Source organism: Balaenoptera acutorostrata, chromosome 5 (assembly GCF_949987535.1).
Source record: "Balaenoptera acutorostrata chromosome 5, mBalAcu1.1, whole genome shotgun sequence".
NCBI lineage: Eukaryota > Metazoa > Chordata > Mammalia > Artiodactyla > Balaenopteridae > Balaenoptera > Balaenoptera acutorostrata.
In genome coordinates this window covers 50,604,354-50,842,238 of record NC_080068.1, presented here as the reverse complement: position 1 = coordinate 50,842,238, position 237,885 = coordinate 50,604,354, and the positions used below count along the sequence as shown (strand labels likewise).

At 38.8% G+C, this 237,885-nt stretch overlaps 3 protein-coding genes across 7 annotated transcripts; 2 read left to right on the top strand and 1 right to left on the bottom strand.

Moving 5' to 3' along the window:
• Positions 1-12,496: 12,496 nt before the first annotated feature.
• On the bottom strand, positions 12,497-81,199 carry G3BP2 (G3BP stress granule assembly factor 2). Of its 4 annotated transcripts, none has more exons than XM_007165553.3 (12): positions 81,035-81,199; positions 28,763-28,881; positions 26,327-26,408; positions 25,374-25,547; positions 24,747-24,837; positions 23,928-24,030; positions 23,234-23,414; positions 22,145-22,243; positions 17,881-17,983; positions 16,511-16,639; positions 15,827-15,945; positions 12,497-15,489 (listed from the first exon to the last, which is right to left on the bottom strand). In XM_007165553.3, the coding sequence occupies exons 2-12, from the start codon at positions 28,855-28,857 to the stop codon at positions 15,220-15,222; spliced, it is 1,446 nt and encodes a 481-aa protein (XP_007165615.1). In that variant the 5' UTR covers positions 28,858-28,881; positions 81,035-81,199; the 3' UTR covers positions 12,497-15,219. The 4 variants fall into 4 exon arrangements, with proteins under 4 accessions (XP_007165615.1, XP_007165616.1, XP_007165613.1 ...); XM_007165554.3 differs by lacking the exon at positions 81,035-81,199 and adding an exon at positions 34,186-34,418; XM_007165551.3 differs by lacking the exon at positions 81,035-81,199 and adding an exon at positions 33,993-34,132.
• LOC130708193 (10 kDa heat shock protein, mitochondrial) lies at positions 72,804-73,401 on the top strand. The gene has a single exon (XM_057546222.1). The coding sequence runs from the start codon at positions 72,943-72,945 to the stop codon at positions 73,249-73,251; it is 309 nt and encodes a 102-aa protein (XP_057402205.1). The 5' UTR covers positions 72,804-72,942; the 3' UTR covers positions 73,252-73,401.
• Positions 81,200-81,397: 198 nt separating the features above from the next.
• USO1 (USO1 vesicle transport factor) lies at positions 81,398-171,615 on the top strand. Of its 2 annotated transcripts, XM_057546221.1 has the most exons (25): positions 81,398-81,640; positions 109,014-109,100; positions 109,178-109,242; positions 116,283-116,359; positions 127,889-127,989; positions 128,737-128,839; positions 129,037-129,092; positions 133,530-133,650; positions 140,058-140,236; positions 145,889-146,029; positions 147,860-147,948; positions 148,345-148,499; positions 149,100-149,311; positions 150,967-150,987; positions 156,521-156,631; positions 156,993-157,111; positions 157,263-157,444; positions 157,713-157,834; positions 160,664-160,802; positions 162,920-163,083; positions 164,056-164,145; positions 166,609-166,707; positions 168,002-168,109; positions 169,814-170,029; positions 170,578-171,615. In XM_057546221.1, exons 1-25 carry the CDS (start codon positions 81,575-81,577, stop codon positions 170,665-170,667), a joined length of 2,913 nt encoding a protein of 970 aa, XP_057402204.1. In that variant the 5' UTR covers positions 81,398-81,574; the 3' UTR covers positions 170,668-171,615. The 2 variants fall into 2 exon arrangements, with proteins under 2 accessions (XP_057402204.1, XP_007165618.2); XM_007165556.3 differs by lacking the exon at positions 150,967-150,987 and having other exon boundaries at positions 81,399-81,640.
• Positions 171,616-237,885: the final 66,270 nt, after the last annotated feature.

Below are 237,885 nucleotides of genomic sequence, written 5' to 3'. Positions count from 1 at the left end.
TGGGGTTTAAGCCATACCTCTGCAGTGAGGAAGCCTTAAGCACTCAGTTATTTTCATGTTAAATCATAAAAACTAACCATTTTATAATTCTATTTGGTTTCCATAATACCATGATCCAGTTAGGAGAGTGTCCTGGATAGCAGGTATTTATACCCATAGTCAATATTAAGGTATTAATTCCTTCTTGTATACAAAGAAATAAACATTCTGGTTTATAAATAAGCTTTTGTGAGTTTGCTTAGGATGAATTAATCTTCCAGTGCCGGATCACCTTGATCAAACTGCTTAAAATCCAGTTCCTGAAACTGTAATAATGAGGACCAGACCTGGGACCTGGGTATGGAAAGAATATAATTCTTTAGTCAATGCAAGATGTAATTAGCTCTATCCTTAGGTGTGACCACGTTGGAGGGAGCCATGCCCCATTTAGTTATCTCTAGAGGCTATAATAGAATGTGATGAACTTCTTTTATATGAGAAGCAGATTCCCTTTTATAAAGTGGCGAATCTGGGTTTGTTAGGCCTGAAGCTTGAGAAGAAGAATGTAAAAATATGTAACTTTACAAAAATATTCAACAACATAAACATTTTAAAGGTACCTCTAAGCAAAAGGCCCTGAAGTTTAAAATAACCTGTTTATATCCCACAAGCAACCAAAAGGATAAAGACTAAAAAACTGGATTTGGTGACTAGACAACGCTTGAGAAAACAATTTCAAAAAGAATTGAGTTTGAAAGCCAACTGTAAAGGAGGCATAGGGTATTCAAGAATTACACATCCCTGGTGGCCCAGTCCTGCCCCTCAGCCCAGGCCTCCCCCGGGAACCAGGTTGTACCATGTAGGGAAGCGGGGATCTATTCACATACCTCAGGTAACAGAGGTGTGCAGATGGGGGAAAGGACTGCACAGATCAAAGGCCGGGGGTGGGGGTCATGGGGATCTCAAAAGGCTTGAGGATGGGGCTGCTTGGGGGGATGGGGAGGAGGCAACCTGGCAGGGGACAAGTGAGGGACCCAGCCGGGTTGAGCCCCTGGGCCCCAGGTCTGTACAATACGGTTTGCTATAAAACTCAAATCTTCTGGGGGGTGGGGGCGGGGAGGCAGAGAATTACACATCCTGGGTAAAGTCATCTATTAATACATGTTTGGTGAAGAGGAGGTAGTATTAGGTAGAAGCGGGATTGGGTTATTGTTTATTTTAAAAAGAAATTTTAAACAAGAAAATCTTTGTAGGGAAAAGGAACGGAGAGAGAGGGGCTTTAAAGAGGCAAGAAAAGGAATAATTAATGAAAAACCAAGGACAGGTAGTGAAGAGAAGGTAATAAAGTGTGAAAAGGACTTAGCCTTGAAGAAGTTTCTAGAAAAGAGGGAAAACAGAAAAGTGTAGGACAGACACATTAGCTGGTTTAGATCTTCTCTGTAAAAAAAATTTCTGCAGAAAAAAAGATAATGGTGAGATTGAGGCTCAAGGATATGTGAGCAGAAATTCCTTGAAATAGGTAGTTATGAAAGAAGACATTTTGATATGAAAGGAATACGAAATAGTAAAATGTGCCCACTTGAGCATGGACACCATGAATTTACAGTGAAACCAACTGACTCTGTTTCATAGGACTTGGCATCCTCAGGTTCAAGAATGGAGAAAATAGACAGTACATAAGCTACTTAGGGAAGTGGTAGTGCAAGGAGATTAAACAAAAAAGTTAAGAAATCAGGGATGATGGAGAAAGCACAGTTGAAATGGTTTGCCGTGGTTCCAGCTAGATCAGAAGACAAATTATGACAAGTTAACTAATAAGCTGAAAATACAGGGGCACTGAGAAAATGGAGCTCATCATAGGCATGAAGAGTAAGTTTAATGGGAGTGAAATAGGAGAAAAAGTTACTGTCAAAGAAAGCAAGTTGTGAATTTAAGATTTTGGAAATGGCACAAGATGATGATGATGAGTTCTAAAGAGTGGAATGTTTGGCCATTCCTTTGGGTAGCTGAAGTTTATTGAAAAATGTCATTGGAACTGAATTCAAAGAAACTTGAAGTCGCAGTATGAAAAGTCATAACCTTTTCCTAAAGAATCGTAACATGAACAAGTGGGACAATGCAGAAGGAGGTTGAAATGCAGATTTTAATCACTAAAGAAAGTGAAATGTTCTAAAAATCTAAAGAAAACACTGTGGGAGTGTATGAGATTGGCAACAAGAAGAAAGCCTGAGAGATGGCAAAGAAACAAAGGTTAAAAAGAGACTAAGGACCATACGACCCAGCAATTCCATTCCTAGGTATAGACCCAAGAAAAATGAAAACACATGTTCATACAAAAACTTGTACATGAATGTTCACAGCAGTACTGATATTCATATGAATTGATTTCATAGTAGCCAAAAAGGTAAACTCAAATGTCCATCAATTGATGAATGGATAAACTGTGCTATATCCATACAATGGAATATTATTCCCCCTTAAAAAGGAACAAAGTACTCATAGATGCTACAACATGGATGAATCTTAAAAACAGTATGCTGGGATTTCCCTGGTGGTCCAGTGGTTAAGACTCCATGCTCCCAGTGCAGGGAGCCCAGGTTTGATCCCTGGTCAGGGAACTAGATCCTTCATGCTGCAACTAAGAGCCCGCATGTCGCAACTAAAGGAGCCCACATGCTGCAACTAAAGATCCCACATGCCGCAACTAAGACCTGGCACAGCCAAATAAATAAATATATATATATATATTTTTAAAAGTATGCTAAGCGGGGCTTCCCTGGTGGCGCAGTGGTTGAGAGTCTGCCTGCCAGTGCAGGGGACACGGGTTCGAGCCCTGGTCTGGGAGGATCCCACATGCCGCGGAGCAACTGGGCCCGTGAGCCACAGCTACTGAGCCTGCGCGTCTGGAGCCTGTGCTCTGCAACAAGAGAGGCCGCGATAGTGAGAGGCCTGCGCACCGCGATGAAGAGTGGCCCCCGCTTGCCGCAACTAGAGAAAGCCCTCGCAAAGAAACGAAGACCCAACACAGCCATGAATGGATGAATGAATGAATGAATGAATGAATAAATAAATAAATAAATAAATAAATAAAATTAAAAAAAAAAAAAAAAGTATGCTAAGCGAAAGATGCCAGACACAAAAGATCACATATTATGTGATTCCACTTATATGAAGTGTTCAGCGTAGACAAATTCATACAAACAGAAAGTAGATTAGTAGTTACCAGGGACTGAGGGGGAGATGGGAATGAGGAGTGACTACTAATGGTTATGGGGTTTCTTTTTTTGGCACACTGCATGGCTTGCAGGATCTTAGTTCCCCGACCAGGGATTGAACCCGACCCCAGCAGTGAAAGTGCCGAGTCCTAACCACTGGACCGCCAGGGAATTCCCTGGGGTTTCTTTTTAGGCTAATGAAAATGTTCTGGAATTAAACAGTGAATATAGGAAGATAAGAAGTACATAGCCTGCCTAGAAATCTTTTTTCAGTAAATTTATACATTTTAGCTTAGAGTAGCCCAATTCTCTTTCTCACCTTAGCAATCATCTCTGTTAAGTAACTCTTGGCAACAATCATTCTTTACATATCTGGACATCCCCCCAAAAATGTGCTTCAGTCAGTTTCTTGCCAAAACAAAACAAAACAAAAAAACCACACCACTTAGGTCTCATGAGATACTGATTGATCACGGGTTTTTGGCACACTTCAGTTGAGTTACCAAGTGAAAGGAAGGGCCACAAAATCTTCAGACTACAAAAAGTAAGGTTCTTTATGTTCAGTATATTATTGAGCATACAGCTACGAATACATTCTGACATTCTGTTAAAAAAATGGACTGACTCATTTTGAAGTTCTTGTTCTTTGATGGAAGGACATTTGCCTTAGAAGAGAGAATTCTGTTCTCAATCTAGTAATTCATTCATTGACCTCATTACTACATTTAAAAGTGATTAAGACAATCAGATTTGGGGTGTGAAGAAAAAAGAACCCTCCTACACTGTTGGTGGGGATGTAAATTCGTACAGCCACTATGGAGAACAGTACAGAGGTTCCTTAAAAAACGAAAAATAGGGACTTCCCTGGTGGCGCAGTGGTTAAGAATCTGCCTGCAAATGCAGGGGACACAGGTTCAATCCCTGATCCAGGAAGATCCCACGTGCCGCAGAGCAAGTAAGCCCATGCGCCACAACTACTGAGCCTGCACTCTAGAGCCCACGTGCCACAACTACTGAGCCTGTGTGCCACAACTACTGAAGCCCGTGTGCCTAGAGCCTGTGCTCCACAAGAGAGGCCCCCGCTCGCCGCAACTAGAGAAAGCCCGCACGCAGCAACGAAGACCCAACGCAGCCAAAAAAAAAAAAAAGCTAAAAATAGACCTACCATTTGACCCTGCAATCCCACTCCTGGGCATATATCCAGAGAAAACCATAATTTGAAACAATACATGCACCCCAGTGTTCAGTGCAGCACAATTTACAATAGCCTGGACAAGGAAGCAACCTAAATGTCCACTGACAGAGGAATGGATAAAAACGTAGTGGTACATATATACAATGGAATGTTACTCAGCCATAAAAAAGAATGAAATAGGGCTTCCCTGGTGGCACAGTGGTTAAGAATCTGCCTGCCAATGCAGGGGACACGGGTTCGAGCCCTGGTCTGGGATGATCCCATATGCCGCGGAGCAACTAAGCCCATGCGTCACAACTACTGAGCCTGTGCTCTAGAGCCCCCAAGCCACAACTACTGAGCCTGTGTGCTGTAGCTACTGAGCCCGTGCACCTTAGAGTCTGTGCTCTGCAACAAGAGAATCCACCCCAGTGAGAAGCTGGCACACTACAACATAGAGTAGCCCCTGCCCGCCGCAACTAGAGAAAGCCTGTGAACAGCAACGAAGACCCAACACAGCCAAAAATAAATAAATTGATTTTTTAAAAAATGGAATAATGCCATTTGCAGCAACATGGATGCACCTAGAGATTGTCACACTGAGTGAAGTAAGTCACAGACAAGTATCATATGCTATTGCTTATATGTGGAACCTTAAAAAAATGGTACAAATGAACTTATTTACAAACAGAAATAGAGTCAGATATAGAAAACAAACTCATGGTTACCAGGGGGGAAAGCGGGCAGGGGGGAGGGATAAACTGGGAGACTGGGGTTGACAAATACACACTATCTATAAAATAGATAACTAATAAGGACCTACTGTATAGCACAGGGAACTCTTCTCAATACTCTGTAATGGCCTATATGGGAAAAGAATCTAAAAAAGAGTGGATATATGTATATGTATTACTGTTACACTTTGCTGTACAGCAGAAGCTAACACAACATTGTAAATCAACTATACTCTAGTAAAAATTTTTTTTAAAAACATGGAATACTATGCACCTGTAAAAAAGAATGAGCAGGCACTTTGTTTACTGATATGTAATGACCTCCATGATATATGGTGAAATAATAAAAGTAATGTGCATTTGTGCAGGGGGCCACCACTTATGCCTAAAAAGAAAAAAATGTATATTTGTATTCTCTTGGATATAGAAAGATCTCTGGAAGGGTGTACAAAAAAATTAGATAAAAAATGGTTGCCTCTAGGTAGAATTTTGTGGTGGTGGATGGAGGAAGAAGGCCTTTCACTTACAAAACTGTACCTTTTGAAGTGTATTCCATGTGAGTTTTCCCCGTTAAAAAAAAAGTAAAATTTTAATGAAAAAAAAAAAAGACAATTAGATTTGGAAACCTAAAGTACAATACACCACTTATTTGGTCAAGTTCAGCATACACCATATTTTATCTGTCAGTCACCAACACAGCTATATCATGTAACAATATAAACCTGGGAATCCATTCCTCAAATGTTAAAAATAGTATACATTCTGTCTGCACTGATAACAAGCCTCTTATAAACTCTCCCTTGATGTTCCCTCTTCCTCTAGCCTCTGCTGCATTCCTGTTCGTATTCATAGCAAAACTACAGAAAAAAAGTCTGTTCATTTCCTACATCCTGTTCTCTCTTGGGCTTTCATCCTTATCACTTCACTGGAATAGCTCTTCCCAGAAGTCACTGAGACCTACACAAAGCCATCTGTGGCAGAGGTTACTAGCTACTCACAGTAAACTGGTTCCTTTTTTCTCTATGTATAGCTTGCTTATTTTCTGAAATCTCCACTGCAGTTAGGGGTGATCATGCGACTGAATTCAAGCCAATGGAATATGAGATGTGTACCGTTCCCAGACCTGGCCCATAAAAATCTCCGTTCAAGATCCTCCATGTTGGGGCTTCCCTGGTGGCGCAGTGGTTGAGTCCGCCTGTCAATGCAGGGGACAAGGAGCTCTGGTTCGGGAGGATCACACGTGCTGCAGAGCAGCTAGGCCCATGCGCCACAACTGCTGAAGCCCGCGTGCCTGGAGCCCATGCTCCGCAATGGGAGAGGCCGCCGAGGTGAGAGGCCCACGCACTGTGGTGAGGAGTGGCCCCCACTCGCCGCAGCTAGAGAGGGCCTGTGTGCAGCAACGAAGACCCAGCGCAGCCAAAAATACATAAATAAAATTAAAAAAAAAAAAAAAGATCCTCCATGTTCCTTTTCCCTCCCAGCTAGCTGTAATGGAGATGAGTATAATGGGATCTTGAAGCCACACTGTGAAGTTACTAGAGCCTTCATTCATCTGGGTCCCTAAATGATTACGTGAGGGGGAGCCAGACTACTGACCTCTTCATGACCACTCCCCCTTTTGTTATATGAGGGGGGGAACTATTGTGTTTGAGCCATTAGACATTTTGGGGTCTATTTATTTTAGCAGTTAGTCCACCCTAATTAATTCACCACCTTCTTTGACCTCTCAGCAGCGTGACACAACTTTCTACACTTTCCAAGACAAATTCTTGAAACTTAGCTTTCCATGACACCAATATTTGCCATATTTTGTCTGTTTTCTTTGCATGGTTCTCCTGTTCTAGAACCCTACATGTTGGGAGTGTTGGAGGGCTCAGTCCTCAGCTTCTTCTCTTCTGTACACTCTCTGTCTAGATGATCTCCTCTAACCCAACAGCTGCAAAGACCTCTGCTGACCAATCACAGCACAGAGCTCTCCTCAGAATTCCAAAATCATACCATACTGCCTGACATTTCTTCTTGGATATTCAATTGGCATATGAAACTTAACATGGATATAAGAGAACTGTTGATCTTCCCTCCACATTTCATTCCTGCTCCTTCTCTATCTCAGTAAGAGTACTGCCCTCCACACCAAGTTGCATAAAAATCCTAGGAGTCATCCTTGAAAATTATCTTTCCCTCACATTCAAAATCCAATTCATAATAAAGTGTTGTAGGTTGTATCCCAAATTATCTTATTAACTGACCATTTATCACCATCTTCACTGCTCCAACCCTAATCTAAGCGACCATCGACATCACCCAACAGCCCTTCCTGACTGGTTCCCTGCTAATTCAGATCACATCATTTCCTTGCTCAGATCCCTACAATCCCAGTTCGAGAGTAAAATCCAACTACAAGGCCATCCTCGATTTAGCTGTTACCTATCTCTTGATATCAGCTGCTTACTATTGTGGCCACACTGGCGTTAATGCCCTTGAACACTCCAAGCTCCTTCCAAATACAGGGCCTCTGCATTTGTTCTATTTGGAACGCTCTTCCTCCTCAAAGCTGCCTTCTCTTCATTTCAGATCTCACATGTACCTCTTGAGGCCTTTCATTACCACCCCTGGTAGTGATTAAGGAACAGCCCCATCTCTAGTTACTATTACATTCCCTACTAGTTCTATCCCCCACTAGCCAGGTGCTACTGGAAAAGTAACTAACCCCATTGTGCCTGAATGTATCCTTCTGTAAAATAAATAGTACTCCTCACGGGATTGCTGTTGGAACTAAATGAGTTGTATTATACCCAGGACTAATCAGGACTGAAATTACTTGTTGCTTCCCTCCCTCGAAAACTACAAGCTTCCTGAGGGTAGGCTGTATTTGCTGTACTGCCAGCCAGCACCTAGGGAGGTTTCTGGCACATATTAGATGCTAATATTCACTGACTGCTATACAAGTCTTTCTCACTTCCTGTACACATACTGGTTACTTTAGTGCTGTCTTTGAAACATCACTACTCCTTTCTGATAAGTCACCATCCAACTGAAATGTCTCACATCTGTTTCTATTCCAAGTCACTATCCTCGTCACCATACGCCAGGCAGAGCTTTGTTTTTACCTCTCCAAGCTTTAGTTCACCTCTTCAAAAACACACAATAAATAGATGAACTTAATAGGGTTATCAGATTAAGATATAACATATGTGAAGTGACAAGCCCTCAAAAATTATTCCTTTTTCTCAGCTCAGACTCACAGTATTTAACAGCTATTTGATTTCTGTTCCAAGTCTGCACTCTGCCTCATTGCTTAACACTGTATTTCCTGAATGTAGTAGTTCCTGAATTAATTTTAGGCCTGCTAATGCTGGAGGCTGTGATTTTCCAATTTTCTGAAATAAAGCCAGGATAAAAATACGTTGCAAAGATTAAACTTTTAGTGCTTAAAACCCATTTTTCCTAAAATCACTCATCTTTTAAAGTAGATCAACTCTTATAGCTAATCCAGTATTTCAAATCATTTCGTACTAGTGTAACCATAATAAACTTTCTGAGCCTGTCTCCCTGACTGTAAAAGATAACTACACCTTAGTTTGCCTAAATATGAAATCAGATGTAAAGCTACCAGCAGTATGATTCACAGTATATCCTCAAATATTGGAGGAAAATCATTTGAGAGATAAAAATGGGTGTAAAGATAACTATTTTACTGGTTACACTATTTTAAAGTGGAAATATCTGATTTTCATTGATTTGTACATTTATGTTAACTATTCAGAACTTGAATCATTCTCAGTTCCTTTCAGACACCTAAATTCAGCTGCCAAAAAATAACCTAAATCTATTTCCCTCCCTCAGATATAGTAGTCTTGAACTACCACAACAGGTTCGTTTCCATTCTTATCCTCCTACCATCTAGCCTCTACATGGCATATCACTCCTATGCTTAATTCTCTTTAATGGCTTCATACTGCAATTAGAAAGAAATCCAAATAAACTGCTTATGCGGGTTAATTACATGATCTAGTCTAGTTCACCTGTTAGCATTTTGCCCCCCTCCTTGACCCAAATCCACCTATCCCAGCTTCTTCTCATTACCCTCGAAGTTTTTCCAATTTTATAAGCTTTACATGTTATCTAGTCCCTCTGAGGGGAGAGCTCCTATGTTTCATGTCAACTCTAGGCATCTAAAATTGCCACTCAGTTGCTTTGTTTTATCTTACTTTACAGCGCATTTACAACTACTCTTCTCCATTGTAAAGTACATAAGCTCAGACAGAGGGAGACCAATGGACTTGTCTTGCTCATGTATCCTCAACATCAAGAACAGTGCCTGGCACACAGGCACTCAATAAACACTTGATAAACACCATTAAGTGGTCTGTCTTCATTAAAGCAATGTTTAATAGTATAAAGGAAAACACACACACACACACACACACACACACACACACCCCAAGGTATTTATAGGGATCATCTACAGGCTGAATTGTGGATGTTCATTCTTTTGGATTCTCTTTACTTTCTATGATGTGCATACCATGCTCTTGTGTTGTTGTAAAATAAAATATACATAAAACTTGCCACTCTATATACTGTTTTTGAAATTAAAAGGCACAAGTCACAATTACATACCGCCCTATACAGCTTCCTCTTTTCAGGTCCATTTCACACCAAAAGCCAAGAGGTTCCAATAGCACTCCTGCCTCCCCATCATGAAACCTGGTTTTTTATCAGTAATTTGTTCCACATATCACTTTACTTTTCCAATTATGCAAGTGAACAACTTCAGATTCTTAGATACCACCTTTTTCCTCACCAAGACCTGGCTGTTTTACCCCCTTTCAAATTCTTTAGGTTTCTAACATCACCACTCTAGTCCAAGCTACTACAACCATTCTACTTTCATAGCTCTTGACTGAACTCCTACAGCGTCCTTTCACCTCATTTACTCATTGCTTACCTCCTTCAATTAACCCAGAGACCCAACTTATTGAACTCCAGAGATTTCAAAGTAGAATTACCTTCCCGCCACTCAACAAAACCTTCAACTTCCTATTGCTCTTGGGATAAGGACCAACCTCCTTATGGTCTGCCCCTAGCTACCTTCTTAAATATGCAAACACTCACTTTTAGACCTTTTTAACCTGAGAGCGGGGAACCTTGTTCATTTCATCATTTATCAACAGTACCTAGAACAGCACCTGGCACTCAGAAGCTCAATAGTTAATGAATTAAATGAGCCAGTCAAAGTTAATCAGAAGAGCATGAACAGATCTTCCTGCAGCCTGAAAAATGGATAGAAGGGAGACGAACAGAAAACATTAAGTAGAACAGATGAGACTCCAAACATTTCTAGGTTAAACAGGTCAGAAAAATAGACATGTTCATTATCAGCGAACCAGGTATGCATGTCACTTAGAAAGAGAAAACACATTGTTTTGGACTTTCGAATTTTGAATTACTGAAGGACTTCAAAAGGGGACAAGGCAAAAAAGGATTAAAAAAAGAAGTGTTTGAAACACAGAATAGGGAGGCAGTAGAAATTCAACTGAGTGAAAAACAGTATCAGGTAACACTTGCTGAGTGCTCAATACATTGTTTTAGGTGCTTTATGTATTAACTCCCTCAACCCTCACAATCATCCACCTCATTTTACAAATGAGTTAAACAGGAGATGTAACCATTGAGTGGTGGAGTTGCCATTCAAGGCCAGGCTGTCTCCAAAGCCCTTCTCTTGACCATCACACTATGTGGAATCTACTGAATGGACAATATACTGAAGCTAAGGTACTTCCTGGCCTAAATGAAACCATTCAGAGAAAATCTGTGGGGAAAGAGACTGAGGACAGATGTGTGTGTGTGTGTGTGTGTGTTGGGGGGATAATGGTGGTTATGGGGTGATAAAGAGTACAGAAAACAGGAGCAGTTAAAAGAATATTATTAATGTCACAAAACAAAGCATTCCAAGTAGGCAATCAGCTTTATCAAAACTCTGAGATCAAGGACAGGAGTAGTAATCTTTTCTGTGAATGTTTAATCCTAAACCCACATTTATAGTATTTTGTCCAGTATTTGGTAATGCTAAAAACAGACTTCATTTCCTATTATTCTGAAGTATAAGGTGTTTATATACTACATAAATAGACCGGAAGATTTCAGTCTTTGTCAAAAATACCCAGAAACTTCATTACTTAGGAATGCTGACTTAATTATGCAAAATTTTTTTTAAACAATTACTCTCTATATGAACCCACTGAAATCCATCACGAAGGGAAATCTCTTTCAGGACATAATAAATAATTCATTTATCCAGTAATTTAAAATAATTTAGAATTCTGGCATTAAATTGATCAAGACTTAATAATTAGAAAGTCTTATGAACACAGAATGAAAAAAAATCAAGTCTTCATCTGTAGTTAAATGATGAGCAAGCTGTCTTAATTTAAAGGAAAAATATGAACATATATCCACTAAATTTTCATTCACTTTATACAAAGACTATATCATATAACACAGTTAAATGTAGTACCTTGTATGGGTAAAACTTTCAAATATTTTGTTCCATATAAATTTCCTGGACCAAAGGATATTTTGCTCCTTCAGATCTGGTTCTGCTTGCAATATTAGTGTCGCATATACATCTTACCCCTTCTAAAAATTTTTTCCACAGCCATAAAATTAGATGTTATTATACATCATAATTAACATTGAAAGGAATTTAATATACATTTATAAAAATCTTAAAGTCTTACTGCCCAGGAGTATTTAAATAATGGTTGTTCTGGCTTTTCTTCAGTACAAACCTGTGAAGACCGATTTAAGGAATCTTCATAAAACAGTGTTATGAATATATCAGGAAAAATTCACTTTCATCACCCTTTTTAACAAAGTTCTGAAATTACATATGCCTTATGACTTCATTACTCATTTAAAGTATATATTCGTAACTATGACTCTTCTTTCCTTTTTAATATTCCTTTAGAGCTTGACAAATCTGTTCTAATTGCTGAACTGGGTCATGTCCTTAACTTCAGATAACCTCAGTCTTCCCATCCCCTTTCTCTTTTCCTTCTGAGATGAGGTAGCAATCCTTTGGAAAACCCAAGATTTTTACAGAAAATAAATGTTTAGTCATCTGCTTTACATCATTCTCACCTTCCTTACCACTTATTATTCTATTCTAACATTCTTTATCTTGTATACCAGCTATCTAACTGAACTGAGATAGGTCTCTAACAATGTTCAAGTCTTACTTAAATGATTTATTTTATATATCAAATTTCACAAATAATAGTTGGTTTTAGAATAATTCCTTATTTTTACTTAGGTTGTGTGAAATGCAATTGGGAGAAAATATTCTGGAACACAAACCTACAGATTAAATTAGGGACATAGATAAACGCTGCAGACATCAGTAGTTTATTGTTTGTTTAGTCCAAACACATTCAAAATGGAAACTCAAAGAATACTTTCCACCTGAAACAATTAAACTAGATACTACTAGCATATAATGCTTAACACATTACAGCAATAAAGATGGTAATCCATTGTCTTCTATACCTACTAAAGCCAAGATGGTAAAGCCAATTTGGTTGCAATAGTGTCATAAGGATAGAATAGAATATTACCATCCAAAAAGAAAAAAAACAAAAAACAAAAAAACAAAACAAAAAACAGCAAATAACAGTAATGGTAGATGAATACTTTTACTCTGGTTCACTGAAAGGGGACAAAATGTTAAAAGTCCACAGTACTGCAGGTGAACAATCACCATGTAAACTTCTCCATGTGATGTTTTAATGTTTTACTCATGGTATGTAAAGACTGAAGCTGAATGGCTCTTTGCTTTAATTTTCCATTACACTTAACATTTGTCATTACTTTTGGTGCCAGAAGTTTTCATGGGTGGCAGGGCAATATCTTGGATTGGAAATTTTATATATATATATATATATATATATATATATATATATATATATATATATATATATATATATATATATAAAATGGGAAGGAGAAAGAAATGAAAGAGGGAAAATATGCTACAAAAAACAAAACACTGACAAGAAACCACTCATTTAAAAGCAGTTTGAATAAAGGCTTCAAAACTCAAAAGTAATTTTCTGGTAAGAACTTCAAGTACTATACATCAGAAAGTGTAAAAATATTTCAAACAGGAAAAAAATCCTTAACCCCCCAAAATGGAAACTGAGAAATCTGTGTCCCCAAAATATACGCAATAGTGCAAGACTTTTCCTCGAACATGGAAGACCTCATTCAAGGGGGAAAAAAAGGGACAGATTTAATTTTACTTATATCGCCCAGTACATGAAAAACAAAATATGTGCATCATTTGCTAGTTTACTAAACAGCAAACAGTTCCATAATTCAGAACCAGTTTGCTATTATGTCAAGTGCATTTTTTCTTTGTTTTTACTAAGATAGACTGGAGAAGTCTTCCATGTTAACAAGCAGCTTTAAGTGGTCACACTTATTTACCCCACTCCTAGCCTGAAACATCCAGAAACTAGTAGGTACTAAATGCTCCAAGCATAAAATTGGATATCCTTTGTCATACTTGCGGTTTACTGGAACTTGCTATAAAGACAGACAATAATCCAGCAGCTACAAACTTTGCTCACAGAATTGTTTAGAGATTCATGTAAAAATAAAAGATGTCGTCCCAGACTTAAATTCAGAGCCACTCGGGTGCTGACATCAGTTCAAGAATTGTGCAAAATGAATGACAGTTCCCTGCCCCCCAAATAGAAAATGCAAACACTTAAGAGCTGCTGTTCTTTTCTCCGAAAATTGCAGTATCCTCACTCCAGGTTTACTTGCCATTTATGGAATCTGACTGCTTTTAAAATGTCACTAAAAATGTACATCAAGTTGATTGACTTTTCCAGCACCTCTCAAGTGATACGCTTCAACGTTCACATTCAGGCTAACAGAAAAGTCAACAAGAGACTTACTCAAATAACTGACTTCCTCCTTCCCCCTCCCTCCCAAACACACAAGACTCCCTCCCACAGAGAACACAAAGTTGTTAACTGAAGAACAAGGTAAATAATATGCTAGTCAATTTTACTGATTTTAAAGATACTGCAATTTTTATACACTTCAATGATTTTTCAACATTTTGTAGCTGTTTGGCTTTGCAGCACAGCAATTCATACACTATACTGTACAAAATTACCAGCAAGACTGGAATGATGTATTAATAGAAGGCACCATCATGCTTATTACATTACCAGAGAACAAAATACAGTAAAGACAATTTTCACTGTACACAGCTTAAAGAAAGGAAAAGGGGGAGGAGGAGTGTTTTGAGCAGCCAGCCATCCCTGTGCTGAAGAGGGGCAGGTAGAAAAATCTTAGATATGGAGCTACGAAATCTGGTCTAATATTCAAGACCATAGCATTTGAAGTTCTGATTTTTGTTATTTAGTTCATAACTAAATGATTTCCTTCTGGAATATACTTGTAGTCTTGTTAAGGTTTATGTGTACACACGCTGGTCACAGCAAGCAGGTAAAAATGCCCTCATCATTTCACAACTATGCGCTACTGGAAAAAAAGATGAAAGGTTTTTTCCCCTGTTGCCTCCTTTGCAGATGTCAATGTTAATGAGTTCAGAGTACCCATTAGTGCATTTTGATGAGTGCATAACAAGTTTCTGTTGGTTTGTATTTTTGGGGGGAGCCAAGGAAAAAGGCAAGATTCTCCAATTGCACAAATTGCACTATTTGTGTTTCCAACATTAATAGGCAGAAACAGTAACACTTAAACAAAATGTGCAGCAGAGGATTTTTTTTTTGACTCAAAGGACCTGAATTCAGTTGGGCATGTCCTTTTAAGTTCATTTTGTTGCAGACAGTTTAAGATATGGTCATTTCTCAGTCCTTAATTCTCCAAGTCTAGATTTATAAATTAACAATGCGAATCCTGTTGTAAAACTGGGGAAATAATGTCCACCTCAATTTAACTGATAACTAAAAGATGCTTTTCACATCAAAGAAATGATCAAAAAGGCTGTGTCACATTCCAAAGCCAAAAAAAATTAACAAGAATGCAAACACGATGAATCATGGACCACTGCCAAGACTTCGCCAGCAGTGGAGCCTCAGCGACGCTGTCCTGTGAAGCGGCCTTCCATCTGCCCGGTTCCTCTCCCGGAGCCAAGTTTCTGTGCCATGCCACCTCTTGGAGGGGGTCCTCTTCCATCCCGGTCCCGCATCATTCCACCGCCCACTATTCCACGGGGACCACCAGGACCTCGATCATTGCGCCTAATATCCCTGCGATCATCACCACCTCGAGTTTCTCGCTCTCTGGCAGCTCTTGTCTTTTTCTCTTCCACATTTAAACGTACTTCCCCTCGAAACATAATTGGCTTTACAAGGGAAGAAAAAATTTTACATGGGCAGGTTAGACAATAATAGTAATGTAGTATCATACAGAAGTAAGAAAATCCAGGGAGACAAAAAAAATTTTCATAAAATTCTCAATATGCAATCTATTCCAACCTTCATTACCAGAGCAAATAATGAAATAAATTTAAAACAAGCCATACTTCAGACTTTAAAACTACTAACAAATCTTTATTCTTTGCATAAATACCATTTCATAGTAAACTATTTTTAACTTTACCATTTAAAAAAGACTTTCTAAGTAATACTAAATACAACAGGGATAATAAAGTATTGAATTATGCCCTTTAAGTCACTTACTTTTGCAATTAAGATTCTCTGAACTGGTTCAGAGTCATCAAAAACCACAAAACCAAAATTTGGAAGCTTTCCCCCAACACCCTTGGTATTGATGCGAAGTTCCACAACGTTTCCAAAACCTGTGAAAATATACATTACACCAAGGGTTAAATATTTTAACAGAATATTTTGTGACTTTAATTGTTCAGGATGAAATACCTTCATCTCCTTGATCCACTTCAAAACAAAAGTTGCAAGCTGCTATACCCAGTGACAATTAAGGTACATTCACTCTTAACAGGTCATTCACTTAAGATGCCAACAAAAACTAGCCTGTTTTGTTACCCTTCTGCATCTTTATTACTCCTTTCAAAAGGGAAGTTACGTACACAGTTTCAGAGAGACAATGTTATTTTCTATTTCTGACCTGAATTTGCCAAATGAATCCCATTTCCAAATCTAAGACTGATTCATCCAGCTCTTTCTTCTAACCTCTACAGAACCAGGCCAGTCAACACTCAGTACAGTCACTGAGAAACACCTGGTATATAACCTTCTACTCCCTTCTGATCAAGGTGATTAGTACCTAGAGGTATACATAGTACAGAGAAGTAAATGTTTTTTTAAAAAATCCTCAATACATTATGAAAAGAGTTCTCTTCTCCTTCTGCTTCATTTTACAATAAAGCAAAATAAACTACTTACTCATGAAGAACTCTTTCAGTTCATTTTCATCAATATCATGTGGCAAGTTACCAACAAAGAGTTGATGACTATCTGGATAGCGAATTATTCTACGGTTATCAGTTTCATTCTGTTCAATATCTCCTCTGCCTGAGAAAAGGAATAGAGCAGATTAAAGTCTACAATGTCATACAAAAACTAGCTCAAAGCAATGAATGTAAAAAAACAAAACAAAACCCTGATATTCCTGTTTTAGTTTATTTAATAAGATAGTGAGCTCCTTGAACAGAGGTGGAAGTGCCTATTATTAGTAGGTTAGTTAGAAAAAAACATGACACTGACTAGATTGCTGAAGTCCCTTCTTCTAGGTCTACTGATCTGATTATATGAAAGCCAAATATTAGCAGTACAAGTATTCCTCCTTAACCAAACTCCTGCCATCACCCAGAAACCAAATAGATTTCAGATAGTGAGGTATACTTGTACTAAATAATTGTTTAGTATTTTGAAATTCACAAATTAATCTTTGGCTGTATGAAATTATAGCCAAATCCATAAATTTAATAGCAATAACATCTCATTTATATAGCCTTTTATACACATAAGAGTGCTCTTTATGTATATATATAAAATCTTAAAAAAAAAAAAAATCTTATTTGATCTTCCCAATGACACAAGGAACACAATGAGGCATATAAAGAAAGGCATCACACAGGAAAAATGTGTGTAGTAACTGAATGGTGTAAGAGAAGCTCATGATTTAAGGGTCTCACCCAAGATCATAAACTCAATCAGTGACAAAGCTAGGATAAACCCCAGCTCCCATGACTTCTTAATAATAGCACATCACTTATTTTACTTTTGTGGGAAAAAATTACATTGTCTAAATTTGATGTATACTATCTCCCACCTCCTCCGAAAAGCAATCTAAACATACTTATAGAATTCAAATAGACGTTCTACATATATTAGCTAACAATGGAAACATGTCAAAAATCATGGCAACTTACTTAATACCTAAGACAATCAAAATAAGAAGAATCAGGGTGTGCTTACTGTTTATCTGTGAAGAGATAAGAGTGCTAAGTAAGAGAGTAGGTTATTGGCAGCTCGGTTTTGAATTCTTAGAACCAGTGACAATAACCAAATAAAATGTGTCTCAAAATTCTTTTACACCTTCAAAATACATGTCTCTATGGCATGTCAACTAATCTTCCCCTAAAAGTTGTTTAGCCCAGGCTATATTTAGCAGGTTACTTAAGCCTTTAAGCAGTTTGGTACTAAAAGGATTTGCATATAAAACACATTATAATTTTTTTTTTAATTTTTTAAGTTCGGTCTTCAACTTTTCAAGTGCTAAGTGATGAAGGCCACAGGAGGGGCTGACTCACCTGGTCTTGGTCCTCTAGGAGGGAAACCAGGTCGTTCTCTAGGTCGCTGTTCACGCACACGAGGTGGCTGAGACTGAACTTCTGGTTTAGCTTCCACTCTCGGCTAAAATACAAGGGAAAAAACACATTATATAGAAACACATTCCACAGGAGAAAAACAACTAAAAAAACAACCAAGGCATAATGGTCATTTTAAGTTCAGAATATTTTTAACGTAGTGTCCTATATATGTGAAACATAAATTTTTATAAAGATATTCTGTACCAATCTAGGACTGTAGGGTAAATTTTATTTTCTCACTCAAGGCTGTAACTCACAATAAGCTGCTTTTTATTTACAACCATATTTTTTCAATAAAGTTACATCCACATTGAGATGGCATAAAAGGTATCGCTACAAAATTCAAAAATGCAAGATGAGCCACTCCATGTAAATACATATACAAAATAAAAAGCCATCTTTATCTTAGGAAGACAAGAATATATGACACATCCTTTCCAATTATCTAGTAGGCTGCCCTTCAAATTTAATAGTGCTCAGCAATATCTTCTAAACCCCATCTCATAATTTTTTTAAAAAATCAATATTTTGATAGTTCAAAATATACAATTTAGTGTACTCTAGCGTCTAAAAATACCATCTTGAAGTTAAAATGCACATAAAAAAACAAGAGAGGAACATGTTGATAGCATCTCAAATAGTCAAAGAAGTCCTTTAGCTCCCTATTGTTCTTCCTAATGGGGGAGGTGTGCATTTATTTAAGGACTGACCCGAACCATGTTTCTTAATTAATTCTTGGGGGTGGCAGGGGAAGTAATAGTTCATTTTAAGGTACCCTCCAAAAGTTTCTGCTAACTGCTAAATTAAACACATTAATTAAAGTAACTATGCTAAAAACAAAATGACATCTGCATCTACTATCACCTTTTCTTTAATACATTGGCATTTTCAGTATTCCCAACCTCTTCAGGCTGTGTCTATTGCCTAAATATTTATGGTCCGAGGAAGAGACAAAATAATATGCGCCTGCAAAGGATGCTGAAAGCCCTCAGCAGGAATATGAAGACTGTGTCCTCGAATCAGAAAGCTAGTAATGTCAGTCCTATCTTTATGGCTGATCATCTCTGAGTACCTCAGCCCAGGCAGTGGCTCAAACTCTTTCATAATTTATATTAACTGGGATGTTATAATTTGCAAGGACACTTTTTGATATAAAGAGATATGTTTCTTTCAAAAACAACCATTTATTATAAATAATTTCACCTACTGTAACCAAAAGGTATATTATCTCCTACCCTAGCAGTTTTTAACAGATTTGCCTGTCTCTCCCAATTGTTTTTCTTCCATATAGATCTCCCATTTCTGTCAAAATGAAGTTGCTTTCCATGTTCTAGAATTTTGCTAGTTAAAAAAAATTTTTTTAATCTTTAATTTTCCCAGGTTTTTAGTATGTATTTATTCCTACAATGACCATAATCTTAATTTATTTCTACACCAGATAAAGAACCAAGCACAGTGTCATCAAACATAGATGTTCAGTAACTATTGGTTCATTTAAAATTAAATTACATTTTTAGTTCTCTAACACAAAACATGTAGGAGAATGTTCTATGCCTGACCAGGGGACCTAAGTTACAGCCCTGAGACCACTTCTATCTGTATTTAGAATTTAAGACTACATAATAATTTGACCGAAAACGTGATGCCTGAAAAAGGTAGTTATTTAGAAATTTCAGCTAAGCGGGGCAGGGCCTAAAAGCACAACTTACTTCAGTATGAAAGTAAAACAGAATTAAAGGATATTCTCTAACAAAGTCTGATGAAGCTAGTATGTTTAATAAATTAATAAAAATAGCAAACGTACACCTTTTAATTTTAATGTCTCAGAAAAACCTCGACTCATTCAAACCAAGAAAAAGAATTCTGGCTGACTGATTCAGATTCTTTTCAAAACAGATTACTGAAACAAAAATAACTGCAAGTAACAAAACAAAAAAGTTCTTCATTATCTTTTAAGGATTTAAAATTAAAAAACACAAATTTAAGTAAGTGCCAACATCTTACAAATAATCCATACATTAATTTAGCAACCTGACTTTTAGATATTAGATGATGCCAATATAGGAAAAATAAGACCAAAAAAAAAAAAAATCAAAATTTATTTCAGTAACCGATTACTGTATGTCAACTAAGCCAGCTGTACACTTACAATTCTTCAAGCTCAATTTCATTAAATATTTGCTCCAAGGAGGTAAAATAACTAAGATACCACAAACTACTTTAGGGCCTTACAATTAATTGCATGCAACCAAAAAGTGTGCTCACATGACAAATTCCACAAATGAAAATCAAATAGAATATGAAATAAACATGAAACCATCAAATCAACTCAACAGCAGGTAAAACCACAACTAATATGTATTTCAACCGCACATAAGCTATTTAAATGAACTAATCGACTTCCACGAAATTTACCAAGAAATTAACTTACCTACTTCTAAATTAATGCCTACCAATACCCTGGAATTAGATTTAATTCTCTTTTTATTAATAATCTATGTTAAAAGTGTTAAGGAAATGGATACTACACCAAAGTGACAAAATTGAAGGGTTTATTAAATCAAGTGGAAAAAAAATCACGAATTCATTCTAACATAGCTTAAGGAGATCAGAAAGTTCTTTTAAAGTTTAAATTATAAATGTTTAAAATTTTGTTTTAATAAGGGGGTAGGTTGGGAAACAGTCTCCTACAATTTTTTTTAAAAACTTAAAAAAAAAAAATTTTTCCCCCCTGGACAAGAGCTTAGGATCTAATATAATGTAATTTAGACATGGCTCAGACACAGCACTCTTCTTCTTTGATGTAAACAGAGATACATTCCCCTCCAAGGGCTAAAGAAACCTATAGGCTTCCACGAGTGTCCAACTGCGTAAATTCGAAGCCCTACTATTTTATTTACATAGCTATCTGACCTTGGGTGAAGTACTCTAGCCCTTAATTTACGTATCTGTAAAACAGGAATAACAACAGTAACCATACTCATAGGGTGGTTGTGAGGATTAGGTAAGAATAAATATTAAGTGCTAGTGCTTTTGCACAATGCCTGGTGCCACACTAAAGGTGTAAGAGGTATAAGCTACTCTAACTTTTATCTAGCAGTGAGTTCAAAATAAATGTGGCCAACTCTCTGACATCAAGTAACATCCAAAGGATTCCTAATGCAAATCTGATAAGAAATCAAGCATTTCAAAAGAAAATCCGTAAGTCACTTATTGAGTCTTCAGATGGGTAGAAAAGCACAGTCAATAACCTGGCAAATTAATTTTCTTCATTAAGACAGAATTCTAGTTTGTGATCTGAGGTAATTACTCAATATTTCCTGAATATCTAGCTGAAAAAAAAAAGGTATCACGAGGTCATGTATTCTATTACGTAGCTGATTATGCGTACAACACCAGAAAGGCTGTCTAATAATTACTAACTACTTTTGAAATCTCAAAGTTTCACTGTTTAGAGCATATAAAGAGGTATATAAACACAATTTTATGTGCACTAACCATTCTAAATGTAAATTTTCTAGTGGAACGAAGTTTGATTCAAAATGTAGGGGAAAGTACTGGACACCCTTTAACTGTGCCTATTAACTTTAGAATTTAGTTGATTCTACATTACACCTAATAAACTTATTAGGTAGCCAGTGTCTTATGTTCAATGTTTTTGAAAGCTCTGAAATGGGTAAGATAACAAACAGACAAAAAGCAGAATACTAGAACGATCAGTTAAGGTGAACACTACAGTCATAAGTTGGTACAGGCTTCAATTAAACGGTATGAACCACTTACAGACTGAGAGCTTAGGCAGTGTATTTTTTAGAGTTTTTTCTACTTTTAAAAAACAATGATTCTTTATAATGTCATACTACTTTGTGCCTTTCCAAATTTCTTCCCTAAAATATTTTTGCTGAATAAAATTCTAAATTTTTAAAAAGGATATTTTTTTGGTTATTTTAAGAAGGCTTTTAAATGACAATATATATTGGTAAAACTAACTTAATCTGTATTTGACACACCCAAACCCCAAATACCACCTATGTAGATGATGAATGGAGATTTGGCATTTAAAGTGGGTGCACTGACACTTAATACAATTTTTTTTGTATATTTAATCCATAATTTCTGATTGACTCATTTTAAAAAGTATAAAAAAGATAAGCAATTGGCAATGTAACAAGGATACAATCCAATGTGTTCACAGATTGGTTACCTGTGAGACTGGTGCTTTAACATGGGGTGGAATTCCAGAGGAAGAAACAGTACCACTAGGAGGCAGGTTTTTACTGGTCACTGAAGCCCAGGAGAAAGCCTGCAGGAAATGCAACAAACCTAGACTACTAATCATGGAAAACCACCAACATTCCTATAGGGAAACTTCCAAATATATATTTTCTTTTCATTTCTAAACTATTGTTCTATATTGGAGGACTCCTAAAAGAAAGGCACACACACACATGCCAGTCTATGTGCCAGCTTTCGAAATCTCATTATGCAAGATTATTTGACTGTTTTGTCTGAACTACTAAATAAATCCACAAGCAAGTTCCTATATGCTCTAAGGAGATGAGCAAGTGGCAAACAAAACCACTAACAACTACACATGCTAGAAAAATAAGAACCTAATAGAACCAATTTCTTTCCCCTTTTGGGGGAAGATAAGGTGTTGTGATGGTGTCAAGGGGAGAGGGGAAGGACAGGAAAGAAGAAAGTACTAGCTGGAAAGTTTAACAGACATTCACAAATTGAACAAGGAACCTCCTTCTCTCACTACGCAAATATACTTTAACCTTCTACTTTACAGAAAGATAAAAGGTGTTTTAGGTAAGTTTAAATGATACACTATGGGTGTCACTCATGTTTCCAAGATAGCTTAATTGGTGTAGTAAGGAATTTGTTCCCATTTAAACCAGAAATAACTTGTATCACTTCTCTTAGCAATAGGCCAACTTGTTTTAAGTTGGGAAATTGCATGACTCCTGTTGCATCCGTGCGTAGAGGACTTAATACAGAATGGAAGAGCAACTCTCAGCTTTAGTACATGGACTAGAAGATACTAAACACTGCACACACACAAGGATTAATCTTAAATTTTACCCTGAGGGGTGTTTTTTAGGGGGTGAAAATACAATAAAATTTCCTCAGAATTACCAAACAAAACCCCACAGCTTCTTTCATATACATAAAAACAGCATAGCTTACTATTAAACAATTTAAATAACAGAACAAAGGTCATGCTTCATTAATGGCACCAAATAAGAAAGTGTGATGTTACAGGTCTAAAGAGTTCCTCTGCTCTAACCTTTGGTGGTTCCTGTGGCAGAGAAACAGGTTCAGCAGGAGGAGGAGAAGTAGACTTCTCCTCTAACTCTTCCAAGTTCTTCTCCTCCACTTGCGGTTTCTGCTCTTCAGTCTTTGTTTCAGATTCTGGCTCAGGTTCAGGTTCATGAGAGGATTCTTCCAATGGCTCCTCTATGCCATTACTACAATAAAATATTTTGTTCACTTTTCAGTATGAGTGAAATGATCAATTCAAAAGAAAGAAAATTCAGCATTTCTCTAATTTAATGGGCATAACTAGTAATAAGCTGTTTTAAAGCAAAAGTCCATTAAGAACTAGAAGGCAGAGGGAATAATACTCTGAAGCAGCATTTCTTTAACCTAATTTAAAAACTGGATTACTAAAAATGTTTACTTTAATACTAACTATAAACAAACCGCATATTTAAAAAATAAAATGCTCACTCTGTGTTGTCCCAAACACAATGCATTATCAGCAAATGATCAGTTTTGGGCCAAAGCAAGTTCAATTTTTGAATTAAATAAAACAATGCTTTCCATATAGAATTTACTTTGCATATACACAGTAAATTCTCAAATGCTGGTTTCATAGCTTTAGCAAAAATTTACTTTCAACAATAATTCTAGAAACAAAAACCAGCTTGCAACTACATTATAATTTAGACCAAATTTGGCCTGGCAGACACTATTCTTACGTCACAGGGTGAGCTTCATAGTAACCACTGTTAGCATTTTCTTGCACAGGTTCTGGAGATGGTTGCCTTTCTTCTTGTTCCTCTTCTACTTCATCTTCTGATTCTGGAAATACATAATATACCACATCTCGTTTTAAGAGGCTTTAATACACAATTTGATATACGTATTTTTAATGTTTAAAGAAGTCATATGATATTTCTTACAAAGGCACTTAATTGCAGTATTCCTTGTTCTCTTAAACTGAAGAGCAAGCAAGATGAATTTTGGAATTTACTCTATTTTTTAAAAAGGTCTATTAGTAAAAGGGAAGGGTAGGAAAAAATGCTATTGAAGTCATAACTCAGTTTCCTTTGTCACATCGATTCAATGGAGGAATAATGGTAAAGAAAAGGAAACAAGCTGATGTATATCAACGGAAGATCAATTAAATAATTATGGTATAGCCAAAAAAAAAAAAAAAAAAAACAACCAGCCAACAAAGATATATTAAGTGAAAAAAAGCAAGCGTTGAGCCAGTGTACTTCCACTTTTATAAAAGTACTGGTCAGTAAGGAATACAACAAATTTCTATATTAGGCACCAAACTCTTGGTTATCTATAGAGGATGAGATTGAGGGAAATTTTTTCACTTCTTATGTATGATTTTTATATAATTTCATATAATGAACTATTTCTTTTATAACAACAACAAGAACAAAAAGGAGAAAAGGGAGTTTGACTCAGTTACAACAGAGGCAAATTTCTTTAGTTTCACACTTTCCATGTCCTTAAAGAGCACTGATACTGACAAAACCCTTGTATCTTCAAAGTAACCTCACCTTCATCAAGTTCTGGTTCAGAATCACCAAATACTTCATCTTCATAACGAAACATATCATTGTGAACATAAAACTTATTTGGAACAGATCCCTATAGGAAAACAACATCCAAGTATTCCATAAATACCCATAAATGTGGTATTACATAAAAAGAACAAGTAAACACAATTTTTATTTTAATAATACAGAAATGATATAGACTGAATATAATTTTCCAAAGTTGAACATGCTATGATGTTAATATAAAGTAAATTACAGAAGATCACTCAAGGAATACTGAAACTCAAGAAATGGCTACTCAATATAAAAGAACCAGGACCAATTAACAAACAGAATTTTTCCATTTTGTTTAACATGTAACCTATAAAATAATAACATAATTTTAATATTATTTCTATAATCTTAATCATCTATTTACACATTAGTATCAGGATCTCATTTTTACTTCTAAATAGTCAAAGCACACACACACAGCTCAAATAAATTAATCAACAGGTCCAATACAGATTTCTCAAAAACAGCTACATGCATACCTATACCTGTAAGAAGAAACTCTGGCCACTTCAAGCAACTAGTAACAGTAATATGAAATCACGTAAGTAAAAATTAACTGAAATGAAAACTTACTTCAGGAGCCAGAACAAAGGTTTGCATAAACTTCCTCTCTGGCTGTCCACTATTAGACAGCAAACCCATGACCTGGACCACTACTCCATCACTCAAGGTTGCATGAGCATCCACATGACGAATTTTAGTATGACATTCGCTGAAGTTCAGAGATAATACTTTGTGGTGTATATCCTTTATTAGGAGAAGAAGGTGGGGTGGAAATACAAACTCATGATACTGCATTACCTATTCAATACTACAGACTTTGATTTCCTCGCAACTCTAGAATATTAACTACTTAATCTCTCTGCCTCATTTGAATTCATTCCACCATGCTATGCATTACTGACAGACTAATGTTCCTAGAACCACTAGTTTCAACATGTCACCTCTCTACACAAGAAATCACAATGGCTGTCTCATATTTTAGGCTTTGTGCAGCTTTCTCCCACTGTTCCGTATTAAGTATGTCATTCACGTAAACTGTGTTGACTACTCCTTAACCTCACAGCTAACTTTACTGCTTGTCTGCTGATGCCATTTCTCCTACTTTCAATTTCCTCTTGTTTGGTAAGGCCAAATCTTATCATTCAGAGTCTACTGGAAGTCCCACATCCTCTACAAAGTCATAAGGAGTATATACTCCTATGCACTCCTGTAACATAAAGTTTAGCCCACATTTCTATAAATGTTATACACTGTCTCAACTATTTCATGTATAAAACACACCAAGGATATTAAAATGTTCCATTTTCTCTTTTGTATCCATGCCAGTGTAATACCCATGCTTTGTACAAAATTGATGTTTGTAAGAACTCAAAGCACATTCGATGATTACTGTAACATAATTCTAGTATAGCTGATTACATTCAAGAAGAAATCCATGGGCACAAGAAGCTATTTTCCAAATCTCTATCTTACCTCAAAAAAAACCTAAAGTAATCTAAAATGCATATGAAATTGATACTTACATTTTGGCCATAAACTGCCTCCTGGGGCTTTCCACTAGCATCTACTCCACCATGAACATAAGAAGAATTCCTGCCATAAAACCTGTAAAACCATTGATAATGATTGACATTCAGTTGTGAAGAGAAGTGTAAGAGGCAGTAGAGTTCTGGTGTCAAACAGACCTAGTTTCCAGGTCTGGCTCTGTCACTCATTAGCTATGTAATCTTGAGACTTACAGTCCTCAAAGTTCAGTTTCCTTGGTTATAAAACAGAACAAGAGTAACTTCTCCACAGAGTTGTTCTAAGGATTAAATGAGTAATGACACAGAATTCTTAGTGTGCCTGGCACACTAAATATACACTCCGTCATTAGCTATTCTCATCTAATTCTTACCATATCTATATTTTGTTAAGTAGAAAAATGAGACATTCAAAATATATTCTAAACACTGATGCTGTAGTTAATTTACCCATTTTTTTCCCCATCAGATACAAAAACTATACAAAAATTATCTAAATTTGTTTGGGAATCAGATACCGTTTAACATTCATTCTACTGAGAGTTCCAAATGATTACTAATTCCAAAGGCTTAGGTTAAAAGTTTAGATATAAATTAATTGAAATAATTCAGAGACTAAGTTAAAAAAAAATCTACATTATTTTGGCATCTAATTTCTCAATTATATTTTTATACTGCTCTTAAGTACATGATAAATTAGTGTTTCTCTGGTATTACCTAAAGCAATTAGAATTAATATCTTCCTAAGGTTATCAACTTGCAAAGTTAATTTTTTCGTAAAGAGAACTCAGCTCCTATTGTAATAAAACATGTAAGACTTCCTACATGCCAAGCAATGTTCTCAGTGCACTGTATACATATTGATTCATTTTACTCTCCTAACAACCTCAGGATTAAGTGCTATTATCTAAATGAACAAACTGAACTTCAGAAGAGGTTAAATTAACTCCTCAAAGGTCACACACCTATCAAGTCGGGGCAGCTGGCTCCAGAGTCCATGCTTTTAACCATTACCTATATTTTTAAGTTTATACTATTTTCTCTCATGTACTACTGGCAAGCATGTAAACAGCTATCATTCTTCTGGAGGACAATTTGGCTGTAAGTGTGTATAAGAAAAGCCTTAGAGATAATCATACCTTTGACTTAACAATTCTACTTCTAGGAACTTAACCTAAGAACATAACTAGAAAGGTGCACAAAAATGCATGTGTAAGGATATTCATTAGTGTTAATAAGTGAAAAATTAAAAACAAACTAAACGTTCAGTAACAGGGAAATCTGTTACATAAGCTAAGTATAAAACAGAAGTTTGTGCTGTTATTTGAAATGATGGTAGAGAGCCTTGTTTTTCCCTGTTTAAAAAAAAAAATCTAAAAATGCTAACGCCTACATTGTGAAGACTAAATTTCAGATAATAAAAGGCCTTATTAACTCCATTCTCCCTCAAACTCACATACCCTGTCAATAAGAATGTTTATTTTTATAACAGAAAATGTACAGGTATTCCTTTTGATTGGGGGGATGGGGACGGGAGGAGGTGGTAGTTATATAAAAAAGTCCCCTGGGATAACATAGGGAATATTACACACAGGTTTAACAATGGAGGGGCATAATGCAAAGTAAAACTTTAGAATGCCCAGCATGATTATAAAGAGAACCTATAGATAACAGAATAAGTCCTTTTAACAGTCTTTCCCACATGAAGTGACAATGGTATATTTATCCTTAACTCACTTGGCTAGTGTGTTCTACAACAAATGCTTGCAGAGCCTAATCCTTACAAAGGTCCCACTTATCTTCCACCTGCTAAAATAAACCAGGTAGAACAAAAATTACAAATACTACTCATAATATAAATCAATTTTATTTCAATCTCTGGGAAAAAAGAACCTTACAGATGTCCAACTCTTGCCAAAATAGTAAACAAGGCTACTGTTGCTGTTTTACCAAGGAATACTATCTTGTGGATCAATCAGAAGGAATTTTCACAAGTATGATCAGTTAACTGATTCATTTCCTAACATTGCTACAGACAACTCAAAAACAAACAAACAAAAAAACCCAAAAAACAAACTTAAGCCTGTGATTTCAATAAAGACTAGAACCCATTAGTTGGTCAAGTCTGTGGTTTTTATAAAAAAAAAAAAGAAATATAAAATACCAGGAGTATGTAATTGTGTATATGTGTGTGATGTGTACAGATGTGAATGTGTTATATAATGGGATATAATGTGAGGTGTTTTTCTTACTGTAGATTTGAGTCAAAAATACTTGAAGAAGACTGGTTTTAAGCCATCAGACTGTTAAAATACTGGGCGTGCTTTGCAAAGGTACTGTCAGGACATGAGAAGACAGGAAAGACAAAATTTATATGTAGTCATATTCAAGAAAATAAAACCAAATAAAAATATAAAATATGCAATTAAAATTTACCTGTGTAAATATTCTGGAGCTTTATTCAGCAAAGTATAATATTGCCTCACAAACTCCCGCCCTACAAGCAGCGGACTGGGCTTCTCCATAACCATTTCTTTGCTGCACAATGTCAAATGCTAAGGGAGCAAACATAAGAATAATAACTATTAAAAGTCATCTTTGTTAAATTCCATGAAGTAAATCTTCTTAGCCATTCAAATGAAAATAAAGAAAATATCATTTATTAAAAACTGACTACAACAGCAAAATAATAAATTCCAAACAACTACTACTGATAATCTCCAACATCTGCCATCTCCCCTTTGTCTCTATTTCTTGATCTCCCTATCCTTCAATACAGGGGGAAGTAGCATAGTTCTCTTTCTAATTCTGAAGAGTCCAGTGCTGTCTCAGACTAGGGGCACCATAATAAAGTCTTCCCACTCATAGTATCTTTTTCCTTTGGGGACCATTATCTCTTACATTCTTGGATTCAAACAGTTTATTTTTGAAAACTAGGCAGAGGGCACAAATCAGGACTTGGTGATTACATTTATCATAGACAGTACTGATTCTTCTCTTCTTTGTACTCTCTCCTTTTAGGGATTAATTTCACTGTTTTCAAAATGATAATGATTATGATTAAAAATCAGCAATAACCTCAACACTCAGATAATGGTTTTTTACATTTGGTGGAGGTCTTTCCAACCTTTCTTGCTATTAATTACCTAACTACATGCCAGGAACTGTTTACAGTAAATGGGATAACCTAGTGAACAAGACTCTAGCCCTCAGGAGTATACAGTCTGTCATGGAATATAGACAAGCAAACAGGGAACAGAATAGGTTAGGTGCTATGATAAAATATCTCTAAGCCCAAAATCTCAAAGATAAGGTCAAGGAAAGCAAGTACAAAATAAAAATAGAAACACCACCTTTCATCACTTAAAGTAAATGATTTATATGTTTATAGCCCCCCAAATAGTAAAAATTGTAACATTAGGAATTGGAGAAAAGGGAAGGGAAAAAAAGAGAAAATTTGAATATTACTTGTTTAAATACATATATATACACTATATACGTGTGTGTGTGTGTATCTACTGGGTAAATCAGGATGCAGTTAAAATTCCTGTTAATAAATTTCAACATAGGTTTCTTTTTCTTTTTTGCAGCACCACGTGGCTTGCAGGATCTTAGTTCCCTGACCAGAGATCGAACCCACACCCTAGGCAGTGAAAGCGTGGAGTCCTAACCACTGGACCGCCAGGGAATTCCCTCAAAGTAGGTTTCCTTTAAACAAAATATTTCACAAAGATAGCCCACCATAATCATTACGATTGTGATGCTGTTTTTAATAAAAATCAGATACCAGCCATAATGGAGCCTACAGACAAAACTCTACAATTCTAGTGACTCCCAACTCAACTTTTACATAATGCTCTATTAGGTTCCCCGTTTCTCCTTTTTCAACTGTCTTGCAACTCTCAATTGATATTTAAAAAAATCTGTTTACATTTTTATATAATTCCTAACTCCTTTCAAAAATAATTAACTGCTTCCAGTGGCAGGGTCTGGGGAAGGCACAGTGGCAAGAAGCCCTTGAAGCAGCCCAAGAAGATGGAAGAGGACGATAAGGCTTTCAAGCAGTAACAAAAAAAAGGAGCAGAAGAAGCTGGAACTAGAAGTGAAGGCCGTGGGGAAGGGTCCCCTGGCCACAGGTGGAATTAGGAACTCGGGCAAAAACTAAGCTGTTCTTATGCCTCAGGTGATGGTGATCCTTACTTCCATTGCTATTTAAACACCTGAATTCTCTTCCATAACATATGTTGCCACCTCTAGCTAGAATGAAGGGTTGGCGTGGAGCCTGTGGCACATTTTTTTTCTTAAATGTTCATACAGTGGCTCATCTCTTCAGTTCATCCTTAGCCATTTCTACCTTAGCTGTGAGGTCAAAGTAAACCCATCCCAGAATCCTGCCAGTCTGCTCTTCAACCTTTGTTCTACCTTATATTCTGTACCACCTACAATCAAACCAACTCATTAAAAAAAAAAAAAAGTTAATCCACAAAGCACAATCAGATACTGTCATTTCAGGTGCCATTAGTTCCCCCCAAACCGAAAAACCTCCCATAAGGATGAACAAATTCTAATGCATAAAAGTACTCTCAGGACTTCCTTGGTGGCACAGTGGTTAAGAATCCACCTGCCAATGCAGGGGACACGGGTTCGAGCCCTGGTCCGGAAAGATCCCACATGCTGCGGAGCAACTAAGCCCGTGCGCCACAACTACTGAGCCCGTGCTCTGCAGCAAGAGAAGCCACCGCAAGGAGAAGCCCGCCCACCGCAACGAAGAGTAGCCCCCGCTCACCACAACTAGAGAAAGCCCACACGCAGCAACGAACACCCAATGCAGCCAAAAATAAATTAATTTTTTTAAAAAGAGCAATGCATATCTATTTAGAACAGCAACCTTCACTTTGTTGTGGCACACCACAGAATGAAAGCGTCACAAACAAGATCTAAGCACCAGTCACAGAAACAGATGGTAGCTGTGGATTAAGCTTTTTCTCTCCTCAGGCCCCAAAGGTAAGGAGGCAAGTTTTGAAGTTCAGAAGCTATTAAAAGTGACCAAGCATTAAAGAAATGGAAATGCCGCCCCACAAAAATTAAAACGTGTATTTATATTATGCTTTAAGGTTTAACAAGTAACTACACATTCCTTTACCTCCGTTAAATAGATAGGATATTAGCTTCATTTACAGAAAAGGAAACCATGATGTTTTGAGAGCCTAAGGAAAGGAGTTCAAGGTCCCTCAGTTATAGTTATGAGAGAGGATTTGAAATCAGGTCCCCTCCCTTTAGTGATGTTTTCATTACACTTGCTTAAGAACCACCGCTTATGAAGAACCATCAGGGATGCAAGAATATAAAAAAAATTTAAAGTCTAACTGTTAGCTTATTTGATACTGTAGGGAGGAGCCAAAAGGCAGAAAACAGTAACATAACAGGAAATCCAAAACAGTCATCCTCGCATACTACAATAGTAATATCAACATAGAGTAAAACATCTAGAAATTAAGTTAAAAATAAGCTGAAAAACAGCAGTCAAGAAACTGATTCTATTGTTTCTGAAGCCAGTCCAGAGTTCTGGGAGATAGAACTTGTTTGTTCTGTCAGCCCTTAAATGTTTCCCAGTGGAGAGTTAAGTCAAGTTTGTCAATTAAATTCTACTGAATTTAAGTTCAGAAACAACCTAATCTGTAACTATCAAAACCAGCCTTGAAAAGGGGTCATTCCTCACCTCCATACGCATTCAGTGTAAAATATGTGGGAAAAAGTCTTATTTAAAGCAACCTAGAAAATCCTGATAACAGGCAAACAGCAATAATTCTTCAGGACAAGGAAACTGTTAACCTAAAGACACTATTGGTATTTATAGATTTTCAGTAACTGATATGGAGATTTTCATTTCTGATCTCTCATAAATGAAATATGGATAATAAATATATCCTACCACCAAGAGTGCCAATCCTATTCAAACTCAAGAGCTGTCTGCTAACAAACTCAACTGCTCACCTGCTAACTAAACACTCACTCAATTCGACTATCAAATTATTAAAGACTTATTTTCTTCTCCTTCCATTTTTGATCCCCATCCACCCCACAAGCATTCTGGTTCTTTCCTCTTGCTACTTGTTCTCCTTCCATTTTTGATCCCCATCCACCCCACAAGCATTCTGGTTCTTTCCTCTTGCTACTTGTTCACCATTGACAAACATCTCAACCTCTGAATATTCAGCAACCTGAACCATAACAGCTCTTAAATAGTAAACAATCTATTTGAGGTCCTTATCCTCCCTACAATTCGTGGACAACCTTTCAGAATTAAACAGCCTCTAGTGATTAAATCATAACACAAGAATACACATGAATAATCCTGAATATTTAAGAAAATGGGAAGATAGTATCATCAAAGAAACAACACAGAATTCAGTACTAAGAATTTCAAACTAATCATACAGTCTATTTTTTGAGACCAGGAATTTTGGACATCCAAAGGACCACTGGATACTAATAGGGTCAACTGTTTAGAAACTGTTCACATGCCTAAGGCTATATTAATGGCCAAATATGGAGCTGGACAAGGAATTCCCATCTTCTTCCCCTCTAGCATACGGGGCTCCCCTAACTGCAGTTAATGATTCACAGATCCAGGTACATGCAATGCTAACATTTGGAAGACTAACACGAGGTGTTAAAACCAGTATTTTAACACCAGTTATTATCACAACAATCATATGGGGGGAAAGAGGGAACAACTTTGCTATTATTCCAGCTTTGGTGCATGTGGGTTCTGTGGGTTTTTGTTTTTGCTTGATTTTTAAGACAGCAAAGGTACTGCCCCTCCAAAAAAAAAAAAAAAATCTGTTAAGAAAGTAGGCATACATTGGAGGAAAAAAATTGATCTATGCGGAAAATTGTAGACGCATATCTGTACTTGCCCCAAAGCGGCACAGGGCCATCTTAAATCTGCCTTTAGAGATGCAGGTAAAATTCGATCAAATTCGACTAACAATATTAACACAATCTACGGGCGCTATGTTCCTCCCCTTGACTATCCTTCCCACCCTCCCCAAGAAGACATGGGGGAAGAGGAAGAAACCCGCTCCCCAAAGCACTCAAACATCTCTTCTATTCCTGGGTCAGCAAGAGATCGCCTACATAAAAAGGGCACGGAGAAGGCGTACGTTATATACAGCCCAGGTTTCCCAGCTCTTTCGGGATAAACCCGCGGGGGGGTCAGGGACCGCAGAACACCAGGTACTGGGCAAGCAAAGCGAAGGCTGCCTTCAGACCCGGATTCTGTTTCCGTGCACCGAAATGGTGCCCGGAGGCCGCTACTTTCGCATCTGCGTCGCTTCTGCCTCCGCCGACACAGCTTCTTTTCCCCTCCCCCACGGGCGGGGCGGCGGCGGCCTCCCCACTGCCAGGGAACCAGGAATAAGAGCCGCAAGAGTCTGGGACGAGGCTGGTGGGCTCCGCACCCGAAACATCCTCTCGGGCAAGCCCACTCCCCCACGTCCCGTCCGAAGCCTCCATCAGCGCGCCTTTGGGAGCAACTGCGTCCCCTTTCCCAGCTCGCTACCTCATCCCCAACCAACCCCGGCCCCACCTGTGCCCTCGGAGCCCTCCGTCCGCCCGACGCGCGCCGGTCACCTCCCTCCCCACGCGGCCTCCCATCCCTCACCTGAGAAAAAGGCTCGGCTTCTCTCTCGCACACACAGCAGCGTAGGCAACCGGCAAGAACAATGTCTCTCTCTGCAGCTACACCTCCGACACCGGAGCTCATGCACTGGACGGTTGCCTCGAGCCGCGGCGCGCGACGGGAATGTCCCCTTCCAACCACCACACCGACCGCCCTTCCCGGCCCCCATACACACCTCCAACCAACAGCGGCGGCGGGTACGTCGCGCGGAGGTCAGCGGGAAAGTCGCCGAGGACCGGCTGCAGCGGATTCTTCTCGCTCGCCGCCCTCTCCCTCCTCCGACAAACCTCAAACCTCGGAAACCGGAGAGCCACGAGCTGGTTCCCCTCACTACCACCTCTTCCCGGGGGCCAGGCACTGCGGCGAACGACAAGGAACACGGACGTCCCGCCCCCTTTGCCACCGCCCCCTCTTATTGTTTTACCCCTGCCGAAAGGGCTGGGGGACCCCCCAGCACGGCTTCAGCCAATCACGCATCTCCTCCGCGAGCTGGACCCAACCTTCTCGCGTCCCTCTGCGGAGCACGCGCAGAACGCCGCCGCGCTCACGTACTCTCGCGCCCGGAAAGCCGGGGAACCGGAACCGGCGTGAAGCCGGGGCGAGAGTCCGCTGATTTGACGTCACAAGTAGGATGCCTTTCTCCTGCCCCAAGGCTCCGGCCTCTTCGCCCTTCGAGAGCGCACCCGAACAGGAGCCGGGTCGCTGCAGCGCTGTGCCTTCTGCGCTGTCTTTTGGGGACTGATTTTTCTGGTCCTTTTATGTTATTAAGAGGAAGGGAATTTTAGTGATTTTTTTTTTTTCTCTCTGAACTAGGTGTCTGCAGGTTGCTGCTCTAGAGAGTAAAAATGCAGCCAGTGGTTTCAGCTGCTTGCACCCTAAACTCAGCCTAGGAAATGGAGGTTTTTAAGCTCCACCGATAAGTTCAAAATCGTTCAACGCTATATTATGGGGCCTACTGGGTGCTAAGTACTGGGATGTAGAAAAAATAGGACGTGGCCTCCACAGAGAGAAAAAACAGTTCTATTTCTTTGTGTGCTGTTTAGCGTTAGGCGTTGCTAAATACATACTAAGCATTTTACATGCTAAAGCAGCTTAAAGCTGAAATCCCAGGAGATAGCAGGACTACAGACCTGTCCTAGATCTAGGCCCAGACTTGGCCGCAGGGGCGTAGCTGCGAAAACACTAGACACTGACTCTCATGACCTTGATTCCTGGAAGAAGCCCCATCTCCTTACAGTCAAGGAAGCCACTTTGCACCTTAGTTCTGGCAGTGTTTCTCAGAGACTATCAAGACAGCTGAGGAATTTTGGAAGGAAGGGCTGAGGAAATGGTGAAAGGAATAAAAGGCAATTAGGAAAGGAAATGCCCATAGAAGAAACAAAACGCAGGCATATACATTTCACCAGTTTTCTTAACAATTCTTTTAGAGTAACTTTAAGGTATTTTTCACGTGTGAAAACTGAGGTTTACGGGGCAGTGCAAGATTTGAACCTTCAAAATCTACACTACTTTTAACTTATGCTGCTTAATCACATTTTGTTATATGCAAAATATATGGGCAGACTATCACTCTTATGAAATGAACTTTGACATGTTTTTCCTTAAAGTATCATAATACAGTACATGAAAACTGCCCTTCAAATCTAATACTTATGTGCCAGCCACTCTTCTGTTTTGTTTAATCCTCACAATAACCCTATAAAGTAGTTAGGATTTTTATGCTAATTTTACACAGGAGGAAACTAAGGCTTAGAGAGGTCGAGTTAACTTGCCCAAGGTCACACAGCTACTACTCCGTTGGAGCTGGGATTCAAACACAAGCAGTCTGCCTTTACACTCCATGCTATGGAATACTCTCCTTGTATTAATTGTCACAACTTACTTATCTCTTCTGTTGATTGACATTTCTACTGTTTCCAGTGTGATGTTCTTAACGCATAATGCTGTTATTCCTCACCAAGTACAAAAATTTCTCTAGAGCAGTGATTCTCAGAAATTAACATGCATCAGAATCACCTGGAGAGCTTGTTAAAACACAATGCTGGGCGCCCTCCCAGGGTTTCTGATTCAGCAAGTCTGTGTTGAGGCCTGAGAATCCGCATTTCTAACAAGTTCCCAGATGCTGCTGCTGCAGCTCTAGGAACAACACTTTAAAAACCACTGATCTACACCATGGGTTGGCAAACTTACACTGTTAGGGACAGACAGTAAATATTTTAGAACTTGAGAGCCATAAATGGTCTTTGTTACATATCCAACCCACCCATCCCCGTTTTAAAATCCTTCAAAAATGTATTAATAAAAGAAATAGTCTTAGCTCTGGGGCTATATAAAAACAGGCCTCAGACAACCCCTGTCCGAGGGTACATATCAATTGGTGGAGTTATTGGGAAAAACGACTTCATTATCTTCAATTTTATTAAAATACCCAAAACTGTTTTCCTAAGTAGTTATTTTTACTTCCTAAATGTCTCTTTAAGTCCGTGCCCTCTGAATACTTCTCCATACTTATAGCTTCTGCCTAGGTTCAGGACCGTTTTATCTTTCCAGAATGACTGCAGTAACCTCCTAAGGAATCTTCCTGCCCTACAAATATAACCTCCATTAAATACCCCCTCCCCTGACAGACAATTAAGGCAGGGAGAGAGAAGTAGGAATGTATTCATTCAGTGGCTCAAGCCAAAAACTTTTAAGTCACCCTTGACTCTGTCTCACACCACACAGCAAATCACCAGTAAATTTCTGTTCCCTCTACCTTCAACATTTATTCTAGATTAAACACTTATCACTATTACTGCTATTATTATTATTCCCACGGCAACCAGATCCTTTATAGCTATAAATCAGATGACATTCTGATGTCATCCCTCCAAAGGCAACTCAATAAAATCCCAAGTCCTTACCGTGCAAGGCATCCCATCCCTAATTTAGTTCTCACCATTACTTCTTTTCTTACTACTTTTTCTCTTATACACCTCAGCCCTTCCTTTGACATTTCACATCCCCACCCCAATGTGTGTCTTAGGTGTGAACCTTTATCAAAAGTTTGTGAAAAATCACAATAAACTGCATCTACTGATTTCCCCAAGTACTCATACTGAAATATCTCACTCAGGCATTCTAAAGGTGAGTTAGGCATGATTTTCCCTTACACAAACTACCCTTCATAGAATTTCAGTTAACCTTATACTGCTTAAATAGTCTACTAGCTTGTCTAAGCTGTATTCTGTGGTTATTTTGTAATCTCCCTATATTATGTATTTCCTAGGTTCTCTTCTAGGTTGTTTTTTATAAATAGTGTAACTCAAATGGTAACCTACAGGTTGTCCGGCAGAGTGTCCACTCAATAATAGCTTCCAGGATTCATTCATTCATTCACATTCATTCCTCGATTCATTTATTCAGTGGCCACCATTGAGTGCCAAAGTATCAAGCAGAGCACTAGGGTCAGGATGAGACAAAAATAATCAAAACATAGTGTCTTCAGGGAATTGGGAGAAAGGGAGAGAAAGAAAGCAAGAGGAGCAAAGAGAAAAACAAAAAGATAGGGAGAGAGACATGGGAAAAGAGGGCGCGGGAGAGTTGGAGAACGACAGGAGGGGGGGCAATGACAAAACTGAATAGAAGTTTGTACTTCTCCTTCATAACCTTAATTGAATGTTTGAATTTATAATTTAATATCTGATATTTCCTCTCTCATACACACACACACACACACACACACACACACACACACACACACCCTGAAAGTTCCACAAAGGGATACTGTTTGTCTCTCCGATCCAGCCCCTGATACTGGCTCACTGAAAGTGCTCCCTAAACTGCTTCATAAATTGGCTGACGGAGCACTGTGAGGGAGGGCACCACGGTCTTCCTCATGCGCTTCTAGTATTTTTGATATTTTTACCCTAACTTCCAGAACAGTATATGATTTATTGTTATTCTTTCTTGATGAATAATAATAGTTTTTAGACTGCGGATTTTCCCTTGCCTATAGTTTAGGCCCCATCCCATAGGTTTTATTCACTACTATTGTATTCTAAATAGTTTGGAAGTATAGTATTTCTTCTTTGATTCAGTTATGGTTTAGAGAGAGTTGAGATTGTCTAAACAGTTTGGATTTTTAAATTTAAACATTGTATTTTTACTTGTTTTAGTGCTTGTAGTCTGAGTGTGGCATGTACGTTTCTGTGCTTTGTGGAATTTGTTGTGATTTTCCTTTGTGGCCTAATATAGGTACAATTTTTGTAAGTTGTCTATAAAACTCTAGTCTATTGAAATCTTCTTTTACTGTCTTTTAGTTTCTTTTTTATCTTTCCAATCGTTTCTACAGTACATTTTTACCTTTTTATTTTGAAATAATTTCATAGATCCTAAAAGGTTGCAAAAATAATAAATGAATTCCCATAGCCTACATTCCTCAAATGTTAATATTTACTACATTTGCTTTATCTTTCTCATTCATTATCTCTCTCTCTGGCTTTTCTCCTGTAGGCTGTCAATTCCCCGAGGACACATTTCAACTATTTTTGCCTCATCCTGTGCCTAGTACTGTGTTTGATACACTGGCAGTCAGTGGTGGCTACTGAATGAACAAATCCAGGCGTTTCAAAGAAACCAGTAAGTGGTTATTATGGATACTCTGTCAGACAACTGGTAGATTGTCATGTGACCTCTATCCATAAAAAAGCATCTAGAGGAGGCTCTAGTTGCAATTTTCTTTGGACATGATATCCCTTTACCCCTAAACACTTCAGTGTGTATTTCTTAAAAGACAAGGACATTTACTTCTATATCCACAATACCATTATCAAAATCAGGAATTAACATTTTTACAGTACTATAATCTACACTCAAATTTCATCAACTGTCCAACTAATATCAAAAGGAAAAAATTGTTTTCTGGTCCAGGATACAATTCAGGATTACAAACGAATCTAGTTATCATGTCACCTCAGTCTTTCTTCTTTCATGACCTTGATATTTTTAAGGAGTACAGGACAATGATTTTAAAGAATGCCCCTGAATTTGGTAACCTCTGTTGTTTCCTGATATTTAGATGTAGATTATGCATTTTTTGGCAAAAATACCAGAGAAGTACTGTTCTGTCCTCAGTGCGTCATATGGAGGCACGTGACGTCCACGTGTCCCATTACTGGTGATGTTCCCTTCACGGTTAATGCAGTGGCTGACGGGATTCTCCACTACACAGTTCTGTTTTTCCCTTTGTAATTAGTAAGTATCTTGTGTAGTCTGGTACTTTGAAACTGTGTACATGCCCCATTTATCATGATAGTTTCACCTAGTTTTAGCAGCCATTGACGATCCTTGGCCGAATCAGTTTTTGTTATGGTGGCTATCTAATTGTGATTTTTCTAATTCCATCATTCTTTCCACATTTATCAGCTGCAGTTCTACTATAAGGAAGACCTTTTCTCCTTTCTCATTTTTTAAAAATATTTTATTTATATCAGTGTGAACTCATGGATTTCTACCTGATCATCCATTAATACCAACATTTATTTTCATGCTCACATTGTCCCCATTTGGCCCGTGGAAGCCCCACCAAGTTAGCTCTCATGCATTATATAATTTAATTGTGCATTATTTATTACAAAAAATTGAACTAAGATATCTTTTCAAACAGTGAAAAAGAACAAAAAGTGACAAGGGCCTAAGAGAAGACAGTGGCAAGTAGAAAAGAAATGTATAAGTATATAGGTGGCAAAAGTGTGATGATTAACTAGGTATGGGCAGTAAGGGAGAAGTCTAGGATAGGATGCTTTGCTGGTTTTGTCTGGGTGACAAAAGAGACACTGGAAATATTCACTAAGAAGGAGACTACAGAACTTTGGTATTTTTCTATCCATATGCTTGTATAAAATATTATACTGGGCTTCCCTGGTGGTGCAGTGGTTGAGAATCTGCCTGGACACGGGTTCGAGCCCTGGTCTGGGAGGATCCCACATGCCGCGGAGCAACTGGGCCCGTGAGCCACAACTGCTGAGCCTGCGCGTCTGGAGCCTGTGCTCCGCAACAAGAGAGGCCGCGATAGTGAGAGGCCCGCGCACCGCGATGAAGAGTGGCCCCCCGCTCGCCGCCAACTAGAGAAAGCCCTCGCACAGAAACGAAGACCCAACACAGCCAAAAATAAATAAATAAATTTAAAATATATATATATATTATACTAGTTACTTCGTCCAATACTTTCTGATCTAAGGCCACTTTAGAAAGATCTCTGACCACTGAATCTAAAGGGGCCACAGTCACTCTCCATCTCTTACTCTGCTCTACATCTGTTAATAGCACTTAGCACTACCTGACATTATATTTATCCTTTGATGGGTTTGTTTGTTTATTTATTTATTTATTGTTGCAGCATGTGGACTTCTTAGTTGCGGCCTGCAGACTCTGAGTTGCGGCATGCATGTAGGATCTAGTTCCCCGATCAGGGATTGAATCTGGGCCCCCTGCATTGGTAGTACGGAGTCTTACCCACTGGACCACCAGGGAAATCCCATGATGGGTTTTTTTAAATTGTTGGCCTCTCCAATAAACCAAGTTCCATAAGAGCTCAGATTTTGTCTGTTTTGTTCAATGCTGTATCTCTGCTACAAAGAAGACATTCAAAATCAATTAGTGAATAAATAAATGTGTGTGTGTTTATGTTTGTGTGTGTAGCGGGGCAGAGAGAGAGAGATACGATCATAAACATTGCTTTGCAGGATACTACTTTTTTTCCTCTTAAAAAACAGACATCATTTTATGTTAGTACATAGTAGGTCTACTTAATTTTTTTTCCAGTGGTTACATAGGTGGGGAATGACATCCTAAGCTTAGAGGCAATATACTAAATTATAAAGAAAGTTATGAGAATGTAATCAAAACAAATACAAGCTATGTAACTGTACATTTCTGCCACAAATTTGAATCAAAGGACTAGCAAAACTTGATAAGAAATCAGTATGGAAACCTAATCAATAAACATGCAAAGTATGTCCCATTTATAGAAAAAAGGACATAGCATTAAACATACATGAAGAGCTGTTAAACGGAAACAATGGCAAACCATAAACAAACTGGCAAATATTTTAAAATGAAAACATCCAATATGCAAAAAAAAAAAAAGCTCCTTTGTAGACTTCTGTTTCAAGTAAACATTAATTCATCCTTTTAAAAAAGCAATTTGGCAAGATATATCAAAAGCTTTAAAATGTTTGTGCTTTTTGAGTCAATAATTCTACTTCTGGGTATTTATCCCTCTTAAGATATGCCCAAGAAATTCACTGTGATGTTATTTATTTATTATCATTTAAAAACTGGAGGCATCTTAAATATCCAATAATAGTGAATGGTTAAATAAACTATGACACATATCCTTGACACATATACATCAAAAGTTATAGATTTAAATATTTAAGAATATATTTTTATGTTACATATTTATATTTCAATCTTAAACATGTTTATGAATCAATCTTAAGTTAAAAATATGGTTGATAGTTTTTTTTACAAAAAAAAAAAACAGGAAAAGGATCAGATCCAATCACCATTAGCAGGTGAATTTTTAAAAAGAAAATCATTAGAAATATATTAACTGATTCCTGATTATTATTATAGATTTCAGCATAAAATACTTCTCTGACATTCTACTTTAAAAGGCTTTTCCTCTATACCCTCTCATTTGACCATTTTCAACCTTACTGGATCTTAAAGGATCAACCAATACCATTACCAGCATTTTGCTGATGATGTAGGTGTTTAAGGGATGACTTTACATGCGTGTTTAAGGGCTACGCGCTCTATATAAGTAAGGCAGGACTCAAAACTATGAAGACTAGGCATTGGAAGGGAGTCAAATCCAAATCCTTCAAGGATACTCATTTTTCTTAGTGTCTTTACTCATCACAATTTTAACCTTTCAAGACTTACATAACATTTAACCTTTTGAGACATGCATTACAAATGTCTTGTACCTGCTACCAATTCAGTTAGTAAGGATTATGCTGCCAGCAGTGTAGTCTGGGCTCTGGAGCCAAGCTGCCTGGATTTGCATTCCAGCTTCATCTCATCACTTATGAAATGTATTACCTGGGTATATTTCCTAGGTATATTACTTTGGGCAGGATGCTTAACTTTTCTGTGCTTCAGTGTTTCTCATCTGTAAAATGGGGACAATAATATCTACCTTATTAGGGTACCGTAAAGATTAGATTAGTTCATAGAAGTAAAACATTTATACCATGCCTGGCACATGGTAAATGCTCAATGAACAACAGCACTTCATGTTTGGTGCTTGAAAAGGTATATGCACCAATTGCTTTCAACTGATTCCTTTTTCACTGACTGCTTGCTGCTTTGCTTGGAAGTAACAACTTACAGCTGTATATAGCATTTTTTAGTTTTCAGAACACTTTCAAACACATTATCTCATTTCACTTTCACAAGCAATTCACAAAGTAGGTAAGCTGCACAAGGCTAAAAGTGGCCAATTTAGAAAGAGACCCCAGAGTCCCCCGTGGCCCATGCCACTATACCATATCCCACCACTAAATGATGAACCTCCTTAGCCTTAGAGCAAATATTCCTAATTGAAAACCTGTTACTCGAGAATTTCAGGGCTGTCTCGGTACAGCTGGCTCTTTACAAGGCTTTTTTTTTTTTTTAATTAATTTTATTTATTTATTTTTGGCTGTGTTGGGTCTCCGTTTCTGTGTGAGGGCTTTCTGTAGTTGCGGCGAGCGGGGGCCACTCTTCATCGCGGTGCGCGGGCCTCTCACTATCGCGGCCTCTCTTGTTGCGGAGCACAGGCTCCAGACGCGCAGGCTCAGTAGTTGTGGCTCACGGGCTTAGTTGCTCCGCGGCATATGGGATCTTCCCAGACCAGGGCTCGAACCCGTGTCCCCTGCATTGGCAGGCAGATTCTTAACCACGCGCCACCAGGGAAGCCCCTTTACAAAGCTTTTTGACGCAAAGAGAAACCTACTCCCAGGAGTAGGATGAACCCATTCCTTTTAGAGCAGGCGCGGAGAAAGACTATAACGGCCTGAAGAAAGAATCAAATGTTCATTTCTCCTGAAATCTTTCCATCCATTATCTTTGTGAGACTGGGACAGGTAGGGTCTAAAGAGATATTCTTCCTCTTCATTTGGGCGTTTTATGTGAAAATGTCACACATCCAGAAAGGTACATAAAACACTTGCACAGCCTGCCTATTTGTTGTTAAGTATAAAATGTAAATAAATGAATGACTGCTATGGGTGGTGGATTTTAGCAATGTAGCTGGTTTTGATCTTATCTATTAAAGTCTTCAAGTAGGGGAGATTCTAAAAGCTCCCAAGCTTGAGAGAATAAAGATTGCAAACTCTGAGATGACTTCTTCAGAATTTAGAGACAAAAATCTCATCATAAATCAACACCCAAAGAATTAGGTTTGGGATTACAAAAGTAACCCACCCTGAATAATGGTTTGTAAATTCTAATGGATTCTATCCACTGCTCAGAAAGTTATGATGACAGCTAAAATCACCTCAGGCTAAGTGATCTAAGAGATAACAGTAATTCTGGCAAGTGTGACAACTAAAGATAATACAAATAAAAGAGAAGTCATCTGCCCTGAGTTGCCAGGAGTCCAGAAAAAGATGGCTTTGGAAAGAAGCTTCATCAACGTTTATCTTGCACTGTTCAGGGTAGACTATATTTGGCAGACATCTAGCCATCCCAGGGCTACAGCTTGTGTTTAATCCTTCAGGCCTTACAGTCTGGATATGAGATTCCTTTAGGTTATCCAATTCTCAGTAAGCGCTCTGACCCAGAGGAGGGGCCCTGGTCAGCGGGTATTCTATTTATTGGCAAGGCATATCTCCCTCTGTGAAATGGCATTCTGGGGTCATTAATCAGTCTCCAACGGATTAAGTTAGTGTCAATTCCTATCCCTGAACCAGATTTCCTCATGGAGGGGAGAGGGGACTAGAGAGGTTGTACCATAAGAAACCACAGCTGAGGACCAAATCCTCTGCTTAAATATAGGATGAAACACATGGGATCAAATCCCATTTTCTTCACTGACTAGTGTTGTGACACTGGTAAGGTTAGTTCATTTCTTTGACCTTTAGTTTCCTCATGGATAAACAGCCAGCTTTAGGGGACTTCCTTGGTGGTCCAGTGGTTAAGACTCCATGCTTCCACTGCAGCGGGCACGGGTGCAATCCCTGGTCGGGAAACAAAGATCCTGTATGCCGTGTGTCACAGCCAAAAACAAACAAACAAACAAAAAACCTAGCCAACTTTAGGGTTGTTGGGAGGATTATTTATACTGTTTAGCACAGTGCCTGGCATGGTCTGATTCCTGTTGTAGAACTGAGGCAGATGTTCAACAACGGGGGACCCCAACACAGCACTTCATAAAGTCATAAACAGACACTAGCCCAAGACCACCCTCCATCCTTCCACTCTCCATTTCTCCTCCGGGGTCAAATACTTGGTTTGACAGTGCAAAGAAACCAGGGCAAAAGACTTTGTCTTAAGTAGACAAATTCAGGAGGAGGAAATGGATACCATACCTTTGAAAGCAATTTGTTCCACTAGTCTCTTTTAGCAACCAGGCTATGGAACTATTCACGGCAGTAAAAAACCAACTGTATGCAAAATGGAATACATTCATCAGCAGACAGAAAACTTAAAAGTGGTAGAGCAGTTGTGAAACTTCTTCTGATTGGAAAAAGGTGATCATAAAAAATTAGGTAGCTGATACACAGCGAAAGCATTCTGGCTTTCTTCTATCTTAAACAATTGAGAGCAAAACACAGCCAATTCCTCATGCAAAGTGTCTGCATCAGCCCTTAATTCCACCCACACATTTCCAGGTGTGACCACTTCCTTGTAGGTTCTTGACTAGCTAAGCTCAGGCTTCTGGATCCATGGCAGCAGAACACTTCTCCAAGCTTTACCTCCTTAGGAAGCACAAAATAGGTTTATTACTAAGGCAAGAATCTTCCTCAGAATCAAGATTTGCCCTACCCTTCCGGTCAGACCATCAACCTGGCTTTTTTTAAAAAATATATCTCTACCCTCCTCCTTCCGGATTGTGGCTCTGACCTATGCCTTGTTGACTCACACTCTCTGGGTGAGCCCTGGCTGTGGAAATATTATACATTTCCTGGTTCATGGCAACTGGCTCAAAACTGACAGGAGCTCCCAGTGACATTCTCATATTTAGCTGAGCTTCAGAGATCCCAGGTCTGATCCCTAACTCAAGAGCCATGACCCCAAATTCCCACGTTGTTGGTGGTGACCCGAAAAGGGAAAGACAACTTAAAAGTTATTGACCACTATCAAACATTTAGAGAAGAGGTAACACCTATCCTTCTCAAACTCTTCCAAAATATAGCAGAGGGAGGAACACTCCCAAACTCATTCTACGAGGCCACCATCACTCTGATACCAAAACCAGACAAAGATGTCACAAAGAAAGAAAACTACAGGCCAATATCACTGATGAACATAGATGCAAAAATTCTCAACAAAATACTAGCAAATAGAATCCAACAGCACATTAAAAGGATCATACACCATGATCAAGTGGGGTTTATCCCAGGAATGCAAGGATTCTTCAATATATGCAGATCGATCAATGTGATACACCATATTAACAAACTGAAGGAGAAAAACCATATGATCATCTCAATAGATGCAGAAAAAGCTTTTGACAAAATTCAACAACAATTTATGATAAAAATCCTCCAGAAAGTAGGCATAGAGGGAACTTACCTCAACATAGTAAAGGCCATATATGACAAATCCACAGCCAACATCGTCCTCAATGGTGAAAAACTGAAACCATTTCCACTAAGATCAGGAACAAGACAAGGTTGCCCACTCTCACCACTATTCAACATAGTTTAGGAAGTTTTAGCCACAGCAATCAGAGAAGAAAAAGAAATAAAAGGAATACAAAACAGAAAAGAAGTAAAGCTGTCACTGTTTGCAGATGACATGATACTATACATAGAGAATCCTAAAGATGCTACCAGAGAACTACTAGAGATAATGAATTTGGTAAAGTAGCAGGATACAAAATTAATGCACAGAAATCTCTTGCATTCCTATACACCAATGATGAAAATTCTGAAAGAGAAATTAAGGAAATACTCCCATTTACCACAGCAACAAAAAGAATAAAATACCTAAGAGTAAACCTACCTAAGGAGACAAAAGACCTGTATGCAGAAAACTATAAGACATTGATGAAAGAAATTAAAGATGATACAAACAGATGGAGAGATATACCATGTTCTTGGATAGGAAGAATCAACACTGTGAAAATGACTATACTACCCAAAGCAATCTACAGATTTAGTGCAATCCCTATCAAACTACCAATGGCATTTTTCACAGAACTAGAACCAAAAATTTCACAATTTGTATGGAAATGCAAAAGACCCCGAATAGCCAAAGCAATCTTGAGAAAGAAAAACAGAGCTGGAGGAATCAGGCTCCCTGACTTCAGATTATACTACAAAGCTACAGTCATCAAGACAGTATGGTACTGGCACAAAAGCAGAAATATAGCTCAATGGAACAGGATAGAAAGCCCAGAGATAAACCCACACACATATGGTCACCTTATTTTTGATAAAGGAGGCAACAATACACAGTGGAGAAAAGACAGCCTCTTCAATAAGTGGAGCTGGGAAAACTGGACAGCTACATGTAAAATTAGAACCCTCCCTAACACCATATACAAAAATAAACTCAAAATGGATTAAAGACCTAAATATAAGGCCAGACACTATCAAACTCTTAGAGGAACACATAGGCAGAACACTGTATGACATAAATCACAGCAAGATCCTTTTTAACCCATCTCCTAGAGAAATGGAAATAAAAACAAAAATAAACAAATGGGACCTAATGAAACTTAAAAGCTTTTGCACAGCAAGGGAAACCATAAACAAGATGAAGAGACAACCCTCAGAATGAGAGAAAATATTTGCAAATGAAGCAACTGACAAAGGACTAATCTCCAAAATTTACAAGCAGCTCATGCAGCTCAATATCAAAAAAACAAACAACCCAATCCAAAAATGGGCAGAAGACCTAAGTAGACATTTCTCCAAAAAAGGTATACAGATAGCCAACAAACACATGAAAGAATGCTCAACATCACTAATCATTAGAGAAATGCAAATCAAACCTACAAAGAGGTATCACCTCACACCAGTCAGAATGGCCATTATCAAAAAATCCACAAACAATAAATGCTGGAGAGGGGGTGGAGAAAAGGGAACCCTCTTGCACTGCTGGTGGGAATGTAAATTGATACACCATTATGGAGAACAGTATGAAGGTTCCTTTAAAAACTAAAAATAGAACTACCATATGACCTAGCAATCCCACTTCCGGTCACATACCCTGAGAAAACCATAATTCAAAAAGCGTCATGTACCACAATGTTCATTGCAGCTCTATTTACAAACCAGGACATGGAAGCAACCTAAGGGTCCATCGACAGATGAATGGATAAAGAAGATGTGGCACATATATACAGTGGAATATTACTCAGCCATAAAAAGAAATAAAATTGAGTTATTTGTAGTGAAGTGGATGGACCTAGAGTCTGTCATACAGAGTGAGGTAAGTCAGAAAGAGAAAAACAAATACTGTATGCTAACACATATATATGGAATCTAAAAAAAAAAAAATGGTTATGAAGAACCTAGGGGCAGGACAGGAATAAAGACACAGATGTAGAGAATGGACTTGAGGACACGGGAAGGGGGGAGGGTAAGCTGGGATGAAGTGAGAGAGTGGCATGGACATATATACACTACCAAATGTAAAATAGATAGCTAGTGAGAAGCAGCCGCATAGCACAGGGAGATCAGCTCGGTGCTTTGTGACCACCTAGAGGTGTGGGATAGGGAGGGTAGGAGGGAGATGCAAGAGGGAGGAGATATGGGGATATATGTATATGTATAGCTGATTCACTTTGTTATAAAGCAGAAACTAAAACACCATTGTAAAGCAATTATACTCCAATAAAGATGTTTAAAAAATAATAATAAAATAAAATAAAAGTTATTGACCAAAGGACTTTTATGCACAAGAAAGCAGACCCAGATAAAGTGTGCTCATAGGAGCAATAATGTTGGAAGCAGAGTTGTTTCCTAAGCAACCAAGAGCTGTAGAAAATCCAAGGAACTTTCAGCCCCTTAAGTAAAAGAGTAATAAGAGGGTTTGGAGGCTTTTCTTAAGCAGAGATGGGAAAAGATTTAAGAAGCACTAAGAAAGACTGTTTCAGATGTAAGTAAATGTAATGGTTTTTTTGTTTCTTGGGGTTTTTTTTGGCCGCGCAGCACAGCTTGTGGGATATTACTTCCCTGACCAGGCCTTGGTGGTGAAAGTGCCGAGTCCTAACCACTGGACCACCAGGGAATTCTCAAATGCAATTTCCGTAAATGTCTAAGCCAGAAGTTTTTAAGCTGAGTCTATGTGCATTTTGAGGGATGGAGATAGAGGATGTTTATGAAACCATGAACATTTTGTATATATGTGTGCATGTGTCTTTTTTTGCTGGAAAGGTCCATATTTCATTGCCTTCTAAAATATATCTATGTCCTAAAAGGTTAAGAACCAGTGATCTAAACCACATTCTTCTTCAATGTATATCATGGTAATAATGAGTTGTTTATTAAAATGAAGGCTTTACAATATAAAGAATGCTATTTTCATTCAAAAGCCATATTTAACTAAAATTCCATGCTAATCAATGACCTCAGCTTACCCTACTAACGGATGCTGAACTATTTCCTGGTTTTGATAGTATACTACAGTGATGCAGGATGTCAAATTGGGGGAGATGGGGTGAAGGTTGCACAGGAGCTCCCTGTACATTTCTTTGCAACTCCCTATTAATCTATACTTATTTCAGAATAAAACAGTTAAAAAAATTTTAAAGCATAAGTTCTGGAATCTGGTGGAGTTTGGTTCTTAAACCCAGCTCCGCATTTAAAACTTGTAGGATGCTGGGCAAGTTATTAAGTTCTCTGAATCAGTTCCTTGTCTGTAAAAAGGCACAACTGCAGTTCCTATCTCACAGAACTGCTGCATATTCAGTTCTTAGCACAGGTATAAACTATCATGATTTCTGTTAGGCCATATGGTCATAGCCCAGATATCACCCTTCACTAGGTGACAGGTATACGGCTTTCAGACATGGTTCTGAAAGGGGAAATAAACTGTCTCGTTTGGGGTAGTCTTGGAAACCCAAATCCATAAGGTGAGTAAACAGCATAAACAAGGAACTGCTTTTTGGAAATTAGAAGAGAAAATCTAGTGTAACAGAGACCATAAGGGGTTAGTAAAGGAAGGGACACACAGAGACACAAAAAACAAAAGCAGGGAATGTGACAATTTTTTAAAATGTGTATTCCAGTCCATATTTGCTCAGCATCAATGGTGTGCTTAAGGACCCTTAGAGTTAGATAGAATCTTCATCTAAATTGTGTCTGAGTAATAGTAGACAAAATAATGATAGTGTGCATTTCGCAAAGCCGTATGTTTTCCATTAAGGATTAAACTAAACCTAAAGTTTGGAAATGGGCCAATATTAAGATTTTTAAAAGAAAAATAAAAGGACAGTTATATAAGTCATCATTTTAACTGTCATTAATAGTTTGCTTTCAAGGAGTGTATATGTTAAGGTTTAAGACAGATTGGCTCAGGGTGCAGTGAGAACAAACAGAAGGGGCGATTACATTTGCAGCAACATGGATGCACCTAGACATTGTCATACTGAGTGAAGTAAGTCAGACAGAGAAAGAAATATCGTATGATATCGTTTGTATGCGGAATCTAAAAAGAAATGATGCAAATGAACGTATTTACACAACAGAAACGGAGTCACAGACCTAGAGAATGAACTTATGGTTACGGGGCAGGGTGAGGTGGGGGGAGAGTTAGGGAGTTTGGGATTGACATGTACACACTGCTATATTTAAAAAGGATAACCTAACCAACAAGGACCTACTATATAGCATGGGGAACTCTGCTCAATGTTATGTGGCAGCCTGGATGGGAGGGGAGAATGGGTACATGTATATGTATGGCTGAGTCGCTTTGCTGTGCACCTGAAACTATCACAACGCTGTTAATTGGCTATACTCCAATATAAAATAAAAAGCTTAAAAAAAAAAATACAGGGTTGCTCACAACTTTCAGGGCATTACCTGGGCCCTGGAGAGTTGCTGGGTGGGAAGTACTGTGGAAGAAAAAAAAAACAAAAAACAGAAGGGGCAATTACGTCAAACTGAAGGTCCAGAATTCCTGGAGGAGATGCCACCTGAGCTGAATCTTGAAGGTGAAATAAGAATGAGCCAGTGAAGAAAGTGCAGTGGTTGACAATAGCTGGCCCAGGCAGAAGGAAGAGCAAGCACAGAGGTGCAGCAGCGGTGACAGGGCTGGCAAGATTAGGCGGTTTGGTGTTACCACAATAATGATATCAAGGCTGGGCATGATATCTCAGAAAGGATGGGCGTAGGGTAAATAGCATTTAAAGAAACATTTTCTTTAAGCTTTCCCACTGTATATAAATCCTAGAAAAAATATTTGCACAAGCACTTTCACCCCAGAACCTATTTCTGTGATGGGCAAAGATGACCATCATGGGCAAAGACGTCTCAGAAAAGCTGGGCTTAGTTTCCATGAACTCTGCGTTTCCTCCCTATTTTTCACTACAAACTGAGAAAATATAGAGTTTTTAAGCATTTAAGAGCAGTCCTTTTTCCTTCCCTTGGAACAGGCAGGGGTGTGATGACCTTTCCTATAAAATGTGGGGTCTTAAGGGAATCACAGAGTAAGCTGGAGCTACACTTAGTCACAGAAATCTGTAGAAGTGATTGGTTTCTGCCAGTTGGCGTAGGGATACACATTTCAAATCATTTTTGGAAATTTCTGGCCTGAGGACGAAACATCATTGCTAATTTTATGGACGCAGGGAAGTAGTATCTAGTGAAGGAAGCACATTTATGGGTTACTATGTTTGTTGTGTGTATTTTAAACGTCACAGAGTCTCCATTTTCCATGCTTCTGATCTGGTTGGTCTCAAATCAAGACACTGACCTCACACCCCAGTTGCTCTGTGATATTCTAGATAAGAAAGCACAGCCCAAGACCCACATCCCTCCCCCTGCTTTCAGAGCCTCCCTAAGGCACCTGAAAATTCAAATACATTAGGAAAGACCTGATTCACAAAGACCTGCTTGTGCTTAATACTGAAGGGCAAACCTTGTTGGTACATAAAATGAAATTCCACAGAGAACAAATTTCTGTGCAAAGTTCTTCGCCATGTTTAGCATGCATTCTACTAGCTTGTTTGAGTGTGCAAGGAGAGAAGAAATTGCTAAGGAAACTAGGAGCAAATCATATGGCACTTCCTAACACTTGCAGGGATAAAAACGCTACTTCATCCCTAGCCTTATGTTTGGTCTTAAACATTCCTAAGTGAAGAAAGGGGTTGGTCTACAGTATTGGATATTAGATGTGAAAGAAAAAAAAATTATATAGGAGGAAAAATCATAAGCAGTTCCCAAAGACATGCCACAATAAAAGATCCCAGGAAGAAAGACCTAGATAAGGAATTCAATTTCTTATGTTTGTTAAATGTTTATAAACATTAAAGTTCATTCAGTTCAAGTTTACCGACTAGTCCAACTAGCTCCGCAAGCCGGAGATGCTTTCACTTGCCCTCAACAATTTCAGTCTTCTGAATTTAAATTTCCAAAAAAATCCTCCAGGACTAGATTATTTTCATACTGACCAAAGGAGGCGGCTTATTCAATAAATCATCTGAAGAATATTTTAGAGTCTCAATGAATCTTTCCAAATAATTTGTTCTGCAGGAAACTAGGTGAATTTAACATCAAAAGATCACCATGGCTACTGGCAAGTATGGATCTCACAAACATAATGTTGAGTAAAAGAAGCCAGAAACAAAAAAGGACATATTCTGTAAGTCCACTGGTACAAAGTTCAAAAGCAGGCAAAACTAACCTATGCTTGTATAAGTCAGGAGAATGGTTACCCTTGAAGGAGGGGGGCACAAGGGAAGCTTCTGAGATGCTGATAAGGTTTGCTCTTGACCTGGTACTGGTTACATGGTGAGCTCAGTTTGCAAAACTGTATTGAGCTGTAGACTTATGGTTTATGCTTTCTTTCTGTACACATGTTATGGTGTAATAAAAAGTAAAAAATAGATAAAAATAACATGGATCAGCATGGGTCCTGCATCAATGAAGCACCTGGGTTAAAAATCAATATTTGGGTCCAGAAAAGGAAAATCTATAGAGAAGAAAGTAGATAAGTGGTTGCTTAAGGCTGGTGGTTGACAGCTAAAGGGTATGGAGTTTCTTTTTGAGGCGATGAAAACGTTCTAAAATTGACTGTGGTGATGGTAAAGCACAACTCTATGAATATACTAAAAACTATTGAATTGTACACTTAAAAAAAAAAAGAAAACAAAAACCAATATTTTATACTTTCATTGCTCAATTCCACTGACTGGTTCCTACTTATTCCCTTAACTCCCAGACTGGATATCTGGTTGTACAATGAGTACAGATGTACATTTCCACTGGAAGGAAGAATTAATTAAAATAATACTACTTGAGTTCCACTGGCCTCCTTGACCCCTATCTGTTTATTACTCGCTGCTTCCTTTCTCTGTGAGCAATGCTCAGCAGGAGTCAATATTGTGGGAAGGACTCAGGGGTTCTCCACCTTGGCTGCACACTGATATCACCTGGGGAACCTTGAAAACTACCAATGCCTGAATCCTACCACTAGAGATTCTGTTTAATTGGTATGGGGTGCCACGCAGGCACCTGAATTTTTTTAAAGCTCCCCAGGGATCAAACTCCAGACACAGTGATATATTGCCTAAACACACAGACACACAGACACACACACACACACTCACACACACAACTCCCCAGGTGATTCTAATATTCAGCCAAAATTGAGAGCCACTGGTATAATGGTTTCCACAAAGAATTGAAAATCTAAATTCTCTGCTGTTTTTTAGCTGTATGACATGAGTAAGCTATTTGATCTCTCTAAACTTTGAGACATACCTAGCACAGAGTAGGTTAGTCGCCCTTCCTGTTTTCTTTCCCTTCAAAAACTAGAAAATTCTGTCTTATTTTTAAAAGCTGTTGTCTTGGGACTATTCTGAAGCGCCATTCTGATCTTCAGTGTCCTGCGTCTAGTACTTGCTCAGACTTCTTCACCCAGGTCACAAACTTCTTGTCCTCTGGCTCTCTGTTCCCCGCACTTGTAGCTCGAGAATGTGATCCCTGCCTTGGCTGACCTCCCAGGATTTGGTATCTAGACCACATGTCAACCCACTGCTGATTCTGGTTTCCCCTACTTGCTGCTGAAAAGCCAAGCATGCCACACAGCAGACTTTGAGTTTGATCTTAAAGGTCAGGTAGGAGTTAGGATTTAGATCAATGGAGAGAATGGGGTTGGGCAGTCCAGCTAATGGGATGCAAAGGACAAAAGGAAGAGCCAGGAAAACACAAGGGATCAGGGAACATGGAGGGGCTTGGAGGGGTTTCTGGAGAGTAGAGGTGCAAACTAGGAGCCCGCAGGCCAGATCCAGCTCACAGCTGTTCTGCTTAGCCTTCACAGGGTTTAAAAGGTTTTTGAATTTCTTACTAACATTTAAAATTGGGAGATTTCACACCAAAATTTAAATGTCCAACTTCTCTTGAAAAAGGTAACGATTTGACAACATTGGACCCACAGTCCACACGGAAACAACGGGGAGATGAGCTGCCGAAGCTCCCTTGGGGTGGCGGGCATCGTCCCTCCAGTCTTCTGCAGCCCCCACTGCCGCCGGCTTCTCCTCTTTATATACTGACCTGCCTCTCTAGGTGATCAATAATTATTTAGCCAATGAATGAATTAGAATGGGAGGGAGAGAGGCAAAAGAAAAGGAAGAGGAGGAAACAGAATCCCCCTATTAATAATACTAAAGAGTTATATCAAATCCTCACACTGTACACCTTAAAGTACGCAATGTTGTATGTCAATTGTATCTCAATAAAACTGAAAAAAAAATGAATGAAAAAAAAATACTAGAGAGTATCTGCAGAAGACCTCCAATAGCATACCAGTAAGTGTGGATTATATGGCTTGGGGTGAAAGGTAACCGAAGGCATTTTCCCATGCAGCAACACGACAAAGCGAGTATTTGAAAATATTTTAGGTACAACTTTAGTAAATAAGCCCATATGTCAAAAGAGTGCTATCTTGACTTTATGGGACACTAGCAAAGCCTGGCCCTCCAACCTTTCATATGATATGCAGTTGACAATAAATAATAAAAATAATGCTAATAAAATTAATAATTGTAAAAAAAATCTACTTTAAAGGTAAGTATATCTTTATACCTCACCAACTTCTAGGAACAATTTTTTTTTTTAATATTTATTTATTTATTTGGTAGTGCCGGGTCTTAGTTGCAGCAGGCAGGCTCCTTAGTTGTGGCATGCGAACTCTTGGTTGTGGCATGCGTGTGGGATCTAGTTCCCTGACCAAGGATTGAACCCGGGCCCCCTGCATTGGGAGCGTGGAGTCTTAACCACTGTGCCACCAGGGAAGTCCCTCCAGGAAGAATTTAAGATGGCACTAGAAGGTAGGATGAGCTGAAGTATGAGGTACCACATCCAGAAATAACAGTTGGAGGGATTTCCAGAAATTATTAGCATGAAGTAATAAAAGCATGAAGGAAGCTGGAGCAGCAGGACACAAAAGAAGGCAGGACTTTGAGAAGAGGTAATGGTCAAGACCTATGAATGTCCAGAATAGCCCTATGGCTTAAGGCCCAGTACCCAGGAGATTCTGCCAGAGAAGGTTAGGACACAACACTTGTGGGGTTGGGAAAAAACAAACCAAGATTTGATTGTCTGGGAAGGGACATGGGAGAGCTAATCAATATTTTCAGGGCCTCAGGAAAACAGGCTTCAGACCTAGAGGGAAAGTGAAGTTCTTTTTTATAAATTTACTTATTTTATTTATTTATTTTTGGCTACGTTGGGTCTTCATCGCTGTGCGCGGGCTTTCTCTAGCTGCGGTGAACGGGGGCTACTCTTCGTTGTGGCAGGCAGGCTTCTCATTGCGGTGGCTTCTCTTGTTGCAGAGCACGGGCTCTAGGCGCACGGGCTTCAGTAGTTGTGGCACGTAAGCTCAGTAGTTGTGGCACACGGGCTTAGTTGCTCCGTGGCATGTGGGATCTTCCCGGACCAGGGAATGAACCTGTGTCCCCTGCATTGGCAGGCGGATTCTTAGCCACTGCACCACCAGGGAAGTCCCGAAAGTGAAGTTCTTGAAAAGAAAAGACAAGCAGTATCCAGGTGCCCTGGAGGGAAGGTTGTGTGACTGCAGCCCCTCTCAGGTACCACAGGCTCAATTCAGGCCTGCCTGGTTTATAGCAATCAGACTCAATTCTAAGAGTCACCGAACTGTGATCCTTTTTCGTTGCTGCCATGACCATCTCCTGAACTGGGTGGGTCCGAGCCTGGAGGTGCTGGGTACTGGTGTCCAGGGTCTAAAGTTCAAGGCAGGAGTTGGGCTCAGAAGTCCGAAGTAAGCCAGGTCAACCTGGACATCCCCGGAAATTAGCTAGAAACGTGGGTCAGGAGCTCAGGCTTGAAAATGGAGCTTTTGGGAGCACAAGAGTTGAAGCTGAGGAGTGAGTGCTAAGAGAGAAGCACAGGTGACTCTCAAAGCCTACAGAGGCGCCACAATTAAGGGATGAAGGGAGAGGAGGCAGCGACCACAGCAGTCAAAGAGACACACAGAGGGGCTTCCCTGGTGGCGCACTGGTTAAGAATCCACCGGCCAGTGCAGGGGACTCGGGTTCGAGCCCTGGTCTGGGAAGATCCCACATGCCGCGGAGCAACTAATCCTGTGAGCCACAACTACTGAGCCTGCGCTCTAGAGCCCATAAGCCACAACTACTGAGCCCACGTGCCACAACTACTGAGGCCCGCACACCTAGAGCCACCGCAATGAGAAGCCTGCGCACCGCAGCGAAGAGTAGCCCCCGCTCAGAGTCGCTTAGCATCGCAAAAGAGAGCAAGAAGTTTAAAGAAGGGAGCCAGTAACAGTCACTTGCCAAAGAAAGGACACACAGGACAGAGAATGAAATAATGTCCAGGACCTGGATGGTGACCTTCCAAAGAAGAATTTTCAGAGAAAGGGGTGGAAACCAGATCGCAAGGAGTTACGTACGAGTAGGAAGTTAGAGGCTGCCAAACAAATCAGTTGGTATTTATGGTAGTAAGGTTTGAGTCATGTTTGGCTGTGGAGGTGCTAGCTCTGACAAGCACACGCTGAACTGCCGCCCTGCCACCCCCTTTTATGTCTGGAACTCTAAGATATCACCTGGATCACCTAGTCTTTCCCAGTCCTAATTAATAACTGTACTGGTTATATTTCTTATTTTTTGACGTGGAAGCCAATGGCTCTCCGATCCCGTCTCTGGTTGCCAACAGTCCATCCCAGAGTGGGCTGTGTGAAACAAAGGACCGTGGGGCTCACCCCTTTGAGAACAGGAACGGGGTCACCAAGCAGCAGACTGACTATGAAGAAGGGGATTTGGTCTTCCCCTCCGTTTCGTATTTGTTTTTACTTCCCAGTGCCCAGAGGCCTTGGCAAAAAAACACTGAAAAGTGTAAATGACGCAGGTGTGGCAGACAATTGCCAGTCTTGTAGCAGTTGTTCCCAATCATCAGTGTCGTCATGGAAAGAGGACTAAATCAGGAGTGCGGGCACCAATGGGCAGGCTGCTAATTTTATAACTGTAATCCTTTTACACAGTCCCCTGTCCACAGGCACGCAAAGGGTAACATGAAGTCGAATTCACAGCATTTTCCGTAGGCTCAAATATACTTGGTTTAAGCAGTCAGAAAATGGTCATTCCTAATAAAAACAAGTTAAGAAAAAGGGAACATGACTTCCTTAAAAGGTACAAAAACATATACTCAGACTCTATTTTCATCCCCTTTAAAAAGACAAGTGAATTGAGCTTTTTTGTACGTGGCACCAAACCCAGAAACCTTAGAGAAAATAATCTAAGAAAATTTAAATCGTAAAATTAATGTATTTTGCTGAAATATTCGTGGATGAAATGATATGTCTGGTATTCAATACAACAAATAATTCAGGGGAAGTAGGTAAGAGTACAGATAAAATAAGGTTAGCTTTGAGTCGATAATTATTTAAGCTTGGTGATAAATATGTGGAGATTTAATATACTGATCTCTCTATTTTTATTTGTTTGATATCTTCCACAATATAAAGTTTTAAAAAGTAACACGCTTTTGTTAAGTCAGATAATACCTTGTAAACAAAGTTGAAAAGCAAGCAATAACCTGGGGGGAAATATGCAAAATGCTGCACTGTTAGGGTTTATAGCCTTAAGACAAAGAGTTCTTACAAATGAATGAGAAAGACTAACAACTAATAGAAAAAAATGTCAGGAATGGGTAATTCACAAAAGAAATACAAAAAGCTAATAATCATATGAAAACATATTCAACTTCACTAATTCTGGGAGACAGAATAATGGCCCCCCCAGGGATGTCCAAGTCCTCATCCGCAGACCTGCGAATATGTTACTTTACATGGCAAAAAGGGACTTTGCAGATGTGATTAAGGATCTGAGGATGGGGAGACTGTCCTGGAGTATCTGGGTGGGCCCAAAGCCATCACCAGGGTCCTCAAGAGAGGGAGGCCAGAGGGTCCGCGTCAGAGAAAAGGCAATGTGAGCAAGGAAGCAAAGTCAGTGAAGGAGATGAAACAACGCTGTGTTGCTGGCTTTGAAGATGGAGGAAGGGACCATGAGCCAAGAAGTGCAAGTGGCCTCTAGAAACTGGCACAGGCAAAGAAACCTGTTCTCCCCGAGAGCCTCCGGAAGGAAGCAGCCCTGCTGCCACCTTGACTTCAGCCCAATCACTGTGCCTGGAGGAGAACACACAGCAGTGCCAGCTGACCTCACTGGCCTACTGACTTCCAGCAGGCCCTCAGTGACCCTACCTCCCCTGCCACTGCGATTATACGTTTCCTACCAATTTGCGCTCCTAAACGACTATGTCACGGCTTCTCTGCTCTCCTCAATTTGCCAACTTCCCCCACTTACCTTCCCAATGCATTCCCTTTGGTGGTGCTGTTTGTTAGAGGGACTTAATTACACAACACAGTCAAGAGCAACCAAGACACTTGCAAACCCTCCCATCCGTGTACCAGCATCTGCACCTCACTCCCTGTCCCCCTGCTGCTTTCCATACACTGTGCGCCCACCTAAGGCTAATCCTCCCCTCTCACCTACTCAAGAGCACCACTGCTGCAGTTCTCCATCATCACTACTTTTTCTCTCTCCACTGGATCCTTCCCATCAGCACATGAATGGGCTTTAAAACAACAACAAACTTCCCCTACCACATTCCCCTCTAGCTACCTCTCCATTTCTGCTTCTTAGAGTACAATTCCTCAAAAGAGTTTTCTATAGTTGCTCTCTCTAATTCCTCTTCTACCCTTTTTGAGCCCACTCCAGTTGGCTCCATTCTCAGCACAGATCTGCACGGTGGGAATCATTTCCATTTACAGAAGAGGGAACTTGTTCAAAACCACATGTCAGTCCACAGCTGACTCTGAAGGCTGGGCCCTTCCTATTCACTGCTTCAGCCTGCCTCTCCCACTGTCCTTTCTTATTTTCTCCTGCAAGTTGGACCACCCAGCCAGCCTCCTATAACCCTGGCCTTGTCTGCATGCCTTATAAAGTGTTTATAAGATTTGATTCTAATTAGTTTATGAACCACAACATACTATATTGATTTTGAAGCTAATGTATTTCAGATTTTATCTGCCTGTGTCATGGCTTACACTGAGATAATGTTTTCACCTATAGTTATTGCTTTTAGGAAACGTTTCATGAATATTTCCCTAAGCTACACCAGATTTGTAAGTTTACGCATTATTTTCATTTTCACTAATACATACTCAGTACAAAAATGTAGAAAACGGGAAGCAAAAATACATCAGCCATAATTACACCACCGAATACAAATACTGTTAGCTTAGCACTTTTATTTCCTTCCAGGTTTAAATATGTACGTTTCTTGCCTAGTTATAAGCAGAGCAAATATGGAAAAGTAATCTTGTATTATCCATTAAAATATGCAAAGAAATCAACATACATAAAAACAGGAGTACTTAAGGACATATGATATAAATGTTTAATTGAGCATGGAAAAAAACAGGACAAAATGTTCATCAGTAAAAGAATAGTTACATAATTTGTTTCCTCTTCTGTAAAATCGAAATAACACTAGTACTTTAAGGGACTGTTGTAAGAACCAAATTAGGAAATGTTTAGAAACCATATGATATATTAAACACAGCTGACCAGAAAGCATATTATTTGTACAACAGCTTATCTCCTCAACCCTATATTCTCTCATTCAGTCCTGTCTAGCTCAGGTCAAACTCCTCTAACCTGGCATCACTATTCTAGAAAGCCTCATTACTCTTTCGATTTCTAGGTTCCAAAGAGATGAGGTCATTCTGTCAACGCAACAGATATCAAGGATATTTATTCTTCTGTGTCCTATTTCTCCAAAAGATAAGGTCTGCTGCGTTATTTTGTAGCTACTGAACCTTTTCTCCAGCTTTAGCCATAATTTACCAATTCTAACCTTTCAGGAGTTAAGACTGCTCGGCATACACCCTCTGTTTTTTTTTCCTTTCTCTTTTGGTGGCCGCTTCCTCAAAGTTTTCATTCACTTCATCTCCCTGGGGGTAGCAAGCTCTTGGTCTTTTTGATCCTGTATTTAGTTTCCTTGTCCATCTTTCGCACATCACAAAATCAGGTATAAAATAAAACTCCCAGCAAATAGAACAGGGCTAGTAAGATAAATCTTTCTTGAATGAATGAGATTATTTTTGATTGTCAGAGAAAGAGAAAAGGGTGCAGAAAATATACTATTAGGGTTTATTAATGCCACCCTTAAAACTGGGAAAAGATTAAATAAAATTGGCCTAATAGGGCTTCCCTGGTGGCGCAGTGGTTGGGAGTCTGCCTGCCAATGCAGGGGACACGGGTTCGAGCCCTGGTCTGGCAAGATCCCACATGCCGCGGAGCAACTGGGCCCGTGAGCCACAACTACTGAGCCTGCGCGTCTGGAGCCTGTGCTCCGCAACAAGAGAGGCCGCGATAGTGAGAGGCCTGCGCACCGCGATGAACAGTGGCCCCCGCTTGCCGCAACTGGAGAGAGCCGTTGCACAGAAACGAAGACCCAACGCAGCCATAAATAAAAAATAAATAAATAAAATAAAATAAATAAATTAAAAAAAAAAAATTGGCCTAATAATTTTAAACCATTTGGTTTGAATAAAATTGTTTTCTTATCCCCCTTAATTTGCTAAAAGGAATCTTGCTGAGCAAGCAATATTTTACACTTGAAACAACAGTGTCGTCTGGATCCAGTAAATAATATCCTAGTCACTATGTTTGTTTTTATTTGTTTTATATTCTAGCCCCTCGTTTGAAGGTTTCTGGGCTTAAATACAAATACTGATATAATTTGGGAGAACAATTTCATCCAATTCTCTCCTACCCACTGAAATACTCTAGAGTAAAAACACTGTGAAGGGGTCCAGAATATGTCACTGTGGCATAAAAATTATTTTGAGCAGAAGTCATTTGAGTTCCTGAAATCTCTTATCTGTCTGAAAGCAGAGCCTCCCAAAATAACTCAAAGCACCCAATTGTCAGAAACCAACCAAGGAACATTCTTATCACCAGAGATCTTGAGAAGTCACCACACCACGACAAAACAAACATTGTCACAAAAACGATCATATCTCCCATGATACTCCTCAGGGCCCATTTACCTTTCCAAAAACTTGTTTTCTCATACATGCCCTTTCTCCCCCTCCCCTTCCCTTATTAAGAAGTCTTTTGTTTTCCTGTAAATGCCCTCCTCCCCTCCCCTTTCCTCCATTAAGACGGTATATAAGCCCCCAATCCTAACTGCCCCTGTGAGTCACATTTTCTGTGAACTCCTCAACACACATTAATAAAAACACGTGATTAAATTTTGTCTTTTCTCCTGCGTATCTGTTCTTTGTCAGTTTAATTCAAAGGCCCCCAACAACTGAGCCTAAGAGTGTATAGGAATTCTTTCTCCCTGACAACCTGATGATCAAGTACTTCCAATATTTCATTGCAAACACTGAATTTTAAATCTCCACACGGGCCCTGCTATAAGAATAAGCATTATTTATGGTTATATCAGCAGAAGTATATTTGGAAACTACAAGCAAGGTGATTACTGCCCTGGACACCCCTGCCCACCAGGCCTACCCTGGAATTTGGAAATAAGATTGGCATCAGACACAGCAGAGGTATGTCAATGGCCCGGAAGAGACTTCTAAGTGTTTCCATGAGGTAAATCTGGACATAACCAGCCTGAATGTGTAAATAGAAGGCATTAGTGAGAAGGTCAGTTGGTCAACCTTGGAAGGATAAAAGAAAGGCACCCAGGGCCCACCCCAAGGGGTGATTCCTGCAGCATCCAGGGCTAGGGCCACTCTACTGGCACAGTAATGCCAGCATAGCAGGAAGAACAGTCTCCTAACTTCCTCAGCTGAAGGGCAGTCCTTAAGATCACCCACATGCTTTTGTTCCAACAGAGTAGGCTGTTGTAAATGCTGTTTACAGAAGGAAGGAAGGAAAGAGGCTCCCACAAGCAACCTTCTGATTGTAATCTGGCTTCCTTGTAACTTCCTGTGGGCACAAAAAGTGCTGACAAGGAGTCTCTTCCTCCTGACAGTTAACATATCTTCCTACACATTAACAAATGAACAAACTTAAGGTCGGTGCAAGGTTCAGTTAGCAGAAGCCAGTTTTCCAGGGTTTCAAGCAACTTACGGTCCAGTTGTGAGGACCAGGCACTCAGAGACCTGACACAGCACGAGGGAGCAGCCCCCAGCCCCCAGCCCACAAGACTACATCTGTCAGTCCTCCCATCCACAGCACTTATCAGTTATGCAACTTCCTCCCCTGGCCATCCTTTCATTCAACAACTATTTACTAAGTGTCTACAAGAGCCAAACACTAACCTGGATGGAGGCCTGTGAAACAGACAAAACAGGGCCTCCTGTAGACTGAGGTCTGCTGAACTGGACATACAGATTAGCCAGCAGGGAAGTTTAACACAGTGGGATGAAATCTATAGGAGAGGCAGGTGGGAGCACCAGATTCTGGGAGGTGGGGAACTGAAACTGAAAGACGAGTAGGAGCCAACTTTGCGGATGGGAAGTGGTCTAGGTGGAGGGTAAGCCCGGGCAAACTTCTGGAGGTAAGAACAGTTAGGAACTGAGGCTGTTCAGTGAAGCTGGCGTTTAGGAAGTTGGGGCAAGGCAAATGTGAAGCCTGAGGGACTTATATAAATCAAACATTTTGAATTTTATCCTGAAGGCAATGGGGAAGTACTGAGGTATGTTAGCCTAGAGAGAAACCACATGTGGTTTTCTTAAAAATATCACACAGGCTCCAGCAAGAACAAAGGAGGGGGCAGGAGGAAGACAGGAGGCAAGGGGTGCCTTTAACTAATATCTTTGGCAGCTGGCCTAATAACTTACCTTTCGTTCATAATTCCCTCCCCTCTTTCGCTATTCATTTGACTCATAAAATGTTTTTAAGGTCACTTCATTTTCTTATTATGGATTACAAGTTGGATTACAAGATGATTTTAACCTAAATATAATTTCATTTTATGGCAACGCCTCTTGTCTATCTCAGAGTAAATGCTTCTCTTGATAAATATATTTTGGATCTTAGACAAAATGCCCTTTGTAATTTTTCTATGAAATTTTGTTTTTTATTTGTTTATTTTTTACCTCTTGCCCTGCCCAGAGATCACCTAAACTCATTGCCCAATTTAGGGAGGAAATGCCCGGAGGGGATGATCCCCAGGGAGGGGAAGGTACATTTAACTGCCTGAGGTCCCCACCTGCAGTTCCTCAAAGATGCAAATGGCCCACCTGAGGAAACAGAACACCTACACCTGCCTGGGCAGCAGGAGGTAAAGGCCCACCCAAAGAAAACAAGAGGCCAAAGCCTCTTGGTAAATCTGTTTTATTCTCAAAAGTAAAAGCACAGAGGCAGAGCCTGAAGGGGATGGATGTTAGTTTACCATTTCAACAGAAGTCAAGATTATAGACTAGAGCCAAATTAAGTCACCTTCGTACTTTCTTATGGATTTTCCTACAGCTAGTTTCCAGGCCATTCCCCTGCAGTGATTAGCTATAAAACTTATTTAGAAAACAAAAGCCTTGTGCAGAGCAGGACAGCCAGAGAGCACTTCCCACCCACACTGGGCCTGGGGAGAGGGGTCCCCTGAGAAAAAGTGGAAGTGGGGGCAGGCCGGCCAGGGAAAAAATGGTGGAGCAGATGCCAAGGCTAAGGAGTGGCAAGTCCCTGGGACCCTGGAAATGTTCTTCTTCAGCCACTTATGAGAGCTCCCACCTTAGCACCGGCAGGGTCCTTAAGAGCTGGTAGAGGGTGAACAAGGACCTATGATACAGCACAGAGGACTATATGCAATATCTTGTAATAACCTATAATGGAAAAGAATCTGAAAAAAGAATATATATGTATATGTGTGTGTGTGTGTATGTGTATATATATATATGTATATATATATATATATATATATAACTGAATCACTTTGCTGTATACCTGAAACTAACACAACATTGTAAATTAACTATACTTCAATTTAAAAAAAAAGGTTAAAAAAATGTTGGTAGAGGGTAAAGGAGCTGTGGAAGAGGGCTATGAAGGAGGAATGAGCGTGAGGGCTTCTCAGTACCTAGACCATTGGATATCAGAAAGACTTACTGTCCTTGAAACTCACAGATGATTGTAAGAGCAGCTATCATTTATTGAGGTAAGCACAGGAATAGTGCTTAGCATAATAAGTACTTGCTATATGCCAGGTCCTGTTTAAGGTTCTTCACGTATGCACGGCACGCATACATACATACACACACATATATACATAAACACACACACACACACTCATTTAATCCTCAAGCAGTCCTATCAGGTCAGTTCTATTATTATTTCTATTTTATAGTTGAGGAAACAGTCTCAGAGAGGTTATATATGTAACAAGATGTAATTCACAGGTGAGTCCTTTGGAAACTCTACTAATATCCTACTTACCCTTGAACTTCAGCTATTCTAATACACCTAAATATTGAGGCAGTATTGTATATTTTTGCATAGTGTTGTAGACTCTAGCTTGATTGGGTTTGAATCCCAAGCTGTGCCTCTTGCTGGCCGTGTGACTTCGGCCAAATAATCACAGAATGGGCATAATAATGGTAGGTACCCTACTGACCACCTAAGGGCAGTTACAAGGATTCTGTTGGCTAATACCTGCAAAGTCCTTAGAACAATGTCTGGAACACAGTACATACTCAATAAAAGCTGGCCACTACTAAAAGTCCACATTAGATCACAAGGAGCAAATCAGAGTGCAAAGTACTATCATGCATAGCAGTGGGAACTGAAAGCTAACAACCTTAACAGCAAAAGGGAAAGGTAGAAGCATAGATAACCAAGTATATATGTGGAAATTATGCTCTTCTCCCATCGTTTGATGGGAGGAGAGCAGAATAAAAGATATGTGCATGACATGTGGCCCTTCAGTCCTGCACATTCACAACCAGGTTAGGGTGAAGGAATGGACCTGAGATAATATCTGTAACATTTCAAACAATAATCAAATTGATGAACGAGGATACCATTCACATTTCTTCTATAAAGGATCATTATTGGTTAGTTTTATTAGAATCCTAGGGTTTAACAAATCAATTTAGAAAAGTGTTGATTGGCCTTAGACTTGCCAAATATAAATTTTATAAAATTAAAATAAACTTGTATCGTTCAAATTTTATGACATTTATTCAGAGCAGAACTGGATTTAATGAGAGTAGAACCTATTATTCAATATTAAATATTGAATCTTGAGAATAAAGATGTAAACATAATCCCAATTGAATGAATTAGCTAATTGGTTTTCTTAGCTATTACTATCAATACCTGTGTTTTGGCCAATTTATACATAAAATAGAAATTTATTTCATAGTAAATTCAAATGCATATGCAACAAACAGACCCTCTATTATCAAGTACATGAATTGACAAAATGAGTTAGGAATGTGCTGCGTGTTGCAATGGCTACCCTGCCGGGGATAGGTGTTGTCTGAAGGGAAGTATCCTCAGTGCCAAAGCAGAAAACCAGGCACTGTGAGGGTGGATCTAAGCAAGGCTGTCAGGGCCTCTCCTTTGCCATGTCTCTCCCCTACTAGACTTGACTGTGAGAAGGGATCTTGCATTTTGTTCTGCCCAAGCCCTAGCACCAAGCCTGGTAAATGATTCCTCAATGTTGGGATTAAAGAGGGCCCAATCTTCATCAATAGTCCAAGAGCCAGGAAGACAGGATCAATACACTCTCCTTATAAACCAGATTATAAAGATTGGCATCACTCTCACTCTTGGTGTTTATTTCCCTGTGGTTATCTCCTAGCAGATAAAACACAGCTTTAGTTAGGTTCAGCTGTAGATTTGATTCACAGCCAGTGATGGGTCCACAGCCTTGGAGGGGAAACAGTGCCTCCTAGAGGCCAACATATTGGTGGCAGGAGTAATTTGTGAGAGACCTGAGGAGGTACATCCTGGGGACACAATGATGATATTATGGATCCAGTTGATCCCTCTCCACTGGGATCTTCTCCTTCAAGTATAAAGTTTGAAAGTCTGTGGCTCATTTTTACTTGAAAAGTGTCATTTCTTTTTTACAGAATCATCTATTCGAAACATTGCTAACCTGTTAATCACAATTCCTTTCAATTCCTTCAACTTCAACTTGGTGCTAAAGTCTGATTATTTGTTTCCCCCTACAAATTCTATGTTGAAATCCTAGCACCCAATGTGATGGCACTGTAGGTGGGGCCTTTGGGAGGTGATTAGGTCATGAGGGCTCCGAATGGGATTAGTGCCCTCATAAACGAGGCCCAGAACCTCCCTTGTCCCTTCTGCCTTGTGAGGACACAACAGAAAGACAAAGGTCTGTGAACCAGGAAGTGGATCCTCACCAGACATGGAATCTGCCAGCACCTCGATCTTGGGCCTCCAGCCACCAGAACTGGTAGAAAATAAATTTCTGTTGTTTATAAGCCACCCAATCTATGGTATTCTGTTACAGTGGCTCAAATGGAGTAAGACCCTTGGATAATAACAAACCAGCTCTGATGACCCTTGGCTTCAATTTTATGAGAGGATATAAGCTAAAGTTGGCTAGTTCAGTTTAACGGGAAAAAAAAAAAAAAGCTTATTGAACATACCACCACATACCAGGTACTAAGCACTAAGCTATTATTGAACATTAATGGTAACTTATAACTTATATAAAAAAGCCAAAGTGTAGTGTGTGTTTGGACCACTTCTTGAGTTGGTGGATGACTCAATATGAGAAACCAAGAGAGCAACCTCTTCTTGTCTACATATGTTCTGGCAAGATCACAGCTTTGTCTCAGACTGGAAACAACAGGGAAACACTGTTACTGGGTGGACCTCTGTAACCCATTGGTTAGGGTTCTCCTTCTAACAAATTATCTACTTCTCCAAAGTGGGAGAGCTTACCTGAGGGAAGTACTGGGGTTAAGCTATGGCAGTGGTCAGGAGCAGCCAATGACATGCCCAGGGATAGATGTGGAAAATCAGGAGAGGGCACAGGCTCTGCAGTCACAAAAATCTCAGCTCAAATCCCAGTAATTGAGCTTTGTGACCTTCGCAAGTTACTTAACCTCGCTCTTTCAACCGTTTCCTTTTGCACAAAGGGGATGAAAGTAAGGAGGTTGAGACAGTTAATGAAGACAATATATGAAAAGTGCGTAGCACAAGAAATTGTTGCCAGTAATTGTTGTTGTTAGGAAATAATACCAACTACCACTAAACTCAAGTAAAACTGAACAGTCCAAAGGGTCTTTGCAACAGGATGCACCAAATCTCCTGTCCTCCCACCTCCCTTACACTCTGTAAGCCAAGATAAAGGAGAACATAAGCAGCAATAATGAGGGAACATTTATTAAGCACACCTTCTAACCGGACCAGGATGGACACCTGACCCAAGCTGAGCCAGTCAGATTCCCAGAGTCATCCTGAGTCAGTTACCGGGAGCTGAGCTGTGAGGTTACATTGAGAATGCGCTGGGGTCCGGGCAGTGGCCAAAGCCACTTGCAAGCCTGGAAGCAGAGAGGCCATGAGTCAGCACAGAAAGCGAGAGAATGGAATAGACTCACTGAAAAAAGCACAGACGAGATTATGAAGCCTGACATATCTAGACACACACACACACTACCTGCATGTCGACTCTCCAGTTCTCATGAGGCCAGGCTGTACTTCCTACAGATTTCCTTGAAGATTCCCCTATATCCTTACAAGAGACTCTTCTTTGACCTGAGTTCTTTTGAAGACTCAGGATGGACCCCAGACTCTCACAGAACTTCTTCACAACCTTACGTGACGCAATTTCAGAATAACAGGAATAGAAGCACCATCATGGTTGAGGTGAAAAGTGAACCAGAGGGAGGATGGAGGATGTAGAGATAGAGATGAAAGTATAAACCTTGGTATCTACATGTTTTAAATTTTGTTATTTTCAGAGACCCAGAGGTCTCTGACAGTGAACTGTCATTTAAAAGTGTGAGCTGGGCTTCCCTGGTGGCGCAGTGGTTGAGAGTCTGCCTGCCAGTGCCGGGGACAGGGGTTCGAGCCTTGGTCTGGGAGGATCCCACATGCCGCGGAGCAACTGGGCCCGTGAGCCACAACTACTGAGCCTGCGCGTCTGGAGCCTGTGCTCCGCAACAAGAGAGGCCGCGATAGTGAGAGGCCCGCGCACCGCAATTAAGAGTGGCCCCCGCTCACCGCAACTGGAGAGAGCCCTCGCGCAGAAACGAAGACCCAACACAGCCAAAAATAAATAAATAAATAAATTTATTAAAAAAATAAATAAAAAAATAAAACTGTGAGCAAGAGGCAAGCTACTGAATGAGCAGAGAACTTGCATTTGCATCTCAATGGGGCTGTTCCTGATCTTTACTACTTTTTAAAAAATGTACTCATTCATTCGTTCATTTATATCTTAATCATTTTGTGAAAGAGATGATACATCCTAGGAGTATTTGATAATGTGAGGGATTTAGAAAGGTCACAGATATGTATCTCAGGAATGTCCTGGTTCTAAGGCACTCTTTAAAAAGAAGTACTTGGCTATGAAGGGAAGGAGGCAGGGGAGGTACCTAAACCTGGGAAGACTTCTGGATCCCCAAGACAAACTCATACATGTTAAGGGTGAAATTTATTTCCTACCACTGTTCTCTCTTCATCTGCTTTGCCCTTCGTAAATTACCTCGTGCCACAGGACCCTCATAGTGCTTACTTGGAAACCCACTCAAGAGTACCCTTCCCCGATAGTATCTAATGGGCCTCTCGCAATTAAAATGTTCATTCTAGCAAAGCATGGCTCTCATTTAGCTCCTGAGGTATATGACAATTAATTCACACTAACATATGAAGGACAGTTAAGCATGATGAGGATGTACTCTTTTCATTGATATTTGCATTTTAAAAGATGTTTGTTAACCCAAAAGGCTAAGTCCTTCATGGCATACTTTTATGCATTGTAAACATCTGTTAGGAAGGTATTTTTTGATCCAAGGGTCCTTCCAGGACCTTTTAAATCACACTGTCTACCCCCATTAGAATATAAGTTTCACGAAAACAGACACTTTTATCTGTTTTCAATCATTGCTGAATCTCCAATGCCTACAACAGTACATTGCATAGGAATTGCTCAGTTAATGTTTGTGGAATGAATAAATGATGATGTCAGGATTCATATCTATCTGGCTTTAAACTGTAATGTTCTTTCTACTATATGAAACTCATCTCTTTCTTAAAATTAATCTCTTCACCTACCTTACAGTATAAGAGAAAAGAAGGAAAGAAAGAATGAAAGGGAGGGAGGAAAATACATGGTACCAAGATGGATGAAATGAAATTCAAGTTCAGGCATCAGCTGCAACATGGGGCTCCTTGGGTTTCTCCTCAAAAGCAAACTAATAGTTTTGCCAGGGGCTCCAGATGTTTCTCTTCCGAAACTGTTTCTACTTAATACCTTTTCTAAGCTTGTTATTATTTGTGATTATTTAGAGGAAAAAAAAGGGCATGTTTATTTAAAGAAAAATTTATTCAGTAAAAATTATGGAACAGTTGAAAGAAGAAAACATGCCCCATATCCTTCCACCGAAATATAACCACTCTGAATTCACATCTTACTACATCTCTTTCTAGGCTTCTTCCTATGTATATATTTTAAATACTTACCCAATTTTTAAATTTATTTTATTTAATCTTTTTTTTTTTCTGGCCACCCCACGAAGCTTACAGGATCAGCTTGCGGTAGCTTAGTTCCCCAACCAGGGATCGAACCCTGGCCCCCTGCAGTGGAAGTGCAGAGTCCTAACCACCGGACCTCCAGGGAATTCCCCATATATTTTAAACTTAGCTATTATCATTGAGTATATACAATTTTGTATCCTGATTTATCACTTTTCTATCATCATTTTTTATTTCTGTCATGTACTGATATTATTATTCTCCATGATGTTCAGTGTAAAATTCTGAGTTAAATGAAGTGACATTTTCTGCTGCCAACTGGTATTAAAATTTTATGTTCTTTCATACTGATTCTGTGACAAGGGAATTTTAAAATTCCAATTCTTAACGTTGGCAGGAGACAAAGGAGTTTTACAATTCTCTCTTTCTGTTAAATATTTTTAAAACTGCAAAGAATCAGTAAAACACGGGGTTGTATTTATCTATAATGCTGAGCAGACACCCTTATTCTCTAACCATTTTCCCCTCGAAGTCTTTCCAGATTATGATTCCTGGAGGAATTAATAGCCATTACCCCAAAAGAGAACAATTGCCTTGGACTACATGGAGAGGAACACACCCAAATATAAAGATATTTAAGTCAGGTTTTATTATTTAATATATACATAATGTTATCTTCATCTAGTAAACAGGACCATTCTACAACAGTTGTATAGATTATAGTTTTATATATTAATATACTGTAGAGGTAGTTTTAGTCATATAGCTGAAAAGATTTAAGAGAATACAGAATTTCTAAAGCCAACAAAAGGAAACTATGGTGTAGGGACCAGACTAGGGTTTGTAGACCTGTTCTGCTATTTACTAGCTATGTGACCACAAGTGATCAACAAAACAAAACAAACAAAACCGTGTTCCCACAGGTTGGGGAGGGATATTTTAAAATATCAACCATGTTACAGGCTCCTTGGTAGATGTTTTTACAAAGACCATTTAATTTAATCCTTACAATGATGCTATTGGGTTGGCAAGGTGTAGTAAGTTTTTATTCTCCCCTCTTTACTTAAGAGAACCCCAATTTTACTGGGGGTAGCAATATGCTTATACCAAAACAGAATAACATAATAATGCATTTCCCAGGCTCTCTTGCAACTAAGGCTGGGCAAAGTTCTTAACAAAATAGGTAGAAGTTGAAAGATGGAGCTTCCTGGAAAGGTTTTTATACGAACAGCAGACTGGCAACTACTATTGATTCAGGTAAGAATTATCAATGGATGCTAAAACTGAAGGGTGAAAGTTTGATGAGAAACAGGATATTTATCAATATTAAAACATATCCCCCCAATTATACTTATTAACATCAAAGGGAAAAAAATAGTTAAATGTACAGTAGAGAAGTTTGGCAGACAACACCTTAAACAGATGATCAAAATTAATATCGCTAATAGTGGGACAAACAAATGTTATGTACCTCCTGAGACGATGCACTGTGAGAAGGGCAGCACTTCTGTGATATTCCTAGCAAAGATGCCAAAGATGCACCATCTGAACTTAATCGGGAAGATCAGACAAACCCCAATTGAGGGGCATGCCACAAAATAACTGGTCTATCCTGTACTATTTCAAATACTGAAATCATAAAAGACAAAGAAAGAGGAACCGTTCCAGACTGAAGATGACTATAGAGACAACATCAAAATGCAGTGTGTAATCCTGGTTTGGATACTGGGCCAGAAAAGAAAATAATTGGGACTCCTGGCAAAATTTGAATAAGGCCTGTAGATTAGAAAATTGCAATGATATCAGTGTTAACTTCCTGGTTTTGATCACTGCACTGTGTTATTTAAGAAAATGTTTTTGTTGTTAGGAATTAGACACTGAAGTAAAGGGACATCATGCCTATAAATTCTTTTCCAGATGATTCAGGGGAAAAATATATATATTTAGAGAGAAAAAAATGACAAAGTAATTGGGGTAAAAATGTTAAGTTTGATCTGGGTGAAAAATATTTGGGAATTCTTTGTACAATTTTTGCAACCTTTCTTCAATTCTAAAATTAGTTCAGAATAAAAGTTATAAGAGTAAAAAGAGTGGGGAAGAACAGATAACTTGTTGATAGACAGCTTTTGACCTTGACCTTTGCCCTTCTTTCTTTCCAGATAAGGATGCAACTACAACCAGCTTGTAACAAAAAAGATGAAAGCCTCAAGCCAAGTATCTGCTTAACAGAAAGATTCCAGCTTACATCCCAGACAATTTGTTTTAAGGCATTCTTTGGTTTTCTGTTGCAAGGCAGAAGGTAATCAAAACAGATATAGCAAAGTTAAGTTTAATTTGCCCAAGACTACACCATTCAAAAGTGGCAGGACTAGAATGAAAACCCGGTTCTGTTTAGGTTTGCAAACAAAACATGCCATTTTGACCTATACCATGCTGAAGCCCAGGCTTCGCTCTCCATGAAATGGGAATAAGAATTTTAGCACTCCAGAATGAACCTAGAGTGGGAGAGAACCTATAGCAGGGCCTGGCAGAGAGGACAGAGACTCAGATGTTTGCTGAATCAGTAGTTCAGGAAACCAAGCACATCTGTTTTCAGTATTCTGTTATACCGTGCTATTTTTAAGTACTGAAGAAAAAAAAAAAACCCTGTATTTTTGTGGGTGTAATACTCTAGTTGCAGATATTAGTCAGCAGTTTCATTCAGTTTCTTGGATCTCTTTCACCACTCTCTCCCCTTCCTCTTCTTTGCCTCTTCTCTCCTTCACAGAAGCCTTTCTAACCCCCTCTCATTATCAATCAGCTCCTGCAACTCCATCTCCTACCCCACCCCACCCCTCAAAAAGAGGGAGGGGCTGAGTATGAATTTTGGGAGAAAAGCTCTTTGAAAAAGTGGTTCATTCCTCCGGGGAAGGCAGGAGTTAGCCCCGGAGAAGGACCATCCTTCCTAAAATGGCAAGGAAAAATCAAAAACAGGGAGCCTAAGTCTCTGGCCAGACCTGAGTAGCTACCTACAGGCCAAGATTCCAAAAGCTCCAGGCAGAAGACTGAAAGGTACAGGAAGGCACTGTACTCAGGTCCAACCAACCCATCAGATATGCAACTCTCCCGAAGTTGAAGGACACAGCAGAACTTAGAATCACTAATTCTATTAAAATGAAATGTGTTAAATTTGTAGTTTCATTGATTTGTTTTAAATGGTTATGAATTTTGAGCTTTTAAAAAAAACAAAGATCTTGGCCCCTTTTCGCGGGGAGGGGCCGGGGGCGAGGGCGAGCGCGCCTGCGCGCTGGGAGGTCTTTTTCTCGAGTTCACGTGGCCAGGGGGTCGGCCTGAGGATCTCTCCTTTGCGGCGGCGGCCAGAGAGCGAGAGTACGAAGTGCGGCAACCCGAGTCATGGCAGGACAGGCATTTAGAAAGTTTCTTCCCCTCTTTGACCGAGTATTAGTTGAAAGAAGTGCACCCGAAGTTGTAACCAAAGGAGGCATTATGCTTCCAGAAAAATCGCAAGGAAAAGTATTGCAAGCAATGGTAGTAGCTGTTGGATCAGGCTCTAAAGGAAAGGGTGGAGAGATTCAACCAGTTAGTGTGAAAGTTGGAGATAAAGTTCTTCTCCCAGAATATGGAGGCACCAAAGTAGTTCTAGATGACAAGGATTATTTCTTATTTAGAGATGGTGACATTCTTGGAAAATATGTCGACTAAAATAAGTCACTATTGAAATGGCATCACGTGAAGCTGCCCGTTCCCCCAATGGCATCACGTGAAGCTGCCACTGAAGTTCTGAAATCTTTCATCCTGTAAATAATTTCCGTGTTTCTTTTATAATAAAGTAATGATATCCAAACTAAAAAAAAAAAAACAAAAAAAAAAACCAAAGATCTTGATATTTATTATACCATGAAATAAGTACCCAAATACCAGTATAGTCATTTTGCTCTGACCCAGAAACCTGAACCAGACCTAGTTAGCAGTGCCCTCACAGGAAGGAGACTGGCTGTGGCAATGACCTATTGAGACCTCGGATTCTGAGCTATTTAGGACTCACTATGCACATACCTGGGAGAGAGGGAGCAGCTTAAGGACTTGGTTGTGGGTCACTTCGGGTCTCACAAACTGTGGCCCTGCCCTGGAAAGGCCATGTGTGTATGCGGGTATTGGAGGTAGGGAGAGGGTAGTGGGAAGCGTAAGCTGGAGCTCTTCTAGTTCTTTATACTACCCACGACTAGTATGGTGTTTGAGATCCTGGGCAAGGCAGCATTATGAAACAGTCAAGCTAAAGAGAAGACTTCTCTCCTCTGCCCCTCTGTGCTCATAATCTTCTCATTTTCCATTCCTCTGCCCATGGACACCTGAGCTGCGGGCAGACCATTATGTCCACACCCAGCTCCCTCTTCTTTCCTCAAACTGCATGCCAGTTCTGGACCCTCCACCTAATATCTGCGAGTTATTGAGCCTGCCCCAATTATTCATACAGTGTGTTTGCCATCACAGGCCATTGGTTGCTCATAGTCAACATCATTAAAGAACTGGAACTGGGGAGAGAGGGGATCTTTGACATGTGGGCTGGCTTTGAAAAGTTCTGGTCCAGGTCAGTTACCATCCTGCTGGCCTGGAGGCCAAATCTACATTGACTGGCTGTACTCTGATCTCAAGAGAGAGCCTACAGACTCCCCTGGTCTTGTACTCACCTGGGCCACAGACTCAGGCAAATGAGACAGTCAGCTGCAACCTGCTCTGGGTCATGAACTGCTGATGAACGTGGCAATGACTCCATACTAAGTCAACTTAAGCTTCCAGGGAATCTTGGCATCACCTAGTAATGCGAACTTCAAAGGACCCAGTCTAGCTGTGCAATGGGGCAGTAAAATCTTCAACCCCATCCTGGCTATTCAGGACCTGCCTGTTCAGCTAGTTATAGAGGTTGGGGGAACACAGTGGGTGTGGAGAGGTGACAGTCAAATTCTCTACAGGAGGTAAGAGTACCTGGGCCTGGAGCTGATAAACTTGTCCTTTAATAAACAGTCTTACAAAAAGTCGGTTGGAACTGAAAATGGGATTTCCTAGTTAAGGTGTTTCATAAGTAAGCAATTCTCTTTATTTTATTTTCCAAAGAATGGAAACACACCTGGACTGTACTTTTTTAAAAGAGGGTGTAGATGTGACTTTGCTTAAAGATATAAATACAAAGCAATGTAAAAAAATTTTTTTTTAATTTATTTATGGTTGCGTCAGGTCTTCTTTGTTGCTGCGCGCGGGCTTTCTCTAGTTGCAGCGAGCGGGGGCCGCTCTTCATTGCTGTGCACGGGCTTCTCACTGTGGTGGCCTCCCCTGTCGCGGAGCACTGGGCTCTACGCGCGTGGGCTTCAGTAGTTGTGGCTCACGGGCTCTAGAGCACAGGCTCAGTAGTTGTGGCGCACAGGCTCAGCTGCTCTGTGGCATGTGGGATCCTCCCAGACCAGGGCTCGAACCCGTGTCCCCCGCATTGGCAGGCAGGCTCCCAACCACTGCGCCACCAGGGAAGTCCCAAAATTACTTTTATTAAATAATGCAACATGACCTTTTGAACCTTTCACAGAGCAACAGTACTGATGCGAGCAAATGCTAGTGGCACTGCTGGGAAAATATTTTTCAAAAAAAACTGGCAAGCAGTCAAGTCCATCAGGGGATATAGTGAGCATCTATCCTATTTTTCCTATCCTGATAAACTTTCTCCTGGAACAGTAGTCTAGCTCTCCTTTGAAGAAAGTCCCTGTTCCCCTGTTATTACGCCATATGCTTTGAATTGAGGGGAGGATTCCCACTGCTTGTTTTAGAGGTGGGCGTGTGAATCAAGGCCAATCAGAGCATCTCACACACAGGGCTATAGGAATTGGCCCAACACAAAGGCACATGCCCCAATAAGATCCAGTGAGTCATAAGAGGACTTTTGCTGAGATTCTAAGGAGAGAGGTGAGGAGTCTTCCTTGATGAACTTGGTTCTGGGAGGTTATAGGACTGCAGGAACTGACAGCCAACTTGCCCTTGTATAGAGCCAGAGAAAGAAACCAATATAAAGAGCAGAGTCCAGATATAATGAAAGCCCAGATCCTGGAGAGATTATCTTGATGCCCCAGATCAAGCCATATCTGAAGTATCAGACTTTTCCGTAACATGAGCCAATAAAGTTTGAGTTGAGTACTATTATAGGGTAATATCTTTAAATGTTCAGTTGTTAAGAAATTGATGATATACACCAAAGATATCTGAGTCTCCACTCTAACCTTTGTTAAGTACTTACTCTGCTTCATGTACTAAAGTACTAGGCACATTAAAGCTATTATCTAATAAAATTCTAACAACAACCATATGAGGAAGATACTATTATTGTTCTTCTCAAAACAGGTAGAGCAGAAATTTGCACCCTGGACTCTAGAGCATGTGAAACTACTTGACTGTTCCAAGTGCTTGCCTTGGTCATGTTTCGCATCTCCTGAGAGAGGTGGCTGTCCAACATTTTAGCCTCTGAATCTTTTTGTTCAAATGATGTAGGAAGTATAAACAAATGAAATCAATCAAATGGAGCAGGATGGGGGCCCTCTTTCTTGCACCCTCCTCTTCCAAGGAATTCCTAGGGCTTTAAAAAATATTTTTAAAGCATTTCATGGAACACAGTAAGAAAGGATGAAGAATACCTCTTCTTGTATGGAACAATTTCCAAGATATATTGAATGGGAAAAAGTAAGGTGTAAAACAGTGTGTACAACGTGCTACATTTATTTGTGTTATTACAAGCGAGAGAGTACATATACATATATGTATATCCGGAAGGATAAACAATAATTGTCTATATTAATTGCCTGGGTGGCCAAGGAATAGTAGGGAGACTTTTTGCTAAATACCCTTTTGTACTTAATATTTTAACCATATGAATGTATTTCCTGTCTTAAAGAGGAAGAAGAAGGAGTCTACGATGATGACAATAACTGCATTAGTGTAACGAATTGCAAACAAAAGTGAGCTTGCCACTGGGAGGTTGAGATGGTTCTCCCAATGCGCTGCTATCTGATCCTAAAAATTTAAGTCCTTCCACAGACGTCTGTCTTTACATATGACTAAGTGTTAATTACTAAGTTGGTTACTGAAAGCCAACAAAATATTCATAAACTAAAATTAGTTAATACAATTTTCTGAGGACCCTGTTTCAGACTCTGTTGAGGAAGTCTGGCTGCCATACAATGCAGCAACACTGCAGAATTTCTGCTTCCATGCATACAAGCTGAAAGTGGGAATTTCCTCATTTGGGGAGTTCATTCATCCATTAAAGAGCTACCAAGTGCTGTCTATGCGTCAGACACTGTGCTTAAGCACTGAAGATATAGCAATTTACAAAAGGGCTAAAATCCCTACCTTTACGGGTTTACATTCGGGTGATGGTGGGGAAATATACAATAAACAAGATTCCATTAATGCTATGATGAACATTTCTTCACATTTTATGAAACCTAAAATTGGGATGTGTCTTTTGGTAGATGGCATCTTATAGTCAGCAGTGTTTTTGGTTTTTTTTCTTTCTTTCTTTCTCTGAGGTGAACTTGATGGCATCCTAAGAGAATAATGTATCAGACTGATAAGTGCTACGGAGGAAAATAAGCAGAGCAGAGGAAGAAGGAGTATGGGGAGGTTGCAACTTAAAACAGTCAGGAGAGACCCAAGTAGCCTTTGAGCAGACTTAAATAAGGTGAAGGGAGTGAGGCATTTCTCTATGTGGGTAGAGTAGCAAACAACCAAAACACAGGAAAAAACAAGCACAAAGGCCATGAGGGGAAATCAAATTTCAGAAACACAAGCAAGCCAGTGTTGCTAGAGTAGAAGGAATAAAGCAGGAGGTAAGGTCAGAGAGACAACAGAGGGGCCAGATTACACAGAGACTTGTAGACCACCTTTCTACTTAGTGCATGATCATTGCCTTGAGTCTAGAGAGGTCAGATAGCATAGTACATAAGAGCACAGGCTTTGGAGTTAGATTACCAATTTATGTCCCAGCTGTGCCACTTTCTAGTGGTATGACATCAGGCAAGTTACTCTCTGTGCCTGCTTCGCCATCTGAAAAATGGGGCTAATAACACTACCCATAAGGTTGTTGTGAGGATTAAGTAAATCATTTTATGTAAAGTCCTCTGAATAGATAGTCTAGCAAAGACAGAGCACAAATGTGTTTGATAGTGTTACTATTGATTGGTTATGAATTTCAATTGCTGCTTCATCATTATCAATTTATTTTGCTGTGTGTTGTTTGATTAATGAATAAAATTAATATATAATGTTATCGACAATATTTTTGAACCCTGATTTTCCAGTAACTAGTCTTTAAAAACCTGTATGTGATATATTTCAAACACAAATTATCACCTCCATTCGTCCTCCTAAGTAGGTATGGACAACACCCCACCCTATCACCACCACCCTCAATCAAAACACAATCTTGTGCAATGATATTTCATTGTTATTGTTGAGTTTGCCACTAGAAAGTAAGAAAGGATGGGGAAAGTGGGCCACTGAGGAGCGCGACTGAACTAGGGGATTGTAAGGAAGCAATTCTAAAAGTGGATTTCAAACCAATGAATTTTGTTAGTTGCTCTGTTGTCAGAAAAATCATTTTAATTTACCCAAGTTAAAATTTTGGATTATACATATTTTAATGATTCATGACATTCTTATACTGAATATTTAGACTTAAGAAAGTGAGAAGTATAAGGGCGTAAGTCAGGCAGTCACAATTTTTTCATGTTTTTCTCTTCCTTTATTTAAGAAATGGTGCTTGAGCATCTGCCATGTAAAAGGAATTATGCTAGATCAGTAAAGGGTACACATAGGAACGAGACGTGGTCTCTGACTTTTCTCTATAAAATCAGTGGAACTGGATTTGCATGTAATTTCCTTTCTCTTTTCAGTCCATTTCATGGCTGCTCCCCTTTCAGACGCCCGATTGGGGGAAAAATTAGGCACTGTACCCTCTCTGCCTCCTCTTTTTCCTGGAAGCATCAAGCGGCTCTATCCCTTCCCAGACACCAGGAGAGAGGCAAGACTGTGAGGTCAAGGGGAAATCTGGGGGCTCCACCCTCATTTCCTCTGTCCCAAACTGTCCATTCCTCCTGCCCATAGTCCTTCCTGGCCAGTGGAGGCTGTTAGGGAAGAAGACAGGTCAAATGAAGGGAAAACTCATAGCACGCTGTTAGTGACTTACTACATTCACTAAAATTTAAAACAAAGCAGGGCATTTTGAAAAGGGTGGTGTCTTAAAATAATTCGCTAAGATGTCAAGGCGCTGCTTTTTATTACCAAATAATACATGTGATAGACATCCATGAGCCCCACTTGACCTCAGAGCTTTATCTCTGATAATGGGGAAGAGTGGGGCACAGGGAGGAGGGGAGGAGAGGCTCAGGGAGGGGTAAGGCTTAGGGACTGGGTGAAGTTCTTTGCACACATTACCTGGTAATAAAAATGCTGAGCATTTATTGGTTACCTTTTTTAGGCTGCAATGAAATGCCCCCATGGGAAATGTCTGAAGCAAAATGTCAAGTGTCCAGTTTTAAAGCAGAGGACAATGCTTAGTGTACAGTATTTTTGGCAGTATGATCCCCACTGTTCTCCAAGTCACCCAGGCTTAAAACCTTGGCACTAGGAAAGGAACATGCACCAGAGCCTTTGTGATATGTGTTATCTGCAATCCCACCTTACAGATGAAAAAAGGACCTTCTTCCTCAGCATTATATTCATATGTCCTTAAATGTTTTGTTCATGTATCCATCAATATCACCTTTTATGGGACAATGCTAAGCCACAGAGACATAAAAATGAATAACATAGTCGTGCCCTTAACAGTCCGGCTCAACAGGCATTTATTGAGAGCTTCCCACATATCAACAACTGCAAAGTGCTAGCATATACATACGTATCTGGATTTCAGGGAGAGCTTTCAGAAGATGCCAGAGTTAAGTCTTAAGGAACTATGGGGCTTCCCTGGTGGCGGCGCAGTGGTTAAGAATCCACCTGCCAATGCAGGGGACACGGGTTCGAGCCCTGGTCTGGGAAGATCCCACATGCTGCGGAGCAACTAAGCCCGTGCGCCACAACTACTGAGCCTGTGCTCTAGAGCCCGTGAGCCACATCTACTGAGCCCACGCGCCACAACTACTGAAGCCCACAAGCCTAGAGCCCGTGCTCTGCAACAAGAGAAGCCACCGCAATGAGAAGCCCGAGCACCGCAACAAAGAGTAGCCCCCGCTCACCGCAACTAGAGAAAGCCTGCACGGAGCAACAAAGACCCAACACAGCCAAAAATAAATAAAAATAAATTAAAAAAAAAAAAAGTCTTAAGGAATTAGCAGGAGTTTCCTTGATGAAGTGGAGGGAGGGGAAGGGCATATCCAGGCATATATCCAGAGTATGTGAGGGAGACAGGAACTAGAAAGACAGGCAAGAGCCAGAACATAACAGGCCTGTACACCAAGCTAAGGAGTTTGGATTTTATTATGGAGAGAATGGGCAACAGCTGGAGGACTTTCAGAAGAAGATCAACACAGACAGATGTTTTGTTATTGTCAGGCTCACCCAAGGGTGGACTGCAGACAACTGGAAGGAAGCCAGGGCGTGAATGCAGACAAACCAGTTAGGAAGCTATTGCCGTAATCTTGGTGAAAAATGACAATATAAACTATGTCAGAAACAGAGAGCATGGAGAGCAGAGACCTATTTGAGCAATATTCTATAAATAGACATGACAGGATTGACTACTGAACACATGGGGGTGCAATCCAGAGTTTCAGATTCCTCCCAGCTTCCTCCTTCTAGCTTAGGCAATTATTTGGCTAGTGGTACCAAAGAGCGTGTCAGGGCACGCAGAAAAAGCACATTGATTTTGTTTTCTTTAAGGGAGGCTGGGGAATCTGAGACCTGTGGGGCATCCAAGTGGAGACGTGTATTAATCAATTAGCTAACTAGACCCTGCGCTTTTTAGGTTCAAGATATTTATTTACAAGACTACTCCATAAGCGTGTGGACCTGGCACTCTCATTTCGAAAGAAACAAGGCATACCGATTTGAAAAATGCCATTTTTCATGCTAAAAAAAAAACACACTGAAAATGTAGGGGTTTAGAGTTAATAACAAAACGTCATGCTACTAGCTGCCGAACTGACACGGCAGATCAATGTATTTTCTCTAGTAAGTTAAATGCAGGGTTCGAGTGGTTTCCTCCCCACACCACAGGAAAATAGCGGTGTACCTGGTATTTAGATCCAGGAATTCCTTTTAGCAGGTTGGAAGAGCAAGAGCTGAGAAATGCGCCCTCCCGTGGCAGTGGAATGAGGGGGCTCTAGCACCCTTTTTACCACCAAACAAAGCCCTGTAAAGAAATGCAATTTGCGGGGACGAGAAGGCCACAACGCCGGTACTGCTACACCGCGAAACCAAAAGAACCCTCCCAGGGGTCGGGAACCCTTACCTGTCAGGTCGGCCGAAGGAAAATTTCACTTTCGACTCAACAAAATACGACCCCAGATTTGACAGCTTGCAGTAAGTCCGCTCGGCGACAATTAAACACCCTGAAAGCCAAAAAGCGTACACTATCCGGATTCTCTCCAGCTGGCAGGGCAGGGCTCGGACCACGTGGGTGGTTGAGACCAGCCCGAGAGACCAGCGCAGGGCTGGGGTAGGAGGTGTGTCCTTGCGGAGGGAGGCGGGGCCAGCGCAGTGGGCGGGGCTTGGGCGGACCCAGGCTACCGGCCTCCTCTCGCCTATTTTCCCCCTTGCCTTCGCCCTTCGAGCAGCCACGTAATGCCACGTCCCCGCGCATGCGCATTTCGACAGGTGGTGGAGGCTGTTTCCGGGCTTAGGGGGCAGGAGCTGCAGCCGAGTAAGAGACGGTGGTAGCGGCGGCCGGAGAGCGCTGAGTGCGGGCTTGGGGGCCAGGCCCTGCGGAGGACAGGGGAAGTTATCTTTTCTTTCCCGACGGGGCCGGTGGAGCCGGTGGCTGAGCGGCAAGATGAATTTCCTCCGCGGGGTTATGGGGGGTCAGAGTGCCGGACCCCAGCACACAGAAGCCGAGACGGTGAGAGGAGCGGCGGGTCCGGGACTTGGGAAGGGTCCGGGTAGGAACGGGGACGGAGGACTCGGGGACCCGGAGGTCACCTCCCGCGCGTCACCGTGGGCCGGGAGTCCACACGCCTCCTACCCCTTTGCCCCTGTGCCTTCCTTCCTCTCCTGAAACCCTCGAGTTGTTTCCTCAAGCCCCCAGCGAAACCCGCAGCGCGGCGGCTCGGCCCTGCTGACAACAGCTCCGCAGGCCGCTTGGTGGCGGTCCGCGAGTGGTACCGCCCGGGAAGTCATCGATCCGGGGCAGGGGTGGCCCGACCTGTCTCCCACGCCCCTCGGGGCCGCGGGCCTGTCCCTCCCGTTTCGCCAGTGTCTACCCTGGCGGTGAGGAAAGTCCAGCTCCCTCCCTCGCGGTTTGGAATGGGGCTTTGGGGAAGACTGCAAGAAGGTTTAAAACCCAGCTGTTGACCAGAGCAGTTGGCTAAGAATAATGCGATAGTTTGGGCACAAAGCTGCCTGCCCCTGTCCCTTCAATTAGAGACAGGTCGTTCTGCCAGGTGTTATTAGTTCGTACCCCGTTTTTCAGTCTTACCCAAATATTTGGGAAATACTCCCTCGGACGTTGTAGGGATCTTTCGCGCTCAAACTGCTTTGGAAACACATTTCCCTTCCATTCACCCCATTCAGAAGTCTGAACTCGTGGTAACAGGATTTGCAGCGTCACTTTAAAAAAATTGTTAGCTACTGCAAACAGTATTTGATCAGTTGCCTCGATTTTAGGTTTAGGATAAACTTTCTTCGAAGTTTGGTTAAGTGTCTATTAGAAATGAGTGGATATGACTTTTTTTAAACTAAGCTTTTAATTTGAGAGTAATTTTAGATCTACAAGAAAGTGACAAACTATGACTTTTGGGGGGGGGCTGCGTTGGGTCTTTGTTGCTGTGCGCCGGCTTTCTCTAGCTGCAGCGAGCGGGGGCTACTCTTCGTTGCGGTGCACGGGCTTCTCATTGCGGTGGCTTCTCTTGTTGCAGAGCACGGGCTCTAGGTGCGCGGGCTTCAGTAGTTGTGGGACACGGGCTCAGTAGTTGTGGCGCATGGGCTCTAGAGCGCAGGCTCAGTAGTTGTGGTGCAAGGGCTTAGTTGCTCTGCGGCATGTGGGATCTTCCCGGACCAGGGCTCGAACCCGTGTCCCCTGCATTGATTGGCAGGCGGATTCTTAACCACTGCGCCACCAGGGAAGTCCAAGGTATGGCATTTTAAAGGTAAACTTTGGGTATTCGTAGACATTACCGGGTTGTCTATGAACATAGATCCCATGTTCTGTGTTCTTGAGATCCTGAAGGGTAAATAATAGCTTTCATTTGTCAAGCTCTTACCTTGTGCTGGGTACTGTGCTCTTTATAGTTCACATTCTCCTTAGATCCCTAACCACCCTGAAAGATAGGTGATAGTATCCTCACTTTACAAATGAAGAAATGAGGCTTAGAGAGGTGAAGTAACTTGACTTAGGTCACACTGCTAGTAACGGAGCAGGGATGCAACCAAAGTTTGCCTTACATCAAAGCCTAGGCTTTATTGCTGTTGCCCCATATTTTAATACTTATCTGGGAATTTTGGAAATTTATATAATTATTAAAATTAACCTCACAAAATCTGAGTTAGAACTGTTTAAAGCAGAAGCTGAAAGCTGGTGAATCTATCTTCCTTCATTTGAAAATCAGGAGATTTCACATACACACACACACAAACTGATATTTGGCTTCTCTTGTCCATTCCCACCGCGGCTTCAAGGCAGCTGAGTTGCGCTCTTAGAAGACCATGCTCTCTCCAGGTTACCATAGTCACAGCCCACCCCTTCAGCTTTTGTTCATGTATTTTATCTGTCTGATATTTTTCTCTGAGGCACCAAGTTTTATAGTGTGGTTTATTAGGGCTTGCTTTGGAGTTAGACCTTGATTTGAATCCTTGCCTTCCACCCCTAATTGGATTGAACAGGCAAGAGATGGCTAAAACCTTATGAGTAAAATAAGGAAAATGCCTACTCTGATGGGTGTAATGAAGATTAAATGAAATAAGGAATAGAAAGAGCCTAAGACTTAGTATGTGCTTAATAAAGGCTAATTTTTATTACATGTGTTAAGGGAAAGAATACTCTTTTTGTTATAGTTAGTTTTGGCACAATGACTTCTGTGATGTACAGTTAACTGGGTATAGGATTTTAAAGCTGAAAGGCCCTTTGCAGATCATCCAGGTGGAACCCCCTTATTTTACAAGTTAGGAAACTGAGGCACAGAGCACTAAAGCAACTTGCACAATATTGCAGAGCTGAGACTAGAACACTTTGATCTTGCCATAGTGAATGGAACAACACAGCTTTTACATCATGATTTCAAAGTGAAACTTGAGTATCAGATGTGTCTCTTGTATATATAAACTGAAAGGAAAGTTGGGGGGGTCCTTGTTCTTGCCTAACTTTGAACGTGTATACTCAAAATTGGAGAACTAATATGTCTTCTGATGAGAATTAATAGTTTATTCTGAGTTACAGTATGAATAAAATTTATTTCACCATCTCATTCCATCAGGAAGAATAATTGGTATAAGGAGTCATGGCTCACTAACTTAGAAGTATTTATAGAGCATCAATAGAGTGTGTTGGTACAATATTAGATCTTTTAATTGGTGATTTGAAGTGACCTGGATATTCCAGTTGCCAGAGCTTAGAATATCTAACTTCTGCATTATCAGCTAGTATTTTGTAGGTTTGTCCATTCCTGCACAATTAAATTATTTCATTGTAGTTTTCCATCTTTTTTGCTATTCTCATCTCTTTGCAGTGGAAAGCCTCTTTTCATTGTCTAAATTCTACTTCTCCTTTAAATCCATCATCGATCCCTTCCCTGATTTGCACCCCTTACTTCTTTCCCCCACCAAACTGCATAGAATCTCTTTCCCCTCTGAGCAATCTTCACAATTTAAGTAGATTGTGGATTTCTTAGGCTCTTTACCATTTTCTACCCTTTAAATCTGTGCCGTCTCTTCTGGACTCTTAAGTGTCTTTTGGGCAGTGTTCATATATATTTTATTTTTATTTTTAATTAATTAATTTTTGGCTGCGTTGGGTCTTCGTTGCTGCGTACGGGCTTTCTCTAGTTGTGGTGAGCAGGGGCTACTTTTCGTTGTGGTGCGCGGGCTTCTCATTGCAGTGGCTCCTCTTGTTGAGGAGCACGGGCTCTAGGCCCATGGGCTTCAGTAGCTGTGGCACGCGGGCTCAGTAGTTGTGGCGCACAGACTTAGTTGCTCCGCGGCATGTGGGATCTTCCCAGACCAGGGCTCGAACCCGTGTCCCCTGCACTGGCAGGCGAATTCTTAACCACTTCGCCACCAGAGAAGTCCCCATAGATATTTTAATCTTTGTTTTTCCATAGTAATACTAAATAAATATTTGTTAAATGAATTAATTATGGTGTTATGAAAGAAATCACAGATCTGTAATTATAGCAGCTTACCAATTACTAGGTGCTGAAACAATACTTTTTAAAGACTGTAGGAATCAAAGTTCTGGAATGATTGAAATTCATTACGTCAAACTTTTTACTTAAAGGATTTTTCAGGTTTGCCGTGCTTTGACTGCTTTCCTGCTTTTTCTTAACTAAAGTGCCTTCTAAATGAGTTGTATTATTGCTTGAATAGTACCTAGCTTTTTATACTTAGTTAAGAGTAACTTTGGGGGCTTCCCTGGTGGTGCAGTGGTTGAGAGTCTGCCTGCCAGTGCAGGGGACATGGGTTCGAGCCCTGGTCTGGGAGGATCCCACATGCCGCGGAGCAGCTGGGCCCGTGAGCCACAATTACTGAGCCTGCGCGTCTGGAGCCTGTGCTCCGCAACAAGAGAGGCCGCGATAGTGAGAGGCCCGCGCACCGCGATGAAAAGTGGCCCCCGCTTGCCGCAACTAGAGAAAGCCCTCGCACAGAAACGAAGACCCAACACAAGCCGTAAATAAATAAACAAATAAATAAAAATTAAAAAAAAAAAAAAGAGTAACTTTGGACTGGTATTAAGATGTTCTTTAGAAACAAAATAGTAAATATTTGTGTTTGTATCATATGATAGTCAATAATTCTATAAAGTTTGGAATATTTTGTCTAGAATTTCATTCACATTAAACCTTTCCTGTTTTAGAGTCAAATACTTTTTAATTTGATTTCTCTTTTTTACTTTAGTAGAGAAAGGCACTGATTTCTGATGATTGTAGCCTCCTTAGCCTTGGCATACTTTGTTAGGTCCAAATAAACACTAATTATAGTAAAAATCCTACTCATTCTTTTGAGTGCTGAGACATGCTTAATTTTCCGTCTACCTTCCAGCTAATATCTTTTTTTAAAGCGAGTTTCTTGCAAATTCCAAGAAAAGTGTTAACTACATTCGGTGATAAATCATGGAGGGGGGGTTCTCTTCTCAAATTGTGTCCCAAGACATGAAAGTTGCAAAAGTCCAGAAAAGATATGCAGAATTACTCTACTGTTAAGGCATCTCTTTTTCTTTTTCTTTTTCTTTTTTTTTTTTTATAGCTACTTTATTTATTTATTTATTTATTTTTGGCTGTGTTGGGTCTTCGGTTCGTGCGAGGGCTTTCTCTGGTTACGGCAAGTGGGGGCCACTCTTCATCGCGGTGCGGGGACCGCTCTTCATCGCGGTGCGCGGGCCTTTCACTATCGCGGCCCCTCCCGTTGCGGGGCACAGGCTCCAGACGCGCAGGCTCAGTAGTTGTGGCTCACGGGCCCAGCTGCTCCGTGGCATGTGGGATCTTCCCAGACCAGGGCTCGAACCCGTGTCCCCTGCATTAGCAGGCAGATTCTCAACCGCTGCGCCACCAGGGAAGCCCTAAGGCATCTCTTTTTCGATCAGACTTTGGTCAGCTGGCTTAAAAAGCAAAAGGGCTAACAATATGGACACAGCTGTAGTTTCTTTTAATAAAAATTGTTACTAAGGAATGTGCACTTAAATTTAGACATAGTTTTGGTTTAGTCAAGCACATGAGACACCACGTTACTATAAATGTGTAGCCTGACTCCTATATCTGGATTCCTGTTTCATATTCTACATTAATAACCAGGTCAGTGTAGTAACTGGTATGTGTTTTCTCTCTTAGCTCTCTTACAATAAAAATGTCAGAGAAAGCCTTAATAATGATTTGTGTTTTGATCACTTCTATACCCAACCAAAGATGTCTCTTATATTCTTTTTAAGTAGTGTCTATTGAAAACTACATGGCTTTTTTTTTTTTTTGATAAATTTATTTATTTATTTATTTATTTATGGCTGCGTTGGGTCTTCGTTGCTGCTTGTGGGCTTTCTGTAGCTGCAATGAGCGGGGGCTACTCTTCGTTGCACTGTGCGGGCTTCTCTTTGCGGTGGCTTCTCTTGTCGCAGAGCACGGGCTCCAGGCGCGCGGACTCAGTAGTTGTGGCTCCCGGACTCTAGAGCGCAGGCTCAGTAGTTGTGGCGCACAGGCTTAGTTGCTCCATGGCATGTGGGATCTTCCTGGACCAGGGCTCGAACCCGTGTCCTCTGCATTGGCAGGTGGATTCTTAACCACTGCGCCACCAGGGAAGTCCCTACATGGCTCTTTTGAAGGTTTATTATGTATAGATTATTTGTATAATTTAAAATTTGCATACCAAAGCATGTCCCAAAGAAAGTGAGTAGATGTACTTGAAAGGGTTCTGTTACTAAAGAAGTGTGTACTGAGTGGTGGTCAAAAACAAAACAAAAAACCTGATACTTATACAAGGTTTATTAAACAGGCACTGTGTTATGTTTTCAAATATTTTCAAGATGGAGATATAATGTAAGTTGTGTTTGCCAAATCTAATTGATGATATACATTCTTTCCTCCAGGAAACCTTGTAGGTCTAGTGTTCTGAGGAACACATTTTGGTTACTATTGTTCTAAATGCTATATTTTTTTAAAGGAATGCTACATTTTAGAAGTCCTTCATTATCATCAGTTTTATGGAGTTCATGAAGTGTTGCCCATTTGGCTGCCTAAAAGACAAAGTAATTCCTGATGCTTTATGGTTTGAGAAGTAATTGTAATCACTTCTGAATTATCTTTTAGGAGAGAATGTAAGAATTTCTTACATAAATTTGTTTCTCTTTTTATACATTTATCTCTTATTATTTATACTGTTCTGTCTGATTTTTGTGTTGTAGATATCATAGAAAAGACAAGCTTATATTTTTATACCTCAGGAAGAAATGCCATAAACATTCTTTGTATAAAAAGTTAGTCATCTTTAATTTGAAAACTTTGGTAGTGTTAGACTTTGAGATGCTAGCATTTGTTATTTGGTAGAGAAGTTTCATTATGATGCCTTGCTTAAAAGGGTGTGCTTTTGGAAAACATAGTTCATGTCTGAGAGAAAGCATGGAGAATAAATGCAGTATGTTATGTCAGCTGACTTATTGGTAATTGTAATGGAAATAGATTGTGTTAGGTTTATGTATTTATCTGCAGAGAGACTGTGTTTGACTGTAATGTTCCTACTTTTTTTTTTTTTTTAGATTGTAATAATTTAGGTCATCTGAAGATAAGTCTGGCTTTTGTTTTTTTTCTTTTTGGAAAATCTTCTCAGTAGTAGAGTTTGAGGTAAACCAAATTTCTAGCTCTTTTTTGTATTTGAAAACAGTAATTTTTTTTATTCCATTAAAACAATATAAATGAATTGACTGTTGATTAGCATGAATTATTTTAGTCCTATAGTCATGGTTGGGGAAGTTCTCTCCAAAAAAGTTATAACTATGTTTTAAGCTTCATGAAGGCAAAGTTATATCAAATAAGTTGGTATTAGGTGCTTGATAAATATTTGTTGAATAAATGATTGAATGGTTGAATTCAATTTTTTTAAATTGACATTCCTGACTTTCTTTTTTGCATGTCAGTTAAATAGTTACTGAATACTAAAGAAATATGGATTTCTATTAGGAATTGTGAGAAAATATTGCAAACTACATTATGTCAGTGTCCTTTAAATGTGGCTCACCATCCTAGTTTTATGCCATCTTCTTTTTTTCCCCTTTCACTTCTCAGGGGTTTTTTAGTTTCACATTCCTCATCTCAGGTTTTTCTTTCCTAGTCACTCCTATTCCCATTGCTTCTTTTTTGGTCTCCTTTGTGTATTACTGAATATAAATAAATGACACTATTAGTAAGCAAAACAAACAAACATTAAATTCAGATTATAAGGTAATTCTGATTATGCTCAATTTATCAATTATTAATGGAATTTTTTGTCCTTTTCATATTTTTCTTAATAAGTGGAATTGTGAATCTCACATGGCAATTACTGAAAACAAGAGTCCTGAAACATAATCACCTGCATGAGGTTATACACATTAGTTTACTAATTAGCTTTTTATTTTATTACACAAAATTGCAAGCAATACTAGTAAAGTTTAAGTCTTCTTTGACTACCATCTCCAATTTCAGTTCTCTTTCCTGAAATAACCACTATTCTTAGTTTGGTATAAATCTTTCCAGACCTTTATGAATAATCATGCAGTATAGAATTATATATTTGTATGAGCATATTTATCTCTCTTTTTCACAAATGATACACTGTTTGTAGTGTTCTACAGCTTATCTTTTTCATTGATTGATATGTCTTAGAGATCTTTGCATGTTAAAACATACAGCTACTTTATTAGAAATTATTTAAAATATCAGATTTTTAGTTGCTTTTCTTAATTACACTGTATCCTCTTCTAATAGACTATAAAAGCGTCTTGATAACAGGATCCATATCTAATTCATCATTGTATTTATCTCTGATTAACTCTAATACCTAGTTAGCATAGTATGAATTAGTTGAAATACTGCTGTCTCTCAAGTTTTTCCTTCTTATCACACCTTTCTGATCCTTTTAAATAAAATTAACTCTGGGTTAAATTTTACTCGTACATATTTTTTCTCTTTAGAACTGTTTTTTGTTAATATGTAGTATTCTGTTGTTTAATGCAAGAATCACAAACTCAAATCCCAGCAGTGTCAGTTGGGTAACATCATTGTTCAGTGAAGCAGGTCGGGTTAGAGAAGAGACCAGAGGTCTGGGATGAGATTGGAGCCTGCATATCCTGCCTTGAGAGTGTAGCTAGTGCTCAGCTTCAGCCAGTTGTTGCAGAGAGCCAATTTAATGGCTTTGAATCCCATCCCACCACATACTAGTTCTGTGAACTTGGACAAGTCACTTACCCCCTGTACCTCTGTTTCCTTATCTCTAAAGTGTGGATAGTAATAGTGCCTATCAATAGGATTTTGGTGAAGGTTAAATAAATTAAAAAGTATAAAGAATTTTAGAACATAGCTGGCACATAGTAAGTGCTATACATGCCATATTTTAACAGTTCTGTAATGCACTTTAGCATTTAAACATCTCTGAAATCAGGTTGCATCTTGTAATTATAATTGGTGGTATTTCTTTTTTCTTGGCAATACATTTAAAAAATGGTAGATCTTATAATCATTGGCTTCTTAAATTGTATGAAATACAGTGTTAGCTACCATTAGCTATCAGGCTGATGTTTTTCTAGAAAAGGTAGAAATCTGGAGTTTTATGTGAAGTCTTTTGATTTTGAAATGTTGGCTTAAAAATTATTTTAAACACTGTATAGGCCAAATAGATTTTTTCAGAGGTTTATAGCAAATAACTACATTATTACTTAGTAGGTAAAATTGAGTATTTTTAACATATTCAAAGTTTTGAGTATTAAGTAGCCTTAGAATTTATCTAGTTTATTCTTCCATCTTGTAGATAACGAAACTGACTTAGAAAGCTTGTATTTAAGATACAGTCGATCCTTGTTATTCGCTGATTTTATATTTGTGAATTCACCTGCACGCTAAAATTTGTTTGTAACCCCAAAATTAATACACGCAGCACTCTCACACTGATTTGTGGACAGATGCAGAGTAGCAAAAAATCAGAGTCACTGATGTGTGCATTCCCAACTGAGGTCAAGCAAAAAGATATTCTGCCTTCCTGTTTCAACTCTTATACTGTAAACAAGTGTCCTTCTCACAGTCTGTTTAGTGTCATGTGTTTTGCATTTCTATGCTTTTTTAAAAATTTCGCTGTTAACACTGGCCCCAAATGTAGTGCTGAACTGTTGTCTAGTGTTCCGAAGTATTGTATAAGAAAGCTGTGATGTGCCTTGTGGAGAAAATATGTGTGTTAGATAAGCTTACCTCAGGCATGAGTAATAGCGCTGGTAGCTGTGAGTTCAGTGTTAATGAATCAAGGGTATATATTGAATAAGATGTCTTTAAACAGAAGCACACGTTAAACAAGGTTATGTATTGGATCCATTGATGAAAATGTTACCAGAGACTCACAGGCACCTAGCGCTGTATTTCCTTTAGGCACAGCAGTTCAGTGTCTGCTAGTTCAGTGTTCATGGTGACTATAGAGCGTAACTATTATGAATAACAAGAACCAACAGTGTTCAGAAAGTAGATGAACAGTGAGTTAATCGGGTGGTATGTTAGAGCAGGTAATAGAATCAAAGCAAAGTCTAACATATTCTGGAAATTTCTTTAAATGTTTGTGTTATTGAAGCAGTAGTTGAAAACATGCTTATTATAAATAATTCAAATCAGTATATAGTCTAAAGTTGCCCCTTTCTTCCTCTTTTCACAATCTTATTTCCCATTACCAGGAGTAATCTCTAATGAAGTTTGTTGTACATCCTTCCAGAGTGTTTTCTTTGCATTTACCAATATGTTTGTTACACAAATGAGTTTCTTTATGAGTGAAATAGTTATATTCATAGCTATTTGATTTTTAAAAATTTTAACAGTAGGTATTAGAATTTTTCTATTTACTAATCAATGAACATAGGTTTTTTTTTTTTAGAGAGTTTTTAAAAATGTTTGTAAGTTTCTTTGTTTCAAGCAAATAGACAGAAGTATCTTTTCCTGTTGTTACGTGTATTCTATTCTGTAACCTTACATATCTTGACTGTCCAGTTGACCTTTGAACAACACCAACGCTCTGCACGGTAGAAAATCCTCCTGTAATTTAATTTATAGTTGACTCTGTGTATCCATGGTTCCTCCGTATCCTCATATCCTCGGATTCAACCAACCGAGGATCACATAGTACTGCAGTATTTGCTACTGAAAAAAAACCGAGTATAAGTGGACCTGCGTAGTTCATAACTGTTGTTCAAGGGTCAACTGTCTTTATATCTCTGTTGATTCAGGCAGAAAATCTGGGAAGGTTACTTGTTTGAAGTCTACAGAATGGTCATCTGAAATGTGGTGCCTTGGTAGTATGCTGTGATAATGAGTACTTTGGTAAAAGGCCTAGGGACAAATATTTCTGATTTTTTACTAAAGTAGACTGGATTAATTTTTTCTGTATTACAACTCATTCTTTTGATCAATAATGGCAGCAAAATGTTAACTGAAAAGGAGCAGGATGGCATTGAAATCTGTGGGATTTAAACTTGTACTTCCTTTCTAATGCTCCCATCATGTAGGTAAGGGTGTTGAGGACTAGGACAAGAGTCTGTGACCTCAAACAAATAGTAAATTTATAAATTTGCTTTAAACTACTAAGTGGCCTCCTTGGTTGGATTCTGAGAGAGTGAGTGAGTTGCTAGCAACAAAGTCTCTCACCTCAGGATCCCATGTGGGACACTGAATAAACATATCCTTCAACTCTAAAATACTGTCCTTTTTCCTTCTGATGGTAACATCCTCATTCACTCTGCTTCCCTACTTTTCCACTTGCTTCATTTTTGTTACCAATTACCCACATGTCTGCCTATATCCAAATCATTGCTTAACTTGGGACCTTCTGACCAGCTGTGCTGTCCAAAGTAGTACTTTCCACCCAGTCTCCGTCTTATTTCCCTAATCATTTCCCTCAGTGCACTTATTATTTTCTGTATTTATCTTGTTTTTAATCTATTCTGTTGTCTCCTTGCTATTATAATTTCATTTGAGTAGGTACCTTCTATAGTGATTCACTGCTGTTTCCCCAAAATTGAATTTTGCAGGGCCCAGCAAGATATTAAGCACTTTAATAGTATTTCTCAAACTGACAGTGGTGAAGAACCAGTTGGATTGTTTTTTTTCCCCCAATTTCCAATTCATCACAGACCAATACTTTTGTAAAATATAATAAAAATGAATTTATAGGAAAATGAAATGATAATACACATACTCATAGACATACAATATACAAGCCCAATTTTTGTTTTGTTTTTTAATTAAACAACCATAAAGGTATCCAGTTGTTACAGAAGTTTCTAATGCTTAGTCCCAGTTTCTTTTTCTTTTTAAATTATTTATTTATTTATTTATGGCTGCGTTGGGTTTTTGTTGCTGCACGTGGGCTTTCTCTAGTTGCAGCAAGCGGGGGCTACTCTTTGTTGCCGTGCACGGGCTTCTTACTGCGGTGGCTTCTGTTGTTGTGGAGCATGGGCTCTGGGCATGCGGGCTTCAGTAGTTGTGGCACATGGGCTCAGTAGTTGTGGCTCTTGGGCTCTACAGCGCAGGCTCGGTAGTTGTGGCACACGGGCTTAGTTGCTCCACGGCGTGTGGGATCTTCCCAGACCAGGGCTCGAACCCGTGTCCCCTGTATTGGCAGGCGGATTCTTAACCACTGTGCCACCAGGGAAGTCCTCTTTTTTTGTTTTTATTGAAATATAATTGACTTATAATATTATAATAATAGTTTCAGGTGTATAACATAGTGGTTTGGTATTTTGTACATTACAAAATGATCACCACTGTAAGTCTAGTTACTATCTGTCACCATGCAAAGTTATTACAATATTATTGGCTATATTCCCTATGCTGTACATTACATCTGTATGACTTATTTTATAACTGAAAGTTTGTACCTCTTAATCTCCCTCACCTATTTTACTCATCCCTCACCCCCCTGCTTAGTCCAATTTCTGAACTTAACCTTGTCACAAACCACTGCTCTCTGGTTGCACTGACCATGGCCCCGATGAGGGTAGCAGCACTCTAACATTTGTTGAATGAATGAATGAATGAATGAATCACCAACTTCAAGATTACGGCACTGAATTCTTCAGACGCTATTACTTCTTTGACTTTACCAAAACCAGAATATTCTGAGATATAGAAAAGTGATTGCAGATTCATATCAAACTTCAGCTAGCTTATTCAGTGATGCTTTTTGATTCTCTGATTCTTTTTTTAAATGACAAAAGAGACATTTGAATACATGCTTAAGGAAAAGCTGTAGAAGTGTATAAAATGAAAAGTGAAAGTGCTCCATGAATGGGCATTTAAGGTCCTTCTGTTTTGTTTCTTTTTCTATTACAGTGCTGCAGTGGTTGTTCTTGTAATTATGACTGTACATGTGCATATATTGCCTTAGGACAAATTTCTAGAAGTTGAATTCCAAACAGCAGCTGTTTCAGGCATTTTATTCTTTATTCTCAAGCCTCTTAAATTCATTTCTTTCAAATATTCTTTTGTCTTATCTATCTCTGCGGCCCTTCCCCGTTGCCACCACCCTAATGCCCTTTTTTTTTTTTACCTTATTTCTTGTCTGTTAATAATGAGCTGACATATTTTTTCTGTAATGTCTTTCTGCTCCAGTTTCTCCTTATTATCTCAGCCAGATTAGTTCTTTAAAAGTGAGTATATTAATTTCTTAAGTACTTATATATAGTGCTGACTTTTTCATAAATACTTGGTAGCTTTTGATTATAGCTTTCCCAGAGTAAAGCTCCAACTCCCTTAGAACAAGGGACTACCCCGGCTGGGCAGTTAAGTCCAAGGCTTATGAGGGTCCTTACTGGGCTGTAGTGCAAGTGGAAGCTGTTCACAGGAACTACATTACAATGTTCCCCTGTTTACAAAAAAGAAAGAAAATCTTGCAGTCCCTGTAGTTTGCAACAGGTGCTCAGGCTCCCATTTCTTTGCATAAGAGGCAATGTAGGATAGTAGAAAGTGTGTGGGCTTTAAAGTGAGACATCTGTAGCTCAGTTAGAATCTGAACTGTACCACCAAACTGGCAGGGTATTTTGGGGTGCATTGCTTTATCCCTGAACCTTAGTTTCCTCTCCTGTAAGATGAGTTTATTAGTTTAGGTATTGGATCAGCTGCTATAACAGAGGTCTAACCAAGATAAAAGTTTGTGTCTTTGTCCAATAAAAGTCCAATTAGAAGGCAGTCCCTAGGATAGGTTAGTTATGTTCCTCAGGGTGGTCCAGGGGCCCAGGTGCTGCTTTTTATCTTGTTCTGCCATCCCCTAGGATGGTGCCCTTGTTTGAATTGTTGAAGGTGCTTCATTACCTGCAGGTTCAAGTTCCAGGCTGAGGGAAGAAGAAAGAGGAATGAAGAACAAATAGCTTCCTTTTAAGGACATGACTTGGAAGATACAAAGAACTCATTGGCCAGAGTGTAGTCACTTTCTATGCCCAGGTGTAAGGAAGGCTCAAAAAGTAGTCTAGGTGGACAACCTTTGCGCCCAGCTAAAACACAGAGGGTTCTAATAACTAAAAGAAGGAAAGAGTGGATAATGAAGCACAATCATATTGCATTGTGTTGGTTTTTTAAGTCAGGAATAAATGGAATAATGGTCTTTGAAATCTTCAGTTTCTGAATAAAAATTAAGTGTACTTGTGCTGCAAAATTTTTTCTTGGTAAATGTCAACTGAAAAATATAGACCTGTGTTTGGCCTAAAACATGGCTAAGTCTTTGTAAGGTTTGGAACATATATAATATTTTCCTTTCATTTGGCTTCCATTGTCTGTAAAAGGTTGCAACATAGCACTTTATTATGGAGAGATCACTTATTCAGAAACTTCAACTGTGTGGAATATTATCAGGAGGTAACATGGCTTTCGCATAGCAAAAGTAGAAGTTGCAAAGTCCATGTACTCAATCTTGATTTCAAGCCTGAGTAATTTGGGGTTTTAGACCTATTACTATCTAGCCTAATTATCAGATTTCTCACTCAGTAGCAGATTAAAATCTGCAAAATTTGAATGGTCTTTTAGAAACGTATATGATGGAAATGACAGCCAAAAGCCTGATAGGATAGAAAATTAATACAAAGGAGTCATAGAAGTTTGGTAATAATAAAGTTTGTTAAACATTTATTGAGCATTTATAGGTGCCAGGTACTCTGCAAAAACTTTTATATTCATTACTTCATTTAACACCTAAGACATCCCTATTTCTGATATTGGAGAGGACTTAGGTTTAAATGCTAAGAAAGCTTATAATTATGTTCTTTGTTTAAGAAGACAGGGAAGGTTGTAATTAGTTTTAGATTGCTATCAGAAATCACTAAAATGAAAAGACCATTTTGGTGCCTGACAGAAAGTATCTGAAATAGCTTAATTATGGTTCTGGATAAATAAGTTGTTCTTATATTCATTTTTGACTCTTATTGGTTTGCAGTATGGTAATTGCCTTAAGTCACTAGAGAGAAAGTTCCGATTAAAATCCCCAATCAAGTGTGTCAATTATATCTCAATAAAACTGTAAGAAAAAAAAAAATAAATAAATAATAAAATAAAATCCCAAATCGGGAAGAATATGTACTTGCCACTAAAACCCAAGTTTAATAGATTAAAAAGCATGTTTATAGTCTTTTTTTTGGCCGCATCACATGGCTTGCAGGATCTCAGTTCCCTGACCAGGACCTGAACCCAGGCCACGTCAGTGAAAGCCCAGAATCCCAACCACTAGGCCACCAGGGAACTCCCAGCATGTTTATATTCTTAAAAATAGTCTTGATACATATTTACCCAAACTTAGGAATGAATGGATTTTATTTCTATAATTGTAAATACTACACTTTAAAATAATGATTAATTTTTAAGTTCCATTTTGCAACCTTCTAAAAAACATTAGTGATTTGCTTATTAATCAGAGTCAATTGAAGCAGAAACATGTAATTTGAAGTCATTAGAAATCTGTTTTTAGCTAACAGTTTAATCTTATATAATCCTTTTTTCCCCCCACATTATTTTAGATTGATCATCATTCCCAGAAATAAACATTTAAAATTATTGTAGGGAATTCCCTGGTGGTCCTGTGGTTAGGACGCGGCACTTTCACTGCCAAGGGCCCAGATTCAATCCCTGGTCGGGGAACTAAGATTCCGCAAGCCACATGGCGTGGCCAAAAAAAATAATAATAAAATAAAATTAATTTAAAAGGAAAGCTTTCATATTTTAGAAATCTCCTTTGGTATATTATTTTAATAGAACAAGTATATATATGTATGTGCATAATATAAAAATTGTTCATAGATATATAAAATTTATAAACTCAAATTAGACCAATTTTCTTATTTGGACTATAAAATGCTATTTTCTACATTAAAATATGTATAGACAATTATAAAGTAAGAAATCATTTTCTACGCCTGGCATTCCTTCCTTATATTGTCTGGTGAACTACTCATCCTTTAATTCTTGATTCAAGAGTGTCATCCTTTTTTTTTTTTTTTTTTTTTTAATTAATTAATTTATTTATTTTTGTCTGTATTGGGTCTTCGGTTCGTGCGAGGGCTTTCTCCAGTTGCGGCAAGCGGGGGCCACTCTTCATCGCGGTGCGGGGACCGCTCTTCATCGCGGTGCGCGGGCCTTTCTCCATCGCGGCCCCTCCCGTTGCGGGGCACAGGCTCCAGACGCGCAGGCTCAGCAATTGTGGCTCACGGGCCCAGCTGCTCCGTGGCATGTGGGATCTTCCCAGACCAGGGCTCGAACCCGTGTCCCCTGCATTAGCAGGCAGATTCTCAACCACTGCGCCACCAGGGAAGCCCCAAGAGTGTCATCCTTAATATACCATTCTTAAACAGTATCTGTCTTAGTCTATTTGGGCTGCTGTAACAAAAATACAATAGGTTTGTTGGTTTAAGCAACAAACATATATTTCTCATAGTTCTGGAGGCTGGGAAGTCCAAAATCAAGGTGTTGGCAGATTCTTTGTCTAGTGAGGGCCTGCTTCCTGGTGCATATACTGCCATCTTCTCCAGTGTCTTCATGTGGCAGACGGCATGAAGGAGCTCTTTGGGGTCTCTTATATAAGGGCTCTAATCCCATTCATGAGGGCTCCACCCTCCCGCCCTAATCACCTTCCAAAGGCCCCTACCTCCTAATACCATCACACTGGGGGTTAGGATTTCAACACATGCATTTTGCAGGGAAGTAAACATAGCAACTTCACTTTCAGATAGAATTCACTACTTTTTCTTTTGTGCACCTGCTTTATAAGCATATACTTATATAACTTTAATTTGTTATTGTAGTTTATTTACACAGCTGTCTTCCTGTGCAAGCTCTTTGTGGCCAGAGACCATATCTTACTTTGGTTAGCACAAGAACAAATACATACATGCTCAGTGTGTATTTATTGACTGAGTAATGACTGTGCATTCTAGCCTAAAAAAAAATTGGACTTTATAGGCAATAGGGAGCCATTGAGGATATTTTTATTATGTTAGTTTATTTTTATCAATTAAGAGCAGATTTCATATTATTTTGATCAGCAGAGTAAAGATAGAATCTTTTAAAGATGAGTTCAGTCAGTCTTGAAAATATCCTAGAAATTCTGATAAAACATAAACCAGTTCACTTTATTCCATTATTACTCTTTTCTGCTTATAAAGGTAATACTTGTTCATTATCAAAATTCAAACATCAGAAATAATATAGAAAATGAACATTTCCAGCAACCCACTAAAAGACAGTAGTATGGTACGTAGTCTTAATTTCTTCTATACATGTTCACATAGTATTTTTTTTCTTTTAAAAATTATTTATTTCTGTGTTCCTAACTTTCACTCTAGCAGTAGAATCACATTAATAATTCTTTTTTTAAAATTTTTATTAGAGTATAGTTGATTTAAAATGTTGCATTAGTTTCTGCTGTACAGCAGAATTAATCAGTTATACATATACATATATCCACTCTTTTTTAGATTCTTTTCCCATATAGGTCATTACAGAGCATTGAGAAGAGTTCCCTGTGCTATACAGTAGGTCCTTGTTAGTTATCTATTTTATATATAGTAGTGTGTATATGTCAATCCCAATCTTCCAATTTATCCCTCTCCCTTCTTTCCCGCCCCCTGGTAACCATAAGTTTGTTTTCTACATCTGTGACTTTATTTCTGTTTTGTAAACAAGTTGGTATCATTTGTATCATTTTTTTAAATTGCACATATAAGCAATATCATATGATATTTGTCTTTCTCTGTCTGACTTACTTCACTCAGTATGACAATCTCTAGGTCCAACCATGTTGCTGCAAATGACATTATTTCATTCTTTTTTATGGCTGAATAATATTCCATTTTACATATATATATATATATATATATATATATATATATATATATATACATACATACATATATATATACCACATCTTTATCCATTCCTCTGTTGATGGACATGTAGATGGCTTCCATGTCTTGGCTATTGTAAATAGTGCTGCAGTGAACACTGGGGTGCATGTATCTTTTCAAATTATGGTTTTCTCTGGATATATGCCCAGGAGTGGGATTGCTGGGTCATATGGTAGTTCCATTTTTAGTTTTTTAAGGAATTTCCATACTGTTCTCCATAATGGTTGGACCAATTTACATTCCCACCAACAGTGTAGGAGGATTCCCTTTTCTCCACACTCTCTCCAACATTTATTGTTTGTAGATTTTTTGATGATGGCCATTCTGACTGGTGTCAGGTGACACCTCATTGTAGTTTTGATTTGCATTTCTCTAGTAATTAGTGATGTTGAGCTTTTCATGTGCTTTTTGGGCATCTCGATGTCTTCTTTGGAGAAATGTCTATTTAGATCTTCCGCCCATTTTGTGATTTGGGGTTGTTTTGGTTGTTTTGCTGTTGAGCTGTATGAGCTGTTTGTATATTTTAAAGATCAATTTTTTGTCGGTCGCTCTGTTTGTAAATATTTTCTCCCATTCTGTGGGTTGTCTTTCCGTTCTGTTTATGGTTTCCTTTGCTGTGCAGAAGCTTTTAAGTTTAATTAGTTTATTTTCATATTTTCATTGTTTATTTTTATTTTCATTGCTCTAGGAGGTGGATCAGAAAAAGATCTTGCTGCAATTTATGTCAGAGAGTGTCTGCCTATGTTTTCCTCTAAGAATTTTATAGTATTCACATAGTTTATTAATGGTATAGTTTTAAACCAAAATGAGCTTACGCTAAATATACTATTAACTGTTTTCTTTTTTCACTTAATGTATCTTGGACATCTTTTCATGTCAGTGCATGTGGATCTGCTTTACTCATTTGATTAACTGCATAGTGTATGTGTACTGTATGTTAGTTAAATGTTTTCTGATTGGTGGAGGAACCTTTAGATTCCACCCCCGCCCCTTTTTTTTTTCCCCAATAAACAGCATAATTTTATTGCTCACGGTTCTGGAGTCTGGAAGTCTGAGATCAGGGTGCCAGCATGGTTTGGTAAGGGCCCTCATCAGGGTTGCACACTTCTTATTTATTATATCCTTATGTGATGGAAGCTAGATTTATTTTTTAGCTGTTAAAAATATTGCTACAGGGCTTCCCTGGTGGCGCAGTGGTTAAGAATCCACCTGCTAATGCAGGGGACACGGGTTCGAGCCCTGGTCCGGGAAGATCCCACATAAAAAAAATTAAAAAAAAAATATTGCTACAAAGAACATTCTAGTATATAACATTGTGTATCTGTGGGCATTTTGTTTTGTTTTGTTTTGTTTGTTTTTGGCTGCGTTGGGTCTTCGTTGCTGCGCGCAGACTTTCTCTAGTTGCAGCAAGCGGGGGCCACTCTTCGTTGCGGTGTGCGGGCTTCTCATTGCGGTGGCTGCTCGTTGCAGAGCATAGATTCTAGGAGCACAGGCTTCAGTAGTTGTGGTGCATGGGCTCAGTAGTTGTGGCTCACAGGCTTAGTTGTTCTGCAGCATGTGGGAATCTTCCTGGACCAGGGCTTGAACTGTGTCCCCTGCATTGGCAGGCAGATTCTTAACCACTGTGCCACCAGGGAAGCCCCCTGTGGGCATGTTTTAAAGGATAAGTTCCTAGAAATAAGAATGCCTGGTGGAAAGGGTATGAACATTTTAAGTTGTAATAGTTTTTGCCAAATTGACACTTTTTTAGGTTACTTTCCGTCTGATAGAATATAAGCCAGTTCATTAATCTATGTCTTTCTCTATCCTGTATAGTTCTGTTTTTAAAATCATTTTATTGAAGTATATAGAAAAGTACACATGTCATATACATAAACCTCACAACCTGAACATACCTATGTATCCAGCTCCCAGATCAAGGAACAGGACATTACCAGCACCCTAGAAGTCCATTTTGTGCTTCCACTCACTGCCCACCCCCATGAGCAACCACCATCCTGACTTCTGATAGCTTAGATTAGTTTTGCTTGGTTTTCTTAGTTATAAAAATGGAATCATATAGTATTACTATATGGTAGTACTATTTTTTTTTTTTTATGTAATGTCTGGTAGTACTATTTTAATTTTTGTGAGACTGATAGATGAAAAATAACATCATTGCTATTTTAACTTGTATTGAATATTTATCTTCATAATGCCTAAGATTATTATCTTTGTGTATATCTCAAAGCTTTATTAAAAAATTAACAAGGCTCAGGACTTCCCTGGTGGTCCAGTGGTTAAGACTCCATGCTTCCAATGCAGGGGGCGTGGGTTTGATCCCTGGTCCAGGAACTGAGATCCCACAATGCTGCACAGTGTGGCTCCCCCCCCCAAAAAAAATTAACAAGGCTCGCATGTTAGAACACAAAATAAAAGATTGAAAGTGAAAGCAAAGCAAACCCCCAAACTCTAGGATTATGATCATCTCCCTCCAATATTCCTAAAGCTAAGTGTTTCCCCCAGATTAAATAGCCACCTTCAACAGATAATGACTAAAGAGCTTCTGGACATGGAAGTTCATATTCTGACACAAGTCTCTCTGTACACCAACCAAAAATGGGGCTGATCCTAGAGTTCAAGCATTGCAGGACTAGGACTAAGTACTCTAAGCAAGATGGGAATCTCAGATTCAGAACCAGTGCTTGAGGTCTAGGGCTAGGAAAACCCAGGAAGTTACTCCCTATTTTCTAGGTAGCTCTAACTACCTAGAAAAAAAATTATCAAAAGATGTACAAGACCTGAGAAGCAAGAAGGACTACAGTCCTGCAGCCTGTGGAACAAAAACCACATTCACAGAAAGATAGACAAGATGAAAAGACAGAGGGCTATGTACCAGATGAAGGAAGAAGATAAAACCCCAGAAAAACAACTAAATGAAGTGGAGATAGGCAACCTTCCAGAAAAAGAATTCAGAATAATGATAGTGAAGATAATCCAGGACTTCGGAAAAAGAATGGAGGAAAAGATCGAGAAGATGCAAGAAATGTTTAACAAAGACCTAGAAGAAGTAAAGAACAAACACCTAGAAGAATTAAAAAACAAACAGATGGACAATAAAATAAGTGAAATCAAAAATACACTAGAAGGAATCAATAACAGAATAACTGAGGAAGAAGAATGGATAAGTGACCTGGAAGACAGAATGGTGGAATTCACTGCCGTGGAACAGAATAAAGAAAAAAGAATGAAAAGAAATGAAGACAGCCTAAGAGACCTCTGGGACAACATTAAACTCAACAACATTTGCATTATAGGGGTCCCAGAAGGAGAAGAGAGAGGGAAAGGACCCGAGAAAATATTTGAAGAGATTATAGTCGAAAACTTCCCTAACATGGGAAAGGAAAAAGTCATCTAAGTCCAGGAAGCACAGAGAGTCCCATACAAGATAAACCCAAGGAGAAACACGCCGAGACACATAGTAATCAAATTGGCAAAAAATAAAGACAAAGAAAAATTATTGAAAGCAGCAAGTGAAAAGTGACAAATAACATACAAGGGAATTCCCATTAGGTTAACAGCTGATTTCTCAGCAGAAACTCTACAAGGCAGAAGAGAGGGGCATGATATACTTAAAGTGATGAAAGGGAAGCACCTACAACCAAGATTACTCTACCCAGCAAGGATCTCATTCAGATTCGATGGAGAAATCAAAAGCTTTACAGACAAGCAAAAGCTAAGAGAATTCAGCACCACCAAAGCAGCTCTACAACAAATGCTAAAGGAACTTCTCTAAGTGGGAAACACAAGAGAAGAAAAGGACCTACAAAAACAACCCCAAAACAATTAAGAAAATGGTCATAGGAACATACATATCAATGATTACCTTAAACGTGAAAGGATTAATTGTTCCGACCAAAAGACACAGGCTTGCTAAATGGAGACAAAAACAAGACCCATATATATGCTGTCTACAAGAGACCCACTTCAGACCTAGGGACACATACAGACTGAAAGTGAGGGGATGGAAAAAGATATTCCATGCAAATGGAAATCAAAAGAAAGCTGGAGTAGCAATACTCATGTCAGATAAAATAGACTTTAAAATAAAGAATGTTACAAGAGACAAGAAAGGACACTACATAATGATCAAGGGATCAATCCAAGAAGAAGATATAACAATTATAAATATATATGCATCCAACATAGGAGCACCTCAGTACATAAGGCAACTGCTAACAGCTATAAAAGAGGAAATTGACAATAACACAATAATAGTCGGGGACTTTAACACCTCACTTACACCAATGGACAGATCATCCAAAATGAAAATAAATAAGGAAACAGAAGCTTTGAATGACACAATAGACTGGATAGATTTAATTGATATTTGTAGGACAGTCCATCCAAAAACAGCAGATTACACTTTCTTCTCAAGTGTGCACGGAATATTCTCCAGGATAGAGCACATCTTGGGTCACAAATCAAGCCTCAGTAAATTTAAGAAAATTGAAATCATATCAAGCATCTTTTCTGATCACAATGCTATGAGATTAGAAATCAATTACAGGGAAAAAAACGTAAAAAACACAAACACATGGAGGCTAAACAATATGTTACTAAATAACCAAGAGATCACTGAAGAAATCAAAGAGGAAATCAAAAAATACCTAGAGACAAATGACAATGAAAAGACGATGATCCAAAACCTATGGGATGCCGCAAAAGCAGTTCTAACAGGGAAGTTTATAGCTATACAAGCCTACCTCAAGAAACAAGAAAAATCTCAAATAAACAATCTAACCTTACAACTGAAGGAACTAGAGAAAGAAGAACAAACAAAACCCAAAGTTAGTAAAAGGAAAGAAATCATAAAGATCAGAGCAGAAATAAATGAAATAGAAACAAAGAAAACAATAGCAAGGATCAATAAAACTAAAATCTAGTTTTTTGAGAAGATAAACAAAATTGATAAACCATTAGCCAGACTCATCAAGAAAAAGGAGAGGACTCAAATCAAGAAAATTAGAATTGAAAAAGGAGAAGTTACAACAGACACCACAGAAATGCAAAGCATCCTAAGAGACTACTGCAAGCAACTCTATACCAATAAAATGGACAACCTGGAAGAAATGGACAAATTCTTAGAAAGGTATAACCTTCCAAGACTGAACCAGGAAGAAACAGAAAATATGAACAGACGAATCACAAGTAATGAAATTGAAACTGTGATTTAAAATCTTCCAACAAACAAAAGTCCAGGACCAGATGGCTTCACAGGTAAATTCTTTCAAACATTTAGAGAAGAGCTAACACCCATCCTTCTCAAACTCTTCCAAAAAATTGCGGAGGAAGGAACACTCCCAAACTCATTCCATGAAGCCACCAACACCCTGGTACCAAACCAGACAAAGGTACTACAAAAAAAGAAAATTACAGACCAATATCACTGATGAATATAGATGCAAAAATCCTCAACAAAATACTAGCAAACAGAATCCAACAACACGTTAAGAGGATCATACATACACCATGATCAAGTGAGATTTATCCCAGGGATGCAAGGGTTCTTCAATATACACAAATCAATCAATGTGATACACCATATTAACAAACTGAAGGACAAAAACCATATGATCATCTCAATAGATGCAGAAAAAGCTTTCAACAAAATTCAACACCGATTTTTTATAAAAACTCTCCAGAAAGTGGGCATAGAGGGAACCTACCTCAACATAATAAAGGCCATATACAACAAACCCACAGCAAAAATCATTCTCAATGGTGAAAAACTGAAAGCATTTCCTCTAAGATCAGAAACAAGACAAGGATGTCCACTCTCACCACTATTATTCAACACAGTTTTGGAAGTCCTAGCCACGGCAATCAGAGAAGAAAAAGAAGTAAAAGGAATACATATTGGAAAAGAAGAAGTAAAACTGTCACTGTTTGCAGATGACATGATACTATACATAGAGAATCCTAAAAATGCCACCAGAAAACTACTAGAGCTAATCAATGGATTTGGTAAAGTTGCAGGATACAAAATTAATGCACAGAAATCTCTTGCATTCCTATACGCTAATGGTGAAAAATCTGAAAGAGAAATTAAGGAAACACTCCCATTTACCATTGCAACAAAAAAATAAAATACCTAGGAATAAACCTACCTAAGGAGACAAAAGACCTGTATGCAGAAAACTATAAGACACTGATGAAAGAAATTAAAGATGATACCAACAGGTGGAGAGATATACCATGTTCTTGGATTGGAAGAATCAACATTGTGAAAATGAGTATACTACCCAAAGCAATCTACAGATTCAATGCAATCCCTATCAAATTACCAATGGCATTTTTTACGGAACTAGAACAAAAATTCTTAAAATTTGTTTGGAGACACAAAAGACCCGGAATAGCCAAAGCAGTCTCGAGGGAAAAAAACGGAGCTGGAGGAATCAGGCTCCCTGAGTTCAGACTATACTACACAGCTACAGTATTCAAGACAATATGGTACTGGCACAAAAACAGAAACATAGATCAATGGAACAAGATAGAAAGCCCAGAGGTAAACCCACGCACCTATGGTCAACTAATCTATGACAAAGGAGGCAAGAATGTACAATGGACAAAAGACAGTCTCTTCAATAAGTAGTGCTGGGATATCTGGACAGCTAGATGTAAAAGAATGAAACTAGAACACTCCCTAACACCATACACAAAAATAAACTCAAAATGGATTCGAGACCTAAGTGTAAGACCAGACAGTATAAAACTCTTAGAGGAAAACAGGAAGAACACTCTTTGACATAAATCACAGCAAGATCTTTCTTGATCCACCTCCTAGAGTAATGGAAATAAAAACAAAAGTAAACAAATGGGACCTAGTGAAACTTCAAAGCTTTTGCAAAGCAAAGGAAACCATAAACAAGAAGAAAAGACAACCCTCAGAATGGGAGAAAATATTTGCAAATGAATCAACAGACAAAGGATTAATCTCCAAAATATATAAACATCTCATGCAGGTCAATATTAAAGAAACAAACAACCCAATCCAAAAATGGGCAGAAGACCTAAATAGACATTTCTCCAAAGAAGACATACAGATGGCCAAGAAGCACATGAAAAGCTGCTCAACATCACTAATCATTAGAGAAATGCAAATCAAAATTACAATGAGATATCACCTCACACCAGTTAGAATGGGCATCATCAGAAAATCTACAAACAACAAATGCTGGAGAGGGTGTGGAGAAAAGGGAACCCTCTTGCACTGTTGGTGGGAATGTAAATTAATACAGCCACTATGGAGAACAGTATGGTGGTTCCTTAAAAAACTATAAATAGAATTACCATATGATCCAGCAATCCCACTATTGGTCGTATACCCAGAGAACCATAATTCAAAAAGACATGCACCCCAATGTTCACTGCAGCACTATTTACAATAGCCAGGTCATGGAAGCAACCTAAATGCCCGTTGGCAGATGAATGGATAAAGAAGAGGTGGTACATATATACAATGGAATATTACTCAGCCATAAAAAGGAACGAAATTGGGTCATTTGTTGAGACGTGGATGGATCTAGAGACTGTCATACAGAGTGAAGCAAGTCAGAAAGAGAAAAACAAATATCGTGTATTAACATATGTATGTGGAACCTAGAAAAATGGTACAGATGAACCGGTTTGCAGGGTAGATGTTGAGACACAGTTGTAGAGAACAAACGTATGGACACCAAGGGGGGAAAGCCGCGGGGTGGTGGGGATGGTGCTGTGATGAATTGGGCGATTGGGATTGACATGTATACACTGATGTGTATAAAATTGATGACTAATAAGAGCCTGCTGTATAAAAAAATAAATAAAATAAAATTCAAAAATTAAAAAAAAAATTAAAAAAAAAAAAAGATCAGCAAGACCCAAGTAGAAGAAATTATACTCATACTCAGGAAAACTTTTTTGGCCTAAGAAATTCTTTAAGCTGAGAGTACTGAGATTTATCTCTTTTCAGGAGATATTTATGTAGTTTTTTTCATGGTAAAAAAAAAAATTATAGTAGAAAAACTATCAACCAATTATTTAATAAAGAGAAAGTTTTAGTTTCATTTTGGAAAGTCAATATAATTACTATGAAGTAAATACAGTTTAAGGTAGGAATAATTTCAAAATGTTAGTAGTTAGAATGAATTAAATCAAAAAGTAAAGCTAAGCTCAGTTAACATACTGCATTTGCAGTATGAAGAAATGCAAATCAGTATAGTAAAGACTTCTAGAAATCCTACAGTGCAGAAACATATTTAATTTTGTATAACCTTGTGTTTCCCACTGGTTCTGTGATCATAGGAAGTCTTTTGATATCTTCTGGGACACCGGAAGTCTATAGAACATAATTTGGAAAACACTATATGTATTTAAGCCATTAATTTCAATACATAGGATGCAAAAGTTTGTGCTATGCCAAAATCATATTTATAGAATCTTACTAAGAACTGTCATTAAGGAATAAATAATAACAAAATAGTAACAAACTGTTAGAGCTATAAAGGACCTGAGTATAGTGGTTTAAAAAACTGTTCTTTATCAGATGTTTTCCAAGTATTTTCATCTATTCTGTGGCTTATCTTTTCATTCTCTTAACACTGTCTTTTGAAGAACAGGAGTGATGAAGTCCAAACTACCATGTTTTTCTTTTATCAGTTACACTCTTAGTATATGTCTGAGAAAACTTTGCCTACTTTAAAGTCACAAGGATTTTCTCCAGTGCTTTCTTCTAGAAGTTTTTATAGTTTTAAGTTTCCAAATTCTTTTTTAATGCAATTTTACATACACACACAGTTTGGTACTTTTGCTACAGTGGGCTCACAATTTACATATAGTTTTACCACTTGCTCTTCCCCCCCCACTATTTATTTATTTATTTATTTTAAATTAATTTATTTATTTTTGGCTGTGTTTGGGTGTTTGTTGCTGCACGTGGGCTTTCTCTAGTTGCAGTGAGCGGGGGCTACTCTTCTTTGTGGTGCACGGGCTTCTCATTACGGTGGCTTCTCTTGTTGCGCAGCACGGGCTCTAGGCACGCGGGCTTCAGTAGTTGTGGCATGCATTCTCAGTAGTTGTGGCTCGCGGGCTCTAGAGCACAGGGTCAGTAGTTGTGGCGCACGGGCTTAGCTGCTCTGCAGCGTGTGGGATCTTCCCAGACCAGGGCTCGAACCCGTGTCCCCTGCATTGGCAGGAGGATTCTTAACCACTGCCTCACCAGGGAAGTCCTCCCCACTATTTATTAAATCACAGTATTTTCATGTCAGTACAGTTAATTTTTTTGAGTAGCTGCATAGTATTCAACTGAAGAATGTACCACAATTTATTTAGTTTTTCTTCTCTTGATGGACAGTTGTTTCCAATTTTTTCCTATTGTAAATAATGCTGCAAGGTTTATTTTAAAGTTCAGTTCAAATTTTAATTCCTGCACATTTATTAAAAGCTTGGAACATTTCACCTTTCTAGATTTTGAGGCACACTTTAAATTTTTGATAAACAGTCTGACTTTTCCCGTTCAAATATATAGTGGAAGCGTTAGGGTGAAGTTATGATGTAAACAATGATTATTTACAATTTTCTTTTATTAACTTCCCATCATATACCATAACCCTAATGGATTAGGCAACCCTCTTGGTTCAAACAGCTGTAATAGGTATGTTTAGAAAGCTCTGGTTCTACTGATTTCTCTTAATTCCTGAATTTATATGACTTACTTTATTTGACTTCTCTTCCACCACTTTCATTTTTCAAGTCTCTGTGAAAAATCTATTTGATCTCTGTAACAAGATTATAATACTACCTAGTTATTTCGATTTGTGTAAAGACTATTTCCATGACATCCCATTTATTGATTTTTTTTTTCCAAAATAAATGGTATAAATTTGGGGGAAAATTTCATGTTTCTTTTTTGTTCTTTTTATTCTATTAATGCTATTTCATTTTTCCCTGACAGATTCAAAAGCTTTGTGATAGAGTAGCTTCATCTACTTTACTGGATGATCGAAGAAATGCTGTGCGTGCTCTCAAATCATTATCTAAGGTCTGTAACACTTTATCAGTTATTAAGTTTATTAAGTTGGATATTAGTTACTTAAATAACATTTTTCTTTTGTGCAGAAATATCGCTTGGAAGTGGGTATTCAAGCTATGGAACATCTTATCCATGTTTTACAAACAGATCGGTATGTCTCTATTTAATGATTTTTCTCCCTAATTTTTCTTGAAATTTTAATTAATTTGTTTTAGAGTCACTATTCCAGAAACGATTGACATATTAAGGCTATTAAGTTTTTACTTTCAGTTGTCATTTCAGTAAACAGTTATTGGATACTAGGTGCAAACCACTGTGCTAACTAAGCATTAGGACAGACATAATCTCAACCTTCAGGGGTTGAAAGTTTTCCATTATATGAAAATGTAATGAAGTTACTGCTAATTAAAGGCTTAAAATTTGGAGTTTGAATTGACCAAGTGAATCTGTTGATTTTCGTTCAGATATACTATAATGTACTGTTCTCTAATATAATATGAATATTATGGTATATCAGTTATTCAGACTTTCTTTTTTGGGGGAGAGAAATAAACTGTACTAATAGAATGATGTCTTAAGGGAAAAATCACTCAGCCTAGTTTTTGCTCTTTCAATTTCTCTTTAGGAGAGTATCTGCATCTTTGGTTTTAATTAACAACTATACATGAATAATTTTCAAATTTTACCCCTAGTTAATAAATATATCCTAAAGCTTTAGCTGTTCAACAGACTTTTCTACCATATCAAGAGCTCTCAGAGGTATCTTAAATTATAAATGTTCAAAAGTTAATTTGTCTCTAGTTGTCCTACTCCTGTTCCACCACATCCCCCCTACCCGCCCAATCCACTTCAACTGCCTTTTGACCCAAGTTCATCCCAGTTAGCACCTTTCCATTAAAACAGGAAACTGGAGGATTTGTGCTGAACTTATCCCTCTCCTTAACCCATTATGCCCATCCAGACAAAAAAAGAAGCTGGAATCCGTGAATTTTCTTCATTTCCATTGTTGGGCTTAGTTCTGGCTCTCAATATCAATCACTTAAGCCATTTTCATAGCTGCTGTATTAGTTATCTATTGCTGCATAACATATTACCTCAAAACTTACTGGCTCAAAATAACAAATATTTATGTCACAGTTTCTGTGGATCAGGAATTCAGAAGTGGCTTAGCTAGGTGGTCTGGTTCAGGGTCTCTCATGAGGTTGCATGCAAGATGTCGTCCAGGAGTACAGTCATCTGAAGGCTTGACTGGGGCTGGAGTATCTGATTCCAAGATGGCTCACTCACACTGCTGTTGGCAAGAGGCCTCAGTACCTCACCTTGTTGCTCTCTCTGTAGGGCTGCTTGATCATCCTCATGATATGGGAACTGGCTTCTCCCAAAGCAGGTGATCCTAGAGACAGAACAAAGCCACAATGCCTTGTAGGACTTAGTCTCAGAAGTCACATATCATCAGTCCCATCACATTTTATTTTATTAGAAGCAAGTAAATAAATACAGCCTACACTTAAAAAGAGGAGAATTAGGGTCCACCTTTTGAAAGGAGCTGTATCAGAGAGGTTTTTTTGACATATTTTAAAACCACCACCACCTCAAACTGTATTCTTTGCCTCTGATCGCTTTGTCCTTCCATTCATTTCAAGAATTTCATTTCATTTACATTTCTGTCTGAAATGTAAATCTTCTATCACTCACCTATTTAATGTATTTCATAGCTCCGTGCAGTGTGAAGTCCAAGTTCCTCAAACAAAGCAAAGCATATAAGCTTTTTAAAGATCAAGATGCTGCTTGTCTAACCTCATAACCCCTTTTGTAATTATATTTCAGCAATGCCCAGCTGCTTGTTCATACCAGTTAGAACCTTTTCTGTCCTCCTCAGTGTAACCCACATTGTCTACCTTTCAAAGCCTACTAATTCTAATGTGTTTGAATAAATCCACTGGATATGTCAGGACTGTCTGTTTTATTAACACCAGAGTGGGCAACTGCAGTAGGCAGAATAATGGTTCCCCCAAAGATATTTATATTCTACCAGCACAACCTATGAATGTTACCTTAGATGGCAAAGGGGCTTTGAAGATATGATTAGGTTATGGATTTTGAGATAGGGGAGATTATGTTTGGTTATCCAGGTGGGCCCAGTATAATCCTGAGGCTTCTTAAAAGTAGAAGAGGAATGCAGAAGAGGAGGTCAGAATGAGGTGATATGAGAAGATCTCAGCCTGTCTTTGCTGGCTTTAAAGATGAAAGGAGGCCTCTAGAACTGGAAAAGGCAAGGAAATGGATTCTCCCCTTAAAGCCATCAGAAAGGAAGGCAGCCCTGCTGAGACCTTGATTTTAGTCCAGTGAGACCCATTTCAGACCTCTGACTTCCAGAACAGTAAGGTACTATATTTGTATTGTATGAGCCACTAAGTTTGTGGTAATTTATTACAGCATCAGTAGAAAACTAATAAAGTAACCCAAGTCAGTTACCTGCTTTAAACAATATTCCAAGTTATGAGAAAATGGGCCTTAGGTCAGAAAAACTTCAGTGTGATTATTATACATACATATAATTTTTCTTTTTTATTTCATGTGTCTCTATGTATACATTTTCTCACTGAGTCTTATAAAGTTGGTAATGAAACGACTAACATTTTGATATGGAAAACAGAACCTACCTCTATGTAAAGTGGCCCTTATTGTCATTTTTAGCGCACAGTAGAAAATAAGTGTGTAGATACTCTAGATATAAAGGTTAAGAAATATATTTTTTAAAACATTTATAGCACATTTACTGTGTGCCAGGTACCATGTTTGGAAATAGGGTGTACCATATAGCCTGGTGAATGTGTGAACTAATAATTGATCATGTTAGAGGCTGATGGGTGTTTTATTATGACCCTTAGGCAACAAACAAAGCCAAACTTCTCTGAGCCTTCTTGTGTTTCATTCCTTCTCTTGTGCTAAATTCCCTTTCCATTTGCTTCCAATACTTATCTGTTATCTTCTGTTCTCAAAATGTTCTGTGAGTGTTTTCTTAACTTCACTGATTGCAAAGGTCTATATTGTGCAGCCGTCTCTTTCCACTTCTCATCTTCATTACTCTTTTATGCTTCTGCTCTTGGCCTAACTAACACTCTCAGAATCCTTCAACTGAATCCCCTTCATGCCTGGCTACATCACAGAGAGTTGTGTTCCCTTTCTTGGCCTGGCTTGAAACTCTCCATCTGTCCATGGGTCTGCTTCTCTTATAGCCATCTTGAGGAGAGACTACTCATTCTCCCAAGTCCCACACTCAGGGCCTGAAAGTTGTCTGATGGAAACTGGTGTTTCCAAACCATGACACCTCAGTAGTTTTTTGGGTTTTTTTTTTAAGTGTACATTTCAACGGTTTTAGTATATTCACAAAGTTGTGCAACTATCACCGCTATCTAATTCCAGAACATTTTCATCACTTCAAAAGAAATTCAGTATCCATTAGTTGTCATTGCCTATTCCCTCCTCCCCCCAGTGCCTAGCAACCACCAACCTCCTTTGTATCTATATAAATTTGACTGTTTTGGACATTTCATATAAATGGAATCATACAATGTGTGACTTTTGTGTCTGGCTTCTTTCACTTAGCATAATATTTCAAGGTCCATCCGTGTTATAACATGTATTAGTATTTCATCCCTTTTTTGTCTGAATAATATTCCATTGTATGGATATACCATGTTTGTTTATCCATTCTTCTGTTGACAGACATTTGGGACATTTCCGTTTACTGGCTGTTATGAATAATGCTATTATGAACATTTGTGTACTCGTTTTTGTGTGAACATATGTTTTATACAAAGGAATGCAGTTGTTGGGTCATGTGGTTTAACTTTTTAAGAAATTGCCGAACTCTTGCATGGAGGCTGCACCATTTTATATCTTCATCTGAAGTGTATAAGGGTCCAGTTTCTCCTCACCAACACTTGTTACTGTCCCTTTTTTAAAATGGCCATCCTAGTGGGTGTAACTCGGCATCTTATTTTGGTTTTGATTTGTATTTACCTGATGACTAACGATGTTGCATATCTTTTCATGTACTTATTTACCGTTTGTGTATCTTTTTTATTTTTTTTAATGATTATTATTATTATTATTTTGGCCCTGAGGCATGAGGGATCTTAGGTCCCTGACCAGGGATTGAACCCGGACCACCTGCAGTGGAAACGTGTAGTCTTAACCACTGGACCACAGGGAAAGTCCCCTTGTATATCTTTTTTAGGGAAATGTCTAAGTCTTTTGCCTGCTATTAATTTGGTTACTTGTCTTTTTATTATTCAATTGTATGTATACATTCTGGATACAAGTCCCTTAACAGACATATGATTTGCAGATATTTTTTTTCCCATTCTTTGGGTCGTCAAAGGACACTTTTTTTTTTTAATTTATTTATTGTATTTATTTTATTTTATTTTTTTGGCTGTGATGGGCCTTCGTTGCTGCACGAGGGCTTTAGTTGCGGCGAGCGGGGGCTACTCTTCATTACGGTGCACGGGCTTCTCATTGTGGTGGCTTCTCTTTGTTTCGGAGCATGGGCTCTAGGCGCACGGGCTTCAGTAGCTGTGCACAGGCTTAGTTGCTCCACGGCATGTGGGATCTTCCCAGACCAGGGCTCGAACCTGTGTCCCCTGCATTGGCAGGCGGATTCTGAACCACTGCGCCACCAGGGAAGCCCCAAAGGACATTTTCTTGATAGTGTCCTTTGAAGGACAAAAGTTTTTAATTTTGACAAAATGCAATTTATCTGTTTTATCTTTTCTTGCTTATGCTTTTGGTGTCAAATCTAAGAAACCATTGCCTAATCCAGTGCTTTGAATATTTGTATCTGTGTTTTCTTCTAAGAGTTTTATAGCTTTAGCTCTTACATTTAGATCTTATATCCCATTTTGAGTTAATTTTTGTATATGGTGTGAAGTAGGGGTCCAGCTTCATTTTTTTGCATGTGGATATCTAGTTGTCCTAGCACCATTTGCTAAAGAGATTGTTCTTTCCTCATTGAATGGTCTTTGCATCCTTGCCAAAAATCAATTGAAATAAATGTTAGACTTTATTTTTAGACTCTCTATTCTGTTGATCTCCATGTCTGTTCTTATGCCAGTGCCACAGTCTTGATTACTATAATTTTGCGGTAAGTTTTGAAATCAGAAAATGTGAGCCCTTCAACTCTGTTTTTCTTTTTGAAGATTATTTTGGCTATTCTGGATACGTTGAATTCCCATACAGATTTTATGATCAGCTGGCAGCTGGGATTTTTATAGGGACTGTGTGAATCTATAAATCAAGTTGGGGTATATTACCATGTTAACAACATTACATCTTCCTATTCATGAACACAGATTACCTTTTCATTTATTTGAGTTTTAGGTAATTTCTTTTAACAGTGTTTTGTAGTTTTCAGTCTTGTACTTTAGTAAAATTTATTCCAAAGTATTTAAATCTTTTTTATGTTATTTAAATGGAATTGTTCTTTTAATTTTATTTTCTGATTGTTCATTGCTAGTATACAGAAATACAACTGATTTTTTTTTTAATTATTTATTTATTTATTTATTTATTTATGGCTGTGTTGGGTCTTCGTTTCTGTGTGAGGGCTTTCACCAGTTGCGGCGAGCGGGGGCCACTCTTCATCGCGGTGCGCGGGCCTCTCACTATTGCGGCCTCTCTTGTTGCGGAGCACAGGCTCCAGACGCGCAGGCTCAGCTGTTGTGGCTCACGGGCCTAGTTGCTCCGCGGCATGCGGGATCTTCCCAGACCAGGGATCGAACCCGTGTCCCCTGCATTAGCAGGCAGATTCTCAACCACTGCGCCACCAGGGAAGCCCTGATTTTTTTTTTTATATTGAGCATATGTCTTTCAATTTTGCTGAATTTGTTTACTAGTTCTAATAGGTTTTTAGTGGATTCCTTAGGATTTTCTGTGTACAGGATCATGTCATCTGGGAATAGGTGTAGTTTTAGTTCTTCCTTTCCAATCTGTATGCCTTTTATTTCCTTTTCTTGCCTAATTGCTCGAGCTAGAACCTCAAGTTCAATGTTGGATAGAAGTGGCTGGAGGAGACATCGTTATCTTGTTCCTCATCTTAGGGGTAAAGCATTTAGTCTTTCACCGTTACATATGTTAGTTGTTGGATTTTCATTTTCAGGAAGTTCCCTTCTGTTCCTACTTTCTCAATAGTCTCTTAAAAGATGTCCCTCAAAATTTCTCAAAAACAAGAATGATAAATAATAATAATTTTAAAGACCCACTTCATTTGAGATTTATATCCTCTGGTTGTGACCCCTTTTGTCCCTCATCTTTGCTTTCACTCCTAGTCACTTCTTCATATTCACTGGATCTTTCTGACCTGTATCTCACCCTTGCTTTTCACTCTATATGCCATCATCCTCCATCATGCTTTCAAAATTTGTCTGTTTATCAACAACTAAAAAATCTTATACTTCCTGAAACAAAAGAGAAAAGAAAAAAAGAAAAAAATCTTACACTTCCTGACATTATAAATAGTACATGTTTACCATAAGATTTTTTTTTTTTTTTTTTAGAAAATAAGATATAAATCAGGGAAACAAATTCTAGAGGTCCAACTAGAGATAACACTGTTATGTTTATATAAACATTATATGTGTTATATAAAGATTATATATATATTATAAAGCATATATGTAAACATACAGACTTATAAAATTACCTGGCTTGTACTAATTTTGCTGGTTTTAAAGTTGGGTTTAATTTACAAATTTATTTATAAGGTTTTCTTAAAATATATATAGACACACATGAATGTATATATATATTTTTTGCTAGATTGGATCATTCTGCACATTAATTGTTAATATTCAGTTTTTTCCTACTGGCACTAAATCAAGGGTGTTTTAATTACCATGTCATTAAACATTCTTTAAAAATACATTTTATAATTGTTGCTATAGGTATGGATTTACCACACTTTTTAAAAAAATTATTAGACATGTAGGTTGCTTCTAATTTTTCACTATTATAAATAAAAATAAACCTTTATACATCTTTACAGTTTGCACTCTGATATTTTCTTAGGGTAGGTTTTCAGAAATGGGATTAATATTTCCTACAGTCTTGTTAAATAAGAGTATAAAATGGTCATAACAGCTATACTCTAACTAGCAGTGTATAAGTATAATAATTTCTTTCTTCCAGTTCGGATTCTGAAATAATAGGTTATGCTTTGGACACACTATATAATATAATATCTAATGATGAAGAAGAAGAAGTAGGTAAGTTTCTTTTACTGTGTTCTCTGTACATAAAATCAACTGGATTGTGCCAATTTTGCTGGTTTAGGGTTGAATTTATTTTATAAATTTATTTATAAGGATTTTTTCTTTTTTTCTTCTTTTTTTGTTTTCTGCTTTTTGGTTTTTGTTTTTCATCAATAAAGGGAAGACATTAGCTTAGTTCCAGAAAAATATCTTTAAGATGATTGCTTTGTATGTGATTTGGAGATGGAATTAGATTCTTCTTTTTTAACAAATATTTTTCCCTCTCTTTGTATTGATTTTAGTTGAGCAGAATGAATATTAGTATTCTCTAGATTAAATAATCATTTTTGGCTATTGATTAAAAATCAGACTATTTTATTAATATGTTACCTGGTGAGCAATATGAAGTTAGAGGGTTTTTCCTGATATATACTTAAACTTTTCACATAAGACTTACGTTAACTTATAAAGAGCAACAATTTTTTAAATTTAGAAGGTTTTGTCTTGTTTTGTTTTGTTTTGGTGACGCCACGCGGCTTGCAGGATCTCAGTTCCCAGACCTGGGACTGAACCCAGGCCACAGCAGTGAAAGCCTGGAATCCTGACCACTAGGCCCACCAGGGAACTCCCAGCATGTGAAATACTTGACTGGAAGTCTATACATTTTGTTCCATTTATTGTAAAAACATGCACTGAGTAACATTTTACAATGCTGTTGAAGAGTGCTTTCCTCATATCACATTGGCTGTTGTAGTAGGACACAGTGGGTCTTTCATTTTTCTAGACAATCAGAAGGGCGATATTCATGCATTTTATGTCTAATTTAGATGGAAGTTATAGGGTCTTCCAAAATCTGAGTAGACAAGGCATAAGGAAATGTAGATAATATTGAGTTTGCACATATTTTATTGAAATAACAGTAGAACAGAAATATATGTAGATATTAACTTCACAAAATACCAGTAGTAGGAACATTTGAAACTGGGCTGTGCTGAATAGTCACAATTTCTTAGACTTGAATATCCTTTTTCTTAAATTTTTATTTCTCTGTGATACCTAGCTGACAATTTAACTTTATTAATTTCTTTAGTAAAAAATCTTTAGCAAACATAATTTGGTTCCCATGGAAAAAGAGGCTGTCGGTCACATGACAATACTTAAATACAGTACACGCAAGAACACACTTTGAAGATAAAGATACTTATTTCTCCTAGTCATTTCTCAGATGAGAAAATTAGATACAATACACTTGTTAGAAAACATTAAAGAAAAAGACTCTTCTTAGTTGTTTCAGGTGGAAAATTTAGCTCTTTTCTAATTTGTAGTGATACTTTTTGTGTTTTAAAAAACTATATAGCATCAATTAGGTAGTTTTCCTTTATTATAAATTTGCAATCTAATAATGTTTAAAGTCTAACTTTTTGCTTCCCTTAATGTATTTGGCCTCCTTATTTTTAATTCAACATCTAAAAATGATTCTTTGGATGAAACAGGATAAACGATTCTTTGGAGAAACAGTAGTAGAATCATTTCTTCTAGGAAAGATTAAAATATGAAGTTAGGGTAATAGCCTGAAAGAGTCAATTTTTAAAAATCTAGATATTGAGAAATACGGCCTTCAGTTCTGTTATTGATACTCTCTCTTTACTGCTTCATCAAAAGATAATTCTTAGCTGCCATAATGAACTTCATTTTAGAGTTCTTTACCTTGAGGATATTTTAATAACCCTTCAATTTATTGATAAATATGTCTCATAATCCTACATTTATAGCATATGCTGTATCTCTATTAGGATATCTCAGATTTGAGTAAAATGAGTATGAGTCTCTTCTTTCAAGAGATTATATTGTTTATTTGATGTTTTTAAGCTCTTATTTATTTTATTGTGAATACTATTACATAAGAAAGTTTTTTTATCACCCACTATTTATTTATTTCTGTCTACCTTTTCAGATGATATTGAAGGTAAAAGATTGCATTTAATATGCATGATGCTTTTAGGCATAATTTCTGATAATATAAAAGGACACTGTCAAGTGAGTTTCTTCTGGCTGGTACAAAAAATCTTGAGATTTGTTTCACTATGTAAGAATTTCTTCATTAAAGAGGAATATTTGATAATCTTATATTACTATTTATTGTCTCTATGGCTACTAAATCTATTTTCCGGAACACAGAAAATATTCTAGTGCGTATTTTAACAAAATTAAGCTTTTTCTCTGGTAGGACAATCTATTCGAATTACTTTTTATATACTTCCTGGGGAAAAAATTTTGAGGCAGTTTATTTAAAAATAAAAATAATATTTGAAAATGTATACATATATATGTATACATATAAATTTTACCTATATTCAATAAGAACTGGAAGGTATTCCAGTTCAGAGAATACTTGTATGTTGATATTGTCCCTTTAAAATAATGCATGCACAATAATGTCTGGTTACTGACATTTTTTATATTAATTTATAAAACTCACCAATACTGTCTTTCTTTTTTCTGGTGGTCCTTTTCAAGTTCCATTTACTTTTAACATTGATACTTCTTTTCCTCATAATTTAAGTAACCACATTTTATTTTGTTTTACCATTTTTCGTGAGATCCTTAACTTTTTAAAATGAGGAAGGAAAAGTCCTTTTCTAAAGTAGGTTTAAAATGGTACATAACAAAATTGCCTATACCTAACAAGAAACTAACAAAGAAACTAACTTATTAAGCTGTATAGCATTACCTTTTGTGAAATTTGAACCCCTTGTTTGAAAGCAGATAATATTGAGCATTATGCCTTGACTCTTGTGACAATGCTATTTCCTTGTTGAGTAGTACAGATCAGTAGTCATTGTTTCTATTATTATTTCATCATATTTGTATAGAGCTTTAAATCTTACAGTGCTTTTATGTCCATTATCTTATTTGATCCTCATAGCAACCTGTGAGGTAGGTGACATTTTTGTCTTTTCTAAAAAGATGAGGAAATGAAAACCCAGTGATCATGTAACTTACATAGTATTGGCTAGTAAGTAGGGTAACAGGATTTTTTTTGATACATATTTTTGTATTCCATAGATTTCTGATTTAATAAATTATGGCCATTTTTCTGACTAGATTCTTTATTAAATCTTGTAATTTATATAACTAGTTTATACGATACAGACAAATGTTAAAAAAATATAGGTGTACTTGTTTAACTAATTGACCACAGTGTAAAAGAAGGTTACTTGATATTCCCTCACTCTGAGATAGGACTACTTTTATTAGAATATCTCTTTCTATAAAGCCGTTTTGTCCTCCATAATATGGGTTATGAACTTGATATGGAGTGGAGTTCCAAAGAGAAGGTCCAGAATGTTTTTTAATATTGTTTATACCACTGGAAAAAATACAACTGTAAATACATATGAAGAATAAATGTATATACAAATATTTAGTTAAAAGCCAGTTACATAAATAGGCCTGAAATGTTTCCAGAGGTATATAAGGACTTTTTAAAAAGCAATCTTTAATTTCATGTACCTGTCATAGGTTTATTTTCACTATAATATCAAAGGGCCATTTTGTTCTTAATTTTTCATTTATCTTACAGTAAAGGGACATTTACTTTTACAGGTTATGATAAGTATACCAAGTAGTATATCAGCTATAGGATGTAAAAAATAGACTTAGCTCTAGAACTTTTTAAATATATTGGATGAGAAAGGATGGTTAGTTGTCTCACACCTTTGCTTTCATGTGAAATAGATATAATATTTCATGAATCTAGTTTTGGTTTACAACCTTTAGATATAATTAGTGTAGTAGTTTTAGCTTAATTTACTTCTACGTCAAAATAGCTTTGTATGTTACTTTAATTGCTTAGCAAATTTTTGTAGGACTCTACATTAAAATTCAGAAGTGCTGTCTTAAGACTATAACTTAAAGGAAGTAGAGTATATCTCACTAACACTTTTTTAGTTGACAATATTAAACCAGAAGGAGCTGTAGATTCCTGTAACTGGATCATATTTTACTAGTTCAATTCAAAACATAGATCTTAATTATATACTGCTAAGCTATAGTATTTTATACAGTATAGCTACAGAATAAATCCAATGCACAGTATTAAGTCTACTTCCTGCTAAGTTATTAGCGTGTGCTCAATGCATACATTGAATTAAGCTTTTTCTTGGGTTAAACCTATGTTTCTTAAAGTATAGCACAAAAGACCTAGAGTTCTCTGTATTAAAAGGTGTCTATGGTTAAATAAACGTAACATAGTATATCCCGCTCTGAAACTTCACAAAATTTACATTAGTATAGTAAATACTGAGAATCCTGCAGTAAAGAAACCTGTTCAATTTTGTTTAATCCAAATACATTTGTACACCTGCACTTGCTTTCATGAGATACCTGTTAACGTGCCACACAATCCTGCATTTCGAGAAATACTAACCAAGGCTTAAACCCACAGCTTAATTGTTTGTATTTATCCACATAAAAATATTTCAGCATTTTTTAAATATTTCATAGGAAGAATCCATCAAGTCTGTATATGGTTTTCCTCCCTTCCTTTATTTATTTATTTATTTTTGGCTGCGTTGGGTCTTTGTTGCTGTGTGCGGGCTTTCTCTAGTTGCGGCGAGTGGGGGCTACTCTTGGTTGCGGTGTGCGGGCTTCTCTTGTTGCGGAGCACGGGCTGTAGAGCACAGGCTCAGTAGTTGTGGCGCACAGGCTTAGTTGCTCCGCAGCATGTGGGATCTTCCCGGTCCAGGGCTCAAACCCGTGTCCCCTGCATTGGCAGGTGGATTCTTAACAACTGCACCACCAGGGAAGCCCTTCCTCCCTTCCTTTTAAGATTAACTTACAAGTTTTTGAATATTCTCCCAAATGTCAATGAATTTTATTTTGAGCTCTTCTCTAGAAGTCACAATCTTTGGGCCCAAGGGCATTATCTGTCTTATAAGCAAGATTGGCCACTTAGTATTTTAAATAATAAATAAGTTCCTAATATTAAAAATTGGGAGGTTTTGCATCAGTTTTTAGATTTTAAACTTCTCTTTTTAAAAATCTGAAGACCGACAACACCTGGGCCTGCATTCTCCCACGGCAGAGTCAGCTGGAGCTGAGTAACTGCTGCTTTCCTTAGATCGGGCACGTACTCTCCATCCTGTCTGTAGTCTTATACCTGGCCTGCTTCATTCACATACATTACTGTCTTGCCCCTGTAGTTGAGTTTATACTCTCTACTGTATCCACACTACTCAAATAAAAACCATTGTAAAATAAATTATATTTCAAAAGCATTTTATTAATTATATACCCAAGAGTTGTTTCATGCAATAAATATAAAAATATGCAAATGCAAAATAGCCCTACAAAGCATCGCAATTAGGTCATTGCATTGCTGTGATAGTACTTTCTAGAGGGAAACAGTTCTAAGGTGGGGACAGTTAAGTTAATTGCCTTTTCAACATAGATTTCTCACATATTTGGAGAGCTATTTTCTTCACATGTGTGGGCCACTTTTTGTAGTTTTCTTTATCTGCTTTTTTATCTATAGAATTTCATTAGAATCTGGCTAATTATTTGTTCTTGGTACCATCCGCCACAGAGCCATGGTTTGTTAGGGTTCCAGGGTAGGTAAAAACAAGATAGGCTCATTAGCCCAGTGAATCTTGTGAAATTTTATTGGATATAGGGCATTTACCATACCATGGGAATCAGGGCTCTTATTCATAGCTGATTCCAAAGAGGGAGATTTTCAGAAGATTTTATTAGCTCCCAAATTTCCATATCTTTTCCAATTTCTTTGTCATCTCCCTTTCCATCATCATGTCACCTTGCAAATAAAATGGGAAGGGTGTGCACTCTTGCTACTTACCCAGTCTAAGTTTTTTTCCAACTCCATGGTAAATTCAACTTTGAGCATTGAAAACCACAATGTACCATGCAAAACTTTACATTCAGAGGTGTTTGAATAATTAGGGCACAGGATTTTATCTGCTCCCAATGGAACAACAGGAAATCTTTTAAGCAGATCAATGATAGATATCGTCCCTTGAGTCCACGCTAGTTATGTTTGAGTATTAGACTTCCTTCTGATTAATATTAGACCTTTGTAGCATCAAGCCTTTGCCACCTTAACTTAATACCCTTGACATAATAATTGTGCAGTAACATGTAGATAGCTTTCAAGTGTACTTTTTTTCATTCCTTCATGCCCCCCCTATCTGTTTTTCCTGAAATAATGGAAATATTTCAGTGGAAATAATGACTGCTTCCCTAAACAATTCTTCTGAAGCCACCATTAATCTAAAAAATTAAACTTGAAGGGCAAAAATTAATAGTTTACTAATGTTAAAAATGCAGGAAATTTATTTTTATTTGGCATCCAAACAACCATAAACTCAAGTAACTACTTATTTTGGGAGATTGCATGCAACTTTTATGAGAAAGAGATATAAGGTAAAATATCAGTAACAGGATTCGCTTACAGACAAGCATGTTTCTGGGAATATCATAGGATATACGTTTTTTTAAACATCTTTTGCATCTTGGTGGTAATACTCACTAATAGTAACCTTACGAGAATCTCAAAATTTTTTTGAATCATCAAAAGAAGATTGTTATGTTCTGTATAATTTTAAAACTTGAGGGAATTCCCTGGTGGTCCAGTGGTTAGGACTCTGCACTTTCACTACCGAGGGCCCAGGTTTGATCCCTGGTCGGGGAACTAAGATCCCACAAGCCATGTGGCGCAGCCAAAAGAAACAAAACTTGATAATACATGTAGATATATAGCATATAATAAATCTTAGGACTGTGGTTCTTAAGGGCAGTTTGGCCCCTCCTGCCACCTAGAGGACATTTGTTAACATCTGGAAATATTTTTGGTTGTCACAACTTGAGGATACGTAAGGGAGTGCAACTGGTATCTTGTGGGTAAAGGCCAGGGATGCTGCTAAACATCCTAAAATGCATAGGGAGTCTCTCACAACAATGTCATTGTCAATAGTGCCGAGGTTGAGAAATCCTGCTTTAGAGACGATGATGTTGCTGGTGTGAGTTGAGCACTTGTTACTCACCAAGTACTGTGCTACATGTTTTATCAATCCTTATTTCTAATCCTCAAAGAAAACCCTGTGTAAAAGAAAATTGTTCCCATTTTACAGGTAAGGAAACTGAAGCTTGATATATTTGGGCTGTTTGCCCAAAGTAATGTGACTAAATGGATGAATATGGGCTTAATTGGTCTGACTCAAAAACCTTTGTGAGCTTCTTCCTTTTTACTGTATTGCCTCTCAAGAAAGTATTTGACTACTCCATACCCTAGCCATTCTGTTCATAAACAAATTACTTTTGCCTGTGTTAGCAATTTCTCTTTTCTCTTTTAGCAATTTCTCATGTCTCTTTCATGTTAAGTTCAGAGGTAGTACTTGACAGTTAATTGTTCCTTTCTCTTTGAAACACTTTTCCACTCATTTCTCAGTCTCCACTGTCCCCTGATTTTCTTTCTGTCTCACGGCGCTACTCTTTCTTTGTCTCCTTTGCTGTTTTCTTTCGTCTCCCCAGCCTCTTAACATTGGAACATCCCAGGGCACGGATTACTTTCCTTCTCTGTCCTTTCCTTTGGTGATCTCATCTAGGCTTGTGACTTCAAATATAGTCTGTATGCGTGCCTCTCAAATATATGTGTCCAACCCAGACCTCTCCACTGATGTCCATAATTGTATATTCAAATACTTACTTGATATCTCCAATTGGATTTCTTTTCCCCACACACAGCTTTATTGAATTATAATTGAAATATAATAAATGTACAGATGTACAATTTCATGAGTTTTGACATGTATAAACCCATGAAACCATCACCACCACCACCAAAATAATGAACATATCCAAGTTTCCTTGTGCTTGTTTGTAATCCATTCCTCCTCCTTCTAGCCCCATTCAATCATAGATCTGTGATTACTGTAGATTACTTTGCATTTTTCTAGAGTTTTATGTAAATGAGATCATACAGTATATACTCTCTTTTTGGTTTTTTTGGTCTGGCTTCTTTCACCCAGCATAATTATTCTGAGTTTCATTCATGGTGTATTTCAATAGGTTAGTCCTTTTTATTGCTGAGTAGTATTGATATTTTGTTGTGTGAGTATATAACAATTTGATAATCCATTCCTCTGTTGGTGGGCATTTGGGTTGTTTCCAAGTTTTTAGCTGTTACATTTGAAGCTTCGTACTATGTACAAGCCTTTTTGTGGGCATGTATTTTCATTTCTCTTGAGTAAATACCTAGGAATAGAATGGCTAACTGATAGTAGGTGTATATTTATAAGAAACTGCCAAACTGTTTTTCAAAGTAGGTGTACCATTTTACATTCCCACTGGTGGTGTATGAGAATTCTAGTTCCTCCACATCCTCTCCAGTACTTGATACGGTCTGTCTTTTTAAATTTTAGCTGTTCTAGTAGGTGTGAAATAGTATCTCACGGTAGTTTTAATTTGTATTTTCATAATGAATGATTATATTGAACAATTTTTGATGTGATTATTTACCATCCATATACCTTTCTATTCTTTGGTGAAGTGTTTATTCAGATCTTTTGTTCATTTTTTACTGGATTGTCTTCTTATACTTGAATTGTAAGGGTTCTGTATATATTCTAGATAAAAATCCTTGTGATATATATTTCACAAATACTTTCTCCCAGTCTGTGACTTGCCTTTTTATTTTCCTAACATTGTCTTTTGAAGAACAAAATTTTTAATTTTGATTAACTCCAGTTTATCAATTTTTTTCTTGTATAATTTGGGCCTTTTGTTTCCTATTTATGAAACCTTTGCCAAACCTAAAATCACTAAGATTTTCTCCTGTGTTTTCTTTTAAAAGTTTTATAGTTTTAACTCTCATGATTAGGTCTGTGAGCCAATGGGTCTATTTCTGGACTTCCTATTCTGTTGGTCTCTATGTCTATCGTTTTGCCTACATGACATGTGTTGGTTACCCTACCTTTATAATATATCTTGAAATTATGTAGTGTAAGTCCTCCAACTTTGTTCTTTTTCAAAATTATTTTGGCTCTTTTTGGTCCTTTACACTCCCATATCAATTTTAGAATCAATTTGTCAATTTCTACAGAAAAAACTTACTGAGATTTTGATTGGGATTTCTTTAAACTCATGAAATTGTACATCTGTACATTTATTATATTTCAATTATAATTCAATAAAGCTGTGTGTGGGGAAAAGAAATCCAATTGGAGATATCAAGTAATCTGTTAAACCTACAGATTGATTTGGGGCAAACTGACATTTTCACAATACTGTGCCTTCTAATACAAGAACACAGTATATATATTATTTAAGTCTTCTTTAATTTCTCTCAACACCATTTTGGAGTTATCAAAGTAAATAGGTCTTATACATCTTTTATCAGATTTATCCCTAAGTCTTTAATACTTTTTGATTCTGTTTTAATTGGTGCTGTTTTTAAAATTTGAATTTCTAATTGTTCATCACCAGTATATAGAAATGCAATTAATTTTGTATATTGACCTTTTATTCCACTTAACTTTGCTAAATTCACTCTCTAGTAAGTTTTTTGTAGATTCCATAGGATTTTCTACATAGACAAACATGTCATCTGTAAATACAGTTTTACTTCTTCTGTTCCAGTCTGTATGCCTTTTATTCTTTTTCCTACCCTGTGGCACTAAGATCTCCAGTACAATGTTGATTAGAATTGGTGAAAGTATATATTCTTGCCTCTTTCCTTATCTTAAGTGGAAAGCATTCAATCTTTTACCATTAAGTTTGATGTTAGCTATAAGTTTTTTGTAGATGCCCTGTATCATCCAGTCTTGTGACTTTAAATATCATTTTTATGTTTATCATTCTAATGTATATGTCCAACCCAAACTTATCCACTGACAGCTATGCTTGTGTTTATCCAACTGCTTACTTGATTGATATCTCCACTCACATTTTTATGTGTCTCAAACTTAACACACCCAAAACTAAACTTATGATTTTCTCTCTACTCTCAACTTGCTTCTTCCAGGGTTTCCAATCTCAGTAAGTGGCAGTGCCATCCTTCCAGTTCTTTAGGCTGAAACCTTAGAACCACCTTTCCTTCCCCCCACCCCTTCTCATACCCCTGTAAGGAATATGCCAACAAATCTTGTTCCTTCTATTTTCATAAGAATTAGGGCCAGTGTCTAAGTCACTTTCACCACTTACCTTGATTATTGCCTCCTAATCGCTCTCACTATTTCCCTCTTTCCCTGACATCTTCTTAGCACAGCCAGACTAGTCCTTTTAAAAGTAAAGTATTTTTTGTTTAAGTAATGTAGTTTTAAGGTTCAGAAACAGTGGATTCTTTTACTGATACAAGAGGTGATAAAAGAAATATTTCTTAGGGTTTCTGAAGGATAAACCTAGCATATTAATCAATATGCTAGAAATTATGTTTTATTAAAAACCCAGAATATTAAAATATTTCTTTTCTACTTCTGGTCTCTTCTTTTTTCTCTTTTCTCTACAAATAATTAGATGACATTATCACTGTCACTGTTGGATTGTCTTGCTTTTCTTGTCATCTGGGTTTTTTCCATTTCTAAAGTATATTAATATTAAAATCTCACGTTTAAAAAAGAACTATTTGAGAGATAATAAATATGTTTGATCTTAACTGCCAACTCCTTTGGTTTATAGTCACTTCCTGGAGCAATATGTGGAAAAGGCTTAGCTGTGTCTGGAATGGGTAAGGGGATGGGGAGTAGTGTATTTGCCATCTCTAAATTGCATTTATAGAGTAGGCAGATTTTAAATGATAATTTGCTTTGGCAATTGTTGCTTCAGTTTTTAGTGATCCTTTACATTTTTTTGACAAAGTACATTGAAACAACAAATACCTTAAAGACTTTTAAGTGTTAAGGACGAATATAAAATCTTTTAAAGAATAAGTGAAAAATTAAATGCAAATTCTGGTTTTATTGCCCAATAACTATGAGATATATATGTTGATTTGCTTGAAAGAGATACTGAAAAATCTGTAGATGATTGGTTTAATTTTAAAATTAAATTATTTGACATAGTAACAGAGTCAGCAAGGACTATATGTTCACTAATGTTTGGGGGGGGAGGAGCTTTTGAGGTATAATTTACATACATTAAAATTTCTTCTTTGCAGTTGTATAGTCCTGTGTGTTGGGCAAATGTATACAGTAGCATAACCACTATCACATTTGAGATAGAATATTTCCATCACCCCAATAAGTTCCCTTGTACTCTAATTAGAAGTTTAACCTAAAAATGACCTTGAGAAAATGTGAAAATCTAAATATATTTTCTTTGAATATCATATTCAAACATTTAAAGAATAAAAATTTATTTAAATGACCTTGAAATTTATTTTAAGGATATGTCTTTCTAGCATAATTGTGATATCACTTCCAGGCACACTGTTCCAAGAAAATTATCATTTCTGCTTAGCTTTTTCAACAAAAAGGATACTTTAAAATAACAAAGCATCATATTCAAATACTTTATCTTTGAATATTACAGAAGAAAACTCCACAAGACAGAGTGAGGATTTGGGAAGCCAGTTTACAGAAATTTTCATTAAGCAGCAAGAAAATGTCACTCTTCTGTTATCTTTATTAGAGGTAAGTAAAGAACCTTGCTATTTTTGTCATCTTAATAAGCTTCTTTTGTTGCCCTTCTGGGTGTTATTGAAGAAGCAACATATAGATACCTTTTTTTTTAAAAAAAAATTATTTATTTATTTATTTATTTATTTATTTATTTTTGGCTGCATTGGGTCTTCGTTGCTGCACGCGGAAGCCTAGTTGCGGTGAGCAGGGGCTACTCTTTGTTGCAGTGCACAGGCTTCTTGTTGCAGAGCCCGGGCTCTAGGCACGCAGGCTTCCGTAGTTGTGGCTCATGGGCTCTAGAGCGCAGGCTCAGTAGTTGTGGCGCACGGGCTTAGTTGTTCCGCGGCATGTGGGATCTTCCTGGACCAGGGCTCGAACCTGTGTCCCCTACATTGGCAGGTGGATTCTTAACCACTGCACCACCAGGGAAGCCCCTGTATACCTTTTCAAGATAGTGAAATTTGTTGTATCATTACAAGAGATTCACATGTGTGTTTTAAGAACTATGTAGTCTCTTAGAATACTGTCTGCTTATTTCCATTTTTACAAAGTACCGTTAAATCTAGTCAATAACAGTTTAATCAGTTTGATCAATTTATATTAACTCTTTTCTTTTTATTGCTTTTTACTTCTTAAATTAATTTTTTAAAGTTTGCCAAACTCTTTGTTTATAGTTTTTGGTACCATTCTATTAGTTGAAAAGTTTTGCTTGAAAATGTGAATTACAAATGTTAAATATTTTAAATTCCTATATTGTAGGAGTTTGATTTCCACGTCCGCTGGCCTGGTGTGAGGCTTCTTACTTCTCTTTTAAAACAACTAGGGCCTCAAGTGCAGCAAATTATTTTAGTCAGTCCTATGGGTAAGTGACTCATCTTCCTTATATTATTTTGATTTAAAAGTGAGGATCATAAAAAACGAAAACAAACAAAAAAATAAAATTGAGGATCATTCTTAAAGGGGGGGACTGAAATGATGTGTTAATAAATTGTTTATAATTTGAATCACTATTTGTGTTTTTGATCTGCCAGTGTTTTTCACATGGTTATATGTTTCTAGGTGTTTCAAGGTTGATGGACTTGTTAGCAGATTCCAGGGAAGTTATACGTAATGATGTAAGTCAAGTTTGAAGAAAAGTCTAAGAATATGCAGCTTTTTTTCTCTTTTTGCAAATGAAACCTTTGTTGACCCTTATTCAGAGTCATAGAAGTTAGATTTGGAAAGTTGGGGTAATGGTTTAGACCTTTTGAAGTTATATACAAGGCCACATTATTTCTTTGTTTCCAACCTATTCAGACCTATTCAGTATTTTGGCTTAGACAAATGACTTTGCTATTCAAATTTATGCCTTCCACAAGTTTAGGATTTCTTCCATTCTTTTCTGAAAGGTTGTACTGACACCAAATTCTACCTCCAGAAAGAGCAGAGGAAACATCCCTAGACACTGAACTGCATAAACTTAACAAAGTGTAACATTTGGAATCATCACCCTTAATTGATTGAATACATATTTCAAAGGATTTTCCTTGTAATCTCTATTTAACTATAGAGGATGATTTGCTCTGGAGTTAATTTTTCATTCTGATTTACTTTAATATTTGCATATACATTCGAGTATTTTACATTGATTCAATATTGTTTTGTTGCTTGAACATTCTTTTCTGTTGTTATCTACAACTTGATCAAAACCATAATACATTAGATAGCAATTGGAAAAATCTTTAAAATTAAAATTTAGAGCTAAGGGATCTTATCAAGCTAATTCAGTCTCCATATTTACACTGAGAAGCCCAAGACTCACAGAAACCAAGTGATTTGTTCTTTGTTAGTGATGTCTCATTCATCTTTGTGTTTGTGGTACCTGGCCCTGTACCTTTCTCATCTTAAGTGCTAATAAATACCATTTGGATTGCTTTTAGTCTCACAACTGTTTCGTGACAAAGCAGAGACAAAACTGAAATGCTCTTGACTTCTAATCCGCATAGACAGTTTTTTTTTAGCTTTGCATTTAAAATCTTGTAGTACATATGTCAATGCAGTAATATAAGTGGTGAAATGATATAGTAGTATAACTCATGAGAAGGACAGTTTTTATTCTTTAATATTCTTTTAAGAATTGTGTACCTATCTATTAGGAATTTCGAGTGTCTTTTCTTGACTAAAATATTAGTATGTATCTTAAACCTGAATTTGGTGTTCTGCTCTTCTCTTTCCTTTAACTCTCTACTCTTTTTTTTCTTTTCCTAACCTTTTTTCCTCAGTTTTTATTTGAGACAGATAAAATGATTCACTATGTTGGCTTTCATTACTTTTACGATTAGAGATTAAGTTATATTTTTGCTGTAATGTTTAGGTTTTGGAGTTTTACAGCCATCTTTCCTTTGGCTTCACAGATTCATTTAAATTCTTTGTGGAGACTTACTATCGAACATTATGCAGTAAAACACAGCGTAATACACCACAGTTGACTCCAGCAACCAGAGGAAACTAACTGGCACCTGTGGCAGTTACTGGTGGCACTCTGTTACTGCCCAGAATAATACACTGCTTTCCCCCCCTCCTTTGTATCTTTTTCTTTCTTTATCCTTCTTTTAAAATTCTCTTTTCATTTCCTTCTTTTTAATATTTCTCATTGCATTCAATGACAGTTATTACCATTGACTAACCTCCCTGGGAGCCTGTTGGTAAAGATTTTTAGCCTCAGTTTGTTTTATATTTGAAACATTTATTTTGATCTGGATTTAGAGAATTAGTTGGTCATTTATCATAGATACAGTGAAACTATCATATTTATTTATGTTACTTAGGGCTTAAAAATTAGCAAGAAAGGTTGAGAAAACTCTAGGAAGTAACTACCAGCTCACTTCTAAATGATAGACAGTAATCCCATTCTTTAATTTTTAGTTTTTTATTATGAGAAATGTAAACACACACGAAAATAGAGAATACAGACAAACCCGTCCCCTAAACCCATTAATTTTCAAGATTTTATTATACTTGCTTCATCCACCCCTCCCCTCACCACTATCCTTTATTTTTGACTAGAGTTTTTAAAAGGAATCAAACAATCTGTATAATTTCACTATTACATACTTCAGTATACGTGTGTGTGTGTATTTCCTTATACAACTACAATGCCATCACATTTAATGAGATAACAACTTTCTCTTAGCTCTCATTAAATAAGATAACTATTCTGTACTCAAGTTTCCCAGTTGTCTCATAAATGTCTTTTACAGTTGGTTTCTTCAAATCAGTTTCCAGACAAGGCTCTCTCATTACATTTGATTGTTAATGTCTGTTAACTTTCTAAAGGACTTGATTAGGTTCTGGTTCACCTCTTTGCTTTGATATTTCCTAGATGATGCAGTGTACTTAATTTTGCAACACATCAGGAAATGGCATATCTGGCTGTCTCACTTGTAGTGATCAGTGGGTTTGATTCAGGTGGTGACAGCCAGATCCCTCCATGGATCCCTTCATCCATTACATCTGATCATTCATTAATGATCATTGCCTGAATCAGTTATTTTGTCAAGAGTTTCAAAATGATGATTTCTATAATTCTGTCATTCTTTCACATTTATTCAGCTGTAATCTTCCTCAAAGAAGAACTTTACTTCATCAACCAGTATATTTTATTACCCTGAATTATAATTCATAGATGAAAGGGAGGATAAATAGCTAAATCCCTTTAATTACTGGTTTTTATTTTATTTTATTTTATTTTTTAAAGCAACCCTAGGGGTTGAGCTATTCTTTTTTATTTTTTTAATTAATTAATTAATTAATTTATTTATTTATTTATTGGCTGCATTGGGTCTTCTGTTGCTGCGCGCGGGCTTTCTTTAGTTGCAGCAAGCGGGGGCTACTCTTCGTTGCGGTGCGAGGGCTTCTCATTGCAGTGGCTTCTCTTGTTGCAGAGCACAGGCTCTAGGCACGTAGGCTTCAGTAGTTGTGGCACATGGGCTTCAGTAGTTGTGGCTCACGGGCTCAAGAGCGCAGGCTCAGTAGTTGTGACACGCGGGCTTAGTTGCTCCGCGGCATGTGGGATCTTCCCAGACCAGGGCTCGAACCCATGTCCCCTGCATTGGCAGGCAGATTCTTAACCACTGTGCCACCAGGGAAGCCCTACCAGTTTTTAAAGTAAGGAATTGGTGCCCACTTACTTTCAATGCCCAATGAGTATACTTTCATTTCTAGTAACATTTTAGTGGATGTGTTTGATTAGAGGAATATGTCTCTTAATAGTCAGGTAAAAGAAACTGATATGTATTGAGAACTTAGGTTCTATAGGAGTTATTTTATTTCCTTTAGTCCTCGTAAAAACCCTATGACAAAGATACCATCCTTGTTTTACACATGGCTATACTAAGTCTTACATTACATAAGTTACATACAGAGTTTATGTAATTTGCTTCAAGTTGCACAGCTAGTAAGTAGACCTTTAAAAAACCCACTGTATCGAACTCATAACCTTAGTGTTCTTTCCACTGTATTTATTCCTCCCTGTGTTAGCAGTTAAACTTAAGTTAACATTAAGTAGGAGAATATGACATGTAAAAATAACCACTTTTGCTTTCTCTCTCATCTTAATGTTGAGACTGGACAGTAAGGGAAATGAGTAGGAAAAGCCCAGTAAGGCTGTGGGCATTTTTTGTCTTACATGAGTACTTATTTGCCCAGTACTGGCAGCCAACAGCTTATTTGACTCTTTGGAACTTTTGAACTACTTAGTTGCTCTTCCTCTTCCTCTAAGAAATATCTGTTTTTTTTCATTAAGTATTTTCTGTCTCTTTGACCATTATGGTATTGTTGGGCTCCTGTGGGCTCATAAAATACTTGTTGTTTGATAGTGAAATAAGCAGAAATGGTTAACAGTGAATATTTCTTGAATAATAAAGAGGTTGCAAAATATATAACCTAAATCTAGCTCAAAAGGAGCTGGGAAAACTAAAAATCAGAAGCAAAGACTACTGAGAATTGTCTCATACTAGACATGGTGTTCATGAGGCATGAATTCTCATTCTTCTTTTTTTCTATCAACTTAGAGTCAAGTTTTGGGAATTTCCGGGCCAGATAATTACAAGAATATCTGAACTTTCCCTGCTAAAATGTGGTGATGTTTATTGATTTATATTATTGATTTCACAATTTTTTATTGTTACTATTGTGAAACATGTACAGAGGCATTACTGAGACAGATATAATCATGTTCAACTCTCTTAGACCACAGTGAAAGCCAGGTAATGAATGGTTGATGAATTGATGAATATGCAAGAATTGTTGTATGTTTATATTGTACGGTGAAAAGAGAACTGAATTAGGAATTGGTAGACATGGGTTCCAGTCAAGGATCTGTCTTTTGAGATTTATATAGCTTAGGGAGGTAAATTGCTCACCTTTTCTGTCCTTGTTTGCCCTATCTATAAAGTGAAGGAGTTGGACTTGTGAAATTCCTGCCACTTCTAAAACTCAGTGGTTTTTAAAGTAATTTTTAAATGTCTTGTAAAAGTTGTATTCCACTAAACATTATCTTTCTTCTCCATAAGGGCGTCTTACTACTACAGGCACTAACAAGAAGCAATGGAGCAATCCAGAAAATTGTTGCTTTTGAAAATGCTTTTGAGAGACTACTGGACATTATTACCGAGGAGGGGAACAGTGATGGAGGTATAGTATGAAGAGATTGATTTGGAAAGATTCCTTTTGTTCTCACTGACTTGTTAACTTTTCAGGAATGCAACTGAAGGGAGAAATGAGGACATACATTTTCTTTGTTGTTTTGTTAGATGTTGAGAGAGGCTTCCCTGAGGGAGGATGGATGCTTTATATTCTTTCTTTCTTCCATTATGGTGTGTTGAATATGGATTTCTTTTTATTTATACTGCTTAATATTTGTTAAACTTCCAGAATCTATTGATATCTTACATCATTTCTGGAAAATCTCAGCTATATCTCCTCAAATACTGCTCAATCACATTTTTTCCTATCTTTCTGAACTCAGATTCAGTTCTATGTCATATGATTAGATTCTCACTTTATCATCTTACTTTCTTGTCTGCATTTTCTGTCTTTTTATCTTTTCAGGCTTTCTTCTGGATTATTTCTTCTGACCTGTTTTCTATTTAAACAATTCTCTCTTCACCTGTATTTGATCAGCTTTTGAATGTGTCCATTGAGTTTTGAATTTTTCTTTTCTAGAAGTTCTGCTTGTTTCTTTGGCAAATTTGCTAGGTAATTTTTTTATAACTTCGTTTTCTCTGCATGTATTTTCAACTTATCTTTTATTTCTTTGAATATAAGAAACAATTACTTCACGATCTCTGTCTGATAATCGCAGTATTTTAAGTCTTTGTGGGTCTGGTACTTTGCTCTGCTGGTTCTTGCGCATGGTACAACATTTTCTGTGTACGTGGTTTTCTTTGACTATGTTTTGTGTCGTACTTAGCAGAATTACTTATAGGAATTTGAATCCTAGGATGAAAGTAATTTCTTTCAGAGAAAATGTGCTTGTTTCTGCCAAGCCCTGGGGGTGCAGTTTGTCTGGGATCACGTCATTCCAGATTGAAGGGTTGATATTCCCTGGACTACTCAGGCAATGCAAACCCAAGCTACAAAACCTATGAAGACTAGTTAACTTTTTATTTTTTGCATCCTGAGGATATATCCTTTTTTTTTTTTTTTTTTTTTCCCCTTAGGATATATCCTTTTGAGGTCCCATTTTATTAGGTGAAAAGTTTTCTGTTAGATTCCTTCCCTACCTTGTGTATACCCTTGGCTTTGGTTTGTTTTCCCTCTGTCCCATGAGACTGTCAAAATGAAAAGTTTAGATTTATCAAGATTGAGAAATGTACTGCCAGCCAAAAGGTACTTTTATACTTAACTAGCTGTATAGATATCCATTTTCTTGTCAGTTTTAGCCTGCTGTACTATCAGTTCTTCATTGCTCCTAGGCTTTTTGTTTTAATTCAGCATTTTTGTTGTTTTTAATGAGAAATTGATCAAAAAACCTAGCACTAGAGTCAGAGGAGAAAAATGAGTTTATTTGCATTCACTGAACTGGGGTTATCAAGTAGTGTAGTATAGTTGACAGTTGGCTTACTAATGTGGAAGGCAGGGCCAGGCTGGAGATAAAGATGTGAGAGTCTTTATAATATAGGTAAAACAAAATTAGATAAACGAGAAAGATTAGATGAGTCACTTCGAGTAAGTGAAGAGTGATAATGGAAGTGCTAGGACAAACCCTAAGGAATACAAATTGTTAAGAGATCATAGAGGAAGAGGTATTGGTAAAAGAGACTGAGAAGAAACAGGCTGCGAGGCAAGAGGAGAACCACACTTAGAAGGGTTGGGGGAATTGGTAGCACTGTAAGAAGTCACTGAGTTATCAAGATAGGACAGAAATGTACCTGTAGGACTTAGAACATGGACATCATTGGTGACCTTGGGGACAGCATTTGTGTTTAGTGGTTGCCTCAGAATCCAGATTGTAGTGTCACAGGAGTAAATTAGAAGAGGGAAAATAGAATAGCAGAGAAAACTCATATCAGGAATTTGGTAAAGTCAGGGGAGAGCCAGGTGAACAGAACTGGAGGTTGACAAGGAACTATCTTTCTCTTCTTAAATTTTTTATTGAGATATGAAATATTTCAAACATACAGAAAACAATAGAAAATAGTATAATAAACACTTGTGCGCCTACCATCCAGTTCTTTTAAATAAAGTATCCTTCTGAATATAATCTCACAACTTACTGTTTTGGTTTTTTTTTAATTAAATTTTTTTTTTTTCGCCACACGGCACGTGGGATCTTAGTTCCCCAGCAAGGGATTGAACCCGCACCCCCTGCAGTGGAAGCTCGAAGTCTTTACCACTAGACTGCCAGGGAAGTCCCACAACTTGCTGTTTTTTATTCAACCTTGTGTTTCTGAGATTTATCCATGTTGATATATGTTACTCTAGTTCATTTATTTTAAGTGCTATATATTATTCTGTATTATGAATATACTATGATCTATTATTTTCTGATTGAGTTGACAATTAGGTTGTTTATATTTTTGCTAATATAAACTGTTACAGTGAATGGTCTTTATGTATTTACTTGTGTATTAAGTTTCTCTATATACCTACAAATAGAGTTGTACTTTTTTCACCATTACCAGATATTGTCAAATTGCTCTCTTAAGTGGTTTTATCAACCTATACTCCATCAGCAGTGTTTTCAAGTTCCTGTTTCTTCACATCCTTGTCAGTCCTTCCTTGCCAATTTGATGAATGTGAGATAATATCTTATCGAGATTTTATTTCCTTTTTTAAATTAATGAGATTAAGCATATTTTCATGGGAGTAGTCACCATCTATTTTTGTTTATCTTTTACCCCTCTGAATTACCTACTTGCCCGTTTTTGTATAAGATCGTTTTTCCTTTTCCAGTTGATAACTGGGAGTTCTTTATGTATTCTGGATACTAATCATTTGTTGATTATATATGTTTCAGTTATCTTCTATTAGTTTGTTTATAGTGTTTGTATTAAAGTTTAAAATTTTAGCATAATAACGTGTTGGGTTTTTTTTATAGTTTATGCTTCTATGTTTTGTTTAAGAAATCTATCTCTACCTCAAGGTCATAAAGAGAGTTTCCGTCACTTTCTTATGCTGAAGCCTTTTAAAATGTGCCTTTAACATTTAATTAATAGGGATTTTGCATTTGAATGATGTTATAAGATTTGTGATCAAATTTCCATACGTGTGAAGGTCTGTTTCTGAGTTCTCTGTTATGTTCCTTTAGTCTATCTAGTTCTACACTAAAACCACACTCTTTTAATTACAAAAGCTTCATCATAATCTCCTATCTATTAGAATATAGGAAAAATTTCCTATCTTGGCCCTCTTCAGAATTGTCTTACGCGTCTTTCCCTTTTATTCTTCATATGAATGAAACTTGTTTGCTAGTCAAGTTATCTGAAAATCCCAGTTGGGAATTTGATTGGAAATATATTGAATTGTTTGGGTTTTTTTTTTAAGTTATTATTTATTTATTTTTGGCTGCGTTGGGTCTTCGTTGCTATGCACAGGCTTTCTCTAGTTGTGGCGAGCAGGGGCTACTCTTAGTTGCAGTGTGCAGGCCTCTCATTGCAATGGCTTCTCTTGTTGCGTAGCACAGGTTTTAGGCGCGCAGGCTTCAGTACTTATAGCATGTGGGCTCAGTAATTGTGGCTCGTGGGCTCTAGAGCACAGACTCAGTAGTTGTGGCACACGGGCTTAGTTGCTCCGCGGCATGTGGGATCTTCCCGGACCAGGGCTCGAACCCGTGTCCCCTGCATTTGCAGGTGGATTCTTAACCACTGCGCCACCAGGCAAGTCCCAGAAATATATTGAGTTTAAAGATTAAGGAGAATTGTCATTGACTTTTTCTATCCATGAACCTAGGTATATCTTTTAATCTATTCAGGTGGTCTTTTATGTCTTTCAGTAATGTTTTATAATTTTGAGCACAAGAGTTGTATATTTTTTTTTATTAGATTCATTCCTAGGCATCTTGTACTTTTTGTTACATGTGAACGGGATCTTTTTTTATTACATTTTCAAATTGGTTACTACTTGATTTTTGTATATTGATCTTGTATCCAACCATCTTATTAAACCATTAGTTCTCCTTGGACTTTCTGTGTAGATACGATATTTTCTACAAATAAGTGTAATCTTTTTTTCTTTCTTTTCAGTTCTTATACCACTTTTCTTTTCTTTGTCTCATTGCACTGATTAGAATCTCATGTATTGCTGATGGGAATGCAAAATGATACAACCATTTTGGAAGACCGTTTGGTGGTTTCTTACCAAGCTTAACATACTCTTAACATACAGTCCAGCAATCACACTCCTTGGTATTTACCCAAATGAGTAGAAAACTTATATCTACACAAGTCCTGCACATGAATATTTATAGCAGCTTTATTCATAATTGCCAAGACTTGGAAGCAACCAAGATGTCCTCCTGTAGGTGAATGGATAAACAGACTGTGGTACATTCAGACAATGGAATATTATTCAGCAATAAAAAGTTATCAAGCCATGAAAAGTCCTGGAGGAACCTTAAATGCATATTGCTAAGTGAAATAAGACAGTCTGGAGAGGCTACATACTTTATGATTCCAAGTATATGACATTCAGAAAAGACAAAACCATATAGAGGCAGTAAAAAGACCAGTGGTTGCCAGGGATTCGGGGGTAGGAAGAAAGAGGAATGAATAGGTGGAACACAGGATTTTTAGAGCAGTGAAACTATTCTGTATGATACTGTAACTGTGGGTACATGAAATTATACATATGTTGAAATCTATAGAATTTACAACACAAAGAGTGAACCCTAATGTAAACTATGACCGTGAGTTAATAATGTATCAGTATTCATTCATCCGTCTAACAAATGTACCACACTAATGCTAAGTGGTAATAGCAGTGGAAACTGAGACGGAGGGAGTATATGGGAATTCCCTTTATTTGTTGCTTGGTTTTTCCGTAAACCTGAAGCTGCTCTGAAAAATCAAGTCTGTTTTTTTGGAGTTTTTGTTGTTGTTGTTGTTTTGTTTTGTTTTTGACCCTGCCGCACGGCTTGTGGGAATCTTAGTTTAGTTCCCCAACCAGGGATTGAACCCAGGCCCTCGGCAGTGAAAACGCAGGGCCCTAACCACAGGACCGCCAGGGAATTCCCTAAAATCTGTTCATTTTTTAAAAGCAATTAATTCTTACAATCATGCAGCTTAACTAGTAGGAGCAAAAGTGTGCATGTACTACACAGAGGAACCTACTCGCTGTGAGCATCCAGCCTCTTTTTTTCATATGCTTTGCAGAGGAAACAGCTCATTGGTTAGGAAGCCGGAGGAGTGGCCAGATATCTGTAAGGAAAACCAGGAGGGAGTCGTTAGTGTTTTAGAAACCAAAAGAAGAGGGGCTTCCCTGGTGGCGCAGTGGTTGAGAATCTGCCTGCCAATGCAGGGGACATGGGTTCGAGCCCTGGTCTGGGAAGATCCCACATGCCGCAGAGCAACTAGGCCCGTGAGCCACAACTACCGAGCCTGCACGTCTGGAGCCTGTGCTCCGCAACAAGAGAGGCCGCAATAGTGAGAGGCCCGCGACCGCGATGAAGAGTGACCCCCGCTTGCTGCAACTAGAGAAAGCCCTCGCACAGAAAACGAAGACCCAACACAGTCAAAAATAAATTAATTAATTAAAAAAAAAAAAAAAAAAAGAAACCAAAAGAAGAGGAAGTTTCAAGGAAGAGGCATAAAGACAACAATGTCAAGTGCTTCTCAGCGATTAAATAATATATGACTGACTCACTCAACAAATGTTTAGTAGTGACCTACCATGTATACATCCGATATCTTGTCTCTCTCTCTTTTTTTTTTTTTTTTGGCCTCACCACGTGGTATGCAGGATCTCATCAAACCTGCGCCCCCTGCGGTGGGAGCGCAGAGTCTTAACCGCTGGACCACCAGGGAAGTCCCGAAATGTAGACTTTTCTTTAAAAGCCATTTTACTTTCTTCTTGGAATGCTTTTCTGCATCCCACCCACTTCATGTGACTAATTCCTGCTTATCTTTCCCATTGGTGTTTATTTTATTGTTATTTTTTTATTTTGGCCGCACCATGCGGCATGTGGGATCTTGTCTCTATATCTGCTGAGGATACAGAGAGGTAAGTAGGACATTCACAAATTCCTGTCTTCATGAGTTATAATCTAGTGAAGACAGATACTACATAATAATAAAAGGAGCAGGCTACTGTGAGAGCATATAGCTGGTGATCCTAACCTACTCACTGGATCTCGCTAATCATTCCCGAAGAAATGATGTGTAAGCTGGATTTGAAGAAAATATGTGAGTTACTGAGGTGAGTGGATAGTTGAAAATAGAAGTCAGGAGATCACTGGGGGACCTGAGAAGGAGCAGGCTCACTGCCGTGCACACTGAAGAGATGCTGAGCATTGAGATTTTTCTTTTGAAAATGTTTGAGGATTGAATTTTCCTTCAGGTTTTATCAAAACCTTAACATTCCACTTTACATTCTTTCCCCAGGTATAGTAGTGGAAGATTGTCTGATTTTGCTTCAAAACCTGTTAAAAAACAACAATTCCAATCAAAATTTTTTTAAAGAAGGCTCATATATTCAGCGTATGAAACCTTGGTTTGAAGTTGGAGATGAAAATTCAGGCTGGTCTGCACAGAAAGTGACTAATCTGCACCTAATGCTACAGGTATACTGTCCTTAGACATAAATGTGATAAGAATTTTGACAGTGATCCTTTCAAAGAAAAGAAAATGGCTTGTCTTTGATAAATCCAGGATGTTGAGTTGGTTTCAGATGGGCTTTTAAAGGAAAAACAAGAAAACCCTTTTAATGTGGAGATTTGCAGTTATACGCAGAGATGGAGATCCCTCCACACACCCCCATCAGTTAGTTTCAATAATTATTAACATCTGGCAATTTTGTTTCATGTTTTATCCCCCTCTCTGGCCCTGCAGGATTATTTTAAAGCAAATCCAAACATAGAGTTTCCTGATAGGTTTTGCACTAGAAAATAACAGGTTAGCTTGTTGAGTTGAATTTTTAAAAGCTACTATCTTCAATTAAGGTTCTAATATCATAAATTTTAATACTCAGAATACTAAGTTCAAAGAAATTCATTCAGTAAACATTTACTGAGAGCCAGGCACTGGATGCTTGGAAATGAATGGTAATGTCCCTGCCCCCAAAGATTAATAGTCTTGAGTTTTAAATCTAATACAAGTTAAATTGACAAATCACGTGTAATTTTATTTACACTTTATGGTGAAAGCTTGGTGGTGATAGACAGTAAAAGTGAAGACAGTAGGATCCCAAATGAATTCTACATCAGAGAAAATGGGGAAGTTTTTAGAGTATTTTACTTATTTATCCCTTTATTGAATTCCCCTTCTCCAGACCCTTAAGCTTATACGGGTCTCCCACCTTACTGACTCTCTAGTGATTCCTGTGGGTCTTCGAGTGTCTCTGAATTGTGCCTGCATCTCTGAAGTTGTGTTCCTCAAAACTAGATGGTTAATCAGACTGGTAATTAGAATCCACATATTGTTGCATGCTCTGGGAGTTGCCTGCATAGCGTTGATTGATAATTAGGGTGACCATATGCCCCAGTTCACCAGGCCAGTATTCATTTTGTAATTACTAATAGTGTCCTCTTTCACTTCAAAAGTGTTCCAGTTTAGATAATAAATTATATAGTTAGCCTATTTAGAATATGCCTAAAAACTGTTAGGAAAATATTTTACAGGAGAACATGGGCAGAATCTTTCTATTTATACTCCCATCTTCATTGTCTCTGTTTTTACATGTCAGTATTACACATTTCAAGGCTATTAGTTTTTTATGTTTTAGAAATAGTGTCCCAGTGGTAAGCTTGATGTTTTTGCTCAACACTGCTTTCTTAATAAAGGAAATTCCTCTAGAAAAGTAATTTTCAAAACGTGATTAGAAAAAATGAAGGAATCTGATGATGTGCAAATTACATATATATTTCCTGCCATAGTGAAAATTTAAACTGCTTGAGCAGCTTACTCATGTTTTATAGCTTAGGGTACTATGTAAATAATTATTTTTGAAGAAAGTCTCACTTGTTAAAAAGTAAAAGTACTATTTTACCCCCTAAAAAAATTTAGAATAGAGTGCTGCATATAAACAGAAAAACACAGTATTCTAGTTATATAGTAAGTTAGTTCTTTCTGTAAGTATTCTTTACTTTTAGAAAGTGAATAAACTAGATACTAATCTTGAAGAACATAAACTTCAAAATAAACAAACTGAGTTTAATTCAGTTTAATATATTCTCCACTCAAAGACTGAGTAGTTGATGTAGTCATAGCTTCACAGGCCACAGGTTGTCTTCTGCTTTTCACCCTATTAGAGGGCTCTTTCTTGATAGCTTTATTGCTTATATTTAGGGTTGCTTGTATTTCAAGTTCTCTATTATGCACCAAATGAAAATGCGTTATAAATGATGATAAACAATCCTTTTTGGATAGATATTCCATTTAGAATTACTCATCATTACAGTTATAATTATGGAATTGTAGGCCACTAAAAATTGAAATTGATCCACTTGAGGATAGTTCATTCAAATTTTGCAAATTAAATTTGGGGGAAGCATCTTATTGAAAAATTTTTTAGTTGTAAAACATTTATATTTTTTCTTGGAGTGATAATTTTATGACTAATTCTACCTACAGGAATCCGTTCTATGCCGTTTTTTGGATAAATACTGCCAGTGACTCTCAGAAAGTCATTACCTTATGAGAGACTCCTTTTCACTATTATTATATTTGTTACAGTGATCTGCGATCAGTACCTTTGATATAACTATTGTAATTGTTTTGGGGCACCACGGATCACACCCGTGTAAGATGGAGAACTTAATTGATAAATGTGTGTGTTTGACTGCTCCACTGACTGACTGTTCCCCGTCTCCCTATTCCCTGAGACATAACAATATTGAAATTAGGCCAGTTAATAACTTTACAGTGGCCTCTAAGTGTTCAAGTGAAAGGAAGTGTCGCATGTCTCTCACTTTAAATCAAAAGCTGGAAATGATTAAGCTTAGTGAGGAAGGCATGTTGAAAGCCTTCATAGGCCAAAAGCTAGGCCTCTTGCACCACTTAGCCAAGTTGTGAATGCAGAGGAAGAGTTACTGAAGGAAATTATAAGTGCTACCCCAATGAACACATAACGATAAGAAAGTGAAACAGCCTTATTGATGATATGGAGAAAGTTTTAGTGGCCTAGATAGATGATCTAACCAATGACAACATTCCCTTAAGCCAGAGCCTAATCTGGAGCAAGGCCCTTACTCTCTTCAATTCTGTGAAGGTTGAGAAAGGTGAGGTAACTGCAGAAGAAAAGTTTGAAGCTAGCAGAGGTTCATGAGGTTTAAGGAAAGAAGCCGTCTTCATAACGTAAAAGTACAAGGTGAAACAGCAAGTGCTGATGTAGAAGCTGCAGCAAGTTATCCAGAAGGTCTAGCTAAAATAATTAATGAAGGTGGCTACACTAAACAGCAGACTTGCAATGTAGATGAGACAGCTTTCTACTGGAAGAAGATGCCACCTAGGACTTTCATAGCTAGAGAGAAGCCAGAGAGAAGTCAATGCCTGGCTTCAAAGCTCCGAAGGACAGGCTGACTCTCTTGTTAAGGGCTAATGCAGCTGGTGACTTTAATTTAAAGCCAGTGTTCATTTACCATTCCAAAAATCCTATGGCTCTGAAGAATTATGTGCCCCATCTTTTCTGCCTGTGCTCTATTAAATGGAACAACAAAGCCTGGATGACAGCATATCTGTTTACAACATGGTTTACTGAATATTTTCAACCTACGGTTGAGACCTACTGCTCAGAAAAAAAAGATTCCTTTCAAAATATTACTGCTCATTGACAATGCACTTGGTCACCCAAGAGCTCTGATGGAAGTGTACAAGGAGATTAATGTTGTTTTCATGCCAGCTAACACAGTGTCCACTCTGCAGCCCATAGACCAAGGAGTGATTTTGACTTACAAGTCTCATTATTTAAGAAATACATTTTGGCTTCTTTGTTTTTTAATATTTATTTATTTGTCTGTTTGTTTGGCTGCACCAGGTCTTAGTTGCAGCATGCAGGATGTAGTTCCCTGACCAGGGATCAAACCCCGGGCCCCCTGCATTGGGAGCATGGGGTCTTAACCACTGGACCACCAGGGAAGTCCCTAAGAAATACATTTTGTAAGGCTGTAGCTGCTGTAGATAGTGATTCCTCTGATGGATCTGGGCAATTGAAAACTTTCTGGAAAATGAAGAACATTTGTGACTCATGGGAAGAGGTCAAAATATCAACATTAACAGGAGTTTGGAAGAAGTTGATTCCAACCGTCATGGATGACCTTGAGGGATTCAAGACCTAAGTGGAAGAAGTAACTGCAGATGTGGTGGAAACAGCAAGAGAACTCAAATTAGAAGTGAAGCCTGGAGATGGGACTGAATTGCTACAATTTATGATAAAACTTGAATGGATGAGGAGTTGCTTCTTGTGGATGAGCAGAGAAAGTGGTTTCTTGAAATGGAATCTACTCTTGGTGAATATGCTGTGAAGATTGTTGAAATGACAACAAAGGCTATTACAAAAACTTAATTGATAAAGCAGTGACAGGGCTTGAGAGGACTGACACCAATTTTGAAAGAAGTGTGGGTAAAATGCTATCAAACAGCATTGCTACAGAGAAATCGTGAAAGGAAAAGAAAGCCGATGCGCTAAACTTCATTGTCGTCTTATTTTAAGAAATTGCCACAGACACCCCAACCTTCAGCAACCACCACCCTGATGAGTCAGCCGCCGTCAGCATCAAACTCCACCAACAAAGACATTGTGACTCGCTGAAGGCTCAGATGGTGGTCAGCATTTTTTAGCAATAAAGTATTTTTTTAATTAAGGTTTGTCCATGTTTTTTTAGACATAATGTTATTGCACACATAAGGGACTACAGTATAGTGTAAACATAACTTTCATTTGCAATTAGAAAACCAGAAAGTTTGTGTGATTTGCTTCATTGCGATATTTGCTTTATTGTGGTGGCCTGGAAGAGAACCTGCAGTATCTCCGAGGTGTGCCTGTATTTTTTAAAAAGCAGGAATAGAAGGGTAATAAATTTAAAACAGAAACCAACAAATAAAAACCACCGGCGTCTAACTAGAAAGGTCCAAGAACAAGAGCCAATGTGTAGTCCTAAAGCCTCTCTCCTGTGACGTCAGTTTATTAATGAAGCCTCTTTGAGAATGTCTGCTAGGCCAGACGTGGAAACATTAACGATTTTAATTCTTCATAATTTACTGATTTAACTACTGACCGAGTTTTTCCACAAATTCTAGTGATCGCCAGTCACCTTTTTATTCACCAGCAGTAAAAATAGCACTTTGCATACCCATTTTATTTTTTATATTTTATCTTCCCCCTACAAAAACATCCCCTTTCTTAGTGAAGTCGTTATCTATCATATGCACCAACTATAGCAATAAAACTGTTTTAGTCTCCTCTGTTATATCATTGATTACTTCTGTACATTTAGGGTAACATTTGTATAGCACCTTGTCATTAATAAAGTATTATCATAAATATGCCATTTGATCTTGACATACATATATATATATATATATATATAAGATTTTGTACACACATATACATTTAACTCTAGTTTTCAAATGTAAGGTATATACAAATTTATTTTGAAGATGTAACTGTGCCGAACAGTTGTTTGAGATAACATTTTTCATGTCTCTAAAATTTCATGTTCGAGGTTAGACCAATCATAGCATCATAGAACCTTAGGGATTTAATTAGCATTAACAGTCAATGAGGCTAACCCCTTGCCTAATGCACAAATCTTCAGCCATGTCTCCGGTTGTTCATTTTACCCTCCCTTTAAATATTTCCAGTTTGGGGGGAATTTTATCACACCTCAGGCCATTCTATTTTCAGACCTGCTTTATGATTAGGTCTTTCATCCTTACTTCCATAAGAAATCTACCATCCTCTTATTCATTATTCATTTTTTGAATACGGACTATGTTACAAATACTGTGCTTGTTGTTTGGGATACAAAAAATGACTGAGGCAGTTTCTGCTCTCTGGGAGTTCACAGTGACCTGAAGGAGATAAAATTAAGGAAATAGCATAATGTGGTATGTACTGTAACAGCTGTGGCCATGAGAGCATGAAGGAAAGAGCTCCTAGATCTGGCTGAGCAGTTGAGGGAATCCTTCACATAGGTTTTCTGTTCATATAGATCAAATTTGTCTCAAGACTTTTCAAATCTTTAAAAGACAGATTTTGTGTTCTCTTTCTTTTGCAGCTTGTTCGTGTACTGGTTTCTCCAAACAACCCTCCCGGTGCTACCAGTAGCTGCCAGAAAGCTATGTTCCAGTGTGGCTTACTGCAGCAGCTTTGCACTATCCTAATGGCCACTGGAGTTCCTGCTGATATCCTGACTGAGGTAAACCAAATAAAGGCAGAGGCTACTCTGTGGAAGCTGAAATCAGGAAGCCTAGGAAGAATTAGGTATCAGCAGAATGAAAAATAGGAATTGTTAACCATTCTTGTATGTTAAATTCCTTCTTGACCCTATAAAATATTAGCATAATGATGACAGTATCAATTCCAAAAGGTGTATTCATTCCTCAAGTTTAATGATATATAAATAATGTTAAAGCTTAGAAGATTTCTCATTAATTTTACTGTATTCAACAGGAGTGTACAGTATGATTTATGTTTTTAATTTTGAGCAGAGTATGACTTGGTCAAGTAAGATTTGAGTCTTATTCGTAGAATAATAAATTCTTTTTCCTTAACATACCGCATTTTCTGTTTCCTGCCTATTAAGAAAAAGAAGTTAGTTTGAAAAAAAGAAAGGTTTAGTTTATTTAATTTTTTTTCTCAAATTAACACATGCATATTAAAAGCACAGATAATAGTAAAAGTTTTATAGCAAAAACTGTCTTTGGACTCCCTCCTCCCTACCCTAAGCCCCACTTCCCCCCTATATAACCCTCCCACTTTACTTCCTCCTTGTCACCCCAGTAATTTGTATTTAAATCAATAATCAGGGTTTATAGTTTTATGACTATTCCAATACTGTTTCCTGCTAAGCCAAATAGAGCCCCATATCTTTTTTTTTAATAACCCTTTTTCTTTCCTGAGTTATAATAGTATTCTTTTTTCATTTTACGGATTTTCTATATATCTATACATATTAACACTATCATGTGCTTAACACATTGTTCCCCATTCCAGACCTTCTTTTGGAAGCCCTCCATCCTCCTGCTCCAATATGGGCTGCTTATTCTCTATTTCTGCCACACATCTCTTATCCTGGGACTTTATTCACCATCCTCCAACGATCCTTTTTCCTCTCTCTTAACTTGGGGATTCCTTGGTTGTCTGGATTCTGTGTCTTTTTCTCCCACCCCTTGGTTCATTATCTTATTTTATTTAACTTCCTGAGAGAGGGCAAATGGCAAGGTAATTTGTTTTTAGCTCTTTCATGTCATTCCCCCACCTGCAGTATGACTTTAATGTTTGGTTAGGTATGGAATTCAGAATTGGAAATCATTAACACTCAACTTTTAGAACATTATTCCAGTGTTGCTGTTAAGAAATCCGAAGCCATTTTGAATCGTCATCCTTTTTGTGTAACCTGCTTTCTCTCTCTACGATCTTTCTTTGTTTATGGTTTTCTGAAATTTACTGGTGATGTGCTGTACTACACACCCCACCCCACCCCCAATAATTTTTGGGCCCCTTCAAGCCAGAGACATAAGTACTTCCGTTCTGAGGATGTTTTACGTATTCCTTGACCATTTCCTCTTTTCTGTTTCTGCAACTCTATTAAATAGATTGTTGGACTTTCTGGATCCAGTTTGTCTTTTTATTCTGTTTTCTTGGAGGTTTTTTCAACTTCATCCTTAAATTGAATTTTTAATTTGTTACATTTTAAATTTGTTCTCTGATTTTATTTTTAAGCATCCTTTTCTTGTTTCATAGAAATGGATTCTATCTCATAGGAGATATTAATTATAGTTTTTTGAGATTTTAAATGCATGTGGTCAAGTATTATTTTTAGTTAGAGGCCTACGCCTAATGTTTTAAAATGTTATCTCAAGAAAGTGGTACAAGACTATAATGCTGTCACTGATTTTTTTGGTGTCTAAGTTTTGCCGTTTAAAAGCAAAAAGCAAAAGAATATAACATTTTCTTCTTTTGAAAACAGGTGTTTTCCCTTGACTGACTTTCTCTAAATTCTCTCCCCCATCCCCATTCATTACAGACCATTAATACTGTATCAGAAGTTATTCGAGGCTGCCAAGTAAACCAAGACTACTTTGCTTCTGTAAATGCACCTTCAAACCCACCAAGGTAGGAAAAGGGAAATACTGAGATCCCACAGAGGAAGTAAAAACTTACTTTGGGATTTTAGGATATCTCATATACACATCTTATTCTTTTAAGAAGTTCAGTCATGTGTGTTGAAACAAATTATCTGACAAGATAAATATGTTGGTATTTTAAGAGTTTGTGGTCTTTGGAACTTATGTATTTGGGCTCAGGTATCACTTCCTAGCTATGTGCCTTAAGCAAACAGATCATTTCATTTCTCACAGCTGCAGTTATCTTTTCTGTGAAATGGAGATGAAAATAGTTACTCGCTTGTGTTCTGGCTATGGTTTTTCAGTCAATAAAAATGACTAGTTATTGATTTGTGTACCTGGATTGCAATGTTTCTTTTTGTTCTTTTCTTTTTAAATGCAACAGACCAGCCATTGTAGTACTTCTTATGTCCATGGTTAATGAAAGGCAGCCATTTGTATTGCGCTGTGCTGTTCTCTACTGTTTCCAGTGTTTCTTATATAAAAATCAGAAAGGACAAGGAGAAATTGTGTCAACACTTCTACCTTCCACTATTGATGGTAAATAATTTAATTCTTTTTTTTTTAATATTTATTTGGTTGCACCAGATCTTAGTTGCGGCAGGCGGGCTCCTTAGTTGCAGCATGCATGTGGGATCTAGTTCCCTGACCAGGGATCGAACCCAGGCCCCCTGCGCAGAGTCCTATCCACTGCGCCACCAGGGAAGTCCCGTAAATAATTTAATTCTAATTTCAGTTTTAAAGTAAGTAATTGTCTTTTAAGCTTTTAATGGTAAAATATATCATAAGTGTGTAGTAGATATTTAAATGTAGAATATTAGAATGTAATAGAATATTTAAAATATTGCATTTCCTTGAATTTGTTTTAGAAATGTAGTTTTTAATTAAGGTAATAATTTCTGGAGTATTACCATCATCGGTTTGATGCCTAAAGTATTCTAATATTTCTTTGTTCTGCAACTTTTCTTCCAAAGTACTTTTTTGTCATCTTTCCATTTGTTTTTGAAAAAACAGACTTTTGAAAGTGTTACTTAATACTACTAATTAACTAATTTTTAAGTAGCATTTCATACTATTTTTGTGTGTTTGGAAAGCAACATAATTAATTTTTACCTTATTATCTGCCTGCCATCTTTGTAGCAACAGGTAATTCAGTCTCAGCTGGTCAGTTGTTATGCGGAGGTTTATTTTCTACTGATTCACTTTCAAACTGGTGTGCTGCTGTGGCCCTTGCCCATGCTTTGCAAGAAAATGCTACCCAGAAAGAACAATTGCTCAGGGTTCAACTTGCTACAAGTATTGGCAACCCTCCAGTTTCTTTATTGCAACAGTGCACCAACATCCTTTCACAGGTAAGGTAGCCAGCAAAACTTCTCTAAGTGGGGGGGGGGGGGGGAGAAAGTTTCACTTTGATGTCAGTGATATAGGGATTTAAGGATGTCCTTAGTAGATGTAGATGAAAAAGGAGAGAGGCAAGGACTGCTCATTAGCTCATTGTCACCAGAAACGGTTTTGTGGAGAGAAAGCAATAAATATTCTTATAAGAATGGTTTTGCCAAATTGTGAATAAGGTCTGCATCATGATGGAAACACATGTTCTGGACAGAAAGGTGGTTTTTTTTGGATTTGTTTTCTTTTTATATCATCCACACAATTCTTGCATGTCATTTTCTGTTTCTGCTTAATAGCTGAATTCGGGTCATTTGTGAAAGGGAATAGAATAGAGTGGTTCATAGCTGTGCACCTCGCTCTTTCTCTTCCCAGAGCAATTGATCTTCCTTTCAGAAAACAAAAGTAAAACACCACTCCAATGCTTATATAGTTAAACAGTAAACCCCCTGATGTCTGTGAGCTCTCAAATCCTCAAAATGCCAAGGCATATAATTTACCTAGTAAGATGTAGGTAAACAACTTAAAATGTTTGCATTCCTTTAGACTCCTAATGAAAACAGCGAAGCTTCGTTGAAATGTGGATGCTAAGGCATTTAGGAATGTCCCTTACTATTATTAGATGATTTGCCCACATGTGCCAGCCTTGCTGTTAAACAGTTCAGGTTCATGCTTTAGCAAAACTGTAAAGTCATAGACATTCAGAGTCACTCAAGGAGAGTAAAAATGTACATAAGTCTAAAATTGGTCTGTCCACTGGTATTATCCTATCCCTTCCCCCTGATATGCAGAGTCCTTCTTAATTTTTAATTTTGCCACACTTGTTGAATTGTTTTATTGTGACCTTTTAGAGAACATCAGTGCTATCCATATGAAGTTATAAATGAAACCTTGAAAATTAACAGTACTGAAATGGGGAGTTGAACACTTCCTTTGTTGCTTAGAATAGGTCTACTTTGATTGAAAGCCTATTTTATCTTTATCATTTGTCTCTTAGTGATTTTTTAAAAGTACCCAAAGCATTCATATCCTTACTTATTTAATACTTGTCATTCTCTTGTTGCTGTGTGTGGAAACAGCTATTCATTTCTTTTTTTTTCTTAATTTTTTATTGGAGTATAGTTGATTTATAATGTTGTGTTAGTTTCACATGTACAGCAAAGTGAATCAGTTATACATGTATCCATTCTTTATTAGATTCTTCTCCCATATAGGTCATTACAGAGTATTGAGTAGAGTTCCCTGTGCTATACAGTAGGTCCTTATTAGTTATCTATTTTATATATAGTCGTGTGTAACAGCTTTTCTTGAGCCAAACAAAAATTAACTGCCCAACAGTCATCACCACATACTTCACTGTAACATTGCAATTACAATTAATGCATAATGAGAAATCCTCAAGATAGTGGTGTGTTACCAGTCTAAGTAATGACAATGCTATAAAATTATCTATTCTCCTCTAAAGTGTATATACATTGTTATATAATAAAAGATTAGAACTATCCTGTCCCAAATTATTGGCCTGGGTTTCTAGAGACTGTATTTGAGGGATTTTTCTAGATTTACATTTTTCTAAAGCAGTAATATTTATGAATAATTTTTAATGTATAATTTGCAGGGTGATAAGATCGACCGACGGGTATGTATTACTTGTTTGGGCTTAGGCATTTTCCTCCTACAGCAAGCCTTTTTCTTTGTCTTGGGTTTTGCTGATTGGTTTTTTTAACTGCTTGTTTGAAGTTATATTCTACTCACACTTGTATGTGTCAGCAAGTTAATCTCTATCGTGGCTCTCCAGTTTTTCTCCGTGGGGTATTGTAGTGGTGTTATTAAGGACTATGGGAATGAGAATCTGAAGCTATACTTGTGCTTCCTCTGGGGATGCTTGCACTTTCTGGAATTCCTTGGTTTTGGGTTTTTGGTGTGATTTTTCACCCAAGCTTGCTTCTTTATTTCCAATGAAACCATTTCAAAGGTAGTAAGATTTAGGATTAAGAATTTTGTCTTTAATCAGTATATGAAAGAATGTGATGACTTTTATATTACTTAGGTTATTGAAAATATACAATAGTAAGTATAATTTTGTAATTTGAAAGAGTTTAAATATCTTGAGTTATTCTGGATGTAACCCATATGCTACACTACCATTGGGCATTAGTTTTTGATGTGTGTTGGGGGAGAGTGTGATTTGTGTTTGGTTTTGATTTGTTTTCTGGAGTATTTGGCAAAAATGGCATGTACCTTAATTCCATATTTGGAATTTGTGTTCATAATTTGTGTTCAATTATGCAGTGTGGATAGTAATAACTGAGGTCCTATTAGGAATTGTATCTTTGTGTATGAGCATGATTTAACACATGTTAATAACTCACACACAGACATATTTGGCAGCTTTAGCTGGCAGAATTTTTTATATTAGGTAAAGTACTTTATAAGTCTACATGTCATTCATTTAAAAGGGAAATTTTTGGAGGTATAATTTATATACAGTAAAATGCACAGACCTTAAGTGTTCAATCTGATGAGTTTTGATGGTTGAATATACTTCTGTAACCACCACCCAAAACAAGATATAGAGCATAGTATTCAGAAACCCAAAAAGTTCCATCATGTCCCTTTCCTATTAATTACTCTGTCCTCAGAGGCCACCACTAAAAAGTGAATCTGATCATAATATTCTAGAACCTCATTTTAATACTTAAACACTGGGAGTTTAAACTGTTAGCTTTTCATATTTTTTAAATGAACAATGCAAAAATACTAAACTTGAAATCCACAGAATAGGAGTATGAGGGATTTTTATTCAGAAAATATAATTGGGGCAACATAGTAGCTTATGTTAAAGGTGATTCAGCTTCGTTTATTTTGTCTGTGGTTCTCTTCCATCCTGTAAAATCTTTGCTTTTGTCAGCGGTTCACAAACTCTAGGGGGCTGAGAAGAGATAGATACTTTTTCTTGACTTAAACCTGTAAACAAACATGCAAACAAATGTGTTTGTGTAACACATAAACAAAATGAATAGTTTTAGTCAGAAAGTGAGGTGTGGCATTCTTTTCCTTTTTTTTTTTTTTGGCTGCGCTGCATGGCTTGTGAGATCTTAGTTCCCCAACCAGGGATTGAACCTGCGCCCCCTGCAGTGGAAGCGTGGAGTCCTAACCACTGGACCGCCAGGGAATTCCCAAGTGTGGCATTCTTTTAGCTGGTCTAGCTGTTTATATTGTAAGGAATCCATCAGAAAGTGAGAGAGCACTGAAATAGAATGTTTTGATAGCTTTTATTGCTCAATTTCTTATTTTACTTGTTTGGAGGGATAGAGCAGCTTGATCAGGGTTTTGTTGGATTTATATTATTATCAACATTTTATGATAGTATACTGGACAAATACTGTAACATTTTTGCACTCTCTAATAGTTTATTTTTCTTTTCATTTTGGAAAATTTCGAAAAACAGAAAGTAGAAAGAGAGTAATGTCCCTCATTCTACTACCCAAAGGTAACTACTGGTAAAATTTCAGGCTTTTTTTCCCCCTATACTGTTTATTTACATAGCAGTGATCATACATTAGATTCTATTTTGTATTCTGCATTTTTTCTTACAAGTATTTTCCGTGTTATTAAACACTAAATCAACACCACTTTATATGGTTGCACAGTATATATTTCACTAAGTAAATATACCCTAAGTTAGTTAACCATTTGCACATTTAATTATCTCCCATTTTTCCCTGTTATAAATCATGGTTTGATGAACATCAGAATAACGTAGTCTGCACAAAAGACCATTATTACAAAGTCCTCCCTTTGCACGTTTACAGTATGCATGGATTTCTGTTAACGCAGCAAAGCAAGGACTTGCCTGCATTTCACTGATGTTTAAAAAAAATTATCCCAGCAATTGTATCGTTTTTTTCTTTTCCCAGTTCAAACTTCCGCCATCTATTTTAAATTGGGGGCATTAGTTCTGCTTTTAATATGCTAGTAGGTAGAGAGTCGTAGAGTCACAGAGTTAGAAATGATGGTAATAAGTTTATAACATTTGTAGAGCACTCACTGTGTACCGTGCGCTGTTCTCTAAGTTCTTTACATGTATTAACCCATTTATAATCCATGAGATAGGTATTAACTCTTACCCCTGTTTAAGGATGAGGAAGAGAAGTTAAGTAAGTTGCCTGAGGTTTCATGGCTGTTGAGTTTTAGAACCAGGATATGAATCCTGGTATCCTGGCTTCAGAACCTATCCTCTTAACCTCTTTGAGATCATTCAATCCAACCACCTCTGTTTACTAAATGAAGAAGTTGAGGCCCATGTAGCGTATTGAACTTGTCCAAAGTAAGGCTGTAGAAGATTTGGTTCTTCTAATTCCCAACCAAATGTCATTTTCACTGATACCATACTGCCACTCTTAGAATTAAAACTTTAGTCCTTTAAATTTGAAATGGGTAAATACATGGTTTAGAAATCAAAATGATACACGAAGTCTTGGCCCCAACCCTGTCCTAGTTCCCCGCTTCCTGTTACTCTTTTCTTCTACATCTGGAAGTGTTTTTTCTGTATATGCCCTGATCTGCACCTTGGTGTTTTGTTTTGTTTCACTTAATAGAATCTTGCACTTCTCCTTGCAAAGTAAAGTAAGATTGCGGTGTGCTAGGTGCTCTTTTCCCCCACAGCCTCCCAACGGTGTGTTGTCACACTTGTACTTTTGCCAGTCTGCTGATAGGTGGAAAATGTTATCTCAGTGAGTTTTAATTTATATTTTTCTTACTAAAAGGCTGAATAGTTTTCTATATATTTATGCATCATTTGAAGGTTTTTTCATTAAACTCTTTTATCATCTGCCCATTTTTCTATCGGGTTGTTAATCATTTCTTCTTTATAGGAACTCATATTAAGGAACTTAACCCTTGTCTGTGATAAGTTACAAATATATTTTTCCTGATAGGATCTTGGTGTTTTGTTTCGGATTTTTTTTTTTTTTTTTTTTTTGGTATCAGACTTTTATTTTATCGCTTCTACATTTTAAGTCATACTTAGGCTTTCGCCACTTCAAGATGTTAAGGAATTTGCCAGTATTTCCATCTCATACTTTCTGGTTTCATTCTTGCATTTAAATCTTTGTTCTCTTTCTCTCTGAATTGTGTGAGATATGGATCCTCTGCTCTTTTAAACTGCTCTCTAGTTTTGCCAACATCTTTGAAGTCTTGTCTGTAACCACTGATAGTTATATTCTGTCTTTTTCACATACTAAATTTCCATTTGTAGCTGGATCATTTCTGGATTTTCCATTCTCCTTGATTTCTGTCTGTTCATGAGGTAGTATCACCTCATTGCTCTCTTTCATTTTTTTTACAGTTTCTCTAGTTATTCTTGCTTGTTTATTTTTCCATTTGAACTTGAAAACCAGGTTGTTTTGTTCCAGAAAAAAAAAGAAAACCTGTTGATATTTTTATTTGGATCACATTAATCTTACAAATTAATGTAGAGTCAGTATCTTCATGATCTTGAGTCGTTCTCTCTAAGAACATGTGTCTTTCTGTTGATTTGTGTCTGCTTTTGTGCTCTTTAGAAGTGTTTTTAAACTTTCCTCATTTAGGTTTTATACAGTTTTGATTAGGCTCATTCCTGAGTACTTTATCTTCTTTTGTTGCTGTAGTCAACAGGGTGTTCCATTCTGTCTTCTGCCTGGTTCTAACTAGTTATGTTTGACTGTGCTCTTCTTAACCTTCAGTTAGACCCCAGAGGACCTACTTTTCAAAACTGAATCTAATTCCATTTTTCTTTACTCAGACATCAGCCAGTGATTTGATAGAATGCCCTTGTATATACAATGTCAGTATATTTGGTACCTGCAAATGGTATTCCAGTAATTAATTTTTTATGTATAACCAGGGGAAATCAGCAAAACATTCACATTTATAACTTGAGTAATTAGTTGTAAATTCTCTGTGGCACATAGTCAGTTGAGAATAACTGTATATTTTTAAACTTCAGTGTACTTGGGTAACATGAAAATATATTGTGGACAGTAATGACATAAAGGCAAGGAAAAAGTAAAAATAATGCCTTATGTAAAAACTAAATTCATGCTGATTAATGCTTACTTGGCAAATCATTTGAAGAGGTCTAATTTGAATTTGTTTAATTATTAAATATACTTGAAAAAAGATTATGGAAAGGCCAAGATACTGACATCAAGATTCATGAAATTAGAACTGTCTGGCTGAGTGATAGAAATTTTTCAAAACACAGTAATCGTTACTTTAAATCCATTCCTTGTCTAGATTTTTGAATAATTGCATTTTGGATATTTTCTGAAATTACCCCCAGAGCGATGCATTACTGTGCTAATTTCCATTATTTTGTTTCAAGCAAGTTTTGTTTTCCTTAGACAAAAGTACAGGTTATGTAATATAATGTGGGCAATGGCAATATTATGAGCTAAGAGAATATCTCATATAAGAGATACAAATGTGTTGTATTAAAATTTAGGAAACTGTAATGTTGATGGACATGCTAGTTTTCAGTATTGTTTAACATACTTGGCAGCAGTATAGTTAGTGGTTTGAGGCACTTAGCTAATTTAAATAAATCTTTTTCTCCTCCATTAAGTTTGTGATTTCTCATTATTTGGCATTTCTCAGGGGGTTTGTAACATGGTTTATTTATTTTCTTGTTAGAGAAATATATTCGTTAATGAAATTTGACTAAATAATTCAGGAGATTATTTCTTTGTATTTTTCTTGATGTTTTTTGAAGGAGGTAGAATTTGTCCCTTTATGAGAAAATTGTTTTTAAAATTCCTGTTGAAACATCATAAATTTGCCAGCAAATTTATGTTTTTGTAAAGTGTTTTAGGATTGATAAAATTTTTTAAGCATCCACATCATATATTTCTTCCTTAGCATATCAAGTTTTCCATTAATAGTATTTTAGATAACCTGGTATATGCTTATGAGCGTGGATCAAGTCTAATTTCTGCTCTCTGTTTATTTTGGGAAGTGCAGCCCAGAGAGTACATAAGAATGCATTCTCTTGTTCAATTTTTAAAATCCAGATTCCTGACACATCTTTTATAAGATGTTAAATATCTTTTTATGCAGATGGGGAGGGATCTTAGGGCAACTTTAAGTCTGAAAAAAATAAAACAAGATTTCTGCCACCTTGTTTATTGCAGGGAAGCAAAATACAGACAAGAGTTGGATTACTAATGTTGCTTTGTACCTGGCTTAGCAACTGCCCCATTGCAGTAACACATTTTCTTCACAATTCAGCCAATGTTCCCTTTGTATCCTTTATGTTTTAGTAAGATACATGTAAGTATTTACCTTTTTTATCTTTTCTATTTCTTCTTCTCAATTAGAGTTAGCTCCATGCCCCAAATATTTGAATCTTCTTTATCTATGTTGCAACCTTTTAAACTGTTAAGGTGACACCAATGCTTACTTAAGCTGTGTGTGTGTGTGTGTGTGTGTGTGTGCGTGTGTGCGTGTGTGCGTGTGTGTACATGTACCATTGTTTTATGTTTGCTTGGACTGTGCATAGAAATTTTTGTAGAAACTCTTACATGAAATACATGTCAAATTCAAATTGTAAAACAAAGTACTCTGGATATTATGAACCATTAGTTTTCTTAACAAAGATTTCAGCTTACAGGACAAATTGCAGAAAATCTTGGAGAGGAAGAACAGTTGGTCCAAGGCTTATGTGCTCTTCTGTTGGGCATTTCGATTTACTTCAATGATAACTCACTTGAGAGCTATATGAAGTAAGTAAGGGGAAAATGCCAGGGAAAAATGACTTGCTAATGTCATCAAGAGATAATGATAAATTTTTTCTGCCAAAGTGTAATGTAGACCAAGCTTTTATGTTTTGTGATGACTTTTTTTTTAAGCATCTCAATATGCTTATCTCTGTAGAGAGAAACTAAAACAACTGATAGAGAAGAGGATTGGCAAAGAGAATTTCATAGAGAAACTAGGATTTATTAGCAAACATGAGTTGTATTCCAGAGCATCTCAGAAACCCCAGCCGAACTTCCCCAGTCCAGAATACATGATATTTGATCATGAGTTTACAAAGCTGGTAAAAGAACTTGAAGGTAAGACAACAAAGTTTATCTTGATATTCATTAGAAAGTAGTACCTAGGATTATATTGTATATGTATATTCTGGATACATGCAGATTATATGATAAGCCTAAAAGTATTTTTTTTTTCCTGGCTCTTGGTCTGTGGCCCATTTAAGGACTTTTGGCATTCAGTAAGATTGGAAAGATGATTTCTTATCTCTCATGCAGTTAGGCCATATGTTTTTACTGACTAAGTCTTAATAATAAAACAGTATTTTAAGTAAGTCTTCTTTTACAGGTGTGATAACTAAGGCTATTTATAAGTCCAGTGAAGAAGATAAAAAAGAAGAAGAGGTGAAGAAAACACTAGAGCAGCATGACAGTATTGTGACTCACTACAAAAATATGATTCGAGAGCAAGTACGTACTGATAAATCGTATACAACCTCTGTTATACTAAAAGTATAGATACTTCTCTACTTTAGGGAGGAATTTCTCTCGGCATTTCCAAATGCAAGAGGATACACAAAGTAAAACTCATCATTTTCCTAAATAATTCAAAAGCATCCGAGTATTCAACAAACTGAGAGCTTAGTATGTGCTAAGCAAGTCTAGTGGTAAAGGTAATCGAAGGTATGTGGCAGCATTGAGAGGCACCTAATTTAGCTAGGTAGGAGCAGGAGCTTGGAGAATACGGAGAAGCTGAGTCCTAAAAGGATAACTATGAGTAAGCTAGGCAGAAGCAGAGAGAGGGACGAGAGGTGTTACTGGCATGGACACAGAACAGTCGGCTGTATGAAGGAGAATTTGAGAGGCAAGGCTAGAGGGAGGGAGCCCAAGGAGGAGGTGGTGGTGGTGGGTGGAAATTGGGAAACTGACGGTTGACAATGATGATAGCAGCTGCTGTTTTGTGTACTGTGTTCTAGGTGCTCACTGAATACAGTTAAACGCCATCTCATTTACTTTTTTTTTTTTTTTTAATTTTATAGCTACTTTTATTTATTTATTTATTTATTTTTGGCTGTGTTGGGTCTTCGGTTCGTGCGAGGGCTTTCTCTAGTTGCGGCAAGTGGGGGCCACTCTTCATCGCGGTGCGGGGACTGCTCTTCATCGCGGTGCGCTGGCCTTTCACTATCGCGGCCCCTCCCGTTGCGGGGCACAGGCTCCAGACGCGCAGGCTCAGTAGTTGTGGCTCACGGGCCCAGCTGCTCCGTGGCATGTGGGATCTTCCCAGACCAGGGCTCGAACCCGTGTCCCCTGCATTAGCAGGCAGATTCTCAACCACTGCGCCACCAGGGAAGCCCTCATTTACTTTTCACAACATCCCTACAAAGTAGCTGACATCTGCAGTTCAGAATAAATGAGGAATCAGAGAGTTAGAGAATTTAAACTTGTCCAAGGTCACACTCAGTGCTTGGTGGAACAGAATTCAAATACATTTGTGTTACTGGGACTCTAAAGCTCACACTGTGTGGTGTAGAGGGGACGGTCCTGAGAAATGTGGAAACCAAAGAAGATAAAACTGACAGGACTTGGTAGTGACCGGACGTGGGGACGAGGGGGTAGAAAGGGTCAGATACGATCCTTAGATCTCTGTCTTGCGCACCCGAATAGATGACATTAAATTAGATAGAACAAGAGGGAGCTGATTTACTAGAGTGCGTCATGATGAGTTAAGTTGAAACTACATTTTCAGAATCATCAGCTGACATTTCCTTTGCAGGATACCGATGAACCCCACACTTGCGTAGGGTTGAGCACCTTAAACCTTCCATTACATTCCTTCGGGATGTTTCTTGGTTTTCTTCTCTCATTTAATTCCTCACTGTGGTATATATACCGTTATTGGAATGGGATCCTAGAAAGTGCTGCAGAATTATGGTGTTAAAATTCCAGAGTCATGAAAACAGTACACGGGGGCATCTCCTGTGGGGCAGGCTGCTACCGCTTCCCTGCCCTGCCCTCCACCCCCTGCTGATTGTGACCGCTTGAGGCAGGTGTGGCTAGTAAGAGCTTTTGTGTAGAGCCTTCTAAATGAGAGCTGCCTATGTATGCTTCTCTTCCCCACAATCTGTATTGTTGAGAATGAAATTCTCAGAAAGAATAAAAATATACTAGTGGTGTATTTAGCGTTCAGTCTGAGCTTTTCAGTTTATAAGCACATTAGTAAATTAGAATCATCTTTGAATGATCCAAATTTGAATCATTACACTACCCATGGTTATTAGGATTTTTCATCTGTCTTAGTACAAATTTGGAGTCATTTCCAGATGGTAAAATGTAATTTTTAGAGCAATGGGAAATAAATACTTGGAATGTGATATTATAGCCTGCACTTGGAGCTGATAAATATGGTTGATTTGGAAGAAGAAAAGAGTGATTTGACACAATTACTATAATCACTTTTCTTTAGAAATGTTAATTTTAAATATTCTCATCACTTAGAATGCCATTTGGCAATTAGGCAACAAACATCGAGAGCTGTAAAATGTTTATATAAACTTTGAATTACATTTGATCATGCATCCTAAGAAAATTCTCCAAAATTCAGGAGAACAGTTATATGGACTAAAATATTTATTGTAATGATATTATCATTTAGGAAAATGGAGAACAACCTCAGTGTTGCTTTTGAGTATAAATTACATTGCATCTACTGATTAATATTGGGAAATTTTGATTGAATAGTAAGCAAAGTAAAGGTTACAAAATGTATGTGGACGGATTATGACAAGTTTAAAAAACCTGGGTTGGAAAGAATTAGAAGAAAATGAAGACATAGATTAAAGTCTAACTAGTTACACTAGGGTGATAAGAGATGAGACCTCTTTTTTTCAGAATTCTAAATGTTCTGTTATATGATTGTCTTTTAATGTTAAAAGTAACAGAGGTACATACATATATATACATATACTAAGCTTCTTAAATAACTTGGTATAAATATCTTAAATAGTTTGATGGACCATAAAATGAAGTTTTTAAAACTGACCTCCCCCCACCCCCAAACCAAAATTACAGTGAGATTGCAGATGTACCATATAATGGGGCCTTGAAATCTTACAGTTCTGCTGCATGTTAATTGGCCTTGGTGCATATATTAATGTGTTATTGCTTATTTATTGAATGCTTTTGGAAATATTGAGTAGTTTAACATCCTCACCCAAAATAATCTCTGATTTTTAATTTATTCATCCTCTTAATGCTAACTAGTCTGAATTTAAAACACTTCAGTTATGTTTTGGTTCACAGGATCTGCAACTTGAGGAACTGAAGCAGCAGATTTCTACGTTAAAATGTCAAAACGAACAGCTCCAGACAGCTGTCACACAGCAAGTATCTCAGATTCAGCAACACAAGGATCAGTATAATCTTCTTAAAGTACAGCTAGGTAAGTGTAGCTAGCCATTACTGCTGTAGTGTCCCCAGGAGCTGGACAAAGTCAGACAGATTATTCTTGTGGACTAGTCTTTCTGTAACCTTAAATTAATCACTGTGACAAACATGTAAGTCAGAGTTTGAAGTCCAGGCTCTCTGCTCTGTGTTTGATGATCTGATCCATTGATTCTCAACCTTAGCTACCTATACATTAAGATCCCCTGAGATTTTTATTTTTTTAATACCAATACTGAAACCCCACTGAGGTTTCTAATTTAATTAGTTGGGGGTTGGGTCCAGGCATCAGTGATTATTAATTTCAAGCTCTCCAGGTGATTCTAATGTCTAGCCAGTTGAGCCAGCCAGTTGACTGGTCTAACCTTTCCATTTTCTTATCTGCAAACGGAGCTGATAGTAGCACCTGTGTCATCTGAGAATTAAATGAAATAATATATATAAAATTCTAGTTCAGTGCCTGGCACATGCTAGGAGCTCAAATGCTTGTAAATAGTCTCATTCTATACTGCTTATGATTGGAATGCTAGCTACTTAGAAATATAGTTAATTTTATTTATATGAAGGTGACCAAAATTTTCAGAAGAAAATATCTTTTACTTCCTCTATTTATGACAATAATTTGTCAGTTCTTTTAGTCCATATAGAAAGCTATTCCTTTGTGAAGTTTTTAAAAAAATATTTATTTATTTATTTGGCCACACCGGGTCTTAGTTGCTGCATGTGGGATCTTTAGCTGTGGCATGCGAACTCTTAGTTGTGACATGTGGGATCTAGTTCCCTGACCAGGAGTCGAACCTGGGTCCCCTGCAATGGGAGCGCAGGGTATTAGCCCCTGGACCACCAGGGAAGTGCCCTGTGAAGAATTTTTAAAGGATTTTATTTTCCCTTATATTAATTGACAGAATTGGAATTTCAACTACTGTAATTCTGTTTTTTTTTTAAACATCTTTATTGGAGTATAACTGCTTTACAATGGTGTATTAGTTTCTGCTTTATAACAAAGTGAATCAGTTATACATATACATATATCCCCATATCTCTTCCCTCTTGTGTCTCCCTCCCTCCCACCCTCCCTATCCCACCCCTCTAGGTGGTCACAAAGCACTGAGCTGATCTCCCTGTGCTATGCGGCTGCTTCCCACTAGCTATCTATTTTACATTTGGTAGTGTATATATGTCCATGCCACTCTCTTACTTTGTCCCAGTTTACCCTTCCCCCTCCCCGTGTCCTCAAGTCCATTCCCTAGTAGGTCTGTATCTTTATTCCCGTCTTGCCCCTAGGTTCTTCATGACCTTTTTTAGATTCCATATATATGTGTTAGCATACGGTATTTGTTTTTCTTTTTCTGACTTACTTCACTCTGTATGACAGACTCTAGGTCCATTCACCTCACTACAAATAACTCAGTTTTGTTTCTTTTTATGGCTGAGTAATATTCCATTGTATATATGTGCCACATCTTCTTCATCCATTCATCTGTTGATGGACACTTAGGTTGCTTCCATGTCCTGGTTATTGTAAATAGAGCTGCAGTGAACATTTTGGTACATGACTCTTTTTGAATTATGGTTTTCTCAGTGTATATGCCCAGTAGTGGGATTGCTGGGTCGTATGGTAGTTCTATTTTTAGTTTTTTAAGGAACCTCCATACTGTTCTCCATAGTGGCTATATCAATTTACATTCCCACCAACAGTGCAATAGGTAAACTACTGTAATTCTTAATCTTAGATCACTAAACCATGCAGTTTAGTCTTAAGACTATGCTATTTTTCTTCCCAGAAACCCTGAAAATATCAGTTCATTATTTTTATCAATACACTATTTTTCGGAACTTCCCTGGCGGTCCAGTGGTTAAGACTCCATGCTCCCAATGTAGGGGGCATTGGGATCCCTGGTCAGGGAACTAAAATCCTACATGCCGCACCTACGGCGTGGCTGGAAAACAAAACAAAACAAAACAAAACACTATTTTGCAAAGATGAAATGTGCTTACAAAAATCCTACCAAAGTAATTATTAAGGAAAGTATGTATTTATTTTATACTTGAATCGTCAATTCAAAAAATGAAAAGTTTCGTGCTAGCTTTTCAAATTTTATGCCTGTCTAATAGGAAAAGACAATCAGCATCAAGTTTCTTACAGTGATGGGGCTCAGATGAATGGTATTCAGCCAGAAGAAGTTGGTAGGTTGCGAGAAGAGATAGAAGAATTAAAAAGTAATCAGGAACTTTTACAAAGCCAACTGGCTGAAAAGGACTCTTTCATTGAAAATTTGGTAAGTGAATGTTGACATTTTTTAAACAGGAAGTCAAGAATAATTCTCATTATCCAGCTCGTTTATTTTTCTGGATCCCTTAAGCTACAGTATCATATTAAGGTTTTAGAATATGAGCTCTGGTGTCAGACTGTCTAAAGCTTCAGTGCTTCCTAGCTAACTAAATTTGAGCAACTTAGTTAACCTCTTTAAACTTGTTTCCTGAGCTATAAAACGGTGGTGGTGATATCTGTCTCATTGCTGGGAGAATTAAATGAGATGCTCTGTAAAGCTCTTTCACTGATTTTTTTTTAAAGGTAGATTTTATTAATTTCTTTAAAAATCTCTATTTTTTTCCTTTCGGCTGCGTTGGGTCTTCGTTGCTGTGCGTGGGCTTTCTCTGGTTGCGGCGAGCAGGGGCTACTCTTCACTGTGGTGCGCAGGCTTCTCATTGCAGTGGCTTCTCTTGTCGCGGAGCACAGGCTCTAGGCGCATGGGCTTCAGTAGTTGTGGCACACGGGCTCAGTAGTTGTGGCTCGTGGACTTTAGAGTGCAGGATCAGTAGTTGTGGCACACGGGCTTAGTTGCTCCACGGCATGTGGGATCTTCCTGGACCAGGGCTCAAACCCATGTCCCCTGCATTGGCAGGCAGATTCTTAACCATTGTGCCACCAGAGAAGCCCTGTATAAGGTTCTTTTAATACATGGAAATCACTCGATAAATACCTGCTTTTATGCTCTTTCTTCGTATGACCTCAGTTAAGTGCCTAGATTTAATAAATTACTTGGTATGAGTGTAAATTTATTAGCTATGGAAAATTTGTAGACAATATGTGCTATGTTGAAATGTTATTTTGGGTATAAATTTAAAATGTCAAGGTGAAATTTTTTGGTAAACGTATACCAGACATAGCTTATATGTGTACAGGTTTGGTTTTTTTCTGTCTCTTTAAACTGAATTTATTTCATAGTTTATTTCTGTGCTCTTTGTAGAAATCGTCCCAACCATCACCTGGCACAAATGAACAGTCTTCAGCAACAGCTTCAGCAAGAGATTCTGAACAAGTTGCAGAATTAAAACAGGTCATTTTTCAGCTTGATCCAAGCTCTGTTTTGTCTTGTTTTAATTATAATAGCATAACAGCACTGCAGTTCCATTAATCTAGAACTGCTTTGTCAGGTGTAAGCAAAATTTGATAGTGAAGACAGCCATTTGAAAATCCAGAAACTGTTTTAATTATACAGTAATGGTATTTTGCTTTATATTGTGTTTTTATTTTTCAGTGATGTTCTTTTTAACAGATCTCAGCATCTTACCCAGATTATTTATAGATTATCAGTAAACTAACAAGGAAACTTTAAATATATTTATAAGCCACAAATATGAAGATATAAAGTCTTATGTCTAATTTTCATGATAACTGGTTGATTAAATGTATTGGGCATTTAAGTCATTCTATCCAGAAAAATGTTGGTTTTTAGAATTGGAAAAGGGAAAAACAGGAAGTAAACTTGTGTATATCTCAATTAGATGACTCTAGCTAAAAAGCAAAGTAAACTTTTTCTGCTATAGTAATTTATATTGTTTAGAAAAGCAAATAAGCCTTTTCTTCCTTCCATCCTCCCTTCCTTCCTTCCTTTCTTATAAAAGGAATATGTGTTTCTTTAAAAAAAAAAAAAGTGATGCTAAAGAAAGAAGTGAACAGCCTGGCCAAGCTAGGACTAACTTCCTTCTCCCTCCAGTAGCCAGCTGGTCCTCACCCACTGACATGTCTGATCTGATGGGAATGACCGGACAGAGAGAAACAAAATGTCTTATTTTGATAGTGTCTTTGTACCCCAGAGTAGATTCTACAATCTACTTGAATTATATTATTTAAAAATAATAATAATAATTTGTCATTAACGATTTACAACTCTCCAATATGTGTCCATAATGTTTCATTTTTGTGAGGAAGAGTAATATCTATTTTGATTTAATTAATTCTAGAACTATATTAAAATTAAAGGGAATTAAGTTATTAATATATACCCATAGTTTGTAAATCCCAAGTAAAAATTTTTACTTTTTGTGTTTCCCAAAGATATATTTTAAATTTTATTTATTTATTTATTTATTTGGTTGCGCCAGGTCTTAGTGTGGCATGCGGGCTCCTTCGTTGTGGCACATGGGCTCCTTAGTTGTGGCACACGGGCTCCTTAGTTGTGGCATGCATGTGGGATCTAGTTCCCTGACCAGGGATCAAACCCGGGCCCCCTGCATTGGGATCGCAGAGTCTTACCCACTGCACCAGCAGGGAAGTGCCCCAAAGATATATTTTAAATGACAGTTTTGTTTTTTATAATATGTAGTAAAATATGGTATAAAAAGAAAACCAAAAAGGTTCATAATTTCCATGTTTACATGACTCATTTTGATAACCGAAAAAAAGCAATCAAAGGAAAGGCGTGTATGTACATGATAGAAAGTTTTAAGAGAATAAAAAAGCTTTTTACATGACAGCATCCCACTACTTACCACAATATCTCCAGACACTGCCAGATATCTTGGGGGAAGATAGGCCCTAGTGGAAAACCACTGTTAAAATCGCTTTATTTTCCTGTACTTTTTCTGGGGGGGGGGAGGGAGAGAGCAAGAAGTTTGGAAATTTCAACATCTATAATATATAAACTTTCAATTAATTCTGCCACTTTCACTACAGTACCTTTTTTTTTTTTGGCCACACTGCGTGGCATGCAGGATCTTAGTTCCCCAACCAGGGCTCGAACCTGTGCCCCCTGCATTGGGAGCGTGGAGTCTTAACCACTGGACTGCTAGGGAAGTCTAATGCTTTCATCTATGTTTGGTGGCCCCCTAGTCTAAAACCATCCTATTTTGCCCTTTTCAAATAATATACCTTTAATCTTCCACCAGGAGAAAAGGAAAAGTTACCTGATGCATGAGATTAGGACAGGGATTTGGTGGTCTATTTCTAAGCCGGCTTTCAACCAACCCTGCTGTTTTTGACTCCATTTTTACTCACACTTTCCAAAACATCCCAGGCCCTTTGGTAGTTATGCATTGTAAGTCAGGTAGCAGCATGGCTTTCTAAAAGGTCAGCCTACGTTTCAACTCTCTCACGTGTGCTGAGTCAGTCGCCACTGTCGTTTGCTTTCTGAAATTCCCCAATTTATTGCTCTTTTCTCTTCTCTTACTCTCTGTCCTTGTGGGTTTCTCCCTCCTGCCCACCCTTCCTCTGTCCCTCTCTCCCTACCTCCTTCCCACCTTCCTTTCTCTTTCCCTTCCTCCCTCCCTTTATTATTTTTTACATTGGATCTCACAAGGAAGCAGAGGTGAACATGTTTAATCTACACGTTTAATTCTCCATCTTGAACCCACCAAGTTCAACAATAGTTCTTCCACTTAAATTTTAAAACTTGGAAGTTGTGATTTTAGAGAGAAGGGCCAAGAAAGGAAATAATTTTTTATTTCTTCCTGTAAATAGACATTTCCTTGATGAAATTAATGCTATTTAATGTTACAACTTAACTATTTTTGTCTCTTAGGAACTGGCAACATTGAAGTCTCAGTTAAACTCACAGTCTTCGGAGATCACCAAACTACAGACAGAAAAGCAGGAGCTGTTACAGAAAACAGAAGCATTTGTAAGTTAATTATTGTTTTGTTCTCAAAGGTAGTAAACACAAGGTTGGTTGAAAGGTTATTTATCAGCCACTATGGAAAAGAAGCAGATTGGTCAGATAGCACCTTCCATTCAGGTTATCCATTAGCCAGAGTTCCAGTCACATAGGCTTCTTGGCCATGAGGACAGCCATATTATAGTCAGACTCACCAGGTCAGTTTAATCAGTTACTTACGGTTCATTTTCTTGGTATTTTATATTTCACCCCATCTTTGTCTCCTTCAGTCTAACCTGGCAGGTTTTCTGCTGGTATAAAATTGTCAGAAACCTTGTTGGTGACCCATGCAATTCACAGGGTTCCAAGCCATCAAGCAGGGTCCTCCTGGATCCCTCCTGGGGAACCACGTCTCTATTCCAGCTTCTACAGAGATGGTTGATTGTGTCCACGTGTCACACGAGTAACCGCCTCAGAAATGGCTGTCCAGCCACACCCTTGATGTTTCGCTAGAACGTGCTTTGTCATTTATTGCAATAGGGATAGGCTGAGAGTCTTCTGAATCTTCAAGCTCTGATTCCCTTTTCTTAACAGCTCCTCCTTCAGTTGACCTCTGTCCTCTCACATTTCACTGTAAGCGGCAAGGAGAGACCAGCCACACCTTCAGTGCTTTGGCTAGAGGTTTCCTCAGCTCGGTAGTTCATCACTCGCGAGTTCTGCTTTTCACAACACTCGAACACAATCCAGCTAAGTTCTTTGCCACATTATATATAACAAGGATCACCTTTCCTCCACTTTCCAGTAGCATGTTCCTCATCTCTGAGAGCTCACCAAAACCTGGAACATCCATACTTCTACCAACATTCTGTTCATGATGATATGTGTTTTCTCTAAGACCATAGAAGCTTTCTCTATAGAAAGCTTTATGAGCCCTTACTGGAATTACCTTTAATGTCCATATTTCCATCAACAGTCTCTTCAAGCTAATTTAGGCTTTGTCTAACATGAACCTCAAAATTCTTTTAGCCTCTGCCAGTTCCAAAGCCCCTTCCACAGCTTGAGGTATTTGCTTACCCCGGCCTTCCTCATAGTCTGATGAGAGCTAATGCCATGCCACTCCTGACTCAGCCTCCTGCTCCACTGAAGGGGCGACTTATCTATGCAGGGAAAGCACTTTATTGTGGGTAAATACATGAAGAATTAGACTTTCTGTTATTGGAAAGAAAATTTCCAAATAGCTAGGAAATTAAATCATCTTTGGAATCTCGTTTTGATTGTAACTGTAAAGAAACATTTTTTTTTTTCCAATTTCTACTTTCAGGCAAAATCAGTTCCTGTACCAGGAGAGAGTGAAACTGTAATAGCTACAAAAACTACTGATGTAGAAGGAAGACTATCCGCATTATTACAAGAAACTAAAGAATTAAAGGTTGGTTTTGGTGAAACTTTTATTCATTGCATATTATATGAAATGAACTCCAGAAATTTGATTTTATTTCACTTAATTTCTCAAATTCTTAGATTTATGAAGAAAGTTAATGCAGTGTAATTTTATCTCACAATACGTCCATTCCTATTTGGATGACTAAAGGTGGCAGAAGTGAAGGGTTTTTTTTTGTTTTGTTTGTTTTGGCTGTGTTGGGCTTCGTTGCTGCGTGCAGGCTTTCTCTAGTTGCAGCGAGCGGGGGCTGCTCTTCGTTGCAGTGCACAGGCTTCTCATTGCGGTGGCTTCTCTTTTTGCGGAGCACGGGCTCTAGGCACGTGGGCTTCAGTAGTTGCAGCACACGGGCTCAGTAGTTGTGTCTCACAGGCTGTAGAGCTCAGGCTCAGTAGTTGTGGCACATTGGCTTAGTTGCTCCGCGGCATGTGGGATCTTCCCAGACTAGGGATCAAACCCATGTCCCCTGCATTGGCAGACAGATTCTTAACCACTGTGCCACCAGGGAAGTCCCACAAATGAAGATTTTTAAATGCCATTTCAAATAGTGGTGTTAAATATATAAAATAAGAATGTATATGAATGTACTTTGAAAGTAAAAACAGATTTTAGTAAGAGTAAAAAATAGTTAAGTTTGCTTATCAATCTTTAATCACAGTAAGAAACGAGGAGCATAGATTTGGCTAATACACAAGCCACCTGTAGGTTTTCCATAGGCTGAGGAACATAGGCATATTAAATCCTGCCAGCCTTTTGTGTGACAGAGAAATCAAAATAGATAACATGAAGAAAGGAATGAGGTAACAGTAATAAAAATAAAAGGTAGGAATTAAAACATGGAAAAAGGAAGATAATATACGATTTTGCCTTTTGGATTGTGGTCAAATTATTTTATTTTTAAACCATTGATTTTACTTGAAGCTATTTTTCTTTTCCATTTAATTGTATGTGTGAAGTTGGATAGAATTTTATTTTTAAACTTGAATTCTAATTCTGATGGCTAACCAGGCTTCTGCTATAAAATGTTTTGTGTCTTTATTTATTCCTCTGATTATCTGAAATAGTAGGATTTTTTTGAGGAATAGGTAATTAAAACTATTTTTGGTTGTTAAACTCTATTTTTCACAGTAACCATCTTTGATGTATAGCCTAACATAAATTCTCATGTTACTAGATGAGTGTGTGTGTGTGTGTGTGTGTGTGTGTGTGTGTGTGTGTGTGTGTTTTTTAAGGATTTTCTTATTTATTTATTTATTTATTTATTTATTTATTTTTGGCTGTGTTGGGTCTTCAGTTCGCGCGAGGGCTTTCTCCAGTTGCGGCAAGCGGGGGCCACTCTTCATCGCGGTGCGCGGGCCTTTCTCTATCGCGGCCCCTCCCGTCGCGGGGCACAGGCTCCAGACGCGCAGGCTCAGCAATTGTGGCTCACGGGCCCAGCTGCTCCGTGGCATGTGGGATCTTCCCAGACCAGGGCTCGAACCCGTGTCCCCTGCATTAGCAGGCAGATTCTCAACCACTGCGCCACCAGGGAAGCCCTGTGTGTGTGTTTTAAACCTCCTGTTCCCCCAACCCCTAACCCCAAATTCTTCAGACTAGACAAGTGCAGCAATTTATCAAAGAAGGAACATATTTGTTAAAACCCTAGGAGAGTGAATACTAATTTTAGATTAGTGATTTTCGCCTTTCTTTTCCTAGAATGAAATTAAAGCTCTGTCTGAGGAAAGAACTGCTATTAAAGAGCAGCTGGATTCGTCTAACAGTACCATTGCCATTTTACAAAATGAGAAAAACAAGCTTGAGGTGGACATTGCAGATTCTAAAAAAGAACAAGATGATCTCTTGGTGCTGTTGGCTGATCAGGATCAGAAAATATTTTCATTAAAGAATAAACTCAAGGAACTTGGTCATCCAGTAAGATTGCAGTGTTTCCAAAAATGATTTATATTGTGTTTCTTTATGATGTATTTTTAAATATTGTACTGTGACATGGGAATGTTGTGCCTATATATCGATACTACAGGCAGAGATCTGTAGGTTCGTGAACGTGGTATCATCTGCACTGCTCTTATGGTATTCAGTGAATTGACTTAAGACACAGGTTAGATGCAGTTTCCAGCGTTTGTTAACTGTTCTCTTTGGGGCTCTGAGCCTAGAAAGTGAATTGATTTGATTGCTCCTGTGGTCACAAGACTCTCGCTATCCAAATGAGTCGTCCTCTTTTGCCGTGTTGATTCAGGTTTGTGTGTAGAGAGGTGTAGCCATCTGGCAGCAAGTTAACCTATGTATCTCGTCTCATGTTAAAAATGACAGGGAGCCTCGAACATTAAATCAAGGAAATCAGATGGCCTGTAATCTACTTTAATTTCTGGAGTAAAGAATTTATCAACAGAGTAGATATCATTATATGTTGAATGTGAAGTGAGCAGACCCTCAATGTTAAATGTATATTTTCCCTTTAGGTTGAAGAAGAGGATGAACTTGAATCCGGAGACCAAGATGATGAGGATGATGAAGATGAAGATGACGGCAAGGAACAGGGTCATATCTAGCTTTACAATCTCTAGGAATGATAGGGGTTACATTGTAACTTTGAAGACGGAGTCTTAAGACAGTGCTTTGGTTTGCCTCCACAGAAAGTAAAGATTTAGAAACCAAGTGGCAGACATTCACTAATACAACTATTGATGTATTTTTAAAATGAAGCCACCACCCATGTTGATAATCCTGTTATTCTAACTTTATGTAGAACACACATCTTTTATCGAACTGAACTATCCCAAAATATAATTTGCAAAGAGCCTCAGACCCCAAAAATATAATATTTTCAGGCATGTGGTGGCAGTGCTCTTTGCCTTTTAGTTCATTGGTTATATAAGTTCTGTATTTGTCTGCTATTTTTACTTTTCAGAATTTGTGACTAAATACTAACATGATTGATTTAATGTGTGTTGGAATCATTGTTTCTAAATTCAGTATTGGAGTTCTTAGCTAATGATTTCCTTTTAAAGGAATGGATTTACTTAAAGGCAAGATAGCATTACTCTGGGGGATAGTATATCATCAGCCCTCCATCCAATGTGACTCCTAAGATGAGTAGATTAGGACAGTTTAGAATGAGTGCCTTGACACTTGATATGGCTGCATTCTGTACCTCAGTGAAGAAGAAGGATATTAGCGCACAGTGAAGAGGATGGTGTTTCTGAGAAACTTCTGCAACAGTGTATCGGCATGTGTTTGGTTTTGGTTTTATTTTTAAGCTAAACATTAAAACAAATTACAAGTTAACGGCTCATACAGCTCAGAATTAGTATTATTGTTTGATTATTATAAAACATATTATGTTCCTAGTTTTAAAAAGATCCAAACTATGGTTTATATAATTTATTGGCATTTTTGCTGAATAGGTTTAAGTCAGATAATAGATTTTTAAAAAACAATGAAGCAATGTGTCAAAATTTAATGTTTTCATAATAAAAATAGATATTATGTTCACTTAATCCCTGGTCATGGTTCCCTTTTTTAGATTTTGAGAGTAGTAGTCTTTGTACAAGATGAGGCAGAAGGAAGGGTGAGAGGAGTCCTTCTCTTACTAAAAGGACTTTGCTATAACTGCGTGATAACAGCAATCTTATCATTTAAAGCTAATAATAAGGATTCCATAAGATTGGAGAGGGCTAATTGGAGCAAAAGCAGAAGTTGGAGAAGAGTTTGGATGTTTCTAAATTGAGCATTGGAGTTCTTTCTTCACAGTGATTTCTATTTAAAGAAGTAGGCTTTCTTAAAGGCAAGACAGCAAGAGTTGGGGCATTATGTATATCATCTGCCTCCTGGCTTCAGGAATAATTTGAGCAGTCCACTAAGGGGCACAGATTTTGAAAGAAGTATCTTCACATGTCTTGAATGGGGAGATGGCTGTGTGTTACAGAGCACCCGTGAATACTGCAGTGCGCCCCTGCCTAATCCCACCGCTGCCACGCCATCCTGAGAGGGCATCTGCCGTCAGAGAACCACATGATTATTACTGGACCAGCTCAGACCGTGTGAAGTTTTCCTTAACTTGACACCACGTAGTGAACATTTCAGGCTAATGTTACAAGGATAAGGAAAAATGTGTCAGGAGTAAGAATAATACTTCCAGAAATAATGGAATACCAAAGATCTTCAGAAAGAAACATCTGCAAAATCAGTGATAGTTTGCCAAAGTTCAGTCACTCAGGCTGGCTTGGAGTAGAGAAGACACAAGAAGGCCTCGAAGCTGCACAGTCCAGCCTAGAGCCCAAATGATGGACACCTTCCTAACATAGCAATAGTTGTTTTGGGTTTTGTTTGTTTGTCTGTCTGTCTTTGCCTGGATTGCTTCCGGAGCCTCCTAAACTGGTCTCTGCGCCTCCAGTTGGTTGCTGCCTCTGCAGGCCATCCTCCGTATTCACCGCAATAAGCTTTCTGAAATGCAGATAAGAGCCAAAGATATCGCAGTTGCCTCCTGTTTGGAGCCCTTAGCCATGTGGATAAGACTCTTTGTGCTCTACCACTCTCTAGTGTAGCTCCCTTCAAGTATATTTTAGAACCATACCAAGATATTTGCTATCATGACGTATATCCTGCTTTTTCATTTCTCACTTTGCTTTTGCACATGTTCTTTCCTCTGCCCATTTGTCAGCCTTCACATTAAAGGCTATTTCCATGTATTGAGAGCTACAACAGTGGAGCAATCATGAAGCACAAAACATATTTGTCCTTATTTGAAGTTTTATTCAAGTGTAGTTTACACCTCTAGCACATTGGAAAGAAAAGAATAATCATCCAAGGTTACTACAAAAGATAAAAGTTAACAGCTCACATTTTACAGTCTTAAGTTACTACTTTGAAATTATGCTGAGAGAAGATCAAACCCTTGTTTGAAAGTTGTTTTTTTTTTTGCAGCCAGGTAAGGGCCTCATAATGTTCATCAGAACCAAAATCTTTACTGTTACAGCAAAATGTATTAATTCATTCAATGAATATTTACTGAGTATAATGTGCTGAATACTGCTTGTAGGCACTGGGGATATGAATGAGACAAAGTCCCTTCCTCATATAACTTACGTTCTGGAGGAGAAAACAGTAAACAAGTACATAAGACAATGTCAAATGCTTTGTAGCTTCTGGAAAGGAGCTTGCATTAACCAGAGGAGTGCTTAGATCTGATTTGTATTCATAGATTACTTTCTCCACTAGGTCGAGAATTGTCTGTGGGGAGGAGGCTAAGAAAGAAAGCCAGGGGACTGGGTAAGAAGCTATTGCCCCCATCTAAGCAAAAGCAGATGTAGTTCAGACTACACTGTAGGGGTGGAGGTGGCTAAGGTGGTAGGATTTGGGATACATTTTACAGGTAGAGCTGAGAGGATTCGTTGATGAATTGCATGTGTCTGGGGAGTAGAGGAGGAAGACAAGAGTAACTCCTGGGGGAAGGCGGGCGGAGCAGGTTTGGGGTGAGATCTAGAGTTGTGTGTTAGGCTTGCTAAATCTGAGACCCAAGTAGATAGATTTATACAAATAGATAGATGTTCAGTAGGCAGTTTGGAGCTCATTAGGGTTGGAAAAAAATAGTATGGAGATGGAATTTAAGTCCACCCAGTAGGATAAGTTCTTACGGGGAGTGAGTGTAGAGAGAAGGCAGCCAAGAACTGAGCCTTTGGGCAATTCAGCCTTCAGTGGTGGGGATGGATCTTAAGAAATATTAAATGAGTAATGAAATAATCTTACTCCAGAGCAAATTTGAGCCTTGGAATTAAGGGGAGAACTGAGCAAGCTCTGACCTTTAAACTGATTTCCTACTGCAATTTCGGAAAATGAAAACTTAATTCTTTTCAAACAGCTTTAATGAAACACATTATTCTATTAAAGTAGACTAGTTCTTTACTAGTGAACCTAATTAAACTGTGGGTTTTTTTGTTTGGTTGGTGTTTGTTTTGTTTGTTTGTTTGTTTTGAGGAATCTGCCCTGCTAACCAAATAGAAGATATTTATCTAAAGAAAATATCTGTTTACAATTACATTATATCCTTTGAAAGGTTTTATTTTAATGCAAGTTATTTTATCAAATTGTGCCTTTTGCGGGTTAGTGACTTGCTTCCCTTCCAGAAACTCTAAAGTTATTCTTGCAGTTTTTCTATGTCTACAACTCAGAAACTGTAGGATTTTCTATAACCTTTCAAAATGAAAATTAAAATGTTTCTAGAGAGAAAAACATTAAGGTATGACACATATCTATCTTAAATGGTTTCCTTTCCTGCGGATTGACTCATTTTGTCTAGACATAGGTTTTTCCATATTCCCTCTAAGCAACCATGACTAGTTTTAGTTTGAAAAAGCTTAAACATTGACCTTGCTACAGTTATATGTTACTCTTGATTTTGCTCCTTACAAAAACATGAGATCACTTTGAATTATGTTTTTCTACCGTGAGAATGTAAACAAGTGAGTTCCAGTATCTACTTTGCTAGTCTTTTTTCAGCTCTGGCTTTTAATTCTAGATTTATTTAAATAAATGTATTATTCTCTGAATCTAGTGGGATATCTAAAGGGGTAAAACTCACCATTTTGTGACTCTTAACAAGTTCTGTCACCTCTCTGTGACATTTCATGCTAATACCCTGTGAAATAACTTGTTGCCTAGTATCAGGGAGAAGGTGAGATGCAAACTAGTTGCTGTGGTGGACATGGAGTGGAACTTTCTGATTCTTTTTTACCCCCGTGTTCTAGACCCGAAATGAGGTTGCATAAATAAAGCCTGTAAAACAAAAAATGTAGGCAACTGTTCTGCAGCAAAAATGGTTAGCCTGTTTAAAAGCAGGATGAGCTGAATAAAAGCTTAAGTATTACCTAGGTTTCCATACTGCACTACAAATTACCACAAATTTAGTGGCTTAAAATAACACACATTTATTATCTCCCTAGTCTTTGGGCCAGGAGTCAGAGCACAGCTTAACCAGGTCCTCTGCTTTTGGTCCCAAGGCCGCAATCAAGGTGGCAGCCAGGCTGTGTTCTCATCTGCAGGCTCAACTGGAGGGGGGTCAGCTTCCAACACTCATTCAGGTTGTTGGCAGAATTCATTTCCTTACCGTTGTAGAACTGAGGGCTTCAGTTTCTTACTGGCAGTTGGCAGAAGTCTGCCCTCAGCAACTAGTGGTCACCCCTAGTTCCTTGCCTCATGGGCTCCCTCAACGTGCTCGCTGACTTCCATCAAGCCAGCAAGGGGAAGCTCTAGCCCCAGTCAGCCAGCAAGACTGTGTTTTATATGAAGTAATGTAGGGACTTCCCTGGTTGCTCAGTGCTCAAGAATTCGCCTGCCAGTGCAGGGGACACGGTTCGATCCCTGGTCCGGGAAGATCCCACATGCCACGTCACAACTAAGCCTGCAAGCCACAACTACTGAAGCCCGCGCACCTAGAGCCTGTGCTCTGCAACAAGAGAAGCCACCGCAGTGAGAAGCCCGGGCACCACAACGAAGAGTAGCCCCCGCTCGCCGCACCTAGAGAAAGCCGTGCACAGCAACGAAGACCCAATGCAGCCAAAAATAAATAAAATTAAGGTAATATAATCACAGGAGTGACATTCATCACCATGCTGTAGTCAACTGGTTAGAAACAAATCAGGTCCTGCCCACTCTTGGGAGGGAATTACACAGAGGCATGAATACCAGGAAGTGGAGATCATGGAATGCTGCATACTTTTGTTTTCTTGAACCATATTTCTTTTTTTTTTTTTTTTTTTTTTTATTTTGGCTGCGTTGGGTCTTTGTTGCTGCGCACGGGCTTTCTCTAGTTGCGGCAAGCAGGGGCTACTCTTCGTTGTGGTGCCCAGGCTTCTCGTTGCGGTGGCTTCTCTTGTCGTGGAGCACAGGCTCTAGGGCACATGGGCTTCAGTAGTTGTGGTGCATGGACTCAGTAGTTGTGGTGCACAGGCTTAGTTGCTCTGCAGCATGTGGGATCTTCCCGGACAAGGGATCAAACCCATGTCCCCTGCATTGCCAGGCGGATTCTTAACCACTGCGCCACCAGAGAAGTCTCCCAAGGATACTTCTTGTTCATGTTCGTGTCCTTAGCATGTCAACTGTACTCTGCTCCAAATCGTCATTCCAAGACCAGCACTGAAGAAGCAGGTTCTTCCTCGGACAGGCAGGTCTCTTGGCAAAGGGAAAAGAGAGATGGCAGAACCTCATGGTGGCTCTTAGAACTTCTGCTTAGAAGTGGCATCACTTTCATTCACATTTCAATGACCAAAGCAAGTCAAGGCCAAACTAATGTCAATGCAAAGTATAATCCTTCAGTGGGAACAGGCCTGAGAGGGAGGGGCAGATGAATCACATGTGAAGGTATAACCAGTAAATGTTAGTGTCCTTCACCTCCATCTTTCCCCTTACTGATCCTGCTGAGGAAGATAGTTGTAGAACATGAAGAGGCAGTGTAAGACGTGGTTAGTGGTTAGGAGTCCAGATTCTGGAGACAGACTGCCTGAGTGTGAGTCCTGACTGCCACTTCCCAGCTGTGTGGCCTTGAGCAAGTTATTTAACCTCTCTACGCCTCAATTTCCTCCTCTGTGAAATGAGACTAATAATAGTATCTATGTCACAGAGCTGTGGATTAAATTAGTTACGTATGTAAAGTATATAGAACAGTGCCTGGCACATGGTAGGCCCTATATAATTGTCACCTGTTGTTGCTGCTGCTGTTATTGTTAGTATTGAAAGAAACCTGGCTTAAAGTCAAAGGACTTGATTTAAAATCTCAGCTTATTCTAGGCCACTAGACTCAAGCGACTTGAGGTCACTTATCCTATTAGGGACCTTCAGCAAGTACCTTAATCTCTGAGGACTGATTATTTCTTCATCTGTAAAATTGGAATAACATTCATTTCTAGAGAGGCTGTGTAGAATAGCGGCCCCCAAATTTTTGGCACCAGGGACCGGTTTCGTGGAAGACAGTTTTTCCACAGACGGGGGCGGCAGTGGGGGGGAGGCTCAGGCAGTAATGTGAGCCATGGGGAGCGATGGGGAGCAGCCAATGGAGTTTCCCTCGCTCACCTGCCGATCACCCTCTGCAGTGCGGCCCGGTTCCTGGCCGACCACGGACCAGTACTGGTCCATGGCCCAGGGGTTGGGGACCCCTGGTGTAGAACAGTGAGTAAAAGCATGGACTCTAGAGCTGAGGTACTTGGGGTCAGATTCTAACTACACCACTTTTAAGCTGTGTGACTTACTTAACCCCTGTGTGCCTCAATTTCATTACCTGTAAGATGAGATAGTAATCGTACCTTATGTTCATAGGAATATTACGGGGATTAAGTGAATTACTAAGAGTTAATATATGTGAAGGTGTGAGAACAATGCTTGTAAATGCTCAAGAACTGATGGCACATATCCAAAGTGCTTAATAAGTTTTAACTAGTATTCTTTTCTTACAGAGTTTTGAGGATTGACTGTATGAATAGGCATGAGGGACTTCGCTGGTGGTCCAGTGGTTAAGACCCTGCGCTCCCAATGCAGGGGGCCCGGGTTCGAACCCTGGTCGGAGAACTACATCCCGCAGGCATGCCGCAACTAAGACCTGGCACAGCCAAATAAATAAGTACTTATTTTAAAAAATAGGCATGAAAAGGTGTTTTATAGAAAGTACTAGTCAAATGTGAAGACTTAGAAATCTGCAGTATAGTCTTCTGTGGCTATGTAATTAGGCTTAACCTGGCTTAGCATGCCCAGGCAGCAGTAAACATTTTCTTTTGGAAGTCTGTTCAGCTCAGAGCAACCCCCTTAACTGCCTCCTTTAGCTGGGGATGGGCCCTGGCTGCTATGTTTGTAGCTTGTGAATTGTAGATACAAAAGCTGACACTTGGTCTTGCTTCCAGTATAACTGAGCACTTTACATATCAAATTCGGGACAAAGCTTTGAACCCTGAGATAAACCAAAAAAATTGGAGTCATTCTGACTGGTTCTGATCTCCAATAATAAAGCCTTAACTATTTCCTGTAAACCTGGACTCCCTAGCCAAAATAATTTTGTCCCTGATTTTTGCCATGCTGCTATCTAAAGATACATCATGACCTTTGTGAAACTGATAGTCATGTGAGAAAGTTGCTGTTTTCCCACCATGAGCAGACAAGTGTAACTATCATAGCCTTTGTAATTTGAGTTTCTTTTCCTTTAAATACTTGTGTGGTTTTTTTGTTTTCGTTTTTGTTTTAATCTTGGAAGGCTGTTCCCTTGTACTCTTTGCAAGTAAACTTTATCTTTTCTTTTCTAAATGTTCCTGTCTTGACTATAGTAGTTGATTGGACTAGGGGTTGCACCCCTGACCCAAGAAGGGCCAAATTCTCTGCTCCAGGAATTTATATTCGTGTTCTCTTCCAGCTTCTTAAACCAGGAAGGTGTGAACCGGAGGGCTGTGGAGTAGCCGTCTACACCAGATATGGAACAGAGAGGTGGAGAAAGTTCACTGCAGAGAGGAATGAAGCAGAGGCAAGGTGGGGTGGGAATGAGACAAGGGTTGAAGGACAGCCCTAACAGCCAATACACCAGTAGCCTCCATCCTATCACACTGTTTCATTCACTTCGTAACACCAGTCACTGTCTACAAATGTGTGTGTCTCTACACCTCCAAGAATGAAAGCAAGCCCTGTGAGGTCAGGAAAATTGTCTTGTTCATCTCTGAATCCCAGTGCCTAGATCAATGCTTGGCATATAGAGGGCAGTCCATAAATACTGACTAGATAAATGAATTCTATTTACTTGTTCGTATTCAAATTAGAAATCTGAGAACTTCTGTCCCATTGTTTCAAAGATGTCAATATCTGCTTTGAGTAATTACAAATTTAACAGAATTAGGGACATTGACCAAATAATAATTGCATGTAATTAATTTTGAAGCCTGAGACTTCAAAAATTATAAAGAACTTGCATTCCATGGATTGGGTCGCTTTATAGCATCCCTTCAAGAAGGCAAAGTTCATGGGTCATCATGTAGAATGATCTGGGATGATTTCTCCCAGCCACCCCTAGGGTTACAATGATGAGCCCTTAAGAAAATGAGAGAGGGCAGCCGTCTTGTGCCTGTCTTCACTATGAAATCTAGGGGCATAGGCATATAATTGCTTGGTCTTATGTGTGACTTACATAGAACATTCATTATCCCTTCAAAAGGCCTTTTTCTTACAAAATGTTTAAAGGAATGCCCTTTATAAGTAGCTAATTAACATGGGCATTTTGTGCAATTAATAGTAATGGACTAGAATTTTTCATATATTATCTACCAGTGCTTATTCATGATAAATCTGTTTTGATCATAATGAGTGTTTTTCTCTGGTTAGGTATTTTATCTTTGTTAATACAGAGATAAATAACTTTCCACCTTAGTTAAGGAGTAATATGAATCTGTATGGTTCATTTTTGTTTCTTTTCCACTAACTTTACCTTCCTGAGTCAAAATTTCTCTGTGGGGTAAAATGTCATTTAATAAACTTAAGCACTCCTTGAGTTTTTAAAACAAAAATGTTTATTATGTCCATTTGTTCTCAGAGTTTCCTTCTTTTTGAGTTTTTAAGTTTTCTCTCCTATGTGTATGTGTGTGTCTGTGTGTGTTGCATGTGTGGTGTGTTGGAAACAGGTAAACCATTTGGGAGGGAATAATTGCTTTTTTAGAGAACTTACTTTCAAATTATGTGGCAGAACCTTTTTTTATTATTATTATTAATTTTTATTGGAGTATAGTTGCTTTACAATGTTATATTAGTTTCTGCTGTGCAGCAAAGTGAATCAGTTATACATATACATATATCCACTCTTTTTTAGATTTCCTTCCCATTTAGGTCACCACGGAGCACTGAATAGAGTTCCCTGTGCTATACAGTAGGTCCTTATTAGTTATCTATTTTATATATAGTAGTGTATATACGTCAATCCCAATCTCCCAATTCATCCATCCCACCCCCCCTTACCCACCTTGGTAACTGTGTTTGTTTTCTACATCTGTGACTCTATTTCTGCTTTGCAAATAAGTTCATCTGTACCATTTTTCTAGATTCCTATGTGGCAGAACCTTTGACAATATTTTAAGCCCTTCTGACCCGTATTTAGCTTTACAGAGGGTCTGCCGATAATGACGACTCCAGAAGGAACAGAGCATGGGACACCACAGCTTGTTCCTGTCTTCACTACAAAACCAACAGATCTGCTCCACTGTATTTAAGTTTATTTGGGCAAAGAAACATTTACTTGAAGTCCTCTTTTATGAATACTCTTTTGAGCCATGTTCTCCGTAATTTTTCTTCATTCTTTCTGACTTTCATTTGCTTTATGTTAGTGTGACAATGCCTATGCTCTTGTGATAATTGTATATATTTTTTCTTTCTCTTCTTTTCTTTAAGAAAGGAGGTTATTTTTGTTCAAATTGACTTGAAAGCATTCTCAGAAGTGATTTGTGGGAACTTGGATGAAAACGGACCCATTGTTGGTCACTGTTCTTGAAAGTTTTCTTACTATTTATTAATTACCTAACAACTCCTCATGCAACAAATCTGATTTTTTTTTCACATCTTTATTGGAGTATAATTGCTTTACAATGGTGTGTTAGTTTCTGCTTTATAACAAAGTGAATCAGCTATACATATACATATATCCCCATATCTCCTCCCTCTTGCGTCTCCCTCCCACCCTCCCTATCCCACCCCTCTAGGTGGTCACAAAGCACTGAGCTGATCTCCCTGTGCTATGCGGCTGCTTCCCACTAGCTATCTATTTTACAGCAAATCTGATTCTTTATCATTCTTTGCATTTAAAAAAAAAACTTTGAAAGTTTTGGGCTTTGGTCTCTATTTTCCATCTTTCCTATTTTGTTTAATTGAAATTGCCCAAACTGATTAAATTAAAATGTAATCAAATTGTGAGAGAATTATAAGTCTGCATGAATTAAAAATTGTATTCATTGTCAAAAGGATATTGGAATAGAGAATGACCTTGGAGGACTATTGTGTTTTAGAAATCTGTACACTGAAATCTATCCCTGTTATTAAAGAATTACAGATGGGGAAGATTTATCTCTTAAGCATTTATTACTGCATCAGCCTCACCAATTATCTATTGACTATGTCTAAATGATGGTAAATTTTTTAAAGGCTTGAAATATAAATGTTTCCTGTTGGCACAAGCACAGAAGCTGAGTCTACTGTTAATGGCCTGCTTATCCAATTGCATTTAATGGAGATAAAATAACCATTAGGATCTAGTCCAAGCCCTTGTGTATTAGATGAAAATTTTGCAATTAGTGCAACAGCAGCTTTTGGTTTTGAAGTCCCTGCAGCTGTAAGTTTGACTTTAAGCAGTTGATTACTTTCTGCAGTGGTAGATTGGATTATTTCTGTGTGTTTCTTATAACCACATGAAATTTCTATTGTTTTTACTTTTTAGCAGATCTTCATTTATTCAAGGTCTTTTTGATGACGTGCCTGAGCCAGAATTGGCTAGTAGGTTGCACCTCGTATGGCAACTTGGTGTACTGGGTTGAGATCGTGAGACCACATTTTGCTCAGTGGGAAGAGGTACCCTGCTTGATTAGTGATGTCAGCCATGGAAAGAGAATGGATATTAGCGATGGGCTGTGCATCTGATATCAAGTAAGCACGGTTAAGCCTTTAGACAACCTTTGAAAGGCACTGAGTTACCATTACTGTGTGGAGGAGGAAAATTTTTCCTCTCTTAGGTTTGTTTAGTGAATGGGGTCTGAATTTAACTGACAAAAGACAGAGTTAACAGGAGAGAAGGAATACAAATTTATTCGTTTTTTATGTGCACAGGAGTTCACACTTGAAGAGTTAAAGAAGTGGCTAGATTTGGGGACATATATTACCATTTTAACAAAGGAAAGGGGATTTGAGGTTCAAAGGACAATAAATTGTAGAGAAGTGACTAGAAAATTTATTGGAGAACTAATGGAAGATAAGGGTTATTTTAGCAAAGTTTGTTTAGGCAAACTCATCTCAGTGTTGACTCCCAGTCTCTGATGATAAGAGTGTTCTTCTCTTCCTGGTACAGTGAGGACACACCTTCCTAAAGGGAAATTTATAGCCTGCTTTCAGGAAGATAAGGGGAAGGCAGAGAACTTTCCTGTAGCTTTTTATTCTCAATTGCCTTCAGCTCAAAATAATCTGTGTGCCAGTGTGGCATATTTGTGGGTGGACATCCTGATCCCCTTCAAATGCTAACCTATTTTTCAGAGTGGAAGATTGCAGTGTAGGAAAAAAGTGAAAGTGATTGTTTTCCCAGCTCCTTAACTTTGATTTTGAAAATGTTTTCTCCTCTCAATCTCCCTTGAAAGTCAGCAAGTCTATACAGCAAGTGAATTAACTTACATTTCAAAATTTTGTTTCTTACTACAAGAGCTTTTGTGATGTCTAAGACTCTGAAGTACAAAAAATTATTCCAAATTACAAAAGGGCCGCATTAAATCTTTCAGGTTGCTCTGTATTTGCCCAGCTGCATGTTTTTCTTCCTTTTCTCCTATTTCTTCATCCCATTCTAACACATGCTTTGGTGATGACAGCCCCATCTGTGTGAGTATTTCCTTTTACTTTCTTCTTCTGGATTCTTTATTAATATACATGCTTTCCTACATGCAGTACAGTACAGAAAAGTTCCTGTGGTACTTCACATTTATAAGCACTAGGATTTCTATTTCCACTTTCATTTTTCAACTTAATGTTTCTGTGTTATGTCTAGAAATACAATAATATAGTCATTCTGGTACTGCAAGATTCCCTTGTGTCTGCTTCTTTTTGTCTTGATTTAATCTTCATGCCTAGTGGTGTGCTGGAGTTGCTCGTCAATTTTTTAGGGATTTTGTGAGCTGGTTTTTAAACATGGCCATTATTTAAAATTGAATTATATAAACTTACAATTAAATAAATTATATTAAAAACATAGGTAGGGCTTCCCTGGTGGCACAGTGGTTAAGAATCTGCCTGCCAATGAAGGGGACACGGGTTCGAGCCCTGGTCCGGGAAGATCCCACATGCCGCGGGGCAACTAAGCCTGTGCGCCACAACTACTGAGCCTGCGGGCTTAGAGCCCGGGCTCTGCAACAAGAGAAGCCACTGCAATGAGAAGCCTGTGCACCGCAATGCAGCCAAAAATAAATTAAATAAATAAATTTTTTAAAAAATCAATTGAAAAAATAAAAGCATAGGTAATAAGTACTCTAAACTCAATTCAACACTTCCTAATTACTTTACTATTATCTATGCTCTTGAGGATGTTTATGCCAACTCTATCTGTTTGGAGCAAATACTATCTATGGTGTGCTGCTGCACACCTCTTCACAGCTCTGTATTTAGTGATGTCATGGCAAAAACCACAGATTGGAGCTTTATCCTCCCAGAGAGCCAGTTATTAAACATTTGCCAGCACACCACTGCTCTAAGCCCATAAAATGCTGCTTGATCATACATTAAGTTTTAATAACCAAATCCTCACTTTTGCTGTGTTTAACATCATTCTTCTTTCTTCCAATTTCAAGATTTGTGCAACCAGTTCATAGAAAGGTTTCTATCAAGACATATGCTTTGTCCTTTCAACCTTGTCCAAACAGGATAGTTTTACCTTCTGCAACAGAAGCTGTCTAACAGAAGATCAACTTTTGTTTTATTGAGTAGGTTAGCTTCCTCCTTTGAGTCAGCTCTTAAGTTTTTCATTTCATTTGCTGCAGACAAGCACCACTAAAATTTTTGAGCAAATCTCTGTCAGTTGTACCGTAATCAAATTGAGTAGTTGCTGCAGCTTTTCAATTCCAGCCGTCTGCATAGGTGGCATAGTTTAGTTTCTAATTCATGCTCACTCCTTTATCATCTCTACCAATTCACTCTCTGAAGATACATTGTCAATGCAGCCATTTCCACTTGAAGGAGACTCTGTTTGATTTAACAGAAGAAAACTGATGTATTTTTATTTTATTCTATTTTTATTTATTTATTTATTTTTATTTATTTATTTTTGACTGTGCTGGGTCTTCATTGCTGAGCGCAGGCTTTCTCTAGTTGCGGCAAGCGGGGGCTACTCTTCGTTGCGGTGCATGGACTTCTCATTGCGGTGGCTTCTCTTATTGCAGAGCATGGGCTCTAGGCGCATGGGCTCTAGGCACGTGGGCTTCAGTAGTTGTGGCACACGGGCTTAGTTGCTCCGCAGCATGCGGGATCTTACCGGCCCAGGTCCCCTGCATTGGCAGGCGGATTCTTAACCACTGTGCCACCAGGGAAGTCCCGAAAACTGATGTATTTTTTAAAATTTCCTGCTAAAACAGTCCTTTTCTGAGGCTTTTCTTTTAAGAATTTTGCAATTTAGAATTCCTCTGTTTGTTATCATCTGGGCTTTCTCTTTTACTCTGGTGGCTACAGCTCAAGTGTTGGAGACCAGCTACATCGGAATTATCTCAGTAGTCCAAAGAGTACTGTAGGAATTAAAAGCATAAATGACCAACATCAGAATCTTTCCAGGAACTTCCTTGGTGGTCCACTGGGTAAGACTCCTTGCTCCCAATGCAGGCGGCCCAGGTTCGAACCCTGGGCTGGGAACCAGATCCTGCATGCATGCTGCAACTAAGACCCAGCACAGCCAAAATAAATAAATAATAAAATAAATTAAATACATTTTAAAAAACTAGAAAAAGACTAACAAGACTTGATCTATTTAAAAAAAAAAGAAAGAAAGAATCTTTCCAGATTTGGTAGAGACAATTTGAGAACAGGAGATTCCAATCCCTAGGGCAAGGGGAAAAAATGCAAAAATAAAAAGATAGGACAGGGCAACAGATGGCAAAATCCTATGGCTTCCCACTTTTGCCTGCAATTGGCTGAAAAAACATTTTTTTCAGAGATGGTTCAGAAGTTGTGCTGTTTTACTTTTAGGTAACAGTGAGAAATTGCCTCAAAGTGTACGTGCCAACATCGCTTTCCTGGTTCTATGGTACTTCCTTATAGAAGAACTTTATTTCTACGGGAGTTGGTGATTGAGGTGAATCCTGTAATAAAAATAGGTTCACAGGCTACGTCCCCAGGGGTGATTGACTACGACCAGGACCTCCTGAGCTTTGAACGCTTCCCTTGAAATTTGCTTCCACACGCAGACAGCGGCACAGGCGGATGTGGGTCTGGGCCTTCTCCCAAGAGAAGGGAGCACTGAACACTTCAGCTTACGTATCTCCTCGGGGCTCCTCAGTGGGAAGGGGGATAGGGGGGAAGCTGGTGCTCTGAAGTACTCCCTTTGTGGGGAGACCTGGAGTAGTCAGAACTTGGGGAAACCTGGCTGACACACCACAGTAGGTCCCCAGGTTCCCAGGTACAGAGGCCTCTCCATTTCCCTCCGACGTCTTGGACTGGGCAGAGGGTGCAAGGACAGGGCCTCTCGGAGCTGTGCTTCCCAACAAGGGAAGAGCCGGGGCGGACGGGCTCTGTCTAGGAATGATGGGCACGGGCAGAAGCTGGACACGTGCCACCGTGCTGACGGTGGGTCTCATTCCATCTGGCGCTCCAAAAACACTGGAAGGCCACAAAGCTAGCAAGCGCGCTGCCTTCCTGTCGTAAGTGTTCTCTGGTCACTCTTTTAGTCTTTGAATTGGCTGTAAGTAGAAGGACAGAGAGATCAAGTTAGAGAAAGCACTTCCTGGCTGGAGTATACGGGTGGGGCCATGCTAATTGACAGTTTTGGCCTAAAAGAACCTCTTTTTTTTTTTTGAGGGAGCAGTGCACATATGACTTCTGTAGGAGATAAAGGGAGCATCGGAGGCTGGGGTGACATGCAATAGGTAAGTGTGGTTGAAGTTGGGCTAACCTGGGAAACTGGTTTGGCTTTTGCCTGATTTACCTACATTTTGAACGCCATCTGTCCTCTGAGATACAAACTTAGAGAATGGGGAAGCAATTCCTGGGGACAGGTCCATGGCAGTGTCCCCAAGTAGAAAGGTCCTAAAGCATCCTTAGATCCCTGCTGTACCCTGGTCACTGCCACCCACCACCAGAGTCATTTCCATGCTGGTGCTTTGACTAAACAGTTAGGATGGGCTAGATATTTTCTGTCCTTTCATTTTTCTCCCCTTTATTACCAGTGTGTCACAATGGTAGGACATCTTCAACAAAGAAATCTTTTTGGCACAAGTGAGCTATATTCCGCAAACCGCATGACTGATCAGGGTCCTTTCATTTGGTCTAATATTTTTATATCCTTCTTGTCTCCATTGACCTATTTTTCATCACCAGTTTCCCATTAGAGTAGTTAAGTGCCATGAACAAAAACTATAAATGGGTCAAAGTTTTCCTTGAGCCCAAGTTCTGTTGGTCTTGCTAAGGGAGCCACAGAGCTTTTTAGGTAAGAGTTAGAGCCTACAAACATCCTAGTCATTATGTCCTAAATGATTAAATTTTTGTTGGTGTAGTTGTTATTTTAGTCTTAGAATTTCCTTCAGGATGATATTAGAATTGAAATGGTTAGTTTCAGCTTTATATCTTCTAAACTTAGCCCAGGACCGAATTTTTCTGGTATGACAGAAGAATATTACATGAAAAAAAAAAAATCTGTTCTCGCTGAATCCGAAACATTTCTATTTGGGTTCAGTACACAAGAGGTTTGAAAAATTCAGACACACTCATATTTTACCAGTCCCTCAAATATTACCAGAGTGCTAAGTTTCAACAATTCAAGTATGGACTTCTCTTGTAAATTATCTAAAACAAAAGTTCCTAACCTGGGAGAAATTCTACCCTCCAGGGGACATTTGACAATGTCTGGAGACATTGTTGGCTGTCACATATGGAGGATAGGGGGGCTATTGGCATCTAGAGGGGACAGGTCAGGGGTGCAGCTAAACATCCTGCAATGCACAGGGCAACTCGGCAACAAAGAGTTATCCAGCCCCAAAAGTCAATAGTGCCTCTATTGAGAAACCCTGATCCAAAGTAACAATTCTTTTAGGAAACATAAATGCTATTATTGACTTACCAGCATCTGAACTATATAGTAGCTTTTTCTGTACCCAGGACTGCTGTCACTGCTCTCTTCTGGCAAACCAAGCACCCCTTTCTAAAAACAGAAAAATGAAGTTGTCTTAGAACCCCTTTTTTCTTTTGGTCTGTTGCTTCCTTTCCAAATGGATACCTATTACTCAAAATGTGGAGAAGAGCTACTCAAAGTACATATACTAAGTGTGTGGCTCTGGCAAGATACATAATGTCTTGGATAAAATGGGAAACGTGCAAACAGACTCAGGGCAAGTCAAGGGCCAGAAGCCATCTCTGTCCCCATCCCTTCTTCTCACCGGAGCCCTGGCCTCACATACTCTCTTGCCTTGTGTCTCTGTGTCTCTGTTCTGCAGCCAGAACCAACCTTGGCCTTCTCATCCCAGCTTCCTCCTCTGCTGGGACCTCAGAGACGGTGCAAGTTGGTCTATGAGCCCATGTGCAAAATAACCCCTGACACCACCCCACGCCCCCTCAGCCAGACCCCAGGAGCAAGCCAGGTTTCAACTTTGATTTTTATCTCCTCCCCCCAAAAACACACACCTTTTCAGCTATGTGTGTATATTGGCTAAAATTCCCTTTTTTTCTAACTTCAGAGGATTTCCACTTAAATCTTCACATTAGGCCCTTTGTGACATCCTGTAATGTTCCAAAATGTTTTTAGTCCCTTGGATGAATTAAGTGAATAATAATGCCAAAAGTATCTCATGAAAAAAAATGTATAAATAGAAAGCATCACTCTTAATATAACATTATCCAAATCAGTGGTTAAAACAGTATGCACTCATTCCTGATAGCAGCCCTATGAAGACGGCTTACAGGAAACACAGATGTCCTTTGTTCCTGAAGCCATAAGTGGGCTGCTATGAACTAAGTATTTGTGTCCCCCTACAATTTGTATATTGAAACCCTAATTCCCAAGGTGATAGTTTGGAGGTGGGGCCTTTGGAACGTAATTAGGTTGTGAGGTTGGAGCCCTCATGACTGGGATTGGTGCTTTTATAAGACAAGACACCAGAGAGCTTGCTTGCTTCCTCTCTCTCTGCCGTGTGCAGATACAAGATGGTCGTCTGCAAATCAAAAAGAGAGGCCTCACCAGGAATGGATTGGCCGGCACCTTGATCTTGGACTTCCCAGCCTCCAGAACTGGGGGAAATCAGTTCTTATTGTTTAAACCACCCAGTCTGTGGTATTTTGTACAGCAGTCCAAGCAGACTAAAACATGGACTTATGCACCAAGATCAATTAGCAGTGTCCATCCTGATTAAGCCAAATGGGCAGCGAGGGCATGTATGCTCATATTTCCCATTAATTCTAGATATATAGTAGACATATATCTACATCTATTTATCTATCTATCTATCTACCTTTTTGGAAAGAGCAAGAATTCTTTCTTTTTGGGGGAATCATTCTTGTATCCCCATACCACTGGTCAAGAAATATATGTTGAATAAATCACTTGTACAAATTCTAAACTTCACACATGACCCTGTATTTTACTCTATCATCTCCCACAGAACGGGTGAGAACCAGGAACAATATTGCCGAGTCTAGATGCCTATGCTGGGTGACCAGCCAGACTGACTTGCTAGGTTAGTCGTTTGTTCCCATAAATAAGTCAATAATAACACACAGTTAAAGTTTCCACAAAATGACAAATTATATGTTATAGACTTCTAGGTTGCTCATGAATAATGGGGACTGTGGTGTCAAAGCCCAAACTTTCACTCTGAGGTGCCCCGCCCACAAAAGAGTGGATGGCATTCTTCTAGAGGCCTAGTAGGAAAGCCATTGCCTACTAAAATATATGCTGGAGTCTCCCATTTCATCTTCAATATTTACATGAATTTTGAACTCCATGCCACAATATGCTTATTATACTATTAACATGTTTTAAATCACCAGTTAAACTTTTCTCAAAAAAAAAAATCTTCCAGGAAACTAACTGACAGTCTTCAAAGATGTATCATGTTGAGCTCGTGGCTTGGCCCACCTCTGACCCGCCACCGGGTCCTCTGCAGGAGCACATTGTGATAGATGAGAAGGGTGGGTGTGATACATGACATGCCCTAAATGGACTTTGGTAGGTGTGGCAGGTTGAACTGTGTTCCCTAGAAAAACCTGTACCAGTTCTAACCCTCAGTACTGTGACTGTGACCTTCTTTGGAAATAGGGCCTTTGCAGATATAATTGAGGATCCCAAGATGAGTTCATCCTGATTTAACCCAATAAGAGAGTTTTAAGACACAGAGAAACAGGGGAGAAGGCCTTGCGAGGATGGAGGCAAAGACTGGAATTATGCTGCCACCAGCCGAGGAACTTCAAGAGCCAATAGAAGCTGGAGGAGGCAAGGAAGGATTCTCCCTGAAAGCCTTTGGAGAACGCATGGCCCTGCTGACACCGTGACTTCTGACTTCTGGACTCTGAGAATAAACTTCTATCATTTTAAGTCACCAGGTTTGTGCTAATTTGTTACAGCAGCCCTAGGAAATACACGTAAGAACTACAAAAATTACAATTCCAAAGATAATACCGCCAATATCTGAACCCTGCTCTGGCCATGTGTCAGAAGTTCATTTTAACCACTGATCTCAGGCAAAGGGGCAAAGCTACAATGAATCTGAAATCCAGTCTCCAAACAGCTCTGCTAACTACCCTCACAGATGCTTTGCAAAGTAGATCTTTATCTTAAGAACATTATAGGTGTTTTTGACCAAATGCAGGCCGTAACCAAAAATATACAAATTTGGATGAATCCCAAGAAAAAATTCTTGCCTATAAAAATTGGATTTGTATCTCAAAATACTTTGACCTCATAAGTGGCCTTGGCTGAACATTCGTCCTTGATGCTCACCTACTGCCTATTACCATTTTGTAAAAGTATCTAGTGGTTTATTTAATTGTTGTGAAGATTGCCAGAAGATGTATTTCAATATTTTTAAAAGTATCTTAAAATAACATAAAGGCCTAATTCATCTGGCATTGGCAAATATGACTTGGAAAATCAATTCCGTATATTTTTAGACCATACTACCAATTTGGTCATATCCATACATGTAATTAGAAGAGCTGGAAAATGGGGCACTCTCTAGCAGTACAAATTGAAAACTTTGAAAATGTTCCACAAAATGCTAGAAAAGGAAAAATCATTTTATACATGGCTGATGAGAGAGAACCGATTAGAAAACAAAACCAAAATAAGCATGTTTAAGATGCTGAAGGTGATATTAATGTTCTGACTTTATAAATATTAAAAACATTATTATAGGGACTTCCCTGGTGGCACAGTGAGTTAAGACTCTGCACTCCCAATGCAGGGAGTCTGGGTTCAATCCCTGGTCAGGAAACTAGATCCCATATGCATGCCACAACCAAGAGTTCACATGCCACAACTAAGGATCCTGCCTGCCACAACTAAGACCTGGTGCAACCAAATAAGTAAGTAAATAAATATTAAAGAAAAAAAAAAGTGCTTCAAAGAAGTGCGTGGAATGGGAGTGTGTCTGGGACGATCTGACTTGACTGGTGGGGGTGAGGAGGGAGGGTCAGGGAAGTGCTGTTTAAACTACACTCCCAGGGATGACTGGCAGTTAAGAGGTACTGAGGGAGGAGCAGGGCCGCTCTGGGTGAGGGGTGGAAGGAAAAAATATTTCAGACGAAGTAAGCAGCACATTGGAGACTCTGAGTCAGATCTCTGTTGTTCTCCTTTTCCATCTCCCTCTGTACCCATGGGCTCTTCTGTGCGTCTTCAAAGAAAAACCTAAACTTAAATATTTTTTTAGGTAGAATGTGTCGTGGAGTTATTCTTAAGCAGAAGGACCTTCCCCTTATCCAATTTAGTCTCTCTCTCTCTCTCCCTGCCTTGGAGTCAGTAACTTAAACATCGCTTCTGAACATATATTGACTCCTAAGTTGCCCTTAGTCACCTTCATTTTAGCATAAATGAATTTAGATCCTTTCTTGAAAGAAGGAATGGATATAAAAGGGTATAAGAATGGGGGAAGGGCTTCTCTGGTGGCACAGTGGTTGAGAATCTGCCTGCCAATTCAGGGGACACGGGTTCGAGCCCTGGTCTGGGAGGATCCCACATGCCGCGGAGCAACTGGGCCCGTGAGCCACAACTACTGAGCCTGCGCGTCTGGAGTCTGTGCTCCGCAACAAGAGAGGCCGCGACAGTGAGAGGCCCGCGCACCGCGATGAAGAGTGGCCCCCACTTGCTGCAACTAGAGAAAGCCCTCACACAGAAACGAAGACCCAACACAGCCATAAATAAATAAATAAATAAAATTAAAAAAAAAAAAAAAGAATGGGGGAAAAAATTTGACAATCTATCTTATCTCCAGAGTATAGGAAATCTAGATGTCATGTGCCTTTGTGTTCCTATGGGTAAATCTAGATACCCTGGAAGGGGAAGAAGTGGGAACACACCAGTGACTACTCACCATCTGTGATGTGAGAACTCCATGGAGAAAGACCAGAAGACTCACATGCTGCGCCATGCTGAGGTGCTGAAAGCACAAGTGAAACTTTTTTATTTATATAAATAAACATGTATGTACGTATACATAGATGATGTCTTGATCATTCAGCCTTTCCTTTATTTATTAAACACCCACTGTGTACCATGGGAGGTAGAGCACAGAGGTGCTGGAGCAGGTGGGACTTGAAATACTGACTTTGACACTTGCTAGCTGTGTGACCTGGGGCAAATTATTTAACCTCTTCATGCCTCATTTTCCTCATCTATAAAATGGAGATAATATTAAAAGCTATTTTGCGCTTCCTTGATAGCACAGTGGTTAAGAATCCGCCTGCCAATGCAGGGGACATGGGGTCGAGCCCTGGTCTGGGAAGATCCCACATGCTGTGGAGCAACTAAGCCCCAGGTGCCACAACTACTGAGCCTGTGCTCTAGAGCCCGCAAGCCACAACTACTGAGCCTGTGCTCTAGAGCCCGCAAGCCACAACTACTGAGCCTGCGCACCACAACTACTGAAGCCCGCGAATCTAGAGCCCCTGCTCCGCAACAAGAGAAGCCACCGCAATGAGAAGCCCGTGCACCGCAACGAAGAGTAGCCCACGCTCGCCGCAACTAGAGAAAGCCCGCGCACAGCAGTGAAGACTCAACGCAGCCAAAAATAAAATAAATAAATTGAAAGTAAATAAATAAATAAATAAAAGCTATTTCAAGGGTGATTATGAAATTTGAATGAGGACATGCACTTAAAAGTGCACTTATGAAGCACTTAACATAGTGCATGGAACACGGCAGCCCTCTATAAGTTTTTATCTTTTATTATTACCATCATGCTCTGAGCGAGCACAAATAGAGAAGAATTCATAGTCTATTTAAGAGATCAAATAAGAGTGGATTTCTGCCTGCACTGCTTACTGCTTCATCCCTTGCTCACAGTGATTATTCATTAAATATTTGCTGAGAGGATCCATAAACTGGATGCAACTCAGGGTGAGTTTGACCTGAACAGCGCCTTGCACAGCTGTCTAGGTCAGAAGATGGACATTTCAAGAGCAAAACATACCTAAAGCAGAAGTACCTAACGGTCGTATGTGTCCTAGAAAATCAGGCTCTGGTTAAGCACGTGACACCACCAAGATCCTGGCTGCTTCTTGACCCGTATCACCCCAACCCCATGGTAGATGGTCAATATTCTTCAGCCACAGAGGCCCTTGAGGTATTTTCCAGGGATCCTGACTCCACAGGGTGGTGGGTGACCCTGTAGGCTTCTCCAGGAGCCGCTGGAGACCCACCGAGCCCTGTGAGTCAGTGAGCCTGGTTCCCCGAGGGCAAAGAAAACAGGGGACAGCTCCCCAGCTGGACTTGTTTTCTCCTGGGCTTAGTTCCTGGTGTCGGGGAGACACTGCAAGTCACACCTTTGGAGGCAGGAACCATCTGAAGAGCTCTGATGTGAATATTTGTTGACTATTGAAGGGCACCAGAATATGCCACCCCAAATTATGCCTCTTTGGCATCTGAGTTATTTTGAGCTAAGGCCACTGAGACCCAGTAGATGCAGGAAAAGTTCTAAAAACAGGGGATAAGTTTTCCTTTTGTAAAGATTTCCACTTGTGAACGATGTCTCCCTCTCTGGTACCAGGAAGAGGAGGGCTCTTAACAACTCTTACCAATGGAGAAGGCATGACTTGAATCTGCATAACAAGCTTTCTTAAACTGCCCTTGTTACTGTGCTTTCTCTGGTCACCTTCCCATGACTGGTCTCCCCCACCCAGAAACCTCAAACCTCTTTCCTTTGTTTTAGCCTAAGATAAGCTATGAGCCCAAGTTCTAACCCCCCCTTTGGGTTACTCATCGCTGGGTGCTCCCTTGTGTACATGCGTGATGCACATGTTAATACACTTCCGTTTTTCTCTTGTTAATCTGTCTTTGCCAGCTTACAGGGCCCCAGTTGGAGAACCTAAGATGGGTAGAGGAAAAAGAGGTTTTTTTCCTTCCCTACACTATTTCCTGCCTACTTGTCACTCTAAAATCCTTTACTGAGAGCTTTCTATATTCCAGGTCCTGTGTAGTGTGCTTTTCACACATTATTTCATTTAATCCTTGCAGTAACTACATCAGATGGGTATTTTATATGCATATTTTGTAGATGAGGAAGTCAAGGTTAGAAAGATTAATAACTTCCCCAAGGTCACATCAAAGGAGGTGGTACAGCAGGGTTTGAATGTCTGTCTGACTCCAGTTGATTCTTTCTGATCCCCAGGCCTCTGTTTCTTACTTGGCCCTTTGGAGTTGGACAGGGAAATGGGCATGCGTGAATATTTTACCATTTACACAGAGCTTTTCTCACAACAGCCTAGAGCAGTGGTTCTCAGATAGATCCAGGCAAAATTGAACTTTATTTGGAATTTTCCAGGAAATGTCCACCATTTTGGAAAATCAAATCACCAATGGCCCACCGCTTGCATACGTGCGTGTTGTATTCATGGGGATCTGCCTGGAAACCAAGGAGCTGACAAACACTGTCTTCTAACGGTGTCATGCCTGAGCATCTACATATTGAAATATCTATAAATCACTCTCTTTGGTTCTGCTTTATAGCACAGTTAGAGCATTATATTAGTTCTTTGAAGGTAAGTATACAGGTAGATGGTTTTATCTATGCATTTCATTACTGGAGACTCACCTGAGAATTACAAAATATTTGTATTTAAAAGGGGGTGTTGGGTCTGATAGGTCTGGAAGAAGGAGGGAGAACAAAGCTAAATGGAATGTGGGAGCTTAAAAAGACTGCAGTACTGTCTAGACGTCCTGCCCTGGTTGTGGGTCTCTCCCCCAAGCACCTCCTGTTCTGGCAGCTGTCCTGCTGACGTCTGCTTTGGGGATCCAAGGAGAGGAAGAACCAGGATGAGTGGCAGCCCCTTGGCAGCAGCTAGTCCTAGGAAGGCACCCTGAGGAGGGAATAGGGCTCTTTGGCCACCAGAGAACGGCTGCCAAGAACCCTTAAAGATTTCCCCTGAGAAGTGAGAAAATGACAGACACAGAGAAATGCTAAGACAAGGTGGCAGTTGAGAGAGAACGGGAAATACAAGGTAGGCCCAGGTGGCGGCAAAGGAAGCCTGATGCTCTGCACAGGAGACTAGGTGTGTCGGGGCAGACCCGTGACGGCATGTAGGCTGGTTCCAGGTCATTTGCTGCCGACTCCCGAGGCCACTGGTAAATGTTGACCTAGCTAAGGTGGGTGTTCTGCTTGGGTTCAAGTGCAAAGCTCAGCTTTCACCTAATTAAGGGTTTTCTTTTGCCCTCACCTGCCTGGATAATTATAGCTAATAACAAATATAACTTACACTATATTTCACAGTTGCCATGCTGCAGACACTGGTCCAGGTTCTTTAATTGTATTTGTTCCTGCCCCACAACAGCATCCTGAGGTAGGGACTTGTATTTCTATTTCTATCTTATAGATGAGGAAACTGAGGCAGAGTGAGGTTGAATAATTTGCCCAAAGCCCTGGCTATGAAATGAAGATCAGGATTCCAACCCAAGTACTTAGGCTGCTATGGACTGAATTGAGTCCCCCTCAAATTCATATGTTGAAGCCCTACCCCCCCCCCCAAGTATGATGATATTTACAGGGGGGTCTTTGGGAGATAATTTGGTTTAGATGAAGTCATGAGGCTGAGATCCTAATGATAAGATTAGTGCCCTTAAAAGAAGAGACCAGAGAGATTGCTTGCTCCCATACTCTGTCTCTCTGCCATGTGAAGATACCACAAGAAGGTGGTTGTCTGCAAGCTAAGAAGAGAACCCTCACCAGAACCTGACCATGCTGGTACCTGACCATGCCCAGCCTCCAGAACTGTGAGAAATAAATTTCTGCTGCTTAATCCACCCAGTCTATGGTGTTGTGTTATAGGAGCCCAAGCTAAGACACAGGCCCGCTGTACTGCTCCCAAGACTTGCTCTTCAGGCCCCTTGGTTCTATATATATGTGGTACAGTTCCAGGTGTTGGGGTACCTCTGTACCTGGGAGCCACCTCCCTGTCATGTACAATGATACTGTCTACTTTTATTTTCCCATGAATCCAGGGTCTTCCTCTGACACACACCTGACCAGCACTCCCCATAGTGGGCCATCCCCCACCCACCACTCAGCCTTCTGTATTGATGAAGTCAGCTGGACTGACTTTAGGTAGGCAGATTACGCTGATACTCTGTAGTATTGTCTAAGGAATATTAACTCCCAAAGATGACCTCTCTTTACCTCCCTGTGATATTGTCTAATATTCCACCTTTAGAGAGTCATTCCTTTGACTGAATTTACTGCCTCTCCTAATATTCAGTTCAATCCAATAAACATTTATTGAGCACTGTGCAAGGTGGCAGGGATAAAGAGATGAAAGTTATTACCTTTTATATTAAAGTGTTGTCAGGCCTGCCAGTTCCACTGGCCCCTTATGAAGGAAAAGCAACCTGGCCAGTCTGGCCACATATAAGGGAACTGCTCAGTAAGAATGCTCCATATCAGAGGAGAATTAAGCACCCATGTTTGGTCAGGGACAATGGGAAGTGAAACCAGGCCTGCCTGGAAAGAGGGTCAGAGAGAATAAATTTCCCAGGGTCCCAAATAACTTCCAGAAATCTACAGAACCACCTCAAGAAAGGCCAAGCGGGGAGCTATGTCATAATAATTTTAAATAATAATAATAAAACAGAAATAACAAGACTAATCCTCACTAAGCTCTCGTTACAGCCAATGCACTGTGCTATCTACTTGATCTTCCCAACAATGCTACAAAACAGGTTTTAATAACCAGTACATGTTTAAATTATCTGCTCAGTTAAATTTTCTTAAAAGCTTGCTGGAATGATGTTAGGAAAGCTATAGTAAACAATCTGAGTAAAATGACCCTTTTATCCAATAGATACTAATTTTTTTATTAGTATCTATTTTATCCAATAGATACTAAAACATCTTGTAGGCATGGGGCTGTTTTGTTTCCTTCATCTCTTCTCTTAAACTACCCACTCCTCTAGAGGTTTAGCAAAGGGGAAAACATATTTAATGACTACAGCCTTATCATTTCAAGTTTGAACAACAAAGAAATGTATGGGAAAATCTTTCCCAGCCACAGACTTTGCAGATTCTGTCTCTGCCTTTTCCCTTCAGCAAATCTGCTGGGGGAGACCACAAGGAAGAAGGAATTGGAAACCTTGCAGACAAATCAACAGGCTCGCTCACCTAACAGACTTCTACCACCGTGGTCTCTGTTTCCTGTTTGTTTTTGTTTTTTTTTAAATTTTTTTATTTATTTATGGCTGTGTTGGGTCTTAGTTTCTGTGCGAGGGCTTTCTCTAGTTGTAGCAAGTGGGGGCCACTCTTCATCGCGGTGCGCTGGCCTCTCACTATCGCGACCTCTCCTGTTGCGGAGCACAGGCTCCAGACGCGCAGGCTCAGTAATTGTGGCACACGGGCCTAGTCGCTCCGCGGCATGTGGGATCTTCCCAGACCAGGGCTTGAACCCGTGTCCCCTGCATTGGCAGGCAGATTCTCAACCACTGCGCCACCAGGGAAGCCCCCTGTTTGTTTTTAATCATGTGCTTCATCAGTAAACAATTTTGAGTGTGCACCATATATATATGCATATATATGTGTATGTATATATATCATATAATTATTTACCCGTTTTAAGCATGTTCTACTGCATATTTATTATGTATATTACAGAACTCACTAAAAAATAAGTTTGAATTTAAAAATTAAAAAATTCTAAAGTCTTTTCCTACCCCTGGGGGTCTTATTGCCCGCCCCCAGGATACAAACATTCCACTCTACTCCAGTGACAATTTCATGTTGCCATATCCACCAGAAATAGCTCCTGCTCTAGCTGATGTCTGAAGGTCACAAAGCCCTGAATCCATAAATCGATAAATCAGAGCGTAGGCATTTCCCTCCAGACCCCTCAAGACTCACCTGCTGCCGCTGGAGCATTCTAAGGCAGGAGGCTCCACCACAGAGCGATACCCACCAGACATTCTCTTAACGCCACAAAATGCCCGTGGCTTTGTGTGTTTTCTAGACGGGAAGCCTTACAAAACACGATGTCAGCTGGGGAGTGACAGTCTGTTTTCAGAATTTGTTTTTGAGAGAATTGCTTACCCCTGGCTTTGCAGCCAACCACACGCCCCTGATCATACATAATTATACCGAGGCTGGAGGGGAGCATGCACTTCAGAAGCTGGGTGAGGCCAGTACAGTACACGGACCGTGAATTCCTGACCACCAGAGAACCCCTCAAACAAAGAGAACCAAATCCTGTAGACAAGTTACATTTGAAATATTTTGTGTGTAAGTTTTATTTTTTTTCCAGATAAATACCATTGTTGTCAGAGAAAAATACAAGGCAGACGTCAAATTCTAATTAAGTGAACCTAAGTTACATCATGTCTTCTGTGCTGGCCTTTGCTCTGATGTTATGTGTGGTGGGCAAATAGAAATGTACCAGAAAGTGTACACATCCACATCCTGCAAGGGAAGTTCCTCCAAGAGAGCTTTCTAGAGAGCAAATTTGTATCCTGCACACATGTACAGTATACTTACATGTACTTCAGTTCTATATTCCTGGTGTGAAACCTATTTAGTTATTGTATGTGTTCTTTTAATACCCTACTATCAGTTCATAAAGATTTTATAGATTTAGTTAAGAGTTTTGCATTTTTGTTCATAAATGAGATTTATCTTCGAGATTATTATGTCTACTTTGGTTTTGCCAAGAGGTTTTCAACCTTTGTAAAATGACTAAGAAAGAAGCTTCTCTGCTTTCTCTATGCTAACTTATATTAGTATTTATCACACACATATATTTCCTTATATTTTTCTAATCAAATTGTGGCTCTCCTCAAAGGATATTCACATCTGCAGGGTTTCTGTGAGGGTTATAGCACTAATGCTTTTCTTACCCTGCTTGAGCTACAAGAGAGTGGAGGACCTTCTTGCCCTGAGGCAGACTGGACTGTCTTAGATAAATATTTTGATTACTAGGCCAGTATCAATGAATTTCTTGTGAAATATTGAAACTAGCCTTGTAAGACTATGGGCTCTTTCACAGCTCTGTTATTTGTTTAAGAAAGCACTACTAGTCACAAATCCGAAAATGGCATTTTGGGTTTAAGATTTGTTTGATGGTAACAGTAGTCTAGTGTATAGACATCACTTTTTTCCCTTACATGAGTGCTTCCCAACCAGATTTCCAGGTATCTTAATTTTTATGTCACAAATCAAAATGTAGATATTTTGCTTATAGATTATATCTATGTATATGTTTATGTAGATGTATATATGTGTAATATGTATGTCTATATTACATAATACTTTTTTCTTTGGGGGAGATAGTCTGTAAAAAATCAAACTGGTAGATTGTCTAAAGGTCAGATTGCAGCTCACATCAAGAGTCCCCTCCCCTCTTGCCCCAATATTTGTGTCTCTCCCCACCTCAGACACCTCTGTAGTCTCAGTTATTCTGGTCCATCTTTAATAAGATTTTTTGAAACAGCATTATTTCTTCCTGTTTTAAAGATATTAAACTCTGGCTAATTTATTTTGGCCAAGGGGAGAATACCAGAAGAGTCCTGGTTCTAGTGTAATCCCAAGAGAGACAACTGAAGAACAGGTAAACTTGGAAACTGCAATTCTAATTCACAGTGAAGAAGGAAGGAGAGGATTGGGGAGATGGATAATATTTGTTATGTGGACGTGGAAATGTGAATTATTAACCATTGCCTGAGACAGGATTTGCTCTTTTTGAAGTCTAACATGAGTCTAGGAGGGCTCGGGAGTTTCCTGCAGGATGGATTTTCCAGCAGTCTTGTTCTGGATTTCAAAGGCCCGGTGAAAAAGGGAACGGAGGACCCTGTGCTTGTAGAGTTGAAGACGGGAGGGTTTAAGGATACATGGAAACAATTTATTCTTGCCTGGGAGGGGAGACACTCTGATCACGAAGCGGTTTCCACTGGCGGAGTGTGATCGCTCCGGCTGTGCAGACTCCCGCGACTTCTCCAAATACGTGTGTGTAGGAGGGGGCGCTGCACGAGCTTTCTCCCTAGTTTGCTCAGTTCAAAGTTAGAATGAGTGTTTGTGCAACTGACCTTTCAGGTTAAGGTCGATCATTTGCCGCATATTTGAAAGAAAGCATGTTTTGTGCTTGTGCTTGAAGCTTTAAACTGACAACGTATTTTCATCAATACAAGGATTGGACTTTCAAACGTGGTTTGCCAAATTTCATCTTTTCAGACTAGCTCTTTTAGTTACGTGTACAGAGCCTTGCTGAACCGCCAGTGATCACAGCGACGTCATTTGCCCCAAGCCCTTGAAGGAAGGAGCTAATTTATGTTGTTTATCTTTAAATTTGTAGAGTGTCTTTACCTTTAAGTTTTATTGGAACTGCACCACTAACAATGATAGGAAAAGGACGCGCTGAATGAGATCAGAAAAGGGGTGTGGAATATGTAGATGAGCGCAGTGACTGCTGGTCATGCTTAAGCTACACATATTTTTTCTAAGGTTTTTGGCAATATCTCGATATCAAAATATTGCTGCTGGTAATATTAGCTTAGAAACTCTTTATTCTAGGAGTAAGGGGGTCTATAGACTGCATGAGAAAAGTGATCCTATCTTTAGAGTTATTTGAATCTGAGGGTGAGGTGCCCGACGAAGGTACGATTTCATGTTTACTTAAAAGAAAAAAGATCATGATTCTGAAGTTGACTTTTTTAAGGGCGAATTTTAGTTTTTGTCCGTGGAGCGTGGTGATCCTTGCGATTCTCTCAAGTATTGAAAGTTTGCTTGTACAATTTGTGGTGTAAAGGAACTGTGTTGTTTAACAAATAAAGTGAATTTTAGGCGCGTGTCAAATTATTTCGTAACTCTGCCTTTGTTTCTTTTCTTCAGTAGGTTTACTTTTATTTCGCAGTTATGTGTGTTTCTAGGTAGATCTATTCAGTCTTTCTTGAAACTGGAATGAACCGGTAGCGTTCAAACTTTGACCAGAAAAAAAAGTAGGATTACGGTTATGGTCGGGTTATAGTTAACGAAAACGCAATACTTGGAGGCAGAGAGCTGTCTTTCTTATTTTCCCGGGCATGTTTTTGTGTTTTTTACATCGCTTTTATGAATTATTTGCTGTAGACCCTTTTGTTTTGAAGTCAACGGTTTAGCGTCTTGCTGCTCCTGACACCTTTTATATAGGCCGTTCTTTTTTTCCCTCTAAGACCACTTGGGTAATGCGTGATACTTTCCACTTCAAATCCTTAATGACACGTGCTAGAGCTGTTTTCCACGCAGTAACATTTTCACAGGTTCCAGAGATCGGGACGTGGTAGGTTTGGTGGGCTGTTATTCAGCCTACCACATCAATGAAGCCTGCAGATTTGTCAGGAGCAAGAGAATGACACCACTAAAAGGGGTTGGAAGTGTGTAAATGTGCGCAGTGTCCTTTGGCCTTGTTCACGTTGTACATGTTTTTGCAAATATGCTGGGATCCAAGATGTTACTGCCTGGCGTTTACAATTTGGAGACGTCTTTCTTTTGTAAGTGATGGTCTAGCTCTTGCAGGAATAGAGTGAGCGTCTGTGTGGAGTGTTCGGACAGTTAAGGTAAGCGGTGCCAGGATCCACCTCCTGCTGCAGGTGGTGGGGGGCAGGTGGGGGGGGCGGGGCCTTGGGGGCGGGGCCTTGGCAGCGTGCAGGACTTATCGCTCAGGGCCAGAGTGACGATGCAGTAGCTTTTTCAAGAGCGGGGTTCGTTGGTTTGGATGTTTGAAAAACCTGTGGTAGATTTTTCAACAGCTCCACGTGTTGAAGGATCTGATTCTCAAATACAACCCTGAAATGAGCCCGAGGTCTAACACCACCTTCCCAGAGCCACTGCAAGACTTGTTTGATGTTGCAAAGCAAAAGAAACACTTTTTTACAACAGGTCCTGACTGTTATTAAGCCTCCTCCAAAGCGCCAACAATTTGCAGTCAGAACCCGGATCCTCCCACTGAGATGATCCTTCTGATGTTCCGTCAAAGATTCAATTCAGCCTGAGGTCTCCGTGCCACACATCTCGTCGCCCGACCACGTGGGCACTGCAGGCACCATATAGCACTTGTCGTTGTCGACATCGTCATCATACTAGGGTTATCAAGAGGGAAGAACCAGGGTTCTGGTAAGTGTTAACACTGTGTGTGTGAAAGAAAGAGGGAATGAATTTATATTTTCTCTATTTCTATTTTCTATTTGTACCTGTGTTTTAAATATTCTGTGTTTTATTCTATGTAGTTCTCTTTCAGGTCATTAACAAAAGCAATCCAAGGGTTGAAAGAAAGAAAATGTTAAGTTGTTGCTGACCTGTAGTAGGTAGTTAGGCCAATGATGGTTGTGTCTGTACTGAACATAGGCAGACTTTTTTTTCTTGTCATTATTTCCTGAACAATACAGTGTAAAAACTACACAGCATTTACATTGTATTAGGTATTATAAGTAAGCTAGATATGATTTAAAGTATACAGGGAGGTTGTTTGCAAATACCAGGCCATTTTACTATATATAAGGGATTTGAGCATCCACAGGTTTTGGTATCAGTCGGGGGTCCCGGAACCAATCCACACAATGTAGAGGGACCACCGTGCTTCTGAGAATCCGTGTGGAGCCATGGTTCTCAAACCCAGCTACACATTAGGATCATCCCAGGCATTTTTAACATGCTGATGCTTTGGTTCCTTCCACAACCAAGAATGACAATTCAGTAGGTCTGGGATGGGACCTAGGTGTATTTAAGGTCCCCAGATGATACTAACATGGAGACCGGGCTGGGAAGTTCTGGGTAAGCATTTCCGTCCAGGCTTCAGCTATCAAGATGCATGTAACATACCCTTTATTAGCCATGTAAATACTTGCTTTACTAAGTCTTCTATTTGTTCTCAGTGCTTTGGTCATGAAACTGTAATTTATAGCCCTTACGGTATCTGCTATACCGTCGAATATATTTTATGTTTAACAGCACCCTCCCTGGGATAACAAATACTGTTTCAAAGCAGTGAGAATCCCATGAGGAGAGAAGTCCAGACTGTCCTGTTGTCATCTGTTTCCCCAGTGCCTGGAACCGAGGAAATACTTAAAATTGTTTGTTGGATGGATAGGTAAACGATCAGAGAGAGTTAAGACCATATATTGGACTACTAAACTCAAATATATTTAATGATAGAGTCTAGATTAGAAATATCTGTGTCTGAGAATGCTGAGCTGGGTCTAATCACATAAGTAGTAACAGAGGTAAATGTAAGGTCCTGCCCTTCAGTCCGAGGGTACAGGCACAGAAAACATCTAACATGTTTTTAGCAATGCATGAAATGGACTTAGTGGTTAGCCAAAAAGACAGTTACAGGGACTTCCCCGGGGTCCAATGGTTAAGACTCCGCGCTCACAATGCAGGGGGCCCAGGTTTGATCCCTGGTCAGGGAGCTAGATCCTGCATGCATGCTGCAACTAAGAAGATCCCACGTGCCGCAACTAAGACCTGGCACAGCCATATACATAAATAAATATTAAGAAAGAAAAAGACAGTTACAGCCCTAAATCATATTAATAGATGTAGGATCTGGAATGTCGGAGACAATCACCCCATTTTTATTCCAGATCACATCTGTGGTACTATGTGCAGTTCTGAAAACCATCATCGAGGATGGGGACAATATAAAAACTAAAGAATATTTGGCAAAGACTCCCAGGATATTGAAAAATCATACCATGTCATACAGAGGATGGTTGGAGGACTGGGGAAGTTTTCTTGGAGGAACTCGGGACTGTGAAAGTTGCCTTTATTTATTTGAAGGGTTAGCATTGAGAAACCAGGCTGGATTTATCTGATGTGACCCCAAAGAGTTGGATTAGAACCAAATTTTAACTCCATACAAAAAAATGACTTTTCCAAGATCAAAGCTAGCCAAGAAAGGACTGTGGAATGTCTCTCTTACATAGACTGAGGTATTCTGGCAGATGTCTATATGTCAGTGATGTTCTGCAGGAGCACTGGGGGGTCCTGCTTAAACACAAATACTGCTTCAGTAGGTCCCCAGTGGAGCCTGATCTCTCTTGCATTTCTAACAAGCTCCCAGGTGATGTCCACTCAATGGCCTCTAAGGTCCTTTCCAAGTCTGAGACTTTGGTTTCTATGAAATAGGTGCATGTCCCCTCCTATGAAGACTCCATTCCCTTTGACTTTAGGTGTAGCCCTGTTGCAACCAGTTGTAAGGAGAGACCTTTGGGAAACTTCCCAAATGAAGCCAAAGTCCCCTATGAATGCCAGGTAGTGATTTTTCCACCACGAAGGAACAGAAGGGACTAATAGACTGTGATCACTGTTCTTAATTAAGAGGTAAAATGGTTACCATCCTCTTTCCTGAAAAGTGGACTGTGGATTTGTAGAGGTGGAGAATGAGTAATATCTGTAAAATCTTTTTTGTTCCTTTTTGCCTTGTACATCTGTAGAGACAGATTAGGGAGAAACTTGTAACTTTGCCTCTCAAATAAGACAAAAGGAAATTTTAAGTGCATTTTCGCATGGCTTCATCAATTTCCATCCCAGTTAAAAGGGTCAAAACACCATCTCCTCTTGCCGGAAACATCCCAGTGGTCTCTCAAGGGCTTGGATGTAGGCTGAGGACAGTCTTGTCACCCACCCCTCCCCAAGACTGGCAGAGACTGCAGGCTGCATACCCCTCCCTGACATTCTTTTTCCTTCCTTCCTTTGTAATAGAATCTCTGGTTCTTAGCTAGGCATATGACTTCCCAGAGAAAATGAGATCCTGTTTCCTAGATTCCTTTGCTTGTTTTCCTGATCTCTCTTTAAATGTCGTTAATGATGGAAAATGACATTCCACGTGGGAATAATATAGTGATATAAACATTTTTAATGAAGCATTGCCATTTTATCCAGGATACTGAAAAGGGTTCGCTGTGGTACAAGGAGCAGAGAGGTAAAGTCTTTGATCGTCAGTTGAGGTGTTAAACAATGCTGGAGGAAGAAGCTGCATTTGGCTATGAAGTTCCTGAAGAACTTCATGAATCATGAATCTCCCCGTCTTTCGGGGGCAAAGGAGCCTGTTGTGTTAGGAGTCGAAGGAGGAGCAGTTTCTGTTATTGGTGGGAATGGTGGCACGGGGGCTATGGTAGTCCGTCTGTTCATTGGTGGTTTCCGCTGATAAAACAAAAATCAAGACAAAAAAGGCATTTATAAATCTTCAACATATAAATATTACATAGCTACTACTTGAGTAATAAAATATTTTAAAGTTTTTATAGTTAAGAGGGGAGAATTTTCAACCAATACCATTTTTTTTTTTTAGTTTTATTAACATTACCAACTTCCTCTATTTCTCTCTGTGTGTATGACAGTTAATTACTGAAATTTCAAATTGTTTGCATTTCATCTTTGAAAAGAAAAGCAAGTACTTTCTTTCCAACCTTGTTGTTCCAGCCAATCTTTTTGGGAAGAACAACCAGAAGAGTTGGACGCCCCCACCGCCAAGTGTTTACGCATACTTCTGAAGGTAGCAGAGTTCTAAGAAATTGAGGCTTTATGGACTCGAGATTGTGGGGAGGCAAGAATGCCAGGGAGGCATTTGACTGCCCTCAAGGCAATTGGCGGTTCCTAAACCAGTGGCTGAAAGGCTGAAAGCCGAGCAGGACTTTTGACAAACTCACAGGGCTGGGGGACAAAAGTTCAAGTTCAGGGGCTGCCAGAGAGAAGGAGAGTTGGTAGGTAACCCGGCTTACGGCTAGGACCCCAAAGACCTCACCCTGGGGGTAAGAGTGAACCAGGGGGACTTGTTCTAATCATCTCAGTCTCCAAATGGATCAAGGTGATCTGTGAATGTTGTCCCCATAGTCTACATAGTCTAGAAACAAAAGTAAATTCTCTCTGGAGGACGATAACTTCATCCAGAACCTCAAGTTGTCGCTATAATTTTCAAAAACAATGTTCACTGCTCAATCAAAAACAACCAGGCTAAAAAAAGAATCCAGAGGGGGTGGGGTTAAGGGGAATGAGACTCAAGTGACAGTGAAAAAAAAGTCTATCATAGAAGCAGACCCTCAGGAGGTCCAAACAGTGGAGTTACCAGACACTGACTTGAAAATAACTGTGATTAAAATGCTCAAGGAATTAGAAGATAAGATGGTGACTGGCATAAAATGGACATTTTACAGCTGAAAAATAGAAGGAAATAGAATAATTTTAAGAAATTATGATTTCTTAAATAATTTCACATATTTTTATATATAAATATATATGTATATTTTTTTTAAATGGAAGTTCCTTCTCAGATGTTTTTAGTAGGATACATGTAATGAAAATTTGAGAGGACTTTTGCTTAATAACTATCTTCAACATTTTCAAGAAATTGTAATGCTTTTCAGACAGATTCACAAGTTTTAGTTCTTCCATTAATTAGCAATTTTGTTAGTATGTGGAACATTCTTAATTCATAAGCAGTGACTTAAAGTTTTATTAAAAATAAGATATAAATGGGAAATTAGCCAGTATTATGATGACAAAACCCTCAAACATGATTTCACATTTCCTGTCTTTCCCTTTATTTTCCTGAACCTTCATTCTTCTTTCAAGTGTTGATAATGATAGAAAAATCAAAAATGAAAACTTACACAGGTAATGAAGAGTTCATAAAACCTCTGAAGGTACTGCAAGGGGGGGGAAAAAAACCCAGTTACCTGACATTTAATTGTTAGGAAATTTTGTTTCAGTTCACATATAATTTTTTAAGTTCTTAGAAAAAGAAATACTTCCAAGAAGAAATTGCAAAAATTACTTTAAGGTCTGTGAGTAGTAAAGAAGCTTGTTGTAATGTAAATTAGACAATCATATAGAAGAAAAGGGAGTTAGGAGTTAGCTGAGATGAGGATCAGTACAAAAATTTTCCAGAGATTAACTCCACTAAAAAACAACCAGAGGGGGCTTCCCTAGTGGCGCAGTGGTTGAGAATCTGCCTGCTAATGCAGGAGACACGGGTTCGAGCCCTGGTCTGGGAGGATCCCACATGCCGCGGAGCGGCTGGGCCCGTGAGCCACGGCTGCTGAGCCTGCGCTTCTGGAGCCTGTGCCCCGCGACGGGAGGGGCCGCGATGGAGAAAGGCCCGCGCACCGCGATGAAGAGCGGTCCCCGCACCGCGATGAAGAGTGGCCCCCACTTGCCGCAACTGGAGAAAGCCCTCGCACGAACCAAAGACCCAGCACAGCCAATAAATAAATAAATAAATAAATAAATAAATAAATAAATAAATAAATAAATAAATAAATAAATAAATAAATAAATAAATAAATAAATAAATAAATAAATAAATAAATAAATAAATAAATAAATAAATAAATAAATAAATAAATAAATAAATAAATAAATAAATAAATAAATAAATAAATAAATAAATAAATAAATAAATAAATAAATAAATAAATAAATAAATAAATAAATATAAATAAATAAAATTAAAAAAAAAAAAAAACCAGAGCCCATAGAAACATAAAGATTTATCTCTGCCTTTTTAGTCAGACTATAAAAGGAAAGGGAAGTTGAGAGCCAAGATGAGGAACAGAGAGCTGTGTGCTTTGGCAATTCTCTCTGAGCAGAAACCTGAGCTTTCAAAGATGCTCCAAACATCTTCAGGAAGATGCAAAGCAGCAAGCAATATACCAAGAGGCCACAATCTACAGATCAAAATCTATGCTAAAGATAATTACTGAAAATAAGTATAAATTTATCTCTGAGCTTGCTTGGCAAAAAAAGCAGACATTTGTCTGTTGAGATGAAGTCTTCTAAAAGGAATTAATAATACATGTAGGGGCTTCCCTGGTGGTGCAGTGGTTGAGAGTCTGCCTGCCAATGCAGGGGACACGGGTTCGAGCCCTGGTCTGGCAAGATCCCACATGCCGCGGAGCAACTGGGCCCGTGAGCCACAACTACTGAGCCTGCGCGTCTGGAGCCTGTGCTCCACAAGAAGAGAGGCCGCGATAGTGAGAGGCCCGCGCACCGCGATGAAGAGTGGCCCCCACTCGCCACAACTAGAGAAAGCCCTCGCACAGAAATGAAGACCCAACACAGCTATAAATAAATAAAAATTAAAATAAAAAAAATACATGTGGGCTTCCCTGGTGGCGCAGTGGTTGAGAATCCGCCTGCTAATGCAGGGGACACGGGTTCGAGCCCTGGTCCCGGAAGATCCCACATGCCGCGGAGCAGCTGGGCCCGTGAGCCACAACTACTGAGCCTGCGCGTCTGGAGCCTGTGCCCCGCAACGGGAGGGGCCGCGCTAGTGAGAGGCCCGCGCACCGCGATGAAGAGCGGTCCCTGCACCGCGATGAAGAGTGGCCCCCGCTTGCCGTAACTAGAGAAAGCCCTCGCACGAACCGAAGACCCAACACAGCCAAAAATAAAAAAAGAAATAAATAAATAAAGTAGCTATAAAAAAAAAAAAAAAAAAAATACTGATGCCTAGGTCTCTCTCCCAGAGATTCTGATTTAATTGACCCCCCAGAGCATCCAGATATGGTAAAAAGCTTCTCTGGTGAAGCTTTAGAATTATCTGGACTGGGTAGCACTTAAAAAACTGAGGCCCCACCCCCAGGAGATCTGGATGTCATTAGCCCAGGAGGGGGCTCAGGCATCAGTAACTTGAAAAAAAAAATTTTTCAAAAAAAAAAAAAAAAAAAAAAAATACATGTAACTTGTTAATGAGGAATTTTAGATATTATAATGGATGTATTTAATGAGTTTACCAGGTGATGCAGTAATAGTCTACATGGGCTCATTCTTTGACGGAGCCTCTGAAAAGTAAGGACATAATATTAAGTTGCAAAAACAAAATATTCTGGTGATTTCTGGGTTCTAGATTATTTAAGTCAGATTATGCTAAACTTGTAAAAGACGTTTAATGACTTATGTTATCCCCTTATTGTGAAAGAGAAGGATCTAAACCAGTTGTATATTGAGAAGGGTGGTGTTCACCCAGACAAGAAGTGACACAAGGCTGGTGTTCTAACTTTCACGGGCCTGGAGACGGTCTATTTCTCTGGAGATGATTCTCCCAACTGGCAGGAACTGTCCACAGAATTCCTAGGTATGCCAGTGAGGCTGGTTCGTATGCTTCCCACCTTAGATTTTTCATTTTTACCTTGGAGAAAATCTTTTTTTTTTTTTTTTCAATTTTGTTGAAGTATAGTTGACTTGCAATGCTGTGTTAATTTCTGCTGTACAGCAAAGTGACTCAGTTATACATATGTATATTCTTTTTCATATTCTTTTCCATTACTGTTTATGACAGGATATTGAATATAGTTCCCTGTGCTTTACAGTAGGACCTTGTTGATATTCATTCTATATGTAATAGTTTGCATGTGCTATCCCCAAATTCCCACACCATCCCTCCTCCAGCTCCCTCCCTGCTTGGCAACCACAAATCTGTTCTCTATCTCTGTGGGTCTATTTCTGTTTTGTAGATATGTTCATTTGTGTCATATTTTAGATTCCACATATAAGTGATATCATATGGTATTTGTCTTTCTCTTTCTGACTTACTTCACTTAGTATGATAGTCTCTGGTTGCATCCATGTTGATGCAAATGGCATTAGTTCATTCTTTTTTATGGCCGAGTAATATTCCATTGTATACATATACCACATCTTCTTTATCCATTCATCTGTTGATGGACATTTAGGTTGCTTCCATGTCCTGGCTATTATAAATAGTGCTGCTATGAACATAGGGGTGCATGTATCTTTTCAAATTATAGTTTTATCTGGGTATATGCCCAGAAGTGGAATTGCTGGATCATATGGCAACTCTATTTTTAGTTTTTTGAGGAACCTCCATACTGTTCTCCATAGTGGCTACACTAATTTACATTCCCACCAAAAGAGTAAGAGGGTTCCCTTTTCTTGGAGAAAATCTTGTAATCATACTTTATGTTCCTGAAAATATTACTCCTTGAAAATGTCACATATTTTCTCCCTAAATCATATCTTCCTAGGAGACAACAAATATTCTTTTTTTTTTTTTTTTTAACTTTTGGGTTTATTTATTTATTTATTTATGGCTGTGTTGGGTCTTCGTTTCTGTGTGAGGGCTTTCTCTAGTTGTGGCAAGCGGGGGCCACTCTTCATCGCGGTGCATGGGCCTCTCACTATCGCGGCCTCTCTTGTTGTGGAGCACAGGCTCCAGACGCGCAGGCTCAGTAGTTGTGGCTCACGGGCCCAGTTGCTCCGCGGCATGTGGGATCTTGCCAGACCAGGGCTCGAACCCGTGTCCCCTGCATTGGCAGGCAGATTCTCAACCACTGCGCCACCAGGGAAACCCCAACAAATATTCTTAATTTTGGTTTTTTTAAAAAAAAGAACAGTTACCTTCCAGTTTAAGAAGTGATCATGGCGAATTCCAGAGTGAAATTCTCGTACCTGTGAAAATTGAGAGGCAGAGTATGGAGACTGAGGAAATAGATGTAATAATAATAATAGTAATTAACTAGGAGATTTAGACTTTGAGTTCCCAGAAGGCAGGGACTATGTTTTGTCATCTGTGTAATCCTGGCACCTAGCATGATCCGCCCATTTCAAGAAAAATTTGTTTACAGAATAAGCGAATGAATGTTGCATCTGTTAACATCGGTCACTAATCCTTTTTAATACCAAAAATATTATCTCAGTTACAGGCATACCTAGTTTTATTGCACTTCACAGATACTGCTTTTTTTTTTTTTTTTTTTTACAAATTGAAGGTTTGTGGCAACCCTGTGACAAGTCTATCATTCATTATTCCACCAGTGCTTGCTCACTTCATGTCTCTGTGTCACATTTTGGTAATTCTCACAACATTTCAAACTTTTGATTATTATCATATTTATCATGGTGATCTGTGCTCAGTGATCTTTAATATTACTACTACGACCTGCTGAAGGCTCAGATGATGGTCAGCATTTTTTAGCAATAAAGTGTTCTTCAATAAAGGTGCACATTGTTTTGTAGACATAGTGCTACTGCACACAAAATAGATTACAGTATAGTGTAAACTTAACTTTTATATGCACTGGGAAGCCAAGAAATTCGTGTGACCCGCTTTCTTGCAATATTTGCTTTATTGTTGTGGTCTGGAACCGAACTCACGATATCTCCGAGGTAAACCTGTAATTCTCTCAGCCTACTCACTCTCTGCTTTGTTCATAATAACGACCTGAGCTGTAGTTTTCCTTAACCTGCTACCACGCGGCGTCCGTTTGTCTCAAGGTTTATCAAGGGCTTCTCCAGAGCAATCACAGCCCCCTCTGACGGCCCCTCCCTCATCCAGTGGGTCTCAACCTCCGTTGCCCAGTGGAATAATCACCTGGGGAGTATATAAAAATCCTGATGCCTGGATCACACCCCAGGCCAATTACGTCAGGTTTTAGGGGTGGACCCAGACATCAGGAGTTTTTAAAGTTTCCCAAGCAATTCCAAAATGCGGCCAAGATTGAGAATGACTGCTCTGTTCTGAGGCCAGGAGAGCTTCTCAGCTGCGCTTGACTCAAATCTATTGTTTTTCTAACAGGGTCTTTTAAAATAGGTTGAAAGAGCTACTTTTAGCTCCAAAGAAACTTAAAATGGATACTGTGGCTTTGACTCCAATGGTAGATTTTTTTTTTTTTTTTGAGGGTTGAATATAAAAGTTTGGAATGCATGAACCAAGGCTGATTTGCAGAAATAGACATTAAGAGTTTACTTACTGGTGTGCAGTGAGCTGTGACCAAAAGGAAAGTGATCAGAAACACCACTTTCATCTTTCGACTCTATCTACAAGTAAAACAAGAGTATTAATTCTTAACTTAGCAATTATGGAGTCCTTTCCTGCTTATGTAGCGTGACACTGGATCAGGCACATTATTAAGGAGCTTGGCGAAGATTATGCTATTGGGAGCCAAAGGATGTATAGATTAGAGATTCTGGAAGATATTAAACAATTGGAATATAGATTATGATTCACATGCCTTAAGAATTGTGTGTGGCTCTAATTCAAGATCTACAACATACACACACACGCATGCGTGCATTCAAGTACAGCACAGTATAAAATATTTCATGCTAATTAGGAGTATTCCGCCAGTGGGTTTAAAAGAATATTGGTCTATTCTATTAACTGCTTGTAAAAACACAGCTTTTAAAATAGTTATTATTTCATTTGATTCTTACAGTGACTTGATAGGTAGATATCATTAGTATAATATCCACTTAGAAGTGGGTATTTGTCTTGTCTATACTCCTAGATTATGATGTAGATTGTTTATTTGATGTGTTAGTAAATTCTAATAGGTTCATGGTTTTTCTGTTTTCTACTGTATCATGGCAACTTTTATTTCAATCATTTTCATTTTTCATGCAAACAGGAAAAATTCCATCATCTTTTAAATGATATACAAAATGCCTTTTTTGTTGTTTTGAGGGAAGAGAAGAGAGATCAGGCATTCTGAAGATAAATATAATTGTTTTATTTCTCCATAAGAATACTGTAATTTTTATCAAGAGTATATTGATTGATTTTTGTAAGTGGTGTCGCTCTTGGTAAATGTTTTTAAGAAAACTTAATTCTGCCATTTGAAATACTTTTTACAAAGAGAGCTCTAAATGTAATTTTAAAGCAAATCAAGACAAAATGACAACACATATCCAATAATCTTAGATCTGTAAAATGCCATAAGAGAATATGTCCTGAACCAAACTGCCAATGACTGATTTTAAAAATCCATCATCAAGGTTAAACAATATTTGAAATGGGAAGAAAGCCTTCAAGAGGATGATGTGAAGACCAAATTTATGTAAATATTATTGCCTGCTGGAAGGCTTGCATCCTTCATGTTCCCCTGTTATAACTGTTGATGTTCCCCTTATTTTTCCTTATATATATTGCTGTAAATATGGAGGAGGGAAACAGGAATGCACATTTGCAGGATAACTTTTAATATTCCACTTATGTAGGATTTTTGTCACTGCTGTTTTTCTATAATTTGTTTTCAGTCACTATTTTAAAGCCCTAACATAACCCAGAGCAAACATCAGAGTAACATATTTAAAATAAATAAACATGTGAGTACCTGAGACAATATTTAAAGAATTAAAAACATAGGCCATGACTATAAAAGAGAATTAAAATGTTATTGTCAATAAATTAAATTCTTTAATTCTCAACCTTTCCAGTTATCCATATCTTTTATAAGATAATGTAATTTATAATTGAAAGGATATTTGTTACCTTGTACACCAGGAAAAATGAAATGTCCAATATCGTTAAGATTTCCTTGACGCCTCGTTTGCAGATGATCTGGATAATCGGAAGATATTTATATATGTGGATACTAATGACGTGCTGTGTCAGCACTTTAAAAAAAAAAAAAGATTCCTCATGACCCTCATTTACATAGGAATGGGACAGGGGCTTCCCGTGCAAGGACAATACCTCATTCTTTGCAGAACCAAGACCCTTGTCTCTGATCATAATACATTTTTGTGGTTATTCTTGAGACATGAATAATTCAGGAGGCCTAGGGTTTTGCTAATGAACAATCAGGACAAATAATTGCAACAACTAGAAAAGTACCATACTTGTATTAGTAGTTTGGCTAGGAGATACACCCTGAGAATTTCAACTTAAAAGACTTAACATAAATCCATTGAAATCTGCATGAATCATGCATTGACAGAGGATGTCTTTTTCTGCCATCTCATTCAGTGGGGAGACAGAGGCTATGAGCTGGATAAGTGGAAGAAGCACTAGCCTAAGTGTCAGCCCTCCGCGTCCGAGCTCAGCCACTGCCTGTGTTGGCTACACCTGGTGAAGGTCAGTTTGGTTTTCCACAGAAAAAATCCCCAGAGCTCTCCTTATCTCAGAGTCCAGGTCCCAGCTAACTCAATACCAGAGAAAGGAAATTCTTCCCTCCTCCGACAAAAGCCCATTCATCTCTTGCTCCTGTATGTTTGACAGGATAAATATTTAGCTCCTTTCAGAGAAGTGCTATACTCTCCACATCTATAGGTTTCACTTTTATGGTCCAGGCAGATCAGTCTGCAGCAGTTTTACCAAAATCTAGGTTATCCAGTCTTAAATAACATCACCTGTGGGACACCAACAGCTTAGCCAAGGCAACATCACTTTGCCAAACCCAATTCCTTTCACAATATATATATATATTAATGAGCATTCTATTGGGCTAATAAAAATAGTGTCACCTAGTTCTGGGGAAAAGTTCCAGTGCTTTGAAACTCCAGTGCAAAATGAAATAAAATGCAAACTTCACAACTTCACCTCACAGACCTCCCACCATGTTCTAGCTACATAAGTATGTGAATAGTGTAATTGCCCGCAGCCCGGAATTCACTCTTTTTCTCTAGTATGATAAAACAGATTGATTCCTTTTAAAGCAGTACCCGTTCTCCTCTTTCATCTTGTCTGGAACAGAGATAATGGATAAGTGGGAAAAATCAAAGAAACTTCTGGATCCATCACAATGGGAGTCCAACCACCACACTAAGCAGCAGCAAACGGGATGGTCTGGGAGCCATATCGGAACCTTGTTTGTTAACTTATCTGTGTCTCCTAAATTGAGGCACTGTCTAACTCTTGGCTTCTCAACAGTGGTGATCAGAAGTTTGTTTCTTCAGGAACAAATTTGAGTGGGTGGACCTCTCAGCTTTCTCGGATTTGGCATCCCACAGGAGTATGTGCTTTCCCTTTGAAGATTCACAAGCCCTCAGCACTAAGAAACACAGACCACCATCCAGAGCAGAATGTAACACACTTTCTCAGTGTGGCTTTTGCTTTTTTTTTTTTTTAAGTATAGTTGATTTACAATATTATGTTCGTTTCAGGTGTACAACATAGTGATTCAATAGTTTATAGATTATACTCCATTTAAAGTTATTATAAAATATTGGCTATATTCCCTGTGCCGTACAGTAAATCCTTGTATCTTATTTTATACAAATTAGTTTGTACCACTTAATCCCCTACCCCTATCTTGCCCCTTCCCTCTCTCCACTGGTAACCATTAGTTTGTTCTCTATATCTGTGTCTGTTTGTTTTGTTATATTCATTCGTTTGTTCTATTTTTTAGATTCCACCTATGAGTGATAACATACAGTATGTCTTTCTCCATCTTATTTCACTAAGTATGAAACCCTCCAGGTCCATCCATGTTGTTGCACATGGCAAAATTTTGTTCTTTTTTATGGCTAATATTCCATTGTGTGTGTCTGTGTAAGTGTATATGTGTGTATGTATGTGTGTGTGTATATGTATACACACACACACACACACACACAGCTTCCTTATCCATTCATCTATTGATGGGCACTTAGGTTGCTTCTATATCTTGAATATTGTAAATAAAGTTGCTGTGAACATTGGGGTGCATATATCTTTTCAAATTAGTGTTTTCGTTTTCTTTGCATATATACCATGGAGTAGAATTGCTGGATCATATGGTAGTTCTATTTTTAGTTTTTTGAGGAACCTCTGTACTGTTTTCCATAATGACTACACCAGTTTACATTCCCACCAACAGTGTAGGAGGGTTTCCTTTTCTCCACATCCTTGCAAACATTTGTTACTTGTGGTCTTTTTGATGGTAGCCATTTGGACAGGTGTGAGGTGATATCTCACTGTGGTTTTGATTTGCATTTCTCTGATGATTAGCAGTGTTGAGTATCTTTTCATGTGCCTGTTGGCCATCTGTATGTCTTCTTTGGAAAAATGTCTATTCAGGTTTTCTTGGTAGGTAGATAGATAGATAGATAGATAGATAGATAGATAGATAGATGATAGATAGAAAGAAAATGGAACAATGGAATATTATTCAGCCATAAAAAAGAAGGAAATCTTGCCATTTGTGACAACATGGATGGGCCTGGAAGGCATTATGCTAAGTGAAATAAGTCAGACAAAGACAAATACCATATGATCTCTCTTATATGTGGAATCTAAAACAAAACAAAACAAATCAAACAAAAAACAGATTGGTGGTTGCCAGAAGTGGGGTGGGGGGGATGAGAGAAATGGATGAGGGCGGGTCAAAGGGTTAAAAAAGTGTAGTAAGTCAGGATGTATGATAGCTACAGAGGGGAAAAAAGTCTTTATAACACCAGAACACTTTACTCTGTTCTTAGAAATAAGCATGACATTAATGAAAAAAATTTTCTTTTAGGGTGAAACTTCAAGTTATCCCTAAGTGGTCATAATAAAGTCTAATAGTATTTTTAATTTAGTGAGGGAATTAGCATTTTCAAGGAAACCTGCAAAAATATTTTTGTTAGGTTAAAAAAAAAAAAGAAATGAGGTGCTGATAACTGCTGCAACATGTATGCACTTTGAAAACATTATGCAAAGAGAGAAAGGCGCCAGACACAAATGTCCACATATTGTATGATTCCATTTATAGGAAATGTTCAGAATAGGCAAATACATAGAGACAGAAAGCAGATTAATAGTTGCAAGAGCTGGGGAGAGGGGGAATGGGAGTGACGCTAATGAGTATGTTGTTTCTTTTAGGGTGATGAAAATGTTCTGGAATTAGAGAATGGTGATGATGTACAACTCCAGCAATATCCTAAAGCCATTGAACTGTACACTCTAAAAGATTGAACTTTATGGATTGTGAATTATATTTCAATAAACTTGTTACTAATATATGCATATGAACAAAAAACATAAGAACAACTCATGATCCTAATACTTAGAGCTGACCACTAGCAACTTTTTAATGCATTTCCTTCTAGTCCTTTCTTTAACATATTATTTATGTAGCTGAAATCTTAGTGAAGTCTTGCCTTTTTTTTTTTTTTTACATAATATGGCAACTACAGACTCCTTGTAAACACTAATTTTAATAGATGCTTAATAGTTTACTGGCTGAAAGATGAGAGGGCCTGAACTGGCAGGAAAGTCTGCACATAGAGTGGTGTTCTAGGAATCCTAACTAGCTGGGTGACTCAAAAGTCAAAACAGATAAGCAAAAACCTCTAGGTTCTCACTCTTCCTTAGGAAAGAGATAACTTCAATAGTTAATGAAATCAAAAGAAAAATGTCAAAATGTCATATGTCAGAGGACTAAGTTCCTTCATATATAAAAATCACTTTACAATAAATAAGAAAAAATGAGTAACTCAGTAGGAAATAGAATAAGAACATGAGTAAGTGGTTCACAGAAGAAATACAATGGATAGCAAATTGATAAGATTTAAAATGCACATACCCTTTGACTCAGCAATTCCACTTCTAGGAATTTGCCTTGCCTCTATAATCAGACAAGGGGGCAATGAAAAATGGACAAGAGGATTTATTTATTGCATTATTGTTTATATTTGCAAAAATCTGGTCATCTAACTGCTCCTCAGTTGGGGACAAGTTAAATAAATTATGGTAAGCCATATAATGGAATATATTAAACAAACCACTGGAAAGAATGAAGTAGACTTATGTGTAAGGATATGAAAAAATCACCAAAATATATTGTTTGGTGAAAAAAATCAAGGAACAAATCATGTAACTTCACATGTGCTTTTAAAAAGATATATTCCAATATGCTTATGCGTACCTTTAAACAATTCTGGAAGGATATATACAAACTGTTAACAAAGGTCTCTTTCTAGAAGAATTTTTTCATTTTATACCTATTTATATTGTTAGAATTTTTTACTGTATATATTTTCATAAAAAATATTAAAATATATGTCAGTAGTTGCCATTGAGTTTAATGGGTTTTAAAAGACTATGTTTATTCCCCAAAGTGAGGATAATTTGCTGAGTTATATTCAGGAAACCACTTCAGAGGAAAGATTTAGAACATTCTGCTGCTGATATTCTAAGGATGACTTTGGATCCCGAAATATCCCTCCTCTTCTCAATTTCATGGTGAATGATGCCCAATTACTACATTTTCTGCTCGTCGATTCCAGCTCTCATTGCTCTGTCTGTATCTTTATAAGAAATCCCACCCTTCCTCCACTTACTTGAGTTAACAAGAGCTAGTTCTTTTTAACCAGAACACCCCAGGTAAAAAAGATATTTAAAAAAAATGATAGTTTAACTAATTTAGGTTAAGCGTATGGACACTGATATGTTTTCTGACCAAGACTCTAGGGAATATACTAGTGTATTAACTCGTTCTTAACCAACTGAATTATATCGAAGGAGACATTTATGATTAGTAAGGGCTTATAACCAATTGTTCTCAAAATAAAATGAGGAAAGTGAAAAATAGAGACACTCAGTAACATTTCTGAGAGAATAAATGAAAATCATCTGGAGGTCTCATTCTCCACTGTGATGGAGGTTGTGGGTAGGAATGACAACACACAGGGGGAAAGAACCATGAGAATTTCATTAGAAGGAAATCAAGGCTGGGGCTGAGAGATAGATATGGGATGGAGAGAGGCTTTGACATTCAGCAGTGGTTCCCAAGTGACGGTGCATGGACAAGCTGCCTCAGATTTATCTGGGGGAGATTTAACCATTTGTACGGGGCTTACTAATGGCCCTCCCCAAAGAGGTCCAGACCCTAATCCCCGGAACCTGTGAATAGGTTACCTTACATGGTAAAAAGGACTTTGCAGGTGTGCCACATTATGTTAAAAAAAAAAAAAGGCAAGACTTCACTAAGATTTCAGCTACATAAGTAATATGTTAAAGAAAGGACTAGAAGGAAATGCATTAAAAAGTTACTAGTGGTCAGCTCTAAGTATTAGGATCATGAGTTGTTCTTATGTTCTTTTTTGTTCATATGCATGTATTAATAACAAGTTTATTGAAGGACCTTTTAAGGTCCTTGAGATGTTGAGAGCATCCTGCATTATCCAGATGGGCCCAATGTAATTACACAGGCCCTTAAAGAAGGAGGAGGAGGGAGGCAGAAGAGGAGGTCAGAGTGAGGTGATGTGAGAAGAACTCACTGTGCTGTTGCTGGCTTTGAAGATGGAGAAAGGGGCCATGAGCCGAGGAAGGTAGGCAGCCCCTAGAAGCTGGACAAGGCAGGGAACAGATGCTCTCCTAGAGCCTCCAGACAGGAAGGCAGCCTTGCCGAGACCTGTGTTGGATTTCTGACCTACTGAACTGTAAGAGAATAAATTTATGTTGTTTTAAGCCACTAAATTGGTAATTTGTTATAGCAGCAATGGGAAGTAAATATGCCGTCTACAAGCTCTGGGACCCCATCCTAGGTGATTCTGATCCAGCATTTTTTACAAAGCTGATATCTGTCTAGGTTTGGAGAACCCTGCTTAGAATATGCTTTAAATCCGTTTAGAAGAATGGATTTAAAGAATGTAAGTCTTTAAAACTTTTTGTAGATAAAACTTTTTGGAGATCTCATTTTTCTAAAGCGTGTCCAACCAAATACTCCTCCTGATGAAGGAGAGCATGTGACAGAGTGACCAAGAAATCCAGAAATCAAGTTTTAATACGTACTGATTTTTAGTGAATTTGGTGTGTTATTACTTTGCCGAGTTCTGCTATGTTTGCTATCTACTTCCTGGAACAGTTAATTCCAAATTTATCTCTCAGATAAAGAGATTAATTTTTGTAATTCTTTTATAGTTACACTTTTTGTTTCAAAATTCAAGGCGTCCAGCCAGTATTTGGTGGGCATTCCTGTGAGCAAGGCACACCAAACCCTCCTTCTCCCCGGTTCTCGCCTCGGGGCTGGGTCAGCAGTCCAGGGCTTCTCAAGGTGGCAGCTGGCCCTTGGTTCTGTGCTGTCACCGAAGAGCGAATTATCCTCACTCTTGGGGTAAACACACAACATGATTACAGTTTCACCAAAACTGCTGCTTTGCTCAGACTCAGTATTCACAGTGTGTCATTAAAGACATTTGAATCTTATGTTTTGTAATGAGAAGCTCCAGCCTCTTTGTCAGTTATAATTTTTGTTCTGATTAAGGTCTAAACAAAACAAAACAGAAGCCCTCTAAGGTACAGGTTTTCAACATGGCCACATATTAGACTTTAACATAATTGTTGATGCCCAGTTTCCACCCCCAGACTTTCTGATTCTGTTGATCCGGAATGGGGCCCAGGTGTCAATATTTTTTAAAACGCTTGCCTCCCCAGATGATTCTAATGTGGAGAACCCTGTTCTAAAGGACTTGAACTCTAGGGTGCCTGTCCTGCCTCCTTTCCTTTTGAGATTTGAGATGCCCAAGAATTCCTGCTGGTGGTTGTAGGGAATCCCACTGTTGGAGGGGCCGGCAGCAGGCGCTTTGGCCTCGGCAACACGGTTTCTTCTTGGATTAGAAAGCTGACAGGACAACCTACTCTTTCAAGTGGAGTTATGGATGCCCAGTGACCTTATTCTTGTTCCCAATGGCTTGGGAAATGGACACGTTACTGCAGGATTCCTGCAGATGACTCCAAGTGACAGCCCAAAGTCTGAACCTGCATGAACGTCTGGTACAAGAAACAGCTGTGAGCAAATGCACTAATTAGGGCTATGTTCGTAGCTCTCCAAGGAAGGGTACTCTCACTAGGTTACACAGGCACACTTGGGGAACTGTTGTTTTGGGCTGATGATCTACATGATGACTACATCATGCGCTACATGATGCACACAGTGTAGCTGAGAGCGCCCGGCTCTGTTTTCACTTGCAGATATGTAGCAGTGATGACTAAACAAAAACTAGAATTCCAACAAATGCTGTCAGGTCCTGCACGCGACAGACATGACAAAGCCATTTTCCATGTGTTCTGTCAGTAAGATGGTAAATACAGAGGAAATATTTGAAATGCCCCCAACCAGATTGGGAGGAAGGCAAGCATCCAATGGGTGAAGCAAATGCTCCCTATTTAGGCTGGAGAACCTATCTCTACCCCAGCCATAAACATAAATGGGGAAGGAAGGCCTAGGTTGATAACGGGAAGCATTTGCTTGGGAGACTTGGCCTAAAAATAGCAGTGAAAAACAGGAAAAAAAATGAAGAGGCCCTCAAGTAACATCCTATCTGCCTATAGAGAGAGACAGTCCTGATGTGACGTAAAGGGCCACGACCCAAGATTGAGGGGCTGTGTGCCGGTGAGGAAGGATTGTGTTTGCTCTGAGTACAGTATCATGTGTTGTTGTGGGGATCACAGAGACAAGGGATGTAGAAATGCCTTATGTAAACCGTAAAGTGCAATATGGATTTGATGGTAGTGGTTCATTACCCAGAGGACCTTGCTACTCAAAGTGTGGTCTGCAAACCAACATCATCAGTCTCACCTAGGAGCTTACTAGAAATGCTTCTGAAAGTGCTTTGTTTGTTTGTTTTTAAAGACACCAATTGTACTTGAACTTTTGTTACTTTTTTTTTTCTTAATTAATTAATTAATTAATTAATTTTTGGCTGTGTTGGGTCTTCGTTTCTGTGCGAGGGCTTTCTCTAGTTGCGGCAAGCGGTGGCCACTCTTCATCGCGGTGTGCGGGCCTCTCACTATCGCGGCCTCTCTTGTTGCGGAGCACAGGCTCCAGACGCGCAGGCTCAGCAATTGTGGCTCATGGGCCCAGTTGCTCCGCGGCATGTGGGATCTTCCCAGACCAGGGCTCGAACCCGTGTCCCCTGCATTAGCAGGCAGATTCTCAACCACTGTGCCACCAGGGAAGCCCCCTGAAAGTGCTTTTAAAAAAAAACAAAAAAAACAAAAAGTTTTTAAAAAAAAAATTGTGATAAAATGTACATAACAAAATTTGCCATTTTAATCATTTAAAAAAGTACAGTTCAGTGGCATTAGGTAATTTACATTGTTGTGCAACCTTACCATCCATCTCCAGAACTTTTTCATCTTCCCATACTAAAACTTGTACCCTGAATGTGCAAGGTCTCCAGGTGATTCATATGCACAAAATTTAAGAAGCACTGGTCTGGGGGATTTCTGGCAGATCCTGTGTTAAATTTAACCATAGTTTACTATGCAGTAGATGCTGTGCTAAGCATTCTTTATCTCACTTAATCTCAGTTACACTTCATCTCATTTAATCCTCCCAGCAACGTTATGAAATAGTATCATGAACCTCACTGTACAGATAGGGAAACATTTCAGCGTTTTACTCAAGGTTGCACATGTGTAAGGGGTGGCCTGTCCTGCCTCCTTATCAGCTGGGGTATCACTTAGCGTCTGTGGTTCCAGAGCATATGCTTTCCTTCTTCTGGACTTCCTTGGTACCCATAAAGATCCCATCCAGGTGCTTGCATTTGAGGATATGTGTTGAGGAAGAAAGATGCCTGGATATGTAGAGGGAAGAAGTAAAATAAGATCCCACCACAAGTAAATCTTTATTTCCATGGTTTTACACAACTCATGCATCTAGTAAAGAGACTTGGAGAATCTGGGATGCTGCTTTCACAGCATTATTTTACTTTGTTTCTCCAGAAACTTTACTCTCAACCTGATTTTCTTTCCATTCTCATGCATTTCAACGGATCCTATGTCTCTCTTTTCAGAACCTTCTGGAACAAACCGGAAGGTCAAACAGGAAGTGTTTGTGGGGAATTCTGTGCTGAGTAGATTGGTGTGGCCAGACTCACTGCTCTCCTCCCTCACACCCCGTGGTTTCAGGGCTCAGTGTGACTCAGGGATGCAAACTCTGGGAGGTCTGACTTGGAATGTGGGTCAGGAACCCTGACCAGTTTCCTTTGTTCATATCTGAAACTGGGACTTTTACAAAACCCCGAACCTTTTATAATCAGAAAAGATAAATCCCCTATAGGGAAGAAAAACACCATGGAAAATTCCATGGGAAATACCTAAAATTGCCTGTCTCTTTCGTCAACCACTGGGAAGTCAGGTGTGGCCAGATGGCCCCAATTGGTGCACAGCTGGACAAGTCCTTGTCCTTTCAGAGAGCAAACACTGTAGAGGGTGCTCTAGTCATTAAAAGTTGCTTGAAAATTACATAAGCCAAGACCCAGGCTTTTTTAAAAAAAAAATTTTTATTAGAGTATAACTGATTTACAATGTTGTGTTAGTTTCTGCTGTACAGCAAAGTGAATCAGTCATACAGATACATATATCCACTCTTCTTAAGATTCTTTTCCCATGTAGGCCATTACAGAGTACTGAAAAGAGTTCCCTGTGCTATACAGTAGGTCCTTATTATCTATTTTATATATGGTAGTGTGTATATGTCAATCCCAATCTCCCAATTCATCCCTCCCCACCCCCTTTTCCCCCTGGTAACCGTAAGTTTTTCTACATCTGTGACTCTATTTCTGTTTTGTAAATAAGTTCATTTGTACCATTTTTTTAAGACCCAAGCTTCTTAAAGATTGCTCAGAACTACTCATTGATCAAAATCGATTAGACGAATGGTTCTCAACCGTGGCCGCACAGTGGAATCAATCACTTGTGAAGCTCTAAACAAACAAAATCCCTATGCCAAGACCTACATCCAGAGACTCTGACTTAATTAGTCTGGGCGAATGCCCAGGCATTGGTATTTTTAATGTGTGCCCAGGGTTGAGAAACACGGAATTAGACAAAGCCGGCTATGGTCCCATCATCTTTGTATTCACAGTGCGTAACACAGCATCTGGCCCTTCATAAATGTTTATGGAACATACGTGTGAATAAATGAACTAGTGTTACCACATAAACTACTGTTAGCACTCGGGTAGTTTGTCATGGGTTTCAAAATACTCTTTGATATGCTTCTTTCATTTAAGTCTCGTGACTCCCCTGGAAAATACTGATGTGATGCCCATTTACGGATAAGGAAACTGAGGCTTAATTTCCCCTCCCAAATCCCACAGAACTGATAAACGAACTGTGTTTATTTAACTCTTGTCCACTGGGAAATTTACTGACTGCTGTGGTTCTCATCTGGCTCTAGTTGTGCCCTGAGGAAGTTTCTCTGATTGTTTGCTTTGGCAAGTATGTCATTTATTCCTCCCATCTTAATGCTGATGTCTAATTTTAAACAATGCTTATAGTAAAATTCATACAAAAAAGTAAAAAGAACAGTATAATTAACTCATGTAATCACCCAGCTTCAACAATGATCAACTCAGGGCCGGTGTGATTTCGTCTATAGCCCCTCACACTGCCCCTTATTTTGAAACAAATCCCAGTAAATATTTCAGTATGTTTCTCTAAGGGCTTAAAGACAAAAAAACCTTAATATCATTATCATACCTAAAAACTTAACAGTAATTCCGAAATATCATCAAATATCCAGTCAGTATTCACACATCTGATTTTTTTTTTTTCCAACAGTTTCTTTGATTAGGGATCCAAATAAGTTCTATAAGTTGCAGTTGGTTGACATGGCTCTTAAGCCTCGTTTAATTTAAGGTTTTCCCTTTCATCTTTCTATTTGTCTCCTTATAATTTATTTGTTGAAGAAACCAGGTTATTGGTCGTGTACAGCCCCCAGTCTGGGTTTTGCTGACTGTAAGCTCCTGTTGTCATTTAACAAATTCCTCTGGGCTCTGTAGTGCCTGTCATTTGCTAGGTAGATCCAGAAGTTTGATCAGATTTGGGCTGGATTTTCATTTTTTCCCCACAACTCCTTCCTAGGTGCCGGAAAGGTTTTGCCTGAAGGTAGAAATTTTGGAAGCAAAATCAATTGTCAAGGCTAGGCAGCTAATACACATAAATTCATGGCCCAGAAGTAAGGCGACCCTGCCTGACTGTGGCCATGGTGGGCCCGCTTCTGCTGGGATGATCCCTTTCCCGGCTCAGGGTCCAGGTCCAGCCCTGCCTCCCTCAGGTGTCCTGCGTCTGCGTCTCACCTTTCCTCACTTGCACCCCTTGGCACAGTGCACGTCACCTGCTGGAGCTCTGCGGGGACTCTTTCCTGGAAGTCAGCGTTTCCCTGAGACCAGATAACGTCCCTACTTCTAGCTAGTTGGTGATGAGGGATCAGCATTTTCTAACAGCCACGCTATGACACAGAGCATTTGCTCAGAGTGACATCTAGTGGCTTTAAAAATATCATTTATTGAGGTGTAGGGGCCCTTTTTTAAAGGAACATCAAACTGTAGGTTGGTTTATTTGTATTTTTTTAATTACAAAAGTATCTCATGATCATGGGACTTCCCTGGTGGTCCAGTGGTTAAGGCTTCACGCTCCCAATGCAGGGGGCCCGGGTTCGATCCCTGTTCAGGGAACTAGATGCTGCATGCCCCAACGAAGGTCCAGTGCACCGCAACTAAGACCCAGCACAGCCAAATAAATAAATTAAATATTTTTTTAAAAAGTATCTCATGATCATAAGAAAAACCTTAAAGGATACTGAATAATAATAGCCTTGCCAATTAGATTTTTTTCTAGAATTTCCCTGAAAACTTTGATGGTGCACTATATGAACAGAAAGTGAAAGTCCCACATAAATGCACACCCCAGGAGTAACCACAGCTAATGGTCGATAATTCTCTTTAATGACTGCATAGTGTTTCATAAATTTTTTTTTTTTTTTTACCCCATCCTTCATTAATGGACTTTGGGGTAGATTCTAATTTTGTTTTGCTATTACAAGCAATGCTGCCAAGAACATCTGTGTACATGTGATTTTGATACTCTTGAGAGTGTTTCTGAAAATAGTCATCCAGAAGTGGAAATACTGGGTCAAAGAGAATGAGCATTTTTTGCACCAATTTACACCTCTACCGACAACGTATGAGGGTACATTTCCCCATGTGCTCGAAACACCAGCATGTTATCATTTACATAAAAATCTGTGTAGCTTGTTTTTATCTTTCTGTTTAAAAAAAAAAAGAAAAGGATTTTTTTTTGTTGCCATGACTAGGTTGGGTTCTGTGTGATGCAGTTTTGTTAATCTTCCTAGAAACACTTGTGGGAATTTGTATCCTAGTGGTGGATTCCAACCTAGAAACAAGGAAATTTTTGACCCTTATTAATATTCATTAACTCATGATATTTGTGGAGGGTCTGGCCAGTTGCTGGAGACACAATGTGAATAGGGTATGAAACCTGCCCTCTGTTACTAGGGAGCTGGTGGAGCTGGCATGTAAGCGGATCACTGTGAGTGTGCGAGTTGGGATTTAGTGGAAGGAGCCCAAGGAAAGCTGGATTGAGGAGAAGATGGGTTCCCGGAAGGCCTCACACAGGAGAAGCCATTTGAGCTGGGGGTTTTTTTTCTTAATTAATTAATTAATTAGTTAATTTATTTTTGGCTGCGTTGGGTCTTCGTTTCTGTGCGAGGGCTTTCTCTAGTTGCGGCGAGTGGGGGCCACTCTTCATCGCGGTGCGCGGGCCTCTCATTATCGCGGCCTCTCTTGTTGCGGAGCACAGGCTCCAGACACGCAGGCTCAGTAGTTGTGGCTCACGGGCCCAGTTGCTCCGCGGCATGTGGGATCTTCCCAGACCAGCGCTCGAACCCGTGTCCCCTGCATTAGCAGGGGGATTCTCAACCACTGTGCCACCAGGGAAGCCCTTGAGCTGGGTTTTAAAGAATGAGGCTAGGCCAGCAGGTGGGGAGAGTTGGGTGGGACACATGCAATTCAGGATCAGGGAACCAGTATGTGAAAAGTAGGGTATACCTGGGGAACCATAGGAAAACCCAAGTGGCTAGAAAGTGTTTGGAAGCAGCTCAGATTTGAGATTGTAGAGATGGGCCCAGGCTGGATCAGAGAGTCTGGACTTTATCTGCAAGTCTGATGTTTCTCAAACTCTGGATCTGTTATTTTATTTTTATTATTATTTTTTTAATGTTTTGACCACACCCACGGCATGTGGGATCTTAGTTCTCTGGCCAGGGATGGAACCCATGCCCCCTGCATTGGAAGCACAGAGTCTTAACCACTGGAAAGCCAGGGAAGTCCCTGGACTCTCTTATTTTAAAAGAAAACATTACCTCAATGCTGTAATTGAAAAAATCAGTATCCTTTGCCATAAACGTAAGATACCATAAAAACAACTTTAGTAAAAAAGAAAAAAAATCCAAGTGAGTACATTTGAAATAGTTAAAATTAAAATATAATAATGAATCTAATGTTTACAAAAAAATGAACACCTAAAATTATCTTCAGCTGGGAAAAAAATATAATGATTTATAATTGGTCAGTAATAGAGATTCAGCCCTGTGTCCTTTAGTTTCAGACCAAGAAGAGGGTTCTGTCAAGACAATTCTGTTTCTGATTTTGCGTTTATTAGCCCCCAGAAGCTCAACACACCTGTGTGGGTGTTTATGGCCCCCGCCTCCTAAAGACCAGGACAGCAGGGAGCTCAGATGACCTCCCAGATCCCATAGCTGGGAATCAAAATCCACGTCTTCTGACTCCAGACCCTCATACCAGGCTGATTTTTTTTTTTTAATTTATTTATTTTTGGCTGTGTTGGGTCTTTGTTGCTGTGCGTGGGCTTCCTCTAGTGCGGGCGAACGGCGGCTACTCTTCATTGCAGTGCGGGGCTTCTCATTGCGGTGGCTTCTCTTGTTGCGGAGCACGGGCTCTAGGCTCGTGGGCTTCAGTAGTTGCGGCACGTCGGCTCAGTAGTTGTGGTTTGTGGGCTCTAGAGCACAGGCTCAGTAGTTGTGGCGCACGGGCTTAGTTGCTCCACAGCATGTGGGATCTTCCCGGGCCAGGGCTCGAACCCGTGTCCCCTGCATTGGCAGGCGGATTCTTAACTACTGCACCACCAGGGAAGCCCCAGGCTGATGTTTGATACAAGGGAAAACTTTCTAACACGTACATCTGTCTGAAAACAGAACTAAGCTGCCTCTGGGAGCAGTGACCCCCTGCCTGTAGCAGTCCAGCGCACACCTGCCTGAGAAGTGGTTTTTGAGGTTACGCTTAGTGTCTGAAGTCTGTGCCTGGGAAATATTTCATGATACTAACCCAAAGATTAAGAAATTTATGACTTTGTTTTAATCATTAAAACATGGGGAAAAGGAGGTTTTGAGTTCTACAGAAATAAACATTCAAATTTGAAGCAACGATTGTTAGAGATTTATGGAACCCTAATTATAACCGCATGTGAGTTCTCTGTCCAGCAGCAGTAGTAATTGCTTAGGAAACAAACCTCCAAAATATTTATAACTTGAAGATATGTCAAAAATCCCGCAATAGGAAAAGACTATTAATATATTCTTAGAAAATAATGTTTCTGGGAAGTATGAGCCCTTCCTGACACTATCCTTCATGGACTAACACGGTGAAACTTTAATTCCTGGGATTGTCAAATGTCTTGGGTTATCTATTGCTGGATAACCAATTATCCCAAAAGTTAGTGGCTTTAAACAACAATAACTATTTATTATGTTTCACAATTCTGTGGGTTAACTGAGCTCAGCTGGGTGGTTCTTCTGCTTCATGTGTTATCAGCTGCGGCTGCCGTTAGCTGGCCTGGAACATTCAGCAAACCTAACTTTGTTCAATTATAGGTATGTTCCTGGTGGTCTTTGCCTGTATAGTATTGACAGCATGAAAAGTTTATTGATATGGTTTCAAAGTCCCCATTTATACTAACCTTTATGAACTACCATTTGTCAACTTTTGGTATAGTATCAAAGAAGAATATCCACAGTTATCTGAAAAGGCTATTAAAACAGTCCATCTTTTTTCAACTATCAATATATACCCGAATGAGGCTAGATTTTTTCATATACTTCAGCCAACAAAACATTTCATGGCAGATTGACTGCAGAAGCAGTTTTGAGAATCCAGCTGTCTTCTATTAAGCCAGATATTAAAGAGATTTGGAAATATGTAAAAATGCCATGCTTTTCATGGAATTTTGTTTGTTGTAGGGATATATAATTAATCTTCTTTAAAATATGTAATTTATTATCAATTTGGTTTTGAGAATGTACTGTGGTTAAGTAAGATGTCACCACTGAGGGAAGGTGGGTGATGGAAACCTGGGATCTCTTGGCATTATTTTTCAACTTCTTCTGAGTCTCTAATTATTGCAAAATAAAAAGTTTAAAAATATGTTATTTGTGTTAACATATAAGTATAGTTTTTATTTTAAAATGATTGATAAGTAAAATATTTCTCAGTTTCAATTTCTAATACAGTAAACATACATAAGCAAAAGCTCTTTGGGATCTTCAGTCATTTTTAACAGCATAAAAGGATCCTGTGATCAAAAACTTTGAGAATCACTGCAATATAAGTAAGGGAGGAAGTGGGGAGACTGGTGAGAAATAATATAGTTTAGACTAGGGAGGTAGCAGTGGAGGAGTAAGAAGGGGTTCAATTCTGGATGTGTTTTGAAGGTAGAGTCAACAAGATTTGCTGAAGGATCGGTTGTGGGAAACAAGAAAAACAGAGGTGTGTGTTTTTGTTTGTGTTGTGCATAAGAAACCGGTGGAATGAAACTGACATTTAATCAGCTAGGAAAGATCATAAAAGGAATTGATTTTGGGGGGAATATATTATTTTGGAAATGTTAAGTTTTGAGATGCCCATTAAATATCCAAGTGGAGAAGTATATATGTTCAATCTGACACAAGGCTTTCTTGTGTCTGGTAATACTATTTGGGGTTATTTGGCAGTTTCCTCATCTAAATCTGAAAATGTTAGGTTTCTGAATTGGCCTCTCATATTTACAGTTACACCAGTACAAGTAGCAGTTAATGTCTTACCAAACAATCACCCTTCCCTATTGCAGCGTAAACCAATTAGTTACGCAGTATTGGAGTCTGGCTTCACGTTAGAATCACCTGGGGAGCCTTTAAAACATTCTGATAGCGTGGCCTCCTACTCAGAGATTTTGATTTAATTGTTCTGGAGTGGGGTCAAGGGCATCCTATGTTTTAAAAGCTCCCCAGATGATTTTAATGAGCAGTTAAGGCTAAATCACTGGATTAGAGTCATGATTTTGCTATTTCTTCCTAGAGCAATTTAAAAATTCCTTTCAAATTAAAACTCCCTTGAAACCAACCCCCCCCATTAATTCACTATGCTAATTGATAAAGGAAATTTTCTCTGAGCCTTGAGTGTGCAAATAGGACTTGCCAACAGAACACAGAGCCTGAAGGGTGTAAACAGCAAACAGTGAGGGCCCCTGAAGAAGGAGCCAGAGCAACTGCTTCCCAGAAAACTGATTAGAGTGAGAAGGGCCTGATGTGAACCTGTGACTATGCTATCTAGACTCAAGGAAGGAACTCGGAGTTCAGCCATTGACACTCCAAGCCCCACTACAACCAACCAATCCTGAACTGACAAGCCAAGGACTTGTTGAAACTGACCCATCATGTTACCTTGTGAAGCTTTGTGGCTTTTGCCTTTATAAGCCCCACCCTTGCCTTTGGTTGGAGAGATGGTCTTCAGGGGCTCCTCTCCACAATATATTCCTATACATAGTAACCCCCCAGGGCTCTAACTCATCCTCTCTGAGTTATTTTGAAGCCTCAGAGTCCTTGTTTACCTTTAATCACAAAGAAGGGGCAGGGGGAAAACGACACATACTTCATTTGCTGAGTTTTAACTGTTTTCACAAGATATGTCAGACAGATATAAATGTGAATTCATTAGTATACTTGGTCTCTCAGTTAATGAATCAGGCAAGGTAAACACATGGGTCATATGTATTCACTAAAATATCTGAACTTTTCTCCAGATTGTACTCACTGATGGAAATTCAGACTTTTCTGGAGTAATGGAATAAGAAAATGAAAAGTTTTCCAGGAAGCCCAGTGTGTTGGTTTTCTATGCTGTGAAACAAATAACCACAAACGGAGAGGATTAAAACAACACACATTTATTATCTCACAGTTTCTGTGGGTCAAGAGTCTGGGCACAGCTTTACTGGATCTTCAGCTCAGGGTCTCACAAGCTTGCAGTCAAGGTGTTGGCTAGGAGGTCTTCTCACTGGGAGGCTCAACTACATCTGGAAGAAGCTGCTTCCAAGCTAAGTCAGGTTGTTTGCAAAATTTATTTCCTTGTATGAGTGAAGGCCCTGGCTTTTCATAGCCACCAGTTGGAAGCTGTCTGCAGATCCTACAGGACACCCAAAGTTCCTTGCCATGTGGGTTCCCTCAACATGGCTGCTTGTTTCCGCAAGCCAGCAAAGAGAATCTCCTGTTCCATTCTACTAACATGGGATTTTATATAATGTAATATAATCACAGGAGCAACACCCCATCACCTTTGCCGTATTCTATTGTTCAAAAGCAAGTCACAGGTACTGCCTGCAACTCATGGAGAGGGGAAACACACAAAGGTGTGGCCACCAGGAGACAGGATATCACTGGGGGCTGGGGTCACCTCAGGGTGTGTTTGCCAAACAAGAAAATAGGGCAGAAGAAACAGGGATTGTTTATAGTCAAACCAAACAAACCTAGTTTGTCCTGAAAAAACTGGAAAGGACAGTGGATGGAGCCAGGGATCAAGGGCTCTGGTCTTGGTTGTGTCATTAACTAGATTACATACCCAGCTGGACCTCAATTTCCTTACTTTACAAATGAGGTAGGACAGATGCTAATCAAAGAAATGCATATTAAAATAGCAAGGAAGCACCATTGTTCACCTTTAGCAAAAATTAGAAATGACTGTACTCCAAGCTCGTGAGTTTTTAGTGAAACAACTATGCTCCGTCCTGGAAAGCAATCTGTCATTAAAATGTTCATACCTGTGATGATTAATGTTATGTGTCAACTTGGCCATGGGGTGCCAAGATATTTGGTTAAATATTATTTCTGGGTATATCTGTGAGGGTGTTTCTGGATGAGATTAACATCTGAATCAGTAGACCGAGTAAAGCATATTGCCCTCCCCAATGTGGGTGGGCCTCATCCAATTCATTTAAGTCCTGAATAGAATAAAAGGCTGAGCTCTTTGACAGGCTCCCAGATGCCCCAGTGCCCCGCGCCCCCGCCACCGGGTCCGCAGGCCAGTCCGGTCACTGGGATACGCTGGGTGGGCAGCCTCAGCTCTGGCCCGCCAAGAGAGGCCCGGTAACCTTGGCCCAGCTCCAGGTTTGAATCCGCCTTCTCCACTGGCTGGCTCTGTGACCTTGGGCCGGGCCCCTCGCCCGAGTCCAGGTGACTCGTTGGGACGAGAATGACCCTCCTCGTGGGATAGGTGGTTCCGGAGGGCGCCTGGAAAGTGCTGGCCCGGGCCGCCGCCGGGTGTGGGACCGTCCTGGGCACAGGGGCTGCCACGCGCGAACCGGCAGACCTCGCTGTTAGCTTATAAACCCTGGCCCGGAGGCGCCCTTCCGAGCTCGCCCTCTCCCTGAGGTCCCGTGCAGCCATCGCCCGGCCTCCCGGTGCCTTGCAACCCTGCACGGTCCCAGGGCAGTCCAGCCATTTCTCACGATCTTGCAATCACCCCACTGCACAGGCCACGAACCCCGTCAGACCCTCCCAGGCCTTCCAGTGGGGCCGATCCATCTGGACCCTCCTTCCTGGGCCCCTTGCCCATCACCAGCAAGCCCCAGAGCACAGGGTGATACAGTCAAGAGTCCCTCTGGTGCCTGGGGACAGGAGCAGCCTCTCTGAGGAGGTGAGCTGAACCAGAGCCAGTCACCGTCAGAGCAAAGGACTTTCAGCAGTGCGAGACTCAAGCAGGGGAAAGCTCAGCATGTCCCAGGAGCCAACAAAAGCAAGCCTCTCTACACTTGGATTCATCATGTTTCAAGTACTCAGCAGCCACATGTGGCTCATGGCAACCGTATTAGACAGCAACCTATAATTTTTTACTCAGAAACAAAAATATCACGCAAGAATGAAGATAGCGGAGTAGAAGGACGTGCTCTCACTCCCTCTTGTGAGAACACCAGAATCACAACTAGCTGCTGGACAATCATCGACAGGAGGACACTGGAACTCACCAAAAAAGATACCCCACATCCAAAGACAAAGGAGAAGCCAAAACGAGACGGTAGGAGGGGCGCAATCACAGTAAAATCAAATCCCATAACTGCTGGGTGGGTGACTCACAGACTGGAGAACACTTATACCACAGAAGTCCACCCACTGGAGTGAAGGTTCTGAGCCCCACGTCAGGCTTCCCAACCTGGGGGTCCGGCAACAGGAGGAGGGATTCCTAGAGAATCAGCCTTTGAAGCCTAGTGGGAATTGATTGCAGGACTTCGACAGGACTGGGGGAAACAGAGACTCCACTCTTGGAGGGCACACACAAAGTATTGTGCGCATCGGGACCCAGGGGAAGGCGCAGTGACCCCAGGGGAGACTGAACCAGACCTACCTGCTAGTGTTGGAGGGTCTCCTGCAAAGGTGGGGGTGGCTGTGTCTCACCATGAGGACAAGGACACTGGCAGCAGAAGTTCTGGGAAGTACTCCTTGGCGTGAGCCTTCCCAGAGTCTGCCATTAGCCCCAACAAAGAGCCCAGGTAGGCTCCAGTGTAGGGTCGCCTCAGGCCAAACAACCAACAGGGAGGGAACCCAGCCCCACCCATCAGCAGACAAGTGGATTAAAGTTTTACTGAGCTCTGCCCACCAGAGCAACAGCCAGCTCTACCCACCACCAGTCCCTCCCATCAGGAAACTTGCACAAGCCTCTTAGATAGCTGCATCGACCAGAGAGCAGAGAGCAGAAGCAAGAGGAAACACAATCCTGCAGCCAGTGGGAAAAAAACACATTCACAGAAAGATAGACAAGATGAAAAGGCAAAGGGCTATGTACCAGATGAAGAAACAACATAAAACCCCAGAAAAACAACTAAATGAAGTGGAGATAGGCAATCTTCCAGAAAAAGAATACAGAAAAATGATAGTGAAGATGATCCAGCACCTCGGAAAAAGAACGGAGGCAAAGATCGAGAAGATGCAAGAAATGTTTAACAAAGACCTAGAAGAATTAAAGAACAAACAGAGATGAACAATACAATACCTGAAATGAAAACTACACTAGAAGGAATCAATAGCAGAATAACTGAGACAGAAGAATGGATAAGTGACCTGGAAGACAGAATGGTGGAATGCACTGCTGCGGAACAGAATAAAGAAAAAAGAATGACAAGAAATGAAGACAGCCTAAGAGACCTCTGGGACAACATTAAAGGCAACAACATTTGCATTATAGGGGTCCCAGAAGGCGAAGAGATAGAGAAAGGACCAGAGAAAATATTTGAAGAGATTATAGTCAAAAACTTCCCTAACATGGGAAAGGAAATAGCCACCCAAGTCCAGGAAGTGCAGCAAGTCCCATACAGGATAAACCCAAGGAGAAACACTCCGAGACACATAGTAATCAAATTGGCAAAAATTAAAGACAAAGAAAAATTATAGAAAGCAGCAAGGGAAAAATGACAAATAAGATACAAGGGAACTCCCATAAGGTTAACAGCTGATTTCTCAGCAGAAACTCTACAAGCCAGAAGGGAGTGGCATGATATACTTAAAGTGATGAAAGGGAAGAATCTACAACCAAGATTACTCTACCCAGCAAGGATCTCATTCAGATTCGATGGAGAAATCAAAAGCTTTAGAGACAAGCAAAAGCTAAGAGAATTCAGCACCACCAAACCAGCTCTACAACAAATGCTAAAGGAACTTCTCTAACTGGGAAACACAAGAGAAGAAAAGGACCTACAAAAACAACCCCAAAACAATTAAGAAAATGGTCATAGGAACATACATATTGATAATTACCTTAAACGTGAATGGATTAAATACTCCAACCAAAAGACACAGGCTTGCTGAATGGATACAAAAACAAGATCCATCTATATGCTGTCTACAAGAGACCCACTTCAGACCTAGGGACACATACAGACTGAAAGTGAGGGGATGGAAAAAGGTATTCCATGCAAATGGAAATCAAAAGAAAGCTGGAGTAGCAATACTCATATCAGATAAAATAGACTTTAAAATAAAGAATGTTACAAGAGACAAGGAAGGACACTACATAATGATAAAGGGATCAATCCAAGAAGATGATATAACAATTATAAATATATATGCACCCAACATAGGAGCACCTCAATACATAAGGCAACTGCTAACAGCTCTAAAAGAGGAAATCGACAGTAACACAATAATAGTGGGGGACTTTAACACCTCACTTACACCAATGGACAGATCATCCAAACAGAAAATTAATAAGGAAACAGAAGCTTTAAATGACACAATAGACCAGGTAGATTTAATTGATATTTATAGGACATTCCATCCAAAACCAGCAGATTACACTTTCTTCTCAAGTGTGCATGGAACATTCTCCAGGATGGATCACATCTTGGGTCACAAATCAAGCCTCAGTAAATTTAAGAAAATTGAAATCATATCAAGCATCTTTTCTGACCACAATGCTATGAGATTAGAAATGAATTACAGGGAAAAAATGTAAAAAACACAAACACATGGAGGCTAAACAATACATTACTAAACAACCAAGAGATCACTGAAGAAATCAAAGAGGAAATCAAAAAATACCTAGAGGGCTTCCCTGGTGGCGCAGTGGTTGAGAATCTGCCTGCTAATGCAGGGGACACGGGTTCGAGCCCTGGTCTGGGAAGATCCCACATGCCACGGAGCAGCTGGGCCCGTGAGCCACAATTGCTGAGCCTGCGCGTCTGGAGCCTGTGCCCCGCGACGGGAGGGGCCGCGATAGAAAAAGGCCCGCGCACCGCGATGAAGAGCGGTCCCCGCACCGCGATGAAGAGTGGCCCCCGCTTGCCGCAACTGGAGAAAGCCCTCGCACGAACCGAAGACCCAACACAGCCAAAAATAAATAAATAAATAAATAAATAAATAAATAAGAAAATCCTTTAAAAAAAAAAAAAAAAAAATACCTAGAGACAAATGACAATGAAAACATGACGATCCAAAACCTATGGGATGCAGCGAAAGCAGTTCTAAGAGGGAAGTTTATAGCTATAAAAGCCTACCTCAAGAAACAAGAAACATCTCAAATAAACCATCTAAACGTACACCTAAAGGAACTAGAGAAAGAAGAACAAACAAAACCCAAAGTTAGCAGAAGGAAAGAAATCATCAAGATCAGAGCAGAAATAAATGAAATAGAAATAAAGAAAACAATAGCAAAGATCAATAAAACTAAAAGCTGGTTCTTTGAGAAGATAAACAAAATTGATAAACTATTAGCCAGGCTCATTAAGAAAGAGAGGGAGAGGACTCAAATCAAGAAAATTAGAAGTTACAACAGACACCGCAGAAATACAAAGCATCCTGAGAAACTACTACAAGCAACTCTATGCCAATAAAATGGACAACCTGGAAGAAATGGGCAAATTCTTAGAAAGGTATAAACTTCCAAGACTGAACCAGGAAGAAATAGAAAATATGAACAGACAAATCACAAGTAATGAAATTGAAACTGTGATTAAAAACCTTCCAACAAACAAAAGTCCAGGTCCAGATGGCTTCAGAGGTGAACTCTTTCAAACATTTAGAGAAGAGCTAACACCCATCCTTCTCAAACTCTTCCAAAAAATTGCAGAGGAAGGAACACTCCCAAACTCATTCTATGAGGCCACCATCACCCAGATACCAAAACCAGACAAAGATACTACAAAAAGAGAAAATTACAGACCAATATGACTGATGAATATAGATGCAAAAATCCTCAACAAAATACTAGCAAACAGAATCCAACAACACATTAAAAGGATCATACACCATGATCAAGTGGGATTTATCCCACGGATGCAAGGATTCTTCAATATACGCAAATCAATCAATGTGATACACCATATTAACAAATTGAAGAAGAAAAACCTTATGATCATCTCAATAGATGCAGAAAAAGCTTTTGACAATATTCAACACCCATTTATGATAAAAACTCTCCAGAAAGTGGGCATAGAGGGAACCTACCTCAACATAATAAAGGCCATATATGACAAACCCACAGCAAACATCATTCTCAATGGTGAAAAACTGAAAGCATTTCCTCTAAGATCAGGAACAAGACAAGGATGTCCATTCTCGTGACTATTATTCAAAATAGTTTTGGAAGTCCTAGCCACAGCAATCAGAGAAGAAAAAGAAATAAAAGGAATACAAATTGGAAAAGAAGAAGTAAAACTGTCACTGTTTGCGGATGACATGATACTATACATAGAGAATCCTAAAGATGCCACCAGAAAGCTACTAGAGCTAATCAATGAATGTGGTAAAGTTGCAGGATACAAAATTAATGCACAGAAATCTCTTGCATTCCTATATACTAATGATGAAAAATCTGAAAGAGAAATTAAGGAAACACTCCCATTTACCATTGCAACAAAAAGAATAAAATACCTAGGAATAAACCTACCTAGGGAGACAAAAGACCTGTATGCAAAAAACTATAAGACACTGATGAAAGAAGTTGAAGATGATACCAACAGATGGAGAGATATACCATGTTCCTGGATTAGAAGAATCAATATTGTGAAAATGAGTATACTACCCAAAGCAATCTGCAGATTCAATGCAATCCCTATCAAATTACCAATGGCATTTTTTACGGAACTAGAACAAAGAATCTTAAAATTTGTTGGAGACACATAAGACCCTGTATAGCCAAAGCAGTCTTGAGGGAAAAAAATGGAGCTGGAGGAATCAGACTCCCTGGCTTCAGACTATACTACAAAGCTACAGTCCTCAAGACAATGTGGTACTGGTACAAAAACAGAAAAACATAGGTCAATGGAACAAGATAGAAAGCCCAGAGATAAACCCACACACCTATGGTCAACTAATCTATGACAAAGGAGGCAAGGATATACAATGGAGAAAAGACAGTCTCTTCAATAAGTGGTGCTGGGAAAACTGGACTTCTACATGTAAAAGAATGAAATTAGAACACTCCCTAACACCATACACAAAAATAAACTCAAAATGGATTAGAGACCTAAATGTAAGACTGGACACTACAAAACTCTTAGAGGAAAACATAGGAAGAACACTCTTTGACATAAATCCGAGCAACATCTTTTTTGATCCACCTCCTAGAGTAATGGAAATAAAAACAAAAATAAACAAATGGGACTTCCCTGGTGGCGCAGTGGTTGAGAGTCTGCCTGCCAATGCAGGGGACACAGGTTCGAGCCCTGGTCTGGGAAGATCCCACATGCCGCGGAGCAAATGGGCCCGTGAGCCACAATTGCTGAGCCTGCGTGTCTGGAGCCTGTGCTCCGCAACGGGAGAGGCTGCAATAGTGAGGGGCCCGTGCACCACGATGAGGAGTGGCCCCCGCTTGCCGCAGCTGGAGAAAGCCCTCACACAGAGATGAGGATCCAACACAGCCATAAATAAATAAATAAAAATTAAAAAATAAATAAATATGGAGAGGGTG

Bases quoted from the DNA above. Each gene is read 5' to 3' on its own strand.
- G3BP2 (XM_007165551.3), bottom strand. From the start codon at position 34,094: ATGAGCTCCGGTGTCGGAGGTGTAGCTGCAGAGAGAGACATTGTTCTT. The intron at 28,882-33,992 runs GTGAGGGATGGG...TTGCTCCCTTAG, and splicing joins AAGCCGAGCCTTTTTCTCAG to CATTTGACATTGTGCAGCAA. The intron at 16,640-17,880 runs GTGAGTCAGCCC...TCCTTTTCTCAG, and splicing joins TCCTAGAGGACCAAGACCAG to GCAGAGGAGATATTGAACAG.
- LOC130708193 (XM_057546222.1), top strand. From the start codon at position 72,943: ATGGCAGGACAGGCATTTAGAAAGTTTCTTCCCCTCTTTGACCGAGTA.
- USO1 (XM_057546221.1), top strand. From the start codon at position 81,575: ATGAATTTCCTCCGCGGGGTTATGGGGGGTCAGAGTGCCGGACCCCAG. The intron at 150,988-156,520 runs GTATGTATTACT...TGTTTATTGCAG, and splicing joins GTGATAAGATCGACCGACGG to GGAAGCAAAATACAGACAAG. The intron at 156,632-156,992 runs GTATCCTTTATG...CAAAGATTTCAG, and splicing joins ATTCAGCCAATGTTCCCTTT to CTTACAGGACAAATTGCAGA.